The sequence below is a fragment of the Sinohyriopsis cumingii genome, chromosome 4 (assembly GCF_028554795.1).
Source record: "Sinohyriopsis cumingii isolate HCF-2022 chromosome 4, ASM2855479v2, whole genome shotgun sequence".
In the NCBI taxonomy this organism is placed as follows: Eukaryota; Metazoa; Mollusca; class Bivalvia; order Unionida; family Unionidae; genus Sinohyriopsis; species Sinohyriopsis cumingii.
The window spans coordinates 138,394,448-138,682,805 of record NC_142964.1 but is presented as its reverse complement, the minus strand read 5'-3'; the positions used below and the strand labels follow the sequence as shown (position 1 = coordinate 138,682,805).

Below are 288,358 nucleotides of genomic sequence, written 5' to 3'. Positions count from 1 at the left end.
ATCCGTTACGTCACCAGATTTTTAACCACTGGTACCTGAATGGTATAAGAGAACTGATTTTTCAGAAATTGTTTCAATGGTCAGACCTTGTTCAATACTTCCAAGCCATCGATGATCCACGTGTTGATAATTTTGGTTACTTCGAGATTCACCTAGTGCAAGGCATTGAGGAAGACAAGTTAAAGGATTACCAACATATTTTACGTGGAATCTACTTAGTGTAAGAGGAAACTTCTAATCGAAGTTTGAAGTTTAGGTTACAGGTTGGAGCATTTAGATTCCCCACTGGAGAACGAAGATCTCTGGCTAGAAAGTACGTGTATTGTTTCCGACAGAAAGAGAGTATAAAAACATGCTGCCATAACACTACTTTTATCACATGTGATTGAACAGATTCCGTGGAAGGAACTCAATGACACTATTCAAACCTTGGAGGATTACCATCAATTATTACAAGAACTGTATCCATTCAATCAGGGACGACGCACAGTGTGTGTCTTAGTGACTTGTTTTCTGGGATTTCGTTTACCAGCCGATTCCTTGTGGACTCTTTACGAACAGTACTTACCACCCAAATGGCCTTAAATGGCCACTAAAGACTTCTTTTAATCAAAGCCTTGCGTTTTCATCTGGATACTTCTCGACCTCTACGGGAAAAAAAGATTCGTCAACTTTTAGCCACCCAAGACGTGTATGACGATGTGTATGTAGCTTGTGACTTATACCCCCATTGGACAGATGTCAGTGCCTGGAGAAAATGGGGTTTTGAGGCTTGGACCCAAGAAGTGGCCCAGTATGCACGAGAGTTGTTCAAGGAAATAAGTCACTTTTCAACCTGTGTTAGTGACCGTGCCAGAAGAAGAACCCGTCACCGAGGACAGGACTGTCGTGGACATCCCTGAAAGACCCTTTCGGGAGGACACTTGTGTGACCTTACCCCCTACAGAACTGGTCAGAACATTACCCAAAACATGTTGTACAGACATTTGTTCCTATTCCACGTTGATGGTTTTCATGTGCATTTTATCGTTGTACTTAAGCCTCTGGCTTTTATGTATTTTTGTCTTTCGTGTTCATGTTTAAAACATTCAATAAACGTGTCCTGAAAAAAGTATATAAACTCTTGTCTTGTTTTTTTTTCGAGTAACAAGTGACATTCCTGACACTATTGCTACCTCTGCTGTCTCTGCTCCCTCCTCCACTGTCAAAGTCATCGACGAACACTTAGATCGTGCCAGTTGGGAGGCTTTGTATCTTCGCCATCCCTTTAACATGCTCATTGCTGGACCTAGCGGTTCAGGCAAAACCAAATTCGTCAAACGTTCCATCGAACATAAACATCATTTGATCCATCGTCCATCGCACCGCATCGTGTAGTGTTACAAAGAGTGGCAATTGGCGTACAGCCTCTTGCGAGAAAGTCAAGGCGATTCCATCGTGTTTGTGGAAGGCATTCCTAAAGAAGACGACGGCATCGTCTTTGACTCCCGTAAAACCCATTTGGTCATTTTCGACGACATGTTAGGAGAAGACGAAGAAGAAATTAAACTGTGGTTCACGCGCAAAGGGCATCATCGTAATGCCAGTGTCGTTTACATGACTCCAAATTTTTATTCAACAAAGTAAAGCCCATCGCACGATCAGTCTCAATGCGCATTACGTTTTCTTGATTAAAAGCCCTCGAGATAAATCGCAAGTGCAAGTCTTAGCCAAACAGTTAGGAACGCCTTGGCTGACTTAGGCGTACGACGATGCCACTCAAACTCCACACGCCTATCTACTCGTCGATTTGAAACCTACGACCCCCGATGATTTGCGATTTCGTACCCAATTGTTTCACCACTGGTGCCAAGACGGAGGGCCTGTCCTGTACACGCCTCCGTCCTCGACTTAACTTCACTCAACAAAAAAAATCTATAAAATCCTCAGACACTTTTCGTCTGTCTCACACAGTTTGAACATGACGTCCCTTCAGTCGCATCTTCCCGTCAAATTGATTCGTGCCTTTTATGGCATCAGTCGAGAAAAAAATCCACAAACACGAGCTCGTGTCTTAGAAGCTAGTCTCAAAGAAGTCTTACGATGGTCCACGGTGACGGCACGTCAACTACTCCAAGGAATCATTCAGATTCCTCATCAAACCAAACGCTTTTTCGATCGAAACAAAGTCGCTTTGACCCAACTGGCCGATCCCCGCATCGACACTCAAACCAAAAAACAAATCATTTTGAAACCTGGAGGGAGCGGTACTCTAGGAGGGGTCATCATTCGCTCTCTCGTAAGATGGGATCCTAATGCTCCCAAACTTCTCCCCAAGAAAAAAGTCAAACGAAGCTCCAAGAAGAAAAAGAGTCACGGTGTCAAGACCAAGTCCCCAAGGAGACACGTGTCTCCAAGAACTTCTCCAGTGGCAGGACCTTCCTCTTACCAGTCACCACCCCGGAAAAAGAAAAGCCCCCAGAAAAAGAAACAGAGAAAAAGTCCCCAGAAAAAGAAAATTCCACAGAAGAAAACTAGTTGCAAGAGAGGCACTTCGGCCAGGACGCAACCTTACACTCGCAAACCACGACCTGCAACGGCGGTGACCGTGTCTCCGGTAGCCTCAGGTTCATTCACTTCTCCGTTGATGACACCAAGAACTAAAAAGTACTTGGAGCCGTTGATCACACCAAGAACTTCTCCGTTGATGACCCCAAGAACTTCCCCAGTGGCAGGACCCTCCAATTTAGTGGCAGTGGCTGCTGCTCACAAAGTACCTACTCCCAAAATCAAAGTCCAAGTGCGATCGGGCATGTTACAAAGTTTACTGGATTTGTCCAAGCAATAACTGGCTCGATTTAGTCCGTTACGTACCCCTGCACGACGTGTCATGCCTGTCCTGAAGTTGATACGACGTAAAGACAATCAGTGGCGACGCGTTCCAGTATAAAAAAGATCTCTGACCAAGTAGGGGTATCAGTGTTTTTGGTGCTCCTGAAGACTCAAAGATGTCACCCTCCAAAAAACATCCCTCTTCTAAAACCCAAGGAAAGAAAAGGAAAGGACTGCCTCCTCGTTTAGTCAAACATGGGGACATGTTATCTATCCTGTCCAAAGCTTCTCCACCCCTACGAAAAATCCTCATTCAATCAGCCTCCAAAGAGGTCATCGATACCGTGTGCGAATGTTGTTTGAACGTGATGAAAGGCACGATCCCTTTGTCCAAACACCAGAAACAATGCTTAGGCAAACATCGTCACGTTCCTCGCCAAATGGTTCAAAAGAAAATCCCCCTTCGACAAAAGAAGAAGATGTTGGTCCAACGTGGAGGAATTTTACCCCTCTTGTTAGGCCCATTGCTGAAAGGAGTCTTGGGAACCATGTTGGGAGGACTGGTGGGAGCAAGATAAAAAGGCCCTCGGAAGTCCCAAGATCTCAGAATCGACCCCTGACATCCCATGGAAGGACGAAAACTAGCTTTAGTGCCTTACACACGATGGATGGAATACCATCGTTGGCAAGAACAACGCACCCCGCATTTACCTCCTAATCCCCATTTGAGCGAGATGTCCCAGTTACAACACGAATTACAGTCCTTGATGGATCGCCAAGATTTGTCCGAAACAGAAAAATCGCAAAAGTACGGTCAACTCTTGCAACGACTGCAACTCTTTCAACAGAAATCTTTAGACGAAACAGCTCTACCCACTCTTAAAGATTTTAAGACCTTGATGAAAAGTCCAGCACCATCATCACTACCACCACCACCACTACTACCATCCCCAGGGGTCACCAGATATACTACCACACGAGGACCTGGGGAAGAAGAGATACGAGAAGTGTTTCAAACGTCGTCAGCAGCTCCCATTTCAAGTAAGATTGCAGCATCCTTGTTGACCCCGTCCCCCACACCCCAACGAGAAGAAATCAAAGCTTGGGTTAAAAAGATGATGTTCACTCCTCCTTCGACAGAAGTGAAAAAGAAAGAAGGGAAACCAGAAGTGAAAGAAGAAAAGAAGACCAAAGCCATTCCATTGCCACCTCCACCACCACTACCTTCGACTTCTACTCGCGTAGCCCATCGGACATGTAAATCCGTTTCCAAGCCACCCTTTCGTCCCACCCAAAGTAGCATCCTCGAAGAGTGGGTGCCTTATTAAGAAACAAAAAAATGGAGAAGGTGTTAGCCAGCATTTACTACGATCCCTCCCATCCTGCAGGTTACGCAACGATGATTACAAGAACAAGCTACCTACACTTTACACAAACCCATTCGACGCAAGTTTGCCAGAAGTCGCACCCGAGTGGAAGGCATCGATCATCAATGGTAAGCCGATTTAGCCGATGTCTCTCATTTGGCCAGCTACAATCGCGGTTACAAATATTTGTTTTGTGTCATCGACGCCTTCTCCAAATTTGCCTGGGTCATACCCTTGACTTCCAAATCGAGCAGTGAGTTAGTGCGAGCCCTGTAACGAGTGTTGAAACAAAGCGGTCGTCACCCTCTTCGATGGCAAACGGACAAAGGTACCGAATTTCTGAACCAAGCTTTCCAAAAAGAATTAAAGAAACGTGACATTCATTTTTTTTACCACCGAGAATCCTGAAACCAAAGCCAGCATCGTGGAACGTTTTCAACGCACTTTGAAAGAATGCATGTGGAAATATTTTACGCATCACCACACTCTCAAGTACATCGACATCTTACCGCACCTGGTGCAAGCGTACAACCAATCTTACCATCGAAGCATTGGACGTGCCCCGCAAGAGGTGACTCCCGACAACGAAGTGCTGGTGCTTGAGAGCCTGTTTGGTACGTCCCCGACGAGGGTTGTCCCCAAGAAAAGTGGAGTGTTGGCCGTAGGAGATTGAGTACACATTGGCAAAACCAAACGCACTTTCGACAAAGGTTACTTACCTAACTGGACGACCGAATTGTTTCGTGTCACTGGACGAGTGCATGGCCGTCATCCTGCCGTCTATAAATTGGAAGACATGTACGACATCGAAAGCATTCTCGAACGCAGAACCCGTAAAGTGGGCAAACGACGTGTCAAAGAAGTCAAAGTACGTTGGAAAGGATATCCGCCCAGTTTTGATTCTTGGAGCGATGCCTCGCAAGTCATCGACTATAAAAAGAAGTGACCATCATGCCCTTTCACACAGACGCAGCTACAACTGCTACCACTCCTTCACCCAGTTCTTCTCTGCAAGATTTACAAAAACAACCCTTGTGGGTGTGGTGTGGAGAACGTGTGCCTAAAACGCAAATCGTCTTTTTCTGTCAAATCTTCGTGGTGTATTGTGTCATCGGGGCAGCCCTTGCCAATTTGAGTTTGCAACAAGGAGACAAACAATTGTGGACCATTTTATTGAGCAGTTGCATCGGTTACCTGCTTCCTAATCCCTCCCTGAAATTCTCCTCGAACGGGAACCACGGGAACCTTGTATCCAGTGCCAGTGCCAGTCACCACTCCAACAACAACCACAACCAGAACCCCATTTTGGGCGGAGACACGCTTCTGACATCCACTAACCCCTCAGACAGCCACAGAACTCTGGAATTATGAGTCACGAAAACCAATTTTACTTAACCTTACCCAGTGACAGTTCCATGGAGGTGTTTCCCCACAACACGTTGTGCTGTTACACGGCTAAATTACCTCAAGCCATCCAGTTAGATCACGAAGCCCATTGGGAAGTTGCTTTAGTAGAAATGATTCATCCTACACAAATCCAAAACATCACCGAAAAGCAAAACACTTTTGAGGTCGAAATCATGAACCAACACTTACAAGAAGCCATGAATGACATCGGGTTTTCAGGGGACACAAGACCATCCAACAATTCACCCTTCAATATCTACACCTTGAAAATTCCGGCAGGGTTTTATTTTAGTGGCCAACATTTGGTGGACACCATTACTTCCAGGTTCGAGTTCGCCTTTGGCAAAGCCCTGAACAGAGTCAAAAATGTGTCACCCTGGAGTACCATAAAGTGGCTCGTCGCTTACTGATGAAATTTCAGGATACCCAAACGTTGTCCATCAGTTTTAATCGTGACTTGTTTGATATTTTAGGTGGAGACACAAAAATGGCTCCAAATTTTAAACCGAAGATCAACAGCAATACGGAATTTTACAAGTTTTTTCGATTCCCTGTAGAACTGAACCAAGGACTGAATTTGATGTTCGTGTACTCCGATGTGGTGGAGTATAACGTGGTGGGACACACCTCTGTACCGTTACTGCGTGTCATTCCTTTCTAAGTGAATTCTGCCACGAACGCTGACGAGGAAGGTGGAAACACTTATCACGTCCACCGGGAATTTGTACATCCTCATTATTTGCCTGTCAGCAAGTCGTATTTGGACACGGTCAACATTGCTATAAAAGGAGATTTGGGACGAAATATTTCATTCAGCAAAGGAAAAGTCACGGTGAAACTCCATTTTCGAAAACGGTTCTCTAGCGACTCGTAAGTCATGTATCCAGTTACCGAGGGGTTGCAGGACACGGTTTAGGAGATATGTTGAAATCAACCTTTCGTTCGGTGGCTTCGGTGTTGAAACCGATGGTGACACGAGGATTGCATGCCTTGAAAGATGCCGCACTGACGCAAGGCAAAGAATTTCTCCAAAATGTCACCATCGACAAACAAAACCCCAAAGAAGCTTTCATGAGGGCAGGTAAAAATGTCTTGTTGCAAACGGGTAAAGACATTTTGGGCCGACAAGAAACACATATAAATGCCCTGCACGCTACCGAGTCAAGCATTCCCGCTTCCCTGAAGCCACAGCAAGGACAAGACAGAAAGAGACGACGAAGAAAACACCCTTTTACCAGACTTCACACGTCTAAAGTTAGAAAGACTAAGAAAAGAAGAACCGTTCGAGACTTAGACGTTTTTGATTATTAAAATATTGAGAAACAGCAAAAAATGATCCATCGAGAGTCATGCGCCTGTTCCAAGTCGGAACTGGATCTGTTTGCCATGCCACCCACCATGATGACGATGCAAGAATCCCAATGGGTGGAATTTCACCCTGTATCCTCATTGACAGATTCCGCTCCCATCGAGTTTGAAATCAAGGGACAGCCCGAAGATTACATCGATCTGAATAACAGTTACTTGTACTTGAAAGTCAAAATTCTAGATAAAGGAGGAGATACTATAGTAGACGAGGCAGTAGCTCCCGTCAACAAATTCATGCATTCCTTGTTCAGCTCAGTGGACTTGTACTTGAATAACAAACTGGTTAGCAGCAGCATGGATACTTACCCTTACCGTGCCTACCTGCAAAATCTCTTGACGTACGGAATAGACGCCAAGAATACTCATCTCAATGCCTGCGTACTATGGGAACCTGACGATGCGGGCGAGTTTGACATAGCCGAACCGGATGCAAGCAAAACACCACACAATGAGGGATTTCTAGAACGAAGAAACAAAATATTAAATGGAAAGAGTTTAGAACTGATGGATCGTTTGCATTTGGACATGTGGTTGCAAGAGAAATATTTGCTGAACGGTGTAAATGTCCGGTTGAGACTGAATCGTAGCAGTACCGCTTTCCATTTGTTGGCTGATAGTGCTGCCGTCAATCCCAAAAGCAAAATCGAGGAAGCCAAACTCTACGTACGACGCGTGGAAGTGTTACCTAAAGTGGGAAACGACATCAGTAACACTTGGAGCAGAACGACCGCCAATTATCCAATACGACGCGTGGAAGTGAAAACCTTCACCATTCCCGCTAACCATCATTCCATGACCGAAGATCATCTGTTTCAAGGACAGTTACCCAAATGTTTAATCCTTGGTATGGTCAAGAATTCAGCCTTCAACGGAGACTTCACTAAAAATCCTTTTAAGTTTAAACACTTTAAGGTGAAGAAAATCGAAGTCAGTCGCGATGGCAAGACCTTGTGCACCCGACCTTTCGAACCTGACTTTAGTGACACGAAGATGAATTACTTGAGATCGTACTTGTCCCTGTACGAAGCCACCGGCCAGTTAGGAACCAACACCAGTCACGGTATTACGTACGAAGATTACGCAGGAGGCTATGCGTTGTGGGCTTTCGATTTCACTCCAGACCAAGGCAGCGAGAGGGACATTTCAACCCTATAAAATCCGGCCAGACTCGTGTGGAACTTCAGTTTGCAGAAGAACTGAAAGTGACGGTGAACGTCATCCTGTATGCAGAATTCGATAATACCATAGAAATCAACAGTTTAAGAGAAGTCATTCTAGATTATTAGAAGTCATGGAAGACTGTTATCCCTCTTTACCTAGTGGAGAAACTTTGGACATGGAATGTGAGGAGACCGTGGAAGAAGAATATCAAGACAAAGACAACGAAGTTATGGTGAAGTCGAGATGGCCAGAACAAGAAGCCCATTTAGTCTCCTGTTTTGCCAAACACTTGGTCGAAAATATTACGGAATTGATCAAGAACGATTGCTATGGATGTCAAAACGATCATCCCAGTCAAATTCAACACGATAAATGCCAGATCCTGCGTCAAGAAGAAAAATTGGACGAGTATCTGGACGAAGCTTGGACTCTCATCTCGGACGAAGTCGTGTTGCATCTGTGGTATAACGACTTGCGTGAACATTCTTGTCCACCATTAACCACTCAAGAAATCCATCGTATCGATGCTCTCCTGAATCATAGTGGGGAGACGAAGCGAAGAAACGGTTATTTGTCAGACATTTTCAAGCAAAAGGTCAGGATAGAATTGATCACTTATTATTACCTGTGAAGAAGAAGAAAACCACACAAATCAATGGATACCTGGGAACTTTATTACCTTTTAAACCACAGCTCGTACAGTGCTTCTTGGAATCCTGTCGTCTGTGCAAAAGATGAACTCCCTCATCGCAAACCTCAAGACCATCTAGCTTATGTGATCAACACGAACGACAGTCATCTCCCAGGAACCCACTGGGTAGCCGTCTACTTTCCTCAAGAAGGATGTGTGGAATATTTCGATTCGTATGGATTGCCTCCTTTGGAAGACGATATCATCGACTTTATGAGAAGAAATGCTCAGACCACCCGATTCAATAATGTGAAATTACAAGGCACAGATTCCTTGGTGTGTAGACAATATTGTGTGTATTTTCTGCATCATCGTAGTCGGGGTTATTCCTGAGAACATTTAGTGACTCAATTTGATCCTCGTTCTTCTTCTAGAAACGATGTGAAAGTAGATCGATGGTTTTGTGACCATTATACTGGTCTTTTGTCTCAAGCTAGGAAACGTAGTGTCCATCAATGGCCTAATGACTTCCAACGGTGGAAATCACAATTTCATTCACAACATTGTCAGCCTTGTCCAAAATAATCTGTTAGTTAAAAAAAAATGTTTGTGATTTGAAAAAATGTTTGATGTTATATTGTTGGGTTATTGTTAAATATCTTATAGTTGTTTGTTAGTGTTAAGTGATTTTGAATAAAAATGTTGTGTTTGAAAAAAATGCCTTTGTGGTTTGTTTGGCTATAGGAATCTTGATTCATGCTCTTTGATTTCCTACTATCCCTCTCATGACACTCATTGAACGTTTCGGCTCGAAAACCGTGGAGGGATGTTTTCCTTCACGTCCGCGCTTTGACTTTAAAGCCGGGGTAGCCTCCAGTCTAACCATCCATTGTCGACTCATCCTCCTACGAAGATGTGCTCCAAACTAGCTAAGCTAAACGAAGCCTACGTGAATTTGCATAGGGTCAGACACAGTCTGATACCGAAGCCAGAAGAGATAGAGAATGTGAAAATGTTAAAAGTCACTGAAGACCTGATAGAAGAGCTCTTCAGAGAAGAAATGAAAAGGGAGAAAGAAGAATGGACAGAGAAGTACAGACTTCAGAAACAACAGAGAGAGCAGCAACAGCAACAACAACATCAGCAGCAGCAACCTGGACCTGACAGAGGCTTTGTCGATTGTCGTATTGACACCAAAGAGTTCTTCTTCTCTTTCCGAAGAAGCAGACCTATCGTCAGAAAGTCTATCGTCAGAGGACGTCGCAGTCTTAGAATATAAAAGATCGCCCTAGCTTCAACTTCGCACACAAAACACAGCCCTTTTCAGGGCTACCCCAATCTCTAGAAAAGAAATAACAATCGATTGCCTATAATAAGTTAAAAAATAGAAGTGCGTGTGTAAGCACATGAATTATTTATCTTCCTTAGAAAGTGTGTGTGTGTGTGTGTGTGTGTGTGTGTGTGTGTGTGTGTGTGCCATTGTAAACGCTCACGTACGTTTGTGTGGATAGTAGGTTATGATAATGTTTTTTGCTGTTTGAAGTGTGGGAATAGTAAATTTGATTTTGATTTAACTGATTTATGTATGTGGATAGTATATTATTTTTTTTAAATGAAAATTTTTTAATTAGTAATGGGTAGTACAAAGTGAGTGAGTGTTTCTTTATGGTCCGCGCGTTGTTTGGTCATGATCTAGGTAATATAAGTTTTGTTTTAGGGGATGTTTTCCTTCACGTCCGCGCTTCTCGTATAAATTGAAAATCGCTACGCGGTCTAGCTACCCTTGTTGATTGATGAACATCAAAATGAACACCAGACTAGCTAAACTTCTAGAACTTCAGATGCACCTGGAATATGCCAGGCGCATACTAAATGAACTGGCCGCGGAGGCCATCGTCGAAGAGGGAAGGATGAAAGAGGAGGAAATAAGAAAAAAGAAGAGGAGGAAAAGGAGAGAGGAAATTTCAGAATCCCAGAGACAGAAAATTGGGATTCTGAAGCCACTCATCCCGCCTCTGCACTCCCAACAAACAAAGTAAAAAGAGACTGGAATAGAAGATGTGTGTGTGGTGCCAGGCCTGTAAGGTGCCATCATTAACCAGGTGCCCTGGAGTTCAAAACAAACAGCCCTTTTCAGGGCTACCCAAACCTTTAGAAAAGAGATAGTAATCCATTTGCCAATGTGTGTTTGTAGAGTAGTGTGAATATAAACACTGACTCTTTTTCCTAGTGTGAGTGTATGAGTTTATGTATATGATTGTGTGTTTATAAGCGCTAGCATAGGTTAGTGTGGATAGTAGATTATTGGGATTTGATTTTAATGCTTTGCGTGTGTGGATGGTATATTTTGGGTTAGTTTATTGCTGGTTCGCGTATGTGGATAGTAGATAATATGAAATGAGAAAAGTAGGGGATGTTTTCCGTCACGTCCGTGCGTTTTAAGTGATGATCTAGGTAATATAAGTTTTGGATCTTAGGGGGATGTTTTCCTTCACGTCCGCGCTTTTCGTATAAGAGCCCACAGTGTTCGTCGTTCACACCATTCTACGGAATAACTGAAACAAAATGACTCAAGTATCAGTTTTATTTAATCTATTGAGAGACATCTATTTTTGGATAATGGATGTAGAATATGTGGTGGAAAGAATAGAAAATGAATGGAGGCCTGGAGATATGAAAGACTTGGTAACCAGTCAAGTTCAAGGTATAAAGGCAGCCAGAGATATCACAACAGAGATGATAGAAGAAGAAGTCAATAAGTCAAGAGGCTTCATTGACCCACCTTATGTCAGAGTGGGAAGTTTGAAGGAAGCACTGGATCATGTCATCCAAGTCCGGTGCTTCCTAGAAAAGATATTGTACTGGACAGAGTGGAGGAATGTAAAATGGGGGTTGGAAAAGATGAAGAAAGGGGAAGATCTGATGAGAAAAGTAATGGAGGAAGAAGTAGAGAAGATTAAAGAGACATGGAGTAAAGGAAGAAAAGATCAGGAAAACAAAAAGAAACAGAGTTTGAGAGGCTAAATCAGAATTGGATGAAGATACAGACCAAGTTCAGAGAGCTGGGCCATCCTGACTGGTTACCAGAGTCAGAAATAAAGAAGAAGAAAGGAGTATTAGGAAAGATAAGGGGATGGATGAAGAAGTGGAGGAAATAGAAGAAGGGCCACTCCAATCTCTCGAAAGACTTTCATTGCCTACCCCATTTCTTTAATTTTTTTTATTTTTTTTAAAAAAATCCCATGTTAAATTCCCCTTGTCCCTAGACAGTCCCACAATTTATTCCCCATGTTAAATTTCCCCTTGTCCCTAGACAGTCCCACGAACTATTCCCCATGTTAAATTCCCATTGTCCCTAGGGTACAAACTTTTTTCTCTAATGTTAAATTTTCCATAGTCCCCAGGGTACAACTCTCATGTTTTTAATGGTAAGTCCCATTGTCCTTAGGGTATCCCCATTCACTACTGAAGTCCCACCCTGGCTCGATTTTGTTGGAAGTTAAATTTAGTGAAAGATAGATGTAACGCTCTGAGCCCCCAGTTAGCAATGGCGCCAAAAGAATCAAATTTCAAATTACACTCCTTCCGGTCGACCCTTTAACAAGCCTATTGCATCACCTGATTAGCGGTTTGACACTGTTTTCCACATGTCCATGTATTTCTACTGATCTGTTGAATCATTTCTCTCTCTTATTTCTCCTAGTTCCTTCTCTTCCTCCCCGACCTTTCTCCAAATTCCTTCTCATCCTCCTCCTCCTCCACTTTTTCTAGACTCCATCTCCTCCTCCACTTCCTCTCCCAGGACTACACTTCTCTCGACTTCGACTGTCTCAGCTACAGTCTCAATTCCTGTCTTCAACTCTTGAAGACTTAGGCCCCAAATGAACCGGAAGTTCTCTGTCGCCTAAAAAGCTTCCTGTGAAAACACAAGGACGGTACAATCGTTTTCTTTAGCCCTCTCATCTCATACTACACACACCCTATTATCAGATAACATATTAAATTTATTCGATCGTGCGTTAGTTCACATCGAGATACCTATACGTTCTTGTACGTTAAATCAACGTCATAATACAGCACGGTATCAATTACTTCTTATACATACGTCACAAAATTTCGTCACATAAGTACATGTTCCTAATCCCGTTATACTAAACAATATCACAATAATCAGACACATTTCTCTGCCTTACAACTCATACAAGGTACGCAAATATTCAAATAGCTATGCTCTGATATATGCATACGTCCATAGTAACTAATCTTACATACTTCAGCCATGTTTCCAAATTCACAATTCAAGCATGTGTATATTCTAATATAACGCATTAATAAACGCACTGGTTTACTACGAAGTAACCTAATAGCGAATTACTAAATTAATTCTGACCACAAGCTAACAATCTACATAATTCTGCCTCGCATCTAATACTTCTCTACGTAAGGCTCAAGCCCATTTCTCAAATACGCATGTAAATGAAACACTAAAATGTAGTTATACACGCTAAACGATCCTAGTAACTAAGTATACATACTACAAATAATTGCATTTACGATGCAGTAATATTCTGCAAAAATCGAAAACATAACTTACTGGCCTTTTCGAAGATTTGTCTTTCCTTATAATGTGCACCTCTAGGTTCTGCCGACAGATTGCGAGTGACTTCTTTTTCTTAGTAAATCATACTCATCTGTAATCCTTCCAGGAGTATAGTGAATTACCCTTTAAGACTTCGGAAGGTATCATTCTGGTCTGAATAGTAATCACGCCCTCTATCTCAATTTGAATTGAATATCGCTGTGGACCGATCCAATCACCTTAGCGAACAATGTTTCCCTCTCTGTCTGTCAACGTGGGGACGGAAGAGACCACACCCCGTTCACCCCGTGGCCATCATTTTGATCCTTGAACTAACCTTTAACATGTAGCCTTTGCCAACTCAAGTTTATGGTCTCTGGCTGGTCATGGTGACCTTGTGTAACCTTGAGTTCAACACTAACCCTGCGGATATCTTCAGTGATCAAACACAAAGCCACGGTAATATTCCCGAGACAGGTAGGTTATAGCTTATACATTACTTTATAGCTTTGGCTTAAAAAACTGGAATTGTGAAACTTTTTGTCAGTATAATGGAATTGTGAAACATTTTGACAGTTATGACAGCTAAAATAATTATTTTATCTTTTCTTTAATCAATTCAAAATTATGTATAGTCAAATGTGTCAAAAAAGATGCCATGAGAATTCCATAACTTAATTCACAATACATGTTGTATGCTTCAAACCTTGCATGCATCAAAACATAATTTATGTTATCATTCTCCAAGATGTAACTAATGACAGGCTGTTTACCGTTTTACATTCAACGAAATATGAACAGAAGAAATTGCTGTGCAAACTGTATGATTCTTGAAGCTCGGATTGTAACAATGATCGGCCATGTTGCTCGACATTCGGGTTAGTGTGTTGAAGTCATAATCTTGTCCGTGCGTATCGGATTGTTCGCATCAAATCGCTCGGCTGTTTCCATATAGATTGCATTGATATTCAAATGACCATGTGTATTAATCCAGTAAACGAATGTACGTCTTGTCTTCCCTGATCAGGTGAAATGTCTAACAAAAATAGTTGACCGAAAGTAGTATATCGCATTCAGGTATACCTTTGAAAGGGTCTATTCAACGTGTGCATTACGGGAGAGGAAGAAAGCCAGAAGTTTTAAAATTCAGAAATATAATAAAATCTTACTGGCTATAATAGATCTCTCAACGCGAATATCTTTCATGGATATTACTTACGGTAACAGCTTGCAGAAGCTACAAAGCATTTCGTCAAGTACAGCATAAGCACACAGATATTACGAAGTCAAGCTTTGCATTTGTGTTAAGTACAATATAAGCACACATATATTACCAAGTCAAGCGTTGCATTTGTGTCAGGTACAACATAAGCACAGCTATTACCAAGTCAAGTCTTGAATTTGTGTCAAGTACAACATAAGCACACAGATATTGCCAAGTCAAGCGTTGCATTTGTGTCAAGGACGACATAAGCACACATATATTACCGTGTCAAGTGTTGAATTTGTGTCAAGTACAACATAAGCACACAGATAGTAACAAGTCAAGTGCTGCATTTGTGTCAAGTACCACATAAGCATATAGATAATACTAAGTCAAGTGTTGCACTTGTGTCAAGTACAACATAAGCACACATATATTACTAAGTCAAGTGTTTCATTTGTGTCAAGTACAACATAAGCACATATATATTACTAAGTCAAGTGTTGCATTTGTGTCAAGTAGAACATAAGCACGCAGATATTACTAAGTCAAGTGCTGCATTTGTGTCAAGTAGAACATAAGCACGCAGATATTACCAAGTCAAGTGTTGCATATGTGTCAAGTACAACATAAGCACACATATATTACTAAGTCAAGTGTTTCATTTGTGTCAAGTACAACATAAGCACATATATATTACTAAGTCAAGTGTTTCATTTGTGTCAAGTACAACATAAGCACATATATATTACCAAGTCAAGTGTTGCATTTGTGTCAAGTAGAACATAAGCACATATATATTACCAAGTCAAGTGTTTCATTTGTGTCAAGTACAACATAAGCACATATATATTACCAAGTCAAGTGTTGCATTTGTGTCAAGTACAACATAAGCACATATATATTACCAAGTCAAGTGTTTCATTTGTGTCAAGTACAACATAAGCACATATATATTACCAAGTCAAGTGTTTCATTTGTGTCAAGTACAACATAAGCACATATATATTACCAAGTCAAGTGTTTCATTTGTGTCAAGTACAACATAAGCACATATATATTACCAAGTCAAGTGTTGCATATGTGTCAAGTACAACATAAGCACACAGATAGTAACAAGTCAAGTGATGCAAACTTTAATACAGCTATAAATGGGTGGAGTGATCTGACAAGTGCACATAGTAAAACACGGCATGTTAGTGGGTTTATCTTAGAAAATAACAGACGGCAACGTGATATCCACCTCATATAAATAGAAAAGAATAATGATACCAACAATATGTATTAATTATTCGCTGTGCCTGATGCTTAGATGAGTATTCGAAACATTTACCTACAATAAATCATGTTCAGGATATGTTTACTTAGCCATCGTGTTTCATACTAAATAAAGCGTGTAGCTTTACTAATGAATATAAATGTTTCAAAGAACCTCATAACGTTCAAGTTACTAAATTTGAAAGGCTATATTTGCAAAAAATACATTAGTTAATGAAAAAAGAGCTCCTTCGCCTTTGGTTAGGGTTAGGGTTAGGGTCTTAATCTTTGCCTGCGATCTCCTTAGATTTTGTATCTTTTTGTATTACTTCTCTATATGCTAAGATGTTGGTTCTACTCAACGTAATGCATATATGTGTGTGTGTATGTATATATATATATATATATATATATATATATATATATATATATATATATATATATATATATATATATATATATATATATATATATATATATATATATATATATATATATATATATATATATATATATATATATATATATATATATATATATATATATATATATAAGAAGTCTTTCCTAGTGGTTACCGCAAATAGATGTTAGTCTGGCTTCTGAATCCGTTTTCATTATCTCTCTGTCGCTTTACACACATGTCACAGGGTGAGCCCACGGGGCTGTATTTACGTAGCGGACACGTCTAATGGTACTTTTCTCCACGACATAACATGTTTATCGCTTAAAGTTCCTCTTCATGGATAGATTGTTAATAGGATGTATGTGAGATTCTCCGGTGTTGCCAGTAATTACAGGTTACTGCATTTGTATGGGAAAATATGAATGAGTTTTTCGAATCAAAATAGTGCACGACCTTGGGAGTGAAGTATATCCATCATACCAAATGAGTTCATATTTTCCCATGCAAATGCAGTAACCATTTTATTATCGGCTCATGTCTTTGTTCCACCTAATGCTTAATTATATTAACAAAATACTCTACAAAAAACAAAGTAACTGAATGTATGCAAATTCATCATTACACAACAACTGCGCACATAACTCCGCCCAGATAAATTTGAACTTAGTTGCGTGCTCGACATAACTTCGAAACAAAATGGCGTGTCTGGTTAAAATTGAAATTTTGGGGTCATATTGTGAATGAATGCGCATTGCAACAACTTTTCCATTTGATCTGGAGTGGATAGATTTTGGTATTTTTTCGATTCTACGAAATTTCGTGATTATGGACTGGATTTATATTTGACAATTCCACATGAAATACATCGGACTGAAGAAGCGAGGAAGAAGCGTGTTGACATCTGCAAATGTGTTTCTGTTTCTGTCATTGAATGTTTGAAATCAAAATGTGGGGAAATATGAAGTCTTTTAATTCCAATTATTAAAAAGCGCTATGGAATTTAATGCGTATTTCATTTTGAGTGCAGTAAGGAGTATGTAATTGCACTTATTTTCGAAATTACAGTACAATTTCGAAATGTATAATCAATATTGAGAACCTGTGACGTGACTCATATTATCAGGATTTTCAGAACTAAGAAAATATATTTTGAGGAAATTCAGGATGTAAAAATGTAAGTACATTTGTTTGCTATTCTTATCACCTGCTAAAGAAGACAGTATATGCCTTGTCACTTTTATGTTATTTGTAAGGACCTTTTCTTGCGTCTATTGTATAGCTAGCCTAAATCCGAAACATTGTCTCAAAAAGATTGACGCGGAATGTGCCAAATCAGCTGGCATGTGGCAGCTAACAAAACATGTGCTTTACTTCATTCAGAAACAAATTTAAACAACCACAACGTAAAGCGCCTACTACGCGAGTGTACATGATTTGCTTACACATCAAAGTGCTGGCGTCTACGTCCATTGTTTATTACAATAGAAAATAGTTCCTTTATGTACATGAATGCAATATGTGCATTTGCACGCGAGTTCAGTATCGCGTAATATTGCACGATTCTGACAATGTAAACTAAAAGGAGAAAAAATGTGCATATAATAAAGTTTAGCATGAAACCTATAGTGACTCACACTGATGGACAATGATGTTAAACCTATAGTGATTCACACAGACGGACAATGATGTGAAACCTATAGTGATTCACACTGATCGACAATGATGTGACACCTATAGTGATTCACACTGATAGACAATGATGTGAAACCTATAGTGATTCACACTGATTGACAATGATGTAAAACCTATAGTTATTCACACCCATTGACAATGATGTGAAAAATATAGCGAATCACACTGATGGAAAATGATGCAAGAAGAAAAATAGTAGAAACTACATTTTTGTCTTCTAACATTTAACATCATAGAATCAAAGTGGAGCTATCTTCACGGTGATTTTAGCAGACTTAATTGTTTTACTTTCAGAAGCAATATATATATATATATATATATATATATATATATATATATATATATATATATATATATATTGTCTCCAACCATTCTCTCTCTCTCTCTCTCTCACACACACACACACACACATACATCGTACTGGGCAAATCTCTGACTTGTTAATTTGGATCCATTCAAATCAGAGTTGGAATACATGCCATATATTTCCGTGTATAAAGATTCGTTTCGTTACATCACATCAGCATCTGGGAATTATTTTATCACCCAATGGCTCTTGGAGGAACCATAGTGAGTATTTAATTGGTTATGTCTCTACGTGTATAGACGACCGTGTAGGTTTAAATATGAATTATCAAAACATAACCTGAATAAAAAATCCATTTAAACTAGATGCACACAGTTATAGAATATACACCCAAATTTCAGTCCGCCTGTAGTAACTGAGATTCCAAACACCTTGAAAAATTACAGCCTGTGGCAGTGAGAATAGTTTCTGGACTACCAAAATTTGCTAGAAGAGAAGAACTTTACACTGAAATAGGATGGCGTACACATTTAAATAGGATGGTGTACACATTTAAATAGGATGGTGTACACATTTAATAAGGATGGCAGCAGCAGAGGGGGCGAACAGACCGACTTTGGAAGCGTCCAAAAACCGAAATAAACCTTCCTAAAAAAAAGGATTAATAACTTTAAAAATCAAAATAACTAACTACAGAGGCTCTCTCAAAGAGTTTTTCTCCAAGAGTCCCTCTTGGGGTTTGTCCACGTTATTTCTCCAACTAAAAACTTGTCGATGGCGAGTATATTACAAAAAACGAACCAACCTGAGGTCCCGCCCCCTCTGCTGCTATTAATTTATCCAAATATTTTATCAAGTCCAATACGATATCTTGTTCTAGGATCGTGCAAATTTATTGTTATAAATCCATGCGGAGTAGCTTGCGCTTGTGAAAAGAAGCTTTTAAATTTAATTATATCCATGTCACCGCTGCACCAAGTTTGATGAATATTTCACAACGTATGTGTATCAACTCCATTAAACACAACTAAAATATTACAGTTATCTCTGATCACTTTTGGTATTTGTGTTTATCGTTGAGTAACATAAATGACATCGGTGTTTTTATGTCTACCTCGAGAAAAAATCCTAGGTGGATTTGATTGTTTGTCCAGCATCACATCATCGCATACAACTAAATTATTAATAAATCCGTCTATGGAATCTACTGATGGTGCTTCATCAATATCGGCTACAAACTCGATAACATCGTTATCTTTATCTATTCACGCGTTTTCATTAAAATCCTTGAGCACATCATAACATCGTTGATCATCAACTGACCGGGCTACCAAATACAATTTATCCCACTTTAACCATCTCATTATAAGATTAAGTAATAACTGTGTCTTCCCACTTCCAGATGGTCCTATTATTATCATTCTGATGGAATTTGGTAATGCAGGACGGTGCTTGACAGGTTCTCGTTTTCTTGTCGCTGAAAAATCATTTATATCCATGCTGTATAAAATATCCATGGATTTATACTGTGTGAAGTGCAGGACGCGTATCCCGACGGATACACCAACAACTATTACCACAAAAAATAACAGATCAGCGGTTACGGGTAAGTGTACGCGGTGTGGTACAAAGAAATTTAAATTTATTCCCGGTGATACATCAGGGACAAAGTCAGCGTTAAAAAAAAAAAAAACAAACAAAAAAAAAAAAAAAAAAAAAAAAAAAACGAGGAGGTGATATTACCCAGGAGAAAAACACCTACCAGGATATAATTATTGCGGTCCTGGTACTCGACTCGATATCAGGCTTGATAAATAGGATCAAACAAAACCAGGCGAGGAACCAATGAACGCTATTGATAAAGCATGTCATGCTCATGATGTTGCGTAAAAAGCAATGATCTACAACATAGGCATATTACAGATGTGAAATTAATTCATGCTCAAAATTCTATAAAAAATAAAAGTATCAAAGAATCACTAGCTAATTGGTTAGTAAGATCCGCGATGAAACGTAAATTAGCGCTAGGGGCTGGTAATGTATAAACGGAATCGATTTATTATTCACCAATTGCATACTGGAAAGGTAACGCAGCGATTAGTAAACTCGCCGAGGCAACAAAAGTTACACGTGTTACTGCTAAAGCGTGTTTATCCAAACAGGCAATATGGCAAATTTACCTACCACCACTGAAACAAATTCAGTACGCGTGTTTCGATGTCAGTGTCCCTAATGAAGTTCATCAAGCTGATATTCTGTTTTTACCACATGATACTGTACGTAGAAAAACGTACAAATACGCACTAACCGTTGTTGATGTTGCAAGTAGATATAAAGAAGCAGAGCCGTTGTCAACAAAGACAGCTGCTGAAGTTGCTTCTGCGTTTAAACGAATTTATCAACGAGGATCCGGACCAGAACGTGGTCTACGATGGCCACAGTTGCTACAGGTTGACCCTGGCAAAGAATTTCTTGGTCCAGTATCATCGTTAATGAAGCAACATAATGCCAAAATACGACGAGGACATACTGCGATTCATCGTGATCAAGCAATTGTTGAACGATTTAACCGAACACATGCTGAGCGGTTATCTGGATATGAATACGCGAAGGAATTCATTCAAGATCAAAGATCTCGTGAATGGGTGGCAAGATTACCAAATATGATAACTGCATTAAATAATGAGATTACTCGAACAACCAACATGAAACCTATTCATGCAATTACAAAAGCGCATATACCAATACAACGACGTGATTTTTCAACACAGCCAGTATTAGGTAATATCACTGTAGATATTTATATGAGCCCGGTGAACTTGAAGGTGGTAAATAAAGAGCCACTGATCCTATTTGGAGTATTACGATGCACAAGATATCCACCGTGACAAGATCCACTGGTAGACCCGCAATCTACAGACTGGATTCAGCTGCTCCTCAGCTTGGATTTGTACGTGAACAATTACAGATAATTCCAGATGGCACACAATTACCACCCAAATCACTTAACTAGCACCTCTACGTCGGTTACATTCAAGACAGGTCAACATGATATTTTCTCGTGTATGACCAAGATTGTTAGTTTTCTATCTATGGTAAATTGTCTTGGATCATTTTTCAGATACCGCCATAACATTATACAATTACAACTTGCACAATTATTATTCTGTTGTTGTTTCAGCGCATTAATAAAATCAACATCAAGATCAAAATCGCGTTTGTTTTTTTTTATCACTTTGTTTATAACCAGATAATTTTTTTCTTATTATATCATTTTGACATTCGTCAATATCATCATTGATCACTGACGAGTCCATGACGATTCTCTGCAGTTGAGATATTTTTCTAACTCGAGACACTGCAAGATAAACTAAGTTCGACCATTTGATACGATCATCAACGATCCAAACAACTGTATCAGTAATAGTTAATCCCTGAGATGAATGAATCGTCATCGCGTATCCAAGCGTCCACGGGGATTTATCAGTACGTAGAACATCTTCAACAACATCGACATCAACTGCAACAATATCATTCAACACAAGATTCTGTTTCCTTGACTTTGTCAAGTGTCCTGGTATATCAATGTCAATATTTTGCCGTCGTGTATCTGCTGGTCGATAACATAACGGAACTGGCAACCTTGGAAACTTTTCTCGTTGTAACTGAAACAACTCCCGTTCAAATGTATCACGAGCTACCTTTTTACTTGCAACTATCAAATCGTTTGGTCTCCACGTTTGCAGAAAGTCTTTCATGGGTGTTTCTGAAATTATCTCGCGCATTACTTCACACTGAATTTTATTCGGTCGTAGTCTGATTAATTTTTTAAATTCCTTTAATTCTGCATCAAGTGCTCTATGATCATCAGTTATTTCTTCATAGTAATCAACGAAATTTTTCAGCTAATTATGTGGAGATGGTCCAACTACGGGTGGTGGTTGACCGTGATCGCCGCACATTATCACAGCAGTATTTATTGTTAATATCCAATCAAGAAATATTTTTAGTGTTTCTAGCGGTACAGTGCATATTTCATCCCATATTATCATCCTTGGAATGCATTTCTCGCCCATCCTTAAAGATGTCCATGTATCACCCTTCCATCGGAAGAAGCTGTGATAAGTACATGATTGTACTCCTCGTTGTTTCATTTCTCGCGCGAGTCTGTGTGTAGGTGTTAGCACAATCATATCTGAATTCTGAAATAGTTCGATAGCTCGAGTGGTTTTACCAGAACTGCCAGGTCCGTTTAGATAAACTGTTTTGTGTCTAGTTATTGCATCGTATACCGATGATAACAACGAAGTTGTCGACGATAGTTTTAATGTTTGATATTTTTTACAGTAAATATCTTTACCCGCAACATCAGAGGATTCGGAATAATTAAGTATATTTTCCTTTTTTATTCTCCACGAACCCCACGATGCACAAGTGTTTATGCTTAATTTTTCTAACAGTATTGAATATTTTTTACTTATATAAAACGAATCCGTAGCAACTCTGACAGCAAACTTAGAAACCTTATTTATCATCGATAATAAATTTTTCGAAACGTACGCTAACATTGAAGATCTTTAATGAGTAAACTGAGGTGACTCACTGTCCATGAAGCTCACAATTGCACCTAGTTTATTTCCATTTGGCAAGAAAGCTATTTCTCAACTTATAAACGTGTTCTTATTCATTGTATCAGCGATTATGAAATCTATCTCACCATCGTCCATATCAATCTTGTACAATGTCGTTTATGATCATATGCTCCTCCTTGGGTGAACTTGCCAATTATTTTTCTACCAAGATCTTTTTTGATCTTATTTTCATAATTAGTTTTATCCTGGTTTTCATCATCAGAATATTTCTTTTGTTATGGTAACCAAACTTCGGTTTGTTTTCGATATGATATAATTGCTTCGCTGATCGTCAGCGATATTAATATCGCACAAGCAAGCATATACCGTAATAGTACTATTGGTGTCCACATTTTTTCTGAAAAATGTTTTCCAAACCAAACATAACAACTTGGACGAAGTCCATTAGCAAACTCGAATGACTCGATAAAAGCGAATCCAGTCAGGTCAAAATCCGGTAATGGTCCATTTATCGATACTCGCGTCATTTCGTGCGTCGGATGACCGAATCTTTTAAAGTATACAGAACAATCTCCCATCCCGAGAAAACTTCCGGGATAACACGCGACCATATCAACTGAAATAACATCTCTGTGATCGTATTTAGTATTCCACAATCCGCCGTGTCCATATCCGACACAACTGGATACTATGTCATCAAGAAAATCAAACCTAGTTGGTTTCCACGAATTTTTCTTTCTAGCAAAATGATCCGCAACTGACGGAACAGTAAAACAGTTGCTCATTAGTTCGTCAGTATCATCAGTATATTGCAGTGCAAGATTTTTCTTTTTTGTCGTGAAGAAGATCTGTTCGATAAATAACACCATTTGGTCTTACAAACTGATCAAATTAATTTTTTTCTTCCATATCTGATTCGTCGTTAGAACTCTGAAATAACCATACTGACACAGGATCGTTTTTACTTATTTCGTTAATAAAATCGAACATATCTCCATCAGAATTATCTATGGGATAACATTTAACAGTTCGATCTCGTGGAAATATTGTTACTGCGTTAGTCCACGCGTGTGCGTTATGATCAATAATTTCAATCGAAGCTCCTTTTGATCTATATTTTGATTCATACAAAATCTCTCCTGCTATCGTCGCTACGGTGATTGGAAATTTCAATTTTTTTTCCTAACTCAGCGACATCTTTGATAGACGCAACGGTATCTTTAACCATTTCTCCCGACGTGTTTCTTATTTTACGTCTTTTATCAATTAGACCGTTTCCACGAGTTGAAAAGGTAAAATGTTCTGTTACTCGTTCAGCTACACAGATATATTTTTGAAAATTTCATCGGCGTCAGTTTATCAACGTTGGGTTTTTCATTTATCACATAGATTCCATAAATAACTGCTGTTACAGGATATGCTCGTTCATAATACGGTTTGTCAATACTTGTCAATAGACCTGGTTTGGAATCTTTACTTAGTACGACAGTTTTTTTTATTACCGTGGACAGGATCATATTTGTCACGGATAATCCAATCATCTGTTTCTGCAAGTATGACAAATTTTATTCTGAAAAGATACTTTCGATTATCAAGGTATTTAATGATAGTTGTCGCTCGTTTGTCGTTCATCGTAGCGTCGATGATACCGTCGACACCCTTGGTGTTGAGTATAATCTTGAACGTTGACCAGACATGAGATGCACCATCTGTGCGAAATTCTTTCTTGGCGTCGTGAATTTTATTAATCAAACTTTTATTTTTCGGATCAACCAGATCTTGCATCGGTAGGTCAGGAGATATTCTGTCGAGATTAAATTTATCTGCTTTCCAAGGCTTTATTCGGGATAATCTATTGAATTCGTTCATATTATATTTCAAACAAATATTTATATTAAAATAGTATGTATACAATGTCTTAATGCAAATGGCTCATGGTGGGTTCATTGACTCGTTGTAATAAATCCTGTAGAAAGGAGGAATTCTGCGGACAACACATGCAAAATGTTCACCGTGGAAGCTTAGGACCAATACCATGTCTGCGATGTGGTGCTGCAGTACGAGGAAAAACACAGTTGTGTGCGTGTTGTGGTGGTAAACGATACAGAGAGCTTAAAAGATGTTATGACAAAAAAAAAATAACGACCCTGACAGAGTCAATAACAACGCTATAAAGTCCCTGGAGGATTATCTAACTAAGTTTTCAGACAAATTATGATTTAAACAAATGATATTATTGTATAATGGAGCAAAATATGAACCACGAGTTTATAAAGCATCCTACAATAACAAACTACGAATCAAATCGTGATGGCATGATTAGAAATTACAGGTTGAAAAAACCAGTTGGTGTTATTAGTAATACTGGATATCTAAAGTTTACTACTGGGAAGAAAACTTATCTTTGTCATCGTTTCACATACGAGTGTTTCTTTGGGGTGATCAAAGACGGCTTTCTGATCGATCATATTGACGGAAATAAACTTAATAATGATATATCCAACCTTCAAGCTGTTACACAGAGTGATAATTCTGCACGGGGTAATACTGGGAGATGTAAAACAACCGGAAAGAGGGCGGTAAAATCTACAAACATAGAGACGCGGGAAGAAATTATATTTCAATCAATGAACGCGGCTGCGAAATACTTTGATATTAACTCGCGTGTGGTAAAATACGTCGCAGAAAATATAACCAAATCTACTCTTTCCAGTATGTATATAAACAGAAAATTATTTTCCAATATTGTTAATGAGATAAACTATCATCACTACCTTAAATTATATTTATTAACTATTTATTTTATGGACCCAGTATTGTACAATCGTATACTACTTATTTCTCGACTTATGCGAAAGGGAGATAATTCTCTCGATATATATTTATCGGTAGATTTCTGATTTTTATCGTCGTAATTAGTCAATTAACCATCTAGGTCGTAATTAATATCAATAATTATGCTCGTAGAAAGATATTTATGGTTATTTAGCTTACAAAATAGAAGAATAAACGTATTTCACATCGTACAATATAACGAGTTATTTTTAGATCTGTTATGAGAAATTTAGGCAGAACACGCTGTTAGTGCAGATATTTACAATATATTCAGAAAGATAGAAATATTTAAACCGATCTGTAGGTGATAAAACGTTTGATGGTGCAGTGGTAGGAGATGTACATATATATTTTAAGGCTCGATTTTATCAAGGCATAACACGCTGTTAGTGCAGATATTTACAATCTGTTACGAGAAATCAAGGCAGAACACGCTGTTAGTGCAGATATTTACAATATATTCAGAAACCGCTGTTTTAATACAGAAATATTTACAATCTATTCAAAAACCGCTGTTTTAATGACAGATATAATCTATTCAGAAACTGTAGCTATATACTAACTTCTGAAACGTACATTGTTAGATGATTCGATAGCTCAGTTGATAACGTATCTGACCGTGATACTTGAAGTCCCAGGATCGAATCCCATGACTGACAACTGTCGGTGGTTTACGCATATTAGCGATTTTTATAATTAATTGGGGCCCCGCCAGCTCCTCTCCGCTCAACAGAACCCCTCCATCCACATCACTGGTGGTTGATACATGTTTTGTATCACCCGCGGCCTGATTATTGGGGGGGGGGAGTGTTCTGTTGAGCGTAGAAAATGGCCCCCTATATGTTTGTGCCGTCCTTAATTAAGATTTCATTCATTGTATATATTTCATGTCATTCATTCATTGTATATGTTTGTGCCGTCCTTAATCAAGATTTCATTCATTGTATATATTTCATGTCATTCATTCATTGTATATGTTTGTGCCGTCCTTAAATAAGATTGTCATTCATTCATTGTATATATTTCATGTACCCACTGAACTTGCTAAAACACTCGAATAGAGGTTCATGTGGGGATTGTCATTCATCATACATGTTGTGATGTGCCCCTCCTGAGCTCGCTAGAACACTCGATTAGGGGTTCACACATGGGGATATATTTTTTGATTTAAATAAATATATACCGTATAATAATGAACTACGAAAATATTAATGATGTAATTGTTGCTATTAAAAAATTGGAAAAAGATGGAATTAATATATCTGATGAACTAAATCCTGAAAAAATAATTTCTGATTTTCAAATTTTACAAGAACGTAAAAACCAAGGAATACACAAACTAACATCTGAATACAAGTTCATAAAACGGATTCAGGCGGCCATGTTTCAGTCGCTAGCTACTGTAGAAGATGATCAAGTGAAGGAATTCGCCCCTCTCTCAGCCGCAGTAGAAAAAATTAGATCAGAGTTATCCCACGAATACGAGGCAAAGAAAACGATTAGTACTCGTATAAGACAATTAAGAAAAATTATGTTAGATCGTGAAACGATCCAAAGTAACTTCGTTGGTGAGACGACCGAGCACGTGTAATATTTTATCAGAAATATTTTATTTTATCAGAAATATTTTATTTATTCTGAAATATTTTATATTTATATTATTCTGAAATATTTTATATTTATATTATTCTGAAATATTTTATTTTTTCAGAACTATTCCAACATTTTTAGTCAAATTTGTTATTTTATAGCTATTTTAGTCGATTTGTCAAGGAAAATTGATGAATTTTCCAATATCATTCGGGTCAAACCTCAAGCGGTTCTCTAATTGATTTATCGATAAATCGTTAAAAATCAGTAAAATTACCTCAAAAAATGAGATTTTTCATCGATTTTTGTTAATTTTGTTGATAATTTTCGAAAAATGAGGATTTTTAACGAATTGTCGATAAATCAATTAGAGAACCGCTTGAGGTTTGACCTGACGAAAAACTGTAATTTGACGAATTTTCCTTGACAAATCGACTAAAATAGCTGAAAAAATAACAAATTTGACTAAAAATGTTGGAATATTTCTGAAAAAATAAAATATTTCAGAAAAAATAAAATAAAATATTTCTGATAAAATAAAAATTTCTGATCAAAGTCTATGATCAAAAATCATTACGATAAAAGTATTTAAGATTTTACATGTAGATTGACAATCAGTTCCTCCCCACGCAGGTCAATTAATCGTCCTATGTGGTCTGTGAGTTTGAAATTGATACGTGACAAATACTGATTATGTGTACGTAGATAAACAGGATTGGTTGGCTCTTGCACGATCAAATCACCAGGGGGAACTTGTGGTGTGAACGTGTATAAGATATATCCTTGTTGAGCCTGATTTGATTTTCCGAGATCTATTTGATAGCTGCCATCGATTACGTCACAAACAAGATTGACTACCATTATCGATTTTATATTAACGATTCCCGGAGATACATATCTACCGCCGCCGCATGGATCATTATTATATCTAAGAACAGTTGCTGGTGGGGCTATTTTTTTCCACACAGCTGGTATTTCAGGAAAGTTTTTCGCGATAAGATCATTGAGTGATCTTATCAATTCGCCGGTTTCAAATCCTGGCAATATGAACGTTGGTATATCCGCGTCAGTTATTTTATAATGATCAGTAAATAATTGTTTAACTGTTATATGAGGTTCGGCATTATAAATAACACTACCACCAGTAAACGCAGACTGTCTTGGAGTGTTGATAGTAAGTGACAGAGTAATAATTGTATTAATATAATTAAGATCTGATATAACATGGTTTAAATGTTGTATTGTTCAATAATCTGTTGTCTTGTATTTTCTGAATAAAGATGTGTTATATCAAAAAATAAATTTCGTAGATTACCGAATACACGTTCATACGCGGACTTAATTGTACTGGAAAATAAACCAATAAATCCTTCACTGACAAACGCTTTTTCATTACTAACATAGTGCATACTACTTCCTACCATCATAGGAAGTTTTGTGCCATCAGGTGCAGTAAATACAGCTCTAACACCACCTATATAGTAATTTGTTAGAGTCCATGGGTATTTGCTTTGATATTCTGGAGTTATTATAAACTTTGTTTCATCTGTGATAAAATCATTTAACTTCGGTTCTGGTGGTCCATGATATTCTGGCGCAATATCAGGCCAACCTAGTACGGATCTTATCGTGGACTGATTAATATCAACGACGTGATCAGGCGAGTTTATTTCGATTGCAGAAGACAGCGTCGGCTCATGAACGTTAATTGATATTTTTTTATTCTTTTCCGGTTATTGATTTTATTATACGCGCAAATTCATCATTGATTTGTTCAATCTCATAACCACCAGTGGGTATTCCAACAACAACCCAGTCAGGTGTTCCATCGGGTTTATTCTTGTTAGCAAATACAAGCGAATTATTTGCTGGTGAACCATTAAATGATCTCGATCTGATATTTGGCCAACTGTGGTATACTCGTAATTGCGCTAGTGCAATTTCTTTTACTGGAATTGCAGTTGGAAAATTGATGTCAAATTCAGGATTAATCGAGCTTACCGAGATCATCGTGGTCTTGTGTGGAGTTGTGTTCGTCACGATCTGCTGGAGTAATTCCGTCATTATTAATACTCGTACCTTTAACAGCACTGTTATATATTTTAATCATCTCTGAAAACTCAAAATCAGAGATAATTCCATCGCTGAGGCTTGCTTATAACAACGAAGATAACTTCGAGCATGCGACCGTCACTGTATGTAATTTTATCATGTAATCGGATAATTTTTCATTCGTGCAAGTACATATTTTTTTGGCAATGATATTGAGCACACCTGCAATCGTTGTTGTAACTGAAATACAAATAGTTACAGCTACTGGTGCCATCATTGTCATTGTTGATAATATCACACCGGTTCCAGCAACAACAGCGGATACTGAATAAACGATCACGTCGACGATAACTAGTCGTCGTCGATATTTCTTTACTTTTACTGTATATTGTTCGACTCGATCTTTCAACGCTGCCTGCCATTCACGCGCTTGATTGTGCCTAAAGTTTTAAACGTCGATTGAGGTACTTATTATATTTTATGCAGTAACCAATTGAAGTGTTTCAGCTACAAATTCTAGACACCACCAGTAAGATGTTGCGGTTAATTTCTTATCAGCTGCTTCCAGAATAAATATTTCTTCGTTTCCGCTATTTAATATAACAGATACAACCCGGAAAACTTATCAGTTGAATGACGCCATGGATACGTTGTACATATTTCAAATCTTGCAGCACTGAACACAGACAGCCTGTACACGCCAGTGACTGTTGTGGTATATTTGATAGTTTTATTTTGCTGCGACCATGTTGCGAATCCAGATGATACTGTGTATACGATGTTGGTAATATGCCCGGGAGTAACCACGCCGAGAATTTTAATCAAACTGGTTTTATTAACGATCTCAGGAATCCCCGCTACGATGTTTTGCTGTGTTTGTTTGATCGTGTCGATGTTCGTCTTGATATCAACGAGTTTTACGTCAACGGTCAACGGATTACCAAAACATTCCTCTGCGGTTTCATTAATTTTTCTAAAGTTTCTGCGAAGATTTGTGAACGCGTTTACGTGAACGTCATACTCGGCCCGCAACGTGGATAATTTACCATCTACGGTGTTGTAGTTAACGTCAACGTATTTTGTTTGTTGCCGCGTCTTCGTCGGATGTTGGATCTCTCAAAACTACTATCTTATTCCCGTTCATACTGAGTTCTCCCGTCATTGTGTCACCGGTATTTTTCACGCGATTAGCAACACTTGCTATAATTTGATCTCTGATGGATGTAAACGATACAGTTGAATCCCTGATTTTTCCGCTGTCAGTAAACACAGGGATATTATCCATAACTGCACCGAGTACTCGTCGAATTATATCATTCCATTTAAAATTGCTGGTTTTTAGTTTACCTTATCGATCCTGAAAAATAACAACCTCATCTGGGTCAACTCCAGCCAGGTTCATAATATCAGCGAGTTCATCTTTAGTCGCGTACTTCGACAGATCAATGTCATCGGACTTTTTCTTAACTGTAGAAGAAGATCTTCTTCCGTAAATATCAACCATTATATAAGATTTAAGATCTAAGATCTGTTTAAAACGAACTGGTTGCTTGTATAATCATGCACGACTTTATGTGGTGGCTTGGCTGATTTTGATATAGCGTTAAGTACATTAATTACTTCACGGCCGCATATTGGCGGATCTGTCATTGTTTGTGTGGGTAGCGTCGAATACCAAACTTGCGCGTGATGTGGTGCAACATACTTGATAAACTCACGCGGTGGAGCTAACCCGTATGAATCAAAATAAACGATTCTACGTGGATCAACCGCGTATGATACCCAAAGAGTACCAGGTCCTGAATTGGAGTCAAGATTAATGATACCTGTTTCGAATTCATTCGGTTGTTTCGGTAATTGATCTCGCATAAAAACACCTCTGAAGTTTTTTTTTTTATTTTTAATCGTTTAGCAGCATCAAGTAAATCAAAATCTGATGCTGGAGCATCTAACGAAGTGATCCTGGAAGCCTCAGACCTCTTCCCCAACGAGATCCTGGTAATCTTAGGCCGCGTCCCTTCTTTTTATATCCATTTCCTGTTGCTTTCTTTAGAGCCATTCCAGCAGCTGTTCCAACAGCACCTAACGCGGCTGCTTTTGCTACGGCTGGAGCGGCAGCAGCTATTAACGCTGGTATTGCTGCAAGAAGTGGAAAAATACCACCGGTTTTAACTGAGTCCTTAATCGCACACGCAGAGAGATTAAGTTTGACGCCTGGTTTGATTGTTTTGCGCCGTTGAAATGTTTAAGTTATAATGATAATTTATTTTGACCACCCGTGATCTGATCTCGCTTTAGTGATATTTTCATTCAGCAGTTTTTTGCTGAATTTGATTGAAGGTTTTTAATCTGACCAGGAGTCAGACTGACACTAACGTGATGATATGGCATTTTATGATAAATACTTGCCACGCTCCAAATAATGATTAAAGATTTTCCACTGGTGCATCAACGACCCTCATTCGACCACTACCACCTTCAAGTGACATGGCTTTATCGCTGATTATAACCGCGATTGCTCTGTAATCAACACCACCTGTATTTAACGTTGCTTTAAGATGTATATCAACGACAGATTGTTTTGATAGATCAAGATGCTCCAGTGAAAAATAATAAATCGGATACAAAGTTCTGAAATCATATTGTGATATTTGCAACTCAGTATCTACATTTTGATCACGTCCCATGAATGACATCAAACGATGATATACACGTCCTATATGATTTTGTTCATAATTTAGTTGTAAATTTTCTGTTGGTTCTTGTTGTCCGTTTATCCGTAAAGAAACATCTGTGATACCTAGTTTATCAAATATCATATGAGAATGAGTTTGTGAGTTTAAACGATCATGATTCCAAAACGCAATAAAAATATGCCGTAGTGCAGAAACACCTTGTTGTGATGCTATATGCCATGTAAACTGACCGTTAACGTCATTTTGTATATTATCTGTGCTTGTTGTTAACCATGACAACAAGGATTTACCACCTGTGTCCATGAAAGAAATCATTTTTTGCTCTTCTGCGATTGTTGGAGTCATTACCGGCATCCACAGTGAAAGTTTCGATAATACTACTTTACCAGCATCACCAATAGGTCTCCACAGAGCATCATTATCATCACCTTTTCTTGCAAAAACAACCGTGTGTCTAGCTCCAAAAATAACCTTTTTAATATTCCTACAAAATCCAAAAATATCCGATAGTGGAATTGTACATGAAAAACTTCTATTGGCTCCTAGCAACATATTTTTACGCGTTGCAAATCTCAAGTTGAAATCTGGGTTAGCACAATGAACCAGTGGCCACACATCAACATCAGCGTTATTGGCATTGTTTCTTGGTCGTCTTATATTATACGGATCGCTTTCAGGGTTACCAGAATTATCTTTTATAAACAGCATTGTGGGACCTGCTGATCTTGTATAATCATCAGAATATCTTCCTAGACCAATTACTGTTGTAGCAACGTCGACATCTTTCTGAATTGATTCAATATTTTTTCCATCGATCATATATGTGGCGCTATCAAATAATGCCATGATCCCGTTGTTGACAAAACCAACTTTTACTGCATCTGCGTAATTAGTATCATCCGTTTTTACAATTGTACCTTCTACCTCAATAAAAGCCTCAGCCGGTAGAAAATATCTACTTGTGTCATGAACTTGTAGTTCAATTCTTCCACGTTGATCTGGCATTCGTGCGTCATAAGAATAAAACTGATAATCACGTACCGATTCATCTTTAATGACAGGTGCTTCCATGTCAAATGATGTGACAGATATGCGCTTGAACATTTTATTGTAATTATTTTCGTCTAACACGTTGATTACCGCGTTCAGGAAATTCCACTTCGGGAAGTTTCACTTCCTGATATCAAACTTTAGATATTATTCCTTGGTTCACCGAGTCCTTGATCTGCTAACGCTACCAGTTTTTGATTTGCAACTAGATTTATTTTTTTTTTTCTGACATCTGCGGACATAATTTCAGTACTTGGTAATTTTACTGGTTGTTGTTTTCGTCTTATTAATCGTACTAGTCTATCTTTGATCGCCGAGAAACCTTATCAGCAACATTGACAATTGCACCAGGAGTCTTTTCACGAACAATATCAATAGCTTTCATCGATAAGTGTTTTGCAATAGGCGCTGCTTTGGGGGCTAACCTTGTAAATAATCCCTGAATAACATCACCAAGTCCATCTCCGTAAATTGCTCTATAGATTGGTAATCGTGAGTTTACCGCTCTGACCTGTACGGATTTACGATGATTATTGTGTACGATCATCTTATTTTATTTACTATTTATCTAATCTCGGTGACTAATCATCAACGACCTCATCAATAAGTTCCCGGTAAACACTGATATCCATGATGCCGCCGCGAAATAAGCGCTGGCAAATATCAGCTGCTTCATTGGTTATTTCTGGTGAATTATTTCCTGCACGTTTTTCCCCTATGAGAACTTCTAACCGTGACACGTCATTGAGGATATTATCGGGACAAACAAAATTATTTCCCACTGTATTCAGGGAAGAAAGACCACTTCCAGTAGCGTCAAAAGAATCATCGCCAGGATCTCTTTTTTAACCAGTGAACGTAATTTCTCCTGTTGTTTAGTTTCTATATCTCTGAATATTTCTTCTCTTTGTTTCCATTCTTCTTCTACTTTTTGCTTCATTTCTTTTGCCATCTGTTTCCTTTTCTCTCTAGATGGTTTCAACATCATCTCTTTCTGCGGTGAAGAAGATTGTTGTTGTTCTATTTGTTGCAGAGGTGGAGGAAGTTGATATGAAGGTTCCTGCTGGGAGAGTTGTTCTTGTTCTAGTTGTTTTATTTTCTCTCTATAAAGTCTTTTTACTTCTTTATCAAGATTTTTATATTCTAGATCTCTGGCTTGTTTTTTGTTTCTATATACGCGCTATATCCATTTGATAAGATTATCATCACTTATTTTTTCATGACGGGGTTTTAAGATGTCAGATTTATTAAATATACCAAATAATATTGTTTCGGGTAAATTTTTCTCTTTTAGTATTTCTAATATCTTCGACAAACCCTTTCCTAAATCTTGCAATCAATTCTAAGTTTTCTTCTATTGGTTTGGGTTCAAGTGCAAGTTCTTTTCTCACGTCGGCGACTTCAGTACGAAGTTTTCCAATATCTTCAAGTATTTCTTCATCGACAGGTGGAGGTTGAGCCGCAGCTATATTAGCTGGAAGATCTCGTAAAATCTTTTTTGTTTGTTTGGTTCTTCTTGCTATTTTTTCAGTCTGCGCTGCAGTTTGTTCTAATACTGGAAAAATACCCTCTTTCCTCTTCTCATCTTCCTCCGCAATATCTCCACATATAGTTTTTTCAACAGCCGCTGCAGCTGTCTTAGTAGCTGCAGTGACGTGCTTAAATAGTTTTTTAGTGTCTTCTTCGTACTCAACTTGTGCTTCCTGCTGCGCTTGTAGTTTTTTTCTAAATGAATCTCTAACAGGAAGAAATTTTTTGATTGCTTCTAATCGTTCTCGAGCTTTCCTTGCAGTATGAGATTCCGGATGTACCATTTTATTATAACATAATGATTTAATTATAGCAGCAGAGGGTTCGGGACTTCAGGTTGGTTCGTTTTTTGTAATATACTCGCCATCGACAAGTTTTTAGTTGGAGAAATAACGTGGACTAACCCCAAGAGGGACTCTTGGAGGAACACTCTTTGAGAGAGCCTCTGTAGTTAGCTATTTTGATTTTTAAAGTTATTAATGCTTTTTTTTAGGAAGGCTTATTTCGGTTTTTGGACGCTTCCAAAGTCAGTCTGTTCGCCCCCTCTGCTGCTATGGCATGCATATAATAACATCTGGAGATTTTACAAAATTAGCAGAGACCAGTCTCTGGATTAATTTGTAGAAATGTGCTATGTGCACAAAGTTACATACAAACATATTATTATATTTTGTCCCATTATGATTACAGCTGAAATTTTACGTTTCGGACCACACCAAACACTATCCATCCCGTCAAATCATTTTTTCGCACGTCTCATTTCATTATGAGAATGTATAATACCGATCTTGAATGCATGATCCCTAGATAATTATTTATGTCTACTATGGAGAACTTGAAGTTGAAATAATCGTTTAAAATCGTGCGAATAAAATAAAGGTTTTTTATTTTTTTAAATAATATTCTAGCACGTAATCTATATATGCTTTGTTTCAAGTGAAATAATACACGAGTTAGTCAAAATGACGTCAATGCAAAATATATATGCAATCGTAGTTCTAAAACTAATCAAGTCAAAAATATTTAAAGCGAGTAAAGACCAGCTTCTCTCGCAAGTAACTCGTTCGACCCTGTTCATAAACTCTGCTACTGACAGGATTAAACTCATATGGGTCAAAAAGTATTTATGAAGACGACCAACATCGCAACCCTCACTTCCCTTCCACATTCCATTTCATTCCATGTTCAAGTAATCCTATTCTTGTTCTTTCGCTATCTGAAAGTTGAGGTTCGGATCAGGTTTTTCCCAGTTGTAATACGTGTAGACTGGGGCAAAGTTATGCGACGTCTCAGCATTAGCGTTTTCAGCATTCACATTTACTCCTCCCATTGCGCTTTCGGCCATCACTGGTTTCGCTGGAATATTTAAATTTAATTGTAATTACGAAAGAGGAAGATTTATCTTTGCAACTATGGTTACAAAGGTAATGCATTTCATCGAGATTAAGACTATTTTGTAGCTTGCAAAGTAATGAGACATTTGATCTTAGGAATAATCAAGATGACAATGGGCTAGAAGAAAGGGGCTAATAGACCCTTTCTATGGAGCGCAGCGCCTTCCAACCCTTTCACCGTCCTCCATACTCCGACCCAATGGGTAACGCGTCAAAGTTATTTTATTTTATTTTTGTCACCACACCTTCCCACTGGACCGTAAATGCAAGAACAACAGCACGACGAATTCATTACGGGTCTGGTATGACTGTAAAAATTACTCGAGCCACGATACTCGCGGGAAACTGTCAGCGGCTCGTCTGACGATATGTAGTAGTACAAGTTGCAGCTTGACCAATATTTGTAGGTTCAAACGACAAAGGTCAACTTTGTCTTCGGATTCGGCCTCGGATGACATGGAAATTCGCATTGGTTACATCTGTGGTTTCAAAGACGAGATATTACTGGCTCATGATGAACCCTGACGCTTGCCTTTACCGAAAGTTGCAAGGAAAAGGAGACTCAAAGTTCCACGACAACGAGTCTACTGCGCTAATTGTTGAAGCAATTACTTTTGGTTTGTTATGGTTTGGATCTTTAGCTCCTTGAACGGATAAGATCTACTCGCGCACAGCGAGCAATAGTAGCCGGGCGACGCTTCAAAAAGCGTTCATTGATTACACTGGACAACAAATTTTTACAAAAGTCATGTTACTGAAATAAAATTAGTCAATTCTTATCAATTTTTATGTGCTGAACACGAATATGACAGTCAAATTGCAAAATTGGCTCTAGTTTTTTTGTAATCTGCAAGAAATTAATGTTTACATAACGAAATGCATTCCAATAGTAAAAGGTCAACTGTAATAGCCTACCTATAAAAAATCAAGTCATTGACTACATCTTAGATTTCTTCGCCTGTCTCTTGTACAGCTGTTCGGGAGCATCTCTGAGGAGTGTCCAGCAGTAGTCAGCCAGCATTGTAGTGGACCATTTTCCCTGGTATCTTTGTTCCATTGTTGCGATATCTTGATGAAAACGTTCGCCGTGTTCATCACTAACAATACCACAGTTGCTAGGAAAGAAATCCAAATGGGAATGAAGGAAGTGAATCTTTAGAGACATATTGCAGCCAAGTTTCTTATACTTCATCAACATGTCTTCTACTAGTTCCTTATAGTTTTCTGCCCTAACATTTCCGAGGAAGTTTGTAGAAACTAGGCGAAAAGCATTCCATGCTTGTTTCGCGTCACCTTCCAGCAAGTTGTTGAACCGGTCATCTTTGAAAAGCTCTCGAATCTGAGGACCCACAAAAACTCCCTCTTTAATCTTTGCTTCGCTGAGTCGAGGGAATTTTTCATGCAGGTATCGGAATGCTGGCAAAGTCCGGTCAATGGCTTTCACGAAGTTCTTCATCAAACCTAGTTTGATGTGAAGGGGTGGTCGCAAGATTTTCTGAGCCTCAACCAGAGCTGGGTGTTGGATATTCTTCTCTCCAATGGCTACATTCTGCCTGTGAGTCCATTCCTTCCTCATGTAGTGCATTTCCCTTGCTCGGCTATCCCACTCGCATAAGAAACACATGTATTTTGTATATCCTTGCTGCAGTCCCATTAAAAGGGCAACTACCTTCAAATCACCACAGAGGTGCCAGCTGTACTTGTTATACTCAATGGAATTCAGTAGCTGCCTTAAGTTATCGTATGTCTCTTTCATGTGGACAGCATACGCTACTGGAATAGATGGAAGAATGTTTCCATTGTGCAAAAGCACAGCCTTGAGACTCAGTTTCGAAGAGTCCACAAATAGTCTCCATTCTTGTGGGTCATGAGTGATTTTTAAAGCATTCATGAGGCCCTCAATATCGGAACAGAATATCAGATTACTTTCCTTTCTGAAGAAAGGCTCCAATTGCTGGTGGCGCTTTCGATATGCAGTAATTGTGACATCTTCTTCTAGAAGATTCCATTGTTGGAGTCTTGATCCTAGCAATTCTGCCTTGTTCTTTGATAAGTCCAAATCACGAATCAGGTCATTTAGTTCTTCCTGTGTTATTCTGTGTGGGGTTGATGATGCACCACAGTGAAAATCTGGATCACTGCATGCTGATGGACCAGGAGAAGAACAGGTCGACTCACCTTTGTCTTCGTCAGATGAATCAAGAGAATATTCTGCTGGAGGTTCTGGAATAGGAAGTCCCTCACCATGTGGAACTGGTCTCAATGCAGACGGAATGTTTGGGTAGACTATTCTCGACTTCTTTCGCTTCGTTATTCCGCCAGAAAGAGGAGGAACCAAGCAGAAGTAACAGTCATTTAGGTGGTTGCTTGGCTCTCTCCACACCATTGGGACTGCAAACGGCATTGATGACCTTTTGCAATTCAACCACTGTGAAAGCTGTGTTGTACATGTAGCACAGCATATATGCGGAGCCCAAGGCTTGTCTTGGTCACCAACCTTGCATCCGAAGTAAAGATGATATGCCTTCTTCACTTAAGAATTGATACTTTTCTTCTGGTTGGCAAATGTCACTTCCCCACAAATATAGCAAAAATTGTCCGCGGTATTAACACACTTTCGAGGCATTACTGTTCTTTATTGTACGTAAATGGATAAAATAATAAGTTTTATGTAACAGTAGCTTGAACTGTCTCGCACAACGTCTAAAATATTTTAAATGCTGAACCTATCTGATTGGGCTTTATATAGTACACTGCTTACGTCAGCTTCAGCAGCCGCCTGGCATTAGTATAATAGGCCTACACATGTATAGTACACTGCTGACGTCAACTTACTTCAGCAGCCGCATGGCATTAGTATTGCATTGCATCAGAAAATGATGCAATCAACTGTGGATGATGTGAGCATGATGGTATTATGCAATGTTACATCATTATTCCGGATGTTGCTGCAGTCCTACTGGAGAAATTTACACAGTGAAACATAGAAAATGAGGTATATGAATATCTTCAAAACGAGAGCCAATACAAATTTTTCACGGTTATATTCGTGTTCGGCACACCAAAATACTACAGATTAGGGCCTTTTCAAGTCAGTAATGATTTCACTGTTGACCAGTGTTATCAGTGAGCCAAATGTCTGCTTTGTCGAACCTCAGACATCACGACATGATGCTCCTCATACCAGGATATTTTTTAAGATTTCCAAGGGCACTAGGAAGAGATTGCCTGTGGGTTTTTTAATTTTAAATACATTCTATTCCTTATCACTACCATCGTTGCACTGCGTAAATCCAATCAACCAATCAAAAAACCATCGTTATTTGGATAATTTGAGGTGACATGCCACTGTCAATGATCTATAGCACTTTTGTTACTTTGAGGTTTGTCAGGATACTCACGATGTCCTGCTCTCAGAAGAACGTCCCGAATCGCTCGCCTTGCGTCGTGTTCTCATCTTGCAGATACTGTTAATCAGCATCAGGCATGACGAATGTTTGTCGATCTTTTCATTTGGTTGTGTCTGGAGCTGTTCGCGACTTTCCTCCTCATTTTCATTCTCTAAGACTTACCGCATGAAGGCATTGTATCTGTCGAGCTCGTGTTACCTAGTTTAGTTGTCGACCAGATATCCCATCTGGTTTTGTATGGTCTTTTTAAGTCACTGGAGCTCTGGTAAAGACATCTTTTGTTTGTAACATGTCCTTTCGTAATGTTAGGTTCCCTTCCAGTATCATGTAGCATGTAACATGTTCACTAAGGCCAGGTTGCCATAGTGGCAAAATACCTGAATCTGACCAATATTACAATCGCAAAGTATCTCACAAACATGCACGCACTAAGGAGTACGTGTGTTCCCATGATGAAGACCCCCTCTACAAAAGAGATGAAGTGTTAAGAGCGACAGCAAAAACGTAGTTGGCCTTTTGTGCATGCGCCTCTACGTCATCTAGATTGTACTACCCAATATTGAAGATGACAGGTTTCGTACTGCGCTTTACTAATGCTAAATGCTGTCCACGCTTTTCCAAAGAACCCATTACACGATCATCTTTAAATAACCTGTTGCAGCAAGGTTTCTAGTTCGACCTTTTCGAAATCCTTTCTCATAGCCAGTTTCAGCATAGTATCAGCCTATACCCCACCATCCGCTCGAACAATATATACTAATGACGGAGATTGGTTTAAACGGGTCCAGATAATTATATCGTCCACCTGGGGGAGCGGTTTTACGATCGGCTACTGAGCATCTAGGGTATACTAATAATCTATATATATTATCACTGATTGCTCAGCTGCTAAAGCCCTGAGAAAAAGAAAGATTAGGTCTTAGAGCACACTTATTCCGGCCACCATTCAAAAAGAAAATGATCGGGCACTAATGCAGAAAAATTATTATTTCCCCAGTGCTCTTATGGAGAAGGTCAAATTGATCTGGGTTTTTTCTTCTTTCTTTTTACTGCAAGGATCTCGATAGCTTTGAAAAGTGTCTGCATGCATGCAAACAGTATCATCCCGACACAAAGAGAAAGGAATAATGTCCATGTTTAAGCATGCTACACTTTTTCAAAGGACCAAGCAAGGTTTGACCTCCAGGTCAAAAAATATTAATTGAAGGAGGCTTACGACTTGGAGCAAGGCAACGGCAATCGATAGGCTGTCTTGTAAAATACTAATCACAAAGAATATTATCAGGATATTGTCACATATAGAAGACAACGTAGATAAGGCTTAGCCGTAAAGCGTGATGACAAGAAGCATGCCTTTACCGTGGAGGAGACCTACGACGCAAATCTAAGCGACAATATGCAATAGCTTTGCAAGAGTTTGTCAGGAAATAAACTAACACAAAGCCTACCACTAAGACATCGACACGGGTATAGCACTCATCCCATCACAACTGCGAGATAATAGTTAAAAGCAAACGAATGACAGTTAAAACTTTAATAAGCTGAAAGCGTACCAAAATATACAGAAAAAAATACAATCTATCCTGTTCATCATTATTTTGGATACCCTATCATATTTTTGCACGCATATACTAAACTTAGGCGAAGGATAGGATGTCACGGCATATGTGATAAAGAACAGTGAACTATAACGAAGTGCTCCACCAGTTACCTTTATGGATGAATTAAAGCTGTTCAATTTGGCCAAAATGTAAACATAATTGTTGGAGACGTCAAAAGGAGAACGAACCAGATCTTTCTACTCGCCTTAAGGATATGTTTGAGACTTTTCCGACTGTAGGAATTTTTGCACGATGGATATTAAGATCCAGTACATCTCCTACAGCCCTAAAGGTTATTGGTTCCGTAATAACTCAATAAAAAAAATCTTACCGAATTTTTATATCAACCGGTTAAATTATGTACACTAGGCAGACAGTTTTCTGCTATCACCATGATAATGTCCTCCGCATAACAAATACGTACGCACTAACTGTGGTCGGCGTTGTCAGGAGGTACAAAGATGCCGATCGGCTGACCCACTAGAAGATCACATAGATCACCAATATTTTGATCCAAATCTACAAACAGTAATCTATAAAACGGCTTTCCATGCTTTTATGCGTCCTGTGGGCCTTGGGGCCTCTGGTGGGGGACTTGAGGTTAAGTGTGTTCTAGAGAGGAAATGCCCCTTACAATTTTTCTCCCCTGGGGTTGTAGGCTAAATTAGGGATATCGTAAATATCGGTATATTACCCCCTCTCCCATCTGCTTCTGGACTTGAACAACTGTAAATGTTAGGTAGAATATTAGGTCTAAACTTCTTGCATAAAACCCTTATGGATACTTAGCTTGTACTTACGGATATTGTCTGGAAATTGTTCTGACGGCGGTAGCATTCCCTGCCCGACCACCCCGTAGACATTCTCGGCAGAGGGGATCCCATACATCTGAGCAACCGTTACGAGGGGGATACTGCCAATGGTCACCTCCATCGGTACGTAAAGGTCAAATGATGGACCCGATGGGTCCACAATAATCTGAAATAAAATGATTTGCCACATGAAAATTTGCGCGCACAGTTTTCAGCTGCTACGTGAACGAACTATATTGATCTCATGGCCAGCGTCATCAGATATATATTCTATCTGACAGCTATCGATATTTTCAAACATTGACCTTAACATTTTGTATTTTTCCCCAGTGGTATGTAGAATCTCCTCTTCGTAGTGAAACATTGCATGGAACATATGAATGACCCATTTTTTTAAATGTGAAATATGTTTCTTCCATTTGTCACTTTGCAATTGGAACATAAGTTATAATTTTGATCATCACCATAATGGATATAACAGAATATTTAGATCAGTCGAATTTTAGATAGTACGAATACAATAGCAATGTTCTTAAAAACATATCGTGATATTGTATGAGTTTTCATAAATTCTTCTTGTTTTTGTTTGTAATCACTGCGGTTATTCAGCTCCGTCCCTGGGCAGTATGTCAAGAAAGATAAACAAGCACATAAAAGTACAATGATATCATGTGCAACATGATGATACTAATCGACGATAAATATTGCTCTCATAGGCTAACTACAAAGTAATGAGAGTCTCATTGGAGTGTATTATTAAGCAGTTAGTAGATTTGTACTTAGATGGTAAATCATATACTTATTGGTAGGGTTAGGGTTAAGGCAAATCATATACTTACTGGTAAACACGACGAATTTTTGTTAGGATCAAGCTCATGCCAACAAAATGTTTTGACCTATGTCAGTATTAAGATAGTTTGTCGATGACCTGTCGGTAGTGAAAGGGGATACCGTAGCCTCAATGGGAATTAACATTACAGACCCCCCCCCGGGACACTATAGCCTCAATGGAAATTTAACATGGAGAAAAATCGTGGGACACTATAGCCTCAATGGAAATTTAACATGGAGAAAAATCGTGGGACCATATAGCCTCAAGGGAATTTAACATGGAGAAAAATTGTGGGACCATATAGCCTCAAGGGAATTTAACATGGAGAAAAAGGGGACTGTATAGCGTCAAAAGGAATTTAAACAGGGTGGGACTGTATAGCGTCAAGGGAAATTGAACATGGGATTTTTTTTTTAAATTTTTTTTTAAAAAAGGGGTAGGCAATCGAAGATCATTCTCTTTTCGAGAAATGTGGGTGGCCCTGAAAAGGGCCTTTGGTTTTCTTCTGCTTCTAATTTCTTCTTTTTCTCCACCAACTTCTTATTTTCTCTCCTACACTCTTTCTCTTCTTTTCTTTCTTTTTTTTCTCCTCCTCTTCTTTCTTCTTCTCCTCCTCTTCTTTCTTCCTCTTCTCGTTTTCTTCTTCTTTTTCAATTTTTTCATTCCATTCTCTTATTCTTATCCTTTCCTCTTCATCCTCCTTCTCCTCCTTTATTTCTTTCATCACACCACTTATCATGTCCTTTGCTTTTCTTAAGTTATTAATCTCCATCTTTACTCGATGGGGACTATAGGAATAGTGGTCTTCATTTAGTCTCACTAGCATTTGTTCCATCATGCCCAAATTGTCTAGGACGTCTTGCAATGTTTGCATTTTATCCAGGTAGTTTGAAGCCATCTTCTCTGTAGAATGGTTTGAACGACGAATACTGTGGGTTGTTATACGAAAAGCGCGGACGTGATGGAAAAATCCCCTAAGACATAAAATTGATCTTACTTAGATCATGACCAAACAACGCGCGGACGTGAAGGAAAACATCCCCTACTTTTCTCATTTCATATGATCTACTATCCACATACGTGAACCATCAATAAAGAAACCCCAAATCTACTATTTGCACACGCAAATCATTATAACTAAATCCATAATCTACTATCCACACAATCGTACGTGAGCGTTTACAAAACCCGTACTATACTCTCCACATACGCTAAGAAACAATAAACAAACCCATAATCTACTATTCACACAAACGTACGTGAGCGCTTACAAACACAAACACACAAATACATACCCTCACACAAAAAAGAGTCAGTGTTTATATTCACACTACTCTACCTACACACATTGGCAAATTGATAGTTATTTCTTTCCTAGAGTATTGGGTAGCCCTTAAAAGGGCTGCTTGTTTTTGAACTCCAGATGCACCTATCTAATGTTGGCACATTCCTGGCCTGGCACCACACACGCATCTTCTACTCCAATCTTTCCAGTTGACTTGTTTGACTGGGAGCGCAGAGGGAGGATGATTAGCTTCATCACCCCAATCCTCTGTCTCTGGTATCTTGCAAGCCATCCTCTCTCCTATTTTCTTTTCCTCCTCTTCCCTCTGTCTTCTCTCCTCCTCTTCCTTCTTTATTCTTTCCTCTTCTACTATAGCCTCCGCGGCCAGTTCATTTAACAGGCGCCTGACATATTCCAGATGTATCTGGAGTTCAAGAAGTTTGCTTATTCTGGTATTCATTCTGGTGTTGATCAATCAACAAGGGTAGCTAGACTGCCCAGCGAATTTCAATTTATAGTGAAAGCGCGGACGTGAAGGAAAACATCCCCCTAAAAACATAAAATTGATCTTACCTAGATCATAATCAAAACAACGCGCGGACCTAAAAGAAACACTCACTTTTTTATACTGCCCATTACTATTCTAAAAAATTTTCATTAATCACTTCAATATACTATTCACATACGCAAAGCAATCCAATCAAACCCCCAAATCTACTCTCCCCACACCTCTAACAACAAAAAAGACATGATCTTAATCTACTATCCACACCAACGTACGTTAGCACTTACTAACACACAATCTTATACACAAACACATACACTCACACTATACAAAAGAGTTAGTGTTTATATTCACACTACTCTACCTACACACATTGGCAAATTGATGGTTATTTCTTTTCTAGAGTATTGGGTAGCCCTGAAAAGGGCTGTTTTTTGTTTGCTATGGCAATCGTTTAGTTTCTAAGAATGCGTCGTCCTCTGAGGATAGACTTTCTGACGATAGGTCTGCTTCTTCGGAAAGAGAAGAAGAACTCTTTGGTGTCGATACGACAATCGACAAAGCCTCTGTCAGGTTCAGGTTCCTGCTGCTGCTGCTGCTGTAGTTGTTGTTGTTGTTGCTGTTGCTGTTGCTGCTGTCTCTGAAGTCTGTACTTCTCTGTCCATTCTTCTTTCTCCCTGTTCACTTCTTCTCTGAAGAGCTCTTCTATCAGGTCTTCAGTGACTTTTAGCATTCTCACATTCTCTATCTCTTCAGCTTTCGGTATCAGACTGTGTCTGACCCTATGCAAATTCACGTAGGCTTCGTTTAGCTTAGCTAGTCTGGAACACATCTTCTTAGGAGGATGAGTCGACAATGGATGGTTAGACTGGAAAACTGCCCCGGTTCTTAAAGTCAAAGCGCGGACGTGAAGGAAAACATCCCTCCACGATTTTCGAGCCGGAACGTTCAATGAGTGACATGAGAGAGATAGAGAGAAGTCAAAGAGCATGAATCAAAATTCTTATAGCCAAACAAAAGACAAAGACATTTTTTTAAAACACAAAATTTTTTATTCAAAATCACTTAACACTAACCAACAACAACTCCAACATTTTTAACAATAATCCAACATTATAACATCAAACATTTTTTCAAATCACAAACATTTTTTCAATTTACAGTCTACTTTAAACAGGGCTGACAACGTTGTGAATGAAATTGTGATTTCCACTGTTGGAAGTCATTAGGCTATTGATGGACACTACGTTTCCTAGCTTGAGACAAAAGATAAGCATAATGGTCACAGAACCATCGATCTACTTTCACATCGTTTCTAGAAGAAGAACGAGGATCAAAATGAGTCACTAAATGTTCTAAGGAATAGCCCAGGCTGCGATGATGCAGAAAATACACACAATATTGTCCACACACCAAGGAATCTGTGCCTTGTAATTTCACATTATTGAATCCGGTGGTCTGAGCATTTCTTCTCATAAAGTCGATGATATCGTCTTCCAAAGGGGGCAATCCATACGAATCAAAATATTCCACACATCCTTCTTGAGGAAAGTAGACGGCTACCCAGTGGGTTCCTGGGAGATGACATTCGTCCGTGTTGATCACATAAGCTAGATGGTTTTGAGGTTTGCGATGAGGGAGTTCATCTTTTGCACAGACGACAGGATTCCAAGAAGCCGTATACGATCTGTGGTTCAAAAGGTAATAAAGTTCCCAGGTATCCATTGATTTGTGTGTTTTTTCTTCTTCTTCACAGGTAATAATATGTCATCAATTCGATCCTGATTTTTGCTTGAAAATGTCTGACAAATAACCGTTTCTTCGTTTCGTCTCCTCACTTTGATTCAGGAGAGCTTCCATACGATGGATCTCTTGAGTGGTTAGTGGTGGACAAGAATGTTCACGCAAGTCTTTATACCACTGGTGCAACACGTCTTCGTCCGAGATGAGACTCCAAGCCTCGTCCAGATACTCGTCCAATTTTTCTTCTTGACTCAACATCAGGCATTTATCGTGTTGAATTTGACTGGGATGATCGTTTTGACATCCATAGCAATTTTTCTTGATCAATTCCGTCATTTTTTTGACCAAGTGTTTGGCAAAACAGGAGACTAAATGGGCTTCTTGTTCTGGCCATCTTGACTTCATCATGATCACTTCTTCCACAGTCTCCTCACATTTCATCTCTAAAGTTTCTCCACTAGGTAAAGAGGGATAACAGTCTTCCATGGCTTCTAATAGTCTAGAATGACTTCTCTCAAACTGTTGATTTCTATCGTATTGTCAAATTCTGCATACAGGATGACGTTCACCGTCTCAGTTAGAGCTTCTGCAAACTGAAGTTCCACACGAATCTGACCAGATTTTATAGGGTGGAAATGTCCCTCGTCGCTGCCTTGGTCTGGAGTGAAATCAAAAGCCCACAAAGCATAGCCTCCTGCATAATCCTCGTACGTAATACCGTGAGTGGTGTTGGTTCCTAACTGCCCCGTGGCTTCGTACAGGGACAAGTACGACCTCAAGTAATTCTTCTTCTCAAAGTCAGGTTCGAAAGGTCGGGTACACAAGGTTTTGCCATCGCGACTGACTTCAATCTTGGACACTTTGTAATGTTTAAACTCAAAAGGATTTTGATCGTGGTATCCGTTGAAGGCTCTATTCTCGACCATACCAAGGATTAAACGTTTAGGTAACTGCCCTTGGAACAGATGATCTTCGATCATGGATCGCTGTCCAGCAGGAATGGTGAAGGTTTTCACTTCCACGCGTCGTATGGGATACTTGGCAGTCGTTCTGCTCAACGTCTGACTAATGTCGTTTCCCACTTTAGGTAACACTTCCACACGACGTATGTAGAGTCTGGCTTCTTGGATGATGGTTTTGTAATTGTCACTATCAGCCACTAAATGGAAAGTGACGCTGCTACGATTCAGTCTCAGGCGAACATTCACCCCGTTCAGCAAATACTTTTCTTGCAACCAAATGTCCAAATGCAAACGATCCATCAGTTCTAAACTCTGGCCATTTTTGATTTTGTCTCTTCGTTCTACAAATCCCTCATTGTAGCCTTTTTTGTATCAATTTCCAATTTGTCAAACTCGCCTGCATCGTCAGCTTCCCGTAAGACAGAAGCATTGAGATGAGTGTTTTTGGCGTCTATTCCGTACGTCAAGAGATTTTCCAGGTAGGCACGGTAAGGGTAAGTATCCATGCTGCTACTGACTAGTTTGTTATTCAAGTACAAGTCCACTCCGCTAAACAAGGAATGCATGAAATTGTTGACGGGAGCTACTGCCTCGTCATCTATTACACCGCCTGTTTTATCAAGAACTTTGACTTTCAGGTACAAGTAACTGCTGTTCAAATCGATGTAATCTTCGGGCTGACCTTTGATTTCAAACTCGATGGGAGCGGAATCCGTCAAAGAGGAGACAGGGTGAAATTCCACCCATTGGGATTCTTGCATGGTCATCATAGTGAGTGGCATGGCAAACAGATCCAGTTCCGACTTGGAACAGGCGCAAGACTCTCGGTGCATCATTTTTTGTGTCTCAATAATCGAAAACGTCTAAGTGTCGAACGGTTTTTCTTTTCTTTGCCTTTCTAGCTTTAGACGTGTGAAGTCTGGTGAAAGGGTGTTTTCTTCGTCGTCTCTTTCTGCCTTGTCCTTGCTGAATGCCTGACTCGGTAGCGTACAGGGCATTTATAGGTGTTTCTCGTCGGCTCAAAAGGTCTTTGCCGGTTTGCAACAAGACATTTTTGCCTGCCCTCAAGAGGGCTTCTTTGGGGTTTTGTTTGTCGATGATGACATTTTCGAGAAATTCTTTGCCGTGTGTCAATGCCGCATCTTTCAAGGCGTGCAATCCGCGTGTCACCATTGGTTTCAAGATTGGGGCCACCGAACGAAAGGCTGATTTTAACATATCTCCTAAACCGTGTCCTCGCTGTCGAGCAACCCCTCGGTACACTGGATACATGACTTACGAGTCGTGAGAGAATCGTTTTCGAAAATGGAGTTTCACTGTGACTTTCCCTTTGGTGAATGGAATATTTTGTCCCAGATCTCCTTTTGGTGGCGCTATACAGTTTCGCATTTTGCATAGGGTTAGGAATTTAAAGAAAAAGAATGTCCCCGGCTTTCCTCACTGGTTATACTGGCTATTTAAAAAAGACCTCGTATATCTTAGGTATAATGCAAAGAACCTTTAATTCCCTTTATTTTGGTGTATGATTGATGGGTGTACTATGGGTTATAGAGTATACAGCTTGGCCTTACTTCAAATGTGCACCTTTCAAAAAAGTGCTAGCTCTACTTGGTCATTTTCACTTCCTGAACTTCAGAGGTCAATTGTATAAAAAAGAGCCGATAACTTTTTTTACATTTTATATATTTGGTAATTCATTCATTCCACTTTCAGAAGCTGGTATTGTCTAGTCTGGCAAAATTCATTTTCCCTATTTTAATAGCTGCTATGTATAGTGTACTTTAGACTAATTCAGACTGATTTTTTAACACAAGGGAGCAGTCATTTTAGTTAGCAGTGTGCTTAAATCATGTAAAATTTCCAAAAGTACAATATCCAAAAGAAATATCATCCACATTACATTAATGTAGCATAGAGGTATGCAAACATTCTCTCCACTGTGCATGTTTTAAATGCGAACTACTTCACCTTACATACGTCACTCTCTCAAAAGTACATATTATCTGGTGAGCGCCACCTTTATAGCAATGTTGACCGTGTCCAAATAAGATTTGCTGACGGGCAAATAGTGAGGATGTACAAATTCGCGGTGGACGTGATAAGTGTTTCCACCTTCCTCGTCAGCGAGCGTGGCAGAATCCACTTTGAAAGGAATGACACGCAGCAACGGCACGGAGGTGTGTCCCACCATGTTGTACTCCACCACATCGGAGTACACAAACATCAAATTCAGTCCTTGGATCAGTTCTACTGGGGTACGAAAGAACTTGCTAAAAGAATCGTTGTCGGAAATGACTGGCAATTCGTTTTTCTTCATCATGGCCATCCTCATGTCCATGTCCCCGCCCAACATGTCAAACAATTCAGGGCAAAATAAGAAAGACAACATTTTGTGCCCCTCAGGAAATTTCATCAGGAAGCGACGAGCTACTTTGTGGTACTCCAGGGTGACACTTTTTCTGACACTCTCCAAAGCTTTCAGAAACACGACATTAAACCTAGAGCTTATGGTGCTGACCAAATGTTGACCACTCAAATATTAGCCTGGGGGAATGATCAAGCGATAGGTTGTCTTTTGAGTTTCTGGGTTATATATTTTGTGATCATATTTGACGTGGGTATTCAAGTACTGTTGCATTTGCTCGTCATGAACTTCCACTGAAAAAAGATTTTGATTGGGAAGGACATTGAGGACTTCAGTCGGGTGAATGATTTCTACCAAAGCCACTTCACAATGGGCTTCGTGATCTAATGGGATGGCCTGAGGTAATTTGGCCGTGTAACAGCACAACGTGTTATTGGGAAACACCTCCATGGAACTGTCACTGGGTAAGGTTAAGTAAAATTGGTTAGTGTGACTCATAATTCCAGAGTTCTGTGGCTGTCCGAGGTGTTACTGGACGTCAGAGGCGTGTCTCCGCCCAAAATGGGGTTGTTGTTCTTGTTGTTTAAGTGGTGACTGGCACTGGCACTGGACACAAGGTTCCCGTGGTTCCCGTTCGAGATGAATTTCAGGGAGGGATTAGGAAGCAGGTAACCGATGCAACTGCTCAATAAAATGGTCCACAATTGTTTGTCTCCTTGTTGCAAACTCAAATTGGCAAGGGCTGCCCCGATGACACAATACACCACGAAGATTTGACAGAAAAAGACGATTTGCGTTTTAGGCACACGTTCTCCACACCACACCCACAAGGGTTGTTTTTGTAAATCTTGCAGAGAAGAACTGGGTGAAGGAGTGGTCGACGTAGTTGCGTCTGTGTGAAAGGGCATGATGGTCACTTCTTTTTATAGTCGATGACTTGCGAAGCGTCGATCCAAGAATCAAAACTGGGTGGATATCCTTTCCAACGTACTTTGACTTCTTTGACACGTCGTTTGCCCACTTTACGGTTCTGCGTTCGAGAATGCTTTCGATGTCGTAAACGTCGTCTTCTTTTTTGGTGACACGTTGTAACTCGGGCAAATAAAACGTTCCTTTGAGTACTTCTCCGTTCATGTCTTCCAATTTATAGACGGCAGGATGACGGCCATGCACTCGTCCAGTGACACAAAACAATTCGGTCGTCCAGTTAGGTAAGTAACCTTTGTCGAAAGTGCGTTTGGTTTTGCCAATGCGCACCCAATCTCCTACGGTCAACTCTCCACTTTTCTTGGGGACAGCCCTCGTCGGGGACGTACCAAACAGGCGCTCAAACACCAGTACTTCGTTGTCGGGAGTCACCTCTTGCGGGGCACGTCCGATGCTTCGATGGTAAGATTGGTTGTACGCTTGCACCAGGTGCGGTAAGATGTCGATGTACTTCAGAATGTGGTGATGCGTAAAATATTTCCACATGCGTTCTTTCAAAGTGCGTTGAAAACGTTCCACGATGCTGGCTTTGGTTTCAGGATTCTCGGTGGTAAAAAAATGAATGTCACGTTTCTTTAATTCTTTTGGAAAGCTTGGTTCAGAAATTAGGTGCCTTTGTCCGTTTGCCATCGAAGAGGGTGACGACCGCTTTGTTTCAACACTCGTTGCAGGGCTCGCACTAACTCGCTGCTCGATTTGGAAGTCAAGGGCACGACCCAGGCAAATTTGGAAAAGACGTCGATGACACAAAACAAATATTTGTAGCCACGATTGTAGCTGGCCAAATGAGAGACATCGGCTAAATCGGCTTGCCATTGATAATCAATGCCTTCCACTCGGGTGCGACTTCTGGCGAACTTGCGTCGAATGGGTTTGTGTAAAGTGTAGGTAGCTTGTTCTTGTAACCATCGTTGCACTTGAGGTAAACGGAGACTTTTCAGTCGAGTTTTGGCAGCACGATACAATTTTTGAACTCCTGCGTAACCTGCAGGATGCGAGGGATCGTAGTAAATGCTGGCTAAGACTTTTTCCATTTTTTGTGTTTGTGTGTTAATAAGGCACCCACTCTTGGAAGATGCTACTCTTCTTCTCTTGGGGTATTTTTTTGGATTGTAATGCTTTGCGTGTGCCACCGGCAATAGGTGTCGAGGAGGAGGAGGATGTGGGAACAGGGGATATCGGTTCTTGTTTCACTTCTGTCTTCACTTCTGTCTTCACTTTCTTTTTCTCTTGTGATGAAGAAGGAGTGGCCATCATCTTTTTAATCCATCCAATTCTGGAGGTAGGTGGTGTTGTTAACTTGCGTACGTTTTCTGGTGGAGTTTGAAACCCTTCTTCTTCTTCTTCTTCTCCTTTTTCTGTCTTGGTCATTGGTACTGGTACTGGTAATGGTACTGGTGATGGTGCTGGACTTTTCATCAAGGTCTTAAAATCTTTCAGAGTGGGTAGAGCTGTTTCGTCTAAAGCTTTCTGGTGAGAGAGTTGCAGTCGTTGCAAGAGTTGACCGTACTTTTGCGATTTTTCTCTTTCGGACAAATCTTGGCGATCCATCAAGGACTGCAATTCGTGTTGTAACTGGGACATCTCGCTCAAAAGGGGATTGGGAGGTAAATGAGGGGTGCGTTGTTCTTACCAACGATGGTATTCGATCCATCGTTTGTAAGGCACTAAACCCAGTTTTCGTGCTTCCATGGGGTTGTCAGGGGTCGATTCTGAGATCTTGGGACTTCCGAGGGTCTTTTTATCTTGCTCCCACCAGTCCTCCCAACATGGTTCCCAAGACTCCTTTCAGTAAGGTACCTAACAAGAGGGGTAAAATGCCTCCACGTTGGACCAACATCTTCTTCTTTTGACGAATGGGAATTTTCTTTTGAACCATTTGGCGAAGAACGTGACGATGTTTGCCTAAGCATTGTTTCTGGTGTTTGGACAAAGGGATCGTGCCTTTCAAGACGTTCAAACAACATTCGCACACGGTATCGATGACCTCTTTGGAGGCCGATTGAATGAGTTTTTTTCGTAGAGGTGGAGAAGCTTTGGACAGGACAGATAACATGTCCCCATGTTTGACTAAACGAGGAGGCAGTCCTTTATTTTTCTTTCCTTGGGGCTGTTTAGAAGAGGGATGTTTTCTGGAGGGTGACATCTTTGAGTCTTCAGGAGCACCAAAAATACAGATACCCCGACTTGGTCACAGGCCTTTTTTATACTGGAACGCGTCGCCACTGATTGTCTTTACGTCGTATCAGTTTGAGGACAGGCATGACACGTCGTCCAAGGGTACGCAACGGACTAAATCGAGCCAGTTCTTGCTTGGACAAATGCAGTAAACTTTGTAACATGCCCATTCTTTCTTGAACTTTGATTATGGGAGAAGGTACTTTGTGAGCAGCAGCCACTGCCACTAAATTGGAGGGTCCTGCCACTGGGGAAGTTCTTTTTGGGGTCATCAACGGAGAAGTTCTTGGTGTGATCAACGTCTCCAAGTACTCTTCAGTTCTTGGTGTCATCAACGGAGAAGTGGATGAACGTGAACCTGCTGCAGACGCAGTCACCGCCGTGGCAGGTCGTGGTTTGCGAGTGTAAGGTTGCGTCCTGGCCGAAGTGCCTCTCTTGCGACTAGTTTTCTTCTGTGGACTTTTCTTTTTCTGGGGACTTTTTCTCTGTTTCTTTTTCTGGGGGCTTCTTTTCTTTTTCCGGGGTGGTGTCTGGTAAGAGGAGGGTCCCGCCACTGGAGAAGTTCTCCTTGGGGACCTGGTCTTTTTCTTCTTCTTGGGGCTTCGTTTGACTTTTTTCTTGGGGAGAAGTTTGGGGGCATTAGGATCCCATCTTAAGAGAGAGCGAATGATGACCCCTCCTAGAGTACCGCTCCCTCCAGGTTTCAAAATGATTTGTTTTTTGGTTTGAGTGTCGATGCGGGGATCAGCCAGTTGGGTCAAAGCGACTTTGTTTCGATCAAAAAAGCGTTTGGTTTGATGAGGAATCTGAATGATCCCTTGTAGTAATTGACGTGCCGTCACCGTGAACCATCGTAAGACTTCTTTGAGACTAGCTTCTAAGACACGAGCTCGTATTTGTGGATTTTTTCTCGACTGATGCCATACAAGGCACGAATCAATTTGACGGGAAGATGCGACTGAAGGGACGTCATTTTCACACTGTGTGAGACAGACGAAAAGGGTCTGAGGTTTTTATAGATTTTTTTATGGGGAGTGAAATGAAGTCGAGGAAGGAGACGTGTACAGGACAGGCCCTCCGTCTTGACCCCAGTGGTGAAACAAGTGGGTACGAAATCGCAAATCATCGGGGGTCGTAGGTTTCAAATCGACGAGTAAATAGGCGTGTGGAGTTTGAGTGGCATCGTCGTACGCCTGACTCAGCCAAGGCGTTCCTAACTGTTTGGATAAGACTTGCACTTGCGATTTATCTCGAGGGCTTTTAAACAAGACCACGAAAAGCGCATTGAGACTAATGGTGCGATGGGCTTTACTTTGTTGAAACAAATTTTGGGTGATGTAAACGACACTGGCATTACGGTGATGCCCTTTGCGCGTAAACCACACTTTAATTTCTTCTTCGTCTTCTCCTAACATGTCGTCGAAAATGACCAAATGGGTTTGACGGGAGTCAAAGACGATGCCGTCGTCTTCTTTAGGAATGCCTTCCACAAACACGATGGAATCGCCTTGACTTTCTCGCAAGAGGCTGTACGCCGATTGCCACTCTTTGTAACACCACACGATCCGCTGAGGTGGTCGATCGATCAAATGATGTTTATGTTCGATCAAACGTTTGACAAATTCGGTTTTGCCTGAACCGCTAGGTCCAGCAATGAGCATGTTAAAGGGATGGCGAAGATACAAAGCCTTCCAAGTGGCACGATCTAAGTGTTCGTCGATGACTTTGACAGTGGAGGAAGAGGGAGCAGAGACAGCAGAGGTAGCCATAGTCTCAGAAATGTCACTTGTGACACGAAAACAAACAAGACAAAAGTTTATATACTTTTTTCAGAACACGTTTATTGAATGTTTTAAACATGAATACGAAAGACAAAAATACATAAAAGCCAAAGGCTTATGTACAAGGATAAAAGGCACATGATAACCATTAACGTGGAATAAACACAAGTGTCTGTACAACATGTTTTGGGTAAAGTTTTAACCTGTTCTATAGTAGGGGGTAAGGTCACACAAGTGTCCTCTTGGGTAGCTATAAGTTGACGAATCTTTTTTTCCTGTAGAGGTCGAGAAGTATCCAGATGAAACCGTAAGGCTTTGAGCAAAAGGAGTTTTTCGTGACCATTTAAGGCCATGGGGGTGTGGTAAGTACTGATCGTAAAGAGTCCACAAAGAATCGGCTGGTAAACGAAATCCCAGAAAACAAGTCACTAAGACACACACCACTTGTCGACCCAAATTGAATGGATACAGTTCTTGTAATAATCGATGGTAATGATCCACGGTTTGAATATGGTCATTGAGTTCCTTCCACGGAATCTGTTGGATTACATGTGATAAAAGTCGTGGCATGGCAGCCTGTTTTTATAGTCTCTTTGTTTCGAAAAGAATACACGTAATTTCTAGCCAGAGATCTTCGTTTTCTAGTGGGGAATTTAAATGTTGCATACTGTAACCGAAACGTCAGAGATCGTTTAGAAGTTTCCTCTTCCACTAAGTAGATTCCACGTAAAATATGTCGGTAATCCTTTACCTTGTCTTCTTCAATGTATTGCTGTAGGTGAATCTCGAAGTAACCAAAATAATCAACACGTGGATCATCGGGGTCATGGAAGTATTGAACAAGGTCTGACCACTGAAACAATTTCTGACGAATCAGCTCTCTTATACCATTCAGGTACCAGTGGTTAAAGATCTGGTGACGTAACGGATGCAACTGTTCTTTACGTTTGACTTGTATTTTGACCAGCTCTCGGTAAATGCGTTCTCTCAACTCCACAGGTAAAGCACGAATGTTCTCTAGCAAAGTATCCATGAATAGGTCATACTAAATCCTCTTTTGTCTGACACAAGAAATGTACTGTTTGCACAGACATAGTTTTAATTCATTGTCGAATCGAAATCGTTTAGTCACTAATTTACACATTACAATTCGTTCAGAAGTTTCCTCTTTCACTAAGTTGACATTGTGTAAAAGATGTCGGTAATTCGTTAACTCTTCCTCTGGAATTCGATGCAGTACGTTTACATTGTAGAAGATAGAATCATCAATAGCAAACCAATCCTTTTTAAAACCAGGGGGTTGTTGACCAATGTCTGTCCAATGGAACACTTTCAACTGAATCAGTCCTTTTATAGCATTCAGGTACCAGTGGTTCAAACACCGGTGACGTAACGGATGCAATTGTTCTTTACGTTTGACTTGTATTTTGACCAACTCTCGGTAAATGAGTTCTCTCAACTCCACAGGCAAAGCACGAATGTTCTCGTATAAAGTATCCATGAACAGATTATGGTAAGTTACTTCAGTGTCTCGGTCCCACTAAGGGTAAGTAATGACAATTCGGTGACCATCGAGCATGTTCTACGTAGGCCGAATCTTGCGGTTCCCAGTGGCGAAGTGACACACCGCAACTGAAGCACTTGACTATATCTCCTTCGCCCAAGTAGAACAATCCGGCTCTGGCTAATTCTTCGGGGGTCGGTCCTCCCAGATACTTAGACCATTTTCCTTTGAACGATTGAAGACGATTTTCAAAGTCGCAGTATTCCGACAAACGCACAGGAAACGAATATTCGTCTTTCACAGGTTCGTTTCGATGAGGGTTGGGTGACATGAACAGGAGTTTGCTTAGGGCTGGATGACATCCGTAGGGGGGTAAACGTGAAGGTCGACATTCCCCTTTAAAACGAAACCCAGTAAAATGTCCAAGAGGACGAGTGGCATCGATTTCGCATCCCTCAGGTTTGACACGCACAGCATCACTTTCCATGATAGGGGTAGTGAGAACAAAGTTCCCATGATGCTTTACAGCATCGCTAAGGTCACAACGTACAGCATCGTACCCATCGCAAGGCTCACAATCGCACTCGTCTGCAAACTCTGTTACGCAATTACAATGGTAACCACATGGACAATCGCAGTTTCCTTCCGGACATTTTCCGTCGCAATGCCTGGGTCTTATCCATCCAGTATTAGTCACACTAGAGGAAGATACAACTTTTTTACAATCCCCAAACTGGAACGATGTCTCTTTCAAAGTATTCATCTTGTTCGCTCGGTCTTGGTAGTCACAATGAACTATCGATCTTGCCTAGAGTTCCTTTTTATATACAGACCAATACCGACGTGTCCATACGGTAAAGTGAAATGATCGGGAAGTCTCACTCGATTCTGCTACACGATTTGATAGATTTTTTCCAGGGGTCGACTGACGATGTGGTGAGTGGGTAAACGTACAATCTTGTTTGGTTGGTGAGTGGTCACTTTAAAGTTTCCATCCTCTCCCGATTGCAAGGCTTCTTTCAATACCCCAAAGTTGACCACTCGACTGGCACGATAATTCAGAGTCAATCCTTTCACTTTGCACTGCGTGTGCACTTCTCCTTGTTTGTCACTGACGAAACTTAGAATCTTGTCGTCGGGATGCTCGTCTGCCCAGGCTCCTAAACGGTCTCCTTCGATGTCAGGGTGCTGTTGACTCGGGTGATGGATGTAAATGCAACTGTCCGTGTCAAAGTACAGGACGCGTTCCCCTAACAGTTCTAAAGCTTCGTACAATTTTAAGCGAGCATGAGCTGTCTCGTAAGCCGCAATGATGACATTTCCAAAAGGGTCGTCTTGTACAAAGTCCAGATCTTCTTCGCAATTGACCAAGATCAAATCCTCGCGATCGACGTCCACGTGTTTCATGTATTTGGTTTTGTCGTGAATCATCTGGAAGTAGCGGGAAGGTTCTGTCAAATATTCCGTCTTGGGTAAACACGGACGTTGTGCCATTTTACCCCACAAGCAATTTAACATCACTTTGGCAAACGATCGCCTGCCTTCGGTTTTCTCGTTTTGATTTAAAGAGATGCCTTCTTGTTCATAGTATTTCTCTTTGAATTTTATTTGGTCTTCGGGAGTTTGACACCAGGAAGGATAGCCGCTGGCTTCTTGCTTCAGTTTCAAAAAGGCATCCACGTAGTCGGCGAAAATGCCTTTCTGACTGGGGTGACCCTTGTGGTATTGTTGTGTCTTGGGAAAGTGACAAATTTCGTACACTTCTAACAGTTGGTATCCCATGTCCAGAGCTTTGAACAATTCTACGCTGACCCAGGTTCCCGTCAAGGCCCGTTCTTCCTGGGTGTGCTGACAAGGTTGGTCTTGGTTGCACGTTTCGGCACAAGTACGACACAAAGGAAACATCAGTTTGCCTTGGCAATGGTGAGGTAAGACGGGATGGTATAGGTTCGTGGGAGGCAAAACTTTGCACTTGATCAAGCCTTCGTATTGTCGAATGTTTTTCAGGTCGATGTGTTCCGTCAACAACTGTGGGTGCCCTGCAGGAAAGCGACAATATTTGCACACGTAGGGATACATCGAACACACGTCCAAGTATTTGATTTCTTCTCCTTTCTCTTCGTCGGCTTGGTACAGCAAACAGGTGGCATTGGTTCTTCCTCCGTACAAACTATCCCTCGGGTTCAGCGGGTCCATGAACTGGTAACTTTCCACGAGGTGTTTAAATTCGGGATCGGTTTTCATACGGTGATCGTACTCGTGTTCCCACATTGCCACCACTTGGTATCCTTCCTGTTCTAACTTTAGGCGTCGCTGACAAGTAGCCTGGTACAAGTCTTCCATGGTTTGTTGTAAAAACTGATTTTTAGTGCCACGGTCAGGGTAACAGACGGGACATCCGTGAAATAAACAACCGTTAAACTCGTACACGATCTCGGGGTTTTCTAAGTCGCAGCCATCGACCGAATGCGTTCCGATGGTCTTTTCGCCTCCTCCGTTGCGGGCATGCTGAATCCATTTGTCTTCCTTGTCGCACAAGTAATGTAACCAACGTAGGGCTTTGACCGAGTATTGACGTTTGACAAAGTGGATCGTTTGAGGACTGATGACAGCCACGGTCTTTTCAGGCATGAATCGTTGTCGATACACTAAGGAACACGCTTTGGCAATAGTGCAAGCTTCTTTCAAAGGATCGACCCTCCGTGTTCCATGAACAGTTCTCGAAATTTTCCACAGCAACGTCGTAAAATGTCCACGTCGGAACGATAATACTTTAACATTTCTTCCTGAAAGTCGAAAGGGTCGAAGGCGTGAGCCTGGTACCAAGGGTAGAAAGCTTCTCGTTGTTCGGTACGCATGTTGTCGGGGTCGTAATAGTGAGCCTCAGGTAAATGGGGTAGAAAGGCGTGTTGATTGGCTTCCGTATTGAAAAAGTGTGGAAAGTACCCTTTAGCCATTTCTGTCATTCCAAACGTTTTAGGCATTAGGCTCAAAGGCATGTCCAAGTAACTCATCGAATCTTTAAACTGTACTTGTCCCACTTGCATGAAAATGACTTTGGCTCCGTTCAAAGTCACTTTAGGACGCACAGTGCCTTGTTCCGTATAGTACCTCAAAAGAAACTGTCCATCGTATCCGGAGAAATTGTGAGCCATCACCGTGGCATGACGATGACAATCTCCGTAACGTTCGATGTCCTCTTGGCTCCACGTCTTGTCGATGGGGTCTAAAACCCATTTGGCAAAATCGGCTAACGTGTTCGGTCCTCGAAAGATTTTTTCACGCCCTCTGGGAATCTTGCTGCATTGAGGGCAATGACTGAAGATAGGTTCTTGAATGCACTTCTCGCACGCTCGATGAGCCACGCAGAAATTAGGAATGTGAATGCCGGTCTCTTGCACGCATTCGAAATCAAAACAGATGAAATTGCCTTTCTTCTTGTGACCGTCCTCTTTCTCTGGTGGAGGTTGGTATTTTTGCACGTAGCATTGTTGTTCCAAGTCCACGATGTGGTGACAAATGTGACATTTTTTCTTTATTCGACATACGTGTGCCTTGGCATTATTGGTAAGTATGCCTTGTCCACAGGTAGGGCACAATCTCAGCAGTTGACAAGCACATTTCTTCTGTGAACCTTGTATTTTCAGATGTTTTTCGTAACAGGTAGGGCTGACAAACGTGCACAGACAAGTTGAACAAGGCACTGGTTCTTCGCTCAGACAGGGTGGAGAGGCCAAACATCCTGGACATTTCATTCCACAATACTTGTGTTGCTCTCGATTATTATAACCATAATCACATTTCTCACAATAATAAATATATCCCAGGAATCCGGTGATAGTGGTAATGGTATCAAAATGGTCATCGTGATAATAGACATGAATGTATTTTCCGTCCTTAAAATCTTGGCCTCGAAACAACAGAGGTCCGCGCACTTCTTGAGGGTGCACTTTCAAGGTGTATCGTGGAGCTAGGACATCTTGCAATTTTTGCATTTCAGGAATGCCACAGGGTGTGTCTTTGTACAGTCCGGCTTGTTGTAACAGGAGTTCTGCTTCGTTTCGTTGTTTGGCTCGATCGGATCGTTGAATAGTTTTCCAGGTTCTTTTCCATTCTACCGTGTCGTTCTTGTTGGCATAGGTTCGTCCCACCACGATGGCTCGAGCTAGACACATCTGGTCCTGAGGGTTGTTAATTCGGACGAGACTCTTTTTGGTGCTGCGAAGGTCGTCCACCAATAACATCTTTTTGCGTCCAGTTCCTTGAGGAGGAGAGACGTGGGTCGTGTCCAGTGTGGCTTTTCCATCGGTGATGTCAAACTGGTCATTAGATTGTTGCACGTGTTGAATTTTGTCCATGACTTTGGAAGTGGTCAATTCTGCAGGGGTGCTAAACTCGATCCAAACAGGGGATTTCACACCGTCGTGTTGTATGGAAAGTCTCAAGCGATCGTCTTCTTTGGGTTGACATTGTCGCTTGAGTGTGGTGAGCAAAGAATCCCACACCCCAGTGATGAACCCTTCTGCTTTCTCTAACGGTACTTCGGCCTTGAAATCTTTAAACTTCACCGTGTATTTGTAAGCCGTGGTTCTAAATTTTCTAGAGGAGCGCTTTTCCCTCTCTCGAATGGAATAGTATTTTTCAGGGTTGACTAAGGGTGGCGAACTTGGTTTAGAGGGTTTGAATTCTGGTTCACTCATGTCCTCTTCAAAATCACTGGCATGAATTTGTGCCAAGACTTCAGCCCTGGTACGAGGCGATAGATCACGTTTCTGCCTCTTACTTTCTTCTTCTTCTTTCTTCTCGAATGAATAGGATCGTTTCATCTTGAGTAAAAAACGTCAAATGGCTCAAGTTTAAACACCATGGACTAATTTATAGTCATGGCAGACCAGCGTATATAAAAGGGTGTGTGTCTTGTCCTTTCACTATTCATTTCACTCTCTAACCGAGCACAACGATGGAAGAGACTAGCCAAATCGAACGTTTCATCAGAGCTTTGCGAGGGGTCATTAGAAAATTCTCTTCAGACCAGCCGACGGACTACTCTCCTTCCTTTCGAGATAAAAGTGAAGATACTTGCTATATCTTTCAGAAGAAAGGGCATTGGTCTTCAGAGTGTCCAGACCGTCAAAAAAGAAAAACAGGGGTGAAAAGAGACAAAAGTCAAGATACCTGTTATTATTGTCATGAAAAAGGACATTGGTCTCCAGATTGCCCAAAAAAGAAACAAGAGGAGTCAGAAGAAAACAGGGATTCTTCAGAAGAAGAGAGGGATTCTTCAGAAGAAGAGAGGGATTCTTCAGAGGAAGAAAGCAGACAGGTGAAGAAAAAGAAAGAGGAGAAGAAAAGAAGAAGGGAAGAAAGTGAAGAGGAAGAGGAGGAAAAGACTGTGACGGTGAAGAAATTGAAAAAACAGAGAGACTAAACAAGGAGACAGAAGAAGTCTATGAACTTTTTAAAGTATTCTGTTGTGAATTGTGAATTGGATTGCAACTATGGATAAAAGAATAAATTAATTATATAAGGTAAGTGTCTTTGAGTTATGATTTTAAAATAAGAAGCTACACTCACGCACTCATATAAACGTACTATAGGGGTAAAATGGGTTTTTTTTTTTTGTTTTTTTTTTTTTTGAGTTTTTGGCAATTGAAATTGTATTTCTTTTCGAGAGACGTGCGTGGCCCTGAAAAGGGCCTTTGGTTTTTTTGGTGTAGGGGTGAGTTTAAGCAATCAACTTTAACTGCCTTAAGCCTTTGCCACGGCCAAGGCCTACTTCTGGACTGCGTAATGTTGATGATGATGATGATTTGGTTGAAATCACTAAGGGTGGTAAGACAGGCTTAGTCACAGGGTTGACGTGTTTAGCTCGGGAAGGTCGTATTCTCTTCGGTCGTGATAAAGAAGTCTGATACATTTGTTTCAGACTTCTTAACTCCGGTAAAATGTCTAACAGTATCGTGACCGTTTGATTTTCACCCTCTTGTTTCTTTGCTGCTACTTCTTCTTCTTCTTGTTTTTTTTCTTACCTCTTCTTCTTACTGCTGTTGCTGTTGCTGTAGGAGAAAAGCTTGTTCCGCTTCCTTTTGTCGTTGTATAAATTTCTCCAATTCTTCTTCTTGTCTCTGTCTAAAATTCTCCACTTGCGGTAATGAAGAAGGTGACGAAGGTTCCGGAACAAATTCTTGCGAGGTAAGAAAATCCACAAAATCCCAGTTTACCTCTTCTGAAAGTAAGTCCGAGTTCCCTTGGGCGGTCTCCACTGCTGGTGCACCCCAATGGATCGTTTTCTGAGTTTCCGTCATGTTGAATCACTGTCGCATAGATTGACTGCACACAGGCGCTAGCGAATCTATATAGACCACGTGACGTCACAGACTGCTCTCTTTGGATTGGATGCGGGCTGACTGAATTTTGTCACGCGTGTTCGGATTGGTGAATGAACTCAATCCGTTTCAATCCTTCCTCTACCTATAAATAAGCGCAGTTCACTGCATTGATTCACCTGTTCTCGTCGCCTCCAGATGTGGACTACAGTTGAATCATCCACCCTTGTGTCTTCAATGATGTTTAGGACGGACATGCTCATGTATGTCCGGTCCAAGTGGACTTTTGTTGATAGGACAGATACTAGTCTATGGATGAGAAGAGTTTACATAGAAAGACAAGGATGTCTCAAGAGGGTACTTGTGTATGGACCTGCAGATAGAAGGAGTTTAAGAAGAAGAAGAAGATGTGACAGATGCCATCTATGTTAATATTAATATTAACATAAACCCAAAGGCCCTTTTCAGGGCCACCCACATTTCTCGAAAAGAGAATGACTTTCGATTGCCTACCCCTTTTTTTAAAAAAAAAATTTTATTTTTTAAAAAAAAATCCCATGTTCAATTTCCCTTGACGCTATACAGTCCCACCCTGTTTAAATTCCTTTTGACGCTATACAGTCCCCTTTTTCTCCATGTTAAATTCCCTTGAGGCTATATGGTCCCACAATTTTTCTCCATGTTAAGTTCCCTTGAGGCTATATGGTCCCACGATTTTTCTCCATGTTAAATTTCCATTGAGGCTATAGTGTCCCACGATTTTTCTCCATGTTAAATTTCCATTGAGGCTATAGTGTCCCGGGGGGGGGGGGTCTGTAATGTTAATTCCCATTGAGGCTACGGTATCCCTTTTCACTACTCCTGTCATTGTATTATGCACGAACTATGTGAGTACCTACCGTTACATAGTAATGAATATCAATTATTTTGCATCCAATGAGAAAAGACGGCGGTACAGGAGGTACATGAAGCTTGTAACCGTCCCAGACATCGGTATCCCCTGCAGGTATATGCGGCCGTTTTAGTGCATACAGCACATTTCTTACTGTTCTGGTTTTACGTCGCGCATGATAGTGTACTTGCTGAAATATACATACAAGACATTATTGAGTCATCTAAAGTTTCAATGGGAATATGACAATTATAACACCATAAATTAGAGAGCAAAACAAAATTTGTTGGTCGTATTTGTGATACACACTCAGGTTGATATCTGATGTATATTTAAAACATAAAAGATAATACATTATTATTAATGTTTGTCTCTGAAGAAAATGGACTTCGGTAGAAGTTTATAATTTACGTGATTTCACAAGCTGCAACAGTTTCTTAACTTTCTTCCAAAGTCTCTTTTTTAAATGATTAATGCTAATGTAGGAAAAAGTCTGCAAAACGCTGACATAGAGCAACATCGGTATGGTATGCCACTTAGTTATTCAAAGATATCATCAAGTCTCTCTCTCTCTCTCTCTCTCTCTCTCTCACACACACACACACACACACACACACACACATTGGTACTAAGAAAGACAAGTTACCAACCATGACAAGCTGTGCCTTCGAGCATTCCATCTGCCGGTTGCTGAGGTTAGTAATTTCCGCCCTGAACTTAATGGCTTCCCCAGGCACGTACCCCAGACGATCGGTAGTAATATTGGCTCTGATTGGCCCGCTCTTGCAACATAGGCAGCATAGCGTTTTCTCGTCTGCAATTGTCCCTCCGTTCTGAAAATTGCAGATTCAAACTTAAACCCGTATCGTTTTCTTGTACAATTCACATAGATATTGAGGCATTTATATTCCGCGATAGAAACCGCTTTTTGAGGTTTGTTTATGACGTTCTGTACCATTATATCAAATTTCAACAATGAATACATGTATTTTTGTATGAAAATGTCTGCTAATTTTCAAGCTATTTTTAGTTTTCAATAACCATCAATGTACTCTGGAAGCGACAATAACTTTGATAGATAAGTAGTCGTCTGTCTCACATTTTTATGATGCTTCGTTAGTTCATTACGGAACATATATTATGAACAGATTTATCTGTCCCAACTTATATAATTTAGCGTCAACTTAATTTTTATACTGAGCGAAGCTGGTGTTCTTATGTGTATAACACATTCACATTTTGTGTTATTTACATTTCATCTGTGTAAAGCTTCTTCGCTCGTGAAAAAAGCAATAGAGTATGCTTGAAGAGCCCTCTAATAAGACGTGCTTGACACAGCCAAAACAATTATCAACCATACAGGATGATATACAAAGCCTAGAATGTCTCGCCAAATAATGTAAACAGGAAACTTTCAAAGAGAATGCCCAGAAAAATGTGCTTGAGGGAGTATTGGAGACTGAACGTGGTGTAATCTGAAAGAAACTGTCATAACATTAAATAGTTAGGATTCTCACTGAAGCACGCTAGAATCTCACTCCAACACGTGTTGGTACAAACTGCATAAATTAGCCGAGAGCAAATTGGGAGGTGAAGCAGATCACTTCGTAGTGTTATGCAATTTAATATATAGCTCAAAACGTGATCAACTTATGATGACCCTCTCTAAACTTTTAATTAAAGAAGAGGCCGATTTTGTGTTGGGTCGGGGTCGGGTTAAACATTAGAACTTATTAAATGTGTAAATGTTAAATATAACAGGAGTTCTGTACCTAGATAAATTCTTCGTATCTACTTACAGCAACGTTTGGCAGCTTATTTAAGTCCAACAGTGATATAACAGTGAAAGGACCCATCGTCACAAGATCGAAGGCCCACGGTTTGTCAACCGTCACTACCACGGCGTAACGCACGCGTCCGATCACGGCCTCGTACGAGGACGGAATGTTTAGTGGAAGCTGAAATTTGAACGGGTAGTTGTAGACACCTTGCGGCAAAATAATATCCCCCGAGTGATCAGCCTCTGAAATATGAAGACATATATATATATATATATATATATATATATATATATATATATATATATATATATATATATATATATAATTTTATTATCATTATTATTAGTATTATTGTTATTATTATTATTATTAAGTAATTGTGAAGTTAGAATGAAGTAGTTAATTTTTGCTCAGTCAGAAAAAGTCCAACGTTAAATGTGAGACCTTAAAATGAAACTGAAACATAACTGCAGAGGAATTAATGTGCCTGTCTTTAGCAACACGCGTTCAATAATTCGCTGTCATTTAGTCAATCAACAATTATCAGCTTAAAGAATAGGTGTTCAAATGGTGCTGAACAAACACAATATTTTAATATGCATTTCGACCCATACTTACTTAAAAATTGCATTGCTAACATTATTATTAATTAGACTTTACCCTCTTATTGTTACAAAATTGCTCAATATCAAAAAGGGACTCTCTCTCTCTCTCTCTCTCTCTCTCAGGTGGGTGTCGCTTGAAGGTTTACGTTTTTGAACCAAATGTACGGTTGTATTAAAATAGCTTTCATGGTTGCTATATACGACTGTAGTCGTCCCATTCTTTGTTTTTCTTCTCTCTGTCCATCTTACATTAGCATCACCGGAAAAGGTCAATCGTATCTCTAAAAAAAAAAAAACGCACAATAAATAATATGATATGATGTCTTTAAAAAAAAACAAATGTAGATGATGATATCAACTGTTACCTTACAAAGGAAGATCTCCTTAGATTACATTTTGGAATTGATTCAAAGAAGTTTAAGAAAGTTCAATTTAAAACAGGCACTTTGTGTAGATGAAGCTCCTTATTATTGTATACTCTATTCGGGATGCATTCTTACACCAATGAATTTTAAATTTTGTTGAACTGCAATTATTAAATTTCAAAGCTGAACATTGTACCAAAAAAAAAACAGAGTTTCAGAGTACTTTATTGACGCAAGAAAATGCGTTGTTCTTGTCGTCAAAAAAAACAAACTATTGTGGCAAACAAAGACATTATTACATAAATCAATGCGCATCGTTATTATACAAAAAACACGATATATATATATATATATATGGGGCGGTTCGTAATCTAACATAAAGTTTATATCACACCAATCCAGTCATCAATACCCAAAAGTGATGGTAAATATAGATTAAATCAGGCCATTTCACAGAATTGAAATGACAAAAACGAAGGTATTTTAATATGTAGCCTTTTGGGTCGCTTAATCTGTTTATGTAAGAAAGGTTGTTTTGGCATGAGACAGACAGACAGACAGACAGATTGCCTAACGAACTATCTTCGCAATCTCTTTTAGACATATATCTGATTAAAGAAATGGGGCAGCCAATATTAATTACTCTATGGATATGTTTATTTTCTGGATGGAGAGAATATATAGAATACTATGGAAATAATACATTGAATCATAATACACATGGAGACAATACATTGAATCCTTGCATCCATGAATATAATGCATTGAATCGTAATACCCATAGAAATAATGCATTGAATCGTAATACCCATGGAAATAATACATTGAATCATAATACTCATAATATGCATTTAATCCAAATGCCCATGAGAGAAGCAATTGAATCCATATACCCATGGAGAGAATTCATTGAATCTATATACCCATGGAGAGAATTCATTGAATCTTATACCCATGGAGAGAATTCATTAAATCATTATACCCATGGAGAGAATTCATTGAATCCATATACCCATGGAGAGAATTCATTGAATCCATATACCCATGGAGAGAATTCATCGAATCCTTATACCCATGGAGAGAATTCATCGAATCCTTATACCCATGGAGAAAATTCATTGAATCCTTATACCAATGGAGAGAATTCATTAAATCCTTATACCCATGGAGAGAAGAGATTGAATCCATATAACCATCGAGAGAAGAGACTGAATCCATATAACCATGGAAATAACACAACGAATCCTAAAACCCACGGAAATTATACGCTGAATCCTGATATTGATGATATACATGTATTGTTATTTATCCAATTGTTTGTCTTAATATTTGCCCTTGTTTTCTCCTAAGTTTGTTAACGAAAAACGCAGTAACTCTGTTACCTCTCATTTTCAGCGATTCCGCGACTGTAAGTTGCACGTTCCCATCCACAATCTGCCCGGGGTAGAACACCCTGCTGGCATTGTTAAAAATGATGACTACGCTGTCTTTCCCCATATCTGCCCGATAGTCAGACTCGATCTCGTAACCAGCTCTTCAATCAGATCATTGAAATATGAGCATCTATTAAAGATGAAAAACTTCAAAAAGATGATTTTTATTGATCATTATGGCCTACCCAATATATGTTCGTCTGTTTCTCCGACACAATGCATTGTTTAGTCGCAATTCTATTTGTAGAAATGACAAAACTGCTTTTTAATATTGACGAAGAAACATACGATGTATAGTTTATATCTTTCTAACTCCAATACTAATTGTATAATTTGAATATATTGAGAAGGGTTAGCATTTAACGACAGACTACTCTCTGCGTCAAGCGGGATCATGGTCACTACTGACCGCACAGATTTCTGTTTTTTATACTACTGGTATGTATGCTTATATTGTGTTTTGACTGGTCTATTTTAGAAAATTACTTTGATAGATAGATAGATAGATAGATAGATAGATAGATAGATAACACATGTACAATTATATATGCACAAATATATCAATACAAACTGATATTTTTGTATACATACATAGAACTGCATAGCAATATACACGATACCAGATATTTAACAAAAGGTACATTTTCAGATGTTGTTTGCAGTGTTTCTTAATAAATGTATACGAATAGTGGCGCTATTTGATAATAGTGGTAGATTTGTTGTTGTTAAAATGTTCTTTCCTTACAGTTTAAAGTTGAGCAATAGTGATTAAAAATGTATTATATATATTTAATAGCAATATGCTGAAATGTATCAGTGCGAGAAAAATGATATCGCCATAGTGGCGATATTACTTTTGGAACTACTTTTTCTCCATTTTGGAAATATATCTACTCGTGTGCATGTTATTTAAACCCGTATTGCCAGGTGTATGACTATTTCATTCTCATTCTTATTCTGCTCATTCGCTCTTACTCTTTTCATCCCAGGACGTAGAGATCTTAAATTGTATCAGCAATAGACCCTCTAACATACACGCATGCAGTCGCTGTGGTGCCATCACGAAATACCTAAAACCCAACTCCAAACAGCAAATGTTGACTTCTATTACTTTTCTATGACTTGTTTTCTATTGGAATAACGGAAACTCACAGTGACTGAACCTGTATGACCTGCTGCGATATGTTACCCATACAGTATACATGTACTAACACTGTACGGCAACGGGTACACATTTTATAGACGCAAAAGCTCGTGATTATATAGCAATACAGTTTATTACGCAGCAGTTTTAACACTCATAACAACTGTGTTTGAAAACAATGGGTAGATCGTGCGTTTATAATTGATGATTGCAAACCAAAATCAGGGGACAATCTGCTACCGATGTAGACTACAAACTTGCCAATGTCACACAAAAATTATGTTTGAATATAGAAACATACAAAATAAAGAACGAAAATCTTTGCAAGTACGTTCACAATCCTTAAAATGTGTCGTTCAAATAGATTTACGCTCTGAATTCTGTCAGTAGATTTACGCTCTGAATTCTGTCAGTCGCAGCCGCTGTGTGATGTCTCTACATTGGGCCTACCCCACCCCCAACAGTATAAATCACAGCTGGGATGTTTCTACATTGGGCCTACCCCACTCCAAGCAATATCAACCACCGCTTTGTGATGTTTCTACATTGGGCCTACCTCACGCCAAGCAATATCAATCACCGCTGTGATGTTTCTAAATTAGACCTAACCCACCCCCAACAGTATCGATCATAAATTGTGTTAGGGAAAATAAAAACTCTTTCTTTTGTATGAAAACAGTCGTTATTTTTACAAAATACTCAATCTAATGCGATGGGGCGGTGGTTCTTTCAGAGGTTTACCGGGTTTTTCCTCCACCATTTATACAAGCCGCCATGTATAACAAATCCCTATATTGTGCCGAAAATGGCGTTAAACCCTATAAAACCAACAAAAACAACAATCTGATAGGTAAATTTTGCAAAACATCTCAACCCAAAATTATTCCAAACTTTATAATCTCTTTTTATCGATGTAGTAACTGCATTGACGCAGAATAGATACGAGTCGACGGATTTCGCTTTCAAAAATATATAATAAAAAGATAATCTGCGTTTTTGGATAAGATATACGTAAATATGTCACGAGTGAAGTGGAAACATTGTATTGTCATGAGTGGCGACAAGGAAGTCATTCATGATAATGAAATGTTTCCACTTCATTTGTAATAATGCAATGTCTCCGCCCCACTCGTTATTTTACAATATTTCCTCTTCCCTCGTGAAAATGAAAGATGTCCTTATATCTGCTCAAAATACGTAGCTGTCTTCTCTATAACAACCGGGGGAGGGGAGTGTTAGGGATAAATAAAACTGACATACGTAAAACGTAAACAATAACCTGTTATGAAATATGTCCCGATATATTTTATGAACGAAGTACAATGGTGAGGAAAGATAAGTACGGGTAATACGTTTGCATAACACATTTACGTAGCTTTATAATTAGAGTTAAGTATATGCTAGCTAAATAAACTTAAACAAACTTTGAGATATAGTGTTTATGGTTTAGAGGATTTAGCCCATACCTGTAAACACTAACTGCGGTGTACAGCCATCACTTTACAGTCAATGATTCGGAGTGCTGCCTCGCGTTAAGGCCTAAATACGACACACATCATGCAAAATGTTTAGCATTGAGGTCACAATACATTTTGACTCATACCGACTTTGTATACCAAAGTTGTGGCGGTGGCCACAACAACCACATTATACAAGTTAAATACAAACATGAGTAATTGCCACTTATAGAATATTAAGGATTATAGCTTTTGTATTTACAATTGAAAGAAGATAAACGACTATGTATATCACGACTCGTTGGTTTTGCTAGGTATTATAATGTCATTGTTATGTATGATTTGTTTTGGCTACTGAATACATTTTGATTATGGTTAGGAGCTCCTTAATTATGTAATGGTATGCAGAATAAACGAGTAAAATAATATATGCAAGTTCGAGTATATTGGCATGGAGAAAAATCTGTGAGATAAATATATTTTGTTCATTCAGTATCAGTCCCCACTGAAGTCCATGCATTGAATGACATAACTTGCTAGGATAAATATCAATTAACAATTTTCACTTCTTATCGAGACAGAAATAGTTACATCACATTCGGTGATGTATCGCATTCGATCGATTGATCGACGTTAGGCATTCGACCGACACCAGTAGTGAATGGGGCACTTTAGTCTCAATTGGAATTAGCATTAAAAACACCCCTGGGTCACTTTAGCCTCAATGGGAAATTTAACATTACGAAAACACCTGGGTCACTTTAGCCTCAAGGGGAATTTAACATGGGAAAATTTTTTGGGTCTGTTGAGCCTCAATGGGAATTTAACATGGGACAAAATTTTGGGTCTGTTGAGCCTCAAGGGGAATTGAACATGGAAAATAATCTTGGGTCTGTTGAGCCTCAAGGGGAATTGAACATAGGGAATAAATCGTGGGACTGTCTAGGGACAAGGGGAATTGAACAGAGGATGTTTTTAAAAATTAAAAAAAAATGGGGTAGGCAATTGAAAGTCTATCTCTTTTCGAGAGATGTGGGTGGCCCTGAAAAGGGCCTTTGGGTTTATATATGCCCTTAACATAAAGGGCATCTGTGACTTCTTCTTGTCCTTAGGCTTCGTCTCACTGTAGGACCGTAAATCAGGACTCTTTTGAGGCATCCTTGCCTCTCCACGTAAATCCTACGTATCCATAGGTTGCTGGGGGTCCTATGGACAACTGTCCATTCGGATCGGACATACATCGGTATGTCCGTCCTGAACATCACTGTTGACACAAGGGTGGAAGATTCAACGTCAGTCCACATGCTGAGGCGACGAGAACAGGTAAATCAATGCAGTGAACTGCGCTTATTTATAGGAAGAGGAAGGATTGAAACGGATTGAGTTCATTGACCAATCCAAACACGCGTTACAAAATTCAGTCAGCTGGCATCCAAACCGAAGAGAACAGTCTGTGACGTCACGTGGTCTATATAGATTCGCTAGCGCCTGTGTGCAGTCAATCTATGCGACAGTGATTCAACATGACGGAAACTCAGAAAACAATCCATTTGGGTGCACCAGCAGTGGAAACCACCCAAGTGAACCCGGACTTACTTTCAGAAGAGGTAAATTGGGATTTTGTGGATTTTCTTACCTCGCAAAAATTTGTTCCGGAACATTCGTCACCTTCTTCATTACCGCACGTGCAGAATTTTAGACAGAGACAGAAAGAAGAATTGGAGAAATTTATACAACGACAAAAGGAAGCGGAACAAGCTTTTCTTTTCAAGCAACAACAGCAAGAAGAGGTAAGAAAAAAAAACAAGAAGAAGAAGCAGCAAAGAAACAAGAGAGTGAAAATCAAACGGTCACGGTACTGTTAGACATTTTAGCGGAGTTAAGAAGTCTGAAACAAATGTATCAGACTTCTTTATCACGACCGAAGAAAATACGACCTTCCCGAGCTAAACACGCCAACCCTGTGACTAAGCTTACCGTACCACCCTTAGTGATTTCAACCAAATCATCATCATCAGAAGTAGGCCTCGGCCGTGGCAAAGGCTTAAGGCAGTTAAAGTTAATTGCTTAAACTCACCCCTACACCAAAAAACAAAGGCCCTTTTCAGGGCCACCCACTTCTCTCGAAAAGAGATAGACTTTCAATTGCCAATAACTGAAAAAAAAAAACACAAAAAAAAAAACATTTCACCCCTATAGTACGTGTATATGAGTGCGTGAGTGTAGCTTCTTATTTAAAATCAAAACTCAAAGACACTTACCTTTTTATACCTAATTTATTCTTTTATAAATAGTTACAATCCAATTCACAATTCACAACAGAGCACTTTAAAAAGTACATTCACTTCTTCTGTCTCACTGTTTAGTCTCTCTGTTTTTTAAATTTCTTCACCGTCAGTCTTTTCCTCCTCTTCCTCCTCACTTTCTTCCCTTCTTCTTTTCTTCTCCTCTTTCTTTTTCTTTACCTGGCTGCTTTCTTCCTCTGAAGAATCCCTCTCTTCTTCTGAAGAATCCCTGTTTTCTTCTGACTCCTCTTGTTTCTTTTTTGGGCAATCTGGAGACCAATGTCCTTTTTCTTGACAATAATAACAACATGTATCTTGACTTTTGTCTCTTTTCACCCCTGTTTTTCTTTTTTGACGGTCTGGACACTCTGAAGACCAATGCCCTTTCTTCTGAAAGATATAGCAAGTATCTTCACTTTTATCTCGAAAAGAAGGAGAGTAGTCCGAAGGCTGGTCTGAAGAAAATTTTCTAATGACCCCTCTCAAAGCTCTGATGAAACGTTCGATTTGGCTAGTTTCTTCCATCGTTGTGCTCGGTTAGAGAGTGAAATGAATAGTGAAAGGACAAGACACACACCCTTTTATATACGCTGGTCTGCCATGATTATAAATTAGTCCATGCTGTTTAAATTTTAGTCATTTGACGTTTTTCACTCAAGATGAAACGATCCAATTCATTTGAGAAGAAAGAAGAAAGTAAGAGGCAGAAACGTGATCTATCGCCTCGTACCAGAGCTGAAGTCTTGGCACAAATTCATGCCAGTGATTTTGAAGATGACATGAGTGAACCAGAATCCGAACCCTCTAAACAAAGTTCACCACCCTTAGTTAACCCTGAAAAGTACTATTCCATTCGAGAGACAGAAAAGCGCTCCTCTAGAAAATTTAGAACCACGGCTTACAAATACACGGTGAAGTTTAAAGATTTCAAGGCCGAAGTACCGTTAGAGAAAGCAGAAGGATTCGTCACCGGGGTGTGGGATTCTTTACTCACCACACTCAAGCGACAATGTCAACCCAAAGAAGACGATCGCTTGAGACTTTCCATACAACACGACGGTTTGAAATCCCCTGTTTGGATCGAGTTTAGCAGCCCTGCAGAATTGACCACTTCCAAAGTCATGGACAAGATTCAACACGTGCAACAATCCAATGACCAGTTTGACATCACCGATGGAAAAGCCACATTGGACATGACCCACGTTTATCCTCCTCAAGGGACTGGACGCAGAAAGATCTTATTGGTGAACAACCTTCGCAGCACCAAAAAGAGTCTCGTCCGAATTAAAAACCCACAAGACCAGATGTGTTTAGCCAGGGCTATCGTGGTGGGACGAACTTATGCCAACAAGAATGATACGGTAGAATGGAAAAGAGCCTGGAAAACTATTCGACAATCGGACCGAGCCAAACAACGAAGTGAAGCAGAACTCCTGTTGCAACAAGCCGGCCTATCCAAAGACACACCCTGTGGCATTCCTGAAATGCAAACATTGCAAGATGTCCTAGCTTCACGCTACACCTTGAAAGTGTACCCTCAAAAAATGCGTGGGCCTCTGTTGTTTCGAGGGAAAGACTTTAAGGATGGAAAATACATTCATGTCTATTATCACGATGACCATTTCGATACCATTACCAGTATCACCGCATTCCTGGGATATGCTTATTACTGTGAGAAATGTGACCATGGCTATAACAATCAAGAACAACACAAACATTGTGGATCGAAATGCTCAGGATGTTTGGCCTCTCCACCCTGTCTGAACGGCAAGAACCAGTGCATTGTTCTGCTTGTCTGCGCACGTTTGTCAGCCCTACCTGTTACCAACAACATCTGAAGACGCAAGGTTCACAGCAGAAATGTACTTGTCAACTCCTGAGATTGTGCCCTACGTGTGGACAAGGCATACGTACCAACAGTACCAAGGCACACGTATGTTCAGGAAAGAAAAAATGTCACATTTGTCACCACATCGTGGACTTGGAACACCAATGCTACGTGCAAAAATACCAAACCCAACCAGAGAAAGAGGATGGTCACAAGAAGAAAGGCAATTTCATCTTTTTCGATTTTGAATGCATGCAAGAGACTGGCATTCACATTCCTAATTTCTGCGTGGCTCATCGAGCGTGCGAGAAGTGCATTCAAGAACCTATTTTCAGTCATTGCCCTCAATGCAGCAAGATTCCCGGAGGAAAAAAATCTTTCGGGGACTGAACACGCTAGCCGATTTTGCCCAATGGGTCTTAGACCCCATCGACAAGACGTGGAGCCAAGAGGACATCGAACGTTACGGAGATTGTCATCGTCATGCCATTGTGATGGCTCACAATTTCTCCGGATACGATGGACAGTTTCTTCTCAGATACTATACGGAACAAGGCACCGAGCGTCCTAAAGTCACTTTAAATGGAGCCAAAATCATTTTCATGCAAGTGGGACAAGTACAGTTTAAAGATTCGATGAGTTGCTTGGCCATGCCTTTGAGCCGAATGCCTAAAACATTTAGAAAGACAGAAATGGCTAAAGGGTACTTTCCACACTTTTTCAATACGGAAGCCAATCAACACGCCGTTCTACCCCATTTACCTGAGGCTCACTATTACTACCCGACAACATGCGTACCGAACAACAAGAATCTTTCTACGCTTGGTACCAGGCTCACGCCTCGGACCCTTTCGACCTTCAGGAAGAAATGTTAAAGTATTATCGTTCCGACGTGGACATTTCACGACGTTGCTGTGGAAAATTTCGAGAACTGTTCATGGAACACGGAGGGGTCGATCCTTTGAAAGAAGCTTGCACCATTGCCAAAGCGTGTTCCTTAGTGTACCGCCAATTATGCATGCCCTAACACACTCTGGCTGTCATCAGTCCTCAAACGACCAACTATGTCAAACGTCAATACTCGGTCAAAGCCCTACGCTGGTTACATTACTTGTGCGACAAGGAAGACAAATGGATTCAGCATGCCCGCAACGGAGGGGTCGAAAAGACCATCGGAACGCATTCGGTCGATGGCTGAGACTTAGAAAACCCCAAGATCGTGTACGAGTTTAACGGTTGCTTATTTCACGGATGTCCCGTCTGTTACCCTGACCGTGGCTCTAAAAATCAATTTTTACAACGAACCATGGAAGACTTGTACCAGGCTACTTGTCAGCGACGCCTAAAGTTAGAACAGGAAGGATACCAAGTGGTGGCAATGTGGGAACACGAATACGATCACCGTTTGAAAACCGATCCCGAGTTTAAACGCCTCGTGGAAAGTTACCAGTTCATGGACACCCTGAACCCAAGGGATAGTTTGTACGGAGGAAGGACCAATGCCACTTGTTTGCTGTACCAAGCCGACGAAGAGAAAGGAGAAGAAATCAAATACTTGGGTGTGTGTTCGCTGTGTCCCTACGTATGCAAATATTGTCGCTTTCCTGCAGGGCACCCACAATTGTTCACGGAACACATCGACCTGAAAAACATTCGACAATACGAAGGCTTGATCAAGTGCAAAGTTTTGCCTCCCAAGGACTTGTACCATCCCGTCTTACCTCACCATTGCGAAGGCAAACTGATGTTTCCTTTGTGCCGTACTTGTGCCGAAACGTGCAACCAAGATCAGCCTTGTCAGCACACCCAGGAAGAACGGGCTTTGACGGGAACCTGGGTCAGCGTAGAATTGATCAAAGCTCTGGACATGGGATATCAACTGTTAGAAGTGTACGAAATTTGTCACTTTCCCAAGACACAACAATACCACAAGGGTGACCCCACGCAGAAAGGCATTTTCGCCGACTACGTGGATGCCTTTTTGAAACTGAAACAAGAAGCCAGTGGCTCTCCTTCCTGGTGTCACACTCCCGAAGACCAAAAGATATTCAAAGAGAAATACTGGCCACAAGAAGGCATTACTTTAGATCACATCGAGAAAAACGAAGGCAGGCGATCGTTTGCCAAAGTGATGTTAAATTGCTTGTGGGGTAAAATGGCACAACGCCCGTGTTTACCCAAGACGGAGTATTTGACAGAACCTTCCTGCTACTTTCAGATGATTCACGACAAAACCAAATTCAAGAACACGTGGACGTCGTTCGCGAGGATTTGATCTTGGTCAATTACGAAGAAGATCTGGACTTTGTACAAGACGACCCTTTTGGAAATGTCATCATTGCGGCTTACGAGACAGCTCATGCTCGCTTAAAATTGTACGAAGCTTTAGAACTGTTAGGGGAACGCGTCCTGTACTTTGACACGGACAGTTGCATTTACATCCATCACCCGAGTCAACAGCACCCTGACATCGAAGGAGACCGTTTAGGAGCCTGGACAGACGAACATCCCGACGACAAGATTCTAAGTTTCGTCAGTGGCGGTCCAAAAAATTACGGCTACGAATACCGGGACCCACAAGGAGAAGTGCACACGAAGTGTAAAGTGAAAGGATTGACTCTGAATTATCGTACCAGTCGTGTGGTCAACTTTGGGGTATTGAAAGAAGCCTTGCAATCGGGAGAGGATGAACACTTTAAAGTGACCACCTATCAACCCAACAAGATTGTACGTTTACCCACTCACCACAACGTCAGTCGACCCTTGGAAAAAGTCTATCAAATCGTGTACCAGAAGCGAGTGCGACTTCCCAATCATTTCACCTTGCCGTATGGGCACGCCGGTATTGGTCTGTATATAAAAAGGAACCCTAGGCAAGATTGATAGTTCATTGTGACTACCAAGACCAAGTGAACAAGATGAATACTTTCAGAGAAACACAAAGCAAGTTTAGAATGGTACAATTCAAGTTTGGGGCTTTTGAAGTGAAATGCGATTGTGAGCCTTGCTATGGGAACGATGCTGTACGCTGTGACCTTAGTGATGCCGTAAAGCATCATGGGAACTTTGTTGTCACTACCCCTATAATGGAAAGTGATGCTGTGCGTGTCAAACCTGAGGGATGCGAAAGCGATGCCGCTCGTCCTCTTGGACACTTTACTGGGTTTCGTTTTAAAGGTGGATGTTCACCTTCACGTTTACCCCCCCCCCCTCCCACAGATGTCATCCAGCCCTGAGCAAACTCCTGTCCATGTCACCCAACCCTCATCGAAACGAACCTGTGAAAGACGAATATTCGTTCCCTGTACGTTTGTCGGAATACTGCGACTTTGAAAATCGTCTTCAATCGTTCAAAGGAAAATGGCCTAAGTATCTGGGAGGACCGACCCCGGAAGAATTAGCCAGAGCCGGATTGTTCTACTTGGGCGAAGGAGATAAAGTCAAGTGCTTCAGTTGCGGTGTGTCACTTCACCACTGGGAACCACAAGATTCGGCTTACGTAGAACATGCTCGATGGTCACCGAATTGTCATTACTTACCCTTAGTGGGACCGAGACATTGAAGTAACTTGCCATAATCTGTTTATGGATACTTTACAAGAGAACGTTCGCACTTTGCGTGTGTAGTTGAGAGAAAGGATTTACCGAGAGTTGGTCAAAATACAAGTGAAACGTGAAGAACAATTGCATCCGTTACGTCACCAGATGTTTAATCACTGGTACCTGAATGCTATAAAAGGACTGACTCAGTTGAAAGTGTTCCATTGGACAGACATTGATCAACAACCCCCTGGTTTTAAAAAGGATTGGTTTGCTATTGATGATTCTATCTACTACAATGTAAACTTACTGCATCGAATTCCAGAGGAAGAGTTAACCAATTACCGACATCTTTTACACAATGTCGACTTAGTGAAAGAAGAAACTTCTGAACGAATTGGAATGTGTAAATTAGTGACTAAACGATTTAAATTTGACACTGAAGTAAAACCATGTCTGTGCAAACGGTACATTTCTTCTGTCAGACAAAAGAGGATTTAGTATGACCTGTTTATGGATACTTTACAAGAGAACATTCGTGCTTTGCTTGTGGAGTTGAGAGAACGCATTTACCGAGAGCTGGTCAAAATACAAGTCAAACGTAAAGAACAGTTGCATCCGTTACGTCACCAGATTTTTAACCACTGCTACCTGAATGGTATAAAAGAACTGATTCGTCAGAAATTATTTCAGTGGCCAGACCTTGTTCAATACTTCCAGGCCCCCGATGATCGACGTGTTGATAATTTTGGTTACTTCGAGATTCACTTAGTGAAACGCATTCAGGAAGACGAGTTAAAGGATTACCAACATATTTTACGAGGAATCTACTTAGCGGAAGAGGAAACATCTAAACGAACTCTGACGTTTCAGTTACAGTATGCAAGATTTAGATTCCCCGTTGGAGAACGAAGATCTCTGGCTAGAAAGTACTTGTATTGTTTCCGAAACAAAGAGACTATAACAACAGGCTGCCATGCCACGACTTATGTCACATGTGATCCAACAGATTCCGTGGAAGGAACTCAGTGACCATATTCAAACCGTGGATCATTACCATCGATTATTACAAGAACTGTATCCATTCAATTTGGGTCGACACATAGTGTGTGTCTTAGTGACTTGTTTTCTGGAATTTCGTTTACCAGCCGATTCCTTGTGGACTCTTTACGAACAGTACTTACCACCCCAATGGCCTTAAGACTCCTTTTGCTCAAAGCCTTGCGTTTTCATCTGGATACTTCTCGACCTCTACGGGAAGAAAAGATTCGTCAACCTTTAGCTACCCAAGACGTGTATAACGATGTGTGTGTAGCTTGTGACTTACACCCCCATTGGACAGATGTCCGTGCCTGGAAAGAATGGGATTTTGAGGCTTGGACCCAAGAAGTGGCCCAGTATGCACGAGAGTTGTTCAAGGAAAAAAGTCACTTTTCAACCTGTGTTAGTGACAGTACCAGAAGTAGAACTCGTCACCGAGGACAGGACTGTCGTGGACATGCCTGAAAGACCCTTTCGGGAGGACACTTGTGTGACCTTACCCCCTATAGAACTGGTTAGAACCTTACCCAAAACCTGTTGTACAGACACTTGTTTCTATTCCACGTTGATAATGTCGATGTGCCTTTTATCGTTGTACTTAAGTCTTTGGCTTTTATGTATTTTTGTCTTTCGTATTCATGTTTAAAACATTCAATAAACGTGTCCTGAAAAAAGTATATAAACTCTTGTCTTGTTTGTTTTCGTGTCACAAGTGACATTCCTAACACTATGGCTACTTCTGCTCCCTCTTCCTCTACTGTCAAAGTCATCGACGAACACTTAGATCGTGCCACTTGGGAGGCTTTGTATCTTCGCCATCCCTTTAACATGCTCATTGCTGGACCTAGCGGTTCAGGCAAAACCGAATTTGTCAAACGTTTGATCGAACATAAACATCATTTGATCGATCGTCCACCCCAACGCATCATGTAGTGTTACAAAGAGTGGCAATCGGCGTACAGTCTCTTGCGAGAAAGTCAAGGCGATTCCATCGTGTTTGTGGAAGGCATTCCTAAAGAAGACGATGACATCGTCTCTGACTCCCGTCAAACCCATTTGGTCATTTTTGACGACATGTTAGGAGAAGACGAAGAAGAAATTAAACTGTGGTTCACGCGCAAAGGGCATCATCGTAATGCCAGTGTCGTTAACATCACTCAAAATTTGCTTCAACAAAGTAAAGCAAATCGCATCATCAGTCTCAATGCGCATTACGTGGTCTTGTTTAAAAGCCCTCGAGATAAATCGCAAGTGCAAGTCTTAGCCAAACAGTTAGGAACGCTTTGGCTGAGTCAGGCGTACGACGATGTCACTCACACTCCACACGCCTATTTACTCGTCGATTAAAAAACCTACGACCCCCGATGATTTGCTATTTCGTACCCACTTGTTTCACCACTGGGGTCAAGACGGAGGGCCTGTCCTGTACACGTCTCCGTCTTCGACTTAACTTCACTCAAAAAAAATCTATAAAAACCTCAGACAGTTTTCGTCTCTCTCACACAGTGTCAACATGACGTCCCTTCAATCATATCTTCCCATATAATTGATTCGTGCCTTGTATGGCATCAGTCGATAAAAAAATCCACAAATACGAGCTCGTGTCTTAGAAGCTAGTCTCAAAGAAGTCTTACGATGGTTCACGGTGACAGCACGTCAATTACTCCAAGGAATCATTCAGATTCCTCATCAAACCAAACGCTTTTTCGATCGAAACAAAGTCGCTTTGACCCAACTGGCCGATCCCCGCATCGACACTCAAACCAAAAAACAAATCATTTTGAAACCTGGAGGGGAGCGGTACTCTAGGAGGGGTCATCATTCGCTCTCTCCTAAGATGGGATCCTAATGCTCCCAAAGTTCTCCCCAAGAAAAAAGAAGTCAAACGAAGATCCAAGAAAAAGAAAAAGAAAAAGACCAGGTCCCCAAAGAGACCCGTGTCTCCCAGAACTTCTCCAGTGGCGGGACCTTCCTCTTACCAGACACCACCCCGGAAAAAGAAAAGCCCCCAGAAAATGAAACAGGGAAAAAGTACCCAGAAAAAGAAAAGTCCACAGAAGAAAACTAGTCGCAAGAGAGGTACTTCAGCCAGCATGCAACCTTACACTCGCAAACCACGACCTGCAACGGCGGTGACCGCGTCTCCGGTAGCCTCAGGTTCAGTCACTTCTCCGATGATGTCACCAAGAACTGAACAGTACTTGGAGACGCTGATCACACCAAGAACTTCTCCGTTGATGACCCCAAGAATTTTCCCAGTGGCAGGACCCTCCCATTTAACGTCAGTGGCTGCGGCACACAAAGTACCTGCTCCCAAAATCAAAGTCCAAGAAAGATCGGGCATGTTACAAAGTTTACTGGATTTGTCCAAGCAAGAACTGGCTCGATTTAGTCCGTTACGTACCCCTACACGACGTGTCATGCCTGTGATCAAGTTGATACGCCGTAAAGACAATCAGTGGCTACGCGTTCCAGTATAAAAAAGGCCTGGACCAAGTAGGGTATCAGTGAACTTCCAAAAGATGTCACCTCCAAGAAGTCAAAAAAGAAAGAGATAAAGGCATACTCGTCATCCGAGAAAGCGCTTAGCCAAGCATCGACGTTACCCTAAGAAAAGACACAGTCGTTCCAAGAAAAAGAGGCGTCACCAAAGGGGAGGATACCTTGGCGATTTTGGAAAAAACGTTGTCTCCTTTATGACCAAGCGATAGTCCCCCCCAAAAAAAGATAAAAGGGCGTGTGTTAAGTCATCGATGTTAGTGTCTGTTTGGTGAATGTCCCGGAACCCACAAGCAAAGATGGCCCCCTCCAGAAAACATCCCTCTTCTAAACCCCATGGAAATAAAAGGAAATGACTGCTTCCACGTTTAGTCAAAAATGGGGACATGTTATCTGTCCTGTCCAAAGCTTCTCCACCCCTACGAAAAAAACTCATTCAAACGGCCCCCAAAGAGGTCATCGATACCGTGTGCGAATGTTGTTTGAACGTCTTGAAAGGCACGATCCCTTTGTCCAAACACCAGAAACAATGCTTAGGCAAACATCGTCACGTTCTTCGCCAAATGGTTCAAAAGAAAATTCCCCTTCGTCAAAAAAAGAAGATGTTGGTCCAACGTGGAGGAATATTACCCCTCTTGCTAGGTCCCTTACTGAAAGGAGTCTTGGGAACCGTGTTGGGAGGACTGATGGGAGCAAGATAAAAAGGCCCTCTGGAGTCCCAAGATCTCAGAATCGACCTCTGACATCCCATGGAAGGACTAAAATTAGCTTTAGTGCCTTACAAACGATGGATGGAATACCATCGTTGGCAAGAACAACGCACCCCGCATTTACCTCCCAATCCCAATTTGAACGAGATGTCCCAGTTACAACACGAATTGCAGTCCTTAATGGATCGCCAAGATTTGTCCGAAAGAGAAAAATCGCAAAAGTACGGTCAACTCTTGCAACGACTGCAACTCTTTCACCAAAAAGCTTTAGACGAAACAGCTCTTCCCACTCTGAAAGATTTTAAGACCTTGATGAAAAGTCCATCACCCACACCATCACCACTACCACCACCACTACTACCATCCCCAAAGGTCACCAGAGATGCTACCCCACGAAGGTCTGAGGAAGAAGAGATACGAGAACTGTTTCAAACACCGTCAGCAGCTCCTATGTCTAGTAAGATTGCAGCATCCTTGTTGACCCCGTCCCCCACACCCCAACGAGAAGAAATGAAAGCTTGGGTTAAAAAGATGGTGTCCACTCCTCCTTCGACAGAAGTAAAAAACAATGAAGGGAAACCAGAAGTGAAAAAAGAAAAGAAGACCAAAGCCATTCCACTGGCACCTCCACCACTACCTTCGACTTCTACTCCCGTAGCCCATCTGACACGTAAATCCGTTTCCAAACCAACCTTTCGTCCCACCCAAAGTAACATCACCGAAGAGTGGGTGACTTATTAACACATACACACACAAAATGGAGAAGGTGTTAGCCAGCATTTACTACGATCCCTCCCATCCTGCAGGTTACGCAGGAGTACAAAAATTGTATCGTGTTGCCAAAATTCGACTGAAAAGTCTCCGTTTACCTCAAGTGCAACGATGGTTACAAGAACAAGCTACTTACACTTTACACAAACCCATTCGACGCAAGTTTGCCAGAAGTCGCACCCGAGTGGAAGGCATCGATCATCAATGGCAAGCCGATTTAGCCGATGTCTCTCATTTGGCCAGCTACAATCGTGGCTACAAATATTTGTTTTGTGTCATCGACGTCTTTTCCAAATTTGCCTGGGTCGTGCCCTTGACTTCCAAATCGAGCAGCGAGTTAGTACGAGCCCTGCAACGGGTGTTGAAACAAAGCGGTCGTCACCCTCTTCGATGGCAAACGGACAAAGGCACCGAATTTCTGAATCAAGCTTTCCAAAAAGAATTAAAGAAACGTGACATTCATTTTTTTACCACCGAGAATCCTGAAACCAAAGCCAGCATCGTGGAACGTTTTCAACGCACTCTGAAAGAACGCATGTGGAAATATTTTACGCATCACCACACTCTCAAGTACATCGACATCTTACCGCACCTGGTGCAAGCGTACAACCAATCTTACCATCGAAGCATTGGACGTGCCCCGCAAGAGGTGACCCCCGACAACGAAGTGCTGGTATTTGAGCGCCTGTTTGGTACGTCCCCGACGAGGGCTGTCCCCAAGAAAAGTGGAGTGTTAACCGTAGGAGATTGGGTGCGCATTGGCAAAACCAAACGCACTTTCGACAAAGGTTACTTACCTAACTGGACGACCGAATTGTTTCGTGTCACTGGACGAGTGCATGGCCGTGATCCTGCCGTCTATAAATTGGAAGACATCGACGGAGAAGTGTTAAAAGGAACGTTTCGTTTGTCCGAGTTACAACGTGTCACCAAAAAAGAAGACGACGTGTACGACATCGAAAGCATTCTCGAACGCAGAACCCGTAAAGTGGGCAAACGACGTGTCAAAGAAGTCAAAGTACGTTGGAAAGGATATCCACCCAGTTTTGATTCTTGGATCGACGCTTCGCAAGTCATCGACTATAAAAAGAAGTGACCATCATGCCCTTTCACACAGACGCAGCTACGTCGACCACTCCTTCACCTAGTTCTTCTCTGCAAGATTTACAAAAACAACCCTTGTGGGTGTGGTGTGGAGAACGTGTACCTAAAACGCAAATCGTCTTTTTCTGTCAAATCTTCGTGGTGTATTGCGTCATCGTGGCAGCCATTGCCAATTTGAGTTTGCAACAAGGAGACAAACAGTTGTGGACCATTTTATTGAGCAGTTGCATCGGTTACCCGCTTCCTAATCCCTCCCTGAAATTCACCTCGAACGGGAACAACGGGAACCTTGTGTCCAGCGCCAGTGCCAGTCACCACTCCAACAACAACAACAACCCAATTTTGGGCGGAGACACGCCTCTGACGTCCAGTAAACCCTCGGACAGCCACAGAACTCTGGAATTATGAGTCACTAAAACCAATTTTACTTAACCTTACCTAGCGACAGTTCTATGGAGGTGTTTCCCAACAACACGTTGTGCTGTTACACAGCCAAATTACCTCAACCCATCCCATTAGATCACGAAGCCCATTGGGAAGTGGCTTTGGTAGAAATCATTCACCCAACCCAAGTCCTCAATGTCCTTCCCAATCAAAATTTTTTTTCAGTGGAAGTTCATGACCAACAAATGCGAGAGTACTTGGATAAGCAAGGCAAAAATCTCATAAAAAACCCTATCGCAAAGAACAACAAAAAGGCGAATCAGCAGTCATTTTCGACAACAAAAATTTTGCCAAGTATTTTCGTACCCCGGTAGAATTGAACGAAGGACTGAATTTGATGTTTGTATATTCCGATGTGGTGGAGTATAACGTGGTGGGACACACCTCCGTGCCATTACTGCGTGTCATTCCTTTCAAAGTGGATTCTGTCACGAACGCTGACGAGGAAGGTGGAAACACTTATCACGTACACCGCGAATTTGTACATCCTCATTATTTGCCTGTCAGCAAGTCGTATTTGGACACGGTCAACATTGCTATAAAAGGAGATCTGGGACAAAATATTCCATTCACCAAAGGAAAAGTCACGGTGAAACTCCATTTTCGAAAACGGTTCTCTCACGATTCGTTAAGTCATGTATCCAGTGTACCGAGGGGTTGCTCGACAGCGAGGACACGGTTTAGGAGATATGTTAAAATCAGCCTTTCGTTCGGTGGCCCCAGTCTTGAAACCGATAGTGACACGCGGATTGCACGCCTTGAAAGATGCGGCATTGACACACGGCAAAGAATTTCTCCAAAATGTCATCATCGACAAACAAAACCCTAAAGAAGCTTTCTTGAGGGCAGGCAAAAATGTCTTGCTGCAAACGGGTAAAGACCTTTTGGGTCGACGAGAAACACCTATAAATGCCCTGCACGCTACCGAGTCAAGCATTCAGCAAGGACAAGGCAGAAAGAGACGACGAAGAAAACACCCTTTCACCAGACTTCACACTTCTAAAGCTAGAAAGACTAAGAAAAGAAGAACCGTTCAAGACTTAGACGTTTTCGATTATTGAAAAAAAACAGAAAAAAATGATGCACCGAGGGTCTTGCGCTTGTTCCAAGTCGGAACTGGATCTGTTTGCCATGCCACCCACCATGATGACGATGCAAGAATCCCAATGGGTGGAATTTCATCCCGTCTCCTCTTTGACGGATTCTGCTCCCATCGAGTTTGAAATCAAAGGACAGCCCGAAGATTACATCGATCTGAATAGCAGTTACCTGTATTTGAAAGTGAAAGTGTTCGAACCACCCAACACTAACCTAGACGCTGAGGATGTAGTAGCTCCCGTCAATAATTTCATGCATTCCTTGTTCAGCGAAGTGGATTTGTACTTGAATAACAAACTGGTCAGCAGCATCATGGATACTTACCCTTATCGAGCCTACCTGGAAAATCTCTTGACGTATGGAAAAGAAACCAAGAACACTCATCTGGATGCTTGCGTGGTATGGAAACCTGACAAAGCGTCTAAGTTCGACAGCATTACATTTGCTGGAGATGCTACAAATTCAACGGGGTTTGTAGAACGAAGAAAGAAAATTGCACTAAGTCGTAGTTTAGAACTGATGGATCGCTTGCATTTAGACATGTGGTTGCAAGAAAAGTATTTGCTGAACGGAGTGGATATCCGCCTGAGACTGAATCGCAGCAGTGCCGCTTTCCATTTGATAGCTGCTCATGATGCCACTTACAAAACCAAAATCGGAGAAGCCAGACTCTACGTGCGTCGTGTGGAAGTGTTGCCTAAAGTGGGAAACGACATCAGTCAGACGTTGAGTAGAACGACCTCCAAGTATCCCATACGACGTGTGGAAGTGAAAACGTTCACCATTCCTGCTGGACAGCGATCCATGATCGAAGATCATCTGTTCCAAGGACAGTTACCCAAACGTTTGACTGTTGGTATCGTCAAGAATTCAGCCTTTAACGGAGCTTACCAAGAAAACCCTTTCAACTTTCAACACTACAAAGTGTCCAAAATCGAAGTCAGTCGCGATGACAAGGCCTTGTGTACCAGACCTTTTGAACCTGACTTTGTTAACGCAAAGAATTACTTGAGGTCGTACTTGTCTCTGTACGAAGCCACGGGACAGTTAGGAACCAACACCAGTCTCGGTATTACGTACGAAGATTATCCAGAAGGCTACGCTTTGTGGGCTTTCGATTTCACTCCAGACCAAGGCAGCGACGAGGGACATTTCTACCCTATAAAATCAGGCCAGATTCGTGTGGAAATTCAGTTTGTGGGTGCACTGGAAGTAGGGCACACAGTGAACGTCATCCTGTATGCAGAATTTAATAATACGATAGAAATCAACAGTTTGAGAGAAGTCATTCTAGATTATTAGAAGCTATGGAAGACTGTTATCCCTCTTTACCTTGTGAAGAAATTTTGGACATGAAATGTGAGGAGACCGTAGAAGAATCCCAAGACAAAGACGAAGAAGTTGTCATGATGAAGTCGAGATGGCCAGAACAAGAAGCCCATTTAGTCTGCTGTTTTGCCAAACACTTGGTCGAAAAAATGACGGAATTGATCAAGAAAAATTGCTATGGATGTCAAAACGATCATCCCAGTCAAATTCAACACGATAAATGCCTAATGCTGAGTCAAGAAGAAAAATTGGACGGGTATCTGGACGAAACTTGGAGTCTCATTTCGGACGAAGTCGTGTTGCACCAGTGGTATAAAGACTTGCGTGAACATTCTTGTCCACCATTAACCACTCAAGAGATCCATCGTATCGAAGCTCTCCTGAATCAGAGTGGGGAGACGAAGCGAAGAAACGGTTATTTGTCAGACATTTTCAAGCAAAAAGTCAGGATCGAATTGATGACTTATTACTACCTGTGAAGAAGAAGAAAAAACCCACACAAAACATGGATACCTGGGAACTTTATTACCTTTTGAACCACAGTTCGTACACTGCTTCTTGGAATCCTGTCGTCTGTACTAAAGATGAACTCCGTCATCGCAAACCTCAAAACCATCTAGCTTATGTGATCAACACGAACGACAGTCATCTCCCAGGAACCCACTTGGTAGCCGTCTACTTTCCTCAAGAAGGATGTGTGGAATATTTCGATTCCTATGGATTGCCTCCTTTGGAAGACGATATCATTGACTTTATGAGAAGAAATGCTCAGACCACCCGATTCAATAATGTGAAATTAAAGGCACAGATTCCTTGGTGTGTGGACAATATTGCCTGGGCTATTCCTTAGAACATATTGTAACTCATTTTGATCCTCGTTCTTCTTCTAGGAACGATGTGAAAGTAGATCGATGGTTTTGTGACCAGTATGCTTATCTTTTGTCTCAAGCTAGGAAACATAGTGTCCATCAATGGCCAAATGACTTCCAACAGTGGAAATCACAATTTCATTCACAATGTTGTCAGCCCTGTCCAAAATAATGTGTGAATTGAAAAAAAAATGTTTGGTATTTGAAAAAAAATGTTTGATGTTATATTGTTTTTGATTATTGTTAAAAATGTTAGAGTTGTTTGTTAGTGTTAAGTGATTTTGAATAAAAAATGTTGTGTTTTGAAAACAAATGCCTTTGTCTTTTGTTTTGCTATAAGAATTTTGATTCATGAGCTTTGACTTCTCTCTATCTCTCTCATGACACTCTTTAAACGTTCCAACTCGAAAACCGTTTAGGGATGTTTTCCTTCACGTCAGCGCTTTAACTTTAAGAACCGGGGTAGTTTCCAGTCAAACCATTCATTGTCGACTCATCCTCCTACGAAGATGTGCTCCAAACTAGCTAAGCTAAACGAAGCCTACGTGAATTTGCATAGGGTCAGACACAGTCTGATACCGAAGCCAGAAGAGGTAGAGAATGTGAGAATGTTAAAAGTCACTGAAGACCTGATAGAAGAGCTCTTCAGAGAAGAAGTGAACAGGGAGAAAGAAGAATGGACAGAGAAGTACAGACTTCAGAGACAGCAGCAGCAACAGCAACAACAACAACAACAATAGCAGCAGCAGCAGCAACCTGAACCTGACAGAGGCTTTGTCGATTGTCGTATCGACACCAAAGAGTTCTTCTTCTCTTTCCGAAGAAGCAGACCTATCGTCAGAAAGTCTATCCTCAGAGGACATCGCATTCTTAGAAACTAAAAGATTGCCATAGCAAACAAAAAATCAAAAACAAAAAACAGCCATTTTCAGGGCTACCCAATACTCTAGAAAAGAAATAACAATCGATTTGCCAATGTGTGTATGTAGAGTAGTGTGAATATAAACACTGACTCTTTTTTCTTGGGTTTGTGAGTTTGTGTGTTTGTAAGCGCTCACGTACGTTTGTGTAGATAGTAGATTATTGGGTTTGATTTAATAGCTTTGCGTATGTGGATAGTATATTGAAGTGATTAATGAAAATTTTTAAATTAGTAATGGGTAGTATAAAAAAGTGAGTGTTTCTTTTAGGTCCGCGCGTTGTTTGGTCATGATCTAGGTAATATCAATTTTGTCTTAGGGGATGTTTTCCTTCACGTCCGCGCTTTCACTATAAATTAAAAATTGCTCGGCAGTCTAGCTACCTTTGTTGATTGATCAACACCAGAATGAACACCAGACTAGCGAAACTGCTTGAATTTCATGTACACCTGGAATATGCCAGGCGTATAGTGAATGAGCTGGCTGCAGAGGCCATAGTAGAAGAGGGAAGAATGTAAGAGGAGGCGAGAAGAAACAAAGAAGAGGAGGAGAGAAGAAACAAAGAAGAGGAAGAAAAGGAGAGAGGAAATTTCAGAATCCCAGAGACAGAAGATTGGGATTCTGAAGCCACTTATCCCGCCTCTGCTCTCCCCCAAAAAATAGTGAAAGGAGACTGGGGAAGAAGATGTGTATGTGGTGCCAGGCCTGGAAGGTGCCATCATTAACCAGGTGTCATGGAGTTCAAAAAACAAACAGCCCTTTTCAGGGCTACCCAATACTCTAGAAAAGAAATAGTAATCGATTTGCCAATGTGTGTATAGTTTGGGTTTTGTAACCGCTCACGTACCTTTGTGTGGATAGTAGATTAGGATTTGATTTTGATGCTTGGCTTGTGTGAATGGTAGATTTTGGTTTGTTTCTTGCTACTTGGCGAATGTGGATAGTAGATAATATGAGATAAGAAAAGTAGGGGATGTTTTCCTTCACGTCCGCGCTTTAACTATAAAACTAACAGTGTTTGCCATTGGAGCCCATTCCACGGAATAAGCAAACAAGAAGATGCCAGCAGCTTCAGCTTTGTATAACAGCTTTGTATAACAACCTTATGGGAAGTTGGTACTGGATGGTGGATGGATTGAATGTAGCAGAAAGGCTTGAACAGGAATGGAGGCATGCAGTGACAAAAGACTTCGTCTCAAGACAAGTAACAAGCCTCCACTTAGCAATCGATATTGTGAAAGAAATGATAGAGGATGAGGAGAAGAGAATCAGAGGTTTCATTAACCCAACGTATGTGAAAGTGGGCAAGTTGAAAGAAGCTATAGTTTATGTGACGAGTGTAAGGTGTTTTTAAGAAGACATTGTACAATGGACAGATTGGTCTTTTGTGAAGTGGGGTTTAGACAAACTTAAGAAAACGGAAGAAGTAATGAGGAAAGTGCTGACCGAAGATGTCAAGAACATCAAAGAAAAGTGGTCTAAGGAAAGAAAAGAAGAAGAAAATAGAAAGAAAAAGGAAGAAGTAAAGAAACTAAACGCTAACTGGATGAAAATTCAACAGAAGTTCCGAGCCATGGGTCACCCGGACTGGATACCGGAAAAAGAAAAGAAGAAGAAGAAAGGAATGATGGAGAAAATAAGGGGATGGATAAAGGAGTTAGAAGAAGAAGAAGCCCAAAGGCCCTTTTCAGGGCCACTCCAATCTCTCGAAAAGAGATAGACTTTCAATTGCCAACCCTATTTTTGTTTTAAAAAAAAAACAAAAAACAAATCCCATGTTAAATTCCCCTTGTCCCAGGAATTGCTTTTTTTCTCCCATGTTAAATTTCCCTTGTCCGTAGACTAACCCAAAATAGATTCCCATGTTAATTCCCATTGTCCCCAGAGGGCCGCAACAATATCTCCCATGTTAAATTTACATAGTCCCCAGAGGGCCGCGACCCTGTTTTTAATGGTAAGTCCCATTGTCCCTAGATCGCCCCACTTTACTACTCATATTGCCATGTTGCCAACTACATTACCGAATTTCTTACTATGTTGCCTTATTTCCAGCAATCTTGTCCTGTTGCCGTGTACGAGGCTATGGCGCGACTCACGTTGCCCCTTTTGCTACTCGGAGACCATTCTGTCAGCTACATCGCTCTTATGCCAGCAGACACAGGTGAGATGGCAGTGATCCGTGACGGAGAGCGCTCTAGACCACTGAGCCACTCGGGGCCCCTGAATAACGTATTGTAGAATATTCAGTATGGCATAGCAAGCCTTGTTTTGGAAAGCGAGTTAATTCAAGAATGTTGTTAAACCTCACAACAACAATTTCTTTCAGTTTATGTGAGGAACATTTCAAACGTTCTCCAGTAGACTGAGAAAGCTCCGAGTGTGATTCACATAGGCTCACGTTAAAATATTTTTAAAAAAATGAAATCCACAATATAAAAAAAAACATGTCATCTACATATACATTGCATGAACTTTCTACTTTAATATAAATATGTTGAAAAGTAAAGTGACTATTATGTTTGTCCCAAACCCGGTATAATGTACCGAAAGTCCTAATATCCAAGATAGAAACTGAAATAGTAGATCCAGACGAGAGTGTGTAATTGTTTACAAATGATAATAAGATATTTAGTGCAGGATGTACATGTTATTGAGAACCTGATTTAGGCAATAAGTGTCTGTTTAAAATTTTATTAAATGTTTTATCCATGAATTATGTACCAGTAAGTGTTCACTCTTCTAGGTAATGGGTTACGTAGATTTCTAGCACGTGACGTTTTCGTTTTAGATGTAATATCATTTAAAATTCGACATTTATCATGGGCAGAAACTGTGACATGGATGTCATCTAGAATTGTCATGTAGTTGGTCATTTAAACAAAATGGTCAGTGTACATGCCGATCTCTTCATCGAGAAAATCCTGGATGTTTTATATGTATGCTCTTGTTCGTTCATGCTTTTCGTCGTTCTATAGGTGCAACAATACACGACACTCGTACCTTGGATGGATAATTTGAATTAAGTTAGAATTACATATATTTATATGGCATGTTTTAAAATAATAGTTAATAGCTGTAGATGAAAACACCCCAGTTTGGAATGAGCCTAGTGACAAGATATCAAAGTTAAGCCAATGCAAGGAGAACCTGCATTTTGTAAGTTTGGATGTTGTCTCCGAATAAAAACAGTTGTATTCACTACAAAAACCTCAGGTAATAAATGTGTTCTTTTATCATTCATTTTAAATTTTAATATGAAAGTTTATTTGTACTTATCATTAAAATCTGCCCCAGTCATTGTAAAAGTCAATCTATATTTCATTGATTCTGCCGAAGAAAGTTTATAATAAAAAAAATTGTCATGTTTCGTTATGTTCAACGTTCGATGCTCAATGGAAAGCGGTAATAGATTGGTAGGTAATTTAAACAGAGTATCGATATTGGTTAACTACAGACTCCTTGAACTTTAATACCAGCTGCAAAAAATTAAATTTCCACTTTGATATATCCTATATAATCAATAAAAACTCACTGGTTGAAAGATAAAACCTAATCATGTGGACTACAATTAAACGTAAGACAAGACAAGTTTCAAATGTTCTTGGAGAGGATTATTTTTGTACGGTGATTTGCTCACATTCATGATAAGTCAGTTGAATGATGCTAAATTTGCCTTCTGCCGCTTTCAATTTTTTTTATTCTAGAGCTAAATATATTCGTGGTATGTATTTAAGAAAAAAGACACCTTAAGATATGTGACTCTGAGTGTATGATTGTTGCATTAAATTTGACATGACAAACGGGTATGTTCCATTCATGTTTATCGACACTCCCGTAAGAGAAAAGACATATACTATATAGGAATTTAAATTTAAACATACTGCCGTATACGTTGAATTATGATTGGATATAAACACTGAAGTGATATGTCTACGTTTAATTATGATCGGATATAAACACTGAGGCGATACGCCTAAGTTTAATTATGGTTGGATGTAAACACTGAGGTGATACGTATAAGTTTAATTATGATTGGATGTAAACACTGAGGTGATACGTTAAAGTTTAATTATGATTGGATATAAACACTGAGGTGATACGTATAAGTTTAATTATGATTGGATATTCTTATGTCACTTGTTTAGGCACGAATAAACAGTAACACAAGAAAGAGTGAAAACAACAAGGTTTTAAAAATACAATAATTTATTTACCTGAAAAATATCTGCTCGGTTTTATAGAATCAAATCCAAAAATAATCCGAGAATTATCCAAGAATAAAATTTTAGTAGACCTAATAACAAAATGTTCTACTGATTTCACGTTGGAATCACGAAGAAGAATCCAAGATAGAAGCCAATGACGTATGCTACAATCTGTAGTGTTGAAGTCTACTGTTCCTTGTAGAAATAAGAATTATCACTTCGGTTTCTGATAGCTGAATATTTTTTTTTAATAAAAAGTGTCTTTGTTCCACATTATTACACGAGCACACGTATTTTCCAGAAAAATAACAGAATTAATCTTTTTTGAATCCAAGGAATTTGAAATAACTCCAAACCAAGTAATTTGAAATAACTCCAAACAGCACAAAATAAAACGATCAGTTTAACGGTCCAACTTCTACTGAGATTAATTCTCCAAATAAATAGGTTATATAGGCTTTCTAAACGTAAACAAGGGTCACGTGATCATCTTCTATAAGTTTATAGAAGCAAGTACTTGTTACAGCTCACGTTTACCCAGTGTGATCCTGACGAAAACCAATCAATTTTGCTCTAAGAAATAAATAAAAAATTGTTTATATCTTAAAGACAAGGTCCCATCATGACCTTGGAAACAACCAATCATTTTAGCATAAAATAAAACTTGTTTACGAAGGTTTCTACAACTTCTGAAACAAGGTAAGGATTTAGATCAACATCTGGTGTTTATAAACTAACAGTCAAGGTCAACTATTTTCTACAAAAAAAAAATATCATCACTAGTGAATAAATTTACATTCCAATATCATGTAATGAAAAATAAAAAAATTAAAACTGACAAACAATTAAATTGAAATAAATTTATATTAAATCAGATATAATTAAATCAAATATACATAACAATATAAACACTGAAGTGAAAAGTCATAGTTAAACAATCAAGACTGTTCTTGTTATATTTATGTGTCACTCTTTCAGCCATTTCATTATATAATATGGACTGAACTAATTATCACGACACATGAATAACTTTCGTACTTTGGTATCTTCACTATTAAGCATGACATATTTACAAATGCTGATGAAATTATTAAAAGTGTAAAATAGTTACCTTCGTAAAACATGCATCTACACTCTCCCTTGTTTTCATCCTTCTAACAAGCTCCAAAATATGTGCCCATAGAATCAGGTCCAAGGTGACCAAACAATACAATTCACAACCGTGAATTCACCTTTTCATGTCCATTAAGTTTACATACGATCATACGGTGAGGATCTCAATAGTTAATACTATTATTACACGAGTAAACTATTTTAAACTCTGAATAGAAAGGGACGAATACCTTCAGATTTGCTCTGACTGTAAGAACGATTAGCCATGCTGCTAAATACTCAGATTCGTCTCGTAACGTCATAATCTAACCCGAGCGTTTTTTTTTTGTTTTTTTTTTTGGGGGGGGGGTATTAAAATGCTCGGCTGTTTCAGTAGAGACTGCATTTTGGTGACATTGGAATGACCATATCTATTAATCCAGTGAATGAATATGCATCTTGTCTTCCGAGAGCAGGTAAAATGTCAAACCGAGTAACATGACCGAAATTAGTATATAAAATTCAGGTGTACCTTAAAAGGTCTTTTGAAAATATGCAGTAAAAGAGAAGAAAAAACGCCAGAAGGTTTAAAGCTGAGCTGAGCGATATAATAAAACCTCAATGGCTATAAAAAAATCTGCCAAACGTGATTTACTCTCACGGATTTCACTTACGTTACTCAGCAATATAATAAAATCTTACTGGCTTTAACCTAGCTGTGACATCTTCAATGTTAAATGTCAGCCTTGGTTTGACACAGATTGCAAAACCGCCAAAAGCAAAGCCTTAAGATATCTAAGACAGTTCAGATTAAAAGGCACAAATGAATCACTTGAATATTATAAATTGTATAGAAATATGTATAAATCTCTAACAAGAAACAAGCAGAGGCAATATGAATAAAAACCAAAAATAGCCTTTTATCTGCTTTATAGTCTAAAAATACACACATTTTACGTTGCCTTGTAAAGAACCAAAGTACTAGTATGCAAAACAGTATCCCGTCTGCGACTTGGTATGACTATTGTTTCAGAATTATTTATCTTTTCCAGTTATGCAGACCAGATACAGGAAGATGAAAACATTCAATTAATTCATGAGACTTAAGATAGAACAATCACTAAAGTGGAGGTTCGCCTACCATTGAGTAAACTGAAAACATGACTAAGCTGGGGGAATAGATGCTTTATGGGCCAACATAAGAGTCCCAACATTAACAATATTATTTAATAAACTAATTGATGATGGATATTATCCACAATATTGGTCAACGGCTGTAATCATACCAATTTTGAAGAAAAGGGATGCAAATGAAGCCTCCAATTACGGATGTATTAGTCTATTAACTGTATAAAGCAAAGTGTAAATTTACATCGATTTTAAATAGAGGATAAATAAATGGGTGGAGGAAAACGAATTACTGGGCGAAGAGCAAGCAGGATTTTGAGCGGGATATTCTACAACAGACAATATATTTATATACATTAATTTTTAAATATTTAAGAAAACGTAGGCGTAAATTCAATGCAGTATTAATTGACTATGACAAAGCCTTTGGTAGGATAGAGACACGTTTACTGCACCAAAAGGTAGTGAGCATTTTCATGGAGAAATGGTAAGAATTATTAAAGCAATTTATAATTATGTAAATGCATGTGTTAAGTTCAACAATCTTATTACCGGTGTGTTTAATTGCCCTTTGGACGTCCACTAGGTTGTGTTTTATCACCTTTATTCTTTCCGTGGGGCCTCGAGTGGCCGAGTGGTCTAAAGCACTCTCCGTTACGAAACACCACCATCTCACGTCGGTCTGCGTGGGTTCGAGTCTCAGAATCGGCCAATGTGGGTATGTGAGAAAGCTTCCAATAGCTTCTCGAGGGTCGGTGGTTCTTTCCGGGGATTTCCCGGGTTCTTCCTCCACCATTAATACTGGTCGCCATGTATAGCCTATCGTGTGTTGAATAATGGCGGTAAACCTACAACAAAAAGGATTCTTTTCATTATTTTTGAACCATCTGAAACCCGATTTAACCGAGGAAACTGGGGAGAAGCGGTAGAAACCTTGGACCTAATTTTACTGTTGTATGCAAACAATTTATTTGTCTTTGCTGAAACTGCTCTCAAAATATTCTCAATAGGCTGCCTACATATATTGCCTAAGTGGAAATTGAAAAAGAATATGGAAAAAACAAGAGTGGCTGTGTTTCGCAGAGGTGGCCATTTCATAAGTCATGAAAAGTGGTACTATGGCCATACAGAGATAAAGAATTAATAATATTATAAGTATTTTGGATGCATATTTTCTTCAAGAAACTCATGGTATCTATGCAAAAATCTCTCCTTGCATGCGCTAAGGGCCATGCATATATTGAAGCAAAGTCTGTCAAATTTAGCAGATTACCCGTAACTAGATTGCTTCGTTTGTTTGATGCGAAGGTAGATTTGTGTGTATTGGAATCCCAGGTATGGTATGGGTCTGCTACTTCAAGGTATGCCCTTTGAGATGCAGTATACCAGTACAAGCAAAAACAGAGATCGCCAGTAGTGAATAGGGGCACTAGAGCGACAATGGGAATTAGCATTAAAAACACCCCTGGGCAAATATAGCGACAATCGAAATTTAACATGGAGAAAAATCGTGGGCAAATATAGCGACAAGGGAAATTAACATGGAGAAAAAAAATCGTGGGCCACTCTAGCGACAAGGGGAATTGAACATGGGGGGAATAAAGTGTGGGTCTATCTAGGGACAAGGGGGAATTGAACATGGGATTTTTTTTTTTTAAATTTTTTTTAAATTTAAAAAAGGGGTAGACAATTGAAAGTCATTCTCTTTTCGAGAAATATGGGTGGCCCTGAAAAGGGCCTTTGGGTTTATGTTAATGTATTCATTAACATAAAGGGCATCTGCGGCATCTTCTTGTCCTCAAGCTGCGTCTTACTCGAGGGCCATAAATCAGTGTCCTCTTGAGGCAACCTTGTCTTTCTACGTACACTCTTCGTATCCACAGACTGGTGTCTGACTTGTCGACAACGGTCCACTTGGACCGGATATACATGAGCATGTCCGTCCTAAACATCAAGGAAGACACAAGGGTGGATGATTCGACTGTGGTTTACATCTTGAAGCGACGAGAACAGGTGAATCAATGCAGTGAACTGCGCTTATTTATAGGTAGAGGAAGGATTGAAACGGATTGAGTTCATTCACCAATCCAAACACGCGTTACAAAATTCAGTCAGTCCGCATCCAATCTGAAGAGAGCAGTCTGTGACGTCACGTGGTCTATATAGATTCGCTAGCGCTTGTGTGCAGTCAATCTATGTGACAGTGATTCAACATGACGGAAACTCAGAAAACGATTCATTGGGGTGCACCAGCAGGGGAGACTGCCCAAGGGAACCCGGACTTACTTTCAGAAGAGGTGAATTGGGATTTTGTGGATTTTCTTACCTCGCAAGAATTTGTTCCGGAACCTTCGTTACCTTCTTCATTACCGCAAGTGGAGAATTTTAGACAGATACAGAAAGAAGAGTTGGAGAAATTTATACAACGACAAAAGGAAGCGGAACAAGCTTTTCTCCTACAGCAACAGCAGCAAGAAGAAGAGGTAAGAAAAAAACAACAACAAGAAGAAGTAGCAGCAGCAAAGAAACAAGAGGGTGAAAATCAAACGGTCACGGTACTGTTGGACATTTTAGCGGGGTTAAGAAGTCTGAAACAAATGTATCAGACTTCTTTATTACGACCGAAGAGAATACGACCTTCCCGAGCTAAACACGTTAACCCTGTGACTAAGCCTGTCGTACCACCCTTAGTGATTTCAACCAAATCATCATCAACAGTACGCAGTCCAGAAGTAGGCCTTGGCCGTGGCAAAGGCTTAAGGCAGTTAAAGTTGATTGCTTAAACTCACCCCTACACCAGAAAAGGCCCTTTTCAGGGCCACCCACGTCTCTCGAAAAGAAATACAATTTCAATTTGCCAATAACTCAAAAAAAAACATTTTACCCCTATAGTACGTGTATATGAGTGCGTGAGTGTAGCTTCTTATTTTAAAATCATAACTCAAAGACACTTACCTTATATAATTAATTTATTATTTTATCCATTGTTACAATCCAATTCACAATTCACAACAGAACACTTTAATATAAAGTTCATTGACTTCTTCTTTCTCCTTGTTTAGTCTCTCTGTTTTTTAAATTTCTTCACCGTCACAGGCTTTTCCTCTTCTTCCTCCTCACTTTCTTCCCTTCTTCTTTTCTTCTCCTGCTTCTTTTTCTTCACCTGTCTGCTTTCTTCCTCTGCAGAATCCCTCTCTTCTTCCCAATAATCCCTCTCTTCTTCTGAAGAATCCTTCTTTTCTTCTGACTCCTCTTGTTTCTTTTTTGGGCAATCTGGAGACCAATGTCCTTTTTCTTTACAATAATAACAGGTATCTTGACTTCTGTCTTTTTTAGCCCCTTTTTTTCTTTTTTGACGGTCTGGACACTCTGAAGACCAATGCCCTTTCTTCTGACAGATATAGCAAGTATCTTGACTTTTATCTCGAAAGGAAGGAGAGTAGTCCGTCGGCTGGTCTGAAGAGAATTTTCTGATGACCCCTCGCAAAGCTCTGACGAAACGTTCGATTTGGCTAGTCTCTTCCATCGTTGTGCTCGGTTTGAGAGTGAAATGAATAGTGAAAGGACAAGACACACACCCTTTTATATACGCTGGTCTGCCATGACTATAAATTAGTCCATGGTGTTTAAACTTGAGTCATTTGACGTTTTGCACTCAAGATGAAACGATCCTATTCATTCGAGAAGAAAGAAGAAGAAAGTAAGAGGCAGAAACGTGATCTATCGCCTCGTACCAGGGCAGAAATCTTGGCCCAAATTCATGCCAGTGATTTTGAAGAGGACATGAGTGAACCAGAATCCGAACCCTCTAAACCAAGTTCGCGACCCTTAGTCAACCCTGAAAAATACTATTCCATTCGAGAGACGGAAAAGCGCTCCTCTAGAAAATTTAGAACCACGGCTTACAAATACACGGTGAAGTTTAAAGATTTCAAGACTGAAGTACCGTTAGAGAAAGCAGAAGGGTTCATCACTGGGGTGTGGGATTCTTTGCTCACCGCACTCAAGCGACAATGTCAACCCAAAGAAGACGATCGCTAGAGACTTTCCATACAACATGACGGTTTGAAATCCCCTGTTTGGATCGAGTTTAGCACCCCTGCAGAATTGACCGCTTCCAAAGTCATGGACAAGATTCAACAAGTGCAACAATCTAATGACCAGTTTGACATCACCGATGGTAAAGCCACATTGGACATGACCCACGTCTCTCCTCCTCAAGGGACAGGACGCAAAAAGATGTTATTGGTGAACGAGCATCGCAGCATTAAGCGTAGCCTTGTCCAAATTCACAATCCTCAAGACCATATGTGTTTAGCTCGAGCCTTCGTGGTGGGACGAACCTATGCCAACAAGAACGACACGACAGAATGGAAAAGAGCCTGGAAAACTATTCAACGATCCGATCGAGCCAACCAGCGAAACGAAGCAGAACTCCTGTTACAACAAGCCGGACTGTCCAAAGACACACCCTGTGGTATTCCTGAGATGCAAAAATTGCAAGATGCCCTAGCTCCTCGATACACCTTGAAAGTGCACCCTCAAGAAGTGCGCGGACTTCTGTTCTTTCGAGGCCAAGACTTTAAGGACGGAAAATACATTCATGTCTATTATCACGATGAACATTTCGATACCATTACCAGTATCACCGGATTCCTGGGATACAGTTATTACTGTGAGAAATGTGACCATGGTTATAATAATCGAGAGCAACACAAGTATTGTGGATTGAAATGCTCAGGATGTTTGGCCTCTTCACCCTGTCTGAGCGAAGGACCAGTGCCTTGTTCAACTTGTCTGCGCACGTTTGTCAGCCCTACCTGTTACCAACAACATCTGAAGACGCAAGGTTCATAGCAGAAATGTATTTGTCAACTCCTGAGATTGTGCCCTACATGTGGACAAGGCATATGTACCAATGCTGCCAAGGCACACGTATGTCGAGGAAAGAAAAAATGTCACATTTGTCACCACATCGTGGACTTGAAACATCAATGTTACGTGCAAAAATACCAAACCCCACCAGAGAAAGAGGACGGTCACAAGAAGAAAGGCAATTTCATCTTGTTTGATTTCGAATGCATGCAAGAGACCGGCATTCACATTCCTAATTTCTGCGTGGCTCATCGAGCGTGCGAGAAGTGCATTCAAGAACCTATCTTCAGTCATTGCCCTCACTGCAGCAAGATTCCCGGAGGGCGTGAAAAAATCTTTCGGGCACCGAACACGTTAGCCGATTTTGCGCAATGGGTCTTAGACCCCATCGACAAGACGTGGAGCCAAGAGGACATCGAACGTTACGGAGATTGTCATCGTCATGCCACGGTGATGGCTCACAATTTCTCCGGATACGATGGACAGTTTCTTTTGAGGTACTATACGGAACAAGGCACCGAACGTCCTAAAGTGACTTTGAACGGAGCCAAAATCATTTTCATGCAAGTGGGACAAGTACAGTTTAAAGATTCGATGAGCTATTTGGCCATGCCTTTGAGCCGAATGCCTAAAACGTTTGGAATGACAGAAATGGCTAAAGGGTACTTTCCACACTTTTTCAATACGAAAGCCAATCAACACGCCTTTCTACCCCATTTACCTGAGGCTCACTATTACGACCCCGACAACATGCGTACCGAACAACGAGAAGCTTTCTACGCTTGGTACCAGGCTCACGCCTCGGACCCTTTCGACTTTCAGGAAGAAATGCTAAAGTATTGTCGTTCCGACGTGGACAATTTACGGCGTTGCTGTGGAAAATTTCGAGAACTGTTCATGGAACACGGAGGGGTCGATCCTTTGAAAGAAGCTTGCACCATTGCCAAAGCGTGTTCCTTAGTGTATCGACAACGATTCATGCCTGAAAAGACCGTGGCTGTCATCAGTCCTCAAACGACCCACTTTGTCAAACGTCAATACTCGGTCAAAGCCCCACGCTGGTTACATTACTTGTGCGACAAGGAAGACAAATGGATTCAGCATGCCCGCAACGGAGGGGGTGAAAAGACCATCGGAACGTATTCGGTCGATGGCTGGGACTTAGAAAACCCAAAGATCGTGTACGAGTTTAACGGTTGCTTATTTCACTGATATCCCGTCTGTTACCCTGACCGTGGAACTAAAAATCAGTTTTTACAACGAACCATGGAAGACTTGTACCAGGACACTTGTCAGCGGCGCCTAAAGTTGGAACAGGAAGGATACCAAGTGGTGGAAATGTGGGAACACGAGTACAATCACCGTATGAAAACCGATCCCGAGTTTAAACGCCTCGTGGAAAGTTACCAGTTCATGGACCCGCTGAACCCGAGGGATAGTTTGTACGGAGGAAGGACCAATGCCACCTGTTTGCTGTACCAAGCCGACGAACAGAAAAGAGAAGAAATCAAATACTTGGACGTGTGTTCGCTGTATCCCTACGTGTGCAAATATTGTCGCTTTCCTATAGGGCACCCGCAATTGTTCACGGAACACATCGACCTGAAAAACATTCAACAATACGAAGGCTTGATCAAGTGTAAAGTTTTGCCTCCCACGAACCTATACCATCCCGTTTTACCTCACCATTGCCAAGGCAAACTGATGTTTCCATTGTGCCGTACTTGTGCCGAAACGTGCAACCAAGACCAACCTTGTCAGCACACCCAGGAAGAACGTGCCTTGACGGGAACCTGGGTCAGCGTAGAATTGTTCAAAGCTCTGGACATGGGATACCAACTGTTAGAAGTGTACGAAATTTGCCACTTTCCCAAGACACAACAATACCACAAGGGTGGTCCCAGTCAGAAAGGCATTTTCGCCGACTACGTGGATGCCTTTTTGAAACTGAAACAAGAAGCCAGCGGCTATCCTTCCTGGTGTCACACTCCCGAAGACCAAATACAGTTCAAAGATAAATACTATGAACAAGAAGGCATCTCTTTAGACCACATCGAGAAAAACGAAGGCAGGCGATCGTTTGCCAAAGTGATGTTAAATTGCTTGTGGGGTAGAATGGCACAACGACCGTGTTTACCCAAGACGGAATATTTGACAGAACCTTCCCGCTACTCCAGATGATTCACGACAAAACCAAATACATGAAACACGTGGACGTCGTTGGAGAGAATTTGATCTTGGTCAATTACGAAGAAGATCTGGACTTTGTACAAGACGACCCTTTTGGAAATGTCATCATTGCGGCTTACGTGACAGCTCATGCTCGCTTAAAATTGTACGAAGCTTTAGAACTGTTAGGGGAACGCGTCCTGTACTTTGACACGGACAGCTGCATTTGCATCCATCACCCGAGTCAACAGCACCCTAACATCGAAGGAGACCGTTTAGGAACCTGGACAGACGAGCATCCCGACGACAAGATTCTAAGTTTCGTCAGTGGCGGTCCTAAAAATTACGGCTACGAATACCGTGACAAACAAGGAGAAGTGCACACGACGTGCAAAGTGAAAGGACTGACTCTGAATTATCGTACCAGTCGAGTGGTCAACTTTGGGGTATTGAAAGAAGCCTTGCAATCGGGAGAGGATAGAAACTTTAATGTGACCACTCACCAACCGAACAAGATTGTACGTTTACCCACTCACCACATCGTCAGTCGACCCTTGGAAAAAGTCTATCAAATCGTGTACCAGAAGCGAGTTCGACTTCCCAATCATTTCACCTTACCGTATGGACACGTTGGTATAAAACATTGGTTGTAAGAGGATAGTCACACGCTAGAAGGATGACTTCGCCACAGCAAGAATCGAGTGAGAAACCCGATGAGAACTCCAAGTTCAAACCCTACCATTTTCCAGTCTTCTTACCTGACTATTGTGATTGTTCCCGTCGATTGGACACGTTTCAGAAATGGCCAACGGATAGGGAAGGATTACCTTCTTCGCATGTTTTAGCTATAACAGGATTTGTCTACTTGGGACCTGAGTCAGGATTGGGATACGAGGTACAGTGTTTCGCTTGCGGACTGAAGTTACGAATGGATCTATGTATCTATAAAGATTCAGCTATTCTGGAACATACTCGATGGTCTCCGCACTGCCCTTACCTTTGTATTGCCTTTCCACCCATCACACTACGGTACAATTATGACGGTACCTTAGAGACGGTACCTTCAAAAACAAGACATAAAAAACATAAAAAAGGAAAGATGTACAAGCTGGAGACTGCATTGCGACTAGTATAAAAAGGGGCTATGGTCAAGATCGATAGCTCATTGTGACTACCAAGACCGAGCGAACAAGATGAATACTTTCAAAGAAACACAAAACAAGTTGTTTAGAAAGGCACAATTCAAGTGTGAGGCTTCTGAAGTGGAATGCGATTGTGAGCCTTGCGATGGGTACGATGCTGTACGTTGTGACCTTAGCGATTCCGTAAAGCATCATGGGAACTTTAGTGTCACTACCCCTATCATGGAAAGTGATGCTGTGCGTGTCCAACCTGAGGGATGCGAAAGTGATGCCGCTCGTCCTCTTGGACATTTTACTGGGTTTCGTTTTAAAGGGGAATGTCGACCTTCACGTCTACCTCCCTACGGATGTCATCCAGCCCTGAGCAAACTCCTGTTCATGTCACCCAACCCTCATCGAAACGAACCTGTGAAAGACGAATATTCGTTTCCTGTGCGTTTGTCGGAATACTGCGACTTTGAAAATCGTCTTCAATCGTTCAAAGGAAAATGGCTTAAGTATCTGGGAGGACCGACCCCCGAAGAATTAGCCAGAGCCGGATTTTTCTACTTGGGCGAAGGAGATAAAGTCAAGTGCTTCAGTTGCGGTGTGTCACTTCATTACTGGGAACCGCAAGATTCGGCCTACGTAGAACATGCTCGATGGTCACCGAATTGTCATTACTTACCCTTAGTGGGACCGAGACATTGAAGTAACTTGCCATAATCTGTTCATGGATACTTTACAAGAGAACATTCGTGCTTTCCCTGTGGAGTTGAGAGAACGCATTTACCGAGAGCTGGTCAAAATACAAGTGAAACGTAAAGAACAATTGCATCCGTTACGTCACCGGTGTTTGAACCACTGGTACCTGAAGGCTATACAAGGACTGATTCAATTGAAAGTGTTCCATTGGAAATGACATTGATCAACGATCCCCCAGTTTTAAAAAGGATTGGTTTGTTATGGACGATTCTATCTACTACATCATTGTAAACGTACTGCATCGAATTCCAGAGGAAGAGTTAACGAATTACCAACATCTTGAACACAATGTCAGCTTGGTGAAAGAGGAAACTTCTGAAAGAATTGTAATGTGTAAATTAGTAACTAAACGATTTAGATTCGACACTGAAGTAAAACCATGTCTGTGCAAAGAGTACATTTCTTGTGTCAGACCAAAGAGGATTTAGTATGACCTATTCATGGATACTTTGCTAGAGAACATTCGTGCTTTGCCTGTGGAGTTGAGAGAACGCATTTACCGAGAACTGATCAAAATACAAGTGAAACGCAAACGCAAAGTTATTCAACCGTTTTTAAATTATGCTCTGTTCCAAAGTATAAGAAGACTGATTATGAGTGGATATTACATCAGGCACAAAGGTAAACGAGGCTATTGGCCACCACCCAACGATTCCAAAAACAGTGTATATACTTATGGATACTTTACAAGAGAACATTTTGGGCTTGCCTGAGGAGTTGAGAGAAAGGATTTACCGAGAGCTGGTGAAAATACAAGTCAAACGTAAAGAACAATTGCATCCGTTACGTCACCAGATCTTTAATCACTGGTACCTGAATGGTATCAAAGAACTGATTCGTCAGAAATTGTTTCAGTGGTCAGACCTTGTTAGTGAGTTAGTGAATGAACGAAATGTTCATCATTTTGGTTGCTTCGAGATTCACCTAGAGCAACGCATTGAGGAAGACGAGTTAAAGGATTACCAACATATGTTACATGGAATCTACTTAGTGGAAGAGAAAACTTCTAATCGAAGTTTGAACTGTAGGTTACAGTATTCTAGATTTCCTTCTGGAGAAAGAAGATGTCTGGGTCGAATGTACGTGTATTGCTTCCGAAAAAAGTGAGTACAAAAACAGGAATCCATGCCACGGCTTATGTCACAAGTGATTGAACAGATTCCGTGGAAGGAACTCAATGACCATATTCAAACCGTGGATAATTGCCATCGATTATTACAAGAACTGTATCCATTCAATTGGGGTCGACAAGTGGTGTGTGTCTTAGTGACTTGTTTTCTGGGATTTCGTTTACCAGCCGATTCTTTGTGGACTCTTTACCATCAGTACTTACCACATCCCCCATGGCCTTAAATGATCACGAAAAACTCCTTTTGCTCAAAGCCTTACGTTTACATCTGGATACTTCTCGACCTCAACAGGAAAAAAAGATTCGTCAACTTTTAGCTACCCAAGACGTGTATGACTATGTGTGTGTAGCTTGTGACTTACATCCCCATTGGACAGATGTCCGTGCCTGGAAAGAATGGGATTTTGAGGCTTGGACCCAAGAAGTGGCCCAGTATGCACGAGAGTTGTTCAAGGAAAAAAGTTACTTTTCAACCCGTGTTAGTGACGGTGCCAGAAGAACCCGTCACCCAGGACGGGACCGTCGTGGACAGGCCTGAAAGACCCTTTCGGGCGGACACTTGTGTGACCTTACCCCCTACTATAGAACTGGTTAGAACATTACCCAAAACATGTTGTTGTAGAGACACTTGTGTTTATTCCACGTTAATGGTTATCATGTGCCTTTTATCCTTGTACTTAAGCCTTTGGCTTTTATGTATTTTTGTCTTTCGTATTCATGTTTGAAACATTCAATAAACGTGTTCTGAAAGAAAGTATATAAACTCTTGTCTTGTTTGTTTTCGTGTCACAAGTGACATTTCTCACACTATGGCTACCTCTGCTGTCTCTGCTCCCTCTTCCTCTACTGTCAAAGTCATCGACGAACACTTAGATCGTGCCAGTTGGGAGGCTTTGTATCTTCGCCATCCCTTTAACATGCTCATTGCTGGACCTAGCGGTTCAGGCAAAACCGAATTCGTCAAACGTTTGATCGAACATAAACATCATTTGATCGATCGGCCACCTCAACGGATCGTGTGGTGTTACAAAGAGTGGCAATCGGCGTACACCCTCTTGCGAGAGAGTCAAGGCGATTCCATCGTGTTTGTGGAAGGCATTCCTAAAGAAGACGATGACATCGTCTCTGACTCCCGTCAAACCCATTTGGTCATTTTTGACGACATGTTAGGAGAAGACGAAGAAGAAATTAAACTGTGGTTCACGCGCAAAGGGCATCATCGTAATGCCAGTGTCGTTTACATCAACCAAAATTTGTTTCAACAAAGTAAAGCCCATCGCACCATCAGTGTCAATGAGCATTACGTGGTCTTGTTTAAAAGCCCTCGAGATAAATCACAAGTGCAAGTCTTAGCCAAACAGTTAGGAACGCCTTGGCTGACTCAGGCGTACGACGATGCCACTCAAACTCCACACGCCTATTTACTCGTCGATTTGAAACCTACAACCCCCGAGGATTTGCGATTTCGTACCCACTTGTTTCACCACTGGCGCCAAGACGGAGGGCCTGTCCTGTACACGTCTCCGTCCTCGACTTAATTTCACTCCACATAAAAAAATCTATAAAAACCTCAGACCCTTTTTCGTCTGTCTCACACAACGTCAACATGACGTCCCTTCAGTCGCATCTTCCCGTCAAATTGATTCGTGCCTTGTATGGCATCAGTCGAGAAAAAAATCCACAAATACGAGCTCGTGTCTTAGAAGCTAGTCTCAAAAGAAGTCTTACGATGGTTCACGGTGACGGCACGTCAAATACTCCAAGGAATCATTCAGATTCCTCATCAAACCAAACGCTTTTTCGATAGAAACAAAGTCGCTTTGGTCCAACTGGCCGATCCCCGCATCGACACTCAAACCAAAAAACAAATCATTTTGAAACCTGGAGGGAGCGGTACTCTAGGAGGGGTCATCATTCGCTCTCTCTTAAGATGGGATCCTAATGCCCCCAAGTTATACCCAAGGAAAAAGTCCAACGAAGCCCCAAGAAGAAAAAGAAAAAGACCAGGTCCCCAAGGAGAACTTCTCCAGTGGCGGGACCCTCCTCTTTCCAAACACCACCCCGGAAGAAGAAAAGAAGCCCCCAGAAAAAGAAACAGAGAAAAAGTCCCCAGAAAAAGAAAAGTCCACAGAAGAAAACTGGTCGCAAGAGACGCACTTCGGCCAGGACGCAACTTTACACTCGCAAACCAGTGACTGCGTTTCCGGCATCCTCACGTTCATCCACTTCTCCGTTGATGACACCAGGAACTGAAGAGTACTTGGAGACGTTGATCACACCAAGAACTTCCCCAGTGGCAGGACCCTCCAATTTAGTGGCAGTGGCTGCTGCTCACAACGTACCTTCTCCCAAAATCAAAGTTCAAGAAAGATAGGGCATGTTACAAAGTTTACTGGATTTGTCCAAGCAAGAACTGGCTCGATTTAGTCCGTTGCGTACTCCTGCACGAGTGTCATGCCTGTCCTCAAGTTGATACGCCGTAAAGACAATCAGTGGCGACGTGTTCCAGTATAAAAAAAGGCCTGTGACCAAGTCGGGGTATCAGTGTTTTTGGTGCTCCTGAAGACACAAAGATGTCACCCTCCAGAAAACCCCAAGGAAAGAAAAGGAAAGGACTACCACCACGTTTAGTCAAACAATGGGACATGTTATCTGTCCTGTCCAAAGCTTCTCCACCTCTACAAAAAAAACTCATTCAATCGGCCTCCAAAGAGGTCATCGATACCGTGTGCGAATGTTGTTTGAACGTCTTGAAAGGCATGATCCCTTTGTCCAAACACCAGAAACAATGCTTAGGCAAACATCGTCACGTTCTTCGCCAAATGGTTCAAATGAAAATTCCCATTCGTCAAAAAAAGAAGATGTTGGTCCAACGTGGAGGAATTTTACCCCTCTTGTTAGGTCCCATACTGAAAGGAGTCTTGGGAACCATGTTGGGAGGACTGGTGGGAGCAAGATAAAAAGACCTCGGAAGTCCCAAGATCTCAGAATCGACCCCTGACAACCCCATGGAAGGACGAAAACTGGCTTTAGTGCCTTACAAACGATGGATGGAATACCATCGGTGGCAAGAACAACGCACCCCGCATTTACCTCCCAATCCCCATTTGAGCGAGATGTCCCAGTTACAACACGAATTGCAGTCCTTGATGGATCGCCAAGATTTGTCCGAAAGAGAAAAATCGCAAAAGTACGGTCAACTCTTGCAACGACTGCAACTCTTTCACCAGAAAGCTTTAGACGAAACAGCTCTACCCACTCTGAAAGATTTTAAGACCTTGATGAAAAGTCCAGCACCATCACCAGTACCAGTACCAGTACCAGTACCACCACTACCAGTGACCAAGACAGAAAAAGGAGAAGAAGAAGAAGAAGGGTTTCAAACTCCACCAGAAAAAGTACGCAAGTTAACAACACCACCTACCTCCAGAATTGGATGGATTACAAAGATTATGGCCACCCCTTCTTCATCACAAGAGAAAAAGAAAGTGAAGACAGAAGTGAAGACAGAAGTGAAACAAGAACCGATATCCCCCTGCTCAGACATCCTCCTCTTCAACACCTATTGCCGGTTGCACACGCAAAGCATTGCAATCCAAGAAAATACCCGAAGAGAAAAAGAGTAGCATCCTCCAAGAGTGGGTGCCTTATTAACACACCAACCAACACAAAAAATGGAAAAAGTCTTAGCCAGCATTTACTACGATCCCTCGCATCCTGCAGGTTACGCAGGAGTTCAAAAATTGTATCGTGCTGCCAAAACTCGACTGAAAAGTCTCCGTTTACCTCAAGTGCAACAATGGTTACGAGAACAAGCTACCTACACTTTACACAAACCCATTCGACGCAAGTTTGCCAGAAGTCGCACCCGAGTGGAAGGCATCGATCATCAATGGCAAGCCGATTTAGCCGATGTCTCTCATTTGGCCAGCTACAATCGTGGCTACAAATATTTGTTTTGTGTCATCGACGTCTTTTCCAAATTTGCCTGGGTCGTGCCCTTGACTTCCAAATCGAGCAGCGAGTTAGTACGAACCCTGCAACGAGTGTTGAAACAAAGCGGTCGTCACCCTCTTCGATGGCAAACGGACAAAGGTACCGAATTTCTGAATCAAGCTTTCCAAAAAGAATTAAAGAAACGTGACATTCATTTTTTTTACCACCGAGAATCCAGAAACCAAAGCCAGCATCGTGGAACATTTTCAACGCAGTTTGAAAGAACGCATGTGGAAATATTTCACGCATCACCACACTCTGAAGTACATCGACATCTTACCGCACCTGGTGCAAGCGTACAACCAATCTTACCATCGAAGCATCGGACGTTCCCCGCAAGACGTGACTCCCGAGAACGAAGTGTTGGTGTTTGAGCGTCTGTTTGGTACGTCCCCGACGAGGGCTGTCCCCAAGAAAAGTGGAATGTTGGCCGTAGGAGATTGGGTGCGCATTGGCAAAACCAAACGCACTTTCGACAAAGGTTACTTACCTAACTGGACGACCGAATTGTTTCGCGTCACTGGACGAGTGCATGGCCGTCATCCTACCGTCTATAAATTGGAAGACATGAACGGAGAAGTGCTCAAAGGAACGTTTTATTTGCCCGAGTTACAACGTGTCACCAAAAAAGAAGACGACGTGTACGACATCGAAAGCATTCTCGAACGCAGAACCCGTAAAGTGGGCAAACGACGTGTCAAAGAAGTCAAAGTACGTTGGAAAGGATATCCACCCAGTTTTGATTCTTGGATCGACGCTTCGCAAGTCATCGACTATAAAAAGAAGTGACCATCATGCCCTTTCACACAGACGCAGCTACGTCGACCACTCCTTCACCTAGTTCTTCTCTGCAAGATTTACAAAAACAACCCTTGTGGGTGTGGTGTGGAGAACGTGTGCCTAAAACGCAAATCGTCTTTTTCTGCCAAATCTTCGTGGTGTATTGTGTCATCGGGGCAGCCATTGCCAATTTGAGTTTGCAACAAGGAGACAAACAATTGTGGACCATTTTATTGAGCAGTTGCATCGGTTACCTGCTTCCTAATCCCTCCCTGAAATTCACCTCGAACGGGAACCACGGGAACCTTGTATCCAGTGCCAGTGCCAGTTACCACTCCAACAACAACCACAACCAGAACCCCATTTTGGGCGGAGACACACCTCTGACGTCCAGTAACCCCTCGGACAGCCACAGAACTCTGGAATTATGAGTCACCAAAACCAATTTTACTTAACCTTACCCAGTGACAGTTCCATGGAGGTGTTTCCCCACAACACGTTGTGCTGTTACACAGCCAAATTACCTCAGGCCATCCCTTTAGATCACGAAGCCCATTGGGAAGTGGCTTTAGTGGAAATCATTCACCCGACCCAAGTCCTCAATGTCCTTCCCAATCAAAATTCTTTTGATGTGGAAGTTTATGACGAGCAAATGCAACAGTACTTGGATACCCATGGCAAATATGACAAGAAAACCCGTTTACAAAATCAAAAGTACACCACCTATCACTTGTTCATTCCCCCAGGGTATTATTTTAGTGGTCAACATTTGGTGAGCACCATTACCTCCAGGTTTAATGTCGTGTTTCTGAAAGCTTTGGAAAGTGTCACAAAAAGTGTCACCATGGAATATCACAAAACAGCTCGTCGCTTCTTGATGAAATTTGACGGGAGTAAAATCCTGTCCATTCTATTTTGTTCTGAATTGTTTGACATGTTGGGCGGAGACATGGACATGAGAATTGCCATGATCAAGAAAAACGAATTACCCATCGTTTACGACAACGAGTCTTTTAGCAAGTTATTTCGTGCCCCGGTAGAAATGAATCAAGGACTGAATTTGATGTTTGTGTACTCCGATGTGGTGGAGTACAACGTGGTGGGACACACCTCTGTACCGTTACTGCGTGTCATTCCTTTCAAAGTGGATTCTGCCACGAACGCTGACGAGGAAGGTGGAAACACTTATCACGTTCACCGCGAATTTGTCCATCCTCACTATTTGCCTGTCAGCAAGTCGTATTTGGACACGGTCAACATTGCTATAAAAGGAGATTTGGGACAAAATATTCCATTCACCAAAGGAAAAGTCACAGTGAAACTCCATTTTCGAAAGCGGTTCTCTCACGACTCGTAAGTCAGGTATCCAGTGTACCGAGGGGTTGCTGGACAGCGAGGACACGGTTTAGGAGATATGTTAAAATCGGCCTTTCGTTCGGTGGCCCCGGTGTTGAAACCGATGGTGACACGCGGATTGCACGCCTTGAAAGATGCGGCACTGACGCAAGGCAAAGAATTTCTCGAAAATGTCATCATCGACAAACAAAATCCTAAAGCAGCCTTCATGAGGGCAGGCAAAAATGTCTTGCTGCAAACAGGCAAAGACATTTTAGGCCGACGAGACACACCTATAAATGCCCTGCACGCTACCGAGTCAGGCATTCAGCAAGGACAAGGCAGAAAGAAACGACGAAGAAAACACCCTTTCACCAGACTTCAAGCTAGAAAGGCCAAGAAAAGAAGAACCGTTCGAGACTTAGACGTTTTCGACTATTGAGAAACAGCAACAAAAAAATGATGCACCAAGAATCTTGTGCCTGTTCCAAGTCGGAACTGGACCTGTTTGCCATGCCCCCCACCATGATGACCATGCAAGAATCTCAGTGGGTGGAATTTCACCCCGTCTCCTCATTGACAGCCTCAGCTCCCATCGAGTTTGAAATTAAAGGACAGCCAGAAGATTACATCGATCTGAATAGCAGTTACTTGTACTTGAAAGTCAAAGTTGTCAATAAGGACAATTCGCCCCTAGATGGCGATGAGGTAATAGCTCCCGTCAACAATTTCATGCATTCCTTGTTCAGTGGAGTGGACTTGTACTTGAATAACAAACTAGTTAGTAGCAGCATGGATACTTACCCTTATCGTGCCTACCTGGAAAATCTCTTGACGTACGGAATAGATGCCAAGAACACTCATCTCAATGCCTGTGTGCTATGGGAAGCTGACGAAGCTGACAAGTTTGAAACATTCGAAACTAATGCAACCAAAGACAACAATGATGGATTTGTAGAACGAAGAAACAGAATCATGGGAGCCAACAAAAGTTTAGAACTGATGGATCGTTTGCATTTGGACATGTGGTTGCAAGATAAATATTTGCTGAATGGGGTGAATGTTCGCCTGAGACTGAATCGTAGCAGTGCCGCTTTCCATTTGATAGGTACTACTGCTTGCAAAACTGTCATCGAGGAAGCCAGACTCTACGTACGACGCGTAGAAGTGTTACCTAAAGTGGGAAACGACATCAGTCAGACGTTAAGCAGAACGACCGCCAAGTATCCCATATGACGCGTGGAAGTGAAAACCTTCACCATTCCCAAGGGACAGCGATCCATGATCGAAGATCATCTGTTCCAAGGACAGTTACCCAAACGTTTGATCGTTGGTATGGTCGAGAATACAGCCTTCAACGGAGCTGCCGATAAAAATCCTTTCTACTTTCAACACTTTGGTGTGTCCAAGATCGAAGTCAGTCGCGATGGCAAAACCTTGTGTACCCGACCTTTCGAACCTAACTTTGAGAAGAAGAATTACTTGAGATCGTACTTGTCCTTGTACGAAGCTACCGGACAGTTAGGAACCAACACCAGTCATGGCATTACGTACGAGGATTATGCAGGAGGCTATGCTTTGTGGGCTTTCGATTTCACTCCAGACCAAGGCAGCGACGAGGGACATTTTCACCCTATAAAATCCGGCCAGATTCGTGTGGAAATTCAGTTTGCAACCCGAGACCCTGATGTAACGGTGAACGTCATCCTGTATGCAGAATTCGATAATACCATAGAAATCAACAGTTTGAGAGAAGTCATTCTAGACTATTAGAAACCATGGAAGACTGTTATCCCTCTTTACCTAGTGGAGAAACTTTGGAGATGGAATGTGAGGAGACCATGGAAAAAGAAGAAGTGATCATGATGAAGTCACGATGGCCAGAACAAGAAGCCCATTTAGTCTGCTGTTTTGCCAAACACTTGGTCGAAAAAATGACGGAATTGATCAAGAAAAATTGCTATGGATGTCAAAACGATCATCCCAGTCAAATTCAACACGATAAATGCCTGATGCTGAGTCAAGAAGAAAAATTGGACGAGTATCTGGACGAGGCTTGGAGTCTCATCTCGGACGAAGACGTGTGGCACCAGTGGTATAAAGACTTGCGTGAACATTCTTGTCCACCATTAACCACTCAAGAGATCCATCGTATCGAAGCTCTCCTGAATCAGAGTGAGGAGACGAAACGAAGAAACGGTTATTTGTCAGACATTTTCAAACAAAGAGTCAGGATCGAATTGACGACTTATTATTACCTGTGAAGAAAAAAACCACACAAATGGATACCTGGGAACTTTATTACCTTTTGAACCACAGTTCGTACACGGCTTCTTGGAATCCCGTTGTCTGTGCTAAAGATGAACTCCCTCATCGCAAACCTCAAGACCATCTAGCTTATGTCATCAACACGGACGACAGTCATCTCCCAGGAACCCACTGGGTAGCCGTTTACTTTCCTCAAGAAGGATGTGTGGAATATTTCGATTCGTACGGATTGCCCCCTTTGGAAGACGATATCATCGACTTTATGAGAAGAAATGCTCAGACCACCCGATTCAATAATGTGAAATTACAAGGCACAGATTCTTTGGTGTGTGGACAATATTGTGTGTATTTTCTGCATCATCGCAGCCTGGGCTATTCCTTAGAACATTTAGTGATTCATTTTGATCCTCGTTCTTCTTCAAGAAATGATGTGAAAGTAGATCGATGGTTTTGTGACCATTATGTTTATCTTTTGTGTCAAGCTAGGAAACGTAGTGTCCATCAATGGCCTAATGATTTCCAACAGTGGAAATCACAATTTCATTCACAACGTTGTCAGCCCTGTTTAAAGTAGAGTGTGAATTGAAAAAAATGTTTGTGATTTGAAAAAAATGTTTGATGTTATATTGTTGGATTATTGTTTAAAAAATGTTAGAGTTGTTGTTTAGTATTAAGTGATTTTTTGAATAAAAAATGTTGTGTTTTGAAAATAATGCCTTTGTCTTTTGTTTGACTATGAGAATGCTGGATTCATGCTCTTTAATTTCTTACTATCCCTCTCATGACACTCATTGAACGTTGCGGCAAGAAAACCGTGTGGGGGATGTTTTCCTTCACGTCCGCGCTTTGACTTTAAGAACCGGGGTAGTTTCCAGTCTAACCATCCATTGTCGACTCATCCTCCTACGAAGATGTGCTCCAAACTAGCTAAGCTAAACGAAGCCTACGTGAATTTGCATAGGGTCAGACACAGTCTGATACCGAAGCCAGAAGAGATAGAGAATGTGAGAATGTTAAAAGTCACTGAAGACCTGATAGAAGAGCTCTTCAGAGAAGAAGTGAACAGGGAAAAAGAAGAATGGACAGAGAAGTACAGACTTCAGAGACAGCAGCAACAGCAACAACAACAACAACAACAGCAGCAACCTGAACCTGACAGATGCTTTGTCGATTGTCGTATCGACACCAAAGAGTTCTTCTTCTCTTTCCGAAGAAGCAGACCTATCGCCAGAAAGTCTATCCTCAGAGGACATCGCATTCTTAGAAACTAAATGATTGCCATAGCAAACAAAAAAACAGCCCTTTTCAGGGCTACCCAATACTCAAGAAAAAGAAATAACCATCAATTTGCCAATGTGTGTAGGTAGAGTAGTGTGAATATAAACACTAACTCTTTTTTTTAATAGTGCGAGTGTATGTGTTTGTGTATAGGATTGTGTGTTTGTAAGTGCTCACGTACGTTGGTGTGGATAGTAGATTAAGATCATGTTTTTTTTTGGTGTTTGAGGTGTGGGGAGAGTAGAGTTAAGGTTAGATTACTTTGCGTATGTGGATAGTATATTGAAGTGGTTAATGAAAAATTGTTTTAGAATAGTGATGGGAAGTATAAAAAAGTGAGTGAGTGTTTCTTTTAGGTCTGCGCGTTGTTTTTTTGGTCATGATCTAGGTAAGATCAATTTTATGTTTTTAGGGGATGTTTTCCTTCACGTCCGCGCTTTCACCATAAATTAAAACTCGTTCGGCAGTCCAGCTACCCTTGTTGATTGATCAACACGAGAATGAACACCAGACTAGCGAAACTGTTGGAACTTCGTGTGCATCTGGAATATGCCAGGCGCCTGTTGAACGAACTGGCCGCGGAGGCCATTGTCGAAGAGGGAAGGATGAGAGAGGAGGAGGAAAGAAGAAACAAAGAAGAGGATGAGAGAAGATACAAAGAAGAGGAAGAGGAGAGAAGAAACAAAGAAGAGGAGGAAAAGGAGAGAAGAAAAAGGAATTTCAGAATCCCAGAGACAGAAAATTGGGATTCTGAAGCTATTTATCCTGCCTCTGCTCTCTCTCCCAAAAAAGTAAAAAGCAACTGGGGAACAAGATGCGTATGTGGCGCCAGGCCTGGAAGGTGCCACCATTAACCAGGTGTCCATGAAGTTCCAAAAAAAAAAGCCCTTTTCAGGGCTACCCCAATACTCTAGAAAAGAAATGACCATCAATTTGCCAATGTGTAGGTAGAGTAGTGTGAATATAAACACTGACTCTTTTCTCATAGTGTGAGTGTTTGTGTTTGTAACTGATAACGTAAGTTTGTGTGAATAGTAGATTATGGGTTTCTTTATTGTTTCTTAGCGTATGTGGAGAGTATAGTTAGGGTTTTATTATATGAAATGAGAAAGTAGGGGGGATGTTTTCCTTCACGTCCGCGCGTTGTTGGGTCATGATCTAGGTAAGATTAATTTTATGTTTTTAGGGGATGTTTTCCTTCACGTCCGCGCTTTTCGTATAAGAACGCACAGTATTCGTCGTTCAAACCATTCTACAAAGAATAAAAAAGAAGATGGCTTCGAACCACCTTGACAAAATGCAAAAATTACAAGACGTTTTGGACAATTTAGGAATAATGGAGCAGATGTTAGTGAGACTCAATGAAGACCACTATTCCTATAGTCCCCATCGAGTAAAGATGGAGATTAATAACTTAAGAAAAGAAAAGGACATAATAAGTGGTGTCATGAAAGAGATAAAGGAGGAGAAGGAGGATGAAGAGGAAAGTAAAAGGATAAGAAAATGGAACGAAAAAATTGAAAAAGAAGAAGAAAATGAGAAGAGGAAGAAAGAAGAGGAGGAGAAGAAAGAAGAGGAGGAGAAAAAAAAGAAGAGAAAGAGTGTAGGAGAGAAAATAAGAAGTTGGTTGAGAAAAAGAAGAAATTAGAAGCAGAAGAAGAAGAAACCAAAGGCCCTTTTCAGGGCCACCAATATTTCTCGAAAAGAGAATGACTTTCAATTGCCTACCCCTTTTTTAAATTTAAAAAAAAATTTAAAAAAAAAAAAATCCCATGTTCAATTCCCTCTTGTCCCTAGATAGACCCACATTTTATTCCCCCCATGTTCAATTCCCCTTGTCGCTAGAGTGGCCCACGATTTTTTTTCTCCATGTTAATTTCCCTTGTCCCTATATTTGCCCACGATTTTTCTCCATGTTAAATTTCGATTGTCGCTATATTTGCCCAGGGGTGTTTTTAATGCTAATTCCCATTGTCGCTCTAGTGCCCCTATTCACTAATATCGCCTGCTTCACCAAACATACCAAAGCAAAATAGGTTGCATAAAAATCTTAAGAAATCTAATGTGTATTATCAAGAATCATGGTAAGTATGTCCTTTATGATGTACATTTATTCCACTGCCTGGACATTTTCACACCCAAAAAATAAAAATAAACAAAATAAAACCTGGACAGTGGGATCTAGGGCGATTGGAGTCAGAGGTCAGAAAGTGAGCTGACGCATTCCTACAGCTGGTTCTGCTTCTTGGGGGTTGAATCTGACAATTTACATTGAAACGAGGTGCCCACATTTTAAATCATTTTCTTCCTAATAAATTCTTCTTGTTTAATTGCAACATCACAAGAAAATGTCAACTATTAAATTAGAAACTATCGTGATATTATGGCTCTCAACAAAGGCCCAATCTCAGAAAAACGTGCCCTTTATGGTAAAAAAAATTGCTCTAACTCCCCCCACCCCATTAAGAAATGACTGGCTGCAACACTGTGATGAGGGTGTATTGCAACATGGTTTGTATTGGTGTACTGCAACACTGTGATAATGGTGTATTTACTTATCATGATGCATCCTCCTCACCAAGTTTCATCATTCCAAAACACCTGTGCTAAATGCAAAATCTTAAACAAGAATGTAAACTAATGTACCAGGTACATTAAAGTTAGCTCTCTTTGCCCTCTCGCCTGTGGGTAGGTTGTTGTTGTTGTAGGGTTTAACGCCATTTTTCTGCACACGATATACATGGCGGCCAGTATTAATGCTGGAGGAAGAACCCGGGAAAACCCCGGAAAGAACCACCGACCCACGAAAAGCTACTGGCAAGCTTTCTCACATACCCACATTAGCCGAATCCGAGACTCGAACCCACGCAGACAGAGGTGAGATGGCAGTGATCCGTAACAGAGAGCGCTTTAGACCCTGTGGGTAGGTAAGAACTATGATCCCACCCCTCCAAACTATTGATTTAACCTAGGAGAGTGTGTGTGTGTGTATGTGTCTGTGTGTGATTTGGATTTTTAACGTAGCTTTAACAATTTTTCCTAACACTAACCTCTTAATGCTGAGCGCCAAGCGAGGCAGCTATTAGTACCATTTTGTAAGTCTATGGTATGACGACCTCCCGCATCCAAGGCGGATGCTCTAACCACTAGGCCACCGTAGCGGTTTCAACCTAGGAGATAATAGTTGACAGTTATCTTGTACATTTGTATATCTACAAATGATGATAGTGTTGTTGAATCCAGAGGCAGTAAAATAGCTCTCCTAAAAAAATGTCTGGTTTGGAACATTTGTGGCAATCACACACACACACACACACATATATTTGTGGCTCAGAACACCAGTAAGTTGGTACTGAGGTGTATAGTGTCTTGTCAAAGAACATATCACAGTTGCTGACCAGGGCTGATCTAATGGTAGGAATTGAACTTGCAGTCTTTTGCTTGCAACTTCTGCACACAACCAATGAGTGTTTAATTTCTTACTTGATAGAGGTTAACAAAAAACATGTATAATTATTATCTACATTTTACAGCATTTTATTAAATTAATTCCAAATAATGTAACAATGAAAGATTTTCTTTTCTTTTCCTGAAGTAATTTCAAATAATGTAACAATACAAAAAAGTTCTTTCTTTCGTCTGGTAATTCCAAATAATGTAGCAACGAAACAAGTTATTTTTTTTATTTTTTTTTAAAATCAAAGTAAGTCCAAATAATGTAACAATACAAAAGTAATTATTTTATACATCTAAAGCTGCACCACACTGCCAATAACAGTTCATGTATATAAAGTACATTACCATAATATATTTTAATAAAGAAAATACCCCAATATGCCTTCACATAATGTGCTGGCAGATCAGGGTATATATTGTTTGCCCTGCTTATTATTCGTAACAAACTGCATCGACCCAGATCTGTTGGTGCATTATCCAACTGTAGACTTGGGTCTATGCAGTCTGCAGTTGAATCTCATTTTAAAGCAGGTATACACAGTAATAAGGAAAATCATAAAAATAATTTTTGTATCATGTCATTCACCATGTTTTGTGTACATGCCTAAAAAGAGAACTATACCATAAATATACAATAGAATTTTCAATGAGAACTGTGAAATCTATGTTATTCTATTTGCAAGTTATCAACATTCCTCAATCAGATTGACTGTAATACTTCACATACAATTAAAAGACAGAAATTCTGGCCAGTCTTTGATAACTTTATGTTTCTGTTAAACACAAAGAAAGAAAAATAATACTGAAATAAAAAAGACAACCATTTCTCATATATAGCACGAAAACAAAACGTGTTATTTGACATAAATGAACTCTTTCTACCCCTCAATTTTTTTCTTGAAAAATAACTTAAAACTTAGGACTTTCCATTTAGGATAAGTATGTTTTGCTATTACATAATAATATAGACACCTTATAGCCATTATTGTGCTGATTTGCCACTAACCAGAATACATAATGGTGGAAGAATAAGAAGATGCTTCTTTAAAAAAATGACTGAGTGTTAATAACTGCTAAACAAACTAACTTGCTTCGACCAGAAGCATTTGAATTTAAAATACAACTGCTGAAAATGTTTTTAATCATCAACTTTTTGGCATCCATGCCGACTTTAACTAGGGCATACAGATTCATCATGTTATGTTAATTGCTTTTTTTATCAAGATTGTATTGCTTGCAAAATTTTAAAAATACCTCGCACCTAATGCAAGGTCTTATAGTTAAACATTCAATCACTCGTAGATTATTTTTCCAATCTATAGAAAACTGCTTCAGACAGAATTTTAAAATGACAGAGCAGTATGTATATTTCCAGAAAAACCTTTTGATTCATCATCTTCTTATTCTCTGTTCAAATAATGAAGTTCGATAGATACTGACAAAAGAATTTCAGTAAAACTGTTTTAGTATAAAAAGCTGTACATTGAACTGAACAACATCTACAAATTCCATCAGATATATTGCACCACAAAATCTACAAGACATGTTTAGCCACATACCATGTACCACAAAATCTACAAGACATGTTTAACCACATACCATGTACCACAAAATCTACAAGACATGTTTAACTACATACAATTAAATTAGGCCCTATGCTCTGTAGAAGCTGGAAATGTGCAAACAAAACCTAAGTTACTCCAATCCTAGAAATGCTTTAGACTGTCAGAGGTATTTGTCGGAGAAAAAACTTGCCTTTTAATACTAAAGTCCATTGAAAATCTCATGATCTAGTGGCTGAAAAGAATTTCCAGCAGTTTACCATTTCTTCTTTTAAACAACCAAGTGCTGAAACCATTTGGATAATTTTAAAAGATAAACTTTCACATAAACCACTGTGGCAGCCATGTAGAATGCAAGATCTGCACCATTTTCATTTAGGACAAACCTGACACAATTAAAAGGCTTTTGGTGAAAACCCTATAGAGATATCACCACCCACTCAAGAAATTTAATGACAATATTTTCAATATATTCATGTGGCAGCCATATATGAGGTCAGATCAGCACCATTTTCATTTGAGAACAACTAGATATCATAAGAAGATTTCTGGTGAAAACTAAATATTAATACGACATTTAGGTAGCGTAGCAATATTAAGATGCTCAAGATGGCTGCTATCATTGCCATACTGGATGTCAGATCAACACCATTTTCATTTAGTGCCAACTAGACATCATAAGAAGTTGAAAACCCCAAACTGATATGACTTTCCATTTAAGATAAGTGCACATGTAGAAACAAGATTTTCAGGATGGTTACTGCTGTCCTCATAATGGGGCTTAGATTGGCACAACTTTTCTTCAAGACTATCTAGCAATGGACAGACTGGATTTTAGACTGGATCAATTTCCATTAGGGCCAAGTAGACATCAAAAGATGTCTTCCTGTGACAAGTTGATGCTGATGTGTCACTTTCAGTTCAGGAAGAGAAGCAATAATAACATGGTGGCCATCAGATCAGCACCATTTTGATTTAGAATGTGCGTGTCAAATTTCATAGCAATCGTCCAAGTAGTTTAGAAGTACCAATAACTTTTGCTAATGGACATATGATGGACAACAGGCCATTCCATAAGTTCTCTGAATCATGACCAGTAGAAGAAATAAAACAAATCCTGAGATTTGAAAAATAAATTCCTAGACTACATGTGAAATAAAAAAATAAGTATTCCTTTTTACCTCCCGTTAAATAATTTACATGTTGCACAAGATTGTTAACAAGGCTTCTATGGAGAACAGCATTATATACACTAAGTGACCTTTAGGAAATAAAGCATTAATATTATTGTTATTATTATAAATGACAAAACCCACATTATAACAGGAAACAGGTTATTTCTTTCGTATTTGATTATTTAACGTTAACTTTTGATCAGTCTAGTTTACCTGACCCACAACCTATATGGTAGATGTCTCTTGACCCTCTCCCATATGTTTCATTATGAAATAGGTCTAAAGGTGAATATGACAAACAAGCAGAAATACATCACATTTCATTAACTGTGATGTCATTTGGTTAAATTATGAGCAAAAATAGTATAATAATGTTAACTGAAGCTGATGACTCCCAAGGAACTGAAAACAAGATTGTCTTTGCTTAATTGGCTGCGATGTTAATGTGCTTGTAAATAATCATGGCATACAACTGTGACTATCCTCAACATTGTCGACAGAACATGATAGACTGTAGTCCCCTGGATTGTTATTCAAAGTTTCCATGGTAGTAATTATTGGCAAGGGAATTTACTCATTTGTCATGAAGCTACTAGTACCAAAGACATGTCCCATAAAAGAAAGAAAATATTTACTTCAGGTACTTTGCAAACTGGGTTTTTTTTTACCATGAACTAACGATACCCAACTTTTCTCTAATTGGTCACCTTTTTTCTAAGTTTCATGAAATAACAGAACATGGAGCTGCGTTTAATTTAGTGGATAAGAAATTTTGATATTTATTGGTGCATTGTCAATCTTTGACAATTAATCACCGAAATTTCTCCACCATTAAACAAACAAATCTAAATGTTAAAAAATACATCTATAATCAATATTTAAATAAATTAAACTCTCAATTATCCAAAGACTGGGGTATAAAAATAAAACTTCAAATATTACCATGGTTTGAATGACTTAAGGTCATGAAGGTGTAAGTATGTATAAAGTTGAATATGTTTCTTTTCCTACATAATGGTGTTTAAGATATTCTCGGTTTAGTTTGAGGAAAATCTTAACATATCTCAGAAGACGAAACCCAATCTATATATATATATATATATATATATATATATATATATATATATATATATATATATATATATATATATGTGTGTGTTATATGTATATTCGACAGAAATAAAACTAAGTAACATTTTAGTTATTTCTGATCCCATTTTAATTCAATGGTGGCATTTTGTATTTGGGTTCTATATGCTTCAGCTCCCTCTTCTGCTCTGTACCTCTTCCAGTTTCCATGGTAATTCAGATGCAATGTAGCAAGCAGATTAACTTCCCATAAATTCTTTGAAAAATACATGAAAAGCTGAATGTTGGTTTCAAAGGATTTATATGACTTTCCCACTTTTTTATCAAACCTACTTCAAATAAAGTTTCTGCCATTAACTGAATTATTAAAGGGTTTATCTAAAGGAGGTTCAATTGATGGATTAGTGACAAGCAATAAACAATAACCCAATTTTGATTAATCAATACTCACAGTCTGGACTGACAAGTGTCACAATTCGAGAAGTCAATAATGCCGCTCAAACATTGTGATTTCAATAGGATTATGATTCTGTACCAATGTAATACTTCAATTAATGGGTGTACATGAATAATATCTGTTTGGATAATATATGTAAATAAGATGTAAAAACAAACAAATTTAGCAGGGACCAGGAAAATAGTTAGGGTAATACCAGGGATTTGGATAATAGGAGTTCCAATAAGTGAAAGTACAGCAAATCAGATACAAGACCATCAATTTAATATGAACTGAGCTATTCATAGGGTTGGAAAGTCACTCATCCAACTCAAAATGGCAAGTAAAAATCTGTCAGTTGAGTTAATTTTCCAATCACTGATTCACGGTTGACCAGTGTTAATCTATGTGTTACAGGATAGGAAAATTAATCTGTCATTTTTGGAAAATGAACCTGGTTTTTCTCATGGGCAGGAATGCCTATCACTAAACAAAAAGGTCAGAACAAGTTTGGCTGGTAAGCAATAAAAGTCTCATGTATGTACGCCACTACACTCCTCCTATTGTCATTCACCTGTGTGTATCACCCAGATTAATCTCTTCTCAATCAGGCAATTATCTACTTTGAGTTGGATAAGCTTGAACTGTAATGGGAGGGAACACAAAGTCTACCTGTCACAGTTGTGAATTGAATCCAATTTGTCTGCATCACAATCAGGCACAACTACAACTAGAATAAAGGGTTTGGACACCTAGGCACCCTAGTTAAGTGACCTCAAATACATTCACCGTCACAAAAGAAAAGGAATGTTCTGTTCAGATTATTGCTGACTTAGTTCAATGAAATCCACACTTTGCTCTCACTCTTCAATACCAGTAAACACTTACCAAAGAGAGCAGATAAGTCTCAATTTGTAATTACCTCCATTTAGTGTTACAAAGGTAAAAATATAACTTCTTGAAAGAAAAATACTATTGCACAACCGAATTTAGGTTGTGAATACCAACAACTTCTATGTTTCTATTGCAATACATGGTTTGACAAGACCTTATTTTAACCAGGGTAAAATGTTTTAGCACTTGTCTCAATGATTGAGTAGATTTTTAGAGATATTTTAATGCTGCTAAATGAACTCATTCATGAACCTGCAATTATTTTATATTACGTAAAAAACAGATCAGAAATAAAATCTACAAAGTGGGAACTGTCTCGGTCAGTCATATGCTAGATCTCCCTCCAGAGTGGCAACAGTCTCTGTCAGTCAGATGCTAGATCTCCCTCCAGAGTGGCAACAGTCTCTGTCAGTAAGATGGTAGACATCCTCATTAGTATAAACAGATTTCGCTCATTTTCAAACTTCTTCAAGGTCATGGTGATACAAGACCATATTTCAAGTGTGATGAAATTCGGTAAGAAATCTGGCCTTCTGAGGGGTAACACGCTCTACTAATCATATTCAAAATTACATTAATGATATCCATAGAGCTCTGCCCATATTGAATCCAAGTGAGATTATGTTGATATAGGCCCATTTTCCAAGTCCAATCAAAACTGATTCAAAAATACTTACAAGAATGCTAAAAAAAAACTAAGTCAATCGGAGGCAAGATAAGTCCATTAATATGCAGAGATGCTTGATATAAGCTTAGATTCCAAGTCTGGTCAAAATCAACCCAGAAATATGGTCTACAGAGTTGTTACAAAGCCAATCAGATATAAGATCATTTCAATAATTTGCATTAATCTCACTCATGATCAAACCTGCCTGGGATGTTAAGGACATTAAGCTTGTATGCCAAGTTTGATTAACATCAGATCAGAAATAGCAAATGCTGTGGCAGATGATGGATCAAGCAACATAACATGCTTAGTTGGCCTTTTGGTTGGGTGAGCTAAGGTTCCCACAAAAGCATTTAAACACCAGTTCCTACCTAAACAAGCGAATTCTGTGTCACCAACCCACCATGATAGGTCAGAAAAATCCACAATAATGAAACAGGACTATGACCTTTAGGATGGAGTTGTAATGTTGCTTGATAGATGTTTAAAGTAACCAAGTTTCGTTGCCCTCTCTCAAATAGCATTAGTGGAAAACTCCAGACATGAAGTAAAAAAATTTATTAGTGACCAAATAGATAATATTTTTAAGTGTGATACATTAGAAGCCACGAAAATGAGAAGCACAAGTGTATAATGGTTCATCCCTGTACCTCCAACAGTGCTTACAATATAAAGCAGTTTTATCTATTGATGGCAAATGGCTATAAAATTATAGAGCAGATGGAGAAATGTGACAGGAAACTTAGAATACTGAGCTGTGAATTTGAAGATTATCACCCAAACATTTTACATACCACACCTTCTAGTGATAATGTATACGTTTACCACATTTCATCCCTTCATCTCCAATGGCTTTAGTGTTCAAGTGTGAATGGGAACAATACAAAATACTAAACTAAGATGTTGACTTTCAAGAGAAGACCCCCAATGTGGCATATAGCACATCTTCTAATGAATATGTATAAGTAAACCAAATTTAATTTCTTAATCACAACCGTCTTTAAAATTATAGAGTGGAAACAGATGTGAGATGGATGGTCAGACTGACAGACCTGTATAATGCCCGTCACTTTGTTCTTTACATGATGGAGCAAAAAATGAGCCTAAACAAGATTTTATTTAACAAAGTTACACAGTGGGAATTCAAAATTTATTTGGATAATCTTGGATGCTGCTACGATAGTCATGCCACATTCTGCTTGCATTTACAATGTCCTGTATGTGATGGTTCTGTGCTGCTCCAGGTACCATATTGTGATCCATATATCACTTATCCCTTACTTGGACAATATCCCTGCAAAATAAAAATATAATAATTGCAACAACTCTTCACAGCCTATGATCTGCAATCACGCAGCTTTAAAGATCAAGGGTTGTTTTTCCTTAGGTATTTTGAAACTTAATTTTTCTATAAGTGGGGAAGAAAAACATACAGTCACTTTGAACCAATGAATGTAGGGCTTATACCTCTGCTGTCTAGATCAGTGAGCTATTAGCATTTATGACTTCAGAATGCAGGTACCACACAGACTATATATACCTAACTACTAATGATTCCATCCTATGCGAATGTAGGTACTACACTGCCTTTGGGTATTTTATACTTCTCTTCTCATAAATTCACACTGTCGACATGACTGTAGTTACTACACAGCATGTTGTTATTTTATACTTCTCATGAATTCACATTGTCGACATGACTGTAGTTACTACACAGCATGTGGGTATTTTATACTTGTCTTCTCATAAATTCACACTGTCGACATGACTGTAGTTACTACACAGCATGTTGGTATTTTATACTTCTCATAAATTCACACTGTCGACATGACTGTAGTTACTACACAGCATGTGGGTATTTTATACTTCTCATAAATTCACACTGTCGACATGACTGTAGTTACTACACAGCATGTGGGTATTTTATACTTCTCATAAATTCACATTGTCGACATGACTGTAGTTACTACACAGCATGTTGGTATTTTATACTTCTCATAAATTCACATTGTCGACATGACTGTAGTTACTACACAGCATATGGGTATTTTATACTTCTCTTCTCATAAATTCACATTGTCGACATGACTGTAATTACTACACAGCATGTGGGTATTTTACACTTGTCTAATAAATGCACACTGTTAACATGACTGTAGGTATAATAATACAGAGAATGTCGGCATCGTATACTTGTCTGATAAACTCACACTGTCACTACAAAGCATTTGAGCATTTTATACTTAGTCTTGTTATAATCTCATACCTTCAATGTGACCAAAGGTACTACACAGAATGTGGGCATTTTATAATGGTCTCCACATGATCTTGCACTGTTTATGTGAATATAGGTATGACAGTCAATGGTGACAACTGATGCTTGTTTTCTCATAACATCAAAGCATGAAATTGAAATAATGAGTGAGTAACGTGATGGTAAACAAAAATAGAAATTAAAAACACATTGGTCCTCAGTTTATTATCTTTTAAAAACCAAAAGTATGTGCATATTATTGATAATTTTATACCTTATCTGATGAATAGCGTGAAATATTACATGTATTCTTAATCTAATATTATTATTTCCTTCTTTCTTTCTACGTTTCTTTTATACAAGATTTTCCTGAATCTTATCTAACAGCATGAATATTCATACTATACAAACACATGCATTGTTGTTAAAATCTAATCAAATCTGATACTTTACAAACAATTTCATTGTTATTCACATTTAATGAACATTGATAAATAAACTGACACAAACTTCATTAATTTAAAAAACAAAAGTACTGTAATTTTCAGTGAGAAGTCCAACTGCATGAGCCATTTTTAAGCATTTCATAAGAAAAAGAGTGCATTAGCTGCAGCAGTAGTAGCACTGCATATGGATGTGGAAACAAAGCACTTGGGCCAAATACTAAATGACCCCTCAGTGAAAGATGTAATTATGGCAAGCCTATTTGCATTTGTTGAAGCAGTTAGAAGACCTGGATCTATTTATGAATGCATCTAAGTGCAAAGTAGCAATTTTTTCACAATAAAAATGTAATTAATGGCCATATATGTTTGCTTTTTATTGACCGAGCCAGTAACACTGCTGGGTACTGTTGTTTGCTGACCTGTCAATTCAAGCAAGACCTTGTATTGTTATGTATTTTTAATTTATTTTGTGTGCTTGACCTTTGTCCATAATTGAGGATCGAGTTTTGGTATGTGACTCTTTGTCTTGTTAGTAAGCTATAAATAGGTTGTTTACTCAGGTTTGAGTTCAAGATCAAGCCTTGATTATGATCTTATAAGATTCAACAAAAAACAAACTGTTTTCACTCAGGGGGTAATTTTCCATCACGATAATTGACTTTTTTTGAAAAGGTGATCATGACATAGGTCAAATGGGATGTATTAAAGTTTGAGATCAACAAGATAATTCATTCCTCCTTTTAATATCAGTCTGGAACCACTTACTGTTGTGTTCTTGTATAATTTGAGAGGAATCATTTACTTAAATTCTTCATTGGAAATAAAAAGTGCTCATGGACTGTTTGGACTAAAACACTATTTGGGGATTATTTGGAATTCATTCAAAGACATTCTGGATTATACCACTAGGATACATCAAGACTGTTGGCACATCAGCTACTGGTACATCAGCACATTCTAAACCTGGAAGTCATTCAGAACACTCTATATTTTTTGATTTGTTAAAGAACTTTTGGGATTATTTCAGATTTAATCCACAATACTCTAAGTTCCTTTTAAATTTTAACTTTGTATTCCAGGGAAAAAATTATTTGTTGAATGTTACTAAACTTGTTGGGTTTGCTTTTTTTGTTACCTTGTTTAAGACCATAGAGTCCAACACCACAGAAGGCAGACAAAATTATTCAGTAAAACCAACTGCTCAACAAAATATGTACTGCTATTGACAACATGGAAAACATGACTTTGAGAAGTTCAAAAGTGTGATCTGATGTACCAAAGGCAACATTTAATTCAAGTAAAAGTTTGTAAGGTACACTTATTCCTTAATAAACTCAAGGTCATTTTCAGAACATGCAGTTCATACACCATAAAGGTCAATGGTCCTTGCTTGCCCTCATTTTTGTGTAAACTTAATAATATATGACTTTTTATTAAAAGTTGTACATTGATGTTGAATCAGATTTCTGGACACTTACAGTTTTTGATGATAAATGAGTGGCATATGAAAGTTCTGTGTACTAGTTTTGATCACAAATTTTTTTGTGTTCAACAAATAAGAGCCAATTGATTTAGTATTTTCTAGAAAAAAAATAAAAAGGGATGCATGCCAGACCTCATATAATAAACGGGTTCATCAGTTATCCAGGTGTGAGTTTGTTCAAGCAGGCATTTCTGTTATGAAAAGCATCAGCTGTTTAAAGCATCTGAGGTAACCAGGTAAAGTTAGTCTGATTCCCTGACCATCTCCAGTGAATCTAATATGAAAACCCAGATCCAGTCCAAAGCAGAGGAAGTCAGTATCCAAATTCAGTCAACATGATTGTATTTATCAAAGTGTTACTATTATTCTACAAGTCAGCCATTGAGGGTCATGTCAGTAAGACTTGTGGTCAAATCATAAGGGTCATGTTAGTTAGACCTACCGTCAAATCTTAAGGGTCATGTTAGTTGCACTTATGGTCAAATCATAAAGGTCATGTTAGTTGCACTTACAGTCAAATCATAAGGGTCATGTTAGTTGCACTTACAGTCAAATCATAAAGGTCATGTTAGTTAGACCTGCAGTCAAATCATAAGGGTCATATTAGTTAGACCTGCAGTCAAATCATAAGGGTCATGTTAGTTAGACCTGCAGTCAAATCATAAGGGTCATGTTAGTTAGACCTGCAGTCAAATCATAAAGGTCATGTTAGTTAGACGTGCAGTCAAATCATAAGGGTCATATTAGTTAGACCTGCAGTCAAATCATAAGGGTCATGTTAGTTGCAGTTACGGTCAAATCATAAAGGTCATGTTAGTTGCACCTACAATCAAATCATAAGGGTCATGTTAGTTAGACCTGCAGTCAAATCTTAAGGGTCATGTCAGTAGGACTTACAAATCATGAGGGCTGCATCAGTCTGACTTGCAGTCAAAATGTAAGTGCCATGTCATTAAGACTTACAGACAAATCAAGAGGGCCACATCAGTCTGACCTGCAGTCAAATCATAAGTGCCATGTCATTAAGACTTACAGACAAATCATGAGGGCTGCATCAGTCTGACCTGCAGTCAAATCATAAGTGCCATGTCATTAAGACTTACAGACAAATCATGAGGGCTGCATCAGTCTGACCTGCAGTCAAATCATAAGTGCCATGTCATTAAGACTTACAGACAAATCATGAGGACTGCATCAGTCTGACTTGCAGTCAAATCATAAGTGCCATGTCATTAAGACTTACAGACAAATCATGAGGGCTGCATCAGTCTGACCTGCAGTCAAATTGTAAGTGCCATGTCATTAAGACTTACAGATAAATCATGAGGGCCACATTAGTCTGACTTGCAGTCAAATTGTAAGTGACATGTCATTAAGACTTGCAGTCAAATCATAGAGATATATCTGCATTTATATGTTGTTGCAGTCAATCAAATTTCATGAAGAAAATATGAATGGGCATGCTTGATTAATAGGCCATCTTCATTAAAGGGTTTATTATCAAGCAAATACTTATTAATAATTTCATTCTGGATCTCAGTCGATGCCAGAAACATAGCAGTTACAATTTTGGGGAATGCATATGATCCATGCTGTTATTTCAATCAAATGTTGATGAACTTTGTCCAATATGGATGGATATAAATTTGCAAATGGTGTGTCATGATAGTCTATACTTGGTGTTTTTGTAGATATTAACCTATCATGGACTCAACATATTTAAAATATATCAGTAAATAAGTTAATTCATGGCTATGGCTTCTGAGTAGGACAAGGCATTTTCTCCCAGAAAAGCACAACATCTATTTTATAATGGTTACATACAACCCTATTTAGATTACTGTAATACAGTATGGCATAATTCAAATGATAAAAACATAGCAACGCAATTACATCTTCAAAAAAGAGCATTTCAGACAATATCAATCCAAACAGAAAGCAGTGAAAACTTTGCTGGCAAGTTAAAAATATTACCCATTAAAACCAAATCCACCTTAGAGAAGCTAAGTTAATGTACAACAGTGCTGTCCAACCTTTTGGACACCATGTGCCACTGAAAAATGTTTTTCTTGAAGCCGAGGGCCGCAGCAGAAAATTGAAAAGCAACGACTATATAGCTGCTTGAGTAATGGTCGTCCATTTAAAATCAGCCTGTGGGCCGCATGCAGCCTGCCGGCCAGGGGTTGGGCAGCAGTGATGTACAATATAGCCAATAACAGTATTCCTGTATATTTACAGTCACTGTACCAGTATAGGTTACCTGGTAATACTCCCCACCTGTGATCCATGTCTACCAAACAGTATAAAATTCCCAAACTGAACATGGAATTATTCCTAAAAAGTTTCCAATACTCTGCAACTTTGCTTTGGAACAGTATTCGAGCTGAAATTAGAAATGCCCGCTATATTCCCTTCTTTTAACCCCAATATATCCAATGACTTCAGATATGTAGTTAAATAAGAAGGAATACAATGGTATTGTTGTATTGATGAATGCCTCCGGGCATCATTAAATATCCTACCCATCTATCTGTCACTCATTGCATATTGCATGTATGTTGACTACGTGGGTTCAATATGTATGGATGAGTATCCATCTGTGGAGAGAAAGGAAGAATGGGAATACACTGTTGTATATACATGTACATGCTGCTATGTATATGTATGCATATGCATTTATATGTGTGCATTTAAGTGCCTTTGTACGAAGGCCTCAAGGTATATTAGTTTTTCAGCTAATTGTATTATCCTCTTTAAATAAACCAGAACCAGCAAAGCTGCTTGGAAAACGGACATAAACAGCCCAAACTTTCTACTGTTCGTATCCACAACAACAACAACTACATTTGTGATGGAAAGATTAAATTTAATCTTTATTAACAGTCACACTTAGCATATGATAAATTTCACTACTTCATACCTGTATTTAAATTCTACCATCAATGCCAATCTAACTCCACTGTTATGTCTGTTGTAACCTTCGATTTTTTTGTGTACACTATTGTGATGTGCTATAAGCATCATTATGAATTTTATTATAGTAATAAGTCAACTAAGATAATAATTCTATCATAATATACCAAGCAAGATGTCAATATCACCCTACTGTGACAATTTGCACATTTTTACTTATCAAATTTATAAAAAGGTCTACCCAAGCTCAACATACAAAACTACTGTACTTATGGTGTACCTACCAACTGATTTAAACAATCTTTGTACTCCGTAAACTTTTCTGACCAGAGCACAAAGCTATTCTTCCAGGCTGTCAAAATATCTTCTTCTGCAAAAATAGAAAATGTACATGGAATTTAACTTTAGTAAGAGCTTTTGATAATTAAATGCAAACTCTGAATTTAAAAACAAATATTTCTCCATAAAGAAAAGACCCATGATTGAAACAATTAGTTCTCATTTTAATCCAAAAGTCTTATTCACAACGTGTGAAAGTGAGAATGAAAATGATACATTATATGCTGATGACACACTATATGCTAATGATACATTATATGCTGATGATATTATATGCCAATGATACATTATATGCTGATGACACACTATATGCTAATGATACATTATATGCTGATGGCACACTATATGCCAATGATACATTATATGCTGATGACACTATATGCTAATGATACATTATATGCTGATGACATTATATGCCAATGATACATTATACCCACACATGTTTTGCTAAAGAAAGAAAAAAAGTGTAACAGGTCTTGGACAAACCCATGTTTTGATAATATCAACCAGAAACCAAATATGGAACCTGTGACTCTGAAAATCCAAACAACAAGCTGGCCATATTTTCATGTCATGTCCATACCCAAGAGAGTAATGAAGAGGGCATTTACTGAGTTTAAAAAAGGCTTAAGAAAACCATTAGCATTGTGATTAATATATTGTGTGGACAGACATATGGTTGGACACACACACACACATACACACACCAGTTTGATAGACATATGGATGGACACACACACATGCACATACACACCAGTTTGATAGACATATAGATGGACACACACACATGTACATACACACCAGTTTGATAGACATATATATGGACACACACACATGCACATACACACACCAGTTTGATGGACATATGGATGGACACACACACACATGCACATACACACCAGTTTGATAGACATATTGATGGACACACACACACATGCACATACACACACCAGTTTGATAGACATATGGATGGACACACACATGCACATACACACACCAGTTTGATAGCTATCAATTGTATCCAACATATGAAGTCTTCTGGTTTAAACCTCATGGTGATACAACTTTCCAGTTACAAGTAGCAATAACAATATTTTTAAGATGGCATCCGTACTGTATGTCGGATCAGCACTGTTTTCATTTGGGACCAAATAGACAACATACAAAGATGGTGGAGCAGCAATAACAAGAAAGTCTTTTAATGAAAGCCCCAAGTTTGATATGTCCATTCTTTATGGTTTATGACCAGTTGAACTATGAATTTAGACAACAACAAAAATCAGTTATTTTGTACAAGAAAACAAATGACAATTTCAGGTGTCTAATTTACAGCAGATGATGAAAGATGTGGGAAGTCTATCAAAAAGGAAAGCAAATTATTTAACTAAATTGTGTTTCTTTGAATATGATTACACACTAGGATAAATTTATCTGCTACTGCAAATCCAGCCGCTGTCTATATATTACATAGACCACGGGAGGCAACTCTTACAGGTTAGCTCCCCTTTCTACCAACTGGGTAGTTGACATTATCTCTGAATGTACCAGCTTTTACATTTTGTTATAACTCTAGGACTCAGGCTAAGTAACAGAAAAGAATAAAAATCAAAAAGTTTGGTAAAATTTAACAATTTAGTTCCCTAATATACAAAGTAGAAAATTAATAATAACTTACAGTATGCATACATGCCAACCCCTGGCAAGGAAAAAGTGTAATCCAAGTGGACAAAAAGAGTAATCTGAGCAAAAACAGAGCAAGTCACATATAACACAATAAAATTCAATGAACATACATACAAAATGATTTATTTACCCCTTCTGGTCTTTTAAAATCAATTACTGCTTCAAATTGTCCATATATATCACTTTGAGCTTTAAAAAGCAACATACTCTCATACTGCATTTCAAAACACTTTGTACCAGCTGAGATTATGAATGTTTTGCACACCAGTAGAGTACTAAGTGCTGGGTTACAAAGCCTAGATCTGAATTCAGTTTTATTTTTGTTAACAATACTGAACAATCTCTCACAGTCAGAATTAGAATGGTAAAGAACCAATATTCCTTTCATAACCTGACAAAAAAGATACTATTTTGCGATGTGACAATAGTCTGGAATAGTTTGATGTGCTAACAGTCTTGATGTATCACAGTCATACAATCCAAAATGCAGACCTGCCAACCCTGACGAGTCCATCTCAGTAAGGCAGTTGATTTTTTTCCGTAAGATTGACCAATTTTTAGTAAGGTGTACTAAAATATCAATAACTGCTATTGTATAGTTGAAAAACGTAATTAAAAGTTCATCGCAACGATGATAAACATTATGTTCAACCGAAAAGTTTACTAAGTACATGTAGACCTTATTTACCACTAGTACAGCTGCACAAACTCTAGTTCCACACCCTATGCAGCTCAATGGCTTGTTGCTATCTCTCAAATCGACATAATTCTTGGAAATTCTTTTCCATTTCACATGACGACAGCAATCATATCTCATGCCATGAGACATACTCAAATTGGTATGTGATGTCCAATAAACGTAACTGTGTCCTTTCCAGCATTTATTCACAAGAATCTGAATACTCTTTTTATTCGTCTGTGTTCATTATTAACACTTTTCAAGAAGCTTATTTTCCCTTTAACATATATCGCTTTCTGAACGCCAGTTTGAAAAATTCTACAATCAACGGTTTGATCATGCAGATGCTTCAAATGAACAAACAGGTGCAGTTTAAAGTGTCTAGGTGCTACTATAAAGTCAGTCTGGTTCCCTGACTAATTTGCATAATTCTAAGATGAAACCTGGATCCAAATAAAACACGGATGAACCTATTATACAGATTTTTTGGCAATGATCAATTTTGCATAGTTTTTGCTAGTCTGCCATAAGTCCATATTTTAAAAGTAATTTTTGTAAGATTTACGGCAAAATCGTAAGAGGTGGCAGGGCTGAAACTGTCTTTAAATGAATTCACAGCAATTCCAACACAGCTAATTAATCCAAAGTCTATGAGCAGAATAGGTACGAGAAGAAAAAATGCTGAGCATCATACCTCTACCTTTGTCATCGAGCAGGAGAATGTCTGCTTTACTAAAAGTTTTCCTAGTCTTAGTTTGCCATAAAACAAAAGACAATTTGTTCATACACCTGCATGGGAGATTCCTGTGGGATTCTGCACTTGATTATTGTCTCACCATCAAAAGTTTCCAAGTCAAATTAAATTAAAGTAGCAGACTCAGGTTTGGGTTAAAAACTGTTCTTTCAAAATTCAGGTGTGGTCATTGTCTGTGCAGCTACCACTAAAAAACCAGATTCAGTTCCCTCTTTAGCAAGGCCATGTCAACAAATGAAAGTTACAGAAGGCAGACTGGACATGCAGTCAGCTGACTCCACTATATCCTGAACTAAGACATTACATTCAAGGCCAGGCTCTAGGAAGTTGCTCAAATTTTGTAAGCTGAAATCTTCATTTGTGTACCTCTACCTATGAGATTTTAGATTTCACTGATTTAATAACTCCTATTATCCAAACAGCTAGCACTCATGAGATTATGTCTTTAATTCCAGCCTTCAGTGCAAAAACAGCCTTTTACAGTTGATGCAGATATTGTCCATTCATCTCAGGTAACAGTTGAAGGTATGTACTTTGTCCTTCGTCTTTGCTCTCTCAACAGATTGATCAAGGAGAGGAAACATATACATGTAGTTATTACTGGGTGACTAAGCATGCTGTTAAGAAAGAAACCAGGTTGTGTCATTAGAACAACTGAGCTATCAGAACAGAACTCTATGCAGTTTGGATCTATGGATATATGTAGCTCACTCATTCTGCATGTTGAAGTTAGTGTTGTCATAAATTGCAAGCCATGTATGATAGCTGCTTCAGTGGGGAAAGACAGTGGCTCAAACTTAGACAAGTCTGACCATGTCAAAACCCATTTGGGAACAAAGTGGGTAAGCACGGTATGGATGTGCCAAAATTGGATCCAAAGTCAGAGGATACCTTGCTGCAGCCTAGATCATCTCTTCCATGAAGTCAGAATGTCTCTGAGGTTATGGAAGAGTAGTGTGACAGGTGCTAACTTCTGCCTTCAAAGAGAAAGAGAAAGAATTTGACACCTGAAAAAGGGTAGCGAGAGTGGCATGACATCAATGATATGACACAAGCCATTGAAAACACACCGTCTCCCCTTGCATGTTCTCAAAGTAGGGAAATTTCAGCTGTTGTAATCCTCTCACTACTGAAGCTTCAAACGTTTTGATCAGGACATCCCTGAAAGGAGCTAGGGCTAAGGGCATGGATAGATAAGTGGTGATCTCAACTACATGGTTCCCATTCACTCTTTAAAGATAAATTTTCAGGTCATTTCCAAACCTTTTTTCAGGATGAAATTAATTTTTTTAAGATTCACATATGACCATTACTGAATGGAATTAAAGAACATTTTAGCCTTAAAAAAACCATGCATTTTTTAAAATTTACATGAAAGATGTTTCTATTTCGAGACTGCCAAAACATCTAAGTTAGAAAAGATGATCATGAACCAAACCACAAAAGATATTACATGAAACAAGTTTAACTACTATATATTCCTAATGATTGACATGTAAAGTCATTTTAATAAACAGAATATAAATTCTAAATTTACTTGGCTGACCTGCATTACATTGGTATGAGGAAACAACATAAGGAACATAAATTACTTTTGTTTCCTTTCAAACATTTAATTTTAAACAGATCAGAATTATCAGTTGTAAATCAAGATAACAGTCTATATGCATGTTATACAAAATAAACCTTTCCCATCAAAGTAAGCCCTCCCCCTTAAATGGAAAGTATTAGAATATTATTTTGTAAAGAAAAAAGTTTAAACCCTGACTTAATCTTTGCCAATAAAACCCAAAACAAGATTTTTCAAGCAACATAAACTCATTAAGATGAGTTGGTAAAATACAAGATTTAAAAAATGATTTACAAAAATTGTGGATTAAATTTTGATAAAAAGACCTTCACAATTATATACTACTGTATGAAAAAGGATTGAATTTTCTGTAAAATCAACAATGTCTGCTAATAATGCAACAAAACTGTCCCAAAAACCTGTATTGAAAGTCACATGAGCTTTTGTGCTATTCAATAATAGTTTAGCTCAGAGATCCAAAATTCTGGACAACAAATTTGACTTGTTTTCTAATCCGGGTTTCCTCCAAATGCTCCTAACACATTTTTCCCATTTGGACATTTAGGTTGGGATGTGGTATCAGAGAAATTGCCTTTTAAAAAATTGGAATTTGCTGCCATGGCATTGTGATGGCATATGGTAGTAGCTAAGCAGTGGGCCTAGCAAATTTGTTACATGGAATCATACCTGCATGAAATCAACATTAAGAATGATTTATTTTTCAGAAATAGCAAGAATTCATTATGTCTTTAATTCACTGACAGACTAGACAAAACGACAGCACAGATGAAACCTGACCCAGTATTCGCCATTTGCATTACTAGTCACATGACTTCTACATTGGATATCCGATAATCATGTGATATTACAGAAAACACCTAAAATGCTGTACAAAAATTCAAATAAATGAAAGTCAGATACTTTTTGTAAAGTAAAGTCAGATGCCTTTTGTAAAACCCGGAAAGAACATCCAGACCAGAAACGTGTCGCTGTAGAAGCAATCTGGACAGTCATGTTCATCAAGCATAGAGCACATGTAAACCTGTTAGTCACGTGATATAACCAACCCAGTGTAGTTGTTTTCTGAATAAATATATATAAAGAATTTTGTGTTCCTTCATTTTGTTCTTTATTATTACAAACATCATATGACTTTCATTTAATATTTTTTTTTTTCTACAGCATTAGAAATGGGTTATTTCTGATATCATTTGACTACTGGATTTATGATGTCATGAACATGTGGGTCGCAAAATTTGTGTACTCGTGCTGCTAGCAATGCAAATCACAAGTACCAGGTCAAATTTTCATACCGATTTCAAGCAGATTAACACATTTAAGTTTGCTAGGACATCTGGTAAGCAGCACTACTTTGGCAACACCATGTTGGCTTCAACTGATGATACACTGGTTTTCAAATTTAAATTTAAGAAAGAATGCCGATATTGAGCTGTCTGTGGAAAACCAGTCTACTAGTCAAATCTAATCCACTGAAATGTTTGGATTGACTCAACAAGTATATTTATAGCAAGCACCTAAATTATCCATTCTGCAACCTCTGAATATTCTGGTTAGAACTCGCTAAATTTAACTCATGATCAGTTCAGTTATGACTCAATTATATAATGTTTCTGGCATCAAGCGTTGGCGGAAAATTCCATGTATTTCCCCACTTTCATCAATACAAGGACTTCACAGTTTTTCCTGATTTCCCGGTAGCATGGGAACCCTGCAATTACTTGAGCAGAGTGGAGGTTTCTAAAACTTGTCTGGGTTCATCTGATGCTAAATAGCGCAGATCACTGACCCAGGATGTTTCATCTTATGGGGCAATCAGTGCTACTGCAGTATGTGTCACTCATTTGTTAATTATCTTCATAATAAAAACTAATGTTGGAAAGGCATATGTCCACATAAACTCCCAGCTGATTAAATATGCATGACCCATGCTTCTGGATTTAGGGAAAAACAAAAAATAAAGTCAAGCACAGAATGGCCCCAAAAGCCACAGATCTTTTAAAAGTTTCTAGAGGGACAATTCTGTATGTATCCTTAAAGAATATGTCAGCCAAGGCAATGAACTGGTCAGGCATGTGTTGGAATTCAAAATAACCTGATATTGGTTGTACCCATTGATATGTATATTGATTTATGGTATGTGCTTGACTTTTTGTCCAAGACTGAAGGTTGTGGATAAAGTGTTTGCATACCTATCTTTTGTCACGGTTGTAAGTGGTAAATATGATATTCATTAGAATCGAAATTCAAGGGCTAACCTTGTTTATGAGTTAGTGGAATTTTCCATCAAAATAACTGGTTTTCCACAACATTCTATTATGTCTTAGATCCAGTAACATAAGTATAAACAGAGGTTTGGTAAACAAATTATTCCTTCCTTTGTTAAGATTAGCCTGTGGAATCATTTACAGTTGTTTTCAGAAATAATTTTAGAGAACTTTTTTGAATTATTCACTGGAATTACAAAGTGCTCATTATTTTCCAGACTAACACATTACGTTGGGATTACTGTGAACTCAGTGACTGATGGCACATCAAGATATTAAAGACTAATGGTACATCAGGACATGCAAGGTTACTGGAATTCATTTGGCACATTCTACACTCATAGACTTGAGATAGGTTATTTAGGAATATTTGGGATATGATTCATAATATTGTAAGTGTTCCTTAAATTTTCCTTTTGTAAAATTGAGAATTAAATAACTTGTTGATTTTACTATACTTGTTTGTTTGGCTTCTTTTTGTTACACAGTTTAACACTTAGAATCACAATATCGTGAAGGTAATCCCCTATTATGAGGCAAAGGTCTGCTGATTATTCTCTCCATTGGAGAGGTATGTCACCACAACTGAACTGTCCAATATTATCAGGACCACGTATCCATGGATATGTTCCACCCATGTGTGGATCGCACTGATAATGGACTTTATTTCCAAGTGGCTGATATGAAGAGCCCACTCCTGAAGTGTCCACTGACCATCACAAGTCTAATGGTAAACTGGCAATGTAACATGTCCAACACCACATCAAGTAGGCCATGGAGCTGTAAGAAACTTCCTCGCCTAAACATCTTGCCTTATGCTTTCTCTGAGCTATATCTTCAATGTGTTTAGGAGAATGAAAACCAAGTTAATATATGGTATGAGTTCTATATCTAGATGGTCAAAATGTTGAGAAAGATAAGGTTGAACTTCCTACAATGATTGTCAACCCTGAACTGTAAATGAGGGGAGTAAGGGTGTTTATGTTGTGAATCAAAACCCACTCTTACTATCTGGTTTTACAGTATGTCATCCAGGAACACCATGGAGGATGTCCTGAACTGTCATGGATGTGGTCAAGCTTCGAAGTCCAACATTTTGGTTGATGCTTTATCTGAAGCATGGACTATTACTTTCATTGCATTTGGGAGGAGGACACCAAGCTGATATTTATTAAGGGTTCTGTACCGAAATAGACAGGCTGTTGAGAAGGAACAAGGACAGATTTCTCGACATTGATTATCCACCATACAATATGGAAAGTAAGGTTCTTCATGTTGTGAACCAGACACCAAACTTACCAAATGTATTTTTGTTGTGTGTCATGCACAAGCGAAGCTATCTCTGCAGCTGACATCCTGAACCTTACTGAAGGCCCAAGGGCTTATAGTGGGGCCATAAAGACAAGTATATGGAAGCAAGTATTAGACATGTCAAGACCGATCGTGTACTCATTGCACCTCTGCCTCAGGTCTTAGGTACAGTTCATCACTGTAACCCAAAATGTTCTGGAGTAGAAGCTCTGTGTGTGTGATTTTCATATCATTTACACTACACTTTACAACCAGAACAACTAAATTTTCTTGTGTAAAGCATCTCTCTTCATGGGACTACCAGGTAATTGGGAGTTCCTTCATGAAGGTAGGACATCAAAAGTGAGGAGGTTCAGATAATAAAATCTGAAGACCAACTTACACAGTTTGGATCAGCCATTGTTTCAGATAATAGCTGGTATGAATCTGATGGAAAGAGAGCAGTCTGACACCTCATGGGGGTTGCCATAGGGGTGGCCAATGGTGTCTCACTGATAATTGATAGAAGGCCTGGAGAAGGAGAAACTGTGTCACTATCTTCCCCCTCCTTGCATGCCTGCTGATTCATGCCTGCTGATTTGTACAGCTTGACTGGCTCTTCTGCAGTTATAATGGCATACCAAAGATGGCATATGCCTCTTGGTCAGGTCGACTAGTACAGTATGGTTGATATGAACGGCTAACTATGCGGTATGTCTGGCCTGTTAGCCCGAGATAAAACATTTGACCACTGTAACCATATATACTGATCAAACAGATAGACTGGTTGGTCAGCCGTCAGAAAGATGATGTATGCATTGTGATCATTCTGGCTGATGCAGGTTGGTCAGTATGGTTGGATGTACTCTATGGGTGAAATTTGAAACCTTCACATCCAACTTGTTTTCTTAATATGTTCATACACAGATGGGATAAATGATACTTATGCATGCTAATGACTTAGTTTTACTGTTAAACCCTCATGCCTCATGACCATAGGACAAGTTTGACTGTAAACCCTCATGACCATAGGACAAGTTCGACTGTAAACCCTCATGCCTCATGACCATAGGACAAGTTCGACAGTAAACCCTCATGCTTCATGACTGGAGGACAAGTCTGACTGCAAAACATTATGCCTCATAGGCAGGTTGATACTGATTGCAAAACCTCATGCATCACGGGCATGGTTTTATTGTTTGTGATCCCTCATGGCTCATGGGCATTGTTCTATTTGTTTGTGAGCCCTCATGCCTAATGGGCATGGCTCAGTTTGTTGGTGAGCCCTCATGCCTCATATGCATGGTTATATTTGTTTGTAAGCCCTCACACCTCATGGGCATAGTCCTATTTGTTTCTGAGCCCTCATGCCTCGTTGGCAGGATCCTTTACTTATTCCCAGTGAGATTACAATATATAAATGTCACATCTATTCATTGACAAGGTCTTTTGAGTCATTTTTATCATATGCGATTCCAGTACCTCATAGGAATTGCCTGTGCTTCTACTTTATTCACGGATACAGTAGATCCTGGTACCATTCGGCATCTTCATGGGAGTTGGAGAGTACATCTGGACATCACCCATGAGATTAATCTAAGATTCTACTGTTTTCATAAATACAGTAGATTCTGGCACTATTCGACATTTTCATGGGGAATGGAGAGGGCATCTCGACATCACATATGTGATTAGTCAACGTTTCTAATGTTTTTATTGGATTCAGTATATTCTGTTGACAGTGATGTAATATAGCACTCGAACTGATCACATGATTGTCATGCTCAATGCAGAATTTGTGATCATTCAGTGAAAGTTAGTGTGTGTGATTTGGATTTTTAATGTAGCTTTAACAATTTTTCAGTCGTATTGCTGCGATGTCTGCAGTGTGACAGTTTATAGTGATATCTAGCACTGGGGCATCATGCCGCAGACATGTAGCATGATGCCCCACCCAGTCACATTATCCTGACAGCAGGCCGACCAGTCCTAACACTAACCTCTTAATGCTGAGCGCCAAGCGAGGCAGCTGTTAGTACAATTTTTGTAAGTCTTTGGTTTGGTTCGGCCGGGGATCGAACTCACGACCTCCCACATCCGAGGCGGACGCTCTAACCACTAGGCCACAGGAGCGGTCCAGTGAAAGTTAGATATGTCGACTAGTTATGATCATTCAGTGAAAGATATATAGACTAATTATGATCATTCAGTGAGAGATATGTCGACTAGTTATGATCATTCAGTGAAAGAAATCTAGACTAGTTATGACCATTCAGTGAAAGTTAGATATCTAGACTAGTTAAAGTGAGTGGTAAATATAAATAATTTTGTCAGTATGTATTGTGTTTGTATGTAATTTGGATTTTAATGTAGCTTTAACGATTTTCCAACCAGTCATATCGCTACAATGTCTGCAGTATGGTAGCATATAGTGAATCAGTCCTGTCGAATAGTAATAGTGCCCTATTCCCATGCTCAATGTATGTTTGGCTTTGCAGGTGTTGACATTAATTGTGCTGACAAAACAGTCTTCAACATTCATTATTAAAAAAATGATACTTAATGGAATGTACAAGTATCATCAACAGGAATTACATGGACATACTACCAAATATGGATGGCCATATGACTATGCACGAGTACAACCAATGCTATAAATTGTAATTCATTCTGATGAAATTACCTAGACTGCCTTACAAATAGGAAAAAATAGCTAATCAACTGCCACTAAAACAAGCAATTCTTTTCTTAAAATTTCAAAATTTCCCCAAAAATTGATAATTCAAAAGATTCATGGTTACTTTTGAATTACCCCGCTAAATATGTAGTTGTATAAGTTGTATATATGTTCTCATGTACATTTTACTGGTCTGTTTCAAAATAGTTCCGAAACGCTTTTACCGTCAGTTTATTGTGAAGTCTTAAAAACTCAAATTGTTTAAGTGGAAGATGATTAAGTACATTTATTTGGTTATAATTATTTTAATGAAATCTAGAAGTCCTATCTGTTAAAATTAAATGCAACATACAGTTTCTGCTGTGCTTTATTTGAAGTCAATCTGGCCAAAATACAATGAAAATATTTCTCCATCACATTCATACACTTACAAAATGTGTTTATGATACATATATGCAACACAATAATTTTCTACCTGAAGATAAATTATGGCTTAAAAACAATGTTAAATGCAAATATGGATGATAAGATAACTGAGGACAGTTAAAATAAGTGACCCATATAAGGTGTTTCCGTGCTCCCACTTCTCCCTGTTCAACTCTCACTTCTCCCTGTACTGTCCAAAACAAGTCACTTGTACAATTCAAGTCCACTTTGATCCATAGTTGATTAAAGAGAAGACTCAAAGCAAGGATCAGAATAGATATACAGTCATACTAATCAAATAGTCAGGAACAAAAGAGCATTAGGTCAACCAGGTTATGGTCTTAAAGTTGGTTTCTTTTTGCACAGAGCATGCATATAATTAATTTTATTATAAGACTATCTGAAGTCCTGTATATTCCATATTGTCATGTATGTGCCAAATGTCCAGACTGTACTGCAATTAGACAGCCATGCATCGCATTAAGATGCATTCATTACAAGGTAAGTGAGAATAATATATCAAGAAATTACTTACCAACTGATATGTTGTAAGATGCAATTTGACGCTCTGTTCCATCTAATACCTCCAATGCTGTATATAACCCTGCTTTTGATTTGGTTAAATTTTTAATCACCAAGCTATTATCTGTTGATAGCAAGAAATCTTCTCCAATGTCAACAGTGGCATTATTTAACTGCCACTGAACAGATCCACATACTGTAAGTCGATATTGTATTTTCAGAATACTGTATGTGTCATTGATAGCAATCTGTGTTTGATTACCTGCAATAAAGAATACAGAAAACATTATGTAAGTGTTTAGTGGAAAGAAAAGGTTGAAACAATTCCAACGGATTCATAAATGTTGAATTAAATAAGCATCAATGTATGGTTCTTAATTTTATCAAGAAACAAATTATTCAGTCTTTATTAAAGGGAAAAAGTACTCTCCAAACTGTTATTACTATTACAATAATTCACATTAAATTCTAAATCTATGTACCAACTTTTTTAATAAGATCGACAAGATACAGACTGAAACTGAATTGTCACAGGGTTGTGCCATGATGTACAGATACTCCCTACTAAGCTGAATTGTCACAGGGTTGTGCCATGATGTACAGATACTCCCCGCTAAACTGAATAGTCACAGGGTTGTGCCATGATGTACAGATACTCCCTGCTAAACTGAATTGTCACAGGTTTGTGCCATGATACTACCTGCTAAACTGAATTGTCACAGGGTTGTGCCATGATACTCCCTGCTAAACTGAATTGTCACAGGGTTTTGCCATGATCTACAGATACTCCCTGCTAAACTGAATTGTCACAGGGTTGTGACATGTACAGATACTCCCTACTAAGCTGAATTGTCACAGGGTTCTGCCATGATGTACAGATACTCCCTGCTAAACTGAATAGTCATAGGGTTGTGCCATGATGTACAGATACTCCCTGCAAAACTGAATTGTCACAGGGTTGTGCCATGATACTACCTGCTAAACTGAATTGTCACAGGGTTGTGCCATGATACTCCCTGCTAAACTGAATTGTCACAGGGTTGTGCCATGATCTACAGACACTCCCTGCTAAACTGAATTGTCACAGGGTTGTGACATGATGTACAGACACTCCCTGCTAAACTGAATTGTCACAGGGTTGTGACATGATGTAGATACTCCCTGCTAAACTGAATTGTCACAGGGTTGTGACATGATGTACAGCTGTTGTTGTTGTTGTAGGGTTTAACGCCATTTTTCAGCACACGATAGGCTATACATGGTGGCCAGTATTAATGGTGGAGGAAGAACCAGAGAAAACCCCAGAAAGAACCACCGACCCACGAGAAGCTACTGGCAAGCTTTCTCACATACCCACATTAGCCGAATCCAAGACTCGAACCCACGCAGACAGAGGTGAGATGGCAGTGATCTGTAACGGAGAGCGCTTTAGACCACTCAGGGCCCCACCATGATGTACATATACTCCCTGCTAAACTGAATTGTCACAGGGTTGTGCCATGACATACAGATACTCCCTGCTTATTGAATTGTCACAGGGTTGTGCCATGATGTACAGATACTCCCTGCTAAACTGAATTCTCTCCCTTTTCTTCTAGCAATGTCTTTCAGGCACATGGTAATAATGGTAGTCTATACTAGTCTATATTCATCACCAATTCCACTGAATCTAACATGAAACCTATATTCAAATCAAACAAGCAAGTAACCAGATATTACTGCAACAATCATTATTTCCATAAGTGTTGCTATTATTCTAAATTTTAAGGGTCATTTCCATAAGACTTAGAGTCAAATCCTGTGGGGACCGCTCCAGAAGCCTAGTGATGACAGAATCCAGTTCAGATGCAGGTTCAACCATAGCTGAGTCATACCAAAGACTTCTAAAAATGGAACAAACAGCTGCCTTGCTAGACGCTCAGCATTAAGAGGTTAGTGTTAGGACTGGTCGGCCTGGTGTCAGGATAATGTGACTGGGTGCTAGACAACTCTAGAAACTGCCACAATGCAGACATTGTAGCGATATGACTGAAAAATTGTTGAAGCTACATTAAAAATCAAAAAAACACACACACATCTTATAGGTTGACAGGTCTATCAACCTCTCATCCTTGCCATGGGAGGTAGGAACTGTGAAAAGTAGGGGATCATTAGACAAAGCAAAGTATATTGGAGGGTTTATCTCTCTGGACCACCACAGCAGCCATTATGGTCTGCCTAGATCCACAATGAAATGAGCTGGCTAACAGTTAGGGCCCTGGTGAAGCAGGACAGGCCAATCACCTCTGCAGATAACCAATTATCACAGAAACTTTAGCAATTCAGCAAATTCACCTGAATCTGTAAGGTGTCTCAGGGAGATTTAGGATGCAATCTGGTAAAGTTCAAAAGGAAGTCATATTACTGACAAATCTTCTAGAATTGGATCCTGGAATGTTTATACCATGTACAAGACCAGAAAAGTAGCGCAAGTAACCCAGGAAATGAGAAGATACCATGTGTATCCAACTGGAAGAGCAGATCAATGGCTCTGGCCACAACTCTTTCCAGTAGTGAGCACATTATATACTCAGGCCATAAAGACACAGGAGTGGACATCACAACATCAACAAACATGGCTAAAACCATGACAGAGTGGGAACTATTTTCATTGCAGATTATTACTGACAGATTGGGAACTATTTTCACTGCACATTATTATTGACAGATTGGGAATTATTTTCATTGCAGATTATTACTGACAGAAAGGTTACAATCATCCAGTTTTATGCATCCACAAACAACGCTATTTATCATCAGAAATACTGCTTCTATGAAAGATTGCAGGGTGTACTAGATCAGGCCCCAAAAAGAGACACAAGATCATAATGGAAGATATAAATGTAAAGCTGGCTAAAATAACATAGGAAAAGAAATGATCATGGAAATCAACAGCTTAATGGAAAATAAAGAGTCTGACCAATCCAATAGTCTGGCAAGAGGGTAAGTCTGACCAATCCAATAGTCTGGCAAGAGCAGGTGTCTGACCAATCCGATAAACAGTAAGTCTGGAAAGGTGATCATCAAGGAAGCAGAACTGAGAGCCAGATGAACTATGTATTTTCAAGAACTATTCAACTTCCTGCTACCAGAAATAACACCTGCAGAGACAGTGCTCAGCATAAACACAGCCCTCCCATAATGACAAAAATCAATAAAGCACTAAAACAGATGAAAAAGCAGCAGGCAGCTGGACCCAATAGCATACACATATCTCTACAAGCATTAATTAAAGCCCATTCTGAACAAATCAGTAAAGATCCTGAATACTCTGCTTTGAAAAATCTGGGAAACAAAACAGGACATCCCCACTGAATGGAGAAATGGCCACTTAGTCAAGCAATCCAAGAAAGGAAACCAACTGATGTCTGTTCTAGCAAAATCCTGACCTGCATCATCCTTGAAAAGCTAACGAAGGCAGTAGACCAAATACTCCATCCAGAGCAAGCTGGATTTAGAGGAGAAATGTCCTACACAGACCAGACAGCTGATTTCAGAATCAAGATTGAACAGTTCCTAGAATGTCAGTCTTGCTTTGTACTTAAACTTTATAGACTTTGAAATAGCCATTGAGAGTGTAGACAGAGAGACCACATGGGAATTCCTCCATCACTTTGACATACCATATGTATTCAATTATAAGCTGACTTCCCCCTTTTAAGGTTACAAAAAAACAATTTCTCTCTGACCTACATATAAGTCAGGGTGTATTTTACAAGTCAAATCCATCTGATGTAGTAGCTTGTTGCAGTGAGTTGGAGTTTTGGAAAAATAAACAAGCAAAACTGGATAGATCAACTAATAGAAAAATAATGACAAAACCAGTAGAGAATACAAATGAGTGAAAAATGTCACATATAAATTGACAATTTACAGTTGGTCCTTATTAAATCCATTAAAATCCATAATGCTTGACATTTTAAATCAATTTATAAGATAACACAAATTTAATTATAGGTCACATACCAGTATAAAAACAGTAAATAAGGATCAGATTCACAATATTCCATAATGTGCCAATTGAACATGTCTTATGAATAAATAACGAAATTTAAGTCTGATATATTTGTCATTTACAGTATCCTGTAAATCTCACTACCTAGTGTCATCTGCTACAAAGTCTAAGAATTCATCCTTTCTTGACTCACAATAGTTCTGAAAGCCTGTAAATCTCACTCTCTAGTGTCATCTGCTACAAAGTCTAAGAATTCATCCTTGTTGTCTCACGATACAGTTCCGAAAGCCTGTAAATCTCACTATCTAGTGTCATCTGCTACAAAGTCTAAGAATTTATCCTTGTTGTCTCACAATACAGTTCTGAAAGCCTTTAGTCATTTTAAATCACCATCATAGTCTGTAAATATCCTTCATCTCCGATTCCTCAGATTCACTGTCATGTGTGTTTGCTTATATAGAGACTGAGCTTGGGCTCTGAAATAAACACTTTGATCATACTGTCTGTGATATTTACTAATGGCTGCAACTTAACACATATAAAGATCACAGGGAGTCCAAATAACCACCCTCTATTACTTGAGACTGAGCAAGTATCCAACTCACAGCTCAATTATAGGATTGTCATTCAAGAAAACAAAGAGGGTAATGTATTAACAAGACAAGTAAATAAGGTCAAACATGCACAAGAACTTGTGGAACTCTACCTGGCACGTGCAGGCTTGATGATGATGACAATTTACACACAGCTTTTGGCATACATTTTCGGGACATAAATACCCTACACATTCTGAATCAGGAACTGGGTGCTATCCCCAATTTCTATAGTAAAATCACATACATAAAGTACTATTATTATAATAAAGCTATGAAAGCTAATGAGGCTATAGAGCAGTCACTGCCAAACACGCAAAAATGAAACAAGACAAAATATACTCACTGTATAATTTACAATTTTTTCTTTCAGTAAGATACTGATGAACTGTCATGTCTGATGGAACATCACTGATCCTAAATGATCCTGAACAGCTAAAGAGGAAAAAATATAATGAAACCATTAAACAGGTTGGCAAGAAAAAATTCACACATTTTTACCAAACTGAAATGACACAATGGTATCACATGCAGATCTTATTATGAATTATTCTGAAATAACTAAATCTTTGTAAAAATGGCATGTCATATTACCATACATATTCACATAAAAGTCAGGTCCAACTCTGCTGTCACATTATCTGCCAGCAAATCAGGGTCTATGTTGTTTGCTCTACTGATTACTCTAAGTGATTGATGTCCACTTTTTGCACAATTTACAAGTGAATATTGGCACAAACAAGTATGATAATACAGAATATCTCATTTCACAGCATTTGTAACTGAAGCTTTCTGTGAAACTTGACGTAAAGGTGTAACTTGACATATAACAAATAAATATAATTGGACATGGTTATCAGCAAAACATACACAAGAATAACTTTTTCTTACTTAAAAGTTAAGGTAATAGATGATGAACATTTAAAAACAAAATTAAATGTTAATTTTGGTCCTCATGCCCATAGCAGTACTGTGTTGTATCTAGAATCATGTTATAATGATGCGCATTACAATGAGTGATATATACATTTATTTTTTAAATTATTGACTGTGTATGAGCATCCTGTTTATATGCATTTATCAATAATGAAATGCACAAAAATATAACTATTGGTCAAATTTCTATAATTACAAACCAGATTTTACAGTGTATAACAAAACAAACAATTTACAAATGGAAAGAAAGCAAGAAGGGAAAAAGTAACAGAGATATGTGGAGTAAACAAAAAAGATAAATTATTGTGCTACGTTCTAAATAGTTACATATTAATTGTTGACAGATAGAATTCGTTATCTTAAGGTATGTTTTAATTTAACTTTACAGATGCTAACTTCTGATACAATGACAATGGAAAACCTGTATGAACTTATTTTTACTTAGTATGTCTATTATCCACTTTGCACAGCTATTTGCTTGTTTTGAATTGTACATGCCCACTTGCAAACTGCATATAAAAGGAGATTTGGATCTGTACTGTCTACAATAGATGCATATTATGCATAAATAAGTGTCTAACTTTGAAGCCTGTTTGGCTGCAACACAGCTTCCAGAACAGAGACCACACCAGACACAGTAGGGATCCTCTCCACACACATCTATGGTGGTATAGTCACAACTGTCCAGTTTAAACTGGTCCACTGATTTGTCAGAGCCCACATACAGTGTATCATTCTGAAGTAGAAAATAAAATATTATAGTGTGCTTGTTTTGAAGGTGGAATAAAGACTGTGCAGTGTGCTGTGTTGAAGATGGAAATAAGACTGTGCAGTGTGGTGTGTTGAAGATGGAAATAAGACTGCAGTGTGCTGTGTTGAAGATGGAAATAAGACTGTGCAGTGTGCTGTGTTGAAGATGGAAATAAGACTGCAGTCTGTGTGCTGTGCTGAAGATGGAAATAAGACTAGTGTGCTGTATTGAATAAGGAAAAAAGACTGCAGTGTGCTGTTTTGAAGATGGAAATAAGACTGCACAGTGTGCTGTGTTAAAGATGGAAATAAGACTGCAGTGTGCTGTGTTGAAAATGGAAATAAGACTGTGCAGTGTACTGTGTTGAAGATGGAAATAAGACTGCAGTGTACTGTGTTGAAGATGGAAATAAGACTGTGCAGTGTGCTGTATTGAAAATGGAAATAAGACTAGTGTGCTGTGTTGAAGATGGAAATAAGACTATGTAGTGTACTGTGTTGAAGATGGAAATAAGACTGTGCAGTGTGCTGTATTGAAAATGGAAATAAGACTAGTGTGCTGTGTTGAAGATGGAAATAAGACTATGTAGTGTACTGTGTTGAAGATGGAAATAAGACTGCAGTGTGCTGTGTTGAAGGTGGAAATAAGACTGTGCAGTGTGCTGTATTGAAGATGGAAATAAGACTGCAGTCTGTGTGCTGTGCTGAAGATGGAAATAAGACTAGTGTGCTGTATTGAAGAAGGAAAAAAGACTGCAGTGTGCTGTTTTGAAGATGGAAATAAGACTGCAGAGTGTGCTGTGTTAAAGATGGAAATAAGACTGCAGTGTGCTGTATTGAAAATGGAAATAAGACTGCAGTGTGCTGTTTTGGAAATGGAAATAAGACTGCAGTGTACTGTGTTGAAGATGGAAATAAGACTGCAGTGTACTGTATTGAAGATGGAAATAACACTGTGCAGTGTGCTTTATTGAAAATGGAAATAAGACTAGTGTGCTGTGTTGAAGATGGAAATAAGACTATGTAGTGTACTGTGTTGAAGATGGAAATAAGACTGCAGTGTGCTGTGTTGAAGGTGGAAATAAGACTGTGCAGTGTGCTGTATTGAAGATGGAAATAGGACTGTGCAGTGTACTGCGTTGACAATGGAAATAAGACTGCAGTGTGCTGTGTTGAAGGTGGAAATAAAAGCTGCATTGTGCTGTATTGAAGATGGAAATAAGACTGCAGTGTGCTGTGTTGAAGATGGAAATAAGACTGTGCAGTGTGCTGTATTGAAGATGAAATAGGACTGTGCAGTATACTGCATTGACAATGGAAATAAGACTGTGCAGTGTGCTGTATTTAAGATGGAAATAAGACTGCAGTGTACTGTGTTGAAAATGGAAATAAGACTGCAGTGTATTGTGTTGAAGATGGCAATAAGACTGTGCAGTGTGTGATGTTGAAAATGGAAATAAGACTGTGCAGTGTACTGTGTTGAAAATGGAAATAAGACTGTGTAGTGTGCTGTATTGAAACTGGAAATAAGACTGCAGTGTACTGTGTTGAAAATGGAAATAAGACTGTGCAGTGTGATTTTGATTAAATGAAGACAAACTAGTCAGAAAAACACTTGTATATTGACAACTTACATTTGTGTAGTACAGTCCATAACCTGTTAAGTATTGTAATTATATATAATAAATCCATGAATTCAAGTATAGATCACATCATAAACTTCATGTATGACTCACATCCCACTGGAAAACACAAACACATTTTTGTTTTTAATTGACAGTCTTCATTTTGATCTATATCCGATTATCACTTAACAATTCACTACAATTGTTGCAAGTAGCACAAGGCTACAGCTGTTTACATGCTACATGTACTTAAATTAGCCTAGTTTTTGTTCAGTTGGAGACAGTATCATCTTGCTGAGGGATGAGGCAACTGATAGGAAAATGAAAACTAGAACAAATTAAAAGTTTAACCAATATCTATGCAAGATACCCCATCTTCAGTTAACTCGACGGACATAAATCTGTGGTTTGAAAAGATTGGAAATTTAATTTGCATATTATGCCACCGTTGGTAGCAACTGTAAGCATATTTTATTCCCTACAAAAATGTAACTTCAAGGCACAAGAAACAAGTTCCAGTCACTTTGGAAAATGCAACAATCTATCAGATTCCATTGATTTTATTTAAGTCTGGTGCTGACTTCCTTTGACAAAAGGTTATTTGTTTCTATTGAAGACTGTAGTCAGCTTCCTTTGATGATGGGTGCATGTGTTATTGAAGTAACCACTAAAAGACACCTTTGGAGGACCAAACAGATCCATGTTTCTTATTGTGGCAGCAAAATCAAATAACTGTTGAACATTGATTGAGACTATATGTACAAGAAGATGTTATGATGTCACACTGAAAACTTAACTGGATAATGCTGAAAGTGACCTACATTTACCGGTTGTAGTTAAATGCAAAACTTAACATAATCACTTGAACACAAAAAGTCACTGTGGGCTACTTATGCCTGTCGTAAGCAGTACCCTTCAAGATAAACAGACCAAGCAATTTTATGGCTGTTAGAGGACTGAGCTAATGTAAACCACCTACAACAACAACAATGATGAGAACAGCACTGATGTTAGAAAAGTGTTCCCCGAGTCACCAATGAGGTAGTAAGAGATGGAATCAAAACTTGAACTCAGAAGCCTTCTACACATTCATCTCATGACCCATCTAAGGAAATGACCCATGGATAGGAGTGGTCAAGTGTATAATGCAGGAAATGACCCATGGGTAGGAGTGGTCAAGTGTATAATGCAGGAAATGACCCATGGGTAGGAGTGGTCAAGTGTATAATGCAGGAATGATTCTGCCTTATTAAATACAGCTGCCTGGTGGCCCCTATTTCTGTTGTGGTCCCAGAAATTTTGTTTTGAAATATCCCAACTAAAGGTTAATATCCCAACTGAAGGTTAATACATCTTATCTTATCAGAACTTTTACCATTATTCCATTCATATCTGTTACATGTTACCATTATTCCATTCATATCTGTTACATGTTACCATTATTCCATTCATATCTGTTACATGTTACCATTATTCCATTCATATCTGTTACATGTTACCATTATTCCATTCATATCTGTTACATGTTACCATTATTCCATTCATATCTGTTACATGTACTACAAGATCATAACAATAACTGTACCTGTTTCTTTATAAGAAGTCATCTTAATCATACAAAAGCTTGGCATTTCCTTAAATGTATTTAATCATATTAAGTCTAGGTCAAAACTGGACTCTATATCGAGATGAAATTACCTTCCCAGCCAGAACAGGCAAAGCTGACAAAAATAGGGTGAATTGGTGCCAAATATAAAAAATAGCCACTTTAGACACTTTTTGCATATTTTCATGTCAAATTATTAAAATTATGAAAAAATATTGAATGTTTATAAAAATATTAACACTTTTCTTATTTTGCTTCACCATAGATGCTGTATAACATAAAACTGTAACTCTGAACATAGGTTAGTCAATCAGCAGCAACATTTCCATTGCAGAAGTCCTCTTGTCAGAAGTTTATGATGAAATATTAGATAAAAATTATTACTTTTATTAGTAATTGACCTAGATATGTCCATTATTTTCTTCAGATTAGGTAATAAAAATTAAATTCTTTACTTGTTTTTCAATGTAAGTGAATTGTCAGTGGAAATACTGTATATAGCAACTAATTTCTGGTATAATTTATAACTAAAAAATTAGCACCAAAAAATGGATCCAGAATATAAGACTTCTTTTTCCATTTACCACCTGAAGGGAAAATTGATGCAGAAGTCAACATTTGCTTTAATTACTAATGCACTGTACTGAAACAAAACAGTAAGGTGATAATGTCATGAAATCAATGCAAGGTGATATGACGGACTCTAATGTGACTATTCCACCTAAATCACATCCTAACATGGACTGTGCATGTACTGAGATTCTCCAACATATAAACAGCTGACAAGAGGACAGAGAACTCCCCATTTCCATAATGAAAATTTCTGTTGACTAGCTGTTTGGTGAGTTAACAGTATATATTGGTAATGGTTGGTAAAAATATGGGGGAAGTAGAACCGGGGGGGTGTGTGTGCCAAGGAAACACCATAGTTCATTATTTACCTAACATTTTAATATCCATACCCCTTTCTAACTGCTTCATTCTGTTTGAACCCCACTGAAATCAAAATCATTGAAGGATGTCGTCTCTAGTTGCTCAAGCATTAATCTTTTGATGTTTCTATGCTTCATGTTTCTTAACTCTGCATGAATATTCTGAACCCATTTCACTGTCTGAAGATGCATATACATAGCCAGCTGGAACAAGTTTGAAAACTGAAGTTTATGGTTATGTTGCCACAGCTCACAGTATCATCCTTTCGATACTTCAGCTCAAAATAAACATTTTCACTATCATAAACTCTGCCAACTGCCAAAGTTTCACATTTTTGAATCAGTGCTTTACTGACTACCATGCCATATTTACTATCTGTTCCATAATGCTGTATCAAGATTTAAAGTACATTAATGACATAGTGTGCTTGTTCAGAGAGAGGTATTTTGATCAAATAAAAATCTTTACATCATAAATTTCTGTTTTTTGGTTCTTAAATGTATCTTAACCCATACTGGCTACATAGATTTGTAACACAAGATTCTGCAGGGAAAAACTGTTTGTGAAAAGACATGAATATTGTACTGTTCTTTTAACTTTTCTGCATTTCAATTCAGCTTGTTATTCTGCCTTTAATTTCAAAATATCACTGAAATGGGGTGCTGACTGGCATGATGTTTCTTTTTGTCCAACTAGCATGAACACTGGACTCATATTTAACACCAAGCTCAGGTTCAAAGTGACGTACTGGTCTCAAACATTTCACTGACGAGATTGAAAATTTTAATAATTAAAAGAACTCTGGCATGCAGTATCTTTACAAACACAATCATGGCATGGCTGAAGGATACATCTGGAATTTGGTTTGGCCCAAGTACATAACTGACAATTTTCTGATATACCCTTTGGACAAATCTCTAATGAAGTTCATTATCACCAAAGTCCGTTGCATTGAAAATTCAAAACAGCCTATTCTTATACTCTTTTAACTCACACTTAAACAAGAACCAAGAAAATGTCAGAATCCATTAGTATCAAGGAAACAGATCAGCACAAAATATGCACACAAAACATCGACTTGGTTGTAATTTATTAAATTATGATTTTTTCAAAACCATGTCAGTTAGCAACAGATGATCATGCAGTGAAAAAGAAACCGCAAATCATTTTCTTAGACTGTGCAAAATATTTACCCTCAGAAACCAAACAATATGAATTTTGCTCCATATTAAAGATATAAATTTATTATTAATGGGTAACCCAATCATTGAGGTAAATGAGAATATTTTCAAGGCAGTCCAAAATGATTACCATATATACTCACGTACAAGCCAAATAATTTAGGAAAAATAAAGACCTGGAAGAAGGGGGGGGGGGGGTCAGCTTATCTGCGGGCCAATGTGTAAACTTAACAGTCTTTAGGTCTTTTTGTTGACTACTGTAATGGCTGTAAATCTTGGGACACAGAACAATAATTTGTTCCTGTTTCTTAAGACATACCCATGTAAAAAAAATGTAACTTTCGGTGACCAATCAATTATTAAACTGTTATAAAGTACTTTGATTGATTTTGTTATTATTTTGCATGTGTATATTTTCTTATTTTTCCAACATGAAGTTAAATAAAGGTAAATACAGACTTCATAATTCGTGGGCCTATTGAGTTTACCAGGGAGACCATGCTGAACTATAATGTATAGTACTTACACAGTGCAAAGCGTGCATAGCATCACTTAAATCCTTACTTATTCCCAAACATTGATGCAGATTTTGCTTTATCCATTGTTTTGACCAAATTGCATTTTTCCATATAACATTTCAGCTAGCTTCATTTATGTTGAATCACGCGCTCACAAGTTACTCATTTTCAATGATATAAGCAATCCTACAAATTGAGGTAATATTTTAAAAAAAGGTACGCACATTTATTTGTACAAGGCACATAACCATCATAATTTGCATGTTCACGTAGTGTGGTAATAATAAAGGTTAAAAATCTCAGAGATAACTAAGATCAACATCAATCAATTTTAGTTTTGTGTTTTAGCTGAACAAACATCATAACTTTCCACACAGTGGAAAGCTTGATAGCTCGGTGTCTCCTATGTTGATTATCAGCGAATTTGTCTTTTTGCGACAGCAGTACAGGCCACTTAATCATTAAAAACCTGAAACTGGCTTGTGATAAGAGGGAATTTTGACTGGTAACTATACCAGATTAACATTGGTATATACAGTATATAAATACCAGGTGTTTACTTTTGCAAGTTTCTTTCGTGGGAATGGAGCTATAGCATATGGGCTTACTTCATTAGTAGTGATTATTCTTGAAACTGAAATTAATTGTGGACAATTTTATTGTTGTGGTTTATCATTTTGTTCTGGTTTATTTTTTTATTTTTGTATTATTGTAGAAGTAATAATAATCATTAATTTATGTGAATAATGTTTAAACGTAGCATTCTATTTAGTGAAGAAGCGAATGCCTTATACTAAAATAATTATTTCATCCAACAATAATTCACAGGTGATACAACAGAACATGTAGGACTTTTCTTGTTTAGAAGAAATGAAAATCGAAGACATAATGTAATAATCAGGAGTTCTCTACAAACATCGGAAGATATTATGAAATTGGGAGGTAGGTGTGGAGTGACCCCAAAAATCGGGAGATTTTTTTCACTCCTGGTGTGAAAGTTGACAGGTATGGTGTAAGGTCACTTACATCAAAGCAAACTACAACTCCGCTTTTATGGTATTAGCATAATTTTTGAAGCATTATTTCTGAAACTTTATAAGAAACAGAAAATTAAATAAATTACTTTCAAACAAGTTTATACAATTTCTTTTTAATAATCATGCACGCCAACCGCAAGTATACATGTAATTTTTTAAAATACAAGTTTGCCTAAACAAATGCATTTAGAACTTACCTCGTGCATCTTGAGATGCATCAGAGTAGTAACTCGGCTTTTACGCGGGTCATGCACTTTTTAGTGTTTATACCTGATAAGTTGGGGGGGGGGGTCGGCTAATACGCGAATGGGCTTATACACAAGTAAATACGGTTATTAAACCCAACAGATTTATTTTATCACTACTTACGTCTTTACACTAAGTTATTACATCTCCATGATTTCAACAAAATAAACACTCCGTAAGTCAAAGTTGACTTCCATGACAACTTCAACAAATAATCTTAAACACAAAATTCCTTAGTATAGCCCTTTTCTGATACACTCTGAATACAAAATTCAATAGTAAAGCAATTTTCTGATAAACAATGAACATAACATTCTTTAGTGCAACCCTTTTCTGATACACTATGTTGTGTTATTTTGGATTTAATCCCATTTCTCAGCATACGACTATACATGGAGACCAATATACCTGGTTGAGGAAGAATCAGGGAAAACCCCGGTAAGAACCAATGACCCACAGGAAGCTACTGGCAAACTTTCACACATACCCACATTGGCCAAGCCAAAGACTCAAACCAAGGTTAGATGGCAGTGATCGATAAAGGCAAGCACATTAGACCACCTAACACCTGGGGCCCTGATATGAACACAAAATTCCAAAATGCAGCCCATAACACCTGGGGCCCTGATATGGACACAAAATTCCAAAATGCAGCCCATTTCTGATGCACTGTGAACAAAACATTCCTTTGTTTATCTTTTTCTGATAAACCGGATACTCAAACATGCATTTTGAAGGGCAAAACTTGGCATCTACTTGTAAACTTTATACTCAGTGTATGAGAATGTACCACTTTAAAGGTGAACAGATGAATGGACATACCTGAAGATACATAATTTGATGGATGGATTAGATCAACCTACACTTACTGCAAGTTTTATATTCCATATTGGCCTGTGGTCTGGATAGACTTCATACCCTGTCAACATCACAGATTTAAGTGGATTGGCTCTGTTATCCAGTAAAATCTTGTAAATATATCCATCATCTAAAAAAACAAAAAAACATTTCTGATTTCTGTAACACGAATATGCCAGCATCTCCCCATTGTTTGATCAAACTGAATAATTAGGCTTAGCAGCATATGTTCACACTTCAAACAATATCTTGATTAACCTGTTGCTTGGCTCACCAATATCATTAAGACTATTATGTGGGAGGCATTAAATGGGGAATGAAACGAAGCTTAATGTGCCTATCATTATTAACACATAAACCAAAATTTCACCCCACAATCTCAATGATCACACACAAACAGGCTCCTTAAATCCATGTATTTGACATACATCTGCAGCAGTACAACTGCTTTGACAGGCAACTGATCAATTGAACCTTGCATATAGGATATTCTACAATATAATTATGTCAAATTGTCTTTGATTTGTTTATGGATGAAACTGTAAAATGAACACCTTTAGGAAGTAAAATTCAAAGTTCTCTATGTTATGTTTGCATACTATATTTTATCGAACAATCAACAAACATGTCACCAACTAAACTTAATTCAAAGATGTCAAGATCAAATTTATAAATTTTATGTCAGCCAATGAAAAGGAAATCATTGGTATATCATAGACATACACATATGGTTTGCTGCTATCACCTGAGAAGACACGGTGACCTTAAACTTTGGCTTTCTACCCCAAAAAATAGACTTCTTTCAACCCAATGCAGCCGGTCATCCACTAACTGAATGGTACATGGTCAATAACTTTGTGCAGAAGCCATTTTTTTTTCTCCAGTCACTGTGATATTGACCTCTGACCTAAGTATTTAAAAGTGTTGTACCTTGCCTGAAGTGCAAGCCATCTTCCAAGTTTAGTCTAGGTTTATGATGTACAACTAATGGTATTGATGTTATAGTACAGATATCATTCTTCTTAAGGTCAACATGCATGACCTAATACCATCTCACACTGGAACTGATAAACAATAATAGTGATAATAATAATAATTACAATAATAAACAATAATAAATACTTTACTTTGTGATGGTAACTTGGTCAATTACCCTGAGGCTCTCCATATGAACAAACATTGTATACATAAAAAGAGTCAAGTATGCTTAAATACATTAAGCATAAAAACACAAATTGTACATTATAGCTGGAATAAATTTGGAGTGCCATGTATTTTAAGATTTATTTGTCATATTTGGACATTTAGGTTGGGGTGTGTGGGTCATTGCAATTGCATATAAAAAATTTGGAATTTGTTGCCACCGTGTGGTAGCGACATTTGGTAGTCGCTTACCAGGGGGCCTAGAAAGTTTAAACTTATATCAACTCAAACCTGCATGAAATGTGTGTATGACTTTGATTTTTAATGTAGCTTTAACAATTTTTCAGTCATATCGTAAAGATGTCTCACCTGTAACATTATCCTGACATCAGGCTGACCAGACCTAACACTAATCTCTTAATGCTGAGCGCCAAGCGAGGCAGCTGTTAGTACCATTTCTGAAAGTCTTTGGTATGACTCGTCTGGGGATTGAACCCGCGACCTCCTGAATCTGAGGCAGACGCTCTAACCACTAGGCCACCAGAGCAGTTCCTGCATGAAATTCACAAAAAGTGATTTATTTTCTCAGAAATGGCAAATGTTATAATCATGTCATTAATCCGCTGATAGACAAGAGAAAAACTATGGCATAGATGAAACCTGACTCAGTACTCGTCATTTGCATTGCTAGTCACATGACTACACAAATTTCAAATGACGACAACGTGATATCAACAAGAAACTCCTTTAAAATGTTGTACAGAAATTCAATTATATTAAATGAAAGTCAGATACTTTCTGTAAAAACCAGCAATCTGGCCAGTCTGATTTATCAAGCAGAGAGCACATGTCAACGTGGTAGTCACGTGATACAACAAAACTCCAGAAGTTGTTCTTGGAATATATAAATATGAAGAATATTGTTTTCTTTCATTTTTGTATTTTTACTACAGCCATTATACGACTTTCATTTAATATTTTTTTACTTTTCTCTGCAACATTTGAAAATGTGGATTTGTGTACTCATGTCACTAGCAATGGAAATCCCGAGTACCAGGTCACATTTCATCAACAATGTGGTTTTATCTTGTCTTTCAGCAGATTAAAGACATAACGATTTTAATACTCCCAATTTCTGAGAAAATAAGTAATTTTCATATTGACTTCATGCATGCATCACTTGATCTAACTTTTAATGTTTGCAATACCATGCAGTGAGCAGTTAGGCTTTGCCACCACGCTGGCCTCTTGTGATGCTAGACTTGTTTTCATACCTTCCATGTATGAAATGCATTTTACAATCATAAAAAACTGCTCCTGGGGCAACTTGTGATCATAATATATAACAAAATAATCATTTGAAAAACTTACAAACCTTCCAAAAAATTTCAACTTGACTTGAATAACTTCACAGCATTTATTGTCACATGAATTTGTTCTCCAATACTACTGGTGCTTAAGTTATTTCATGTGCATCTAAGTGTTCACATCCTAATTAAGTCAAAATAATTTCTCAATTTTTGCAGCAAATATATTATACTACTCTCTTTTCATAACAAATCTGTAAAATAAACACCCAAGTACATCAACTATATAAGAATTATCACATACATTCACTTGTCTTTTTCTCCAATGGACACAACATGTTGATATTCCAGTCGAGCTCTTTTTGCGGCTTTGGCAAAGATTTGTTTAGCCTTCCTTTTTGACTGAAATTTTCGGCTCAATGTGCAATCGTTTCTTTTCCTTCTCAATGAGAGCCTTTCTTCCTTCCAAGCTGTTGCTGGTATTGGAGACATGCAGTATGCATATTCAGACAGAGAGCTACATGTTCTCTTGTGCAAGAAATCTTTCTTCTTATAGTAATTAATTGCACTTTTTTCCAGATGCCTTCTAAGCTTCATTTTTTCCATATGCAGCTTCTTTTGTAGGTGCCATTCCAAAATCTTCCAACCACAATTGATGTAGAACTGAGGTCACAAAATGCCAGACCTCTAGCGTTCAGTTTTCTTATAAACTGACCAACTAAATTTCTGTCAACTTTTTGCTCCAGCCATTCCCATTTCCATACGTTCAACTCGGGACACCATTTTTGTGTTTGTGTGCTGCAAGCACGCTTCTTCTTTCCACTGCCATCAGTTTCCATTAGACGAATATTTATTGGATGAATTGAAACTTTTGACCAATCAGAATACTCTTTATGAGAGTCGTTGGGCTAACTAATATATGGAATGAATACATTACAAGGGTTGTTGCAGAATGTGACTGAACAGACTGTTTTTAAAAAACCGGATCGGAGATGATAAAAAATGGACTATAAACAAGAAAAATCGGATTCACGTCAGGAGAAAAGCAGAATTCCACTTTAAAATGGAGAAAAATCATGTCTGCATAATGTACATGAAAAAACAGAATCAACCAAACACTAATAGGCTAAAGCATAAAACCTTTGGACAGAAAAACAAGTCAAGTATTGACCATCTTAATAGCCTCATCCCTGACATCAGTGTTTCCCTTTACGCACAATTGTGCGTCAGGGACGCACGCTGGAGAAAATTGACGCACACATGTTGTTGCCGTGTGTTTCTTTAACGCAAAGGATTTTCATAATATTATCAGGATTTATTTAATACCCAATGCATTGGACGATGTATGGCATCGTATATACTTCGAGTATAGGCATTGACTGGTTCCTCGCTTTGTTTGCTCCCTGCCTTGCGCTCCTCTATTCGTATAGCAAAGTGCAACACAGGGAACATATAAAACAATGAACCAGACTAGCATAGGCAATGTTATGACAGAGTAGCTTCCCTTAATCTCACAAGCTTCTCGCGATTTCCATCGAGCTCAGCAAGCTGTCATCTAGATGTTTAATCTCAAGGCTTGTTGCACTAGAAAGTGATCACCAGATTAAAACGTTATGCACTAAAATGCATTAGCGAAGAAAGTGAAAGAAGCAGAACACAAAAGAGTAACTGTGGAACTAACTTTAATGAAAAATGAAGAAAATAATTCCCTTGACTGGAATACGGCACATTCATTATGATTACCAGTGCGACTTCTGATTGCGTGATTGCAAAGACTGCAAAAGTGAATAATCTTTTCGTGACAGGATTTTAGAATTTTCAAAAATCTGCCCTCGTTTGCCATAAGATATCTGGAGAACACATCATAACCTAAGACATGATTTCACAACAATGAAATCAGTAAACTTGCAGAGACAAATGCGTTTTTTGGATTACAAAGTCAGTGGGTCATTGCAGATTTTGTTTGTTTTTAACTTTTGCTGCAATAAAAGAAAGATCTTAATGTTCAAGTGTAACTTATTAGAAAGAAGATGAATCATTATCCTCCTGGATATTTGAATAAATGTGTTGTAGGATGAAGTACAATGAAACCTATGATAGTATACATTTTATGAAAGGCAGTAAATTAACTCCCATTTCGTTAAAAAGATTTATTTGGCTTTCTGTATTGGCTTATATGTAATGTGTTGGGCTATAATACTGCTTGAGGAGACTGTTAAAAGTACGACTTTAAAAGAAAAATGAACTAATACAATTATTCTTTAAATGGACAATGCATTTGTTTGTTAATTGTGCATGTTGGTATATTTGTATGTTTAGAGAGAGAGAGAGAGAGCATGTTGTGCACGTTGCAGTATCCTACTTCAAGCTGAAAAAGTACGAGTCGTATGAAAATTTGTCAGTATTTTTTTGACCCCCACATTTTTTATTTGACCCCCAGTTTTGACACCTAGGGGTTTTTTGTACCCTCAATTTTACACCCCTGGGGGATACACTGCCTGACACTGAGTTCAAATTACAGTTGGATAAACAAATACATATTAAGCAGACAAGACTGCAACAAAGGCGATACAAAATTATGCTGTATAATGAATTCTTCATTAGGGACAGCAGAGATAATTATTTCTTCTGAAGCAACTTTCAACATAAGTTCAAAGAAAAATAACTTACTAGATGATACCAGGAACAAAGTATCTCTTTTGCCAGTGATATTGAAGACAGTGATAATTTTGTTAAGAACCAGGTTACTGTTGTAAAACATGGGTTGTCCGTTAGTAGGTCCCACCTCATCGTTCATCAGCTGGTACTTCACATACTCTGTTTGGTCTGGACTTAGAGTTAGATTGGCATCTTCATAAATGCCACACTGAAATATTCAATTTTACATACCAGTAGATTTTATACTGAAATAAATTCTAAATACCTGAAAATGCTACAATGAAATAATGTTAAATTTTACATACATGTAAATGATACAAAATTACCCATAAATGATTCACTGAAATAATATTCAATTTTATATACCTGTAAATGATACAATTACGCATAAATGATACACTGAAATAATATTTAATTTGTTTGCATATATAAATAATCTAATGACCTGTAAATGATAAACTGAAATAATATTCAGTTTTAAGCATTTATAAATGATACAACTGCATGTAAATGATACACTGAAATTATATTCAATTTTAGGCATTTGTAAATGACACAATGACCTGAAAATGATACACTGAAATAATATTCAATTTTATGCACTTGTAAATGATACAATTACCCATAAATGATACACTGAAATAATATTTAATTTGTTTGCATATATAAATAATCTAATGACCTGTAAATGATAAACTGAAATAATAATCAGTTTAAAGCATTTATAAATTCAATTTTACATACCTGTAAATGATTAAAGGCTCCAAATGATTATTTACTATAATCTGATACTAAAGTCATATCAATCTTCTTCTAGTGTTTTACATTTTATATTACTCCAGTTCTGAATACATGTAACTATTTTATGCACAAAAAGAATGACAACAACAGAACTAATTCTCAAGAAGTTAAAAATAAATACAGAATTGAAACAAAGTGTTTTATTCTAATCTTGCATAGAAATGAAATTTTAACAGCACACAAGTTCAAGTCTTTTGGATGATTAAAACCATACAAAACCATCCACTACCTGTCATGTGGAGATGCAGTATCTTTACATGTTGAATGGCATAAAAAAAACTACACACCAGCTGTCACATTGAGATTGCAGACCATCTTTACACAATGTTTTAACAGCATATAAAACTACCAAACATCTGTTACCTGTAGATTGCAGACCATCTTTACACAATGTTTTAACAGCATATAAAACTACCAAACATCTGTTACCTGGAGATTGCAGATCATTTTTAGACAGTGTTCAACTGCATGTGCTATCCAACAGTTGTCACATGGTGACATCAGACCATCTTTGAAATTCTCATCATCTGCATCCAGTTGCAATAGTGAAATCAGTGATATGCTTTGGTTTGCAAAGCTAATGAACTGCAACATGACCATGACCCATGTTTATGTGTGTGTGTGTTTTACGAGTCCAGGCTCTTACAAAAAGTAACAGGAAAAAAGTGAAGACAACAGGCAACAAACGTAACAAATACTTTTTTCCCTAGAATATCAAGTGAAAAATGAGAAAAAAGAACTTACGGTTTTACAAATCAAATCCAAAAACAATCCAGGAACTAAAAAAATAGAAGTCTTAGTAATATAAAGTCCTGAATGAAACTGGATTCGAATCACAACAAAATCTAAAATGGAAGACGATGACATCATTAATAGTCAGCAAAGTGATACATTGTCAACAGTCTCTTGTTGAATCACAGAAAATATTATTCCAGTTTTTGAATGCTGTATAAATTTCAATAAATGCCCTTGTCCAAGAATTAATTTAGAGCACTAGTATTTCCAGAGAAAATAATCACTTGAAATCCAATAATTTCAATTAAAAAAATCAATGCCCAAACTGGTTACAACACAACTTGTCAAAAGTTTGAAGCCCAAAGACACAAAACAGATTCCCAGATGGGGGTCACACGGTCATCCTTCCAGAACAAATCTGAAGCTTTTAACATGCCTAACATCACGTACACGCAGTATGGCCTTAATTGAAATCAATGGTTCTTACTCTGGGAAAGAATAATAATAAAACTTGTTTACCAGAACTGCTCCTGTTTTTGAATCAAGGTCATAAACTGGATACAGTGTTTCTATTATTATAACAGTCAGGTCAATCAGAACTGAATTGCTGGAAAATGACAAATCCAGTAAACAATGTTACCTTACAATAACATGTAATGGAATAATACAAAAAATTTAAACAAACAAACAAATAATTAAATTAAATATACATAACAGTTTCTATGACTTGGATTTTTAACACAGCATTTAAAAAAATTCAGTCATATAGCTATGATCTCTTTAATGTGGCAGTTTACAGTGATGCCTAGCAATGCCTAAGTCATGTCTTGCCCAGTCACATTATCCCGACACCAGGCCAACCAGTTCTAACACTAACCTCTTAATGCTGAGCACCAAGTGAGGCAGCTGTTATTACCATTTTTATAGGTCTTTGCTATGATTTGGCTGGGATTCGAACCTGAAACCTCCCACATCTGAGGTGGATGCTCTAACCACTAGGCCACCGGAGCAGTTGACAACAGTTTATCAACAGAATTATCCAAAAAGGTGATTCAAATGACTGATACTGACACTGATAAAACCAACGCAAACACATTCCTGAGAGTATCATAGCTGCCAACCCTCTAGGCTCGCAATTAGAGAAAATAGGGATAAAAATGAGTGAATTATGACATGGATTCATGAAGCTATCTTCAAGTCCAGAATTTTTGTCAGAACAAAAGTTTAGCATGGTCTCCAGCTGATAAAGGTAGATTGTGCTTAACAAGAAAACTCACAAACAATGCTTCAGCATTGGTAGCTTGCAGGTTGTCCGTCAAGGACTTAAAATATTCCAGAGCTGAAATCTGCTGCGAGTTCTTAAGTTTCCCAACCTCCATGTGCTTTTTGCTACCAATGTGCTTTCTTACATCGTCTCTGCCACCATGCCCAATGCTAAAAGTTGTGGCACACTGTGTGCAAAAAGCATGATGCATATCGGTGTTTGATGACTGAATGAATGGCCAATTTTGGAATATTCCAAAATAAACTTCAATTTTTGTGCAATACTGTTATTTTTCCTTGATGGTGAAGACATTTTCAAGATGCGATGCCGAACGGCAATTCAAATCAGTGTTGGTGGGACATGCTCATAGCAAACTTCCGGTTAGGCCCCAGTTTCTCTCAAAAGTAACTATAAAACTACTTTATACATATAGATTAAAATAACAAGGTTCTCACACATTTCTAAAGATAAATTTCCAGGGTTTTTCCAGGAAGAAATTAATTTTTTCAAGGTTCACATGTGATCATTACTGATTGGAATTGAAAAACATTTTAGATTGCAAAACATGAATTTTCTAAATCTAAACATGTTTCTTTCTCTTGACTCTCCAAAATATCTAAGTCAAAAAAGATGATTGTGTACAAAACCACAAAATGTATCACACAAACAAGTTTGATTATATTCCTATAAAATGGCATGCAAAATCACTTCAATGTATAGAATAAAAATTTAACTTTATTTTGATCTGCATTACGTTGCGAAGTGGGAACAACATAATGAACATAAATAAGTTTTGTTTCCTTTCAAATCTTTAATTCTAAAGAATTCTATAGCAATATATATCTTATAGAAAGGAAACATTTCCTATTACAGATAAAAAAAAACAATAAATGCAAATAATTAAAATCTTGTCTTGTAATGAAAAGAGTTTATACCTAAATTTCTCTGAGCCAATAAAATCCCAAACAAGATTTTTCAAACAACCTAATCTCCTTAAGATGACCTGGTTAAAAATCCATCATTTAAAAAACATTTTAAACGGGTTGATTCAAATTTTGACAAAATACCTTCAAAATTATATACTGCTGTATAAACAAGGACTGAAGTTTCTGTAAAATCAACTTGTCTTCTTGAAATTCATTAAACCAGTCCCCAAACCTCTTTTGATAGATTTTTTATATGCAATACAAGGGACAAAAATGTCTCATTTCAGATCTGAGATTTAAAAATTTGTACTACAAATATGGCTTAAAACGAATAGCAGTCCATTTTCTAATCCAGGTTTCCTCCAAATATTCGCACCCCATTAGGTTCGGGTGTGGGGACATTGCAATTGCATACTGAAAATTTGGAATTTGCTGCAACCGTGCGTAGCGACACATCTTAGTTGCTTACCAGTGGGCCTAGCAAATTTAAACTTAAGTTATTATGTTACATCGACTCATACCTGCAGGAAATCGATAAGAAAAGGATTTATTTTCTCAGAAATGGCAAGTATTATAAACGTTATGTCTATAATCTGCTGACAGACAAGACAAAACTACGGTGTAGATGAAACCTGATGCAGAACTCGCCATTAGCATTATTAGTCACATGACTTCATAAATCTCAAATGATGACATCAGAAGTCCAATATATATCAACAACAAACTCCTTTATAATGTTGTTGTACAGAAAATCAATTATATTAAATTAAAAGTCAGACACTTTTTGTAAAAACCAGCAATCTGGCCAGTCTGATTTATCAAGCAGAGAGCACATGTCAATGTCGTAGTCACGTGATACAACAAAACTTCAGAAGTTGTTCTCAGAATATATAAATATGAAGAATATTGTGTTCTTTCATTTTTTTCTTTTTACTGCAACCATTATAGGACTTTCATTTAATATTTTTTTTATTTTTTTCTCTACAAGATTTGAAAATGTGGGTTGTTAGATTTGTGTACTCATGCGACAAGCAATGCTAATCGCAAGTACCAGATCACATTTCATTGACACCGTAGTTTTATCTTGTCTAACACTCAAAATTTCTGAGAACATAAGTAATTTTCATATCGATTTCATGCATTTATCAATCAATCTAACAACGTTTAAGTTGCTCGGCCATCCGGTAAGCAGCTACGCTTTGCAATGACCATGTTTTCATACCTTCTATATAATGAAAGATACGGATATCGAGCCGAGTTTGAAAATAAAATTATACTAATCTAATCCAATGAGCATTTGGATTCACTCAGCATATATGTTTATTGCAAGCACCCAAATGATACATACTTCACCTTCCGAATATTCTGGTTAGAACTCAATAAATTTAACTCACGATCAGTTTAGTTACGATTCAATTACGTGATTGTTTCGGGTGTCAAGTGGTGGCGGAAAATGCCTGTGTTTTTCCCAACTTTCATCAATATTTGAGAAATACAATGACTTTTCACGGTGTGGAAAAAGTCATCATCTCTCCCAACTTTTTCCCGATAGTTGTGGGAACCCTGAAATAAGCTAAAATGATTGCTACTGGGCCAACGTTATCAATTGGCTATAGTTCTAATAATATTGTGAATGGCAATAACAGACCATTTCAGCAACTGCTGATATCATGACAAGCACTTAACAGGAAATCTGTTATTTTATTAAAGATTTAAAATAATTGAGAATTGATGAATTCATGATTTTTTTACATGCGACATGAATCCATGAATCGCTGAAAAACTCGTGAAATTCATGCCAAAATTGTGAGGGTTGACAGCTATGAAATATTCATCTTGTCAATACAGACACATGATACGGGGTTAGAAGCGCAATTCAATGTTAAAATTTTAGGGTGGTTTTCATTAAGGTTTGTTTTAGGTTTAAATTGTTTTGCCAGTCCAAGATACAAACCAGTTAGGTTTAAATTGTTTTGCCAGTCCAAGATACAAACCATTTGGGTTTAAATTGTTTTGCCAGTCCAAGATACAAACCATTTAGGTTTAAATTGTTTTGCCAGTCCAATATACAAACCAGTTACAAGATTATCTCCATGGTGCACATAACATTTATTAAAAAGTTCCTAAAATTAAACTTTGATTTTGTTCTGTAAGTAATAAGAAATTTGCATGCTTTCTTAACTGCTGTGCCAGCCTAAAGAAAGTCTCTAACAAAGCATTTTTGTGGGGCGGGGTAGAGTCATTCATAATTTTTTCAAACTTTTGGGCTTTTTTGGTAGGTTTCTAAGGTCAAAATGAAATTTTAGGTTTTTTGAAGTTTCTCAGGTCCACTTATAACCCTGATGACAACATACGGTATAAGGCACCGCACCAATTATTAATCTTCTTACATTATAAAAAGTGGTTACCAAACATTAACTAAATTAAATGTCTATGTCCTTTAAAGGTATATAACATAAAAGCCTGGGCAAACACATTGAACCCAGAATCAAAGCAATGCTGCAAATCAAGTGACCTTGACACTGAGGTCAAATGGCTGAATAAGCATGTTGCTGGGTGAATGTTCATTACTGCATGAAAAATTCAATCAAAGAAGGAATAAAACTGATCAAGGGGTTTAAGAAATATATATATATATAAGAAACAATACACCTTAATGCAAATTTACTATGTGACCCAAAGGTCAAAGGTGTAAGAGAGCATGCTGCAGAATGGCCAAGAGATTTAGGACTTGTAGCACAGGAAGAAAGAAAAAGACAGATGACCATTCTGGGCAGGTATTGAATCCACAACCATTGGATTAAAAGTCCAGTTCTCTGTCAATTAAGCTACTATGACTCCCTGTGTTGCAAGATGAAACCTACATCTACTGATCTCGGTTTTGGCTCCAAGTTTTTTGGAAGTTCCTTCCACAAGCCATTATCCTTGTATTTGTATTTCCCTGCGAACACATCTATTACTGTTTGCTTTTTGTAGGCACATATTGCTGATGCTTTGACACCTTGTCTGAAACATGGAAAAAAATGTACTGCAGCAATGAATGACAGTTAAATATTTCACTGAAGACTTGCGACATTAATAATGGTTGCATCGCAAAGAGGCTCACTCGTTATAGTTTGCTCAGTAGGACCTTAAACAAAACAACGTGTATTGGCAAACAAAAAAAATGGAAGATGGGCATTCAGCAGATATAGCTCCTATAAATTATGATCTGTTAACCTGAAAATCCCACTCATCTAACATTAATATCAGTATAAAGGTGCATGATAAATCTGGAAGAATCAAGCATTCCTGAGCACATTATGTCTGAAAAACCATTCATGGGGATAGGCAATCAACAACCATAACATTTTTGAATGATCTTGTGGAATGCCTTGGTAAAGCAATGTGTTAAAACCAGTCAGTAATTATCTTGTGGAATGCCTTGGTAAAGCAATGTGTTGAAACCAGTCAGTTATTATCTTGTGGAATGCCTTGGTAAAGCATTGTGTTGAAACAAGCCAGTTATGATCTTGTGGAATATCTTGGTAAAGCAATCTTTTAAAATCAGCCTGTCTGAAGAAATAACTCCACCAACTGATGAAGTGGAACACTGGAAATCAAAGTCATTCAAGTTCTTATCAGTATCAAAGTGAATACTTTGACAGGTTTAAATTCTAAGTAAATTTATGCTGCAGAAAACAATAAAATCAGGGGTCATATCTTCTCTAAGTGATGTCAATGCTTAATGAGTTTTTATTTAGATAACTGACAGTTTTGCAGAAACCAAACTACTTTCTTCAGTTACTGTGGCTTTGGCTTTTGACATTTTGACCCCTGAATCAATAGGCTTCTTCCTTATCCCATGCACAAGTCATGCAAAAAGTTTGGCCCAGGTATGTGATGTAGAAGTAATATCAATTTGCAGAAACCACTAATATCTTTATCCATTTGCAGTGACCTTTCAACCCCAAACCAATAGGATTCTTCCTTAACCAAAGTGCAAGCCTTCAACAAAGTTTTGTAACAGTTACTGTAGTTTTCTTCATTCACTCTCTGTGACCTTGAATGATGACCTAGTGAACATAAACCCGGTTTGGCTCCTCCTTACTCTAAGAACAAGCCATCCAAAGTTTGTTAACTGTGGATGGTTGAGAACTCAGGTCACTGTGTGGAAACCATCTTTCTTTCCTAAGTCACAGTGACATAGACCTCAAATCCAAAAATAGACAGGGTACTTCCGTATCTCAAAAGACTTGGTAACTGTTGAGTTACTGTGCACAAGTCTTTTTTTTCTTCAGTCAATGACCTTGTCTTTTGAGCTTTTGCCCCCTAAGTCAATAGGTTTCTTCCTTACCACAAGTGCATGTTATCCACAAAGATTCTTAACTGCATATGATAGACAGCTCAAGTTATTGCACATAAATGAAATTCACAACAGATGGATCAACAACATCCTAACATAATATGCTCAACCTAAAGGCAGGCAAATAAAAATCAAACTCATTTAAGTTCTCATTAATATGAAGTGCCATGCCAAATCTGGATGAAATCCAACAATCCTGGGTAAATAATGCTCGTCAAACCAATATCAGAGGACTGACAATCAGGAGGCAATAGTTCCCATAAATGATGCCATGGAATACCAAAAACATAACTCCATCAAGGTCTCCCATAACTGATGTCCTGGAATGCCAAAAACAGAACTCCATCAAGGTCTCCCATAACTGATGTCATGGAATACCAAAAATGGAACTAGATCTCATCAATACAAAGCTGCAAACTAAATTTGGTTCAGATCTAATGATATTAGTAAAGTGAAGTTAGAGAAATAAATATATGATACTAAAGACTAACCTTTGATGCTTTCAAAGTAGCTCAATATAAAGTCATAAATCCAATAATCCCCAGTAATGATGTCTTGCAGTGTCCAAACTGTTGAGGAACTGACAGTTGGATCAATAAACATGATTATTATATGGTACGACCAAATCTGTCAACTAGGGTAAACAACTTTGCTAGCTAAGTCATGCTCTTGCAGATCTGGGTCTATTATGTTTACTTGAAATAATAAATATTACTGTATACGAGTCCAACTGGAAACTGCAAAGACCCAGATTTGCCAACACAGTATGTGCCTGTGGAGTTTGTTAGGAGTAATCAGTAGAACAAACAAAACAGACCCTGATCTGAAGGCACATTATGTTACAGCAGAATAGGATCTTTGTTGTTTGTAGTTTCACATGACTTATAAGAAAGTATATACAGAACATCTTTTTGTAGACCTCTAGCAGATCAGGGTCAATCTTGTTTGCTTCAAAACATAAATATAGCATCTGTTGTAAACCCTGATCTACCAGGGTTGGCTATATCATTCTCCAGGAGAACAGGGTCTACCATGATTTCTTTACATTAATAGCTGAGTCTATACTGTATACAGCAGTGTATACATAAGACAAATTAGAAAAGACTTTTTTCCTTTATGTGCAAAAACTTTGAGAAATGTTTGTTCCAAACTGAACTTGTCCTTGTTACAATACTGTAAACATGACCATTCTTGCAATTAATTTTTTAAAATTGTATGACTCTGCATTTTGCGACATACAAGTTTTGTTTGCATATGGTACCATTAGTGTTAAGAACATTTTTGCACAGTTTGCTCATGCAATATGTATTCAATGCACTACATACTTACGCAATTTTTGTAAACAGTGCATAGAAGATGTCATCTTCTTTTACATATGACACATCCTCTGAAAGTAAATAAGAATCATGACTGAAAATAAATGCTTATAGAACCGACGGCTGGTGAGTTTTATTAAGAAGCAGAACCGAGGGGCAAATTAAACATACATGTGGCATATTTGTGAAACTTTAAAAGCTTAATAGTGAGCTGGAATGAGGGACTTTGTGCTTCATTATTGGGAAGTCCATAAAAGGTATGGAATGAGGGACTTTGTGCTTCAGTATTGGGAAGACCATACAAGGTATGGAATGAGGGACTTTGTGCTTCAGTATTAATTTATGCAATTTAAATCACCTTAATTTTCAAAATCTGTAATTATTTTGATCAAAACAGAAAAAGATAACCTACTACCACAAACAAATCACCTTAATTTTTATCTATGACGCTAATAATCTTTCAACAAATAACATCCACTACTACTACCACATGAAACAATCTTTTGTGTGATCTTGATGGCGTTTCTACTTACGGATATCATCAAAGTAATCTGGGTTAAATCCTGGCACAGTGCAGAGTAAACGGGCCTTCTGATATGACAGCCAGTAACGCTGAGTCATACTTGAACCCTTGTCTTTCTGCAAGGAGAATCATAAGAAACAATTGCAGACTTTGAGTTGTTTCCCTTTGTTCAAATCAATATAGCCAAGCATTCTCCCGTTCCAAACAGCACTCAGAAACCTGGAGGTAGCAATCTTAAGAATGATCCTGAATCTGGGCAGTTTGGTAGATCTATCCAATATGCAAATAAAGTATATTAACTTCCGTCATGGAAGAAAATCAAAAAGAAAAAGATAAGCCAACAATCCAAGAACTGTCACAAAACCAATTCAAAATTATTGCTCTATTTTATAAGATAATGACAAAAAGCTCTTCTTGGCTGGCAAAAATCATTTATTAAAATACTTTGCACAATTTTCAAAGATATTTGTTAAACCAATAAATCTTTGATGACACATTCAAATGATGCAGCTTAAGTAATTTGCAATAGTCACAAACAAATCCAACAAAGAAAATGAGGATTCTTCTTTATAATCCAACAAAGAAAATGAGGATTCTTCTTTATAATCCAACAACGAAAATGAGGATTCTTCTTTATATTCCAACAAAGAAAATGAGGATTCTTCTTTATATGAGACCCACCTTGCATACTTTAGCCACCCGTGAAACAATTTTCTTTTCCTCATAGTTCTGAAACTCTACTGCCTCTTCACGGAAGAAAAAGTACACTTCTTTGGCCAAATCAAAGGATGCTACAAACTGTGGAGCTGAGGATGGAAGAAAGAAGTTTTTTCTTAGTTGATATAATTCCTAAAAATACATACTCTTGTATCATTAATATGCTATATATCAATGTATTGCAAAATGAAAATGTAATGTTCTTGGTTATAACCACAAAAATTCAAATTTCACTGACACAATTTCTGCAAAATAGGTAAATCTAAAACTACCTGTTATCAACTTGAGAGTGATCAATGTCATGTATGCTACATAAGGTTCCATTGGTATCATGAGCATGTATGTGTTTCTAATAGATAATGGAATTTAGTATTTTTATACTAAAAATATTAAACACTAATTATTGCTATCTTCATTTAATGCGCATTGTTCTACTCTCCTTAAGAGGGTCTCAAGGGAGAATAGACCTTGACTAATGAATCACCCTCAATAAATAAAGCATTATTATTATTATTATTATTATTATTATTATTATTATTGTTCCAGTGTTACATGACCTGTGCAAATCTGAAACCCATTCTATAAAAATTGCTGTAATGAACCCAGGGTTTTCCATAGAATTTTGGAACTTGGGGTACAACTGACCTCTCAGTTGTAAAAAAAACTTGCTACCCATTAACTGCACAGCAATTTATTTTAAATGTTTTTGCTCTTTGAAATAACACATGCTCATTGACAGAATATGCTTAGTATGTCAAAATATCAAGAAAACTGGACAAAAAGTTTAGAGTAAAGATTTGAAGGTATGATTATTATGAAGTCAAGTTTGTATAAGTGGACCCACTTTGTCAGATATATACATGGCTGGTGCCAACATAATCTGTAACAAGAGCCCCAAGTGGGCCTTAGATCACTCAAAAGGTGAGACCTGCCTAATAGCCTAATGCAAGAGTAATCTGTAGAAATTTTTTCCTTTGCTATTTATTGCATGCTACAGAAACAATTATTTTAAGGTTGTTCTATTTTGTTATCTCCATCTATATTTGAAGGTACATCAGAATCATTTTTCCAATACTGAGAGACCTTTATGCCAAAATGCTTTCTGTCAAAGCTTGCCATATTGTAAAATTCCCAATCAATCTTACAGGCTATACATGAACATTTTAGAGGGGCTTTGCAAAGCAAATCATGGTAAACAATGGTGTAATCAACTAACATGTAATACATGTATTACACAACATTTACTGATAAAAAAATTAACCCCTGGAGGTTTTTGTCATTTTCGCCTGAAATTCGAGTAGGAAACACATTTTGAAAGCCATCTCAATACATCCTAATACATCAACTTCCAGGTGATCTTCCAACAACATAATGCCTAGTTGTGTCAGAAACATCATTTTTCATTGGCTATTTGGCTTGTGCACTTAGACCTTATTTACCACTAGTATAGTTGCATAAACTTCAGCTCCACATACAGCCATTGTTGCTATCTCTCAAACTGATGCAATTATTGGACAAAATTTCCATTTCAAATGACAATGGCAATCATATCTCCTGCCACAAGACATACTCAAATTGGCATATGATATCTAATAAACATAAATTAAAAACAAAATTCCATTTCAAATGACAATGGCAATCATATCTCCTGCCGCAAGACATACTCAAATTGGCATGTGATTTCTAACAAACATAATTATGTCCTTTCCTGGTCATATTCACAAGAATCTGAATATTTCTTTCTATACTTCTGTGCTGATTATTAACACCTTGTTAGCGGCTTATTTTCCCTTTCGTCTTCAGTATGCTTCACTTGCTGGATGGCATTTTTCAAAATTCTATAATCAACAGTTTGATCATGCAGATGCTTCACATGAAAAATATGTGCATCTTAAAGCATCTGAGGTACTGCTGTAAAGTTAGTCTGGTTCTCTGATTACTCTAATTTTAAATATGAAACCTGGATCCAAATCAAACATGGTTGAACCAATTATCCAGATTTTTTGGCAACGACCTAATTTCCGAAGTTTTGCTTTTATGCCTTAAGTTCATAATTTAAGGGTTATTTTTGTAAGACTTAACGGCAAAATCATAAAGGTTGGTAGGTCTGTGATACAGTGTTCATACCAAATTGCATCATATGTCAAATATTTCTAAAGCTATGCCAAGTTATAATTCACATCCCTTGTAAAGATATAAACTTGACTGTCAAGAGCCATAAATGCATACCTTGATCAATGAGACAATGTTCATACCAAATTGAATCAGAATTGGCTTAAGGGTTCTTGAGCTGTGCTGTTTGGAAACAATGTGTCATGAGAAGACATTAAGTTAAGTATCAAGGGCCATAACTCTATGGCAAATGAACTTGACGAGACACGAGATGATGTGCACACCACACTGCATCAGATGGCAGGAAGGCATCAGCTGTATAAAACTGAAAGGTATTTGAGCTAGGATTCTTTCTGTCCAATTTAGTCAAATTCAGATTAAATGAGATTGAGATGAAGCCATTTAAAGGTTTATCTACCTTTAGCAATAACAGAGAGAAGACCGGGGCCATGAGTGGCCGAGTGGTCTAAAGTGCTCTCCGCTCACCTCTGTCTGTGTGGGTTCGAGTCAAAGATTCGGCCAACATTGGTATGCGTAAAAGCTTGCCAGTAACTTCTCGTGGGTTGGTGGTTCTTCCCATGGTTTTTCCAGGTTCTTCCTCCACCATTAATACTGGGCGCCATTCATAGCCTATCATGTGCTGAAAAATGGCATTAAACCCCACAACAAACAAACAAAAGAGAGAAGACCAGCATCACATCTACAAAATATAAAGCCCTTCAACCTAGAATGCTGTCATTTTTGGTCAAACTCTCTTCAATGACTTTTGAGAATATTTCATTTTTAGTTTGGTTTTCTTTTCCTTTAAGTAATGTCAGCCATAATAGATGGCAGATTTGCATCATTGGTACAAATCTGAAAGCCCTTCATGTAATTATGATTTCTTTTAAATTTGGTCTAATTCTACTGAGAAGATTTCTCAAATCTATGGCAACTATATCTGATCATATATCAGAATCATATGTTTAAAAATTTGAAAACCCTCATGTCAGGATGCTTTCTGTCAAATTCTGCAAAGCAGCCTGGTAAGATAGAAAGCAATCATATAAACATTTACAACTACATGGTGACTGGACTGGGACTGATCGGAGGGCCATTGAAAAGTTTGTTCTACTGGTGACTGAAATGCAATGCACTGAAATGAAAGGTAAATTCTCTTGTTTGTCAAAAAACTGAGGGTGAATATATGGGTGAACCTTCATATCATGAAAAGTGAGACACTTTCCATGGTTAAGGGGGTGTGTATGTAAATATCTTTTGTTTACACGGATACTATTAAATGTTTATGAAAGTACTATCAGTGTCTACATTATCCAGCAATCAACTTGTTCAAGTGAATTTTTTTAAAAATGGTATGGTTTTGCCATTTAAATGAAAAAACAAAATAAATTTAGATATGAAGAAAAGCTGCAGTTATTTCAGTAATACATCTTCCTTGCTTAAAAGTCTTTGCAAATTAACTTTCATCACTGTGAAAATTCCACTGAAAAGAAAGGATGCTATGAACAGCCAAATTGTCCTTGAAGCTAACAGCGTCTAAAATTAGCTTACTAAATGCAACCCTAACAGAATTTTGACTATCTTAAAGATGACTGCTGGTTAAGACTACAGTATCAACCAAAATGTGTGTGCGTGCACGCACGCACGCACACACACAATTATGCCATTTAATCTAAATAATATAAAAACTGACCTTTCCCTTCATCTCCACATCAGGCTTACACTTGACAGCTATTAATGTATAAACCACTGAAAATAAGCATGCTGTACCTCACTCAGTTTGAAATTCTTTCAGATTCTGTGTCTTTCTTTTATACACTGCATATCTTTGTTTCATGTACATGTTTTTATATATCCTTGTTTCAAAAAATGTAGGGTTAACCCCTGCCAAGTCATACTAAAGACTTTAAAAATTGGTACTAACAGGCGTTAGCATTAAGAGGTTAGTGTTAGGACTGTTCGGTGTGGTGTCAGGACAATGTGTAGTTCTTGCATCACTGGCAACCATGTGCATGTACAGGTCTGTTTACATGGTTACTGATTTTCTCAACATTTACAGACAGTACACTATACTAAACCATGTACATGTTTAAATGTTGCATCCTCAGTGCCAGTAAAACATCTGAGAATTTAACTTTGTTAACAAAAGTTCCAAAGAAAGTGGAGTGAATGGAGTTATCATGATATGGCCCCACTTAAGTGGGTAAAACATTAACAAGCAGTGACTTTTCAAGTATGTGTATGCTTAAGTCATATTTGTGTCCAACTTACACTTCAACCAATTTTCGTTGTCCTTCTCTGAAATGACTGTTGGAACAACAACTGTGCTGTAATTCATCAGTTGTGGGCGGTAAATCACTGGGAATGTTTTCACGAAGTTTGTGTATGTCCCAGTATAGTGACTTGGAATGTTGCTTGGATTGTCATTTGCTGAAATGGTGTAGTATCATTAAACGTGAGTAAGTTCATTTTGTTTAACAGTCAAATACATGAAAGCAGGTCTCCAAACATTTTCTGTTGCCATGGCAAATGATTTTTTACACATGCAAGGAATATCCTGATGTAGATTACCTGTTAGAAAAGATGAAATCTGATGCTAGCTATTAGACATCTTTCAATCAAGTAGAATATCAATTTGAATGGGCAAGAAAATATCTGAAACATGGATTACCCATGGACAAGTAAAAATTTCAATAAGAAATTTAAAGGCCTTATTGAACATCTCATATGCTTTTCTCTAAATAACTGATATATGCAATCACATATGTTTATTACAAGAGATTACAGATTTCAGAGCATAGAATGCAGAAACAATTTAGGTGTTTTACAAAATATACAAAGTTTAATTAATTTTAATAAGAGAGATTCTGCTTCTAAATAAAAAAGGCAAGAAATCACACGTATGAGTTACTTTCATTCAGCCAGTCACTTCTAAAAAGTTTGCTTAATATGTTCCCAAACAATGAAATATATGCATCACGATCCAATATACAACTGCTGTTGTGCCAGCCTGTTTACTACTTGCAACTGGATTGATATACATACTGATATATATAGATTAGCTGTTGATTAATACAGCTAGATTGATATACATACGGATATATATAGATTAGCTGTTTATTAATACAGCTAGATTGATATACATACGGATATATATAGATCAGCTGTTTATTAATACAGCCTGATTGATATACATACGGATATATATGGATTAGCTACTTATTAATGAGTTGGAAGAATATACGTACCTATATATGTAGATTATGTGCTATTTAATACAGATGGATTGATATACATACTGACATATATTGATGATGCATTGTCAAAGGGATCAAATGGACACAGTCCCACTCCACTGGATGGGGTACTACTCTCATTAATATTGGCTGCCTGTAATGGTCAAAACAAACATATCAGGTACAAGACTACTGGCACTCATATTGTGTCTTTTGCACAAATGTTCACACAACAACTACCTTACATTGACAACTAAAGTACTACTACACAATATGGCATCCCAGTAAAAGAAAAATCCTTTATAAGGCAGGTATTATCTCACCAATGAATTATTTAACAGGAATACCAAAACATCATTATAACTGGAACTCATCTTTAAGCTGGTCCACTTTTATTGCTGCCATGAGCAGCATTATAGCGAGGGAGGGCTGTGGCAAATTTTCATGATTTTTTTCACCCACCAAACTGTTTTGTATGTGTCTGCACTTGAGTAGTTTATAATATATTTCAGATTCCAATCCAAACCAGACATGATTGTTGTAGGCATGGAAATCTGTAAATATGTGGTTTCTAGCAAGAACTAGATTCTAACAACATAAGTATGTTCATTTTCAAATAAATATTACTCTGACCGTAAATATGACCATCTTAAAAATGAATATTTCCTACTTTAAATATAAATATCCTTAAAAAAACTAATTTGTTACTCTTGGTATCATTTTGATAACTGGTAAGGGTACACAAATTGTTCTGATGACTACCATTTTATCTCAGATAATGCATTTGTACATACATGTATTTATTCTATGATAACCGATGACTGATAAGGCCAAGTACTTTCTAAAGATATCTCTGTCCAGTAATAACCTCTCACCAGTTTTTAAAATCTATCATTAGGTGGACCCCTTAGACTTCTACTAGCAGAACAATACTGTACAATGCATCAGAAATAGCACCTCATAAGAGAAATACTGTTATTCTTTATATATATACATACATTGTATCAGAAACAGTCTCCCATGAGAAATGCCATATTATCTACACTGTATCAGGAACTACTTCTCATGTGAGCAAGAAACCTGTACAATGCATCAGGAACAACTTATCATGGGAGATATAATGTATCTGAAGTGTTTCAGAAACATGATCCATTACAATTCATGAAAAAAACAAAAATTGGGTATGCCCACTAATCAACAAATCAATGTGAAAAAGAAAAACTGTACACATATTTCCTGTATTACACAGTTGTTTGTCTGTGTCCATAGCAGAAAAGGAAGAAAATTTCAATTCTCCTGAAATGATTGAGGAATGAGTCACTGCAACTGGTCTCAGTTAGTCAAACCTTTATTATTAAATAAGAGCACAATTAGTCATCCACATGATTAAGAGAACATAATAAGACAGAGTCTGTTTAAAGATGTTGACAAGTTGATACATGTTTCACTTTGCCAAAAAGAAAAGAAATTTATCAAATGAAATATTCATATCTGCAGCATAAATGGGACTGGGTATGTCAACTTTCTGTAAGAACTTCTGCAGACAGGATGATGCTGACTGTATCAAGAAAGAACAATCTGGAAAGGAGTGCTACTCAGGAGCTGAGTACAATTACACGCTAATATGTTAGCTAGGTGGAATTATGTCCAAGAAATGTTACAAGTGGACAAGAAGGCTACATGGAATTATGTCCAAGAAATGTTACAAGTGGACAAGAAGGCTACATGGAATTATGTCCAAGAAATGTTACAAGTGGACAAGAAGGCTACATGGAATTATGTCCAAGAAATGTTACAAATGGACAAGAAGGCTACATGGAATTATGTCCAAGAAATGTTACAATTGGACAAGAAGGCTGCATGGAATTATGTCCAAGAAATGTTACAAGTGGACAAGGAGGCTACATGGAATATCCAGGAGTATTTACAAGATGCTAAGAAGGTGACATGGAATTATGTCCATGGAATATTTAGAAGCGGTCAAGAAGTCTACACAAATTGTGTCCAAAAGCATTTACAAGTGGCTAAGAACACTACATGAATATATATGTGGTACAATTATGACAATAACTTTTTAAAACATAATTAATAGCACTTCAATACAAAACAGAGGAAAAGGTATACAGATGAAAAATTTTGCATATTTTCTAGACAGTTAATTTGCACCAACTGTACTGAGGTGGCACTATACTGGCAAACCTCACTATTTTTTTTTTTATCATGTCCAGAAACAGATTCTTAAAAGAGGAATACTGCATCTGCACAATGTATCAGGAGCCACATCTCATGGAAGAACTGAAAACTTCATATAGATCAAAGATAGGAAAATGCCACTTGAGGAATGCAACTTGAGGGTCAGAATTTGGTGTCACTGCCAAATGTCTGATGCAATATTTCGATCCTGTAGGTGGAATTTACCTATTCTACACTGAAACATAAAGAAGGATTCTTATCATCATTTCCTTAAATGAAAAATGCAAGTAAAATAGGCATATTGTTAATGTATATGGAATTTTCAGACAGCAAAATACTGGCTGTAATTTTCCACATCCTAAGATACAGTATAACAAGTTCTATTTACACTATTTACACTTAATAATTCAGTGTAAACTTTTAATGATGCCTTAACATGTAGTGTCACATGAAAAACATGATTTTGGACAATCAAAACCTCCCCAACATGGTCATATTTTCAAAAACACGATTTTCAAGAATCTTAGTCCCAACGTTTCTTCAGCCAAAAACAATCCCCTGTATTTCTTTACTACAGTAATGAATGCATGTAACCTGCAGAATATCTTCAAAATATGTATGAACAGTCCTGCTGAGGTAAACCCATCCTGTGGGCATGCAGATGATACAAAGCAATTAAAAGTTACGGCAGCAGTCAGATGTAAACAACCACCTTTCTGTGATTACTTATGGGCTGATATGCTAGGGTGATGTCTATCAAATTCTGCTGTGGGAGAGTCAATTTAGCTGATGTATATAGGTAAAGTTCACAAAGAAGAACAACCCAATTCATCTAAAGTAAAGTATATCAAAAAGATATGCTGAAGAACAAGTATTATTACACATCACTGCACTGAATGAGAATGCCAACTTTAATGAAGTTTGTGATCAGTGGCAACATTTTTTTTGAAGTTGGATTCTTATTCCATATATAAAATGCAAAACATGATTATTTCAGCTTTCATAACAGTGTTAAAGTGAGATTCATTTATGAAGAGTGCGATTCTTGAAGCAATATGCTATCAGCAAAGTCCCGCAAAAGTATAATTTTTAAAAAAGAATCTCCTGGTTGATGGAGTTTTACTTTGTCAAGGACAGTGATGATGGTGGGGGAAGGATTTAATTCTCTGACATCCTGCAGACACCATATCTAGATTAAGTATTAGACATCCATCAAAATCAGAGCACCACCTGCATATAGCAATTTATTCGACACAATGAAGTGAAATTCTATTTATTATTATTTGTTACAGTTGGCTCCAGATCGCTTATGTGAATAGCAAAAGTATGGTCCGGTTTTTCATTGTAAATATACATGAATTAAGCTTAAATGCATAGCAAAAGGATGGTCCCGTTTTTCATTGTAAATATATATGAATTAAGCTCAAATGCATAGCAAAAGGATGGTCCCATTTTTCATTGTAAATATACATGAATTAAGCTTAAATGCATAGCAAAAGGATGGTCCCATTTTTCATTGTAAATATACATGAATTAAGCTTAAATGCATAGCAAAAGGATGGTCCCATTTTTCACTGTAAATATAAATGAATTAAGCTTAAATGTATAGCAAAAGTATGGTCCCATTTTTCATTGTAAATATACATGAATTAAGCTTAAATGCATAGCAAAAGTATGGTCCCATTTTTTATTGTAAATATACATGAATTAAGCTTAAACGCATAGCAAAAGTATGGTTCCGTTTTTCACTGTAAATATACATGAATTAAGCTTAAATGCATAGCAAAAGTATGGTCCTGTTTTTCATTGTAAATATACATGAATTAATCTTAAATGCATAGTAAAAGTATGGTCCCGTTTTTCATTGTAAATATACATGAATTAAGCTTAAATGCATAGCAAAAGTATGGTTCCGTTTTTCACTGTAAATATACATGAATTAAGCTTAAATGCATAGCAAAAGTATGGTCCTGTTTTTCATTGTAAATATACATGAATTAAGCTTAAATGCATAGTAAAAGTATGGTCCCGTTTTTCATTGTAAATATACATGAATTAAGCTTAAATGCATAGCAAAAGTATGGTTCCGTTTTTCACTGTAAATATACATGAATTAAGCTTAAATGCATAGCAAAAGTATCGTCCCGTTTTTCATTGTAAATATACATGAATTAAGCTTAAATGCATACTCCATTTATAAGCATAACTTGGGTCCAGTCCCAATGCTATGAATATAAGCGGAGTTGACTGCATCGTAATCCTGTTAAATACTAATCTCTGAGCAAATCCTGGTCCGAGCCAAGTCATTCATGACGACCATAATGATGACATTGTAAGAACTGTATGTGATGCTGCCTGTCCATAAGATATGCTTGCTTCTACCCAAAAAAAATGAATATTTGGGACTGACCATTTCATTGGTGGAAGGAGAGAACAATATTTTTTATGTTTAATAGGGTCATTACAGATAATACAGCAGTAATAGATGGCTCTTTCAAGTTCAGATGTTAATGCTTTATCAATGCAAATCAACTGTGCAAACATGAGTGTGTGCTTATTGCTGTCTTCCAATCACTCTTTTTCATGGTTAAAATCATCCTGAAAAGCATGGGTCAATTAATAGTATTTTAAAATGATTAAGATAATTAATAATAATAAAGAGAACTAATTTGAATGTTCAATTCAGCATGTTGAATATGCTGTATACAGGCGGTGTTCCTGTTTTGACAGATATGGTATACTAATGTCAATATAATATTTACAGTAAGTGCAAAGAAGAATAAATTCTCCACCTTGCTGCTGTGCTTGACAAAGTAAACCTGGATTTTAGATTTGCTGGAATTTGCTTGCTCTGCTGATAACATATTGCTTCCTGAATCACACTATTTATAAATGAATCACACATGAACATTATTCTGACAAATGAATAATCATGTTACAATAGGGAGTAAAAATCCAACTTCAAAGAAACATTGCTGCTGATTACAAGTTTGGTGCAAGATTCTCATTCAATGTTCATCAGCATATACCTGATGTACTTAACTTGGATTTTTCTACTTTGTGTACTTCACCTATGCAAATTAGAGAAATGGACTCTCCTATTGTACAATTTGACAGGACTTGTCAGCCTTGCTATTCTTAGCCAAGTAAGTAATTCTGAGGATAGTTGAGCCTTGAGCAGGACCATTTGCTGTTAGTAGACATTACAGACATATACTGGTATCACAGTGCTCAAGAAAAAATGTTGTAAAAACTTTGGGGCTAAGACTTCCGAACACTACATTTTTTGAAACATGACCTTTGGGGATTTGGGAGTCCAAAGTTGTATTTTCATTGTGACATGGCATGTTATGGCATGAATGACCCACAGATCACAGATCATCTGCACTTTTCAAGAGTTATGGTCCAACTGCATGACTTTTCTTATATTAATATACTTAAAGGTCAGAGATCGATTACAAGCCAAAACTTCCAACCTTTGTTGGACAAAAGACACACAGGGAGTACAAGCCAAAACTTCCAACCTTCGTTGGACAAAAGACACATAGGGAGTAGAAGGCCAGAGACGAGTCTTTTCCCATTCTCTCCACAGCACCTTTCTGCAGATGGGTGTGCACCTCTTTCCTTAACTGAACCAATCTTTCTGTTTGGTCAATGAGGATGGAGAGTCGGTGAAAGTGGAGGATGTTCCCACAAATGAGGCCAATAGTCTTCCTTTAAGGTAGAAAGAACTCATATCTGTGATGGCCAACAAGACCTCTAAAATGAGGGTTAGTGTAGTGTTCATTGGAATGTTGGGAAGAAGAATGCATGACAGAGGTCTGAAGTCCATGTGGCCTAACACATTTCCTTATCAAACATCCAGATTTCTTCCTCCTCCAAAGTCTGCAGAGCCAACAAGTGGGGAAGGGCAGGGGATCTGAACAGAGGGGGATGGACCAATGCAACTCATTTCTCTTCATCCTGTGGTAACTATAAAGAGAATGCAAGACTTCCTGTCCCAATGTCTTTCTGTTGGGCTCCTTCTTTGGGAAGGGAGTCCTGGGAACAGGAAGAGATGGAACTGGCATTTTTTTACGGGACTTAGTAGTCATCTAGAGGGAGAGGACCAGACCAGCTCTTCATTTAGCTCCACGTGAGTAGACAAAGCAAACTCATGTCCCATAAAATCTAATCTGCTATGAGGCCAAGACAAGGAAGGGAGATTCCTACTACACGTCATCCGGCTGGGACTGAAAGGAAAGATAGAAAAAAGAGGATTTCAATCTGATCCTTTTCCATAGTCAAATAAAGGTCAACTATTATTCACCACTGAGAGTTATTGGTGGCATAAAGATTAAGGGGGTATCTAACCTAACCCCTGTTCTTAGACTAATGACGTACCTCCATTGACCAGTGACTGGTGCTGGAAGAGCAGTAACCAATGCCCAGTCAAAGATGATCTGATGGATGAGCTACCATCAGACAATCAAGAATGATACCACTGCTTTTGCTTCTCAGGGAGGTGTCATCTGCTCTCTGGCACCTTTGTTGGAATGCCTGATAGAGTGCTGCCAATCCCATATGATCATGGAACTGACTTGGAAGGTCTCATACTCTGCTGGATTGAGTGGTTACAAACCAAGTATCACAGGACTTTCAAAGAAACTATTCCACTGGGGCATTACTTTTCTCTATGGAAGAGGATAATCCCATACATTCCTGGAGACAAAATTCCCATATACCTCTAAGATTAAGTACATGGGGATAAAAATGCATTTCTTCCTGTCTTTATTGGTGTGCAGACTCTCTTCTAGGTCCTAAACGCTGTTAGGACATAAAAAACAAACTGGACAACAATTTGTATATATTCACTTTGTGCAAGACGACAATGAAGTGGAGTATCCCATGGGGTCTTCTTGTACCAACATTATGTGACATTCAATGTACTGCCAATAAAAGCACACTCAGAAAGGAAAAATATTACTCAAATATTTGATTTCAAATGTACAACCAAAGCAGTGCTATAAAATTATTTAATGCAACAACTATAATCATACTTCCTAAGCAAGTACTTATTCAAAAATATACTGACAAAGCGGTGAAATAAAGTTATTCTTTCTGCCATAATTATAATGATACTGCCGATTTGAAGCAAATATTTCTTATTATTTAATCACCACAACTGATGAACAAAAGTGAATTAAGATTTTGGAACTACATATATGTACCAATACTTACCCAAGTGAATAATATAACAGAATATTGCCAAAGCAAGTATTAAAATAAATTTCCAGAACACAAACACAGGAGCACCTAATGCCAGATAAGGGAAAGAGGATGAACTGAGAAGGACCGGTTCTGGGTTCTTTATTCAAGATGTCCAAACTGTTCATCTAATGGGAGGTTGGAATTATGAGCTTGGAGAATGAAGCTAATGTTCCAGAAAGTGTAGACATGGCAGTAGTGACAGGCGATGCATTCAGAGCTCAAGAAATTTTGTTCAAAGCACTTGTCTCTGTCGTCACTTTACTCACTACTCAACACAGTGCACTTATGTACTACACTGTAATTTCCACCCTTACTAAATAAATCAATTGGCACCAGATGCACGCTTGATACTACAGTGGGTCCAGACCATGAAAATGTTATGTTTGGGGTAAAATGAGTTTAAAATCCTTCTAATATGTAGTCCAATAGATGAATTAAACAATAAAAGACAATATTTGCAGTTTCACATCTTGACCTCATTTTCTCAACTCAATAACCCTTGGCACCATGTTTGATCTGAAGCGTCAAGGTCATTTAAGGTACACCAAAATTAGTATTACAGAAAAGTAGACAGATGTAGCTCTTCAAGGATACCAAACAATCTGGACTTTCTACTCGCATTACAAAATACTGAGGGAAAAACATGTTTTGAGACCCAACTTGTTTTACACCAAAATGTGTCTGCCGATGAAATTTGAGTTTGTGTCCAGATTTTAGAATTTTTGGCCTCATTTCTACAGCAGACCAGTCTGAATTGCACACAAACAGGCAAACCTTTGCAAAAAGTAAGAAAAGCTGGGGATTTCAAGTAAAAAGTGGCCAGGTCACAAAAATGATGGATCCATTGAGCAAAAAGAAAAAAAGCCTCCAACTTATACTTTTCCGCAACTGCACAAGCAAAATAGCCAATGAAAAATGATGTTTCTAACACAATTAGGCATCAGGCCAAATGGAAATTCCTTGGACGCAGAGTTTGGGGGATGTATTCTGAAGCAGCCCCCAAAATGTGTTTCCTACTTGTATTCAGGCAAAAATGACAAAAATCTACAGGGCTTTCATGTTTACAGTGACATTTTTGTAATCTATGTGCCATTTCAATGTCAAAACAGTTTGGTTTCAAATGAACTACAATGCATCTTTATGAGTTATACGTGTGGAAAGTGGAAAGTTAATAGCATAGCTGTCAACCCCTTGAGATGAAAACCTGTAAGCCAGACCAATAAAAACCTTACAAAGGCAAAAAAAACCTTACACCAAAAAATGTATTCATACATTATACAAGATCAACAGTTTTAAAACAACAAATACAATACACAAAGCATTATGACACATATTTACATAATTATTTCCATTTCTGAAACTCTATTTCATTCTTTTTACTTATAACACTATCATCTTCCTGCTTTGGCTAAGCAAAGAAGCTTTTGATGTATGCTCCCTTCTTCATTTCAACATTTCTTTCATGTAGTTTTGTCCTAAAGTGTTCATCCAGATCATATATGCTTGACACCACAACTTTAATGTCTTTAATGCATATTTTACAAAAAGCATGTGAAGATCCTAACTTGGATACAGCTACAATGCCAGGGAAGACTTTAATCCAATCAGCCTGAAACTTGCCACAACCTTGGTCAGCGTCTTCAAGCTTGCGTTTCTTTGAGTTAGGCTCAGCCATTTGAAGGATGGAATATTTCAACTAGATGAGAGAAATATAAAAAAATAATGTAAAAATTTAGATTTGACATGTGATAGAGGAAGATCTCCCGATTACAACTATGTTACGAATTAATATTTTTCCCCATAAACCCCAAGATATTACGCCAGGAGCCATCCAAAAATTGAAATCTAGAAATAAAAAAATTGACAAAGTAGCAGTCCAGAAGTTCATACCTCATAAGCTGTTGACTGTTTCTATTAAAATTGCATTAGTGTTTGACAAGTTATGAATTTGCTATATGATGTGCTGATTTTGGTCACAAACTTGATATAAATTGGCAGTGTTACATATTTTCGAGTCACTCAGTATCTGTACTACATTCATCATTATGGCAATGTATCTTCCCGTTTGCATTACCTATCTGACAAACTTAACTCAAAACTATAACAGCACAATAAAATGCCGGTGCTAAAATCAGTAGAGTATTTATTTTTAACTAGTATATTGTTAAAAATTTTAATAAATCGACTTTATCTCCACACAGAAAAGTTGAATGAATTAAGATAACACCAACATGATTGCCAAACTAAGTAAAGTATGAAAATTGATGCAACTTCATACATTTGATAGTAATAAGTATAAATAATAAAACAATAATGCATAAAATAAGAAAACATACTTACTACGTAGGTAGTTAGTCAATATTTGAAATCCGAGTGAGCATCTAGTTTCCGAGCGATAAACGACAAGATCTTCACACACAGGATTTGAATCATGAATGAAATTCGTTTCATTATCAAAGGAAAAGCATGGTTTTGAGTATGATCTGAGTGGTTGTTTCGGGCCACCATAGTCTCAATGAATCACAATCCTAGCATTTAAAAATTCACACAAGCTAAATCTATAATGTGGTTTACATTTACTTTAAGTTAGGCTTGGAAATGGGTTGGCTTGTTGGTGACTGCCTGTCACAGTTAGACGAGCATTGGAGATCAAATGTGTAACATGGGCTGCAAATGAGCAGCCAACTTGGCTTACGTATTTACGCATGTCTGCTACAGAGGTAAATATCTAAAAAATCTAGATGGTTATGGGGTAGTGAAAAGTATGCTAATTGCTTACAGTACTAGTGAACTTTATTCATACATAAGGCACATACTGATTCTTTTTGCTGCCTTGTCACAGGAAAATATTCAAAATAGCTCTTTCCTGTCAAAAATGAATGTTAAAAAGAGGGTGGGTGGTAGTGTTGGTTCAGTAAAAGAGACACCAGTTGCATAAGGAATTAACCTTAATACCTCAGTCAGAATCTTACAAGCATCCGTTTAACAAAAATCATTAGTTAGTTTTATTTGTATCTTTAATTAAATATTATTATCATTTCTCTGCAATAGGTCATCATCGGATGAAAATATGCCAAACAAACTGTCCAGTAAGACCTTACACTGTAACAGGAACAGCTTCCCATAGAAGAAATACTGATTCTATACACTGTATCAGGAACAGCTTCCCATGGAAGAAACTGATTCCTTACACAGTCACAGGAACAGCTACCTAGGAAATAAATACTGATTCTATACACTGTATCAGGAACAGCTTCACATGAAAGAAATACTGATTCTATACACTGTATCAGGAACAGCTTCCCATGGAAGAAATAATGATTCCTTACACAGTCACAGGAACAGCTACCCAGGAAATAAATACTGATTCTATACACTCTATCAGGAACAGCTTCACATGAAAGAAATACTGACTCTATACATTGTATCAGGAACAGCTTCCCATGGAAGAAATAATGATTCCTTACACAGTCACAGGAACAGCTACCCAGGAAATAAATACTGATTCTATACACTCTATCAGGAACAGCTTCACATGAAAGAAATACTGACTCTATACATTGTATCAGGAACAGCTTCCCATGGAAGAAACTGATTCCTTACACAGTCACAGGAACAGCTTCACAGGAAAGAAATACTGATTCTATACACTGTATCACAAATCTATATTTCCATGGGAGAAATAGTGATTTCTTACACTGAATCTAGAACAGCTTCCCACAGTGTATTGATTCTATACACTGCATTATGAGCAGCCTCCCATCAAAGAAATACTGATTCTTTACACTGCAACAGGAAAAACTTATAACATGATAAATACTATATCTGTACACTCTATCAGTAACAGACTGATGTCATAAATTAGTGAAATATTAAGATACATGGACCAAAGTTTATTAAATCCTGTGCAAAATTCCCACAGAAGGATGCTTATTACAATAAAATGACCAAACTACCAGCTCCAATAATCAGTATTTTTCTCTTTAATATATGCAGGTTTATTTTTAGGGTGTGGAATTGAATATTCCAATTGTTTTATAAAAACAAATTGCACTATTGTACCAAAAATTGTGTATTCTATTTTTATATATCTCAAGTTCTACATTTATCTTTTAATATTCTTCCTATTAATAGCAAGGACTCCCTTTTTTCAAAGGCTGGAATGGGGGAGGCGGGGAACATACCCATAAACCAATTCCTCATTATAGAACAGACCCTGCTATATGCACGCAATGGATAAATAATTACAATGTTACAATGTCACCATTTTTCATTCCATCTTTTTACTTTATTTCCAGGTATATATATATATATATATATATCAGCATTTCTTTAAATATCACGAGAAATTTTTTAACAAATACTATTGCTGATAATTACTTTTGCATTCCAGAAAAGATATATATTGTTATGGGAGTAAAATCTATATAAAATTATCATAAAAGAGGCACTCACCAGTTATTATGTACTTTTGAGAGAGTGACATATGTAAGGTGAAGATGTTTGCATTTAAAAAACATGCACAGAGGAGAGAATGATGGCATACCTCTATACCACTTTAATGTAATGTGGCCGACATTTCTTTGGATACTGTCCTTATGGAAATTGTACATGATCTATGCACACTGGTAACTAAAATGACTGCTCCCTTATGCTAAAAAAATCAGCCTGAATTAGTCTAAAGAACTCTATTTTTAGCACCAATTAAAATTGGGAAAATTAATTTTGCCCAAATAGACAATAACAGCTTTTGAAAGTGCAATGGATGAATTACTACATATATAAAATGTAAAAAAGAGTAATCAGCTCTTTCGTTTACAATTTACCTCTGAAGTCCAGAAGTGAAAATGACCAAGCGAAGCTAGCAATTTTTGAAAGATGCACATCTGGTGTAAGGCCAACCCATATTACACCCATCAATCATACACCAAAATAAAGGGAATTAAAGGTTCTTTGAATAATACCTAAGATATACAAGGTCTTTTTTAAATATCCAGTTTAACCAGTGAGAACACCCAGTGAAATTCTTTCTCTCTGAAATTCTAACTATGCAAAATACGAAACTGTAGAGAGCCACCAAAGAAATGGATGAGGCTAGTTATAATAAAGGGTTCAAGAGTAATGTCCCCTTACATGCATGGCAGGCAGTCGTCATGCTTGTTACCTGTGAAAAGGTTACAACATGTGAAATTAATAAAGTCAGAAAATTGTTTAGAACATACAGGTTTTTTATTACATCACTTTAGGTAGAAGAATATGGTTTTAGTAGAAAAGAAATAAAGTCTGGATGAATTATATCTTTATAGACAGAAAACATTCAAAGAATCAAGAAAGAAGAAATAGTAGCTTTTAGTTCCAAAGGATCAAGATGATGACAGATGTGCACTTTTTAATGATGCTTCCCCAGCTGAAATATTATAAATGCTTTGGAGATTCATCCATTCAAATGAAATAGTAGATAATAAGAACAAGTTGACAATGCATTATTGTAAATGTCATTCATACAGAGGCTTCATAAGATCATACATGTATCATCCTGTTACCCCTTTTGAGACGTTCTGTATGTTTAAACTTTCAGGTGTAGACCAACTGCTCCTAGATAAATCTCTGACCTGAGTAAGGAATGAGAATGAAATGTTTCTTAACCCCAAATTTAAAATGAAGCCAAGGTTAAGAGCCCTGGGTTTACAAAAATACCACTTCATGTCCAAATATATCAAGATGATTTATTATATTATTATTGTCATCAATTTTATTATTACTATTATTATAATCATTATTATTGTTAAACTGTGTAAAGAAGATTGAAAACAACACAAATTTAATAGGAAGATGTATATTTTCCAAAAACACCCAATAATAACTTATAAAAGAAACACAGTCATAGACAACATTTTACCTCACAAAAAAAACAAAACTATGTCTTCTTCAAGTGTAAAAGCAGCCCTTGTACCATGGAAAAATATGCAATGTGCCCAATTGTGCTGGAGGAAGAGACATGAGACTGATGAAACAAAATGACATAAGACATAAAGCTATTAACTGCCAGACTGGACAAGTAATACATGTATACTGAATTTGCTGTTCAGTATGAGTTGTGCAATTGAAATGTGCAATATTTGTTACAGAATTTACAGTGCAATATGTACTACAGAATTTACTTAGCGACATAAATGTTAAATAATTTACTGTCCTATATACATTGTTATCACATGTTGATGAAATAAGCAATATGATACACATGATACAAAATAATAAGCATGCACTTGTCCACTATTCATAAACAAAAGTTAGATTCAATTCCCAAAATTTTTACTATCCCCCGTTATAAATCCTTGTAGCCATCTGAATCTATAAAAGAAAGAAGAAAAAAAAGATCATGGATTTATCATCCTGAACCCTAGCCGAGTCATACCAAAGACACATAAATGGTGCAACTAGCTGCCTTGCTAGGCGCTCAGCGTTAAGAGGTTTGTGTAAGGAATCGTTGGCCTAGTGTTGGGATAATGTGACTGGGTGGGACATGATGCTAAATGACTGCAGCAGGATGCTCCAGTGCTAAACTTCACTATAAACCACCACATTGCAAACGTCATAGAAATATGACTCAAGTTGTTACAGCTATGTTAAAAATCCCCTAAATGCATATCACAAAGGAAAAGGAAACATTTGGGATTTTAAAAAAATTGTGCTTCACACAAAATTTGACTAACTATTAACTATTCTAGTCTGTGCCAAAATTCACATCAGCAACACCACTGTTCATACTGTAATAACTAGACTTAATGACATCATATCAACAAATTCAAACCATTAATAAACATCTTATTGAGGAGTCAAACGACTATGAAAACTTAGGCAAAAAAACAAATTTTGTGTATTCATTACTATTATGATGGCTATTCTTATTATTATTATTATCATTATTGTATTTTTCCGATGATAAGCTCAAAAGTAAGGTCCATTCACCACTCCCACACCCCAACCTTGAGAAGGGTCTCACAAACAAAACCCACCCACCACTTCTGATTCAGGGGTGAAGCCAAATATGCAAACAATCATAACAGTTAGTAAATGAGCAAACCACATTTCCCACCCCCTCCTTTTTGTCCTTCCAGTGGCAAAAAAGAACATAATCATTCACTAAGTCCTTACAAATATGGTTGTACTTTATTCAGTGCCTCTATTGAAATGTTATTCATAAAAATTCATTTGGAACCCTGACTAGAAATTCTAAAGCGAATTAAATATTAATGGATCACATTGTCTTAGAACAGAACAGTAATGTGTCTGGTCAGGTTTTGGTTTCCTGATTGCCATTTGTCACATTGTCTAAGGAGAGAACAGTAATGTGTCAGATCTGGTGTTGCCTTGCTGATTTCCATTTATCATACTGTCATAGAACAGTAATGTGTCAGATCTGGTTTTGCTGTGCTGATTTCCATTTATCACACTGCCTTAGAACAGGACAGTAATGTGTCAGATCTGGTTTTGCTGTGCTGATTTCCATTTATCACATTGTCTTAGAAAAATAATGTGTCTGGTCTGGTTTTGCCTTGCATATTGCCAGCAAAGGTTTGTGATCATTCCCAATTCAAATGATATTAGCAACCTGTTTATGAAGTCTAGCAAACACATCATCAAAGCTTTGTTCAAAGGCACAATCACAAATTTCCTTTCCTCACATCTGGAATGTCAAATTGATGACAAAAATTGCCAGGTGTATTGACTTTGAGAATGTCATGCAAATATCCAAAATTGCCAAGTGTAATGACTTTGAAAATATCAACCCAATACCCAAAATTGCCAAGTGTAATGACTTTGAGAATGTCAAGCCGATACCCAAAACTACCAAGTGCAATGACTTTGAGAATATCAACCCAATACCCAAAACTGCCAAGTGTAATGACTTTGGGAATGTCATGCCGATACCCAAAACTGATAAGTGTAATGACTTTGAGAATATCGACCCAATACCCAAAATTGCCAAGTGTAATGACTTTGAGAATGTCAAGCTGATACCCAAAACTACCAAGTGCAATGACTTTGAGAATGTCAAGCCGATACCAAAAACTGCCAAGTGTAGTGAATTTGAGAATATCAACCCAATACCCAAAACTGCCAAGTGTAATGACTTTGAGAATGTCAAGCTGATACCCAAAACTGCCAAGTGTAATGACTGAGAATGTCAAGCCATTACCCAAAACTGCCAAGTGTAATGACTCTAAGAATGTCAACCCAATACCCAAAACTGCCAAGTGTAATGACTTTGAGAATGTCAAGCCGATACCAAAAACTGCCAAGTGCAATGACTTTGAGAATATCAACCCAATACCCAAAACTGCCAAGTGCAATGACTTTGAGAATGTCACGCCAATACCCAAAACTGCCAAGTGCAATGACTTTGAGAATGTCAAGCAGATACCCAAAACTGCCAAGTGTAATGACTTTGAGAATGTCAAGCCGATACCAAAAACTGTCAAGCGTAATGACTTCGAGAACACTGTTCATTTAGGTCTAATATACTCTACTATTCTAGTCAAGTTAACATTTCTGCAACAGAAGAAATGAACCAATCCCCTGTTTGTGTGAGAACCACTTCCCAAAAAAATGCATCAACAAATTAATAGTAAACTGTGTTGATTACTAATGGAGTTTATGATGATGCAGCATTCTGCTACACAGGTGAAACAGGAAATTCTTCCATACCAGGATAAAAACTTTAATGCACATTGTAAAATTAATTCAATGTTTACAGCCTATAATGTACAAGATGAATAATAATCAAAAGCTTTCACAATCTTAAAATTATTGATAATATCTTTCCTCGAAAAGAGATACCTATATCTCAACATTTACATGTGAGACAATAATAAGTTGTTGTTGTTGCTGTGGGGTTTAATGCCATTTTTCAGCACACGATAGGCTATACATGGCGGCCAGTATTAATGGTGGAGGAAAACCCCGGGAAAACCCTTGAAAGAACCATCAACCCATGAGAAGCTACTGGCAAACTTTCTTACATACCCACATTTGACAATAATAAGAACATCATGCAGACTCGAAGATGTAGACAAGTCCAATGCATAGTCCTGCATGTCATAAGATGACTAATAGCAAAAGAAGCCAAGATGGCCATGATTAGCATAGCCAGACTTATGACTGAAAGTGCATGGTTCCAAATACTACCAACAGGTTGGCCTGCAAAGGTAACCTTGGTGCATTGTAGCGCAAGACATTTTATTTGAGTTGTCTTGGTACTAAAAAAGGTGCATCCTAGAACAAGGCACTTTATTCTAGTTGTCTTGGTACTAAATATGGTGCATCCTAGTACAAGGCACTTTATTCTAGTTGTCTTGGTACTAAATATGGTGCATCCTAGTACAAGGCACTTTATTCCAGTTGTCTTGGTACTAAATATGGTGCTTCCTAGTACAAGACACTTTATTCCAGTTTTCTTGGTACTAAATATGGTGCTTCCTAGTACAAGACACTTGATTCCAGTTGTCTTGGTACTAAATATGGTGCTTCCTAGTACAAGACACTTTATTCCAGTTTTCTTGGTACTAAATATGGTGCTTCCTAGTACAAGGCACTTTATTCCAGTTGTCTTGGTACTAAATATGGTGCTTCCTAGTACAAGACACTTTATTCCAGTTGTCTTGGTACTAAATAAGGTGCATCCTAGTACAAGGCACTTTATTCCAGTTGTCTTGGTACTAAAAAAGGTGCATTCTAGTACAAGGCACTTTGTTCCAGTTATCTTGGTACTAAAAAAAGGTACATCCTAGTACAAGGCACTTTATTCTAGTTGTCTTGGTACTAAATAAGGTGCATCCTAGTAAAAGGCACTTTATTCCAGTTGTCTTGGTACTAAAAAAGGTGCATCCTAGAACAAGGCACTTTATTCTAGTTGTCTTGGTACTAAATATGGTACATCCTAGTACAAGGCACTTGATTCCAGTTGTCTTGGTACTAAATATGGTGCTTCCTAGTACAAGACACTTTATTCCAGTTGTCTTGGTACTAAAAAAGGTGCATCCTAGTACAAGGCACTTTGTTCCAGTTATCTTGGTACTAAAAAAGGTGCATCTCAGTACAAGACACTTTATTCCAGTTTTCTTGGTACTAAATATGGTGCTTCCTAGTACAAGGCACTTTATTCCAGTTGTCTTGGTACTAAATAAGGTGCATCCTAGTAAAAGGCACTTTATTCCAGTTGTCTTGGTTCTAAAAAAGGTGCATCCTAGAACAAGGCACTTTATTCTAGTTGTCTTGGTACTAAATATGGTGCATCCTAGTACAAGGCACTTGATTCCAGTTGTCTTGTTACTAAATATGGTGCTTCTTAGTATAAGACACTTTATTCCAGTTGTCTTGGTACTAAAAAAGGTGCATCCTAGTACAAGGCACTTTGTTCCAGTTATCTTGGTACTAAAAAAGGTGCATCTCAGTACAAGACACTTTATTCCAGTTGTCTTGGTACTAAAAAAGGTGCATCCTAGTACAAGGCACTTTGTTCCAGTTATCTTGGTACTAAAAAAGGTGCATCTCAGTACAAGACACTTTATTCCAGTTGTCTTGGTACTAAATAAGGTGCTTCCTAGTACAAGACACTTTATTTCAGTTGTCTTGGTACTAAAAAAGGTACATCCTAGTACAAGACACTTTATTCCAGTTTTCTTGGTACTAAAAAAGGTGCATCCTAGAACAAGGCACTTTATTCTAGTTGTCTTGGTACTAAATATGGTGCATCCTAGTACAAGGCACTTGATTCCAGTTGTCTTGGTACTAAATATGGTGCTTCCTAGTACAAGGCACTTTATTCCAGTTGTCTTGGTACTAAATAAGGTGCATCCTAGAACAAGGCACTTGATTCCAGTTGTCTTGGTACTAAATATGGTGCTTCCTAGTACAAGGCACTTTATTCTAGTTGTCTTGGTACTAAATATGGTGCATCCTAGTACAAGGCACTTGATTCCAGTTGTCTTGGTACTAAATATGGTGCTTCCTAGTACAAGACACTTTATTCCAGTTGTCTTGGTACTAAATAAGGTGCATTCTAGTACAAGGCACTTTATTCCGGTTGTCTTGGTACTAAAAAAGGTGCATTCTAGTACAAGGCACTTTGTTCCAGTTATCTTGGTACTAAAAAGAGGTACATTCTAGTACAAGGCACTTCATTCTAGTTGTCTTGGTACTAAATAAGGTGCACCCTAGTAAAAGGCACTTTATTCCAGTTGTCTTGGTACTAAAAAAGGTGCATCCTAGAACAAGGCACTTTATTCTAGTTTTCTTGGTACTAAATATGGTGCAACCTAGTACAAGGCACTTGATTCCAGTTGTCTTGGTACTAAATATGGTGCTTCCTAGTACAAGGCACTTGATTCCAGTTGTCTTGGTACTAAATAAGGTGCTTCCTAGTACAAGACACTTTATTCCAGTTGTCTTGGTACTAAATAAGGTGCATCCTAGTACAAGGCACTTTATTCTAGTTGTCTTGGTACTAAATAAGGTGCATCCTAGTAAAAGGCACTTTATTCCAGTTGTCTTGGTACTAAAAAAGGTGCATCCTAGAACAAGGCACTTTATTCTAGTTGTCTTGGTACTAAATATGGTGCATCCTAGTACAAGGCACTTGATTCCAGTTGTCTTGGTACTAAATATGGTGCTTCCTAGTACAAGGCACTTTATTCCAGTTGTCTTGGTACTAAATAAGGTGCTTCCTAGTACAAGACACTTTATTCCAGTTGTCTTGGTACTAAAAAAGGTGCATCCTAGTACAAGGCACTTTGTTCCAGTTATCTTGGTACTAAAAAAGGTGCATCTCAGTACAAGACACTTTATTCCAGTTGTCTTGGTACTAAATATGGTGCTTCCTAGTACAAGACACTTTATTCCAGTTGTCTTGGTACTAAAAAAGGTACATCCTAGTACAAGACACTTTATTCCAGTTTTCTTGGTACTAAAAAAGGTGCATCCTAGAACAAGGCACTTTATTCTAGTTGTCTTGGTACTAAATATGGTGCATCCTAGTACAAGGCACTTGATTCCAGTTGTCTTGGTACTAAATATGGTGCTTCCTAGTACAAGACACTTTATTCCAGTTGTCTTGGTACTAAATAAGGTGCATCCTAGTACAAGGCACTTTATTCCAGTTGTCTTGGTACTAAAAAAGGTGCATCCTTTTAAATCTGACACATTTTCCAACACTGAAAATTAATTTCGCTACAAAGAAAATGATTACATATTCCCAGCAAAAGTAAATTCACAAGGATGACAAAAGCTCTCCTGGACTACAACATGCTGAACAAAAAACCTGAAGTTAATAAAACTAATTTTTCTCCTTAGGACTAGCAATAGAAAGATTTTAATGTGGCCAATGCAGCTGCTATTTTGAAGGTCGGTTCCTCATCATAGATTTTAATGTGGTCAATGCAGCTGCTATTTTGAAGGTCAGTTCCTCATCATTTTCATTAGGGTTCCACTACAAATCTCAGGAAGTGTTTCAGTGAAAACCCACTGTTAATGTAACCATCCATAAAACTGGAGAACAGTCACAAGATTTTCAGTTTAACCAAAGTGGCAGTCAGATACTACAACTTCTCTACAACTACTAACTGACCAACTACATATTGCAAACAATGTGAAAACCCCAAATCTAACTGACCAACTACATATTGCAAGCAATCTGAAAACCCCAAATCTAACTGACCAACTACATATTGCAAGCAATGTGAAAACCCCAAATCTAACTGACCAACTATACTGAAGAGTATAGACAAGATTTTCAAAATGGCCACAATGATGGCCATGTGCTAAGTAAACAGCATTTTTATTTAGGTTCAACTACATACCGCAAAAAGTGTTTCCAGAGAAAATCTCATCTTAATACAACCATTTGTTTAACAGAAGTAGTGACAACAAGATTTTCAAGACAGTCACAATGGCAACCATGCTTCAGGTGAGGTCGGCATCCTTTCAATGAAGATAAAATTTATTCTGCAAGCAGTGTTTCAATAAAAACCCAATCCAATGGATTTGCAAGTACAAGATTTTCAAGCTGCCTCCATTACGGATATGTTGGAGGTCAGAATCATTTTCTTGGAGGACTGATTACTTGCTGCAAAAAATATTTTAGTGAATATTCCGTGTCAATGTCACCCTGATTGCAATGCTGGAGGTCAGATCAGTATCAGCTGTATGTAGCTATTCAATGCTTGTTCAAAAATTGATTTGACCACTCATGCAGAAGGATGACTGGTCAAACTGGACACAATTTTATTCATGGACAAACTATATATCATTAGAAGACTTTCATCAGAAAGACTATCTTAATACAATGATTATGTTCAAGAGGATAGCAATAACAAAATTTTCAATATACCATGATGGCCATGTTGAGGTCAAATCAGCACCATTATCTTTTAAGACCACCTACATATTCTTAAAAAGTCCTGTTAGTTCAGTCAACATATATATTCAGTCATAAGGAACAGTGATAGCAAGATACTGCACCTTACTGGTTGCTAGATCACCAATCTTTTTCAATTATAACCATGAAAATATTATTTTAAGTTGTTTAGTGAAAATCCCATGTCAATATGACCAATTGAGGAGTTGACAAAATAATTTTTTTAAGCTGGACATGTGAGGGGTGTCAAATAGACTCTGAGATAAACTGTGTGTACCATTTAATGGAAATCCCCCCAGTAGTTCGAGAGGCGTAATGATAAACTTGCACTGATGGTCAAATGGATGACAGGCCATTGACCAAAAGAGCTATAAATTAACCCTCAGAAACAAAAATTATATACTCACATTCAAGTCGTATTTTGGGGGGCTGTATGCTCCAGTACCACATACCATTAACCTATCTGCAGGCAACCTGGTGATAAGTCTGATGTGATTTTGACAGTCTGGTACCTAAATTTGCAGAGAACAAAAAATCAACATTACATAAGATATTCATACAATATATGAAGAACAAAACTGATTAGTTCCTGAACATTACTAAATAAAGTAATTCTTAAACAGGTTTACTGCAAGTTATAATTGCACTAACCCAACAGCCTAACTTGTAGTGGGCCAAGGTCATTTTGGCCTTATTGATAGAGCTTGTGAACACCTGGATTCTTGCTAAAAGCAAGGGCAACACACCTGCAAAGTATAGTGAAGGTACTTTAAATCAAACGCAAACTACTTTGCAAAAACATAACATACTGACTCTGATTATTTAACTTTAGGTGCCAAAATCAAAAGGCTACTTTTGAATCAGCAAGGGCAACAAGTTTATCTTTGATAATGGTATGTTCGTTTTAACTCTGGTCATCATACAGATCTCATTATACTTCTTCAGGACCCAGTGACCTTGAAATTTGACCTCTAAACTTGAACCAATAAACATCATTGTATTTTCAGGGGCTGAACCCTTAAGCCCAAAACCCTGGACTCCAAATTTGTACCTTGCATCCCAGTTACTTTCTTGGAATAAAAAGGTGGAACCCATGCAAGGATCAAGAAAAATGAATTCAGCCCAATTCTATGCAATAACTCAATTTGGCAATATTATGTGAAACAAAATTCAAACAGAAACTGTTTTTTCTTTAGTTGGTTACAGTGAATCTGACCTTTAATCTTTTAAATAACCAAAATCAAGTCTTCTTTTATATTCTATATAGCAATTCACCCATGATGCTGGATTATTGGTGAAGGTATGTGAAGTAGGACTCAAGTTACAGGATGCAAACCAAATTATTAATGGCTGAACAGATAAAACACGATCAATGTATGACTTATGGCAGCATATAACAAGAACCATAGTTTGAATGTAGTTTTAGGGGTAAAACTAATTTTAATTATGCATCATTTATCCACTATTATCACTCTACCATCACATTTCCTGACACTAGTCCTCAGTCCAAGGTGAACATTCCATCCTCCAATTAGTAAATGGTGTGTCTGGAACACAAACAAATTCCCGGTCCAAGGATTTAGTCACTTCTGTAATTTGGACATCATCCTTCTTTGACTTGTATCAACACTAAATCGACATCGGAATGGGGGAAAGGACAGAATTGGTAATAACAGCAGATATGAATTGTATAATTAATATTAGTTTGAACCCATAACCCTAATAAAAGCTACCACCTGTAATACAATCTGAAGTACAATCACCATCTTCTGTTGTTATGCTGACCTTTCAAGCCTGGAGGGAGGATGATGGTCTGTTATGCTGTCAGAAAGAACTTGCTATCTGTTCCAGTCGGATGCTATGGCAGACCAGAGGATTGCAGGTTGATTATTTGTTGGGCTGACACAATCAGGTCTATGTATCAATGCCTTCACTCTGGTGTACCATCTAAACAAGGTATCATGCAGAGAAAGTGAAGCGAGTCGGCCAATGGCAGTTGTCATAATATCATTCACTGGGATGTTATTAATACAGGCCCAAGATGCAACAATAGCTCAAACCATATTTGATTCTTGTACTTGTTAAAGAAATATCTCTCATGGAAAAAAAACCAATTAGTTCTTCTGACGGTGAAACTAATTTATCTAGAAATAATGGCTGTCAATATATCAGAAGTACAACTGCAAGAGAGAAAGAGACATTTCAAATATATCTCTTCCATTTTGATTTAGTCATACAGAAACATAAGGCTCTAACCAAAATGTCTATCTTGATCATCCCAAATGTGACTGTGATGATAGATCTGAATTCAAAACACATAATATTAAGTTTTGATAGATGAGGCCTGACTCACAGGGAAGCCAATCATGAACTTGAGAGTATTATAGAGGGTTGCTCTGTTGCCTGTAATGGTGGAACATGAGCAATCTTTTTCTTCAAAAAGAGAAGAAAATCTGCAACTGCAGTAATGATGGGCAGATCAGATCAATGTCCTATCAACCACACCAATTCAAGTGATGCAGTCTGTAGCCCTACTCAAAAGTCTATCTTAGTGGATAGATTGTTTGATATGGAACAGGTGTGAAAATGGAACAAGTATGGGTTGTTGCTTAGAAGAGACTCTCTCTGCTGCAACAACAGTACCCTCATCATCGGTGACTTCCTGGGAGTGTAGTGCAAGCTGAGATCATTCAAACATGACATATGATCGCCATAGTGGGTTATCTGGATGAGCCATGACATCAACACCTTACTATATGAAGAACGTGCACATGTGACTTGGATTTTTAACATCGATTCAACAATTTTTCAGTCATATCACTACAATATCTGCAATGTGACTGGTTATAGTGATGTCTAGCCCTGGGGCATCATGCCACAGACATGCAGCACGATGTCCCACCCAGTCACATTATCCTGACACCAGGCCATCCAGTCTTAGCACTAACCTCTTAATGGTAAGTGCCAAGCAAGGAAACTGCTAGAGTAGAACTTGAGGGATTATTTTTAAAAGTGGGAGGGTTTAAGTATACAGAAAATACCACTTCAGAATGCAGGTATCCAACACCCATGCACTCTTATCTGGCACTGGGAAAACATAATGTGGCAGTCTGTTGTTCAGCCACATTGCAAGCAAGCCTGACACTAGCCTCTCCAACAGTCAAAACTGACTCTATGACACCAATTGGTGTAGAGACCATTTGGTCAGGAATGTAACTCCTCCTCAATAAGTTAGTCAACCAGAATAGTTCCCTTGCCTGTCATATGTCAAACCCTGATTGTGATCCTATTTAAAGCTGTCCATCAAGGGAAGCTTAAGACTTCCAAGCAAAGGGAAAGGCATGAGTGCTTCCTTGATGTATAAAGAATGACATGACTGATATGCCTGTCACAACCATACCATATCTTGTCTTCTTCGATTGACTCACCCCCCCCCCCCCCGAGTACTAGAAAAACAGCACACATTTCTAAAAAAAGTAATATTCAGGGAAGAATTCTGCCCAGACCACGAGCCCTGATAGACAAACCCCTCTGGCTCTAGTCAACCATCCCATCCCAAATCAGAGATATTGGTATACCAGAAAAAGGGATGTTCTGAGGTATGTGTGAGAATTCCCACATGAAATTTATCCTGATTTATCCATGAAATTTGGATCCCAAGAGAATTAAAGGTAAATAGGGGTTCATGGGAGAACTCCAATTTGGTTGCAGTAAAAACTGGAGGGACCTCATCTTTAGTTTTCCTAGTGTAAACAGACCTGCTACCACCTTTAGGGTCTTCAGAAGAAAGTGGCAAAGATGAGCTGACAACGAAGTCCTCTCCAACACTGCTGTTGTGGGGGACAGTATGTGTGATCATGTCAGAGGCAATATAAACCATCCCTTGATCTGTGAGGAAATGCATCACCAAATTTGTGAAATTCTGAGAAGAAATTTGATCTGGCTTCTTCTGACTGAGAATTAAGTCCAGTCAAATCTCAGAGTAAGATACATCTGAGAAAGTGTTGTGTCAACCAGTCAACAACATGCTGGACAATGAACACCCCAAACTGCTCTCAAGCAAGTCACTGTTTCTCCTATCACCCTCTTCTAAGGACTCTGACCAATGAAGCTATGCACCTGAAACTAAACACTCTAATTGTCCATAGAGAACTGCTAGAATTTCATTTGGGATGGAAAGATGGGGATGTATAGATAAGCATCCTGGAGGTCTATGGAAACTGCATAGATGTTGAGGATGTTGTCTTCATCCTGAAGTGTACTGTTCCAACAGCCTAGTGGTTAGAGCATCTGCCTCAGATGTGAGATGTTGCAGGTTTAAAACCCGATTCAGTCATATCAAAGACTTATAAAAAAGGTACTAACAGCTGCCTCACTAGGCACTCAGTATTAAGAGGATAGTGTTAGGACTGGTCGGCCTGGTGTCATCATAGGTGGGACTTCATGCTACATGTCTGTGGCATGACCCCCCCAGAGCTAAACATCACTATAAACTGCCAGACTCTGACAAGCAACCCAGTCTGTCACCAACAGAGGTGTCAGAAACAGGGGAACTATGCCGGAGAGACAGTCACTCCTTAGGGCTGACTACCTCCCTCATAACGGAGAAAGGAGTCAATAGGCTTATGCATTGGCTCTGATGGCCTGCCTTGCTTAGTGAATGACAAGTGAGGAGTTTACAAAAGTGCATGTCACTTCTGCTTGGACACCTGCTGAAAGCTTCTCAAGAATGGAGAGAATTCTTGAACCTAAAGACACTGAAGGCTTAGGACACAGAATTGGAAGCACATGACAGTACTTTTGTTCACTGCTTTGTCAAATGTCCACATTTCTTCTGACACCTACCAACATGGGACAGAGATGGGGACACTACATGATGGATAAGATGGCTTTGATGCAGTTGGGATCTCTTTGAACTTATTAGAGTAAAAAAAACTTAACAGTTCCTTGTCCAGTACGACTGTTTGTTTTTCTCTTCACGCAGAAGTGAACTGGCTATTCCCTCTAGATCCAGGAGATGAGTGGCAGTCCAAATGCCTTTCCTTCATTAGCAAACTGAAGGAGGGGACTGACAAGGCCTACATCCTGCCCAGTACACCTAAGAATATGGCTGTGGGAAACTCAACCATGAAGGGAAGAACATAATACATTCAAGAGTCAGAAAACTAGATCCATTCCAATTTAATGGAAACATAGAGAAAGGTGGGTATCAACCTAATTCCTTTTGCCTAGAGACACACGGTGATCTATGGTCCCATTCAGGAAACTATGAAGCCCTGTAATGGTGGAAAGAAATTCCTGATGACTGGTCTTGTTTTGCCCAGTGTTCCTAGGGTAAACAGACGTAGCACACCAGCAAGATACTTATGCTCCTCTTCTGACAATCGTATACTCATTATTTCCACTACGAAAACAAAGTCATATGGACAGCATTCTTTTGCATACCAGGGCCCAGCAACGTGGAATGAATTGCCCACTGAACTTAGACACAAAGACACAGTGATCACATTCAAGAGAACTCTCAAAACACTTATTTCAACTGCAAGAACAAACTTAAAGACCTAATAATGTTTCCTACCTGAAATATTCTCAAAATGTTTTTTATTTTTTAATGTTTTTCTAATTTCATCGTGTTTGTTTTTGTTGTTGTTGTTGTTCTAGGGTTTAACGCCATTTTTCAGCACAAGATAGGCTATACATGGCGGCCAGTATAACTGGTGGAGGAAGAACCCTGGAAAACCCAGAGAAGAACCACCGACCCACGAGAAGCTACTAGCAGGCTTTCCCACGTACCCACGCTAGCCGAACCTTGGCTGTTTTTGTAATAATATTATTATATGTTTTTTATCTTATAGGTGTTGTCTAATGTCGTAAATCGCTTAGAGCTTCTAAAGATTAGGCGCTATACAAAGTCCTCATTATTATTATTATTATTATTATTATTCATCCTAATGCTAATACCCTGCATCTGGTGCCCAGTGACAGATGCCCACTGACCAGTATCTGTTGCTTTGCTCAATGCCCAGTACCTAGCAACTGGTGCCCAGTGACTGTTGTCTCGACCAGATGTCCGGTCACTAGCTGCTCAAGTGATGAAGATATCACAAGAAGTCCCTATCTGATTGGAAATGTCGCTGGTTCCTCCAATGAATGAGATGAATAAGAGATGGTTATTCTATTTCTAAAGAAGAAGTGGCCTTCTTCTGAGTCCCATACTTCATCTCTTATCTGCACATAATGGAATGAAACGTCAAATTCTCATGCAAGCACACCTGAGTGCAAGCCAAACAAGTTTGGGGTGTGTCCCACAAAGTCTTTTAATGGTCGCATTTGCCACTGCAGAAACACTACCACAATTTTATCAAAGGAGATTTGGGAACAACTCACCTAATCAACAACACAAAGGGGGAAATATAAAAAGGAGGCCCCCCCATAGCAGGAAAACACTTTCAACAATTCACTTATAAAAAAAAGAGTACTCTGAAATCAGAACATTTTCAAATGCAGAATAAAACACTGTCCTTATTGCGTATACAACTGCATATGATTTTTCATGCCCTTTCTTTACAACAGCAAAGGCAGCAGCTTAAACTTCAATGCTTTAACATAACATTGTGACTCAGAGAGTTGTGTAGGAGTCATCACCCTAAAATTTGAGCTGTGAATTTCTGACTCAAAAGGGTTATTTTTCCCCAGACTATATTACACAATATTCCTCCTGTGTTGGTTATGCATTGTAACCACTTGTACTGTAACAGCCAAGATTTCTGAAACTTTGCTTCAAATTTTAGTTTCTTTTCATCTACGCCCTGCATCTGACAACTTTTTAGAATTATCATTTTCCATTTTGGGAGAAATTCCACTACATCTTTCGCTTTCTTCATTCTGCCATTTACTTTGCACATTCCTGTCATAACTGACTTCAGGTTGTAAATAATCAGTTATTTTCCTCCCATCCATGCTGAACTATAATTTACTATCTCACCTTCAGGAAATGGACCCAATTTCACACGTGCACAAATGAGATTGAAAGGAATCAATTGCAGACCCTCCTCTAGCACACATAAGTTTTTGTTATAAATAATTAGGTTGATTTTTAAGCATTCTTTTGTGTTCACCTGCATCTGCATATACCTCTTCCTCAGTAACTTGAGCACAACAGGGTCTTCAAGAAATGAAGCACAACTGGGTCCTATATAACTCAAGCACAACAGGGCCCTCAATAACTTGAGCACAACATGAAATTCAATACCTTGAGCACAACTGGGTCCTCTATAATTGAAGCACAACATGGTCCTCAATACACTGAGCACAACATGGTCCTCAATAACTTGAGCATGACAGGGTCTTCAAAAACCTGATCACAACAGTCTTCAATAGCTCAAGCACAACAGGGCCCTCAATAACTTGAGCACAACAGGGTCCTCAATACTTTGAGCACAACAGGGTCTGCAAAAACCTGATCACAACAGTCTTCAATAGCTCAAGCATTCCAGTTACATCTACATTTTCATTTGTCATCTCAGAAATGAATTCTGACACTGAGTTTATTGCTTCCATTCATCACTTCCTTTTGTTTTGATTCACTTGGAAAATAATATGAATGCTAAAGAGTGAGGTAACGATACTGCTTTCACATTTTATTTCAAAACAGGAAATGCATAAATTTGCAATTAATACAAATAAATCTGCAACAGCAATAATGCAAAAATATAGTTGGTGAACATTTGTCAGCAATTTTATAGTTTCATTCATCCAAATACTGCATGGCTACAACCACTGGTAATGATGTCATCACATTAATGGCAGTTGTTAGGTTTGCCTTGATAAGAACAATATTCAGGGTTTGTAAGTAGAACTGTCAAACTGAAAATTTGATTTAGAATTATTAAGCCAAATCACTTATGACCAGAAGTTTGCCACAACCTGCAAATAATTTACTTTTCTGTTTCATTCGGTTTCCATTTATCTTTTGTGAGCTGGAGTATCAGACTCGTAATCATGGATTTTATGTCCACCCAGACAAGCCCGGTTCAGCTGCCTCAGTGTGTCTTTGGGAAAGGCATTTTATCACTCATTTCCGATGCATGATAGAGTCAAATTATTGAAATGCTGTTACAAACCATCCAACTATTTATCATTCAACATTCTGCATTTTCCATCTCAGCTCTCGATTTTGTTCCAAATGCATTTTCCTTTGCTTTCTGGTTTCAATTCAATGCTAGAACTATCCTTTACTGGTAAAAGTACCATTTTAATGTCGTTAACTCTTCAATTATTTGAATGAAGAAGATAATATGCATTGTACTCTGCATTAGACTATGGTCAAAGTCGCTGCCATTATCAGTCTGATAAACATTTTTTAAAGGATTCCAAAATATTTTTTAACCCAGTCTACCCAAATAAGACACTCCTGATAATACTAATTTTGCCCTTATGTGGTACACTCCAACTTACCTTCCTGACTTGAATAGAGCAAATATTTTCCTGAATCTTGTCTGGCGTGAGTTCTTTCTTCTGAAACAAAAACAAAATCCTGTCTGTATCAGAAATCACTGTCACTTACACAAATTTCAATTTCTTGTTTTCTGTGTACTTTTTGCAGCAAGTTAAAGTATGTACTGTTATGTATACATCTGATACATGTAAAGATGCTATCTTACACAAGAGAGATTTATAACAGCTGTCTGTACCTATTTCTAAATCCTGGTACTATGCCTGTCATCAATACAGTTTATAGTCTATCAATTCTATCCAATAACTTTCTTCTTCCTAAACCCAGAACAGAAATGTATAAAAATAGTTTGGGTTAATCTGGTCCAAGATGTTAAATAAACATCATCAGTGCATCCCTTTCATAACAGATGTTTGAAATGGATACAATCCAGGTGATGTCTATAACCATTTATGGCCAACTTTGTTTATCTGTATATGTATATACTATATAAAATGTGTGTGTGTGTGTGTGTGTGTGTGTGTGTGTGTGTCTGTTTTGTGTGTATGTGTTTTCAGTCATGAATGTTTCTGTACACATTGCTGTGTGCTGAATCCATACTCAGTTGTTCTTGTGTGCACCACCAATCCATTATACCTTTTGTGTATGTTTGCTTACCAGATGTATGTTTATAATATGATGCCAAATAAGGGGCAATATGCATGAAGTAGCATTTATATGGCACCTTAACACAATAGTGACTGTGATGGCAATATGCATGAAGTAGCATTTATATGGCACCTTAGCACAATAGTGACTGTGATGGCAATATGCATGAAGTAGCATTTTTATGGCACCTTAGCACAATAGTGACTGTGATGGCAAGTAAAAAAACAACAAAAAAATATGCAGATGAACCTTCCAATTAAAATATAAAATGTCAAGATGTTAACATTCAAGAAAATGTACATAAAATAAAATATAATGGTAACATATTTAAAAATCTTTATAAACTAGTTAAAATTTATTGTATAAACTGCATTCCCTTAACTCATTAACCCCTAGTGACACAATTATGCTTCATGAAGTTGTACCCTACTTCTGAATACTTTATCTTCATGGTCATTTAAGATACATCAAAGTGGGTGGTATTACATAAAAGTAGACAGATATAGATCTATAATGATACCAAATAATCTGGACTTTCTACTCATGTTACAAAATACAAATGGAAAAACATAAATTTTTTAATCTAATTTTTTTTATTTACGAAAACAATTGCCAGTTGTTGAAACTGGATATTATACTTCTGGGCCTGAGATCTAAGACAGACTTGTTTGAAATGCACATGGACAGATGAACCTTTGCAAAAGTCAAGTTTGAAATTTGGTGTAAAAAGTGGCCAGGATATGAAAAAGATGGGTCCAATAAGCACAAAAAACATATTTTAAAAAAAGAAGTCCAGCTTTTACCCTTCTGCACATGTGCAAGTGAATTAGCCAATGAAAAGCAATGTTTTTAAAGTAACCACTAAAATGCATTTCCTACTCCCATTTCAGGTGACAATGACAAAAATTTCCCAGCCTTGCTGAGTTAAAAAGTCCCAAGATTATTTCTGGTGGTACATCATTGTACAATTTCTTGATGCAGTTTACAGTTCACAGTGCAGCAGTACAGGGTGACTGCAGTGCAGTTATGGCTGCCCTCTGAGTACCTCTTTATACTGCGCAGTTATTGCTGCCCTTTGATTGCTCATTGCACTAACTGACTCGATAACCTACCAAATACTTTCCCAGACTTAATACTGACACAATTTTGCTGTAATATCTGGGGTATGTAGTATTTTGGAGGGGTGTGTGGTAATTTTCATGTTAAAATCTTATGTTATATTGAGTAGCTTACTCTTTTCTGGATGGAAGATACCCTCAGACATATTACAAGAAATCCTCCTGTTGGGCAACCATGGCCAATGCACACTAGCATTAATTCATTATCAGGGCATAACCTTAAAGCTAGTGGGATGACACTGTAGCTCAGGACGAGGGAATCTGGCAATGTGAACAGGCAAGTATTACATCATTTAAATCAGTTTATCCATCCACAAATCATTTTAATATCAGTAATACATAACTTGTTCCTACTGCATAGCTGAATTTGCCAGGTGGATGGGAGGCTGATGATCCCACCAAATGGTGAAGTAAATAAAGAAGGAATACTCACGCTTACTGTACAAGTGAAGGTTACTGCTGGATGGTGTACGCATGAGCCACTTCTTGTACTAGGACTATTGTTCTATCAGGACCCCGTATTGTAACACTGTAGTAGTTGGATAATTTTCAAGAACCCAAATTAACAAGTACTATACTACCATAATGTCCCATGCCCTTTACATTAGGAGAAAGGGTGGGTGGCCCATCATGTGAACAATAAATGAATGAAAATTATCGATGATACTCTTATCAATTTGATAAATATGGACATGAGGTTTTTAAAGTACACTATAAAGAACTAGTAAAGATAACCCCTGGTTATTAGCGTAAACCATTGCACTTCTAAATATTTTCTACTTATAATGCTTTTTTCTTGCATGTGTTAACTCAATGGTCAACCAGAAAAGAATGAGGCTGCTCTATAGAGCTGATGATTTAGATCAGACGGAGTCAGTGCACATGTTTGAAATCTTTAGATCAGAGAGTTGACGCATCTAGCACAGGCAAGGTCTTTCCAATTGGGAAAGGTAAAGCTTAATAATAGTGACAGGTAAGCTAATAGTAACATTAAAATACAGAGATCACACAAGACATTCCATCAAGGCATTAATAAGTGAGACACCAGTTTCTGCTGCATAAAATGCCTGGCAAGATCTGCTGTGCACAAACCCACACCCATGGCAGGGCTCTTTGAAAATCTGAGAGTGTTGGATAGGGCTACCTGAGCACTGTCTCTCTAATAAAAATAGAGAAAATCAGCTCATAGAGGGGCAGCTAGGGTTAATAAGTTTCCTACTACACCAGTTGCAAAAGATTCTCCACTTGTCAACAGAAATCCTGTATACAGATTTTCTTCTTGACTGACCAATGGACCTGGTGAGGCTCAAAATCTTGTCCTGGCAGAAAGATCATTTGAGATCAACCAAGCAGTGAAGGTGGAGAATCTGCAGGCTATAGGGCGTTTCATGGTTGCTACAGAGTTACTGATCGTAGCGCCTAAAATTACCTCCCTTAGCTACAATGTGCATGCTCACAAAAAAAATTACAGTTCTGGATAGTTCACCGTTCAACAGATCATTATGGTTAAACCAATGAATCAATTATATATGTCAAATATCTTTTGTTCATACTAGGAGAACAATTATAGACATTAAATTAGATAATTAGATTCAGTGTCCATACTTACACTATATCAGATAATTAAATAATATTTACTTTCCATACTTAAATGATATCAATTAATTAAATTAAATACACTGTCCATACCTGATAATACAAATTCATTATCCATAATTTCTGAGACATTTGTAGGAACATTTCATTCTGCTCTCTGATTTTAAACATTTATTGCACATTTTGGTTATATAACTTTAACGAAAACAATCTCAACAATTTTCATTTTTTATAATGTTGATATATCCTACTTTATAACACAAGTTCAATAAGAAAATTATAACACGAATTTGATACGTCATCTGATTTGTAAGGCTGAATATTTTAAACCAGATTTTTTTTTTAAAAAATGGAACGCAGTATTTTAATGTATTCAGCAGAACTTAAAGCAATAATTACATTAGCTATCATAACAATAAATGAGTGTAATCAATACAGATGAAATATTTATTCATATTTGGGTGTAAATATCGTACAATATTCAGATCAAATAACATGCCCAATGACGTTTTTCTTTGTTTCATTTATTTTTGACTTTTGAAACATCAAATATCGGACAGTACATGCAATAACTTTCAGCATGATTTTTCTTTGCTTTTGCTGACACGTAATAACTCTCAAATTTGCTGGGGTCTTTAGACAACATTTCTGATTGCCACCAGAAGATTCATCTAGAACAGCCTTCTTAAAATTGGTTTAATTCTGTTTAACTTTCCTTGCATCAAATATGTAAGTTTTATTATTTCAAAGATTCTGTCATATTACTTTGGTTCGCCTTTTAAATCAATATTGATCCACGTAACCGAATGTAAAATTGCAAACAGTATGATTTAAAAAAGTGACAGCTTGTGAGAACATACTCAACAATTCAATAATAAATGGATACTCACAAATATTCATAGCTGTTGTCTTTATCTATCAGTCACTCTTTCTAACTTAGCATTATTTTATACTCGTTTTAACCAGAAGTATGTTTATATAATATACGTATGCGAACACACATTCATTCGAGGATATACATACCCATGCACCAGCTGAAAGGAGGCAGACATACATACACACAGGCAGAGAGGTGAGAGCCACAAATGGCCTATACATGCATAGTGTGTCTAACATCGATATTTCTCCTAACTGTATACTCTACAATTTCCAACCGTTCAAGGAAATAAAATTAAAATAATCATCAAGGAGACTCGTATGTGCGCCTGTCTGTTCAAGCGTGGTTGACATTTGTGCATTTTGAAAAAACTCATTAATAGAAATGCAACAGTCTAAATCAATAATAAAAGAACCTTAAGAAGTTAGATTTTTTTTCTCGCTGTCATTCAAACTCCATTAACTGCTATGATTGAAGCTATACAAACTAAACATATTTTCATTATTCTTCAAGTGAGATAAATTGCAGGAACTTTTTACACAGCGATACACTTTCGCACAAATAACACAAACTAGAGCATAAGGTAGTAATGGAAAGATAATGAAGTTCTGAAAAGGGCAGATAATATTATTTGAAAGCAGGGAGCAGCGCAAGTCAGTGAAAAAAAAATAAAAGATGTAAAAGTAATTGATCAAATATTGACAGAATTTCTTTTTAAGATAGTCAGATATCGATCCTGCTTGCATAATGTGAGCGGTCTGTCACATTTTCTTGATCTACATCTGCCATCTTAATTGACTAACTATCCGGATGTGAGTTGCACCGATATGCCCTCTGGTGTTTTCAAGGGGAGATACTAACCGTAAACCCCACTACTGAGTAAGAGATAGCCCATGCTGCAAATCATAGCCAGACAGCCTGTTATTTAGCCTCATTGCAAACAAATCCAACAAGGATCTACAATAAAGTCTGAACAGGGAATATGCTATAGATTTGTGCAGAAAGCATTCTTTGATGACTGTCTTGCCCCACCTGGACATATTATCCACCAAAATATTTTCTTGCCAGTAATGTAGGAAATTCTGAGGGTAATTCATACATGGTTGCCCAGTGAAAAACGTTTCAAACCTCCACATAGAATGACAAAAGAGGCAGGTGTGCCTCCTTGTCCTAGAGCTACACAGAAGTGTTGATGGAGGAGACTATCATAAGGGACTTTTTATTTTGTTGATGCACTCCTGAAGGGCAAATTATTCATGGGATTATGAACTATGAACCTTTCTAGCTCAAAATGAGTGTTCCACCCAGATTCTGATGCATCTGCAAGTAGACAGATGTGAGCTTCATTAGTATGCATGGAAACCAGCCAGAAAAATGTCCCAGCTTGTCCTCTAAATCAGATGATGGTGCATATTAAAGACCTAGAGAAATCTGAGCACTCAGATGGTCCCTGTGTGGTTTCCAGTTTGCTAGAAAAAGAAACTGGAGGGCACAGGTACAATGTCTCAAGGGGAACCATGTCTGCTACAGAGTACAAAATCATCAGGAGAGATAGATATAGACAAGCTGACAATGTGGACTTGGCTCTTTGTGTCTCCAACAGCGTCTGGATCTTGTCTACATTGTCCTGCATGATATTTATTAATCCTCAGTTCACAAGGAAATCCACAGAGTAAGCTCACATTTCTCAAAGATGGATACAAGACCCAGCCCTGTCACTTCAACCCAAAAGTAAGGCAAATTTAGTCTTAGGGATCTATCCAGTTATTGTGGATAAATCAATCACTGAAATATTGGAGGCAATCAATCACTGAACTATTGGAGGATAGGGATCCCAAGTGACCGTTATTGGATGGCAACTACTACCATGAAGCTAGTACAAATTCTAGGTGTAGGAGGCAGAACACAAAAAAAGCTTGGTAAGCAGCTGGATTACATACCTTCATCTTTGGGGAACATTATTTGAGCCTGTGATCAGAAAGTATCTTGAGTGAGATGACTACAGGTGAGAAAGTTGGCCTGTGATCAGATAGTATCTTGAGTGAGATGACTACAGGTGAGAAAGTCAGTCTGTGATCAGATAGTATCTTGAGTGAGATGACTACAGGTGAGAAAGTCAGCCTGTGATCAGAAAGTATCTTGAGTGAGATGACTACAGGTGAGAAAGTCAGCCTGTGATCAGATAGTATCTTGAGTGAGATGACTACAGGTGAGAAAATCAGCCTGTGAACAGATAGTATCTTGAGTGAGATGACTACAGGTGAGAAAGTCAGCCTGTGATCAGAAAGTATCTTGAGTGAGATGACTACATGTGAGAAAGGCACATAAGCAATGACATCTGCATCAGAAATATAGACAGATACAGTCAAGATGGCTACATAGTGAATGGCATCAGAAATATAGACAGATACCATCAAGATGGCTACATAATGGATGGCACAATACATTATCTCTTTGAATTCAAGTGTCCTTTTGTAGGAGACATCAGCAACCTGCCTGAGTATTATCTTCCATAAGTATTATCAGGTCCAGAACTTTATCACTGCATTGTGTGATCCGCTTGTAGATATGATTTTTCGAAAATATTCACTTTGCCAATTTAGATTCTATCCAGAGCACTATAAAATATTTCATAAGAAAGACTATGGCAGATAGATGAAAAGTATCAAAGGATCTTTATATGATTATGATATTTTGTTGAATAGGTGAATCTAAAAAAGCAGAATTATCATTCTTTCTGAAGAATGATCTGTATAAATACAACTAGGTTATCACAAGCATCCAAGTCCAGTCTGATTGTATCTGTGCTGCAGTTGATGATATCACAAAGAAGTATCCAGTGGGAAGGCTAGTTGCTATGTTGCCTTGGAAAATTGTTAAGATCACCTATTATTCTATTTCACATGTGCCAGGTAATAACAAAATAAACAAGATCTGCCATGTTGAATGTAGCGCCATACAAGCACATTCTGATTCAATTAAAAATTTTCTGTGTACATAACACAGGCATACTTATACACTGCCTTTTTGTTCAGAAGTCTGGGCACCATTTTTCTAAGAGCTGTCAGCACTGCAGTCCCATTGCCAGAAATAATCAGGATGAAAAGATTTTAAAATGCACCAGCGCCAGCAACACCTGCTGTACTTAGCTTCAGCGGAATAGCAGACAGTAAAATTAAAAGCTTGTAAATTTGATAAGACATCTTGAAGCAGTAAGCTCATTTGTGACAGTTATAACTGCATTAAGTTCCTCATACATTTTTTATTTTGATGGCTGCTGATATGATTGAAATCTATATCTTTCATAATATAAAAAATACTATTTTACAAAATTGGTTCCCGCATGGCATAATTTATATATCTCAATCTGAGAAACATTGTTGAGATATTTGCAAAATTTGATCCAGCATTTTGTAACTATCATATCTGACTTACTTGTTTTACAATTGATATGTTGCCCAAGTCCAACACAATCAGGTAGTTCCTGAAATGGCATAAGAATGCTAATAAATGACAGCACATGGGGAAATTTCTGCACTGTATTTGCATTTTTGAACACTTCCCATGTTTAACTATCATTATTTTGTACTAAGAGCCCATTTTCAGAGCCTTAACTTCAGCGAGGCTAAATTTTGGCAGTTCTTGACTCCACTGTAAAAAACTGCAGAAAGAAAGCCACATTTACATTTCCCCATGAACACAAACTAAAAATATCTGGCAGCATATGTAAGCCTAAAAGTGCAATAGTAAACTCACTTTATTCACATCTCATCTGCCAGTAAAATTTGCATAATTCCTTTAAAAAATTTGATCTTGGAGACTAAATAGTCACACGATTAATTAAAAACATCAAATACGAGTCAAAGCAGATCGGCAAAATGTATTAAGAGAGAACTAGTAATTCTGAAAAAATGTAGTATTCGCGAACTAGTAATTTGGAAAAGTGTATTACATGCAAACAAATAATTCAATAAATGTATTATGTGTGAACTAGTAATTATAAAATAGTTATGAGTGAACTAGTAATTATAAAATACTCATGTGTGATTATAAAATACTTATGAGTGAACTAGTAATTATAAAATACTCATGTGTGATTATAAAATACTTATGAGTGAACTAGTAATTATAAAATACTTATGAGTGAACTAGTAATTATAAAATACTCATGTGTGATTATAAAATACTTATGAGTGAACTAGTAATTATAAAATACTCATGTGTGATTATAAAATACTTATGAGTGAACTAGTAATTATAAAATACTCATGTGTGATTATAAAATACTTATGAGTGAACTAGTAATTATAAAATACTCATGAGTGATTATAAAATACTTATGAGTGAACTAGTAATTATAAAATACTTATGAGTGAACTAGTAATTATAAAATACTCATGTGTGATTATAAAATACTTATGAGTGAACTAGTAATTATAAAATACTCATGTGTGATTATAAAATACTTATGAGTGAACTAGTAATTATAAAATACTTATGAGTGAACTAGTAATTATAAAATACTCATGTGTGATTATAAAATACTTATGAGTGAACTAGTAATTATAAAATACTTATGAGTGAACTAGTAATTCTGAAAAATGTATTACATGTGAATTAGTAATTCAAAAACTATATTATGTGTGAACTAGTAATTCTAAAAAACATGAGTAATTCTGAAAAATGTATTATGTAAATGTCTTATGTGTGAACTAGCAATACTAAAGAATTATTACGTGTTAACTTGCATTTCTGAAAAATGTATTATGTAAATGTGTTGTGTGTGAACTAGCAATACTAAAGAATTATTACGTGTTAACTTGCATTTCTGAAAAATGTATTATGTAAATGTGTTGTGTGTGAACTAGCAATACTAAAGAATTATTACATGTTAACTTGCATTTCTGAAAAATGTATCACATGTTTGATGAAATGACAGATCAGGTTATATATTGTTTGCAACTGAACTTAAAAGAATATATGTGCTAATTTTGTCACTTACATTGCTCCAACATATAATCTATTTTCCTCTTCATCAGGCACGAGGTAGCGATAATAACATGTAGAAGTCTTAGCAGATCCTGGAGTACAATTAATTGCTTCATTATATGTCATCAGTGTCTTGATATCTAAAAATAAAATATTAGAAACCTTAAAAATACAAGTCTGAAAAGTTTAAAACTGTAACAGGAGAAACTTTATATTTAAATTGGTATAGGACTGAATATCTAATCAAGCTATCTACACATGGATGGAAGAAAATTTGATTTGTCTAAATTGAGTGGTTTTCTGCAATCTTTTAACAACTTTTTCATGATGGATGAATGGATGGATGGACATACATACACATGAACAGCACCAGATCAAAATGACCCCTCTGCATGCAGTGAAGATATAAAACTTTAACACAGAACTTTAATGTTGCTGCAATTGCTGCTGCTGCTATGTGATAATTGGGTCTTATCATGCAATAATTAGGTTGTATGATTGGATAATTAGGTTATATTAGGGGATAATTAGGTTGCATGATGGGATAATTAGGTTTTGTGATGGGATAATTAAGCCTTATGATGCTCAGATGAGCAAGACAACAATTGCAATTCTTGCAAAATAGTAATTATGTAAATGTTTCAGCAAAAGTTGAATAATCATTTTATTTTTCACAAAAAATCTTTTGTGCATTAAGAGTCTACTGGTATAAAGCACTTTGACTTCACTACGAATGCCCCTGCCTACATGATGCAGCTTTCGAAAATACTTTTAAGTCAAACAGGGGACACGAGACTTAAATTCTACCAGAAAACACTGAAAATCAAAGTGGGCTGAGGTCTTACTAATAAAACGCTGCAAGGCAAGTTTCAGTTCAATCGATCACATCCTTCTTAATTTATTGATCAAAACCTGAAGTGCAAAGTTAAAAGTCAAACAGGGGCCATAACACCAAAACATTTATTGACAATGGCAAAAACAAAACCTGGCTTAGGACTTCTTAATATACATTCTCGTATGCCATTTGTTCTGACTGACTGACTAAGTGTTTCAAAATTTGCTCATCAAAGTCAAACAAGCATCAAACGCAATGAAAACTGAGCCTCATCTAGTTCTTCCTAATGCAAACCTCACAAAAAAATTTGGTCTCAATCCAATAACCTCTTTGCAAAATGATGTGCTGAAATGAAATTTTCAACAGAACATCATATAGCAATGAGATTATGTGTTGCTGAGATTGGCAATATATATTTTAACTGCACAGTCTTCAAACTATTCCTGATATTCTTGATCAATAACAAGATTTTCGAATTGGCTGCTCTAGTTGTCAAATTAGCACCATTTATTTAGGATCAAGAAGACATAATTTACTACCAAGAAGTCATCATAAAAAGTCTTGTGATACAAAAACCATGCCGATACAAGTCCATTTTGGGCAAGAAAGAACAAGAAAAAAAAAAAACTTTTTCCTTCTGGTTTTAAAATTAGGGTAGGTAGATAGTTTATTTTAACATTATATAACTGCCTCAGTTGTATACACAAATTCATTTCAGGATTTTTATATCTATATTTTTGTTTTTGGGAGATGTGGTCAGTTATGAAAAACAGAGACAGTCAGCTGACCAGAAAGATATTTTTTTGTGCTAGCAACATTTTCAAGATGGCTGTAACTGTGGCAATATTACGTTCAAGATGGTTACTCTGGCAGCCATATTAGATGTGCAAGTGGCACCATTTCCATTACAACCAACTAGACATAATTTGATGAAAACATAATATTTAATAAAATTAGCTATGATGAGGACCATTATGGTGGCCATATCAGAAGTTAGATTGGCACAATTTTCATTTCCAGCAAACTGGACATTACAAGAAACTTTCAGTGAAACCAAATGCTCATGTAACTATTCTACAGCTCCTGTGGCCTAAGTGGTTAGAGCGTCCGCCTCGGATGTGGGAGGCTGTGGGTTCAAACCCCAGCAGAATCATACCAATGATTTAAACAAATGGTATTGGGGATGGGCTCCGAGTGGCCGAGTGGTCTAAAGCGCTCACCATTAAAGATCACTGCCCTCTCACCTCTGTCTGTGTGGGTTCGAGTCTTGGATTCAGCCAATGTGGGTATGTGTGAAAGCTTACCAGTAGCTTCTCATGGGTCGGTGGCTCTTTCAATGGTTTTCCTGGGTTCTTCCTCCACCATTAATACTGGCCACCATGTATAGCCTATCTTGTGCTGAAAAATGGTGTTAAACCCTACAACAACAACAACAACAGTATTTGTATAAAAACAGACCGGCAGTGGAAAATTGCTTATTTATAAGTCCATTCAAGTTGTGTGTTCCCCTTGTCTCAATCATGTAAGAACAGTGTTTAAACTTAATTTTGATTGGACGCTGTGACTTGCTGCCTCATCCATTGAACTTCACAGACCTGACCGTTTGCAGATCAAACCAGTCTTTCTTTGATCTCATGCCAAAAAGTCTAAATCTAGACATGTACTCTGGTTCTGAAAAGCAGTAGATAATTTTTGGCCCAATGAAATCAGTTCTAAAAAAATTGGGAGTTTTGGGCAATATTTTGTAATAAGAGTAGAAAGTGTAAATTATTTTGCATCGTTGTACAGCTATATCTGTCAGCTTTTCCATAATACCACCCACTTTGGTATATCAGTGGTTGATGGTACAGCGCTCAGAAGTAGGTACAACCTCATGACATGTAAAAGTGACATCTCAGGTTAATTTGTAAAGACTGAATAGACATTACAATAAGTCTTCTTGTGAAAACCCTAACAACATTATTCCTTTTCAGTCAGGAGAAAGATAAAATAATGTCCAGTAACAATTTGCATTTTTAGTCATAAACTTGACACATACTGTAATACACTGCCTATAGTTTAATAGTCCTCTCACTGTCTAGACTCCAGTAGGTCACTGTCGACTTATTGACCAATCAATCTAAATGACCTGGACCTTGATCATGGTATGTGGCCTTGAACAAAAGTTACGCTGCAACAACAGTTACACGTATTTTCTTTTCAGACTTACAATTACCATGACCTGTGCAGAAACCATTTTTCTTCTTTTAGTTACAGAGACCTTGAAGTTTGACCTTTTGCCCCCAAAATGGAATGGTTTCTCTTCATCTTCAGTGCTAGCCAACCATAATGTTTGATAACTCGGCTGATTGAGGACTTAAGTTACTGTGCAGAAAAATAAGTGTTAATAGGATAATATGTGAAATAAATTTTTGTACAACACAGCAGTAGCAGCTGCAGCATCAAGTTCAACTACTACTATTACTACAACAAAAATGGTATTATTATTATTATTCAACAATACAATACTCTATTATTGTGATCAAAATTCATGAAATCTCCTTGTTGGTCTCTCATTTCTCCCAATCATGCCTATGTGGGAGAACTGAATTCTTTACTTCAGGAACCTAGGTTGGTGTCAGAGCTATGGACAGTTTCTAAGTTCTGACCCAGAGATCAGTCCCAAAGGAAAGTGAGAGATCCTGGGATTCCATGAATGACTTTACCTTTTGATGTCATGAAAGTTTGTATAAAATAGTATGGTTAGGTGGTAAGGATCTCAAGAGTTTCAAAATAATGTTCAAAGGACATTATTCCAATAAGTCCAAGGGACATTATTCCAATGCTAATAAGTGTTCCTGGTAAAAATAAATGTATGTTGGTCAAATCTTAAAATCATTATATCCATCTGGACACACAATTAACTGGACAACATCTATACATCTCTCAAACATACAGCCTACTTAAATGAGAGAACACAACATGTTTACATAAATAACGTTCTGTCTGAACCTGAAACAATTAGATATGGAGTACCACAAGGCTCAATTCTAGGTCCACTACTATTCATTTTATTTATTAATGACCTACCACTTTTACTAAGAGACTCAATAACATCTACAGATCTCTATGCAGATGACACAACATTGTCAGACATCCAAAACACAAAGCATGAGCTCGAAATTTCTTTACAGAATGCCCTAAACAAACTGGAAAACTGGTGCACATGTAATGGCATGGTGGTAAATACTGGTAAAACTAAAATATTACTTATCTCAACACGGCAAAGAAGGACAAATCTTGATAGTGATAAACTATGTCTGACATGGAAGGATACAAATCTGCAAATAGTCTGTCATGATAGGCTACTTGGTGTTCTGGTAGATAATAACCTATCATGGACTGAACATATCAAACTTACCAGTAAAAAAGTCAATTCAAGTTTATGGCTTCTCAGTAGGATAAAACATTTTCTCCCTGAAAGGCACAGGAAACTATTTTATAACAGTTACATACAACCCTATTTGGACTACTGTAGTACAGTATGGGGTAATTCAAATGATAAAAACATAGCAAAGCTGGCACATCTTCAAAAAAGAGCATTTGGGCTAATATCAATCCAGAAAGAAAGCAAGGAAAGTTTAGCTGGTAGGTTAAAAATATTACCTATTAAAGACCGAATCTGTTTGAGAAAAGCCAAATTAATGTACAGGATATCTCAGAATAGTGCTCCTGAATATTTACAATCACTATTCCAGTATAGGCTACCTGGTAATACTCCCCACCTGCGATCCATGTCAACCAAACAGTATAAAATTCCCAAACCAAATAAGGAGTTATTTAAAAAAAGTTTCCAATACTCTGGAACTCTGCTCTGGAATAGTATTCCAGCTGAGATTAGAAATGCCCACTCTATTTCCTTCTTCCAAACCCAATATATCCAGTGGCTTCAGAGATGCAGCTTAAATAAATGAATTTCTTTGTATGAGGGCCTCAAGGTAGATTAGTTTTTAGCTAATTGTGTTACCCTCTTTAAATAAGGTCATTATTATTATTATTATTTTATTATGTTAATTTTCTATAGACAGCAACAATAAAGGAATAACTGTAAATATTCAAAACTGTCAGATTTATGAACAAAATAGTTTATAATCATTATTGCTAGATGTAAATTTTGCTTGCACGTGTTCTATGATAGTGTTACACATGATTAATGTTACATCTTGCTTTCAAACTAATTTTTAAGCAATTGAAAAAAAATCAATTGAGATGGGAACTATAGAAATCCCATTTAATACTTTTCAAAAGCCTTCCAATCTATAATGGAATAATGCAGTGTCATTGTTACATAAAACTGTCCATGTATTTACTCATTCAGATACATGTCACCAGCTGTTACACCAAGATAACTAAAACCTAATGTAAATAATTCTATCAAGTCCCCTCACCTCATGACAACTGGTGGAAAATTTCAGCCACTACCTTAAGGATACAAAGTATCAGCTCTTTGTGTGAATTAAAACCTTATCATTGAAATTAAAACCTTATCACTGAACGACATTACCCCTTTACCGTATATACTCACTTATAGACAAGCACAACTGCAAACTGCAGAGACCACAATCTGCCACAGCATAATGCACCAACATATCTGGGTTTGTGCACTATGTTAGGAGTAATTTCTAAGCAGAACAAACAACACAGTCCCTGATATGCAGTGCAATATACTACAATCGATCAAAATCTGTGTTGTTTGCAGTTTCACTGACTTTTATGTGAGTATATACAGTAAGCTAATTTTTAAATTTCCAATTCCATTAACAGCATCAAAGCCTGTCATAAATTGAGTTAAACCTTTTCATTGAAACCTGGAATAAACATTAAAGCCCTACAAGATTGCAGTGTTCCCAAGACTGTCACACAGGTTATTAATTCTTACCAACACTATCATACAGGTTATCCTCTAAATCAGTGTTCATGACCATTTTGGGTGTGTGGTGTTAGCCTCACCACCTCTCAATAGACAAAAAGAAACCACTTGTGTAGGAATTTTCAAATGATTAAGGTTGACCTCAGAAACCCACTTAAAACAGCATGGCAACCCAGTTTAGGGTCATGGCCCATGGGTAAGGAACCAGTGCTGTAATGAAACTAATACTGTTACAGTTATTTCCTATTGACTTGGAGGAAACAAGATTTTTGCTGATCTTGTAACAAAATAATAAGAGTACGAGAGTTCTGTGGTGTTTTCATTCCACTTCAATATCTACGGCCTGGCCAAGAAAACTTAATGTGTTGATGACATAACTACATGCAACTATATCTGCTTACATATTTTGAGCATTTTTCTATGAAAATGGTGAAATAAATATCTGCCATCAAATAATACAACTCAATCAAGTCAAAATTCAAGAAAAGTGAAATCTTTTTGCAGAAAAGTAACATATTTTTGTGACATGTTTTTACTTAAGCTTAAAAATCATAACTATGTAATGTTCCCAATCAATAATAATAATAATAATAATAATAATAATAAAGACTTTAGAGAAGGTAACTCAGTTAGTTACAGAACTAATCTACCTTGAGGCCTTCTGTTATGTACAATATTTACAGTATATGCAACATGATGTGAAGAATCTGGCTTGACACTAAATAATTAAGCGATTTTAAAAATCAAAGTATCAAGCCTGGAACATATGCACAGGCATCTGTGAACACATAAACATATATAAAATATAAAATATCATCCTGCATTGAAAAATTCAAATGTGAAAAATGATGCAAAATTACAAAAATGCAGGTGGTATTTATTGTACTAGAACTTTTGAATTGTCTAAAGATTTTATCCATTTGAGACACTGATTATGAAAAGAAGAAATGCTAGGAACCTGCCTTATGTCACTGGGAATGTTGTTCCATACCAGTGGACCAGTATAAAGAGTACTTTTTTTTAAACAATTTCTTTTTTTGGCCTTGGTATAATGTAATTTTACTTCTTATGGACCTTAAATTTGGAGTACCATCAGCATCTCTTTGGTGAAAGATATTGCTTAGATATACCAATTTATTGAGTTGAGTGCTAGTTCATATCTTTTGTTTGTCCTGAAAATAATTATTATGAAGCAAATCCCCAAAAATCTGGAAAGATTGGAACTGGATCCCTTTGGCAAGGGATTATGTGTCCCTGTTCCACAACTATGAAGGGCATGCAAATATGAAAGAGACAGGAATAATGAAAGAAAAAGCATGTCCAAAGGTGCACAGAGTTCATAAGTTAGGGGACATGGTGCAGTAAGTTGCAGGAAACCCTAATTCTGCACTCAGATCACGACTCTGCATAAATATTACAGGTAAACTCTATAAATATTGTGGGCCTACCAGTCATTTGTAGGTTCCAGTAAAAAAAACGAGTGGGGTCAGGAATTAATTGCCCTAATTACACAATATGAACAGGAAAACTTCCAATGGCTCTCAGTGAGTTAAATTTAATGTACATTGCAGGTTATGAACTACTTCCTTTTAATAAACGAGATTTTGTTTCGTTGTTTTCTACATGTCTCTTGAAGAGATCAGATAACTGCATGCTGTCCAAAAAATTGTGACAGGAAAAGCTATCAAATTTCAAGAACCGAATATACTCGCTTATAGGTCTTGTCCAACTGCAAATTGAAAAGACCCATACCTGCCATCAAATAATGTGCTGGCAAATCTGGGTCTGTGCAAATTGTTAGCAGAAATCAGTAGAACAAACAATATAGACCATGTCTGTGGTCACATTATGCTATGGCAGATTAGGATTATTGTTGTCTTCAGTTTGATTCAAATTATAAACAAGTACATGGCTCAAATCATAAACGAGTACATAAGTAAGTGGTAAGAAGCACATGATAACCACATGATGACACTTAACAAGTGAAATAATGAACATATATAGAACTTAAACTGAACAGTATCTTATCAATAGAAAGAAAAACTCTTTTTAAAGGTTTTATTACTTTATTTTCTCCAATGCTAAGATGATGCTTGATGATAAGCACATTCCTATCTTTTAAAGCAAATTTTTATCTAAGAACATCTTATTAAATGACAACCCATCCACTCCTTTTCATCATATTTATAAGCTGGGCTCATCCTGGGTTTATCGTGTAAGATATACAGCATATTTAAGTCACTTATATTATAGTGACAGACGTAAAATACCACACATTAAGTTACCTTATATATTTACTTCTAACTGAGGTCAAACTGCAAACTATATAGACTCAGATCTACTATCGCACAATGTGCTGCAGATGAGAGTCTATTTGGATTTCTTTTATTCATTACTTACAAATTGCATATATACAGATTTGCCAGAATATTATGAAATGGTAGATCTGGGTCTAGGCAGTTTGCAGTTCAACCAAACTAAGTGAGTAAAGGTGGTAACAAGGCAGGTAACTTGAAATCTCATGGATAACAAATTTAAAGATGCTCCAATCATGTTTTCAATTTTTTTTTAAATTGGTTTTTCATGGCAAAACAAAAATAGATTACTTGGAGTAAAGTGCCAAATATTCAGGGACACACAAATTGGCATCTGAACCAGGCTGATCCAATGATTGCATTAAAATCCATTCCACTCTTGTCTCTAATCTAGCAAGCTAACCAATAAGCCAATATTACAACTCTCCATTAGTGTTCCAGTGATGATAATGACATACAAATATAAGCCAGAAATAATTAGTATTATCATCACCCCATCGTCATACAACTTGTTATCAAGGTTACATGTACTTTTCCGAAGGCCGATCGGAAACCTTTTATCAAATGCATATGTAATAAATACAGTTTTCTTGGTGTCACTGACAATGTCCAGGAGAAGGGGCTCTTTATAATGCAAGTAGATGGAAGAAATCAAAGTAAAAGAACAACTTGAAAACTTGTTTTATTGTGAAATAACTGTTCAGGCTATATAATAAGTACATCAACAGTATTCAGAACTGTGTGCTTGTATGGTGTTGTTTGATAGCAGAAGAGTACCAGATCTCATAAGATAATGTGAGACCCAAGCCAGTCAAGCGTGATCCAATGTTCTTCCACTAACAAACCAGACAAGAAGAAGAGCATTAAAGTTTGCAGAACCCCAAAGGTAAAACATGATCTGATGTTATTAACTCATTTGGCCTCAATCTCGCCTGTAGGCGTGATGAGGCTGTACCCTATTTCCGAGCTCTGCAGCATCAAGGTCATTTAAGATACACCAAAGTGGGTGGTACTATAAACAAGCAGACAGACATAGCTATACAATGATACCAAATAATCTGGAAGTTCTAGTTGCACTATAAAATACAGAGTGAAAAAGCTAATTTTTTGGACCCATTTTTATTTTCATCCACAACTTGATCGTGGTCAGAATGCGATTTTGTGTCTGGATTTTAGACCTTTTTGGCATCAGATCTAAGGCAGACCAGTCTGAACTGCACACAGACAGGTGAACCTTTGCAAAAACTAGGATAAGGTGGGCATTTGGAATAAAGAGTGGTCTCCATAAGAAAATGATGGGTCCATTAAACAAAAAAACAAAACAAAAAAACAACAAAAAATTCAAATTTTTACCTTTCTGCTGATGCGCAAGCAAAATGACCAATGGAAAACAAGGTTTCTAATAAAACTAGGCATTAGTCATGGAAAATCTGTTGAAAGCCGATGTATTACAATGTATTCAGAAATAGTCCCCAAAATGTCTTTCATACTTGCATTTCAGGCAAAAATGACAAAAACATCTGTGGTTGAATGAGTTAAGCTATCAAATTAGATGTGATACAAGCAACCAGATCAAATTACTGTACTGATACCCTACATTTACAGTTTAGGCCTAGCAATGGGTATTTATCTATATTTCGTGTTTTCCAATTGTGAGTCAAACAAGACATTTAACATCTGCAAAGCATAATGAGTAAAGGTCATCATTTATAGTGATTACATCAAGACAAATATAATCTTAAAAGAAAATTGTAAAATGCAATTAATATTTGGGCTCTTTTATGTAACAAGCCCAATTTGTTAAGTTTGATCCAGTCTGACCACAATCAAGAGATCTAGTTATCAATAAATATATATGATAAACATCAATACGAAAACAACTTCTGTTGACCTTTTGATACAGCTTCAAGCGAAAAGGAACATTTGGAACATATCATTATGCAATGGCATATCTGAGTCTGTGCAGTTTGCAGTTGGACCCATCTTTTAAGTCAGTAGATATGTACTATTGTCGTAGCTATCCCTAACAAAAACCAAAAGTTGATCTTATACCTACTAAAATACATCGATAGAGAAATCCCCAACATCAATAGATCAATAGGACATGAACATGTATTAATACATGTCAAATCTCCATTAGACTGCTCCAGTAGCCTAGTGGTTATAGCATCCGGATGCAGGAGGTCGTGGGTTCGAACCCCAGCTGAGTCATACCAAAGACATCTAAAATTGATACTAACAGCTACTTTGCTAGGTGCTTGGCATTAAGAGGTTAGTGTTAGGACTGGTTGGCCTGGTGTCAGGATAATGTGACTGAGTGGGACATAATGCTACATGTCTGCGGTATAATGCCCCAGTGCTAGATATTACTTTAAACTGTCACACTGCAGACATCATAGCAATATGACTAGAAAATTATTAAAGCAACATTAAAAATGTAAATCACACACAAACAGATCCCCATTATGTCATTACAGTTTCAATTTTAATCAGACTGAGTTTTTATACTAATACTGTCTAATGAAAAGTGGTAAAAAAACTAAAGATACTGTAATTGCTAAAATGCTTTGGCATTTAGATCTGAAAGGTCAAACATATGAATCGTGCCCTGCTAGGACAAAATTCCTAATGAATTAATTCAAAGTGACAGAACAGACTGTTGCATTTCTGGTGAGGAATTTTAGGTGGTGTGGAGGTCATTAGGCTAACAAAAAGGTGTTCTGCATTAGTCTAGTGTAAAGAAGCTACCACCAAGCCAAGTGCAGATCTAATGGATCCATACATTTTGTTTACACCTTAAAGTCAATTTTCCCATAACTATACCCTTTCAGTGCTAGATAATTCTAACAATGATAATAAAGTAATAAAAACCTTAATTAGAGAAGGTAACTCAATTAGTTACAGAACTAATTTACCTTGAGTCCTTCTAACTGTTATGTTTAATATATACAGTACAGCCAACATGATGTGAAGAATCTGGCTTGACACTAGATACTTAAGTGATTTTAAAAATCAAAGTATCAAGCCTGGAACACATGCACAGGCATCTGTGAACACACAAACATATATAAAATATAAATATCACCATGCATTGAAAAATTCAACTGTAAAAATTACAGAAAAGCACAAAAGCAGGCAGCATTTATTGTACTAGAACTGTTCAACTGTCTAAAGATTTCATCCATTTGAGACACTGATTATGAAAAGAAGAAATGCTAGGAGCCTGCCTTATGTCACTGGGAATGTTATTCCATACCAGTGGACCAGTATATTGAACACTATTTTTAAACAATTCCTTCTTTGGCCTTGGTATAGTGCAATTTTTACTTCTTATGGACCTTAACTTTGGAGTATCATCAGCATCTCTTTGGTGAAAGATATTGCTTAGATAGATAGGAATGGCTTTTCTGGATACTTTATACATCAATTTGGCCTTTCTAAGAAATATTCTTTCATAGATTGTTAAAATCTTTATATTATTCATTGCATCCTGGACATTGTCTATATATTGATCTAGAACTAAATAGCAAGCCCTCTTTTGGAGTCTTAAAAGTGTTGTTATGTTTGAATTAGAGGTATTACCCCAAATTACATTACAATAGTCCTGATTATGGCTGAATATAACTTTCCTAAAAGATGACCCTATAATGAACAGGAATGTATGTTTTGATTTTCCTCAGTAAAAGCCTAAGATAAGAATTAACCTTTTTTGAAACATGTTTAATGTGAATAGACCATGTAAGATTGTTATCTACAAATATACCAATAATTTTATCATGAGAGGTCATATTAAGGCTCACATTATCAAACAGAACCTGGAGTTTGTTGCTATCTAGCCTTGCTCGTTTTTGTTGCGTTGTAACTAGTAGGGCTCTCATTTTTTCTGTATTTATGATCATACTGTTTTCCTTGCACGATACTTTAAGTCTGTTGAGAGCAACTTATAAGTTATTTTCAAGTACCATTTTGGTTTTACCCATCTCAGACAGTGTAGTAGTATCATCTGCACAGAGGTCAGTGGATAAGACTGAAGTTCCAATCTGAAGAGGTAAGTCGTTGATAAATAGAATGAATAACAGAGGTCCAAGGATAGAGCCCTATTGTACTCCATAGTTAATATTTTAACTTTGAGAAAGTTGACCATTTAAAGATACTTTTTGCACTCTATTGGTTAAGTAAGAAGCAAACCAGTTTACGGAGGTTTCACTGCATTGATAGATTTTTAGTTTTTCAAGCACAATTTCATGGTCTACAAAATCAAAAGCTTTACAAAAATCAACCATAATAATGACTACCATTTCTCCTTGATCAAATGCTTTCAGCCATTTATCAATCAAAGATACAAGTGCAGTTTCACAGGAGTGATTCTGGTGAAAGCCATACTGATTATCATGAATAAGATCATAAGTGTTCAAATAGTTGAGAAAAGAATCATGTACGTTTTTCTAGTAATTTCGAGAGATAAGGAATTATAGAGATGGGTCTGTAGTTACCTACATCCTCTTTTTTGTTCCTGCTTTATGCAAAGGTATAACCGTTTTCCATGTTCATGGAAATTTATTAGACCTAATACCTTCATTGCAAATGAAAGTTATACTCTACAATTGCAGGTGCAGCTACCTTTAGTAGCCTTGGTCCAATCATATCAAGTCCTGTAGCTTTACAATCGTCCATTTTTTAAATATATTTCAACACAAATTCTTGACTCATTTCATGAATTTCAAACTTTATATTGTTTGGTAGTTTTTTAGCACAAAAATGTTTGAGTTCCAGATGATCAGATGAAGTTCTGGGTTCTTTAAGTTTTTCAGCAATTCGAACAAAAAATGTCATTTAAAATATTTGTGATGTCAGTTGGATTGTCAACATAAAGGGATAAAATTTCAGTTTTACTCCTACATTTCCCTGCACCATACTCTGTGAACGCTTTCCAGATAGCTTTCAGGTAATTTTGGTTTTCATCCAGCACTTTTATGTAGTGCACTTGTTTGGCTTGATGTATCATTTATTAACTTTATTCCTTCAAACTCTATATTCAGCTTGATTTCCAACCGAGTTTAGTTGGTCTCTTTGCTTTATATAGCTTCTAAAATTTATGGGGAGATCCAGCCTGGCTGGTGGTCTTTCTTTATCCTGTGCGTTTTGAAATGGGCATGTTTGTCCACTATACTGATGAACAGATCTGTCCAAGTATCTAAAACATCATCAATATCTTCAAAGATCTGGACTATATTCCATGGAATCTGTTTCAGATCTTCCAGGAATTTAACAGCATCAAAGTTTTTCAAAGATCTATAAGTAATGGATTTATGGATATCATTTTTTTTTTGCCACTGACTTTACGTGTCAGAAAAATTGCAAAGGGGTCTCTTATACCAAACTCTGGTACCTTTACTTCCAAAACATTTTCTATTGTTTTGGTATAAATATGATCTATAAGTATTTTAGAGGTAGATGTTACTCTGGTGGGTTCATTTACTAGTTGCTCCATACTTAACGAGGCAATAAAATCAATCCAAATCACTTTTATTTGATCCTTCAGAAGGTTTCTACTTTTACTGCCTAGAATGTAAAATTCTCTTCATTTGAAATTGTATCTACCTGAAGTTCAAAATATTCACACCAATAAATATGTGATGATGTACACAAAAACTACTAAGTAGGGTTTATCATTTTCTGGAATGATCTGTGGCCAATTGAATTCTATTTCCTGTATTTCTTGGTCTTCCCATCTCTTAGAAATAGTACCAGTTCTATCATACACAAGGAGCCCACCACCGCCTGTTTTCCTATCCTTTTGATAAGGTTTGCCATAGCCAATGATATACAAGAAATTTTCACCCTGATTTTCTGTTAACATTGTTTCCGAGCATCCAAATAAATGGATATTATTTGGAGAGGTTAGCAGTAACTTCACTTGATCAATCTTTCCACAAAAACCCTGAATATTTAAATGATCTGTGTGTAAACCCTTACAAAACTCCTACATTCATGAGATTAACATCAATACTATTAGAGGTACTCAATGGAACATTAAAAGTATTAAAACTATGTTCACAACGATCACTGTTACAAGTTACAACTATCTTTACTGTATAAAAAATTAGTTTTTCTACAACTACATTTTCTACTATTATATTCATTGTATAAATCTGAACTATCAGTCATATTTGAATCTGTACAAGTAGCTGGTAAGTTTCCACATTCAGAACATATATCGTTGTATAAATCTGAACTAGCAGTACTATTTTAATATGTACAATAGCTGGTAAGTTTCCACATTCAGAACAAATATCAGTCCTATTTTAATATGTACAATAAATAGCTGGTAAGTTTCCACATTCAGAACATATATCAGTCCTATTTTAATATGTACAATAGCTGGTAAGTTTCCACATTCAGAACATATATCAGTCCTATTTTAATATGTACAATAGCTGGTAAGTTTCCACATTCAGAACATATATCGTTGTATAAATCTGAACTAGCAGTACTATTTTAATATGTACAATAGCTGGTAAGTTTCCACATTCAGAACATATATCAGTCCTATTTTAATATGTACAATAGCTGGTAAGTTTCCACATTCAGAACATATATCAGTCCTATTTTAATATGTACAATAAATAGCTGGTAAGTTTCCACATTCAGAACATATATCAGTCCTATTTTAATATGTACAATAGCTGGTAAGTTTCCACATTCAGAACATATATCAGTCCTATTTTAATATGTACAATAAATAGCTGGTAAGTTTCCACTTTCAGAACATATATCAGCATGACAATATGCTCATTTGCAATTATCACACATTATATTAAAAGGCAAATAAATTGTACGTTCATGTGTTTATGAATAAAAAGCATGCATATACTGCAAACGACAACTGTAAAGCATCAATTAAGTCTCGTGAATTCAGTGAAACTATCATATTTTTATACCGGAATAAAATATTACATTATTTTACATTGCATTATTTTCTTATTGGCAAAAAATATCTCAGGAGAAACCTTTATACATTTTGCAATCATGAAAATGCAAGACACTTTTGGACAATGATTTTCAATTATTTTTTAAAAGTGATATAAAATATGCAAATTATAAAAGAACATGCAGAATATTAACTATATGAGATCATGCATGCATTTCACTATGCATTATTATATTTGCACACTAATAAACAGTATGTGGATTATATGTATCAACCTTTGTCTAATGGCATACAGCAGTTTGGAAGACTTGAAAATCTTCTTGAATGAATATTGTTACCTGCTACAGCCACTTGCAGTCAGTGAAACTAAGAATAGAGAAACCTTTCTGTAATAACTCCATCACTTTTGACCTTATTACAAGGCCTTCATCAGAGGAATGACGTGATCAACTAAATGTTGACATGGCAGAATCCTTTGGTACAACAGTGGAAGTTCCAATCCATGATCACTTTTCAACACTTGCTTGCCCTCTATGATTTACTGAAGACATTCAAAGCCTTAAAAGTGAAGCAGTCAAACCCTGATTTCCAAGCAACTAAAAAGTCCCCAGACATTCAACTACCAAGAAAGGAAGTGCTCATGTGTCTAAAAAGAGATAATTCAATCCTGATACTTCCAGGGAACAATGGTAGAGCAACTATGGTTATGAATAGTAGAGACATCGACTCAAAAATTAGAGCATTTTTGATGGATAAGAAGACATGTGAAGAAAAAAAGATCCCAGTAGTAAATATAAAAGTTCATTGTGACTCTAATGACATGGGAGAAAAATATGAAGAGTAATAACCTTATTTATCCCAAAAGTGAGGAGGCACCAAAGTTTTATGGACTCCCCAAAGTACATTACACACCCCTGCATCCTATTTTATCGTGGTTGGGTTCTATTACCTATACTGTGTTTGAAATATCTAGCAGATGTTTTGGGTCCTTTATATGTGAGACCATATTAAGAAAGCTCTGAGGGCCAAAAGTTACAAAGAGAGGATGTTGGTGTTTCCAGAAAATGATCAGAGAAAGGAGGAACATCTGAATGAGAAAGGAGACGAATGTGTAACTGTCCCTTTACAATATACCAGTGGAGTCTCTGAAAGGAGACAAATGTGTGACTGTCCCTTTACAATATAACAGTGGAGTCTCTGCTTTACAATATAACAGTGGAGTCTCTGAAAGGAGACAAATGTGTGACTGTCCCTTTACAATATAACAGTGGAGTCTCTGAATGGAGACAAATGTGTAACTGTCCCTTTACAATATAACAGTGGAGTCTCTGAAAGGAGACAAATGTGTAACTGTCCCTTTACAATATAACAGTAAAGTCTCTGAAAGGAGACAAATGTGTCACTGTCCCTTTACAATATAACAGTGGAGTCCCTGAAAGGAGACAAATATGTCACTGTCCCTTTACAATATAACAGTGGAGTCTCTGAAAGGAGACAAATGTGTCACTGTCCCTTTACAATACAACAGTGGAGTCTCTGAAAGGAGACAAATGTGTGACTGTCCCTTTACAATATAACAGTGGAGTCTCTGAAAGATTATTTAAACCCATTAACACCATCCACTCAATCCTGATACATACAAAAGACCCAACTCCTTTGAATAAGCAGTGCTCAGTCATCTATAACTCAGTTGTCCTCATTGTAGAAAAGACTAAGCTGGAGAAAGAGAATCTCTGACAGCAGTTAGTGAACACTGCAAAGAATTTGGGCATACTATTGCTTGGGATAACATCCGAGTTCTCCATAAGGAGAATACTACCCTGAGGAGGAAAATAAGAGAAGCTATTGAAATCATGGAGGGGGAGACAGTGTTGAACTTTGATTCAGATTGGAACTTCTGCTATTGTAGAGAAGGATTTTGTCATGTGGTCAACATTTAGTTGATCAATTGACTCCAGTCCAGAAGTCATTCATCTTATGAAGACCTTGTGAAATGGTCAAAAGCATAGCCTATCATGCTAGTGTCAGAAAGGTATCTATTCTTTGTTTCATTGAAAAATGTCCTCCTACAGTATGGATTTAGAGACATAATAATATGAAAAACTACAAACACCTTATCCTACAAGTTTTCTTTATACAAAACTTCTAATACAGTTCTTTTTTCACAAGTTCATAATAACGTTACACTATGCAAGAATTTTAGCATGTTCAGCATAAAATATGGACAAGCTTTGATCTGGACCTGAAAGGTTTCATAAATTGCATCAAGGTCACATTTTCCTTATTTATAAATGACCCTAACTAACTAGTAATTCTTCAACATCTTGCAAGACTAGCCAAATTTGAACATTAAATCTAGTTCAAGCCTCTTTACCTGTACTTGAATGAGGCAGAAATAAATCTGCATATCTTTGATGTTGGAAACAAAAGACTAAACTGCTTGTTTAAAGACATTTGATGTTGGAAACAAAAGACCAAACTGCTGGTTTAAAGGCATTCTGTCCATTTGTTTAAACATCTATCAATGTTTTGCAAGACGAAGGGCAAGATAATATAATTCTTTTTATCTTTATGTATTGGTCAAAGTACCGACCTGATACTTGCCTCACAAACAAAAGGTCAGATAAGTAATTTCACAGAAAAGAAACAATTAGGGACAATTGATCAGCTTTAGCCTGATAAACAAACGAGTTCATTACAGACATTGGAAATCTTTTAAATTACATAGACATTCCCTTTCCTTCGGAATAAATGCTTATGATAAGACTCTTTCTGTGTATTAAAAAAGTATTTTCAACTAGAAAGTGTTTATAAAAAAAAAAACATGTATCCCTATGCACCACAGCCCACTCAACACCCACCCACCCCTGTTAATTTGTGCACATTTACAGATTAACCTCAACAATACTCCAGGAATTGATGTCTCCACTTTCGGCAGTGACACTAGTATGAGTTCCCTAACAGTTTTGATACAAAGAAACATTTAGAGACAGTCCCCAATCATATCAAAACATTTCGGGGCCCCTAGTGGCAGAGTGGTCTAAAGCGCTCTTCGTTACGGATCACTGCCATCTCACCTCTGTCTGCATGGGTTCTAGTCTCGGATTCAGCCAACGTGTGCATGTGAGAAAGCTTGCCAGTAGCTTCTCGAGGGTCGGTGGTTCTTTCCGGGGATTTCCCGGGTTCTTCCTCCACCATTAATACTTGCCGCATGTATAGCCTATCGTGTGCTGAAAAATGGCGTTAAACCCTACAATAACAATGACAACATATCCAAACATTTCAAGACTTGGTCAGACTGTATAAATGTTGTGCAACAATACATATGCACGCACGCACTTATATCCATATCAAAAGTTAACAAAAAGAATCCATATTTACAGCACAGGAAAATTCATGGCACGTGGAAATGACGTTTTTCTTTCAATTTGTGAATTATTTTCTCAACAAACTAGTCTTCATATGCTGTATTCAGAAGTTTTGTGTTCATGGAAATTATGTTTGCAGAGTATTTCATGCTTATACAATATATAAGGGTCCAAGAGAGTATTCAAAAAGGCTACGTTTAATCAAATAATTAAACTTAGATATGTAGCTTTACATTTCAACAACACAGTGTTTACTAAGATGCAGGGGCCCCGAGTGGCCGAGTGGTCTAAAGCGCTCTCCATTACAGATCACTGTCATCTCACCTCTGTCTGCGTCGGTTCGAGTCTCGGATTCGGCTAATGTGGGTATGTGAGAAAGCTTGCCAGTAGCTTATCGTGGGTCGGTGGTTCTTTCTGGAGTTTTCCCGGGTTCTTCCTCCACCATTAATACTGGCCGCCATGTATAGCCTATCGTGTGCTGAAAAATGGCGTTAAACCCTACAACAACAACAACAACTAAGATGCAGGATGGTCAAAAACCCACTCAGCCATAGTTCATGTTTCCTCTGACCCTTGTTACCCCATTTTTGATATCTGGACATTTATATTGGGGTGTAGGGTCAGAGTCCATTCCCTATCGAACAGTTGGAATTCACCAACACCATTTGGTGTCGGCATGGGGTAGCTGCTTACTAGCCAGCCCAGCAAAGTTGAACAACCTTTCATCAATATATACCTGCATGAAATCAATAGGAATACAATTTATTTTCTAAAAAATCGTGAGCGTAACATTTGTCATGTTTTTAATCCACTGACAGACGTGACAAAAAGTACATGCTCGTGTACTTTTCAAACAACTTAAAGATATTCAAATTTTTCTCAGTTCATGTGTGCTAAGTGTATTTGTGGATATTGGGATGGACATATTGCTAAGACTAGCATATGATTTTCCCTTTAAAATATGTATCGAGTTCAAATGAAAATCAAATGATGTGCGCTTTCTGCTTCTACCTCCCATTTGCATCATGTGATCTTTTCTGAGGTCGCTACATTGGTTTTGATCCTAGTATGAATAAGAGACTATCAACAAAAATATAATAAGAAGGAATGCTACTGTTTAGCCAGGTTATAAATATACCTTCTAAATTTTAAGAAATCACTTTCCAATTTGACATTTTTAGGTAGGGTATTCCATATGTAAATAAAAGAGTTAAAGAAAGATTTCTTTGCTATTTCAAGTCTGGCATTTAATATAAGAAAAGTTTGTCAATTACGTCAATTATATCTCGATGTTTCTCCCACTAAAAGAGCAAGCAGATCATTTAAACGACCTCATGGTTTTTTTCTAATCTTTTTAAGTCAGTACTGAGCATAATATAAGATAAAATGCATATTTCTAGAAGTTTAAGAGAAAGAACTATCACTGGTAAAGCATCTGGTGATACTAAGTAGGTGATATCACTGATACATGCAAGAAACAATAAAAGTCCTAGAACTGAACCCTGAAGCACTCCCACTAAAACAGACTAAAATGTAAATTCTGTGGTTTTCACAACAATAGCTAGAGTTCTACTGGAATACAGTTAATGAATCAATTAATTAAACCTTATTCAATTTCATAGTTTTTAAGATTACAGATGCCTTTATGCCAGACTTGGTCAAATGCAATCAAAACATGCCTTTTCTATGATCAAATGCTTCACAAATATTATGGTACATGTATGTATCTATCAACTGAGAAAAGGTTAAATGATTTGGAAGAAACCTTGACTGATATTTGTGTTTATGTAATTAGGATTTTTAATGTAGCTTTAACAATTTTTCAGTCATATCGCTACGATGTCTGCAGTGTGGCAGTTTATAGTGATGTCTAGCACTGGGGCATCATGCCGCAGACATGTAGCATGATGTCCCACCCAGTCACATTATCCTGACACTGGGGCCGACCAGTCCTAACACTAACCTCTTAATGCTGAGTGCCAAGCGAGGCAGCTGTTAATACCATTTTTGTAAGTCTTTGGTATGACTCGGACAGGGATTGAACCCACGACCTTCCACATCTGAGGCGGACACTCTAACCAATAGGCCACCGGAGCTGTTGACTGATATTTGTAAATAAGATCACTTTCATGTAAGTACTAGTCTACCTGTTTGAAAATGACCCTTTCTGCCTACACTGCTAAATAAAGAAATAATTCTGTAATTGGTAGAATCATTTTTGCTATCTTTCTTGTGTATTGGTGATACAACTGCTTTTTTTTCAGAAACGTAAGTCTTATAATTGCTGGTGCTGCACCCTTTAGAATACTGCGACTCATCTCATCAGAGCCAAAAGCATTATTTAGAGGAATTGTTCTTATATCGTCTAGAATTTCTTGTTCACTTATTGCAATTCTTGTACATTTGTTAATTGTGCAAAGTGGTTATACCAGACAAGATACATTAGTGTCGTTGATTTTGAGAGTTGTGAACAAATAATTTAAACACTCTGCTTTCTCTAAATCGGAGAATGTAGTGGTCCATTTACCATCATACTGCATGGATAGTAATGGTGGTATATTATGGGACAATTTTTGTTAATAAAGTGTTGGGTGAGCACGCGAAAGTCTTTCAAGCTGTTTCTGAGAATGTCAAAATTTTTAATAAATTTTCCTTTACAAATTTTTGGGAGTGTTAACTTTATTTCAAAATCTTTATATTTAGCGCTGTGTCTTGGGTTGATGCTCTGACTGCTTCTTGAGTTTCTTCAATGATAATATCAAGCTTGATCAGTAGGACAAAAATTTACTAGCATTGTAGGGTCCATGCATCTGTCCATCATAGCTTAAATACAATAGATGTAAACAGATATGTTACAAAGTTGTTATCGAAGTACTGAATAAACGTTTGCATCCAGCTTAAGAATATTATCTAATTACTAAGCCTCTGGAAGTCTGCTCATTTATAAAGCCACAACTTCTCTCTACAGCAAGAATTTGATGTGCAATATAATTCAGTTACCAAATAACTTGCCTGGTGGTTGATTGATTGATTGATTGATTGATTTTTAACAGCGCATCAGCACTGTTAGGCTATTTAGCGCCAAACAAAGTGTTATTTGTATAATCTTTAAAAACTTATAAAAGGTTCTATATCGACCATGCCTGGTGGTCACTTACTGACTTATCAGTAGAAATAATTCCTCAATTAAGAACTTCTATATTAGGTGATACAATAACAGGGTCAAGCAAGGTAAGTTTATTTATCAAATACTTAAAATTCTTTAGTACTATAATTTCCGTGAGATCTTTTAGATCGTAATTAAGCCCTCATTTATGTTACCAAGAATGATCAAGTTTTCAGAAATAGTGTGGGCTCATTCTATGCAAAAGAAAGAAAGAAAAACAACACTCTTTACATAAATTTGAATCCAATGTATTTCATTAACTTGTACAAGTATCTCTGTTGCATTCTTGAATACTAGGTTTTCTGATATATAAGCCATAATTCCACCACTATGATTAGATCTATCACATCTTCATAGGTTTGTAGTATCCGTCTCATTTAATATAATTAATGTCAATAGTTATCAAGATGAATCTCCTTTAAAGGCAATTAAAGTCCTCAACATTTTCAGTGAGAAATTCAAACCTGTTTTGATTGGCTCTAATATTTAAGTTAAAAACAGAGGGTGTATCATCTATTCCTGCCAAGAAAAATGAATGTAAACAGTGTGTATCTAATGTGTCAGCAGAGTAGGCTGGACCTGGATTTGGTTTGATGTGCAGGGCAGAGCTGATACCTTCAAAGTTGTACAAAGTTTTATTTTGAAATTAATTGTTTCCCTGGAGGAAAGGCATAACCTTCACTAAAAACAAAGGATAAATTAATCAAATTAGCATTTATACATATTTGTTTCCACTGCAGGCTTCTGAGATCTGTGAGTCTCTGTTTAATCAAAAAAGTACATTAGAATTACCACATTTGAACTTTCAAAAAAAAGGACACTGGAAAGTGGGTGATCTGTATCAGTATCTGTATAGGGCTTTCTGGACCCAAAAGGTTCACAGTCAAGAAAAATAAAGGATCCACAGCAACTCTAGAGTACATTGAAGCAGTCCAATTATATGCAAAGTGAGGTGATAAAACATGGCAATTCTAACAATTTCAACTTCAGGCATATACAATCTGTTGTTGCAAAATTAAAATAAAGCCTTCATTAGTAGTTATAGTAGCTGTAGTAGTAGTAGTAGTAGCTGTAGTAGTAGTAGTAGTAGTAGCTGTAGTAGTAGTAGTAGTAGTAGTAGTAGCTGCTGTAGTAGTAGTAGTAGTAGTAGCTGTAGTAGTAGTAGTAGTAGTATGCAAAACCTCTTGGCATCGAGGTAGATTAGTCTGTGTTAGTAACTGAATGAGTAAACCCTCTGAAATTTTTTAAAGTCTGTAGTAGTAGTAGTAGTAATAGTAGTAGTAGTAGTAATATGCAAAGCCTCTTGGCATCAAGGTAGATTAGTTTGTGTTAGTAACTAAATGAGTAAACCCTCTGAAATTAAAGTCTGTAGTAGTAATAATAGTAGTAGTAGTAGTAGTAGTAGTAGTATGCAAAGCCTCTTGTTCATAATCAAAGCTATTCAAGATTTAAAACCAATGTGTTTTTTTAAATAATGTTTTCAGTATATACTCTGAGCCCAAACTTCTCCATGTATGTGTAATTGTCAAATGAAACAAATTTTATTTTCAGTGATACATTATTGAGAAGTTTATCTATGCTCTGGCTTATTTAAAAAAAGGTAGGTCAATTGGACCCCCCAATCACAGGATACAAATGCCGTAATGACAGGCTAGAATTAATTCTACCAGTGGGTATCATCTATCAAATTTAAAATTTGCATTATTTTAATATCATTAAAGTAGAAAATTGCCTTTCTGTCATGCTGAGAATTGTACTACATGTGAGAGGATGGTGCATAAAAATACCACATGGTCAGTATAAATGCCATCTTCTTGCAAATTGTTTAGTAACACAAAGATCATGTAACACTTCAAGTTTTGCTTTATTGATTCACCTTATAGTCATATAAGTATTCAATTAATTACATGATAAATATGACATGCACTAATTTGTTAAATTTTGAAAGTTATATTAACATTAAGTTCTCAAGTCTTACTTCAGCTAAAACCTATGTCATGAAAGGGTTCAACATGACCAGTTATCTTGTACTGGAGTAAAAATGTTTAATGTCCACTAAATCAACACATGATATCCTTTTCACCACCTGTCTTATTATGTGGGCCTTGTTACTGGCTGGATTAACTTGCTTCAGGCAACTTCATTCTGATTTATAATGTCAGCTGCCCTATCACTTTACCATATAAAAACATGGAGGACTGCTGGTTGCACTGGTCAACAGTGAAATCATTACTGACTTGAAAAGGCCCTAATCTGTAGTATTTTGGTGTGCTGAACACGAATATAACCGTGAAAAATTTGTATTGGCTCTCGTTTTGAAGATATTCATATACCTCATTTTCTATGTTTCACTGTGTAAATTTCTCCAGTAGGACTGCAGCAACATCCGGAATAATGATGTAACATTGCATAATACCATCATGCTCACATCATCCACAGTTGATTGCATCATTTTCTGATGCAATGCAATACTAATGCCATGCGGCTGCTGAAGTAAGTTGACGTCAGCAGTGTACTATACATGTGTAGGCCTATTATACTAATGCCAGGCGGCTGCTGAAGCTGACGTAAGCAGTGTACTATATAAAGCCCAATCAGATAGGTTCAGCATTTAAAATATTTTAGACGTTGTGCGAGACAGTTCAAGCTACTGTTACATAAAACTTATTATTTTATCCATTTACGTACAATAAAGAACAGTAATGCCTCGAAAGTGTGTTAATACCGCGGACAATTTTTGCTATATTTGTGGGGAAGTGACATTTGCCAACCAGAAGAAAAGTATCAATTCTCAAGTGAAGAAGGCATATCATCTTTACTTCGGATGCAAGGTTGGTGACCAAGACAAGCCTTGGGCTCCGCATATATGCTGTGCTACATGTACAACACAGCTTTCACAGTGGTTGAATTGCAAAAGGTCATCAATGCCGTTTGCAGTCCCAATGGTGTGGAGAGAGCCAAGCAACCACCTAAATGACTGTTACTTCTGCTTGGTTCCTCCTCTTTCCGGCGGAATAACGAAGCGAAAGAAGTCGAGAATAGTCTACCCAAACATTCCGTCTGCATTGAGACCAGTTCCACATGGTGAGGGACTTCCTATTCCAGAACCTCCAGCAGAATATTCTCTTGATTCATCTGACGAAGACAAAGGTGAGTCGACCTGTTCTTCTCCTGGTCCATCAGCATGCAGTGATCCAGATTTTCACTGTGGTGCATCATCAACCCCACACAGAATAACACAGGAAGAACTAAATGACCTGATTCGTGATTTGGACTTATCAAAGAACAAGGCAGAATTGCTAGGATCAAGACTCCAACAATGGAATCTTCTAGAAGAAGATGTCACAATTACTGCATATCGAAAGCGCCACCAGCAATTGGAGCCTTTCTTCAGAAAGGAAAGTAATCTGATATTCTGTTCCGATATTGAGGGCCTCATGAATGCTTTAAAAATCACTCATGACCCACAAGAATGGAGACTATTTGTGGACTCTTCGAAACTGAGTCTCAAGGCTGTGCTTTTGCACAATGGAAACATTCTTCCATCTATTCCAGTAGCGTATGCTGTCCACATGAAAGAGACATACGATAACTTAAGGCAGCTACTGAATTCCATTGAGTATAACAAGTACAGCTGGCACCTCTGTGGTGATTTGAAGGTAGTTGCCCTTTTAATGGGATTGCAGCAAGGATATACAAAATACATGTGTTTCTTATGCGAGTGGGATAGCCGAGCAAGGGAAATGCACTACATGAGGAAGGAATGGACTCACAGGCAGAATGTAGCCATTGGAGAGAAGAATATCCAACACCCAGCTCTGGTTGAGGCTCAGAAAATCTTGCTACCACCCCTTCACATCAAACTAGGTTTGATGAAGAACTTCGTGAAAGCCATTGACCGGACTTTGCCAGCATTCCGATACCTGCATGAAAAATTCCCTCGACTCAGCGAAGCAAAGATTAAAGAGGGAGTTTTTGTGGGTCCTCAGATTCGAGAGCTTTTCAAAGATGACCGGTTCAACAACTTGCTGGAAGGTGACGCGAAACAAGCATGGAATGCTTTTCGCCTAGTTTCTACAAACTTCCTCGGAAATGTTAGGGCAGAAAACTATAAGGAACTAGTAGAAGACATGTTGATGAAGTATAAGAAACTTGGCTGCAATATGTCTCTAAAGATTCACTTCCTTCATTCCCATTTGGATTTCTTTCCTAGCAACTGTGGTATTGTTAGTGATGAACACGGCGAACGTTTTCATCAAGATATCGCAACAATGGAACAAAGATACCAGGGAAAATGGTCCACTACAATGCTGGCTGACTACTGCTGGACACTCCTCAGAGATGCTCCCGAACAGCTGTACAAGAGACAGGCGAAGAAATCTAAGATGTAGTCAATGACTTGATTTTTTATAGGTAGGCTATTACAGTTGACCTTTTACTATTGGAATGCATTTCGTTATGTAAACATTAATTTCTTGCAGATTACAAAAAAACTAGAGCCAATTTTGCAATTTGACTGTCATATTCGTGTTCAGCACATTAAAATTGATAAGAATTGACTAATTTTATTTCAGTAACATGACTTTTGTAAAAATTTGTTGTCCAGTGTTGACTGTGATAGCACTAATTGATTGTCTCACTGACAGATGCTTGACTGGTTAATGGCTAATAGATTTGGCACCTTAGAGTTAGGCTAAAAAAAAGTACAGCAGGAACCAGACAAAGCTTTACTTCTTAATACATTATGGTGTCTCCTGAACCTATTGTTAAATATCATTTGAAATGTATATGTCCCTGTGGAGACATTAAAACTGTATGGAAAACTGTTTCAACATATACAATTTTTAAAACCAAAATTCTGATGAAAATTATGTCAAGTATCTGCAAGTGTGTGAAACTTACAAGTACAATGACCCTTACTATGTAAAGATCACTTTTTCTTGTAACTGCCAAAATTCAATGTTGCATAAAAAATTTTCTTTCAATTTGTTATTGTTCAAAAGCATTAATGTAAGTTAATTTTTGTAATACACCTGTTCATCATTCTATATAGTCTGCATTGCATGATGTGAATAACACACCATTAAATGTTTATACAATTCATGGAAACAGGGTTTATTGCAATAGGCTACTCCTAGATACATGTACATAGTCACTACAATGTCAATATTTATATGACAGCCTATTGCACTGGGAGAGATACCTCAAAAGGTTCAGTATTTTAGTAGTTTGCTATGTTGACTCAGTTAGCAGCATTGCTCTCTCTCTCTCTCTCTCCCTCTCCCCCCCACCCCCGTGCCTTAATTTTCTCATCTTCATTTTAACCTTTCATAAGCATTTACAGTACATTCTCTAAAGCAGGCAATCAACATTAATGCAGCCAGGAATTTGATCACATGTATCTTCTCTACAGGCATTCACAACTACTGCAGCCATGAATTATGTCCCCTATCTGGTTGGACAATTTTGTCCTTCAGTCATACTGGCAATGCCCTACAAATGTATTGATTGCAAAATAAGGGAACTCCATCTACTAACATCTCTGTGTCCTCAGTTTTTTTTTTGTTTTTGTCCCACTAGCCATTCTGCTCAATCACCAAGACTTTCCTTAAATTTAGCATTTTATCATCAACCTGCTTCACTTGCAGCTTAAATCCCCTATAAATGATCTCAAATCAAGTGATGGTGACTTCAACACAAACTTCAGCAACTCTGCCAAGACAGTTCTGTCATTCAATCATACTGGCAATTCTGGCCCAAAGTTTGTTTAAGATATTCCTATAAATTGGGCCTTGTGTCCAGAAGTCACTCATGGCCCATGGTTTGTTTAAGATACTAGTATTTCTATAAATTGGGCCTTGTGTCCAGAAGCCACTCATGGCACATTGTTGAAGATATTCCTATAAATTGAGTCTTCTGCCCAGAAGCCACGCATGGCCTATAGTTTCAGATATTCCTATAAATTGGGCCTTCCATTCAGTAGCCACTCATGGTCAATAGGTTAAGATATTCCTATAAATTGGGCCTTTTGTCCAGAATCCACTCATGGCCCATAATTTAACTTATCCATATACATTGGGCCTTTTGTCCAGAAGCCACTCATGGCCCATAATTGAAATTATCCATATACATTGGGCCTTTTGTCAAGAAGCCACTCATGGACAAATGTGTGTGTGTGTGTGATTTGAATTTTTAATGTAGCTTTAAAAAAAAATTAGTCATATCTCTACGATGTCTGCAGTGTGGCAGTTTATAGTGATGTCTAGCAATGGGGCATTATGCTGCAGACATGTAGCATCATGTCCCACCCAGTCACATTATCCTGATACAAGGCTGACCAGTCCTAACACTAACATCTTAATGCTGAGTGCCAAGCGAGGCAGCTGTTAGTACCATTTTTGTAAGTCTTTGGTATGACTCGGCCAGGGATCGAACCCATGACCTCCCGCATCTGAGGTGGATACTAACCACTAGGCCACCGGAGCAGTCATGGACAAATATTTTGTTTAAGATATTCCTATAAATTGGGCCTTGTGTACAGAAGCCACTCATGGCCCATAGTTTGTTTAACATATCCCCATAGATCAGGCCTTCTGTAGAGAAGCCACTCATGGCCCATAGTTTCTTGACGATATTCCTATAAATTGGGCCTTCTGCACTGAAGCCACTCATGGCCAAATATTTTGTTCAAGATAGTCCAATAAATTGGGCCTTCTGTCCAGAACCAATTCAAGGCCCATAGTTTAAGATATTCCTATAAAATGGGCCTTCCATCCAGTAGCCACTCATGACCCATAGACTGTTTCAGATACTCCTATAAATTGGGCCTTCTGTCCAAAAGCCACTCATAAACAAATGTTTTATAAGATATTCCTATAAACTGGGCCTTCCATCCAGTAGCCACTCATGACCCACAGATTGTTTCAGATATTCCTATAAATTCGGCCTTCTGTGCAAAAGCCACTCATAGACAAATGATTTTATAAGATATTCCTATATATTGGGCTTTGCATCCAGAAGGCACTCATGGCCCATAGTTAGTTTAGCATATCCCTATAAATTGGGCTTTCTGTAGAGAAACCACTCATGAGTCATAGTTGTTTAAGATATTCCTATAAATTGAGTCTTCTGTACAAAAGCCACTCTTGGCCAAATATTTTGTTTAAGATAGCCCAATAAATTGGGCCTTCTGTCCAGAACCAATTCATGCCCTTAGTTTGTTTAAGATTTTCCTATAAATTGGGCCTTCTGTCCAAAATCCCCTATGGTTCATCACCTATAAATTTCCTCTTAGCAAGTCATGACAACTCCACCTTGAACATCATTAATTCTGCCTTATAGAGGGTTTCACGGTTGCAACGGAGTTACTGATCATAGCATTTAAAATTACTTCCCTTAGCTCCAATATGCATGCCCACAAAAAATTTCCATTTCTGGATAGTTCGGAATTTCGCACCATTTTATGCTTGGTTAGTGAGAAATAAAGTCAACAAAGGAAGGAATCCTAGCTGTACTTACAGATCATTATGGTTAAAACCAATGAATAAATTATATATGTCTAACATCTTTTGTTCATACTAGGAGAATAATTATAGACATTACATCAGATAATCAGATACGGTGTTCATGCTTACATTATATAAGATAATTAAATAATATTTCCTGTCCATACTTAAATGATATTCAATAATTAAATTAAATACACTGTCCATATATCTCATATACCAGATAACATAGATTCATTATCCATAATTTCAAATACATTTGTAGGAACAATTTACTTTGCTCTCCAATTTTAAACATTTATTGCACATTTTTATCTGCATAACTTTAACAAAAAACATCTCAACAATTTGCATTTTTCATACATTGATATATCCTTCTTTCTCAGTTATTTTCTCAAGGCTAATAGTTTGTTTATAACACAAGTTAAGTTAGAACACGAGTTTGATATATCAGCTGATCTGTAATGCTGCATATTTTAAACCAGGCAAGTTTTTATAAAAAATGGAATGCAGTATATTAATGTATTCAGAGGAACTTAACTAAGCAATAATTATATTAGCTATCATAAAGATAAAGGAGTGTAATTAATGCAGATGGCATATTTATTCATATTTGGGTGTAAATGTCATGCATTATTCAGATTAATTAACATGCCCAATGACATTTTTTTTTTGTTTCAGTTCTTTTTGGGGAGAGGGGAGGGGTTCACCCATCTTTAAACAATCAAGAAAGTATTTCCTCATATACATATTCTTTTCTTGCTATGTCCAGTCAAATATAACCATGCATTCATTCAGCCTAATATTGAATTATTTACATTCCTTGCTGGTTTTCTCAAAATTTGAAACATCAAGTATCGGACTGTGCATGCAATAACTTTCAGCATGATTTTTCTTTGCTTATGTTGACGAGTTGTAATAACTCTCATATGTGCTGGGGTCTTTAGACATTATTTCGGATTGCCAGCAAATTCATCTGGAAGAGCCTTCTTAAAATTAGTTTAATTCTGTTTAACATTCCTTGCATCGAATATGTAAGTTAAAAAGATCCTATTATTTCACAGATTCCATCCTATTACTTTGGTTCGCCTTTTAAATCAACATTGATCCACGTGACCGGATGTAAAATTGCAGACAGTATGATTTTACAAAAGAGACTGTTTCTAAGAACATGCTTTTCAAGTCAATAATAAATGGATACTCACAAATATTCATATTTGTTGTCTTTATCTATCGGTCAATCTTTTTTTCTTACCACCACTGTATGCTCGTTTTCAACCAGAAGTATGTTTATGTAATATATGTATGTGAACACACATTCATTCAAGCATATACATACCCTAGCACCAGATGAAATGAGACAGACAGACAGACAGATAGGTGAGAGCCACAAATGTCCTATACATGCATAGTGTGTCTAACATTGATATTTCTCCAAATTGTACTCCAAAAATTCCAACCATTCTAGGAAAAAAATTAAAATAATCATCGAGGAGACTCGTGTGAGCATCTGTCTGTTCAAGCGTGGATGACATTTGTGCATTTTTAAAGAAAATAAATCCTTCCTAGATAAAACTGAAGTTATTTCATGAAAAATATAATGAACATTAACACATTAACCCCTAGCGACAAGTTAATGTGGCAGGAGGTAGTAGCCTACTACCGAGCTCTGTAGCGTCATGGTCATGCATGATACACTAAAATGGTGGTATTATAGAAAGGTAGACAGATGTAGCTCTACAATGATACCAAATAATCTGGAATTTCTGGTTGCACTACAAAATACAGACGGAAAAACCTCATTTTTTGGACCCAATTGTTTTCTACACAAAATTCGCCCGTGGTCGGAATCTGATTTTGTGTATGGATTTTAGACTTTTTGGTCTCAGATCTAAGGAAAACTGGTATGAACTACAGACAGAAGAACCTTTGCAAAAAGTAGGATAAGATGGGCATTTGGAATAAAGAGTGCTCTCAATACAAAAATAATGGCTCCATTTAAAATTTTTAAAAGAAATATGTTATTGAAAGATCACCTGGGATTTGGTGTTTTCAGATCTATTCAGAAATAGCTTTCAAAATGTGTTTCCTACTCGATTTTCAGGCGAAAAAGACAAATACCTCCAGTGGTTTATGTGTTAATAGAAATGCAACAGTCTAAATCAATAATAAAAGAACCTTAAGAAGTTAATTTTTTATCGTTGTTCAACCTCCAGTAACTGCAATGATTAAAGCTGTAAAAAATAAACATATTTTCATCATTCTTCAGACAAGATAAATTGAATTAATAATCTTTTGACGCAGCGATAAACTTTTGCACAATCAAATAATACAAACTAGAGCATGAGGTAGTTATGGAAAGATAATGAAGTTCTGAAATGGGCAGAGAACGTTTATTTGAAAGCTGGGAACAGCGCAAGTTAGTGAGAAGAAAAAAAGATATAAAAGCAATTGATCAAATATTGATATAATTTCTTTTTAAGATAGTGAGATATTGATCTTGCTTGCAGATTGTGAGCTGTCTGTCACATTTTTTTTTTTATCTACATCTGCCATAATTATTGACTTAACTATCCAGAATTGAGTTGCACCCAGATGTCCTCTGGTGTTTTAAAGGGGAGATAACTGTGAAATGGTCTATAGATTGGCAATTCCACCTCGTGGTTAAGAATGTCTACACCAAACCCATTATAATCATTCTTTACAACTAACTACATGCTTCCCTGCCAAATACCTTGACAAACCTCATGCAGCATAGGGCAAGACCAAGGAATGCATACTGCTTTTAATGCAGAATCAAACAGTTCGTCAGTAAAATTGTGTCTAGTGGGATAATTTTCTAAACAAAATTCTTCTATACTTTTGTACAATTCACCTGTCTGTCCAACCACTGTACTTTTGTACAATTCACCTGTCTGTCCAAGTACTGTACTTTTGTACATTCACCTGTCTGTCCAACTACTGTACTTTTGTACAATTCACCTGTCTGTCCAACTACTGTATTAAAAGATGAATATGGAGTAAATTGTTTTTAGTTCACAGTTCACCTGTCATTTTATATATTTTATATCATGTACACATTAGGCCTACAGATCAAGACAATGTCCATAATAGCATGTTTCCCTCCATGGGAGCTATTTGGAGGTTGCAGCACGTAAATCATATTTCCTTTCATAATCTTAAATTTACAGACGTCTTGAACCCTCCCCACCCAATAACACCAACTGCCACACAATTACTAAATGCCACCAATGAACTGTTTCACACAGTACTGATGGTAATAACTTTAAACTAGATCTTTTCTTTCACCACATGGCAAAATCCATCAAAACTGGTCTTCACAGATTCGGTCATCCCAATCCAACTTCGCTCGAAATCACTGATATTTATATGATCCGTCTATGAGCTGGGTTTAAAGTGAGGCAAATTTATGAAAAAGGTGGTAGGGGTCGTGTGATAAAGAGTGATGACTTTAATCTTCTAAGCTTCTATTCAGGAGCATGTTTGGTATATAATAATACCAGATATATTTCATCTTGTGGAGCAAATCAGGCATAATTTGTTTTGAGACTTGAATTTGACCACAAATTATGTCAGATTCTACTGTAATTTAAAATAAATTTATTGTAAGGTCTGCAAAAGAAGAGCACTGCTTGGAAGATTTGATTTTTCATGCATTATGTACCATGTTCTGTTTCAAATCATGTTGTCCTTCAAACGTTATCATTTAGGAACACATGTAACAGATTGATGTGATATTCCATGACAAGCCAGGAAATCACATCAATCTGTCACAAGTTGTGTTCCTGCTTAATAACTTTTCAGGGACATCAAGATTTGAAACAAAATATTTGAAATCATTAAAATTAGTTTACTCCCATCTCCCACTATATTTTAGTGTTAGTAATATGTTACTTCATAGCTATATTTGCCAGTGCAATGGAAGACTGATGGCCTCAAGAACTGGCATAAAAATTATATATTCACCCTTACTGTACGAGTATCCACTACTGTTTGTTAGTATCTGCTTAATAACTTTTGATGGATATCCTGATTTGAAACAAAATATGGTACATGTATGAATTTATTATAACCCAGTTCACATTTGATGTTAGGTCACATCTGATGTTATGCATTTTCTGACCAATCTGAGAGAGATATGATAACATGCTTACTTTCATCCACATTGGCAGGAACATCTGTGTCATGTGGACACAATTTTAGTTTTTCAATTATCTAGATCATACTCCAGTTACAATGCTGGAGGACCCACCCAAAGAGCTGGCTGTTCATGCATTAGAAGCTGACACCTCATTAAAATATGTGTGAAGTTTATTGCTGGCATTTAGTTTTAACAGGGACTATCCAAAGCCTCTGATGAATGTCAAGGCTGCCAACTTGGACTGTATATTCAACATCACCTCTTGACCTATAAAATATACTAAAATTGTTATCAACCATTCCCTGCAAGAAACTATAATAATAATAATAATAATAATAATAATAATACTAATAATAAACAAAAATATCTGAAAATGTGTCCTTTTCACATATGTTACCTATCGATAAAATAATTATAAGAGACAAAATCAAACATGTCGACCTAATTCACTACCAAAAATTAAATAAAATAGATCTGATTACTTCATAATAAACTGAACGTATATATGCACAGTCTGAACTTTGTGGAGGGTTCTTCTTCATCAGTAATGTCATAATTTATATACTCTGTGTGTGCATATATATATATATATATATATATATATAACATCAATTATTTAAATATGCAACATAACTGGAACAACCTGCTCCCTCTGTAAAATATTCTCATATCTGCAATCTTATAAAAATGTAGTTTTTGGGCAGGTAAAACTAATTTGATTTATGTAATACTTACCTGCTATTATTATGGAATGGAATTACCCTTGCCCATTTTAAGAAGTTGTTTTTGTTGTTGTTGTAGGGTTTAACGCCATTTTTCAGCACACGATAGGCTATACATAGCAGCCAGTATTAATGGTGGAGGAAGAACCCAGGAAAAACCCTCGGAAAGAACCACCGACCCACGAGAAGCTACTGGCAAGCTTTCTCACATACCCACATTGGCTGAATCCGAGGCTCGAACCCACGCAGACAGAGGTGAGGTGGCAGTGATCCATAACGGAGAGCGCATTAGACCACTCAGCCACTCAGGGCCTCCCATTTTAATAAGAATTCTCCTCCCATGGATGAAAATCCATGAAGATTTTATAAAGAAACCACAGACCTGTCTGCTCTTTGAGATACTGGTGCATGCACCAGTCATCATCCTCTTCAAGGCAAGGTTGTGCATGAGACATCAGAGTGAAGTGGGCAGATGGAATCTAGCAATACCAGTAGGCAAGTATTAAATCATTAAAATTAGTTTACTCCCATCCCCCACTATATTTTAGTGTTAATAATAGGTTACTTCATAGCTATATTTGCCAGTGCAATGGGACGCTGATGGCGTCAAGAACTGGCATAAAAATTATATATTCACCCTTACTGTAAGAGTATCCACTACTGTTTGTTAGTATCTACTTCAGCAGCCTTTTGTGCCATGACAGTGGGCCCTTGAGAATAAATATCTTAGCTCACATAAGCAGAAGGAAAAGATAGAGGATCATATGTGATCTCTAAAATGTAGCTTTTACGACATCATCCAATGATATAAATTTTTTAGATAAGCCCATGAGGTAGTAGTGGCTTGGACTTCAAGAGCTTTATTTATCTTGAACTGAAAAGATCTCAATTGTTTGCACAGTCCAAGAAATAGTGAATGCTGAAATGTCTGCAAAGCCATTGACTGAAAGGAAAGAAACTTCCTACCCTTCCTTTTCCTTTTAGAAGCCAAATAGAATTGTAATGCCCTAACTGGGCATACAATTCAATCTTGATCATCCCTAGCACTGGAAATGGGGTTCTGTATAGGACGTGGAGCTAGTGAAGCTAGTTTCTGGTTAAAAAGCCAGGTTGGCAGTGGAGAGATATTAAGAAGATCATTGAACCACAATTGTTGGGGCCACAAAGGGTGTATCAGAACAAGCAATGGAGAGATATCAAGAAGATCATTGAACCACAACTGTTGGGGCCACAAAGGGTGTATCAGAACAAGCAATGGAGAGATATCAAGAAGATCACTGAACCACAATTGTTGGGGCCACAAAGGGTGTATCAGAACATGCAATGGAGAGATATCAAGAAGATCACTGAACCACAATTGTTGGGGCCACAAAGGGTGTATCAGAATAAGCAATGGAAAGATATCAAGAAGATCAGAACCACAATTGTTGGGGCCACAAGGGTGTATCAGAACAAGCAGTGGAGAGATATCAAGAAGATCATTGAACCACAATTGTTGGGGCCACAAAGGATGTATCAGAACAAGCAGTGGAGAGATATCAAGAAGATCATTGATCCACAATTGTATCAGAATAAGCAATGGAAAGATATCAAGAAGATCAGAATCACAATTGTTGGGGCCACAAAGGGTGTATCAGAACAAGCAGTGGAGAGATATCAAAAAGATCACTGAACCACAATTGTTGGGGCCACAAAGAGTGTATCAGAACAAGCAGTGGAGGTCCTGACTATTTGGCTGACTTGCAGATTCATCCTAAATGATGCAAAGAGGTAAGCAATTCCACTTGAGGCTGAATGCCTTAACTGCTCAAGCTCTCTGATCTGGAACTGGAGAGATGCAAAACTAGAGATTACAGTTCATTTTTGTCACAAGCAAGTCCATCAAGGAGCTCCCCAACAGTTAATTTCTAAAAAACAGCATGCCTGTTTATAGCTCGCAGACTCAGATACAGAATGTAGGACAAATAAACCAGATTTTGTACTACAATATAAATGGCGGAACACACTGAAGAGATTGCATCTATCCCTGAAAAGCAAAGAAATCGTGTTGCTTCAAGACATTGTTGCTTTGGACTTGGTAACAGCGATAGAAGATATCTGGATTGTGAACATATGACATGCATATTTTGGATTCCATTTCCAAAACCAAAACAAATCTCGAGAATTGTGGGCATTAGGTGGGTGCTTGTGGAAGGGGAGCTTTTACTACCGACAAATTCACAAGATGGACATATATCAGCAGTAAACATGTTGTAGGTGGGAATAGACTGACGACGGATCATTTCGACCCTATCCCAGTAACACTTACATCAAATCAGGTTCATCATCTCTTTACATCTCTTTAGAAACTATAACATGTTCAATTAACATCAGGTGTGGGGGGATGCTTTTAATCCAAGAATGAAAATGAGGGGGTCTAGATAAATAAATTAAAAGTAAACAACAGCTAAAACTATATACACACACACACACCTACACACAGACGAATATACAACAGAAATAAGAAAACACACTTAAGATTTATTGAACTGAGTAACTTTATTGCATAGTTTAGAACTGACCAGATATATATATATATATATATATATATATATATATATATATATATATATATATATATATATGGAGTCCTGCCTCCACACTCATTTGTATACTTCAGAATTATATACAGGCCTGCTCAGTGCAGGGGCAGGGGTACTTAGGGTCCCGCCATCAACTCATATCAAAAGAAGAAAAATATTTTAACCAAAAAATTCAAATGTTATCCTTAAAGGTCTCTAAATGATGGTAGATTACTACAGGCTTGATATACATAACTGTACAAAAATGTTTATATACAAAAAAATAAACTAGTAGTGAGACCCATGGGGCATAATTTATGTATGACCAAAATGTGCAGTTTGTATATTACATAGCAAGACAATGTTGCTGTTCAAATGGCAGCTTATTTAATATGTAGGAACCTTTATTCAGCTATTTCTTTTTAATGGTAAAAATAAAAACACGAGTAACAAACTAATAAATCTCACACATTCAAACTTCATCTGTGATACGTAACATATTTACTTATGTCTTTGATTCATTTTGTAAATACCAGAAGAGGCCATTATGGGTAGAGCAACCCTTGTTTGTGATGTTGGGACACAAACTACCTAATAAAGCAGTGATGTGGTTGCCAATAAAAATATAAAGTAAACAATGATTCCAAAATGGTGAAAACTTCCTTAAAAAAGAAAACAAATTGCATCACCAATAGATTTTATTTTGATATTCTATCTAAAAGTAAAATGATTCATGAATATTTCAGGATAGCATGTTGTCTACTAAATGATAAACATTTCTACATTGTCATCAGTTTTAAAACTTCTTGTGTGTACAAGTGTATTATCACTAAAAGAATATACAACTTTATTATTATGAAATGATACATGTAGATTAACTCTTCAAAATGTTCTAAAAACATGAATTAAAAGTGTCTTAAATATAGATTAAATCAAAACAGAGAATCATGTCAATTGCTTCATTATATTTAGGTCCTTTTTTCTGTCATATATATATATATATATATATATATATATATATATATATATATATATATATATATATATATATATATATATATATATATCTTTTCGTGGGTCAGTGGTTCTTTCCGGTGCTTTCCCGGGTTCTTCCTCCGCCGTTAGTACTGGCTGCCATATATAGCCTATCGTGGGCTGAAATATGGCCTTAAACCCAACAACAACAGCATACATACATACATATATATATATATATATATATATATATATATATATATATATATATATATATATATATATATATATATATATATTTGTACACTATGGATATGAATTTTCCATTGTTGAAGACTATAAGATAAAAGCAGCAATAAAAATGCAGTTCCATACCATTGTTTTGTATTTCCTTACACAAGCTTTATTAACAGCTGCTGTCATTGTTTGCCCTACATTTTAACTTTTGTGTATCACGTGATACGCATAACACATTCACACGATGCGTCGCCGATCTCTGCTATAGATTGGTACAGAGACTTCTCTGTGTCTACCTTGCCTTTCCTGGACAGATTTCCTGCAAGAATATTCTTGTCAAGAATATGATGAACTGAGTAATTTTTCCATAGTTACTGAGTGAAGGAGGTTCCAAAACCACCACAAAAAATGAAGGGGCATGTGTCCTTGTCTACTGATCTGAAGGTATACATGAGATCAATGAAGAGTGCTCAGTCACTGGGCCTTATTGTAAGTCTGAAAGGCTGTGTCTATGTCTAGAAAGGTTCTTCCTGCATTTATTTTTTTAAGGTGGTGTTATGAATATAATTCTTACGTGTGTTCATTTTCATGATTCTAGATTGAAAGGGTGGTTTAAAAAACATTAAATAGTTAATTCTTTATAGTTGTGGATTTGTACTCAAAGATGAGGTCATTTCATCTGAGCAAACATGTTGCAGAGTTTCATGGTACTTTTAATCCAAATAAACATCGTGAGATTTGAATTCAGGACTTGAGGTCTTGAAAAACCAGGCTGACATAATTCTTGATGGGTCAGCTGTTAGAAATTACCTAAAGTATTTTACCTTATTGATAAGTTATTTTGAAATGATTCATTTAAGCCTCATTCTGCTTTCTACATTGTGTTTTAGTGTCTTAGTTTTTCATACAGATGATAATTGACTGAAAGCTATTTATTCCTAGCATTAACATTAGTCTTAGAAGAGAAAAACAGCTATGATCATTTCAATGGATTTATTTCAATTATTCATTGAAATTACAAAGTGCTCAGACTTTTGGATTCAGTAGCTGTATTGAATTACTGTGAATTTATTTAAAGACATTTTTGATTATATCATTGTGATACATCAAGACTATTGGCACATCAGCACAATAGACTGAACTTTATTGAATTACCTGTACCACTAGAACTCATTTGGATTACTTCATAATTTGGGACCTGTTATAGAACTTTTAGGGCTATTTAGGATTTCATTTTTTTTTAAACTACACTTTCTATTTAAGGGAAATAACTCATATTTTGAATTTTACAAAACTTGCTGGTTTTCACTCTTTTCTGTTACTTAATTTAAGACCATATAGTCATAGCAGTGGAAAGGTCTCAGATTAGTCAAAACCTTCCTCCACTTTGGAAACCAAGAATGTATGGGTGCAAAAAGCCACAGATTGGTCATTTTATACCCTCTGTACTGCAACTCTTCCTTTAAACCCATGATTAAACAGGTGGAACTCCATGGGGGGGGGGCTCCTTATAGATGAGGAAATTCAAGAACTCAAACTAGTATCTTTGCATTATCGAGAGGATCTACTCATTGTTCATTATGCTGGACCATGCCTCTGAAAAGAGGGTCTGCCAGCTTCCCATGGGGATTGATGGAAGAGGAATGTACCTCAGTAAAGGAGTAAATCTCTATGGTTGGCCCTTCCTAATTCCTTAGGAAAGAGGGAAGGACAAAGGAGCAGATCCCAGAAGATTCTCGATGTGTTTGTGCAAGACCTTTGAAGAGCCCAAAGACGGGATTATGGAGGCTGTTGTTGTTGTTGTTGTTGTAGGCTTTAACGCCATTTTTCAGTACACGATAGGCTATACATGGCGGCCAGTATTAATGGTGGAGGAAGAACCTGGGAAAACCCCGGAAAGAACAACCGACCCATGAGAAGCTACAGGCAAGCTTTCTCACATACTCACATTAGCCTAATCTGAGACTCTAACCCACGCAGACAGGGGTGAGATGGCAGTGATCCGTAACGGAGAGCGCTTTAGACCACTCAGCCACTCTGGACCCCCCCATGGAGGTGGATCAACTGGACATGATAAAGCATGCCAGATGTGGACAGCAAATCCTGCAGCAAAAAGGTATGCATGTGAGGCTATGGTAGCCTGTGACCTAACCTTAGGCCCTAAAGCCTCCAGTGTCAAAACTAAGATGCAGGACCTGGCCCTTGACGAAATGCCCACTTATGACACCCTGGTGTCAAAGTTGGGAAGGTTCATGCAGGGGTATAAACCCTAGAGCTAGCTGGGGAGTACAACGGCCACACAAGGGTTGGGGGTGATTAATCTCTTAAGCTGCCGGGACAGTTCTTAAGCCATAGTAAACCTTAATGAAAGCTCCTTGACAATAGGCAAGTGGAGGAGCAATAATAGGTATGGCTGAAAAATAACCTCGGAGAGACTTTCCAAAATGGAGAGAAGTTATGCCTCTTCTAAGTCTGATCATTTGAGACACTAATTCTGAGGCAGAAAATGGTAAATCTTGTTTACTACTTTGTTAAATGACCAGATCATCTCCTCAGGAATCAAGGGGTGGAAATGGACAGGGGACCATCAGAGAGGAAGATGTGCCACCTCAGTCTGCTCTGTATCAGACTCCTGGGAGTCTACCAGGACTGACTTGATGTCCTCACCTTGTTGTTCATTCCTCTGGGAACCATGACTTTGTGAACCCATATATCTCTGTGGAAGAGATGAGTCTCTTTGGGTTGACAGACACATGAGTGTAATGGGAGACCTCCTCTGAGACTCCTCTTATGGAGCAAGGGGACTGTCCCTAATGGCAGACTCAACTGGAAGACAACAATGCTTCATGTCAGCTTACATAGAGCACTTAGGGGAAGAGAGCCTGCCTCTTAAAGGGGTATTGTCAGGCTTCAACCAGCAACATCAATCCTGCCTTCATCAAGGGCCCGAAATCCATGACAGTATGAATGGAAAGGACAAGCCAGTTCCCTGATCAGGATGACACCAGATCCATATGGTTGGTAGGAATACAGTGATATAGGGAAGGGGGGGGGCATGCCAATGCAATCACCTTTCCTCATCATGTGCCAGAATGACAAGTCCCAATCCCCAACTGTGGTCTGGCTGACAGGGGCTTGGACTGATCCTGGTCCCTGTGCCAAATGAGTTCTCATGAATGGTGACCGGCCAATAACTGGTAAGGTGACTTTGATCTGATGAAGGATCTCCCCTTAGAAAGAATAGAGTGTGATTGTAGCCATCCCCTGCCAAAGGTTTTGAACCTGGAGAGGGCGCTGCTCCTCCTCATTGGGCATGTCACATTCACCTCGCTATTGGTTTTGAAAGGTCCCTTGTTAAAGGACATGCCTCACTTTCCATCCTACTAGACACTGTTCCACCCTCCACAGTGTGTTTGTGTGTGTGTGTGTGTGCAATAACTTATTTGTCCTAGTCATTCATTCCTTGGGCAGGACCTGTGACTTAAAAAATCCTCTTAGCCTGTGGGCTTTTTGGAATTGAGGAGTGTCAATGTCAGAAGGCTCTGAAATTTCCTTCCAAGACCTGAGGAACTCAATGAGGCAAACTGAGTGTTGAGATGTAAAGGAAGGCTCTTTCCTTCTCCCTTTGTATATAAAGCATCTCTTGGCAAGGTTCCACCACACCTGATTGGGCAAGAGACAGAAAAATAGATGTTCTCTATCCATCTGCAACCTGTGCATAGAAGACATGTATACATCCAATGGTGCATTTTTATGCCTACATTTTTGCCACTTTAATTAGACATTCCTGCAAAGATGGTCTGAAAAGAAGAATAATAATAAAGTGAATATTAAAAATGCAAGCAATAAAAGAGAACAACCTGTATCAGCAATACTCTTCCTATCAATGTACTTTTTTAAAAATGGAGATGAGTCGAGAAAGCTATGCAATACTGACAAATAATATATTCTGACATTAAACTTAAAAATTACTTAAAACACAAACCAAAACATCTGCACCTACAGCACTTTTAGTTCTCCAAGTTTCTACTGCATGTATGTGTATACTGAATTAAGCATACCTTTTGTTTTACAACCTTATAAATATCACACATTGAGCTTATAGTAAAGATCTGCCTCAGTTCCATTAATGACTTCATTTCTACAGCCTGTACTAATTAGACTTGGGTTTCACTCATTTCCACCAACAAGTACATATAATCCACATGAATCAATGTTTATATTCACATATTTATAATAACAAAATATATCTCAATATATCTTTGTTTAAAATGTATATTAGATTACTTTTCTCACCACTATTTTGCACACCAATGTGTCCACTATTTTACTGCAGATTTGGTAATTTTTTATGATACTGCCTGAAGCACATAAAAAGAAATATATCTCCCTTACATTTTCTTCTAAAATAAATGCTGGCCCTGAAACTGCTGTAAAGTCGTCCACATTTACCAGTCTCGCGTGTTCCGACCAGATTTGATTGTCTAGCGTTTCATCCTCGGATTCAGATAAATCTGAAATGACGGGTGTCGAAACAGGACTTATACTAATGTCCAATTTGGTAGGAAGAGTATTGCTAATACAGGTTGTTCTCTTTTATTGCTTGCATTTTTAATATTCACTGCATTATTATTCTTCTTTTCAGACCTTCTTGAATCTGGTTAAAATCAATATCATCACTTTCAAATCCTTCAAAACTTCCATCAGAACCGTCGTCGGAATACGTGAATGTTGACATTTTGTTTTACTGTCACCACCGACCTCATTTTCAATAGAATTTCCCGCTTATATGTTGTAAAACTACTAATAGAATACGTTCATCATTTTATGTAAGGACTATTTTCATTGGCTATATATTATAAAAGAAAACGGATGTTTGTAATTTCATCCAATACAAAGCTTTAATATGAAACGTGTATATGCATATCTGGGGTTTCCCAACCCTTGGCCGGAAACGCATGTATGGGCCAGCTGGGACAGAGAGAGTATTATTAGCAGCTTGTATATGCGTCTCTGGGATTACAAGGCTATTTTTATGGTCGCATATATGCGTTAGCAGAAGGTAAAGAGTTAATTAATATGCAGAGATCTCACTCTCATTAATATGCAGAGATCTCACTCAATATGCAGAGATCTCACTCTCAATAATATGCAGAGATCTCACTGTCATTAATATGCAGAGATCTCACTTATTATCAAATAAATCACAGATCATGATGATATAAGTTATAATTCTGTTTCATCATAATCAGATCAGAAATATGGTCACCAGAGTGCTAACTAGCTAACAAATTAAATGTATGATCAATTTATTATTGTAATTAAAATGTGCAAGCACACTGTAACTTTAATTGACAAAAGTAACTGAACCCCCAAGTCTGAATTACAGATATCATAAAGCTGAACCATAGAGCTCACATCACATTTTGACCTGGTAGGCCAAACACTGAGCTCAACTGGTGGGGCTAGAGCCAAAATCTGGTTCTATGATGGTATTATGCATGGTCTCTCTTGAAAGAGAATGCCTTGTTAGAGATTTAATAGGAATAAAGACTTAGAATGATATTAATTTGGTTTACATTTCTATGATAGAGCAACCCTTTTTAAGGTTATATCATGCTGCGACAACTTGAATAAAGTGTCTTGTCCTAGGACACACTATGGTAGTTACCATATATACTCACTTATAAAGCCAGTCCAATGTGCAGATATGAAGGGAACAGTCCTGTATGATGGATCATCCTCAACTTCCTTCCCAATTAACAGTGGTGTGAAGCAGGGCTGTGTGCTGGCACCAACACTTTTTGGGATCTTCTTCTCCCTGCTCCTGTCCTACGCCTTCGACACGTCCACGGATGGCATATATCTACACACCAGGTCTGATGGGAGGCTGTTCAACCTGGCACGACTGCGCTCAAAGACCAAAGTGAGAGCTGTGCTCATCAGGGAGATGCTTTTTGCAGATGACGCAGCTCTTGTGGCCCACACCGAGGAAGCCCTCCAGAGACTGGGAGACCGTTTTGCTGTTGCCTGCACGCAGTTTGGTCTCACAATCAGCTTGGAAAAAACAAATGTCAGCGTGCAAGATACCACCATTGCCCCTTCAATCAAAATCAGCGGTGTCACCCTGGAAGCAGTCAACAACTTTACCTACCTAGGGTCAACCATCAGCAACACTCTCTCGATTGATATGGAGCTGGACAGAAGGCTTGGAAAGGCAAACACCATCATGGCTCGATTAACAAAGAGGGTTTGGGAAAACAACGCGCTGACAGAGCACACCAAGGTCCGAGTCTACCAGGCCTGCGTTCTCAGCACCCTTCTATATGGAAGTGAGACGTGGAGTACCTACATGAGGCAAGAACGCCGGCTCAACTCCTTCCATATACGGTGCCTAAAACGCATCCTGAAAATCAGCTGGCAAGACCGTGTTCCACACAGCGAGATCCTGCAGCGTGCAAGTACCCCCAGCATGTACTCCCTGCTAATTAAACGCCGCCTTCGATGGCTGGGTCACGTCCGACGCATGGTGGATGGAAGGCTGCCAAAGGACATCTTATATGGACAGCTGGCCACTGGCATGAGAAGAGTCGGACGCCCCTCACTCCGTTTCAAAGATGTGTGCAAGAGGGACATGAAGGCATGCAACATTTTACCCGATGGCCGGGAAGAGCTGGCTGAGGACCGAGGCACCTGGAGACTGATGGTAAACAATGGCATATCAGTCGCTGATGTGAGGAGAGGCCAGTTGGCAGCAGAGAAACGTAAGAGAAAGAAGAACGCAACAACAACCACAGTAACGCAGACTTCCCAGTATGTCTGCACCAACTGCAGTAGGGACTGTCACTCACGTATAGGACTGCACAGCCACAGCAGACGTTGCCAACAGAGACAGACAACACCCCAAGGGCGCTATTCGCATGGTCTTTCGAGACCGAGTCGCCAATGATGATGAAAGCCAGTCCAATGTGCTAGCAAATATGGGTATGTGCAGTTTGTTGGGAGTAATTGTCACATAATTAGGCAAAGAAATAACTTGGTTTTGTCTTAAAACTATTCAACTATTTCTCGTTGTACATGCGTACAACATTATCTAGGGTGAATGTGTTTTTCCATGTAAGCGACTGTATTAACATGTACCTAGCCACAGAGGTTACTTGTGACGAGGTAACATGACTAACATGATATGCACGGGTATTCTACCCTGACTTGTACTCACTCTCCTATGGATTTAAGTAAGACCAATTTCTAAAACCACACTGGTTGTTTTTTGATCACGTCAAGGAGTGTACGCTCTCCATTGTTCTCCAGCCATAGGGGTAAGTGTTAAATTTACATTTTCATTTGATATGCAAAGCTTATTCGGTTTGTAATGTCTTATCGCGTAAAAATGTATTTATTACAACGCAGATTTAAAGTATTATCATATATCTAGAGATTATACAGAAACTATTATTATTATCAATTTGGTTTTATTGTAGCTGACTGTGTTTGTAGCTGACTGTGTTTGTAGCTGACAGTGTTTGAAGCTGATTGTGACTGTTATTGTAGCTGACTGTTATTGTAGCTGATTGTGACTGTCGCTGTGATTGTGTCTATGAAGTGTGATTGTCAATGTGACTATGAATATTACTAGAGCAGTCTGAAGCTGTCCGAAGCCGTCTAAAGTTGCTTAGAGCTATCTGGAGTTTCCAGAACATTTAATGCTACGTGCTGTCGATACATATGTAAGTATGTACGTATGTCTGTGCCACGGACGTAGATATAGCAAAATTAGAAAAAGTGCTGTATGCTGTCTGTACATGTAACGTATGACTGTACTCGTGGTGGATTCATAAAGGGTGCGAGCGGTCGATAAGAGTGTGGACCAACCCAAGGAATCGTGCGACTGTACAAGGGGTCTAGAAGCATACGTTTGGATCAATTGTTGTTCCATTGCATTTTTTATATTCATAAGATTATTCTGAATCTTCGTTGTGTTCTAAAGATTATTCTGAATCTTAATAGAATTCATATTCAAGATTATGTGAATCTCTTATTGTGTAAAATACTGTTTGAAGCGTATGTGCAGTCCATGAGGTTTCTTGGATCTGTACTTCATATTAATTTAATATTTTTGGTTTATTTTTGATGTGTGAATGTTGTGTAGAGTGATTTGAGTAAATCGTATGTTGAGAGCGTGAGAGAATCTTTGTATTTTTACATCTTATATTTTTCTTTATTAATTCATTCATAAATTTCCATCTTTCTCACATTGTGTTTGTCTTATTCATTTAGTCCAAAAACCCACTCGGTGTTTATTCTGTGACAGTAATTTGTAGAATAAACTCAGGCCTGATCTGCAGGAACATTATGCAAAGACAGAGCAAGATCTATGTTGTCTGCAGTTTATAAGCAAGTATATAAGGTAATCAAAGCCTATCAGATAATTTAAATGAAATCTGTACCATTTAGGTCACAAGGTCAACATCCTAAACACTGCACCTCCCTTAAGTGGACAATCATATATTAATGTTTCCTTTCCAGCACACCCATGTGTAGGTTTGCTATGTCTTGATCAGTTTTATGTGTTATGGGGGCACCTGTTTATAAACATGGCAACATTTCTTGAGTTAACAACCCAGAAATGTTTATATCAGTCTTTTGCCCCACCCATTTGTGGGAGGTTAAATTATGGTCCCTTTTCTGTTACAGTGTACATTTACATGTACCTTAATTCAAACATAAACTAAAATTGTAACTATCTATACATAAAATGCCTGTATTGCAAGTTCAATCTGAAAACTATGACCATTCTTATCTACACAACTGAACTTTTAAAACCTGTACTATATATGAGCTATTTTCAGATTTTCAATCACATATTTGTTAAAATGCCATTTAAAATATAACAAAATTCATACATGTGTAAGATGGACAAGTTGTACCTTTTGTTTATTAGTCTTCTCATTAATTAAACAGTCTTAATGATTTCTGCCATCCACCTAAATAACATACATGTATTAACAAATATTTTAATCCTGATGTGCCCATTCTTCAATGGCAATATCAATAAAAAAACCAGCACCCACCCCTGATCGGTCCCAAGGACCCCGCTCTTCATGGGCAATATCAATAAAAAACAGCACCCACCCCTGATCGGTCCCAAGGACCCCACTCTTCATGGGCAATATCAATAAAAAACAACACCCACCCCTGATCAGTCCCAAGGACCCTACTCTTCATGGGCAATATCAATAAAAAACAACACCCACCCCTTATCAGTCCCAAGGACCCCACTCTTCATGGGCAATGTCAATAAAAAACTGTAGCCACCCTTGATTGGAGGTGGCTTGCCTGAAGCCAAAATATGATAAAATCAAACAAACACAAGAACATATATTAAACAAAAAGAACTTCACCCACAAAGCAACTTTGTCTCTCTAACTTTGATAACACACCATACAAAACGTTTTGACAATACACACATGACACATGTATTTGGTGATACACAACACTGGCTACAAAACTCCAAACTCAAATATGACAACAACCAGAAATTTGTAATGTCAAACTGGATTCTTCAAACTTTGTAAACACCCTCAATCCGCTCCAGTTGAATCAAAATAATATTGCTATTGCAAATGATAACTCCTGCACTTGCAAATATAAGTGTTTCATTAATCAATCCACATGCTATTCCATAAGATTTCCATGTAGCGTATCACTGCACTAGTAATAGCAAGACTTGCCAAATTTTCCAGGACAGAAAACATATTTTCAAGAAAGTCATGAATTAGAAATCTCCTCACAGTCATTACACACTTAGTTATAGCTGTGTACCCAATATTGCACTGCATAGTATTGTACAGTACTGTTGCCTACCACAGAACATTTTCCAAATAAGAACTAATGGAAGTTAAAGTTACTTGTATAAAAGGTATTAATTACTTACTGTCATTTTCATATGACATTCATCCATTAAATGTGATAATACAATAATAATAATAAATGTTTTTATTTCTATTTTCTCTCATAGAACTTGTATACTTAAGAGTCCAAAAGTCACCCCAGTGCCCCAACATTAACATATTCATATTTGTGTGCAGTATTTTTATAAAACAAAGCATGTTGTTCTAGATGATCACTGTGCATACTTCCAACACATAATAGTTACAGCTTTTTTTTCTTGACTTTTTTCTTCTTCTTTTCTAAGAGTGACATATACAGCAAGATTCTACTTAGATTCATATTTTCAAAAAAGAACTTTAAGAGCACAAGACCTGATGTCTTTTATATAAAATGGGAGGCAATACTAGAAACTGATTAATACTGTATATGTTGAATCTGCTAACTATATTGCCAAACTGCATGGTTTTTTTAAGTCAATTGAAAAAAAATAGGTGAGAAAAAATAATGTCAGTGTTTGTATCATGACAAAGAAATCCCAACTGCAGGGTTACATTATTTGTTACCCTGCTTGGCACAGCCTCCTGCGTGGGGAGACAAATAATGTAACTCCTTGACTGGGATTTCTTTTTTTTTCTGTGCAAACCTTAAACAAGGATTAATCTATTAGTTTGCATGAAAGATATAATTGCAAGACAAATGTTTTAGCTCAAAATGTTAAACATTTCTTACACAAATTGGGACAGTAACAGTTTTCCCCCATCATAATGCAGTAGCCAGGGTCAATACTCACCAACACAGCATTATGTACCAGACTACACTATCATGAAAACAGTGTTATATAAAAAACCTAAATATACAAAGAGCAGCATTATATACCTAACTATGACAAAGTGGGAATGAAGCAAGAGGGATGACACATATTAGACCAACCACAACAACTCCTAATGGTGCATTTGGTTGGTAAATAAGCCAAGTACCTGTTTAACAATGTTCACAACAACTCCTAAATGTGCACTGGGTGGTAAATAAGTCATGTACCTGTTTACCAATGTTCACAACTCCTAAATGTGCACTGGGTGGTAAATAAGCCAAGTACCTGTTTACCAATGTTCACAACAACTCCTAAATGTGCACTGGGTGGTAAATAAGTCATGTACCTGTTTACCAATGTTCACAACAACTCCTAAATGTGCACTGGGTGGTAAATAAGCCAAGTACCTGTTTACCAATGTTCACAACAACTCCTAAATGTGCACTGGGTGGTAAGTAAGTCATGTACCTGTTTACCAATGTTCACAACAACTCCTAAATGTGCACTGGGTGGTAAATAAGTCATGTACCTGTTTACCAATGTTCACAACAACTCCTAAATGTGCACTGGGTGGTAAATAAGCCAAGTACCTGTTTACCAATGTTCACAACAACTTGTGATTGTGCCTGCAGATTACAAATGGATTAAACCATGTTTAAAATACATATAATGAAACCTTGCATAAACACTGGGGGGGAGGCAAATACACATTTTAAAGAAAACTGGAGTCAGTGCCCTGTAATATACCTCAATCTTTCATCTCCCACAGTATCTTTTTCTAAAGCCATGACTGCAAGAAAGGCTGATTAACTACTAATCCAAAGGCAGTGAACCATTTTTACATCAGATTGCTAGAAAGATATTCTCTTTAATACTTTGATTTGAATCTAAATCTTGATCCTTTCCTCTAGATAACTGTAAATACCTGCAGGCTATTAGAGATGAGTGAGTATGGGAAATAACAAAAAATACTTCTAAGTTTGTAAAACTATATTTTCCCTCAGAGTACAAACCTCAAACTATTTTAAAGTCTGAATTTCTTGCAAACCCATTGTATGTCAAGAAGTAAATTGTTCACATCATATTTTATTATTATATATCCTGCCTTTGTGTTTTTCACTTGCTGATGTCAACATGTGAGTGCTAAAAAAAACTAAATCACCAATAAGTTCATTCAAGAGGAAGTCACAGCTCTGTCATGAATAAAGACCTGCAATAAATATTTTGGATACTAACAGATTATCTTCCTGTCTCGTACACCTTTTATTTTCAATTGTTCTTCATAAAATTCAAATAACACTGATGCATTAATCTAGGCCAGTTTTAAAATTCTTAACATAAAATACTGGTTCGCTGATATGTTAACTGAAAGAAAAGCCACACAAAATAATCACATGGATAAATACAAAGTATGCAAATGAGATTAAAACACTTCATGGAAGTCTGTATACTGCAGGTCAAAATTAACCTACCTCAATATCCAGCAAAGGTCAGAGCATGTTTAGTATGGCTGACTTGTACAAGGAGATTTCTATCAGAGTCTGGTTTAACTGTGGTCTTCTTAAATGTTCGGGTTTGTTTCACAAATTAAGATATTAGATTAGCAAATAAAACGGAGCAATGAGAAGTCATGTTTAAGCTTCTGTGCTGTACATGTACACAATCCTGGGGAAATGATAAGACTTGCTGAAGATTCTGTGTTGTACCTTGATACATAAAACTTAAAACCTAAGGCAATATTGCTGAAGATTCTGTGTTATACCTTGATACATAAAACAAGTGAAAACCTTAGGCAATACTGCTGAAGATTCTGTAACACCCGGACAATTCAAACTGAAAGTAATCTGATACATTAAATCGAAAACCTGAAGGAATATTGTGAAAATTCGGTGTTGTACCATGATACATAAAACTGAAAACCTCAGGCAATATTGCTGAAGATTCTGTAAGACCCGGACAATTCAAACTGAAAGTAATCTGAGCAAATTATAACATATCTTTAAGCTTTCATGTACACATTTTTTATGTTAACAAGCAGTTTAAACTTTGAAACCTATTGGCCAAGAAAGTGAATGCAGGTAGGTGAAGATTGGAAAATCTGCTTTGACTTTCTGTAGTCAAAGCTGTGACAAGTGTCATGATAGGTTGAGAAAAGTGTACCCATTTTACATCAACTTAAAAGAACAACATGGGTCGTACGGCTTGTAAAGCCACAGCCAGACAAAAAAAAAATGAATACAGGGATTGCTATTTGTTTTAAAACCAAACTGTCAAGTACAACAGAAGACTACAGATGTAGAAGTAGGGAAAAAAGTATTTAAAAAAGAGAGTTGTTTTGCTGTTGTTGTTGTTGTGGGGTTTAATGCCATTTTCAGCACACGATAGGCTATGCATGGCGGCCAGTATTAATGGTGGAGGAAGAACCCGGGAAAACCCTGAGAAGAACCACTGACACACAAGAAGCTACTGGCAAGCTTTCTCACATACCCATATTGGCTGAATCATAGATTCAAACCCACGCAGAAGTTGTTTTGCATTTTCTTTAATAATAATAATAATAATAATAATAAACTATCTTTAACGAGGATAACACATTTGGTCATGGCTGACCCATCTGCCATGTGGTCCCAGTTTTTGTAATCAGCTATGTTATAAAAAAAATTAAAAAAAATAAAAAATTAAATATTTAAAACAAAATAAGAAAGCAAAAACAAAAATACACAAAATAAAATTAGAAGACCATGGACATAACCAGGTGTCGTTGCACACTCATTCGTACATATTTAACATGAATGACTATGTGTGACTATACTGGGAAACATACAAATATGAACAATATTCAATACACAGGTACATACATTTCAGCACAAGTTTTATTTACTATATATATATATATATATGTATATATGTATCGAATAAGATCTGGATATATCAATTATGGATATGATTATAAAGTTTTCTATTCAGAGCTTTTAATATGTCATTCCAGTTGGTCTAGAAAAAATTTCTTGAATGATATTTTAAAAGAAGCAAGGGAAGTTGAATTACGTATCCTCATTGGTAAGGAATTCCATACAGTAGGTATGCTAGATGTGACTTTCAAGCTGGCTAATCAAAATGGTTTTATGACAATGCTCACTTTACATGACTGTACCACACAAAATTTCATGGTGACCCCGATTAAAGTTCAGTGTATGATTTCATTTACATTACTTGCTCACAAAGGCTTACAAGGAAGAACTTACATAGCTTCTTTTGTAAATGTCACATGAAAATAAACACTAATGCTGGGACTCTTCTATATCTACATACAAGTATATGCAAAATGGAATTTTCAACTGCCTTCATGTCTCAATTCTGTCATCAATCTGAAAGAATCTGCCCAAATCTTTTGGCAGAATTTTGTCTGCGAGCACAATTCTAGTATGAAAGAATTATGAACCTGTTCTGAAAATTCTGAATTTGAACTGAATATATGTACAAAATTCAGGAAGCATCAATAGCCTGACATTTATTTAAAATTAAGAATGTGTAAATATATACCCTGAATATGTAAATATATTCATGACTGAATTCAACCATTTGGTACTTATTTGCAGAATAGAGGGGGTGGGCAGTAATTGTACAGAATTAAGAAAGTAATTTATTATTGCTTTGCTGAACACTTTTTCATTATCTGAAAGTGTGCATAGGAATGTTTCATTTACTTTTTCTCTCATGTGATTTTCACTTACCTCTATGCTTCTTTGTGACCTTTGGTCTCAACTCCCCATCTCCTCCCCATAGAACGGCAAACAACAATAGTCCCATAAACTTCCACATACTGATTAGCATGGTAGCTTAAATTTTTGTGTTCAGCCCAGGAAAGAAATGCGTAAAACAGTATCCTATTTGTACTTTTGTCAATAAATATTCCAACAAGTATAGAAATATCACTTTACAAAAACATTATACAGAGCATTGGATTTCATAAGAAATCTCTTTCCAAATTGAAAACAGTAAAGTATGTGTTTCATAATCCATCTAAATGTCCTTGATACTAGGAATCTGTGACAATTGGCATAACACTAGGGATATATATATACACCAACTGAATTTTGTGTCAGCTGACTCACAATAGGAATGACTGCATGCATACACAAGATGGAGTTAGCTATCTCCTCTTGAAGCTGAAAACAGTTAGGAGAATGGTGCCGAGTTATCACACAGGAGCTGAAAAGAAAAAAAAAACAATAAAAAGATAACAAAGGTTTACAGCTAAAGAACTGTTATGCATATTTAAACTAAATAACTTATTAAAATGAGAATGGGATTAATAATTATGACAAACACTTTAACTCTTCACTCTGTTGGAAAACTGAAAGGGACACTACCAGATTCTTGGTCCTTGTGCAAGAAATTTTTTTTTACAAAAAGAGATAACAGAAAGTGATATAACAAATTCTAAATTGCCTGAGACAATTCTGTGCATAAGCATCATAAATATCCTGAAATTCTAATTCCTCTTGCCAGTCATGTTTTCCTTAGTGGTGAATGTGGTGGTTTCCTTTTTATTAATTATTTATAAAACAACGTTCTTTTTTCTTTCAGAAATCTACACCACCAAATTTCACCCCAAAACAGTATTTTACTCCACTCCACTGTTTTTAAAATTAATTATTCATTGGTAACAAGCTTACATACTACCTAAAAAGCATGCAACTCCTTGGTAATGCTTATTCCTAGTATAGCTGTAGTATAGCTGGATGCTGAAGCTTTATTTTATCAGGTTTCATTAGGATGATCATAAACGTTGGTAGTGGTTAGTATGTTTTTTGACTTCACATGTTTTATTCTAAAGTTTCCATGTGCTGACTCTTTAAAACACACCAAGCGGTGTTAGGGGCTGGTGTAATGTCTGTAGTACAGGCCTTCAATACACACCAAGCAGTGTTAAGGGCTGATGTAATGTCTGTAGCACAGGCCTTCTATACACACCACATGGTGTGGTGTAAAAGACTGATGTAACGTCTGTAGTACAGAATCAATACACACTAAGTGGTGTTAGGGGCTGATGTAATGTCTGAAGTAAGGTGACCCAACAAAAGCGCGCCCACAAAAGCGCGCAGTGACAAATGTGTACAGGACATAAGTGCACCTAAGAATGTGTGAACAAATGTTCTTACAATATAATGCATTAAATAAATAAAACATATAAATTTGCTTTTAAAAAAATGTTGGTTTATTTACTTAGAACTCTGTCTTTACAAAGTCTGTATCCATCATACAAAAGATGATCCTTTTGCTTCTGCGATAGCATTTTCTTCACGACTGTAAATTTGTTTTAGATATAAAAAAATTAGTCATACATACTTATAACATTTTTGAACAGACCACATCCATTGCCAATTAACATGCTTCACTGGTCAATTATTGCCAATCGAAGGAGGGTTAAATTTATTTATAATTGACCTAAACAAGAATGAGTGGAAAAGGTTGAGCAGACACCTTAAAGCTCAATCTTATGGTCTTCTTTACAATTTAACTGTGTGGATCAATTAACTTAAATGGTTAAGACCTGAGAAGTTGGCATTGCTTAGAATTAATGTACTAAGAGAAAAAGTTAGTTGATCCACACAGTTAAATTGTAAAGAAGATCGTACAATTTATTTGTGTGTATTGTCTTCTCAGTTAACATTTTTGTATTATCTTCTCCGTTAACCTTTTTCAGTCTTCTCAACCTTATCTTTGTATACATGCGCGCTTTTGTCTTGCGTGTATTTGTTGGGTTGTTTATCATTGCATGCAGTTGTTGGTGCACTTTTGTCAGCGCGCTTTTGTTTTGCATGCTTTTGTTATGGTACCCTGTAGTACAGGCCTTCAAAGACAAGTTGATATGATGATACCTGATAACTCCTATAACCATGTCCAGTTGTTCAGAGTATGTACTGATCAAGGCCTTTGACATACCCACGTCATAAAAAAAAAAAAAAACAACAGGCATTTAAGACTCTCTGATTTCACATTAAAACCATTTTCAATACGGTATTATACTGTGGCATTTCAGTGTGATACAAAATGTTCAAGAGTTTTATGTGGGGAATACAATCTTACACTACACACCCACAGCATAAATCAAAGCAAAGCTAAAACAAACAACAAAATGAACAAAGCTGGCCTTTTTATTTAACAAATTGAAAATGTCATGGTGTCCTTGGGCAGTAACAGTCCCTGTAATATATTACTCATTCATGAAGTGATTTATTCTTGTAATGTAATAGTGCTATATAATTAGAAAGATACACTCAACCATTGTATAATTTTCTTTCCAGCAATGGGTATTGTGAGACAGACTTAATATATCTGAATAATTGGAAAATAAAACTACTGTAACCCTGAAATAAAGATTTTCATGTTGTGGACTGTAATTGACTACATTTAATGTCCAGATATAAAAAAAAGTCTTTTTAAAATCATGTATGTTAAAGATTTGAACCATGCAAAACAATGACCATAGTAAGTAATCTCTCTCTGTCTCTGTCTCTCTCTCTCTCTCTTAAAACTTTAATTACAATTTGGAATTTAGAACAGTGTCTGGCAAAGCTTAGATACAACTAAGTACAAAGTACTATTTAAACTGTTGAAGTTATTTCATTTACTTTTACAAAACATCTTTTCAGCATAAAATTTTCACAAATTATGGAAGAAAACCAAATTTCTGACTACTCCATTCACATGAATGGCAAAATAATGACAGCACTCACAATATTTTTTAACTTTTAAAAACTAAACCCTGTACTGGGGGGTGCTCTACGGATATTATTAACTTCTGAGAGAGTGACAAGTGTAAGGTGAAGTGGTTTGCATTTTCAACATGCACAATGAGATATGTTGGCATACATCTGCCTTAGTTCCATGTACTGTGGATTAAATTTCTTTGGATACTGTACTAATGGAAACTGTACATGATCTAAGCACACAGTTAACCAAAATGACTGCTCCATGTGCTCAAACAACTCAACCTGAATTAATATAAAGTACACCATCTTTAGCAGTTATCAGAATAGGGAAAATAAATTTTGCCATATTAAACAATACCAGCTTCTGAAAGAGCAATGAATGAATTACCAAATATATAGAATGTAAAAAATGTTATCACATCTTTTTTTTACAATTTACCTCTGAAGTCTGGGAAGTGAAAATGATCAAGTGGAGTTTGAGGTTCTTTGATAGGTGAACATCTGAAGGCCAAGCTGTATAATCTATAAACAAAATTACACCCATCACATATACACCAAAATAAATGGAATTAAAAGTTTGTTAACAATACCTAAGATATACAAGGTCTTTTTTAAACAGCCAGTATAAACCGGCAAAAATCTAACCTTATGCAAAATATGAAACTGTAGAGCGCCACCATTTACAACAGTTTGTTAATCCTGAGGGCCTCAGGTAAGAAGAGTATATTATACTCAGTTACATTCATCAAATAAAGTATTTATTATCATGATATTCAGTTCCTGTTGTAAGGTGGTGATGATGGTGATACCTGGTGATCTCACTCCAAAGCTGTATTATGCTACACAGCATTATATTAGATACCATCTGTACTTACAAGTCTGGCCCAACTGCAAACTGCACAAACCTAGATCTACCATCACATAATGTGACAGCTGATCTGTGTCTGTGTAGTTTCTTATGAGTAATCAGTAGAAGAAAAAAAACACGGACCCTTCTAGACCCTGATCTAACAGCATATTATGTTATGGCAGATCAGAATCTTTGTTGTTTGCAGTTTGAATCATCTTGTAAGTGAGTATATATGACATTCATGTATTAATATGGTATATCAATATTTCAGGACTGTTATATGGGTAATACTGTATTGAAATAATATTTTAAACAGCTTTTATGACTCCTTTTATTAGGTGTATATAAAGATTTACATGCAAAAAGGTTAATTATCATTTTCTTTGGAACAAAATGCAAATTTTAACAATATAATAGTTCTCTGAACAATAGATGAGAAAAAAATAATAATTTTCATGGACTGATGTTTAGGAAAAATTAGATGTTAAGAAAAAAAACTGACAATACATGCAGGCTTTTGTGGAATTATTTGGTACTACCATTCTTAGTCATGCTACCAATTAGCAGATAGATAACTAGCATTCATACTTTAAGCCAAGGTTTGACTTGTACAAAATATATTGAATGGCATACAGTCTTGAACCCCTACTCACCTATAGACCATCCTGCCAACCTTCCCTAACAGGATTTATGCCCTGTCTGATAGTCTTCCAATTTCAAAGGCATGTGAGGGAGAAAGAACCCTTTATTATAAAAATTGCTTCTCAAGAGCCACTTAAAATGGCAATCATGTGAGATAAATGAAGAAGCAAGACAATTTTACCAATATAATGGGATTCATAATCTAACCTGTATAATAAGAATGGGATTCATGATCTAACCTGTATAATAAGAATGGGATTCATGATCAAACCTGCATAATAAGAATGGGATTCATGATCTAACCTGTATAATAAGAATGGGATTCATGATCTAACCTGCATAATAAGAATGGGATTCATAATCTAACCTGTATAATAAGAATGGGATTCATGATCTAACCTGCATAATAAGAATGAGATTCATGATCTAACCTGTATAATAAGAATGGGATTCATGACCGAACCTGTATAATAAGAATGGGATTCATGACCGAACCTGTATAATAAGAATGGGATTCATGATCTAACCTGTATAATAAGAATGGGATTCATGACCTAACCTGTATACTAAGGTGATATGGTATACTGAGGGGCTTTATAGTGAGGGGTCATTGTTTTATACGCAGTACAATTTCACCGATTCATACATGTATAGGATCAAACTGATTTTTTTTTAAGTCCCTTCGGTACTTGAGCTATTGAAGATCTACCGTGTTTTAATTGAATTTTTAAACATGTTTCCTACAATTAGTGATTTTAACATGCTTATTTTGTACCAACCAACAAAGTTAGACTAAAAAAATTTTATGTAAAAATTGTCCCAACTTTTTCACACGCACTGCACAATTGATAATAAATCAATGATAAAACTCCTTTTTGTGCATAAAGATAAAATGACCTTGAAAACACAGTGGTAACTTCCCTATTCCTAGTCTATTGCAAGTAACAATGAAAACTATATTGACTGGACATTTTCAAGAAAGAACACAGCCAGGAAAGAGCTATTGTGTTACTATTATTATTTCAAAATAGATGGTATCTATTGAAAAGAAAAGATCTGCAATTAGAAGCTTGATGCAAATGAGAAACACAATTAAGCAATTATTTAATAAAAGAATCGCAGTCCGATTGTCAAGTCCGTTTAATAGTCACAGCTGTCTTCCATATATAGCACACTGAATAATGAGACCATTCAATGGTTTATGAGTAACATCCCACACCTCAGCTTGCCATATGAATAGTTCCAAAACTAATGAACACACATATTACTATTCAATAGAGAATGGTTCCTAAAATATGAACAGGTGGCAACCCTACACACACCATGCATACCCACACATCATGTTTCAAAAACAATATGTTGTGATAATTCAATGAAAAACATATTAAACATTGAATCCCTTATACAATGGACAAAGAATGCGAAAGACTGGTCACAGACCTATTTTTGTAACAATGTTACAAAATCTCAAGATGCAGAACCATCAGAATTGTTTCTCAAGTGGAGCAAATCTTTGAGGCACACCTATTTAAATATTATACAAGTGCACATAATGACAATCAACACATAAAGTTTTGTTTCCTAAAAAAAATAACTGGGGGTGCCTTAAGACTCCATCTCTGTTGGAGGGGGAGGTAAAATTATGTAATACTTGCCTGTTGCTATGGCATAGCATACTCTTGTCTGGACAGAGGGGGAAAAATACACTTGACTGTATGATAAGAATTTATCCCCCTCACTGGGTAACTTTGTGTAAAGTTCCAAAATCAACTCCTTGACCCTGGTTGATGCACATTAGTCCTCATTCTTTTTAAAGACAGTCTTAAAAGCCAGTAGAACATCAAGTGTAAAGAGGGAGGAGGATATCTGACAATAACAACACTTAAGTTTCACAGCATTAGTTTGACATCCACCACACACAATAAAACTACATTTTAATATCAGTAATACATAATCTGTTGCTACTGCATAGCTGAAGATGATACCATAAAGTGGGGAAGGAAAAATGAAGGAATAATCATTTCTTATTGCAGAAGTGCAGACTACTGCCAGATGGTATCCACATAGAACCTGCTCTAAATACAAATATGCCTCACTATGGTGAGCCAATGAGCAAAGACAGAAGGAGAATAAAGGCATGTGAGATCACAAAATGTGGTTTCATCAAATCCTCCAACCCACAGCCCAGGTGGCCACATGCAGCTCGCAAGCTGATTTTAAATGACCCGCAATAGCTTGAGCAGCTATATAGTCGTTGCTTTTCAGTTTTCTGCTGTTGCCCTCGGCTTCAAGAAAAACATTTTTCAGTGGCCCATGGTGTCAAAAAGGTTGGACAGCACTGAGTTACACAGTATCATTTAGCACGTCAACCCCTTGCGACGACTTAACGGGACAGGAGGTAGTAGCCTACTGCCGAGCTCTGTAGCATCATGGTCATGCATGATACAACAAAGTGGGTGGTATTAAAGAAAGGTAGACAGATGTAGCTCTACAATGATACCAAATAATCTGGAATATCTAGTTGCACTACAAAATACAGATTTTAAAAAACTCTTTTTTTTAACCCGACTTTTTTTTACCCAAATTTCGCCTGTGGTCAGAATCCAATTTTGTGACCAGATTTTAGACTTTTTGGTCTCAGATCTAAGGCAAACCGGTATGAACTGCAACCAGACAGATGAGCCTTTGCAAAAAGTAGGATAAGATGGGCAATTGGAATAAAGAGTGGTCTGCATACAAAAATAATGGCTCTGTTTAGCAACAAAAAAAAAAAAAAAAACTCTAACCTTCACCCTTCTGCTCATGCGCGAGTCAAACAGCCAATGAAAAATGGTGTTTCTAACACAACTAGGCAGTATGTTATTGAAAGATGACCAGGGATTTGGTGTTTTCGAGTCTATTCAGAAATAGCTTTCAAAATGTGTTTCCTACTAGATTTTCAGGCGAAAATGACAAAAAGCTCCAGGGGTTAATGTGTTATGGAGCAATGGCTCATGGGCTTTAACCTTCCTCAATGAAAGGTCCCACTTAATAAGCTTTCTTCATAGCTATGGTAACCTAACTTGAAATGATAACAGTTGAAATATTGCCAAGCCCAAATAAGTCTGTTTAATAGATGACTTCAATTACAATTTGCTTTATGACACCAATCAAAGCTGGATTAAAACCACAAATTCCCTAAATTGTTACTAGTAACAGCAAGTTCATGTAACCATTGGAGTAACAGAGGTATCTGAAACACTGATTGCTCACATAAATACTAACAATGCTGACAATATTATATAAGTTGCAGTTCCCCAGTATTCCATAAGTGATCATTATATATATTCTGTCCACAAAAATTAAGTCAAAAAAGTAAAAATTATCACAAATATATCAATTATTGAATAATACAAAGATTCAGTTCAAAAATGTTCCTTAAAATACTTAAGACACCACTTGGTACATATATCTACACATATACATACACACTTAATTGTAAAAGGCCTCATGCAAGATTGGTCAATTGAGCTTCCTTAAATATAATCATTATTATTATATTATTATTATGAATTGATTTATAATCAAAACATACAAGTCAAGGCAAACTGCAAAAAACACTGACTCCTATCTGCTATCACATACTGCCAGACCAGGGTCTATGTTGTTTGTTCTACTGATTACCTATAATAAACTGTATACTCAGTTCTGCAGTATGCAATGATCAATCTGGGTCTATGCAATGTGCAGTGTGGAACTGACTTGTATGAAAGTATATATGGTAGTGCATATAGTATCTGGGTCTATGTAATGTGCAGTGTGGAACTGACTTGTATGAAAGTAGATACGGTAGTGCATATAGTAGCTACATGCAATTCCTTGAACAAAAAAATCAGTGATTTGGACACAAAATAACCATGATAAGGACCAACAAAAACTGAATTTCTTTGTGAAATATATCTAGAAGACAAACCCTGGTAATTTGTAACAAGATAGGTGAGGTTAACTGAAGCTGAATGAGCAAAGTTATTACCAATAAACACAATCTGCCAAGTCTCTCCAACCTTGGCCCTAGCTGAGGGGAAATAACAACTTTATACCACAACAAATAAATACAAGAAACCTGGAATGCATTTCTTTCAGATGTTACAATATTAATGACTGAAAAAATCTGGTGATTCAAGCACTCATTGCATGACATCATTGCCAGGGAGAAAATCTGACCCATTAGGTCTTGTTGTCTGTCCTGCTGGGTTCTCTATAACTTGGGTCTTCTTTGTTGACTTCAGGGTAAAGGGAAAAAGAGGGGTAGTTTATTAAAAATACTAAGTCATTTTGTAAACTAATGTTTACATCTAATATAGCAGCAGAGAGTGTGAATCATACAAAGTTGTTTTAGTTAAAAACCCTTCTATCAAGAATGTTTTCGACAGAAGAGTTATTTTATAAAAATAACCCTTATTTTCAGAAAATATGACAAAAAAGATATCATGTCACTGAAATAAAGGTTAATCTTATAAAACTCATTTAATAAATTATTTTCTTACCTGCGATGGTCTATTTAGAAAAATATCAGGTATATATTCACACTCTCTGCTGCTCTCGTGAAAAATTTTTTTAACATTAACTTTATCAGTGGAATTAAATAATCGGTTATCAAATAATGGCAAATATCGGAGAAGCTCGTACAACTAGACTAGCTCAAGAACGACTCGAAGCAATCAAAAAGTTTCTTCCTGTCCGTGATAGTGTCAGAGAAAAATTGCAAGCGAGACAGCAAGCAAAAGTTGAATTCGCAATGGGTGCAGAAGAATTATTTAAACAAATTACTGAGCCAACCAAAAGATCGCTGAAGCCACAACAGCAACACAGCAAGTTATCGCGGAATTACCAAAACAGATCAGCGAAGCAATGGAGTCTGCTAACAAAACACGTGCTGAAATCGAAGACGTTAAAAATATTGTCGAGGATCTATCTAAACCAGAATTAAAAACTAAATATTTTACTCAGCAGGGTTACATGCAAGTTATGGGCGATCCTGTTGCAGTCGCTGTGATGGGGTATCAATTACGTAAACAGCTTCTAAAGCCAGAATTTCATAACACTCCAGAACATGAGTGGAACGCTAAAGTATTTCGTGAGTTTAAAGGTATTTCACAGATCAGTAAAAAATATAAGCGCGAATATGATGAGTTTGTTGAGAAAGTTAATGAAATGAAAAAGGGTATTCCAACACCAACGAAGCAGCAATCTCGACCACGAAGACAACCATCACCTGACCCGGGTGTAACCGGTAGTGGTTTAGGGTCTGGTTTTATTGCCTGTCCTGATAATATCATCAATGATGTATCACGGCTAATAGTTCTCATCGAAGGAGCGTGTGCTGGAAATAACTCTCCGGAAATTATAAATGAAGCCGCAGATATCTGTCAGCGACTATTTCAACATGGTATCATGGATATCAGCATCTACCGGGAACTTATTAATGAACTCGCAGACGGTTACTACAGCGACTGAAGGTCACAGTAATTTTAGTTAGAGAAAACAACAATTAAATAAAATGATCATACACAATGCTCAACCCATTCCAGTCAGAGTAGTGAATTCACGATTACCGGTCTATCGAGTAACCTACGGAGATGGTCTTGGTGATATTGCTACGGGTTTGTTTAGAAGAATAGCCCCTAAGGCGTTACCGATTGCAAAACAATTGTCGATGAAAGCTATTGATGTTGTTAAGGATAAAGCCCTTGAAGCTGTTGATGATCTTGCCGGGAAAGCATTTATGGCAGTCAAGGATAGACTGGCACGGTTAATACGCAGACCGAAAGCGGTTAAACCACCACCAGTAAAATTGCCAAGCACAGAAATTATGCCCGCGAATGTCAGTAAAGTAATAAATCAGGCCACAAATCAAAAACTCGCAGCGCTGGTAAACCAACAACCCGAACAAATAAATACAAGTCTGATATCAGGAAGTGGTCTTCGTTTTAGACGACGATAATTTATATAAAATGTTCAAACGTATATCTGATCCATCGTTCGACATGGATGCACCAATACTCAAAGATGAGTCCGTGCATGATTATCAGTATTATTCTTATGAAGCAACAACACACAATCAACGCGGACAAATTGAATTACGAGTTCAGGATACAAGTAGGTATTTCTTGCCCGCTGAAGCATTCCTTGAAGTTGTGGGCAAAATTGTAACAGATGTTGTCGCTAATACAGCATATGGCGCTAATGTCCAAGTTGGTTTTGTTAATAATGGCATCGTGGCGTTGTTCAAAAGTACTTCATATAGCATTGACGGGAGAGAAATTGAAATAATTCAGGATAATGTTGACATTGCTACAACAATTGTGGGATTAGCACGATACTCAGATGATTACACTAGATCGGCTGGTCCGACTATGATGTTCGCTAAGGATAATTCTGATCATCCGAATGGGAGACCTGTTATTAGATATTCAATGTTAGCTGACTCTTTTGCAGCAACTAACAATAAATTACCAGATACTCCAGACAAACCAGCAGCTGTCACAGCTGTCTCAGCGCCAAATCCCAATTACAATCTCAGTTTTGCTACGCGCAAAGCAATGTTGTTAGGTGATCACAGAAGATTCTCATGTGCAATTCCGCTGTCTCACATCTTCGGATTCTGCAGGGGTGTCCGAAAGGTTATTTTTGGATCCAATCATACAGTTGTGCTTCACCGAAAGGGTGATGACAATGATGCTATCTGGCGAGAAGACGTTGGTGTTGCTGCCGGTAAAGTAATATTATTCAAGCTTGCGTTGTGGATGCCAGTGATGTCCCCATCATTAGCTGAAGAGCAACGGTTACTCTCTTTCATGGACACAGGTGGTAAATCATTGATATCGTGGTTAACAACATCAACAGATTCCATTCAGGGTGCCGGTGACGGGCAATTTACGTGGCATATAGCATCACAACAAGGAGTGTCAGCACCATGACATATTTTCGTTGCACTCCAGGCTAATGCGAGAACAAATTCACAATTGCGGAGCCATATGATATTTGACAAACTTAATGTCTCCGAGGTTTCGCTGCGAATAAACGGACATCAAGAACCATCCGAAGACATATTGATAAATTTTGAAAACAATCAAGTCGCACGTGCGTATCATCGTCTGATGACATTTATGGGACGTGATCAAAATATCAATACTGGATTACAGATATCACAGCTGGATTTCACAACGCTGTATCCGATTTATTACTTTTCTCTGGAACATCTTGATCTAACCAAACAATCTGTTGTTGATATACACTTCAGAGCTAACGTGGGTGTGTTTCCCCCTGGTGATCCACCTAATGGGATTCCTGCTGGTTTTAGAGCAATTGCTATCAAACTCTCCGATAAAGCAATGCTACTTGAAGGTGTTGGTGGACGAATGAGAGTCATTGATGCTCCGGTGGAAAATATGTAACATTGCTGAAAGTAACACAATTAGATCAATCTCTGATAAATAAAATGTCATATCATCACGCTAACGTCGCTCTGACCCTGGTCAGATCAACAAACTAAAATCAAAGCAAGCATCAGCGACAGGAACGTCAATAACACTTAAACACGGACAACTTAGTGGTGGTCAAAATAAATTATCGGTTACTCAAACACAACTTAATCAAATCAACAAAGCCAGAACAGCAGGAAAAGGAATCAAACTTGATTTTACTGCCACAGCTGTCCGTGATATGGTTAAGTCTGGTGGAATATTTCCACTCATTCCAATATTAGCTGCTTCAATACCAGCAGCACTTGGAGCAGCAGCAAAAGCCGCAGCACTTGGAGCAGTTGGAACCGCAGCTGGAATGGCACTTAAGAAAGCAGTCGGAAAAGGGTATAACAAACGAGGAGGAATGATTCTGCCTGCGGCAATGGCAGCAATTGGTGGAAAACCTCTATCACAGCCAAGTGAACAAATGAAAGTTATCACGGCATTGGCGCCAGCGCTTGTAAAATCTGTTCTTAGTAGAAAAGATATTTTGAGACCACTTATGGCTGCTGCAATTAGACTGTTTAAAGGACAAGGATATAGAATAAAAACAGGCAACGGTCTCAGACTTCCAGGAACCCCAGCCTCATGGTATCCAAAACGGTTTTAAAAACGCTTCCAGCGAGCAATTTTGATTTACTCGATGCTGTTAAAAAATTGCGCACAAAGAATTTCAGAGGTGTCTTTATGCGGGATCAATTACCGCAACAACCAAATAATCAAGAAACCGATATTATTAATCTCGACAACAAAAACGGTCCTGGAACTCACTGGGTTGCTTACACGATCGATCCACGTGGAATTGTCTATTTTGATTTGTACGGGCTAGCTCCGCCAGTTGAGTTTCTCAGGTATGCAAATAAAATACAAAATACTCCTGGGAGACGAAGTCTCCTGTGGCAGTCAACGATACCAACACAAACACTAACTGATCCGCCCATTTGTGGTCAAGAGGTTTTAAACGTTCTTGATGCGATAACAAAGCACCCAAAAATTCCTCCGCACAAAGTTGTGCATGAATATACCGCAAATCAATTTGAAAAATACCTATAACATAACATGGTAGATATTTACGGAAGACCTTTTATCAGAATTTCGAGTAAAACAAGCGCAGACATTGATCTCTCAACGGAGTTGAAAAAATATGCAACCAAAGACGAAGTCAACGATCTTTTGAATTTAGCTGGAGTAGACCCAGATGAGGTTGTTATTTTTCAAGACAAGCAAGGAAAACTAAAAACGAGCAACATTAAGTGGAATGATATAATTTTCAGGGTTCTTGGAGCCACCACGGGTAACTTTCCCGAATTTACTGACGGTGGTAAAATCAAGGACTCAAATATATCAATCAAAGACATCAACGACAAAATCGAAAAAAGTGTTGCTGGTCATGCGAAAACCACGGGGGATACAATGACAGGAGAACTCAGCATGAACGGAAACAAAATAACCGTGTTGAGAGATCCAACCTCGAACGAAGACGCAGCAAACAAACAGTATGTAGACGCCGGTGATAACACCGTAGATACTAAATTATCCACGCTGTGGGCAGAGTATGATGTTCACGTGAGCGCGTTTACAAGACTTCGAAGAAACTTTGCAAAAGCTGATGAGTCCATTGATAAGTTCTTTGGGGTTCCTCCAGTCATCGACATGTAACTTTCTGATATCAAGAAAAACTTAGGGGTAACGCCAGCGAAGTCAACAAGATTAATACCCGGTTAGGTGTAGTCAGAACAGATAAAAGTTTTTCGGATCAAATCCAGATAATAGAAAATAACATTAACACGATCAAACCAACACAGCAGGATATCGTATCGGGAATTCCTGAGATCATTAGCAAAACCAGTTTGATTAAAGTCCCCACTGGAGTTACCCCCGGGCATATCACCAACATCGTATACACAGTATCATCAGGATCCGCAACATGGTCGCAGCAAAACAACACTATCAAACATACTGCATCGGTCACTGGCATATACAGACTATCAGTGTTTTCCGCTGCAAAATTTAGTATATTTAGCACATATCCGTGGCGGCATTCCACTGATAAGTTTTCCGGAGTTGTGTTTGTGGTGTTAAATAGCGGAACAGAAGAAATATTCATACTGGATCCCGCAGACAAGAAATTAACCACAGCGACTTACTGGTGGTGTCTGGAATTCATCGCAGAAACACCTCAATTGGTTACCGTGTGATTAAATAATGGACGCAAACGAGTATAGATGCAATCAAGTCCGTGAATGGCAATCCGAGTTGAAAACCATCATCGACGAGTATATGTCGAAGGTAAAAAAATACCGCAGACGTGTTGTTGTGTTAGATGTGTTAGTTTATTCGGTATATGCGGTAGTTGCATCTACCAGAGTAGTATTATCAGCGATAACCCCAGTGACTGCAGTAATCACTGCCACGATCTGTGTTTCATCATCAGCTATAATTGCTGTGTTTTCGGTATCATCGCAAAGAAGATATCCTCATGCGCGAACATAACATTACACGATTACACGGTAAAATTAAATACAGCCACGGCCGCATATCAGAAATTGTCATCGCTGATATCATCAAGTCTTGACGTGCGAAGTAGCTCCGGTGGGTCAATATCAGATTCTGAGTTTAAACTAATGTCAGATGTATACAATGACTTTTTGAATTCGAATTTGAAAACTAAACAAATAAATAATCATGTCAACACCGAACAAATTACTTCAACAAATAGTTGCGAATACAAACCCGGTGAAAACCACGATGATATCAGTGTCCTCGACGAAACCCGAATTCGATATTAATTTTCCAACTCTGATTCCAGTTACCGAGATCGCGTTGGCACAACTGCGAGTATACCATAGCTGGCCCAGTATCAGATCGGCATCATTTGGTGGTCTGCAGCCAAATAATTCGTTTGTGTTTTCGTATCGGGATATCCCCGATGGCATTCCCGACTGGAATGTTATTGTGTTACCCACTGGGAGTTATCAGATCGAAGAAATCAACGAGGAAATACAACGCCAGATAAAACGAATCACCACTAAGGAATCAAAGACATCAATAAAAGCTCATGAACCAACGCTGTCCATGGTCATCGAAATCTCAACACCGGGTTACGCCATAGATATCTATAACAGTTCAATCCGAACAGTGTTAGGATGGCCAGAAAAAAAAACAACAACGATACCACGAACACCAGAACCTAAAAAATCCGACTACGTAACAGAAGATCTTTCTGATGATTGGAAAACTAAATTCCTAAACGAAAACAGCACTAATCCAAAATTTAAAATCCCCTTTATTTGGGAATTAGGATTCTTGAAGATATATCCCTATTTTGCAAAGACTTCATGGAGTTATCCTGTCAAAGATTATGATGATATATTTTTCACGATAGAAGATCTCATCGATGTATTTAATTATTATAACGAGCTTTATTGACGACAATTATCTAGTCTACGTGGGGTTTTTCAATCACATATCGGAAATTTTGAACACCGTGATGAAATCATCAAGAAAATTAAAGAACTAAATCATCTTTCGGTTACCATTGAAAATGTACACAATCATTTTGTTCAATCATTTACTGAGTATTCATATGGCGTAGAAAAAAAATTTAAAGAAGCTAAAGAGGATTTAGATAGATACCTTAGTTTTTATGTTGATGCACCCGCACACGGAGTACCCCGCCATGAAGACCCGGTACTATTAGATCGTCAAATGAGATTAAAAAACGCTGAAGACGACTAAAAAGCATTTCAAAAGTTTTTAACCGATAAGAAAATCATAGAGGCTGAATTACCAAATTGGAAAATCCCCAGATACGTCTCACCGAAAGAACGTAAAAAACTATGCGATGACCTCATCGCGGAATCCTTCGAGGATATCCTTGTCGCGTACAAGCAAACACTACCAGAACCCATTATCCTCAGACATAACAACAGCACAGAATCAACTGGTAGGCATATCTCTCCGGGGATCGTAAATATCACAGATGTGGTTGCGGTCAATCTTGTATGTGATGCCATCGACGGTAGCTACAGCGCATCAGATACAACCACAACTGCACAGCAGGGGTTCATCCTGTATTCATTTACACCTAAAGACTCTCCTGATTTTTGATTGTACAAGAGCCAATCAATCCGGTCTATCTGCGGTGTCATAACCCGTGGCTGTCAAGAATAAATTTTAAACTCACTGACCAGTCAGGAAATTTGTTGGACATACGTGGTGAGACGGTTAGTATAAACTTGTTGGTAAAGTCCTAAGGACTTTCATCTTAAAAATCTTTGATTTTTGAGGATTTCCTCCCGCAGAAAAAATAATTATTATGTGAAATTTATACAAACTGCACGATTTCTATCATTTTTACTACCTGATACCCTATCAAATCTGCGACTTTGGACTGTTTCTATCATTTTTACTACCTGATACCCTATCAAATCTGCGACTTTGGACTGTTTCAGAAAAATACTATAAGAAAACTAATTATTTTTTCCAAATTAATAACACGATAACGAATCCAGTGGAATAATTCAAAAAAAATAATTAGAAAAGAACCATTTATATATATGGACGATTGCTACTATCACACGCTGGTGCATATTTATGACCGGCAAAAACTCGCCAATGCAATCAGAGACGCATTTAAGTGGCCGGAACATCATCACCAGTTAGGATTTGTCATTGTAAGATGTTTCCATGACGGCAATGGTAAAATGTTGCTGCGAGATGAAGATCGTCAGCGACTACGCGATCACGAATTGATATACGTGTATATGAACCAAGATGAAATTCTCAATTATGCACACTCATGCTTGACCGGTGAGCAGTTAAATGACATTCTCGCAGGTAAAGAATTTCCTGAATAATCCAATTAGAGTTAAGATTTGCCTAAAGTATATATCATGAAATTTTCATACATCGAAGATTTTACATGTGGCAAATGCCAAGATGGAATAATATCCGTGTACGACGTCGAATACAAGTCAGTGTTCGACGACATCATAGAAAACCATCGTGGTTGTTGGTGCGATTATTCAGATGACGAAAATCCGTATTTTAACCGAATCATGTATTACCGTGTATTACATCTCGATGACGGAGAGGAACAAGATGAACCGGAATGGTTTGATTATTACGGGTATGATATTAGTCGTTACTGCGTAAAACACTTGTATTCCATTGATGTATTTAAATACATCGACGGAATCATGCATAACCTGGTGAGATGTTTATGATTTTTTATTTTTTTTAGATTTACCTGCGGCGGTCATCGATGTTAACCTCGATGTAACCTCTTCTTCGAACGCTTTTGTCTCCGTGTCAAGGATAGCATCGAAATCGACATCAGGTTTCTTAAAAATATCAGCTTGTTCAGTTTTAGCTGCTTCGATGATGGTTTTGATAAGTTTATTTTTTGATCGCAAGTCTTCTAACCGCCGAATAAGACTGTTGTTAGCTTGTTGTTCAGAATCAAACTGTCGCTGAATTGTAGCCCTGGCTCGCTGTAACTCCGGTAACGTTTTTTCAAGTTGCATAGTTATTCCTATTTCAGCACATTTTGCTTGCACTAGATTTTTTAATCATGTTATCTCTTGTTGTGCCTGCATGTTGGCGGCGACAAGTGTATCATTGACAGTCATTAGTTCACTGATTTTTTCTTTTCCGAGAATGTATTTTTTTTCGAATGAATCCCGTTGACGTGTTAGTTTATTTATCTGTGTTTGATTAGGTTTCGTAACCACCTTTGGTCTTATCGAGTCAGGATCAGCTTGTCTCCAGATTTCATAAATTCTATTGTATCCAATGTGAAATTCTTTAGCAATTTGATCTATCGGGGTAACATTTTTTCGAAGTTGAATCTGTGAAATCTGCTCCGGGGTAAGTGTGATTCTCATATGTTATCGCGATATTTTTTACAAAAAAAAAATTACTGGTAATAATTACCAGCGGTGTTTTCCCGGCAATGATTACCTGGCCGGGTATGAAAAATTAATTTTTCAAAAATACAGTGGTTTTGCAAAAATAATTATTTTTGATAATTATTATCTGGTAATTATCATCGAGAAATAATTATCGGTAAATATTTTCCAGTAATTATTTTTTTTAGTCTTTGAGGATCAGTTTATCAAGCTGATCAGAAAGAGTTTTACCTAGTTTTTCTTGTTCAAATATTTTACCGATTTCATCAAGAATTTTTTTTATTGTTTTAACTACCGGAGCTAGTATTGCTATGTTATCTCGGTTCTGATGGATAACTTTAGTTCGAAGTTCTTCATTGAGAAGTTTCATGATCCGGTACTCATTTTTATGTGTTCGATAACCTTGTACACGGACATCACTAACTTTACCGTATTCGTGCATCAACCATGCTGAATTAAAAATTTCATTCGACGTAGTAAATTTCTTAAGTGAATCAAGCTCGGTACTCAACACGGTAATGTTTTCGTCGTTCATTATATATGTTTGCTGTTTCTAATTGATTGTCAAATTTAAACAAATTAGTAAAAACTTATCCAGGCATTGAATCTAGGAGACCACGTAGATAAAATTATTCCCTTGAGAACCCGAGATATTGATCCTGGATTTACGTTGAAATATTTAGCAGCGGAATACGCTGATGGAAAATCTATCTCAGTAACGTCAATAACTGCAGTAACTGGTATTGGTGTAAGTTTTTGATGAATTCTTGCTCTGTTATGACTATTTTCGCTAGCGGTAACAGCTCTTAGATTATCTATGCGGTTGTCCAGCGGATTTCTATTGATATGATCAACAACAAGAAAAACAGGAATCACATCATGGAAACATTCGAAAATAAATCTGTGAGCGTTATATTTTTTTCCACAGACACCAATCCTTATATAACCAGTGTTACTAATAAATCCAATTGGTTTTTTTTGGTTACAATTTCTGATGGTTCCATCAGATGATGCTTCGTAATCGCCATAGATAGGATGTTTGCGGTATTCCATGTATATACTTTAGGCAAATCTTAATTTTAATTGTTTTTTCGATTAATATAATCTTGTTCGGTTAATGTAATGTTATGCTTGCATCGATAATACCTGGCAAGCTCACGAAATCTTTTACCACCACAACTTAAACACAGTTTTGTTTTTCCTCGTATTGTAATACCGCATCCGATACAAATAACTCCACCGTTGGATCCTCGTGTAATATTTTGATTATGTGATGCACAGTACTCACCGATACATTTTCGCTGACAACATTGAGTTGTCCCAATAAGTTTCCACTTGCAATAGTTTTCAGACATATATTTTATGTACTT

General features: G+C 37.8%; 2 protein-coding genes across 5 annotated transcripts; both read right to left on the bottom strand.

Annotated features, from left to right (window-relative positions):
* Positions 1 to 35,401: 35,401 nt before the first annotated feature.
* On the bottom strand, positions 35,402 to 70,055 carry LOC149802176 (arrestin domain-containing protein 3-like). 3 transcript variants are annotated; one of them, XM_089956588.1, is made up of 8 exons: positions 69,904 to 70,055; positions 67,243 to 67,423; positions 65,642 to 65,776; positions 64,909 to 65,132; positions 63,760 to 63,942; positions 63,117 to 63,299; positions 41,738 to 41,915; positions 35,402 to 35,888 (listed from the first exon to the last, which is right to left on the bottom strand). In XM_089956588.1, the coding sequence occupies exons 2-8, from the start codon at positions 67,355 to 67,357 to the stop codon at positions 35,728 to 35,730; spliced, it is 1,179 nt and encodes a 392-aa protein (XP_089812714.1). In that variant the 5' UTR covers positions 67,358 to 67,423; positions 69,904 to 70,055; the 3' UTR covers positions 35,402 to 35,727. The 3 variants fall into 3 exon arrangements, with proteins under 3 accessions (XP_089812714.1, XP_089812715.1, XP_089812716.1); XM_089956589.1 differs by having other exon boundaries at positions 67,243 to 67,394; positions 69,904 to 70,044; XM_089956590.1 differs by lacking the exon at positions 65,642 to 65,776.
* Positions 70,056 to 124,849: 54,794 nt separating this feature from the next.
* On the bottom strand, positions 124,850 to 272,634 carry LOC149802175 (semaphorin-2A-like). 2 transcript variants are annotated; one of them, XM_089956586.1, is made up of 20 exons: positions 272,519 to 272,634; positions 269,095 to 269,572; positions 216,986 to 217,112; positions 215,419 to 215,467; positions 207,747 to 207,806; positions 199,697 to 199,801; positions 191,419 to 191,487; positions 178,496 to 178,586; positions 177,468 to 177,626; positions 173,049 to 173,173; positions 172,378 to 172,483; positions 171,858 to 171,915; positions 169,048 to 169,189; positions 162,470 to 162,665; positions 157,361 to 157,479; positions 149,177 to 149,331; positions 148,006 to 148,094; positions 143,086 to 143,334; positions 131,132 to 131,217; positions 124,850 to 125,045 (listed from the first exon to the last, which is right to left on the bottom strand). In XM_089956586.1, the coding sequence occupies exons 2-20, from the start codon at positions 269,192 to 269,194 to the stop codon at positions 125,022 to 125,024; spliced, it is 2,109 nt and encodes a 702-aa protein (XP_089812712.1). In that variant the 5' UTR covers positions 269,195 to 269,572; positions 272,519 to 272,634; the 3' UTR covers positions 124,850 to 125,021. The 2 variants fall into 2 exon arrangements, with proteins under 2 accessions (XP_089812712.1, XP_089812713.1); XM_089956587.1 differs by lacking the exon at positions 191,419 to 191,487 and having other exon boundaries at positions 272,519 to 272,631.
* Between the last annotated feature and the right edge of the window lie 15,724 nt (positions 272,635 to 288,358).

What these genes read in the sequence shown, in the direction of transcription:
- LOC149802175 (XM_089956586.1), bottom strand. Translation starts at nt 269,194, where the DNA reads ATGCTAATCAGTATGTGGAAGTTTATGGGACTATTGTTGTTTGCCGTT. An exon ending in CCCCAAAATACGACTTGAAT is followed by an intron (nt 191,488 to 199,696) that starts GTGAGTATATAA and finishes TTCCTTACTCAG; the next exon opens with GTCAGAGATTTATCTAGGAG. An exon ending in GCAGCCAAACAGGCTTCAAA is followed by an intron (nt 148,095 to 149,176) that starts GTTAGACACTTA and finishes TTTCCTCTTTAG; the next exon opens with CTGTTCAGGATCATTTAGGA.
- LOC149802176 (XM_089956588.1), bottom strand. Translation starts at nt 67,357, where the DNA reads ATGGGGAAAGACAGCGTAGTCATCATTTTTAACAATGCCAGCAGGGTG. An exon ending in GGAATCGCTGAAAATGAGAG is followed by an intron (nt 65,777 to 67,242) that starts GTAACAGAGTTA and finishes TTTTTTTTTTAG; the next exon opens with AGATACGATTGACCTTTTCC. An exon ending in ATATTCATTACTATGTAACG is followed by an intron (nt 41,916 to 63,116) that starts GTAGGTACTCAC and finishes ATTTTATTTCAG; the next exon opens with ATTATTGTGGACCCATCGGG.